Source organism: Uloborus diversus, chromosome 4, assembly GCF_026930045.1.
Source record: "Uloborus diversus isolate 005 chromosome 4, Udiv.v.3.1, whole genome shotgun sequence".
NCBI lineage: Eukaryota > Metazoa > Arthropoda > Arachnida > Araneae > Uloboridae > Uloborus > Uloborus diversus.
Window position 1 is genome coordinate 157,359,835 of NC_072734.1, and position 267,546 is coordinate 157,627,380.

At 33.3% G+C, this 267,546-nt stretch overlaps 10 protein-coding genes across 13 annotated transcripts; 4 read left to right on the forward strand and 6 right to left on the reverse strand.

Annotated features, from left to right (window-relative positions):
• Positions 1 to 5,995: 5,995 nt before the first annotated feature.
• Positions 5,996 to 19,310, reverse strand: LOC129219868 (astacin-like metalloprotease toxin 5). The gene is made up of 6 exons (XM_054854178.1): positions 19,223 to 19,310; positions 13,857 to 13,924; positions 12,218 to 12,293; positions 11,190 to 11,310; positions 8,695 to 8,873; positions 5,996 to 6,242 (listed from the first exon to the last, which is right to left on the reverse strand). Exons 1-6 carry the CDS (start codon positions 19,299 to 19,301, stop codon positions 6,022 to 6,024), a joined length of 744 nt encoding a protein of 247 aa, XP_054710153.1. The 5' UTR covers positions 19,302 to 19,310; the 3' UTR covers positions 5,996 to 6,021.
• A 14,064-nt stretch (positions 19,311 to 33,374) lies between these two features.
• LOC129221224 (astacin-like metalloprotease toxin 5) lies at positions 33,375 to 123,118 on the reverse strand. The gene is made up of 7 exons (XM_054855677.1): positions 123,115 to 123,118; positions 45,895 to 45,951; positions 42,464 to 42,531; positions 36,235 to 36,310; positions 35,661 to 35,775; positions 34,570 to 34,748; positions 33,375 to 33,659 (listed from the first exon to the last, which is right to left on the reverse strand). The coding sequence occupies exons 2-7, from the start codon at positions 45,944 to 45,946 to the stop codon at positions 33,439 to 33,441; spliced, it is 711 nt and encodes a 236-aa protein (XP_054711652.1). The 5' UTR covers positions 45,947 to 45,951; positions 123,115 to 123,118; the 3' UTR covers positions 33,375 to 33,438.
• LOC129221225 (astacin-like metalloprotease toxin 5) lies at positions 56,271 to 77,899 on the reverse strand. The gene is made up of 6 exons (XM_054855678.1): positions 77,819 to 77,899; positions 74,589 to 74,656; positions 67,991 to 68,066; positions 66,388 to 66,502; positions 58,685 to 58,860; positions 56,271 to 56,707 (listed from the first exon to the last, which is right to left on the reverse strand). Exons 1-6 carry the CDS (start codon positions 77,859 to 77,861, stop codon positions 56,487 to 56,489), a joined length of 699 nt encoding a protein of 232 aa, XP_054711653.1. The 5' UTR covers positions 77,862 to 77,899; the 3' UTR covers positions 56,271 to 56,486.
• Positions 84,716 to 97,772, reverse strand: LOC129220948 (RNA-binding motif protein, X-linked 2-like). The gene is made up of 5 exons (XM_054855383.1): positions 97,710 to 97,772; positions 92,560 to 92,718; positions 89,744 to 89,873; positions 87,455 to 87,632; positions 84,716 to 84,780 (listed from the first exon to the last, which is right to left on the reverse strand). The coding sequence occupies exons 1-5, from the start codon at positions 97,721 to 97,723 to the stop codon at positions 84,716 to 84,718; spliced, it is 546 nt and encodes a 181-aa protein (XP_054711358.1). The 5' UTR covers positions 97,724 to 97,772.
• LOC129221227 (cytochrome b5 reductase 4-like) lies at positions 98,025 to 108,528 on the forward strand. The gene is made up of 5 exons (XM_054855681.1): positions 98,025 to 98,449; positions 98,819 to 98,983; positions 101,858 to 101,958; positions 105,381 to 105,465; positions 108,349 to 108,528. Exons 1-4 carry the CDS (start codon positions 98,395 to 98,397, stop codon positions 105,453 to 105,455), a joined length of 396 nt encoding a protein of 131 aa, XP_054711656.1. The 5' UTR covers positions 98,025 to 98,394; the 3' UTR covers positions 105,456 to 105,465; positions 108,349 to 108,528.
• LOC129221228 (cytochrome c oxidase assembly factor 5-like) lies at positions 113,805 to 119,259 on the forward strand. Its single transcript, XM_054855682.1, has 3 exons — positions 113,805 to 113,999; positions 114,096 to 114,197; positions 119,122 to 119,259. The coding sequence occupies exons 1-3, from the start codon at positions 113,895 to 113,897 to the stop codon at positions 119,161 to 119,163; spliced, it is 249 nt and encodes an 82-aa protein (XP_054711657.1). The 5' UTR covers positions 113,805 to 113,894; the 3' UTR covers positions 119,164 to 119,259.
• Positions 123,119 to 124,313: 1,195 nt separating the features above from the next.
• LOC129221226 (AP-1 complex subunit sigma-2-like) lies at positions 124,314 to 138,216 on the reverse strand. Its single transcript, XM_054855680.1, has 5 exons — positions 138,081 to 138,216; positions 136,241 to 136,419; positions 133,564 to 133,672; positions 132,007 to 132,144; positions 124,314 to 124,637 (listed from the first exon to the last, which is right to left on the reverse strand). The coding sequence occupies exons 1-5, from the start codon at positions 138,081 to 138,083 to the stop codon at positions 124,593 to 124,595; spliced, it is 474 nt and encodes a 157-aa protein (XP_054711655.1). The 5' UTR covers positions 138,084 to 138,216; the 3' UTR covers positions 124,314 to 124,592.
• Positions 138,217 to 138,296: 80 nt separating this feature from the next.
• Positions 138,297 to 153,915, forward strand: LOC129221229 (replication factor C subunit 3-like). Of its 2 annotated transcripts, XM_054855684.1 has the most exons (9): positions 138,297 to 138,498; positions 138,591 to 138,698; positions 139,213 to 139,418; positions 140,606 to 140,703; positions 145,476 to 145,657; positions 149,394 to 149,530; positions 149,811 to 149,909; positions 152,856 to 152,925; positions 153,643 to 153,915. In XM_054855684.1, the coding sequence occupies exons 2-9, from the start codon at positions 138,612 to 138,614 to the stop codon at positions 153,829 to 153,831; spliced, it is 1,068 nt and encodes a 355-aa protein (XP_054711659.1). In that variant the 5' UTR covers positions 138,297 to 138,498; positions 138,591 to 138,611; the 3' UTR covers positions 153,832 to 153,915. The 2 variants fall into 2 exon arrangements, with proteins under 2 accessions (XP_054711659.1, XP_054711658.1); XM_054855683.1 differs by having other exon boundaries at positions 138,297 to 138,698.
• Positions 153,916 to 153,935: 20 nt separating this feature from the next.
• On the reverse strand, positions 153,936 to 173,269 carry LOC129221230 (mediator of RNA polymerase II transcription subunit 18-like). Of its 3 annotated transcripts, none has more exons than XM_054855687.1 (8): positions 173,233 to 173,269; positions 172,972 to 173,154; positions 166,200 to 166,266; positions 164,522 to 164,644; positions 161,398 to 161,467; positions 159,223 to 159,309; positions 157,493 to 157,539; positions 153,936 to 154,233 (listed from the first exon to the last, which is right to left on the reverse strand). In XM_054855687.1, exons 2-8 carry the CDS (start codon positions 173,150 to 173,152, stop codon positions 154,185 to 154,187), a joined length of 624 nt encoding a protein of 207 aa, XP_054711662.1. In that variant the 5' UTR covers positions 173,153 to 173,154; positions 173,233 to 173,269; the 3' UTR covers positions 153,936 to 154,184. The 3 variants fall into 3 exon arrangements, with proteins under 3 accessions (XP_054711662.1, XP_054711661.1, XP_054711660.1); XM_054855686.1 differs by having other exon boundaries at positions 154,005 to 154,233; positions 161,389 to 161,467; positions 172,972 to 173,157; positions 173,233 to 173,268; XM_054855685.1 differs by having other exon boundaries at positions 154,011 to 154,233; positions 161,389 to 161,467.
• Positions 173,270 to 236,031: 62,762 nt separating this feature from the next.
• On the forward strand, positions 236,032 to 246,902 carry LOC129221315 (paired mesoderm homeobox protein 2-like). Its single transcript, XM_054855774.1, has 4 exons — positions 236,032 to 236,100; positions 237,297 to 237,431; positions 243,465 to 243,691; positions 246,671 to 246,902. The coding sequence occupies exons 1-4, from the start codon at positions 236,032 to 236,034 to the stop codon at positions 246,900 to 246,902; spliced, it is 663 nt and encodes a 220-aa protein (XP_054711749.1).
• The last annotated feature ends 20,644 nt before the right edge of the window (positions 246,903 to 267,546 follow it).

The window sequence follows — 267,546 nt, forward strand, 5'->3', positions numbered from 1 at the left end:
GAGGGTTGCTTTGTTCTTGATTAGGATCAAAAATATCAAAAGGTTGAAGAGTAGGTTCATATCTATTGCATGTTGTCTGTTGCTACCTAATGTTCATCAAACATTGCTCCAATTTTATTTTCCGAATACTATTTACTATTGATTTCAGACAGGTGTAACTTGAAATAACGTACATACAAAAATAACTGTGACGCCCGCCTTGTCTAATGGTCAGAGGTATTCCAGGCCCCACAATGTATGCCCGTAAAAATTTTTAGGTCCAGAGATTTTCTCTTTAGAATCTTGATCTGTAGGTGTTCTAATGTGAGAATATCTTGGGTAGACCTGTTGAATCCTGCGCGAAATAATTTTACAGGCCATCAAAGATAGCGGCCATTTTGGTTCACTTGCTCATTACGTTTTTCGCAACGTGCGTACCTATAAATTTATTTTTAGTTTCGAATTGAAATTTTTGGGCCTTAGAAAGTCAATTAATGTAATAGTTATGTCATAAAAACCGCTCTCGCTTTTTCTACAATTTTTACGTGAGGTATCTCTAACGTTTTTTGTTTAACATTCTAGTTACTTAAAAGTGTACAAAAATTAATAACTCTTAATAAAACCAAACGATTTTAAAGTGTAAAACCTTTTGTGTAAAAGAATATTTTTCAAGGTCACCAGCGTAGCCAGCAATATCTTCTGTGGGGGTTTTTTTGGTCAAAAATACCTTCTAAAGGGGGGTTTTTTGATTAAAAAAAAACCTTCTGAATGGATTTTTTCGATAAAAAATATTATTCTGAAGGGGATTCTTTGATTGAAAATACCTTCTGAAGGAGATTTTTTGATCAAAAATACCTTATGAAGGGGATTTTTTGATCAAAAATACCTTATGAAGGGGATTTTTTGATCAAAAATACCTTATGAAGGGAATTTTTTGATCAAAACAACCCTTTCATATGCATAAGCTACTTTTTTAAAATTTGCATTCATGTCAAAACCAGTGGCTATAGGGATTCCCCCCCCCCCCCCTCGGTCCTCGCTGTTCAAGGTTATTTATCGTCTGCTGTCAAAGTAATTGTTTTCGAGTAAAAATGTTCCACAGTTCCAAAAACTTTTTGTTTCATGTTTTTCTGTGACAATAACTATTTTAGCAATGACTGATCTTTCTAAACTGAGTTCAGAAAGTTTTGGCAGGCAATTGAAGACATCTTGAAGACAGTTTCAACAAACGAATATGTAGTTTGTCAAAAGGAATCAAGAGAAAAATTATGTTCTTCGACCAAAAACGAGTTCGGGAAGCTGCTGAAATACGCAAAGACGCAATATTGAAAAACGCGGCAAGAAAATATAGTGTGTCATTGCAGCAACTAGTGCTATAAGAAATACACGAGAGAAAAAACGCTAAAAAAATGGTAGAAAAAAATGCACAGACAAGTTATTTTGAAAGTGAAAACAATATTTTAGAAAAATCACAAAGTACTGAAGGAGGTCTAAATCAAGACGAAGTTTTTGACAGAGTAGCAGATCTTAACAGCGATATGAATGTTTCTGCTGCGAATTCATATGCACATCCAAACTGTATAAGTTCTTATATTCGAAAGTATGAGCGAGAAACCAATACACAGTCTCCGCAACATCTATCCTCAAAATTTGAACTGTTTAAAAAGGCAAATGAAATATTAAAGCCTCTGTTAAATGCTGGGCATGGATTTATTCTTTCAGAAATAAAAGAGTTGATGCTTAATGCTCAATGTAGATGAAAATGCATTGGTTTTTATAAATGAAACAAAACTATTTCTCGTAACAACGTATAATGAAAGGATTCTTTTCTGTGCTTCCAAAAGAAAAAATGACCCTTTGTTGGTTTTTTTTTAGTCATTTATCTCCAAAAGTACTTGCTGCTGCTTTTAGCTCACAAGAGGCTGTGAAGACTGCAGAAAATCATTGATAATCTTGAGAAAATCATTATAAGATGTTGATTTTAGACTACAAGAGAAGTTCTGCTAAGCGAGTAAAGACGGTTCAGGATGCTCTTCGCTCAATGGATGAGGAAAAATGTCAAATAATGATTCAATCGCTACGCACAAATATTGAAAGCTTGAAAACAGAGTTTGAGTTCTTGTTAAAGGATGAAGTGACAAATCAGAACTGTGCAAGTGTTGGGAAGTGTTTCGTTCACTGGTATCACTTGTAAAACACTTGATTATTGCTGATCGCGAAGAAAATTACAAATTATACGTTCAAACTGTTGAATTACTGTTTCCAGTCTTTCGTGTATTTGATTGCATCATTTATCTACTATATGAAACATGGTACGTAGAGAGGATAAGGACGCTAGAAAATGAGTGTCCCTACCTGTAAGAAAAATTCATTCAAGGTAAATTTGTTGTTAAAATTCAATGCTGTGAAGCCAGAGATGAAATTGGAACAAACGATTCAACGGTCACAGAAAAGTGCCGGAGAAATTGCAGAGCAGATGAGAAAAAGTATGTTGCCGAGTGGCATTTAGAGTATCATGAAATTTTAATGCTATGCAATGTGTTTCGTGGTCTTACTAGTTCTCATTTAATGGATCACTGTGAGAGTGTCCCGCATCCTTATTTTTATAGGCAATCGTAGCCAGTATTTTGATGAAAATGTCAAAAGACTTGTTGATTTTATCCATCAACATGTAAATCCCTATGATATTTCTGAAACAGAGCAACTTGACAGCTTTCTCACTAAACAACTTGTGAATGGTAGTGTCAAGATTCGCCTTCTCAGCATCATGAATCATTGATCAGAACAGTACCGCCAGTTTAGACTGGATACATTTTGTATCAAAAATTGTCTGATTTACTTTCCAAAATCAACCTACCATGCTTTGAGGCACACAGTTCTTCATAAAATATCGCTTCTAAGCTAATGGGGAAGAATCAACTTTAACAAGGGTACAGAGACATGGAAATAGCGAAAGAAAGGGGAGAATGCATTAAAAATATTTTAGCTCATGACTTGTTTCCAAAGAACACATTATGTGATGGTCAGGGGCGTGCACAGAAAATTTGGGGCCCGTCACAAATGGCCACAAATGTTTCGGCCGCCCTTCCATATTGTTTAAGCACATATTTCATCCCTAGTTTTAAAAATAATAGGCCCCCTTCAGGCTTAGGCCCGGCAAACAGGTTTCTCTTATTCCCCCCCCCCTTGTGCACGCCCCTGGCGGTTGTGATTCACCTACCAAGCTAGATTGCAGAAATATCTGTTCCCAGAACATTTTTTATTTAGCAAAGTATCCCCAATAAAAACTGCCCTCGTTATATATTTCATGTCACAAGTCCGCCAAATAAAGAAAACTTTTGGCGAAGTTATCATCAATGTTCTGCACGGATTCATTCCTGTATGCTCTTTTCATGAACTTCATCCTGTGTTCGATAGTTATTTGCAGCATGTTGTGAAATAATTCGAAAAGATGAGAAGAGAATCAGCTAAGGGCAGAACAAACATTGCTGTAATTGACAGAAAAACACTAGTACCTATGCAGGTAGAAAAATTCTGGTCTTCAGTATCAAATAAGGAAAATTTACAGTAACTAGCACGCAAGGAAATAGAAGAAATGTCAAAAATGCTACATTTTCAGCTATTGCTAGTGGTTTAACAGTTAATGAAGAAGCAATCTGCAATACTTTTCATAGGAGATTTGAGACACATCATTGAAGAGCTTAATTAGAATAACTCAAGAGAAGATGCAGATCTACAAATTTTTCCACACATAGACTGGGCTGATAAAAATTGCTCAAAAAGAGTGGCTGCGGCATCAAATGATGCAGACGTTCGTCGTAGTACAATAACATGTAATGCAAAAACAGATCGTAACCTTTTTTAAAAGTAACTAATCTTGTATTTTTCGTTTATTGTGTTGTTGAAGAAACATGTATGTGATAAACAGGAGTTTAAAATGAGCATTTTGGATTATTTATTAATTTTTGTACCCTTTTTAGTAACCAGAATATTCAACAACAAATGTCGGAGATATCTCCACGTAAAATTGAAGAAACAGCTAGACCGGATTTTATGACATAATTAATACATTAATTGACTTCCTTAACTCCAAAAACTGCAGTTCAAAACTAAAAATAAATTTGTAGGTACGCCAGTTGCGAAAAACGTAATGAGCAAGTGAACCAAAATGGCCGCTATCTTTGATGGCCTGTAAAATTATTTCGCGCAGGATTCAACATGTCTACCCAAGATATTCTCACATTAGAACACCTTCAGATCAAGATTCTAAAGAGAAAATCTCTGGACCTAAAAATTTTTACGGGACTACATTGTGGGGCCAGGACTAAGGCGTCTGACTGTGATGAGGAGGTCCCTAGTTCAAATCCCGGCTCGGGCATGGATGTATTATCTTTCTCCTGTCCTTTCTTTGTGTGAATGTGTTGTTAGGCAGTGAATGGTTGCCTACCCTAGAAACGGGTCCTTATGGCATGTATGTACTATGGAAGTCGGACTTCACACCAATTTACGGTACAGTTGGAAAAATGAAGCAGCGCACCTCAAATTGTCATCCTTGCAAGCACACGAGAACAACAAAAATAAATACAAAAAATTACTTAAGGCAAAAAATATAGTTTCGAGGGAAAAGCAGATAACTTTTTTTTTTCTAAAGTGGTCCATGGTACAATATACGCGATAAAAAATGCGATGCGTTGTTGACGCGCACTCGCCAAAAATGCGGTGTTGGCGAGTGCGCGCCAACAACGCATTCCATTTTTTTTAAATTAAAACATAAGCTAATAATTGTTTTTCTTATCAGAAAATTTTTATAAACTACACATAATTGTTAAATAAAAGAACTCACTTTACACATTTGGCAGCAATTCAATTTCCTGCCCCAATCTTAACGAAACTAGTTTTCTTTACTAATAATAAAGCAGAAAGTCTCTCTGTCCGGAGGATGTCTGGATGTCTGGATGTCTGTAGGATGTCTGTAGGATGTCCGTAGGATGTCTGTGACGCGCATAGCGCTTAAACCGTTCGGCCGATTTTCATGAAATTTGGCACAAAGTTAGTATGTAGCATGGGGGTGTGCACCTCGAAGCGATTTTTCGAAAATTCGATGTGGTTCTTTTTTTATTCCAATTTTAAGAAAAAAAACTATCATAAATTACGAAATTATCATAACGTGGAACCGTAACATGGGCACAAGCCAATTGGCAAGATACAAAATTATCATAACGTGGAACTGTAACGTCGGTACAAGCCAATTGGCGAGAAAATTCACCATACATTATTTGTAAATATACAAGCGAACCAAAAGACCTTTAATTTTTCTATTACGGGCGAAGCCGTGCGGGTGCCACTAGTAAAGAATAAAGTTTCAGATTTTTTCATAAACTACTCGACGAATATTATGACGAATTCAACTAGCAGGAAGATGAAGTACTTAATATTCTTGTTATATGATTTCCTTATGAAGATATGATGATTTGAAGAGCAACTAGGACCAACTATTGATCATAAAATATGTAATGAAATAAAAAATAAAAATGAATGTCTTACTGATTTTCTGAAAACAGCCCATTTCATGCTGAAACTAGAGTAAAACAGTTTTCTCGAAAAATCCTTATTATGATGGTTTGAATGTCTTTTAGTTGTAAATACTCTGTTTATTAAAAATAATCTGCGTTGGTCTTGTGATTTTTTAAAGTGCTGTCTGAAATGACTCAATTTTCATCATTACAAACCTACATGTAATTTTACTTAAGGGTTTTACATTTTAATTTAACATCTAAGAGATTTATTTTCAAAATCATAGCCCGTACGTCGAATTTTGTTTTCGAAGCGATTTTTTTTATAAATATTTGTATGTTCCGGGGACTTTGTTGCTATGGTAGCATTCAATCCTAGGAAATCATTAAATTATTTGAAGTTGCTATATAAACAGGTTAAGAGTAATGTGGCATGAATTAAAGAATCAGGATATGAACATGCCATTCTCCACACAGTATTTGAGAAAGGAAAGATTACTAAATAACAAAATAACAAATTTTATTAATATTATGAGCAATACAACATTTTAACTCGTTTGACATCAATAGGGGACATTCCAGGTTTGTCGTATACTTCGATCAGCTTACGCCCATCTTTAGCAGTCATTGATAACAAGTCGTAATGGGGCTCGTATCCTGTGTCTCCATACAACATAATGGAGTCGTAGTCGAAGGTGGTTAGCAGTCTGTTTTCGTGGGGCAAGAACTTCTTAAAATTGTGCTTTTCATCTGGAATAGAAGCATATAGATTTATAGAAACACGACATTCTTTCGATATCAGAAGATTAAAGTGTTATCAAAATACAGATAGACCTTTGTGAATGTTGAATTTTAGACAAATAATTGTGTAATATTATCATATAACTCTGCGTCGCTCGACTTTGTACGGTCCACCTCGAAAATCGAAGTTATTTCAAGTGACGAGTGCTCAACAACCGGGGTTAAATAAAAGAAAAAAAAAGGATAGTGTGAAATTTCCAGTCAGAATAATGGTGACAGTTCCTAAAACTCGCCGTAGAAATTTGAACCTTAGTCCCTAAAAATTTCCAATTGAATGAGAAAACTTCGTAAATGAAATTTACACTCCGTAAAAACCAAAACACCCGAAGGAATGAGGAGAAATATAGATAAAAGTATCATGCAATAATGGCAACTACCCCACTATAGTGTCAACAGACCACTTGAATCCTCATTAGAATTAGGACAACAGTCCCCCAACACCCCCAGCATAATCTCGACCTTAGTCCCTAAAAACACTTTATTGAATGAGGACAACAGTCCATAAATATCCCTATCAAAGTAAGGAAAACGGCTCTTAACAATTCACTTTAATCAACCAAACTATCCAAAAAAAGAAGGAAAACAGTCCTTAAAATTCCCTAATACGGTAAGACATCTGTTTCAAAAAATCCCTGTTAGAATAAGGGTTACAGATTTCAAATGCCGTCGGCAGTTCCCCCAAAAATAACCATCTGGATAAGAAAAACAGCTTCAAAAATTCCCATTTAATAAGTTCTCTAAAAGCCTTTATTAAAGTAGCTTTTTAAAATCTTAAACATGCTGCAAAAATCGAACAAATAAGGCCTTTTTTTTTCACTGAGATACTGAGTCAAAAGACTTACAACAAAATATTAAAATTTGAGCATCAATTTTTGAAAATTGCCAGTATTATCATATGAGGCAGTGAGAAGCAAAGGGATGTAGTGGCAAAATTAAAAATTTGAAGATAACCGATACACATGGTAGGTAAACCTCTCCTCTGTCTTGGGGCAAGAGATGGTACTAGTAGCCCTGGTAGGTGCTGCTGCACAGCATGATTTAGAAGAAACAAAAGTCAGTGAAAGCCTACCTAGGACGTAATCTTTATACGCGTTTTACTCAAAACTTGAAATGTCCACTTACATCCCTTTGCTTCTCACTGCCTCATATGCTTTAATCCTCGGCGGTATTTTTTTTTCTTTACGGGAGTAGGCTGCATGTGCTACTACATAGTTAAAATATCATCAGATTGGTGGCCTTAAAAGCAGAATAACTATTTCACCATTTCCCTTTGCCCTACATTCCCCTACTATTTAAATATGAGTGGGGCAGTTTAAAGCAGAGAAATTGCTGCTCAAAGTTACCCTGAATGACTGTACCAAATTAATTTTTTTCTATAACTGACCACATGGTATAACGCATCGCATTTAAAATGCAGTTGAATGTACAGGGTGGTTATAAAATAACGTAAGGTGTTCAGAGCCCTCTAGCAAGTGATGTATTGGAAGAAACCTTGCCAAATTTCATGAGCGTACATAGCAGACCATGGGCTTTCGATTTCTACAATAAAAAAAATAGTATCAAAAGTTACCACCAGGAGGAATTTTGGCGCTACATAAGTGTGTTACTTGCGAATACTGAAGAACTAAATGCCAAAAATATTTAAAACACATATCAATTTTTTTGCTTCAAATAATTGTTTCTTACAAATGAGGTTCAATAAATAATAAATTTCAATTTGTACCGAGAAGAATTTTACCAAAAGTTGTCAGGAAGAAATTTCGGCGCGGCAACAAGGATTTCTTTCTGAATAATATTCATGTAAGATGGTGCATCACCCCATGTTGGTCTTTAAGTACTGAATGTATAGTGGCAACATTTCTTTAACAGCAGTTTTATCAGTCATACATTTCCTACGGTATGGAGACCGTGGTCGCCCAATCTTTCACCTTGTGATTTTTAACCATGGGGATTTCGTAACGGTGTTGTGTATCTGCGACATGTTCCCGATATCTCAACTTTCAAAACTAGAAAAATGTTACAGGTTGGCGAAATTATTCCTCCCCCCCCCCCCAGAGGTGTGGAAAATATTGTGCATTGTTTGCAGTACCCAGAAAATCTCGATGTTGGTCATATTAAACCTCATTTGTTGGTAAAAATCATATTTTGTGAATAAAATTGATGCATATTTTATCAGTTAGCATTTAATCCTTCAATAGTCACAGTAATACACCTTTTCAACGCCAAAATTTCCCCTGGTGGCGATTTTTGGTACTAATTGTATTAATTTCAGAAATCGAACTGTGTATGCCCATGAAATTTGGCAATTCTTCGTTCAATACTTCACTCGCTAGAGGGCTCTGAACACCTCACGTTATTTTATAACCACCCTTTATATAAGAAACGGAATAATTTCCCTCACTATCTGGAATATTTTCCCAATGAATGTTCAAGTAATCGTCTCTGTCCGATCGGCTGTGTTCGTGTTCGAAACCAATAGCATGCATCAGTTCGTGGACCACCGTTCCAAAAGGCTCGCATCCGTCTTTCAGGGATAACTTCTGCTCTCCAATGCCTAGTCGACCCCAGTAAGACCAGCAACTGTAAAACAAAAGTTTTTTTTTTAATCTTAAAGTCATTTAAATTTCGTTTCATGTTGGAACTGTATCTATTGTCTATCGTTCATTACTACTCTAAACTAGAAAGTCGCCCATCAAGGTATAACGGGTGAAAATTGCTTCTACATTTAAACGAAGCCATTGCCTGTTTGATGATATTTTGATAGTTGAAATTGAAACCTTAACTCCAGTGGATGAACCCTAAGCTCCAGTAGGTAGCGTTCATTGTTCAAAATTTTTTCGATTATTCATTCCCCTCTGAAATAAGTCTTACCAGTAAAACAGTAAAGTGACCGAATTGAGTTCAGTCTTGTCACGATAAAGCCTTTCCCTGCATGTTGTTGCCAAAACATATTATCAAATTACCATGCCGTGGCACGAGTTTCATTGTTGAAGCTCGTGCGTTCCTCGATCATTGGCTATGATATATATATATATATATATATATATATATATATATATATATATATATATATATATATATATATATATATATATATATATATATATGTACGCAATATGACCAAAAGTATTGGGACACTTTCAAAAATTCAGATTTTTACGGATTTTTCGAGAAAGAAAAGACAAATTGCTCTGCATTTTTTTTTTTTTTTTTTTTCGCATGAAAGGTATACTCCAGCTGAGCTGTCATTTTCCAATAAAAATTAAGTCTACTATTTATTTAATAGACCAGCAACAAACTGAGGAAACAAAAAAAAAAAGGTTTTTGATCATTTTTCATTGTAAATAGCTGGGAATAAGCTATAAATGTCAGAAATAAGTTAAAATAGAATCGAGAATTTATTTTTATATTTTCGTGACAGTATCTCTTATACCCACGCAGGTAAGCATTTCTTTCAAAAATGCAAATTTTTTTTTAAAGGTTTTCGGCTCCTATCACGCAGAGTTTTCCATCAGACGTTACTAAACTTTCAGAATGTTTGCCAGCATATTAGAGAAACATTATAATAAAATTTCAAGTTACATTTTTAAAATATTAAAAATTTAATGAAATATGAACGTTTAAAGCAGTTAATTTTTAACTGCGCATGCGCGAAAGATAGCAATTTATAACTTTCATCATCCAAAGCTCAGATATATCTTACAACTCGTAAAAAAAATTCCACTTCAATATCTTGAAAATTTAAAAATTTATCAGCGATCTAATGATTTAAATTTCTATAATTCTTGGATAGGCGGCGGTATGGTAAGGGGTCGTTCGCAAACTGGCAACACTTTCCTGTTATCATTGCAGAGTGATTCATGATACGAATGGATTATTTGCGAACGATCCCTCACGACTCGTCGTCTAGCCAAGAATTATTAAAATTGTGCTCATTAGATCGCTGATAACTTTTTACATTTTAAAGATATTAAGGTGGAATTTTTTATGAGTTGTAGGATATATCTGGGCTTCCAATTATGAAAGTCATAAATTGCTATCTTTTCGCGCATGCGCAATGAAAAATTATCTGCTTTAAAATTTTGTATTTCACTAAATTTTTCAATATCTTAACTTCAAATTTTATTATTAGGTCTCTCTAATATGCTGTCAAATATTCTGAAAGTTTAGTAACGTTTGACGGAAAACTTTGCGTAATGTGTGCCAAAAACCTTCAAAAAAAGAAATTGCATTTTTGAAAGAAATGCTTATATCTACGTAGGTATAAGAGATACTTTCACGAAAATATATAAATAAATTCTAGATAGTATTTAAACTTATTTCTGAAATTTATAGCTTATTCCTATCTATTTATAATGACAAATGATCAAAAACCTTTTTCTGTTTTCTCAATTTGTTGCTCGTCCCCTAAATGAATAGTAGACTTAATTTTTGTTGGAAAATGGCAGCTGGAGTATAGAGAGAGAGAGAGAAGTATAGAAAAAGAAGCAATTAAAATCTTTATATGTTTACTAGGGGGCTCCTTTCTCGGCTCGTTTTCCACGCCAACCCCTGTTCGCCATCTTCGACGACTTAATGCCGCCTGCGGCGGGTGACAATTGATTATTTTAATGCAATTTATCCTGGTTTTAAACCATCGCTGGATGTTCTCAGGATATCCAGAAAAAAAAGGATTTCCTCGGGATATCCTCAGGACTGGATATCCGGTCCCTTTCAGTTTAGAGGGATGAGACAGGGTGTAATCCCTTCCCCTGAATGCCTTGTATCCAGTGGTGCTAGCATTGATCTGGTAGACATTGCCAGTCCGGAGGATATAATATTTCTTCTATTACACATACAGAAACAAACACAGACAGACCCGCACTTAAATTAAAAGGATAGATATACTGCTCTTACCCACTTCCTTTAAATATTCGAACGTAGTCTTTCTGATGAGTTCTTTCCACAAATGTAATGCAGGTTTTTTCGGAAATGTGTGCCATTGCTTTCTTTATTGGCTCCAAGAACTTGTCATAATCTAGAAAAGAAATGACGCATGATTTTTTAAATTTTTTTGTTGCCAGTAACTTGTATTGTTACTGCATTCGCTATTGCTAAATATCACAGTCTATGAGAAAAGAGCTGAAGCACCTGGTCAGATGGGCTAGCAAAAGAGCAAAATCGGAATACCTTTGTCCATACTATGACAAAGCTCTAAAAATGATCAAGCTGTCTCATCAAAGCTCTCCTAATAAGTCCTATTACTAAATATCACACCCAGTGAGAAAAGAACTGAAGCACTTGGTCAGTTGGGCTAGCAAAAGAGCAAAATCGGAATACCTTTGTCCATACTATGGCAAAGCTCTGAAAATGATTAAGCTGTCTCACCAAATTCTCTTAATAAGACCTATGGCTAAATATCACACTCAGTGAGAAAAGAGCTGAAGCACCTGGTCAGTTGGGCTAGGAAAAGAGCAAAATCGGAATACATTTGGCCATACTATGGCAAATTGGCAAAGCTCCGAAAATAATCCAAATTGTCTCACCAAAGCTCTCTTAACAAGATCTATTGCTAAATATCAAAGTCTGTGAGAAAGGAGCTGAAGTACCTGGTCAGTTGGGCTAGCAAAAGAGCTAAATTGGAATATATCTTTCTCCATACTATGGAAAAGCTCCGAAAATGATCAAACTGTCTCATCCAAGTTCTTTCAACGAGATCTTTTTTTATTTATTTATTTATTTTTTTACATTTAACTGTCATTTAGGGAGATAATGGTTTGAAGAATTCGTCCATGTTGCATATAGCTTGCTGTCAACATTAGAAATAGTCGGGTGCGTTTATCAACAAAATTTGTAATGCTACGGGTTGTTGCTGAAGATTCCTGTATTTATTATAACTGTCTTTTAAAATCTATGGGTTGAAAAATACATTTGAAAATACTTACAAACAGATGAATCGATGATGTACGGAACAACACCGCCTGGCCACCTTTGTGAATCTCTAGGTATAGCATTTCTGTCCTGAGAAACACAAAAAGTTTTATGTTGGCAACACACTACTTTTACACAAAACTAGCATGCTGTTGTTAAAGAAATCCCTTGAAGAAAACCAAATATTATGATAAAATTGGATGATTTTCGCAATGCTTATTGCCAACTCTGAGTACAAAGCATTTTCTGAGGCTATTCATTGTCCAGGCTATTCATTGGTACTGCTACAGGCAGTCAAAGTTGTTTAGGGGGATAGTATTCCAAGATTCTTCGTTCGCGTTCTTCCTTTTGAGGCAAGGTTGCCACTGTCTCAAGAGGTTTGACTTCTTCAACTAGCAGTAGTTTTTCTTAAAGTGCCTGGTGACAAGGTCGAGTATATTCGTGTTGTCACCTCTTACGGAGTTGAGCATTTAGTTTGCAGCGCAGTTTCGCAAGTAAGGTTGACATTACTTAAAACGATTTTCTTCAATGGTTTTCTTCAATGGAACCAGTCAGTATTTTACAGTACGAAAACAAATATTAGCAATTATTTAAAAGCCTTTTTTTTTAAAATTAAATGATCAACCAAATATTTTAAAACTTATAACCAATGATGCATGTTTCGTTTTAAAAAATCACGTTACATGGAAAGAAGTTTGATTTTTAAATTTGTAATATAATTAAAAATATCGAATTTCATTTCGAGAAACATCGTACAACTACTCAATTATCAAGTAAATAAGATATTATTGACAAATTTCAATTATTTATTATCATTTTAAGTTTTCTAAAAATCTATGATTTCACTGATGTTGATTCGTATTATATTTGCGGGAGTAATTATCTTTAATAGCGTATGCCGGAATTTTGGAAGTTATATGACAGGTGAAAAATTCAAATTTAAAAACATGAGATATTAAGCATTTCCACAGACGTGTATTTCAAAGGGTTTTTTTTTTTTTTTTGCAAAATATATTGGCACTAGATGCCGTGGAAATTCTATAAACAGCCAGATATTATCCACTTTATTAAAGCCAATCGCATCAGATGGCTGGGGCACCTTTTTAGACTAGGTAGTAGGGACCCAACCCATAAAGTCACCTTCACAATTCCAGATGGTGCGCGCAAGAGGGGCCGCCCACCAACCAGATGGCTCGATTGTGCTGAAAAAGACTTAAAAATTGTTGGCCTCAGTGGATGGAGGAAATCTGCTTCTGACAGGGCGGGATGGAGGAAACTGATTGAGACGGTCTTGGCCTGCCCTAGGCTGTAGTGCCGAAGAAGAAGAAGATGCCGTGGAGGATATTTTTAACAGGATATTTCGCACAAAATAAGTGATTCTCAGGTGGAAATTATAGTTTGTAGTTCAGCTCAGAGAATATCGTTATAAATAAAGTTTGATGACAAAAATGTGAGAAAGAACATTTTAATTTTTGTGTAAAATAATTATGCATAATCGACAAACAAAAGATTTAGGTTCATATTTGAAAAATTGAAACAATTATTTCACCTCCTTTCAACGAAGCCTTAAAGAGCAAATCATATTCTCTAAAAATAAATCACATATAATTTCAAAACATTCTGAAAAAGAAGACAAAACGTATATCTTCTTACAGCAAACGGATCAATACCAGCGATATCACCTTCGAACATTCCCTTGTTCCTCATAGGGTTCAGATTCTCTGAAAAGAAGAAAAAAAAACTTTTTTACTCAGAATGTTTTGCAATGATTTATTTTGCTAATTTTCATGTTTTAACTTTGCAAAACATTTTCGTAGTAAAGAATTTTTCTCTCTTTTGGACATAAAAAATATTTAATAAAAAAATTGTGTTGCTTTTGTTGCTAAGATTTTTTTATACGTAATATTTCCATGGTGTCGAGACGTTAATTATTATGAAGACTGGATGTAAGAAAATACTTCACTTCGTTATTCTTCTGCTCAAAAAAAGTTCTCAAATACCCATGATCTTGTTCAACTTGTGATGAGGCATTATGCCTAATTCCTTTAAAAAATAAACCAAGGCGATTTGAGAGCAAATAATTTCTTCCTGGGCTCAAGGAAGAACAATTTTCCGAATGTTTTTTTATGCCACTAAACTACCACCTCCTATATAATTGACTAGTGGTACCCGCACGACTTTGCCCGTAAATAGAAAAATTAAAAGATCTTTTGGTTCGCCTGTATATTTACAAATAATGTATGGTGAATTTTCTCGCCAATTGGCTTGTACCCATGTTACGATTCCACGTTATGATAATTTCGAATCTCGCCAGTTGGCTTGTGCCCATGTTACGGTTCCACGTTATGATAATTTCGCAATTTACTCGTCCATCTTATGATAATTTTGTTTTTAAAATTGGAATAGAAAAAGAACCACATCGAATTTTCAAAAAATCGCTTCGAGGTGCACACCCCTATACAACAAACTAACTTTGTGCCAAATTTCATGAAAATCGGCAGAACGGTCTAGGCGCTATGCGCGTCACAGAGATCCTGACAGACAGAGAGACTTTCAGCTTTATTATTAGTAAAAATAAAGAAAAGATGGCCACCAGTCTGGTTACCTTAAATGAACGATGACGTATTAGAAAACGGTTGAGTCAAAATCCTTGTTTGGCTGTTTAGAGCTCTGAACCCTCGCCAACGTGTGCGCCAATCTCAAATTAGCTTTCGAATTCTTTGCCATTTTTTCCACCAATGCTATGCATGCACAGCAGAGTTCACTCTGGATTTAGTAAAACTTCTTTTCATAATTAAATTAATTATACAAATACAAAGGCATTTCAGTAATCTTATACATTGTAATGGAGATTAAAAAAGAAATAAAAATCTTTGAACTTTAATATCTATAATGAATAAAATTTATATCACAAGAACAGGTAAAAATTTTGTTTTCTTTTTCAAGCCATCAATGGCTCTTTCCATCCTGAAAATTGCATTTTGGCAATGAAGGAAATATTTCAAGAACTTTAATATTTTAGATACTTTTTAACATTTTGCATAAAAGAAATTCTAATCACTTTTTTTTTTTTTTTTTTTTGTCGTCATTTCTAAAATTTTAATAAAATGCAGCTACTAAATTCACGAAAGTTTGTAAGAATAAAGCTAAAAACTTGTCTTAATTGATTGGAAAAGATGAAACTTATGTCGCCTGGGAAGAGTAAACAAGAAGAAAATATTTGATTCACAACTGACATTTTTCAAATATTGCTTTCTGTTTTGCATAATATTCATTTGATTACATAATTCCGCATGTTTTACAAAATTCCCATGTATATTTTCATATTTATGCAGAATGCATTTCATATTCAATTATAATTTTTTTAGAATACTTTTTTGTGATAGCCATTGCGTTATTAAGTACATGAACGCTTCTACGATAGTGGATGGGAAAATTTAAAATATGTTGTTTCTGTTTAAATAAGAGTCAATGATAGTTAAATTTAAATTTTTCATTTATGTTTACTTCGTCATAATATTGTTGATTAAAACATTATTTTTCGAATCTAATAAACTCCTTAAAAATCATACGGATACGATACAATGTATTGAAAAATTTGGTTACTGTAATCTTGTTATTCCCTACGTTCTTTCATAAATATTTGCTCAATTTAAAGAAAGAAAGAGCTTTAACTTAGAAAATAAGCTTTTGATTTCTCCTTTGATCTATGTTAATATGTTTGGTAAACTACTGTTCTCAAAATAATAGCTTTAATATGTTAAGAGACATAAATTAAAGCGATTTTCATTGGGAAATTTCCTCCGAGTCAGCCTCTTTCGGTCACGTGACAAAACCAGTGATAAGGCTTTCATGTAGAGGTGGTGACTAAACGTGATAAATAGCATTACTTTACATTTACGAAAAAAATATTTCCCACTACTGTTGTAATTTGTTTTAATTGAAAAGTTTTCTTTAGGAAATTTTCCAGAATAGTCGAATATTGTGAGGTTTGCGTTTTTTAAGGAATGAAATAATGCATGATGTCTGTTCTCGTTATGTAATATAGGCAGTCAAAAAATTTATTAATTTTTGTATAGGGAAACTACTTCGTTCACGGAAAAAATAGACTAGATGTAAACAAAGAATTGTGCCATTTGGTTGCCTGAATCACGTTCTTGGCTTAAACGGGAACAAATTGGTGCCAATCGAACGGCGAAAACGAATCCTATTCGTTAACAACTTTTTTTCATTCAAGAGAAAATCCTCAAAATTGGAATAGCGGCAAATCTTCTAGAAACCATTTCGTTTACTTTCGTTCTATGAATTCCGTGAACAGAGTTTGATATGCTTAATTTTTTCCAAAAATGGGATTTTTATATGACTTTGGTATTTTATATGACATAAAGTATATACTGCATGCCAAATTTCAAGAAAATTAGATATGCATGGCTCTCAAAAGTGTTCGTACACTTTAAAATTTTTTAGTAAAACCAAATAACGCGAAATTGAATTCGTATATGAAGTCCAATATTTTTTCACATCATTCCTATGTCATTCTAAATAAAACCCTGTAGTTTTTTCAAAATATTGACGGATCTTCTTTTTGAAATGGATCAAAAAAACGAAGAGACAGAGAAATAATACGCCACAAAAGTCATCGTACACACAAATATTTTCGAATAAATTCATGATTAAAATTATCATATGTCTTTTTTTATTATTATTTTTGCATTGTGTTGACCGTTAAGAGTCGTTTGGCTTTATTATTTTTTTTTGTTTATTTATTCCTTAATACTGTGCTTATTACTTTAAAATGGCTGGTATTCGTAAAAAAACCACAAACACCATTCGAAATTTGAATTTCTCCTCACAGTGGAGGTAAATTGGTTTGAAATGTCTCTAAATTAGTTAATTTATTCCATTCTATAGTAAAGTGCTTGATAAAATGCTTTAAAGAAAAGAATCGGACCGAAAACAAGGCAAGAAAAGGTCAACCGGCAAAGTTGACAAAGCATGATCGGAGATTTACAGTTAAAAAATTTATGAAAAATACATATTTGAGTGCTGTAACAGTTTCTGCAGAATTTAATGAAAAAACTTACATTTAATTTTCACCTAAAATTGTTTGCCAAGTTCTCTGATTGACTGGATTAAATGGGAACTCTTCCCGCAGAAATTTTGTTCGTGCGAAAAACGGAAAGCTTACGCCTTTTGTCGCAAAATAAATAATAAATAAGCTACAAAGCGTTTTGGAATAACGTCTTACTTACATGAAATTAAATTCAACATTTTTGGTTAAAGTTTTGTATAATTGTCAATAGAAGAAAAAATGAGGAACTTGATCTTAAGAATTTAGTTGGATCAGTTTATCAGGACGGTGAAGGAGTTCTTGTGCGAGGGTGCATATCAGCATCAGGACTTGATAGTTTGGAATTTTTTGATGAAATAATAAATCATGCCGTTCATTTAAATATTTTAAAAACCAATTTTAAACTCTTAGCCAAAAATTTGGTTATCGGAACAATTTTTTTTTTTTTTTTTCAAGACAACGATAAGAAACACACGGCTTTCAACGTTTGCGTCTTGTACCTCAAAAATTGTCCTTCAGTTTAGAAAATACCCCTTCAATCTCCAGATTTGAACTTAATGTAACATATTTAGAGATATCTGGAGGATAGATTACGAAAATACGGCTTTGAAACGAAAATAGAACTAGAATCAGTAACACTCGAAGTGTGGTTGAACTCTTATTCAGAAATTACGCAAAAAAAAAGAAAGAAAAAAGAATGAAATCTATTCCCAGACGTTTAAAAGGTGTTGTTGATACTGCATGATATTCTACTAAATAATTACTTAATAAAAAGTTAGATTATTTAATAATACATAGATATTTTTTAAAGTGTACGAAGACTTTTGTGAAATAAAATTTCCGGCACTTTTTGGTTTTTGATTTTTAAAAAATTATGTTTTAAATTTTTTTAAAAATTTTCATGTAGTTTTGTCGAAAATAGATCATAGATCTTATAATTAAATACCTATACCGAAATAATAATTCCAACCAATGGATAGGGTCCTATTTCATTGAAAGTCGCAGGTGTACGAACACTTTTTGGGAGTCACTGTATTTAGGGGTTGCTCACATTCTTTATTTTAATATTTATTTCATGAAATTTCTAATGCTGTAGTACTTTGTACTAATGAGCTACTAATATATTTTTTCTTCTTCCTCAAGTAATAAAGCTTTGCAATGGAACTAAATGAGAAAGAATGGGCTTATTGTGCCATTTTAGTTGTTCATATAGCTTCACATGAAAAGTCGGGAGCAACTAATAAATGCCTCATATAACTCATAATGGTTAGGACAATATTGTTTTTCACTTTGACGACCCGCGCTAGTTTCTTGGCATTGGAAAAACAATCCTCTTCTTCCGCGCTATTCGGTATCGTCTGTTTCTTACGAGAAGGCACTTCGCCACGACTCCTCGAACGCAGAGTTCCATTTTACACGGGGGTGATCGGTAAGCAATCCACGCGCTTCTAAAGGAGACAAAACCAGACATCCTTAACATGGGCATGCATTTTTATGTGCAAAAAGGTCTTAGTGTCCTTTACATCACTTGCTTCACTTGTCTGTTGTCATTTTAGTAATTCTTACATTTTAACAACTGTTGCTTTTACAACAAAATGCTATGACCCGAATATACCTTCTGCCGAAAACAGCGAAATAGAATCATCGGATACCACGTGACCAGGAAGGAGTCAAGCGTCTTCGCCTGAAAAACGGACAATGCCACGTAGCAATCCTAAAACTTCACGCTAAAAAGACGGGAGCCATTGTAGAAAAGAAAAATAAAATAATAATACAAATATGAATATTATATTATGCTAGTTTTTTGATCAAGGCACAACGTGGCATATTTGCTATAACAATATTTATCTTGTAAACGAAATTTCGATTCAAAGTGTTTTTTAATCATTATTTTATTGTTTTTATTCTTTAACATCAAAACCCGAGAAATGTAATAGTAAAAACTCACCTGGATTTCCCCATACTAGTGGGAGGAAAGCGAAGACTACGAAGACCTGCATTTTTGAGTGAAAATGCTGCCAACCCATCCGATGTTTCGATGCGGAGCATAAATACTACCGGGTGAATTTTTATCTTATGTGAAATTCAAAAGTGAAGACGGATGTTCATGCTTTACATATCAGCTGAAACTTGTTGAGTTTTCATTCCTATCTGAGTTTCCTTTCTTTCCGTATGCATAATGCCATGTGTCGATCGACTTGTCTGCATGTATGTCATAAATGAATTATCGAATGTTGGGATATTTGATCAGTAATGTGAAGGAAAAGGTTAAGTATATAATCTAAATAGTGAGCATCTGGACAAGTGTTTACACCCATTTTTTTCCAAATCATTTCGCTCACCGGTAGCAATAGTAGCACAATAGTGTGACATATTGGAAAAAACGTAATGACTATCGATTAAAATTTAAACTAATTCTAAATGCACTTCCCGCCGTGTTGTATTATCTTTACTAATAATAATCTTTACTAATAATAAAGCTGAAAGTCTCTCTGTCCGGAGGATGTCTGGATGTCTGTAGGATGTCTGTAGGATGTCTGTGACGCGCATATCGCCTGAACCGCTCAGCCGATTTTCATGAAATTTGGCACAAAGTTAGTATGTAGCATGGGGGTGTGCACCTCGAAGCGATTTTTCGAAAATTCGATGTGGTTCTTTTTCTATTCCAATTTTAAGAAAAAAAAAATATCATAAGATGGACGAGTAAATTACGAAATTATCATAACGTGGAACCGTAACATGGGCACAAGCCAATTGGCGAGATACGAAATTATCACAACGTGGAACCGTAAGATGGGTACAAGCCAACTGGCGAGAAAATTCACCATACATTATTTGTAAATATACAGGCAAACCAAAAGACCTTTTGATTTTACTATTACGGGCAAAGCCGTGCGGGTATCACTAGTTTGAAAATAAATCAGTAGAGGAATGTGGGGCAAAATGAAATTGTAAAATATTTTCACAGATTGCAGCGACACCTATCTAGCAATATTTTAACTACGTTCTACATACAGCTGACATACAGCTGATTCCAGTCAAGTAGCAACTTGTTCCAAAAATTAAGGTACATAATTTCATTTTCAGAATTTGCTACCCCATATTGTAATATCTTGTGATTTATCAAAAATATTTTTTGTTATTATAAAATGATAAAGTATCTGTAGCCCAACTTTTAAAATATTAATTGAGACCTACTGATGCTCAGTGCAGTACTTATTCAGCTAATGTTATCCATGTTTTATTTTAAATGTTTAATGCAGTTTGACAAGGTGCATGTGGGGCATAGTGAACGGGGCAAACTGAAATAGTTTATTTTCGTTTATTTATTCATTTATTTGCTACATCAGTTACTTATTTGTTTGTTACTTGATTCATTTACATTAACTCATTTGTTATTTCATTTATTTATTCATTTATTCACTACTTCATTCACTGGTTTTTGTATCGTACATTAATCGATTAATTTATTTATTCGTTTATGGTTTTATTATTTAGTTACTTATTCATACAGTCGTATATTTATATTCATTTGAGGAAAAATATTTTCAATAATAAAATAGAAAATTTTTCACTAGAAAAATATTTTATTTTAAACGTGCCCCATGCAAAATAAAAGTGAACATTTTCCACTTTTTTTTTAAAAAAAAAGGTATACAAATTTACAGCCAGAAATGAAAAATAACATTGCAATGCAAATTTTATTACAAAATGCATAATTCTTTCTTCATGTAGTGTAATTTTCTGACCAAATTTCCAATTTCTTCATCTTGGAAAAGGTAAGTTATCTCAAGTGTTCCACTTTGATCCACATTCCCCTTCAGCGTAAAACCTTGACTCTTTTTTTCCCGACCAATCACGAATTGCTTATTATTTTCACTTGACCAAAGATGATATTGCTTTGATTTCATAGATTATCATGACGACGGTCGTTTTTAATATTTATTTAGAGAGCGAAATTTTCGTCGTCATAGTTACAAATCGTCTGCGTTTCAATTTCATTCATATTTGTTTTCAGGGCTTAACTCAAGCAGATTTTACATTAAAAAAGGGTTTTTTGTGTAAAATTACGTTTTTTCAGGAAAACAAAATACGCCTATGTAGATGAACTTAAACAGTAAAGCTTCATCTAAATAAAAAATTTCCAGATTACTGATTCCCATCATTTAAAATAGATAAGAAATAAAATTACATTACGTTATACGCTGTAAATAATCTTTATGATAAGTGTACTGGTGGATATCGACCATAAAATCTTTATTACCGTTTATTACCGCATCCTAAACGAAATTTCTTTTATTATGGATATGCGTCGTAATATCTTTTCTAGAAAATCACCAGTTATCACATGACAGGTGCAAATTTCTTGGCCATTTCCTTTCCATTCCTTTTGTAGAAAAAAAAAACCGATCAGATTACTAATTCTCATCATTTAAGAGACAGGTGCTTTCTTCTTCATTTCCATTCCATTCCATTTGTGGAAATAAGAAACACAATGAGTAGGGTCTTATCGCAATTCGTGATTGCGAAAAGGATAATTTGAATTCAAGATGTCAATATTCAAATGATTTTTTTTAATAACTTCTTGTTTTTGCTTTTGTTTTTTGGTCGAGCTTTTAATATTGTTTATTTAGTAGGCGGCGTAATTTTTTAGAGCTTTTCACGTTATTTAACGGCTTGTTTTATTTCCAACCGACTGTCTTCCATTTCAGTGACTTAATTTAGTTGATTGGCGGATAATTTTTGCTGAATGGTTTGTTTAAATATTCATTAAAACGACAAAATAACACACATGAATCTGCAAACAAGTACTAGTTTCTTGCAATTTTAACCTAGTATAATGGTCGCAATAAATAAAATTAAAATAATCACCACGTTTAAAATACGGGGGGGGGGGGGGGTCCCCATCTTGTTGAAAAATGACCGACCTATTTATCGTGACATGTTACAGCGAGTGACAGAAGAGGAAGCTTTAAGATATGTAAACCTTTCGTAATACGGCAGATGTTTATATTATTTTTAGGGGCATTCTTCATCCTTGACTTATAAAAACTAAATTGGATTAGTTAAACATATTGAAAAATTACAAAATATCTTAAAGAACTGCGAAATGCATCACGATTAAAATTATTCCATTGCTTATGTTTACCTGAATTGGCAAGAAGCCCCCCCCCCCCCCGGTCGACTTTAAAAAATAAAGTTGCAATAATTTAAAAACAAAAACTTTTTAATACTTTTAAAATATTTTTAAGCATGTTTTTAATGATACTAAATAAGAAAGAAAGTAACTACTTTTGCTGAATAAGAAAGAAAGTAAAAATAACTGCATTTTAAGCAAAGGGCAAATACAAAACTGCAGAAATACTGTGATCAGAAAAATGTAACTTTTGAACTGAATAATTAAATAGAAATACGTCTTAGAAGTCGCTTTAAGATAAATTAAATGAATAAATAATTATTCACATAATTTTTTAAATATTGGAAAATCAATAAATAAATAAAAATTAATTTTAATTTTGACTATGTCTTTCGCAATCACGAGTTTGTATGTGTATATAGGCGTGTGCGTGTATGTCTATCTGCAGGCATGTTGTTGTGTGCAGGCGTGTATATGTGGGTGTGTGTGTGTGTGCAGGCGTGTGTGTGTGTGCAGGCGTGTGTGTGTGTGCAGGCGTGTGTGTGTGTGCAGGCGTGTGTGTGTGCAGGCGTGTGTGTGTGCAGGCGTGTGTGTGTGCAGGCGTGTGTGTGTGCATGTAGGCCTCTGCGTGTGTGCAGGATATGGATGCAACCTGGAGACGGTGTCCACTGGAGTAGCAGTATGGGAACTGGGGAGGGGGTGGCCAAGGTGGGGTCCCTCCAAAAATCCGCCGGTGGTGGCAAAAATAAAATCAAAGGACGGACGGACTCCCAAAATGGTCAAGTGAGAACAATAAGCAATTCACAATTGCTGAATTTAAAAAAAAAATGTAAAATAAAAAAGTTTATATAAATATGTTTTTGAGCAATCGCGGTTGTTTATTGTTTTTACTTGACAATAATTGATTTCCTCTGATTTCATTTTTCTATGCTTATGATGCAAACTTCTCTGGTGCTAATAAACGTTAGATAATTCCTGTTATTTCTCGGCTCAAAGGAATTAAATTATTTCTTAACAAACAAATTCGTGATTTTTTTCCATTTTTTTTTTCGTATACCGTTTTATTTTACAGAGAAACTTAAAATCTATTTTCCCCCACAAAATGTTTCCTTTAAATAGCTAAAATAAAACATATTTTGGTAAATAACTTGAAAAACTATTCTTGATATCTCCTCCCCCCCTCCCATTTTTCGAATAAAATAATCATATCTTATATAACGCCAAATTTATGTCTTAAAAACAAATAATATTTTAATTAAATATGAAGTAAAACCATCATTGCTTTAAAAAATAAACTCCCTTTCTGTTTTATAACAATATAAAGATAAAAAAGAGAAATAAATAAATAAAAAAATCTGATCGAAAAGCGAAAAGAAAAAATTATCAAACGCGAAAATCAACTGGCAAAGAAAACGATGTGACGTCAGAAGGTTACGTAGCTCCACCCATTCTTGTGACGTCAGAGGTAGACCGTTGCAGATTTGTCCGAACGTTACATATCGAACAAGGTAAAACATGGCGTTCCACGTGTACCCTTTTTATGTAAAACGTAGGCATTTTATGTGCATAGACAGTTTGTGATGCGTGGTTTCTTTTTTTCTTTCTTTTTTTTTTTTTCATTTATCATTTACATAACCATTTAAAAATGAATTTAAATGATCATAGATTAAGAAAAAAAAAAAAAAACGCTAACATATGTAGTCAACCATATACTATTTGAGAAATTAAAAAAAAAATTCACCATACATCACTGTCTGTGTTCTTTAGAAAGGTAGGAAAAAATATATGTTCTTGTTAATATCTCAGCCTCTTATTTGTCTTTCTTGAAATCTGTTTAACTCTTTATAGCATAGTTGTTTGCCGAAAATTATTAGCTTCTTAAGTTGGAAAAAGAAAAACGAAAGAAGGCTAATTAGTAAATGAGCTTGAGATTTCTTCCTCGATCTGTGGTAATATGTTAGGTGAACTACTGTTCTCAAATTAGTACCTTTAGTCATTTACGAGAAAGAGACATAAATTGAAACGATTTTCATTGCAAAATTTAATTTTCGCCAACCTTTTTGCTGTGATGTCACAGAACCAGTGTTGGGAAGGAGGGGATGTCATAGTGCTGACTGCGCCATGTAAATTTTCAGGGAAGTGTTTTTTTAGAGGTATTTCCTCTTTTTAAGAGGGACTCTCGCTCTTGAGGGGTCTTCGTGCTGCTGTGGATTTTCCCAGGGGTGCCCACCTAGGGGGTGTCAAGGTGCAGACTGCGTCATTGAAATTTTTACGGGAGGGTGGTTGTTTTGAATGATGTTTTTCTCTTTTTTTGGAGGGGGAAGGGACTCTTGCTTTTGGGAGGATTCTTTGTGATATTTAGGAGGGTGCACCCTTGCTCTTATGAGGGGTGGGCGTCAGTAGGTGCGTCATTACTCTTGGAGTTGAAGCACCTCTGCTGTTAAGGTTCTTGGAGCATAAAACCATTTGGCCAGATCCCCCCAAACTGGATTTGAACTGCTACAGATATGCAATAAAATACGGTACATTACATTACACTGTTAAAACTACAGGTTGCGTTTGGCACCTTTCAGGGGTGAAATGCTTGTTCACCAGCGACACCCGAAAGAGAGCCGAAATTGCACCTCTAGCAAGGGTGAAACACTGGCTCCCTTCACCTAACGTGCACCGTAGGTGAAAGATGGTACCCTAGGTGAGAAAAATGGCACCTTTATTGCTTCCTATAGAGATCCCCCCCCCCTGTTGTGTGAGTTTTTGAATACAATTGTGTTTTATTTATTTTGATTTATATATACGGAGGCATTTGATCACATTTCAACTTTCGAACATAGTTTAGAAGTGTTCATGACTTTAATTTGTCTGTTCCTGCACTAACTATCTTGCATTCACACTTGGACTGCTCAGTAATTAATATGTTGTTGACAACTTTTACTGCATGATCCGTACTGAAAATGAACAGGGAAGGTATTTATCAATCATTTGCCGGAACAACCAGAAATATTAGGTAACATTAGATTAGAATCATGGGAAAATAAAAGCGTTTCATTAACGCTTAAAATTTTAATCGAGCGTAACATATTGTGACGTCGTGAGTCACAGATGTAAAGATTAACAATTCCAATCTTTTCATTAAATCAAATCACACCACGAACAAGGAAGGACTAAACCCCTTTTTAAAATTAACGAAAAAAAAAATTTATTTACAGAAAAAAAAATAAAAATCGTTACATTGATGGGGTTACAAATTCAGGCAAACACAGTTGCCTCAGTGGTGGTCACAAAAAAAAATCACGGTTTCCAACGAAACCGGAGAAATGCCTAAGGGCACCTGTTTCTCTCAAGTCCTAGAGCAATCTGCTTTTCCAAAGTGTCGATCGAGGTCTTTTTCGAAGAAACGGGGCTTGTCCACTAAGCCCCCTTAAAATATCCCATTGGTGGAAACTTGGTGACGAACACTGCTACGTTGTTTTTGTAGAAGAAACCAGGGCCCGGATTCGTTGGTCGACCGGCGCCTCATTAACATGGAGCACACCTCCCCGTCTGCGGTTTTTCGGTAACGACAAAGTCGGACACCGTCCAGGGCTGTCAGGCAAACTCGTCACACCTGGTTTTAAAACTGTCCGAAGTGGTGCCAGACAGTCTAGTCCTTTATTTAGAAGCGGTATTCTAACAAAGGCACAAAGGCGTAGAAGAAGAATAGCTGTCCGTCAGTTCCACAGAGTACGGTCGAGCATCCCCGTCGCACAATGGACGCGCGGCATCAAAAAGGGCACAGGACTGAAGATGCCACAGCTCCTCCCCCCTTAGGAAGGAAATTTCGTTGTGCAACCACATCAAATTTCAGGTGACATTGACGTCCAAAACACATTTAGGAAAACGAGGGTGTCCCAGGTCAGTGAACTAGACTCCCGAAAAGGCAGCCTCAGTTTAACAGAACATATTCAGAAAAAAACAAAGACACCCTACCCGTGAACCAACATCAGGTTCTCATGACCTAAAATTCTCTCCTATTTTGTTCGTCATTGCCAAAATTTTCAAAACTAACCTGCGCTACATTAATCAGTTTGGAAATGCACCATACTCCTTTATGATTTTCATGACGTCCAAAACTTTTAAAGTTCTTAATAGTCATCCGAAAAATTTAGTAACACAAACTCTCGAGCATAAAATTCCCAAAAATATTTAACACAAATAATTGATCAAATACTTCTTCGACCAAAACAAAAAAAATACATATATAAATACCAAATCCAAATAAATTGCGATAAATGGAAATTAAATACTCCCAAAAAGGTATGTTAATTTACCAGAATTTTTTTACAAATAGCCTCGGGGCCCGTTATGGTTCCTGTCTGCTCAAACCGTCGGCGTTACCATTTCTTTTCCCCGATTTGTGTTCAATTTCGAAATTGAACTGTTGTAGACATAAAGCCCAACGAGTAAGTCTGGCATTCGTTCCCATCATTTTTTTAAGGTATGTGATAGGGGAATGATCGGTTTGTATACGGAAAAATTGGCCGTTTAAATAGTGAGCTAGTTTCTTTAACCCATAAACTATAGCGGCTAACTCCTTTTCGATAACACTATAATTTTTTTCAGCTTTCGAGAACTTTTTACTGAGATATAGAACTGGATGTTCTTCCCCATTATGCATCTGAGCTAGTACAATCCCCATTCCACTCTCACTTGCATCAGTTTGGAGAATGAACTCTTTCGAAAAGTCAGGGGCATAAAGAATAGGGCTCTTTAGTAAACTTCCCTTTAAAGCACGGAACGCCTCCTCGCATTCATCCGTCCACACTACCTTTTCTTTTCTGATCCTTCCTTTCAATGCGCTTGTTAAGGGGGCTGCTACCTCGGAAAAGTTCGGAATGTATCTGCCGTAATACCCTACCAATCCTAAGAATGACCGTATCAACGTTTTAGTCGTGGGGGTTGGAAAATCTTGCACGGCTTTTAACTTCGCCTCGCTCGGAGATCTCTTCCCAGAACCGACATCATGCCCCAAAAACCGGACACTATCTTGTGCGAAACGACACTTAGAAGGTTTTACTGTTAATTTTGCGTCACCCAATCGCTCTAGCACTTTGTCCACATCGATCACATGCTGTTCCCAACTTTGCGAATATATGGCTATATCATCAATGTAGGGTGCCGTAAAATGTTCAAAGCCATTCCAAACTTGCGCTAAAAGTTTTACAAAGTAATACGGAGCGTTGAGTAAACCGAACATCATATTCTTTGGGCGATACGTCCCAAAGGGCGTGACAAAAGCCGCGTATCGGCTTGCTCTTTCGGTCAGGGGTATCTGAAAATATCCCTTTGTTAAATCCATCAGCGTTATGTAAGGCGCTGCGCTCACCCGCTCAACTACTTCCTCAATGTTTGGTAAGGGGAAAAACTCCGTGCGCGTAATTGCATTCAACTTACGATAATCTACGCAAGGGCGGGGGTCTTTCCCAGGCACCTCCACTAAAATTAGGGGGCTAGTATAGTCGGACTGCCCGATTTCTACAATTCCCAGATCTAAAAGTCTTTTTATTTCCTCACGCACTATTTCAGTTTGCCGTGGGGACATCCTATAGGGTCGCGATCTCACGGGGTCGGCGCTGGTCAGCTCAATGTCCATCGTGACCAATTTAGTACACCCAGGGTCTGAAGAAAACACTCTTTTATGTTTCTGAAGTACTTTCCCTAATTGATCTATTTGTTTTTCCGACACGCGTTTTTCCAAATTGCTAGCCCGCAACATCTCGTGTAAATCAAAATATGTAGGGTCAGGCAAGGGAAAAGGAATCTCAGCTTCTTGCTCGACATCTTCCCCCTCCTCCTCTATTATTAAATTTACTCGTTCGGGGCGCTTATGATAAGGTTTAAGTAAATTTACGTGATAAATGGTGCATTTGTCCCTCCTCTCAGGGACGTCGACAACATAGTTAGTTTCCGATATTTTGCTCGTAACTACTCCTGGACCTATCCAGTTCACTGCCATTTTATTTGCTTTATTTGTCGCCAGTACTAATACCTGATCGCCCACCTTAAATTGCCTATTCACAGCATTCTTGTCATACCAAGCCTTTCTTCGTACCTGCATTTCACTCATCTTTTCTACCGCCAAATCCTGACATCTTTTCAAACGGTTGGTCAAATTTAGAATGTACTCTACTACATTTGGGTCAGATTCTTCTGGCACCATCCAATTCTCATAGAGCAAAGTTTGCGGAGTCCTCAAATTTTTCCCATGAACGAGCTCGGCTGGGCTAAATCCTGTACTCTCATGATTTACTGAACGGAGGGCAAATAAAGTCAACGGTAAATTTTTTTCCCAGTCTTCTCCCGATTCCACGCATAATGCTTTTAATATACGTTTGATGGAAGAATGCATCCTTTCAACCGGATTTGATGACGGGTGACAAATAGAACTGTGTCTAACCTTTATTCCAAACCTGTCAAAGAATTCTGTCGTTAATAAACTGGTGAAGGAGCGCCCTAGATCGCTTTGCACTTCCCGAGGGAACCCAGTCCTGGAGAACGTTTTTAATAAGGCATCAATTACATTCGGGGACTTAATATCGGGCACAGGTATAGCGTCAGGATATTTTGAGGCCATACAGATGGACGTTATTAGATATTTGTTCCCATTTTTTGATAAGGGCAAAACTCCCACAGCATCTATATTTATGACCGCAAACGGTTCTGAAATGATAGGCACGATTTTTAAAGGCGCTTTCTTTCGATCACCTTTCTTTCCTACGCGTTGACAAGCATCACACGCCCTCACATACGACTCAATTTCAGCATAACAATTCGGCCAAAAAAAATGACGCAACACTTTATCCTTCATCTTTGTAGCACCCAAATGGCCTGACGCGCCATCATGACAAAATTTCATAATCTTTTCTGTCAATCTCGAGGGTATACAGAGCTGCACCCTTTCTTCTCCCAGCTTAGATCTACTCAGACGGACCAGTTTTCCTTTCATGCATTTAAAATCCTTTCCCTCCCCTTTCGAAACCTCTTTCCACAAGGGTTTTAGAACAGAACACAATTTCTGCTCTTTCTCGAATGATTTGGAATCTATTTCAGCTAACGCTAATCCCTCAAAAGGCTCTATGGGGGGTAGTGAGCAAGTGTCCAACTCTTCCCCTCCGGGAGGGGGAAAAACGTTTGCGTTCAAAGTTTCCTGTGTTGTGGAATTCACTTCCGTTCCTCCCTGTTTTCGACGTAAACTTCCCCTCGTTTCGACTGCATTTAAGGCCTCTGGTTTTGATTTTGACCGAGAAAATAATTCCGCTGTCCTATTTCCCAAAAGATAGAATCTCGCGTCGCTATCCGTGTTTTTTATCGCTGCTTTAGAATACACACAACCTTCGTCGGTCTCTATGTATATTTTTGCCAAAGGCAAGCATTTACACTCTTCATCTAAAGGTTGCTTCACGTAAACATATTCTCCCGTAAAATCTTCTGTTTTGATCCAACTGCGGGGGCAGACATCGATGGAGGCCCCGCTGTCCCGAAGGATTTTCCGAACCTCCCCATTTATTTTCCCAGTACTTATATAAGGGGCAAAACACTCGCTTAGTTCTTTCGTGTCTCCAATATGATTGATTTGTTCCCCTTGCGCTCTCTTAAATTCAGGGCAATTTGGTTTTATATGTCCCTTTTGTGAACAAAAATAACAAATAATTTCCTTTCTTTTTTCGAAATTACTGTTTTTTTCCCATTTGGGGGGCTCTTTCTTATTAGCACTTTCCGATTTAGTATTGCTAGTTTTTTCCGGATCATTTCCTCCTTTCACCCATTTTTCTTTTTTGTGCGTTTTGGGGTCGTTTTGTTTTCCCTCCGATTTTTTGAAAGTACGCCGAAGGCTCTCGTAGTGATCTAACCTTTCAGCGAGGTCTGACGCCTTACGGAATTCTTCCCAGGAGTCCAGAAAGTGTTCCCTCACCTCAGCAGGGGTTCTCTTTTTTAACTGCTCCGTGAGCAATAACTCCTTTAACTCCTCGAATGTATTTACCTCCGCGGTTTCTAGCCAATTGTCTAGATAGCTTCTTAATTCGAAGGTGAGATCTGCCCAGGAGGAACCAAACTTCCGATTATGTTCTTCAAACCTAATCCGCAATTCCACAGAATTTAGTTTGAACCTCTTCATTAACAGGCGCTTCATGTGAGGAAAATCGTCGCTTTTCTCAAGGGGTTCCTTCACAATTAGCTCTGCTACTTCCGGGGGCAACAAAGGAATAAGCTGGGAAACCCACCTCTCTTCCTCTATCTCCTCTTTCTTCGCCTGTCTCTCAAAAATTTCAAAAAATAACGAGACATCTAATTGCTTTGGGTCAAATTTTGGAACCAGATGCTTTAAATTTGATCTCCTAGAAGTATCTGTACTCGCTGACCCATTTGAACTCAAGCTAACCGTTTCTGCTGCGGTAGTTAGTTTCAGTTTATCTAGTTCAAATTGTCTTTCTTTGTCTCTTTCCCGACATTCTCTCTCTAGTTTTTCTCTTTCCCGCTCTCTCTCCCTTTCTATCTCTTCTTTTAAAAGTCTCCAAGTCGATTTTGCAAATTCTTCATCATAATCAGTAGCCCCTACAATCGCTTTAACTATGTACCGACGTGTATCTGAGTCAGACGTTTCCACGCCAAACTCCGAGGCTATCTTTCTCAGATTATCTTTTTCGATTTCAAAAAGAAAAGAACCCATTTTGCACAAATAGATTTTTAGAGCGTTCCCTTTTTTTTTTTTTTTTTTTTTTTCACAAGCAAAACTCTATTTATTTCATGCAAAATCCACCTAATCACAAAAACAGCATGCACATAAATATCTTTTACAGATCAATTTCAATAGATTTACTTAACCTGAAATCTATATCGTCAAAATAAATCATTAATTTATATGACTTTCCTTTCCAAACTGAAATAGCAAAGATCTGCAAAACAATTCTTTTGCAGTCTAACTCAGAATTTAATTCTCACAAGAAACCTTTAGTCCAATTCTATTTTCGAAAACATTGAAAATTTTTACCAACAATTTTACTCAGCTTAAATTCTCTCAAAACAAACCCACTAAAGCTGCCTCATCGGTAACCAAGAAACAAAGACCGGACTCACCCTTTTCTGCGTCCGTCTTTAACATCAGAGTAATCCAAATCCAATTTGGGGGAATGGCACACACAAAATCTTATAGGTTTCGATCAGCTCTAGGACTACTTTATGTAAAAAGTACTTAAAGTTTTAAAAAGAATTATCTTTCAAAATTGCATAAAAATAGAAAGACCAAAGGTAACATGGGTCTGTTTCAATTTTTCTGAAACATAATCGCACCCGCTGCCACCAAATAAGCTGTGACGTCGTGAGTCACAGATGTAAAGATTAACAATTCCAATCTTTTCATTAAATCAAATCACACCACGAACAAGGAAGGACTAAACCCCTTTTTAAAATTAACGAAAAAAAAAATTTATTTACAGAAAAAAAAATAAAAATCGTTACATTGATGGGGTTACAAATTCAGGCAAACACAGTTGCCTCAGTGGTGGTCACAAAAAAAAATCACGGTTTCCAACGAAACCGGAGAAATGCCTAAGGGCACCTGTTTCTCTCAAGTCCTAGAGCAATCTGCTTTTCCAAAGTGTCGATCGAGGTCTTTTTCGAAGAAACGGGGCTTGTCCACTAAGCCCCCTTAAAATATCCCATTGGTGGAAACTTGGTGACGAACACTGCTACGTTGTTTTTGTAGAAGAAACCAGGGCCCGGATTCGTTGGTCGACCGGCGCCTCATTAACATGGAGCACACCTCCCCGTCTGCGGTTTTTCGGTAACGACAAAGTCGGACACCGTCCAGGGCTGTCAGGCAAACTCGTCACACCTGGTTTTAAAACTGTCCGAAGTGGTGCCAGACAGTCTAGTCCTTTATTTAGAAGCGGTATTCTAACAAAGGCACAAAGGCGTAGAAGAAGAATAGCTGTCCGTCAGTTCCACAGAGTACGGTCGAGCATCCCCGTCGCACAATGGACGCGCGGCATCAAAAAGGGCACAGGACTGAAGATGCCACAATATCAATACTTATTATAAGATTCAATATTTGAGTATCCCTATGCGTACAAGATAAATACTAATTTAAAAGCCCTTCTTTCCAATGTCAAGTTTTCCGTCAGATTAAAAATAAAAACGAGTAGATAACTACATTCGCTTCATGCAATAATGCCTAAGAAAGATACGTTAACCAAAACACGATGTGAAACTCATGAGTCACACCGAGTGAGAGAGATTTCTTTTTACGCGGTTTTTTTTTTCCCTCCGCCTTTGCTGCTCTGTTCATTTTTACTACGTAGTTCATTGAGAAGAAATATACATTGGTATATAAGCTGCTCACGTCGCGTCGATGCATTTTTATTCCGGAATTAGCTATTCAATTATCAGCTGATTTAAAGTTTTTATTTTTAATGTTGTTGTTGTTCAAGATAGTACTGATAGATAGTTTTAGGTAACAGTTTTGCAGGATATAAATAGCAAGATATTAAATATTTAATAAGGTAAACGGAACAACAAGCAGTTGTCAACATACTTTAAACACTTTAAATATGTTCGAAAGCTCTAAGAGCTACAATATGATCAAATGCCTTTACTTACGCGAGATTTCGAAGATTAATCCACGAAATTTTCAGTTTTGTACTTCATTCAATGTGAAAGTAAATTTCGTTGCAACTTCCTTCGTTCGCCATTCAAACTGAATTTGTCGTTGGAGTTGTTGTCAGGGCGCATGCGCAACGACTCGCTCTCCTATTGAATGGTCTTTTAGCACTTGAGTTAACGTTGTTCACCCACTGAGGAACCAAAAGCACCTTAACGACACTTCCTAGCCTCTGTTGCACCCTGAGTCACCGTTTTTTCACCCTAGGGTGAAATTCTTTACCCCTGTGGCACTTCTGGTTTTAACAGTGTACTCAACAGAGAATGAGAAGGAGGTTTTGTTTTATTTAGTTCAACTCACAAACATCGATAGCAGAACATTTACAACATTTGAACTAGCACTGGTACAATATCTTCACTCTTTGAATGTCTGAATTAGTAAGACCAGGCTTGTTGTATGCTTCAGGCAGGTGCCTTCCGTCCTTGGACGACATGCTGGGATATCCTTGACCTTTGCTGAAAGATTGTTCTCCGTACATCATGATAGAATCGTAATCGAATCTGGTCAACAGCCTGTTTTGGTCAGATCGAAGCTTCTGGAACGCACTGTGCCATTCTAAAAGTAAGCATGTATGTTCATTGTTGGTAAAGTTCGTAATGGTTTAGTATTTAAATATATGAGAGTGTTTAACAAAATCAAAGAAGTATTTAGGCTCACATTAATTGAAAACTGAACTAACTGTCAGTTTCTATTGCTTATTGAAAACTTTCTAACTATTTCTAACACACGAGGGAAAGTTTCATCGCTCTAGCTGCTCCATCATTTTTAAAAGCTTAAAAATGATTTTTGATTAAGCAAGATAAGTGACCCCATGTAAAAATAAATATTTTAAGTGTTTTTTTTTTTTTTCAAAAAACCCTTTCTTTTCCTTATTCCTCTCTTTTCTTTCCTCCTTTATTTTTTATTTTATTTATTTATTTATTTTGGGGTGTGTGTGTGTGTGTGTGTGTGTGCGTGGTCTTTATGACGTCACAAATGACGTACTTTTGGCGCATCTGTCACGTTATGATAATCAAGAAGCGAATCAAATATTTCGCTCTACGCTTGCTATCAACTATATCGTTGCTAGGACATGTGAGTAAAGATGCGGATTTAAATATTACGTTCTGCGAATGGCAACAGTGAATGGCATTTCATCATTTGTGATGTCATCGGCAGAAGCGTAAACAATAAAAGCGCACCGATTAAAGTAATTTTTTTAAAATATTAAACTTCGTCTAATTATTTAAAAAATGGTCAGATCCTATGTTTTTAAGCATGCTCTTTCAGAAAAAAATACTTTTAAAATTTTGGAAACGACCGCATTACTCTTTAGGAATAAAATATTTACCGCTAAATGAGTGCATGCAAAGATTTTGAAAAATATTTAACTTACTTAAGTTTAAAAAAATGTCATAAGGGCAATGTGACTACTTAATTTTAAATTGTGACGAGATCATTTCAAAATATTAACAATAAAACTTACGGCTTTGAATATTGTTCCAGTTGATGATCAGGTAGTCATCTCGATCACTTCTGTTGTGTTCGTGTTCGAATCCAATCGCATGCATGAGTTCGTGAACTATGACAGCGTGATTTTCGCAACCACTTCCGAGGGACAGTTTTTGCATTCCAATTCCCAGGCGACCCCAGTAAGACCAACATCTGCAAGAATATTAGGTTTCTTAGCAATTTTAATAAAAGTATTTGAATTTTGCTCTATACTTAAATTTACACTGTTAAATACAGTAGAGTCTCGAACACGGCAATCAATAACGCAAACGATTTCAGAAAAGTCGGTCACATTCTGACAAGATGAAAAAATCCCGCGCGATGCAATCCTGATACTTCGACATTTTTACAAGCTCGTTCACTTTTTGGTCTTCATTAGGTCAAGTTTTTGAAATTATACTATATTTATATTCTTTACTATTTTCTGCTTAAATATGTACATTACATTTCCATTCTAATTGCCCCTAAAGGAAGTTTTCGTTACTCTAAGAGTTTTGGTTACTTTCGCCCGTGCAGGCAACAAAATATTCAATTTGACCACCTCAAAAGAGTTTACTAAGAACGTTCGTATGTGCATATGTATCTCACATAACTCGAAAACGATTAGCCATGGATGGTCCAAATTTCGTTTGTAGAATTTGTGTAGATGTCAAACTAGACTAGCGGCTCCCAATCTGGGAGTAATTACCTCCAAAGGGATTTTCGGAGGAGTAAATGTAAGGAAAACTATTGAATCTCTGCTGGGTATCGAAACAAAATTATTAAAAATCATGTATGTCAAATTTAACATCCCGATCGATATTTGTTTGTGATTGGTTAAAAAAAAAATGCATTGAAAAGTTTTAGTTTTTAGGTGATAAACTTAGAGTTCGACTTACGATATGCATTGGCCGAAACTACAGCAAATATAAAACAAACTCTTAGAACAAAACAATATTAACCGTCTCATCATTTACTTCTGGATTTAGTAACAAACTTCTAAAAAAGATGTATTTTCTTTGTCTGAACGAGTAAATTAACTAAATGTATTATTTATTTTTCTTAGTTACGAATGCTCATACTCACCCGTTTTCTTTCACAATTCTGATGTAATCTCTTTCAGTAGTTCTTCGAACAAAACGAATGCACGTTCTGTCTTGAATATGCTTCATTGCACCCGCAATAAGATTCCAGGTATCAGCTAAAACGACATTATGGAATATTAAAACAGTAGCAATAAATACAATTTTTTCCCAAAGCTCAAATTTAAGCCAGTAGTGACCACTAAAAAACCTGAAAATTTCAGTAGTGGCCATCTGACATTCTCAAATCCGAAGAATTTACATTACTTACACTAAGTTCAAATAACTGATGAATAAAATTGATTCGATATGATAATTACATTAAGTACCAACAAAAAATCACATTATTATTGTTCATTTCTTTCTTCAAATTGCAAAAGTAAACCTGAAGTGGCCACTACTGAAGCACTGGCCCCTACTGGTGCTTTATCTTATACCCTTTTGAATTGGTTTTCTCAAAAAGGAAGCGACAATAACACAGGTCTAAATATAAGAATTTCTAGCATGTTTTCCATCTCGTTTGATTTCATTTCGCACTTTAAAAGCGATGGAATTTAAACGCATTTAGGAGAACGTACCTCTGCTGCTATCGACTTCATAAGGAATGACCCCATTTGGCCACCGCTGGGCATCTCTTGGAACAGCGTTTCTGTCCTAGGCCAAAAAAAAAGAGTTAAAGTCTTCTATAGCTTAATGATTTTTTAAAATATTACCTGATGATTAAGCGCAAATTAGTTGTTGTTTATTGTATGTGCGGAACAAAATAGGCAAAAATTTTTACCTTTTATAACTGTGGAATTGAGTGGAAACTGAGGGATATATATATGTGGGGGAATATGGGGCTAAGGGAAAAGATAACTTATCTTTTCCAAAATAGAAATTTGTTTTAATAATCACAGTATATAGGGAGAGAACAATATATTTAAAAAAAAAATTGTATCCAACCTTTTTTTTTCTTCTTTTTTGGCAGTAAGTTTGAAAAGGAAAATTTTCACTTTTTTTTCCATGGGGTAGAGTGAAAAAAAAATCTTTCTAATGAAACATTTTCTATTTGATTATTAAAATATTTTTGATCAAATGAATGAGTAAATGAAAAAAAGAATGAATAAATGAAAGGTATGAAACAATAAACGAGTGAATAAAATAGATTAATATATGAGAAAAAAATAAATTTGTGGAAAAAATAACAAATGAATACGAAAACATGTGAACTAATGAATAAATAAGTAAACTATTAAATGAAGGAGCGTAAATGAATTAATACGTAAATGAATACGCAAGTTATTTAATAAATGATTGAGCAAGTAAACGAAACGAACTATTTCACTTTGCCTCATCCACTTTGTCCGACATGAACTTGACTAAGCGTACAAAACATTTGAAATTAAAAATAAAAACCTTAATATTAAATAACTAAATAATGCATTGAATGTTAGTCGACCACAATTATTATTTAAATTGTAAAGAGAAGTACTTTATCATTCTGTTACAGCAACAATAATTTTTAACTCACAACAAAATATTACAATATGTGTATCAATTTTTGAAAATTGCTAGTATGATCATATGTTTTGATCTTCAGAGGTAACTTTTTCTTAGCTGGGATAGCCTACATGCGTTACTACACAGTTAAAATATTACCAGATAGGTGGCGCTAAAAACGGATTAGATTCATTTCACATTGCTCCGCTATTTCATTGTCCCACATTCCTGAGACTCTGTGCCTCCAAAATTTTGAAATTAAAAAATTAGAACTTCTCCGGAATTCAACTGATGGTTTTTTCCCTGTGAGTTAGGGAAAATAGATTTATTCTAACAAGGAGAGGTTACGGTCTCGGAAATTCAGATCGGGATGAGATTTGGCATATTAGTAGTATCCCTTAAGGGTACTCTCAGGGTAAAGTAATAAAGCGCACTAGCCATAAAATTCCGAGAAAACAGCCTTTAAAGATTTACGCGCAACTTATTAACTAGTAGAGATTGTTCGTAAACAAGCGCCCGGTGGTCATGTGGGCAGCGCGCTGGGGTTCCATGCGGTTAATCCGGGTTAAAATCCACTGCGAGTTTTTTCATTTTTGTTCATTTATAAAGTGACTATTACCGCTTTTTGCAGTTTGCAAAACTCTATTTACTATTCTCACAAACAAGTGATTACACATTTTTAGATATTATAAACTTTGACGAAGTAAATGATTTTTGCAATAAAAACATAATCAGTTTCTTTGTGGATGACTAAGAATGTTGTTTTATTGCATATAAGCAGGTAGTCAAATTTTAAAAAAACCTAACCGTACTTATCGAGCAATGGTTTTGCTCCTTGATTCTGTTATTTGTAAATTTATCGTCTGCTGTATTTTTCATTGAATATTCAACTCTTTATTTTCCATCTATTATTATTTGCAATGTTCATATTTGTTTTCATCATTAAATTTATTTATCGTCTGTGCTGTATATTAGACTGGAACATTCTATACCGTGAAAAAGGATTTCAGTTTTTAAAATATTGTGAATCGAAATGGTCGGTTATTGAAGTAATCCTGAAACAAATAAAATCTGTTGGCAAAATGGATCAAAATTCATTGCACAAGGAATTGTTGAAGCAGAGATTAAAAGATGCGGTCGTTTATTACGAGAGCTTGCTTACTGAAAACCATTTGATTGCAGCAGAATCATCAAGTTCAATTTCTCATGATGCAGTGTTAATGGGCGAAGAAATTTATGAACGTACTATGGATATGCTGGTTGAAAAAATATTTGTAACTGATGACGAACTTGCTCATGAAAATGAAAACTGTGAGGAGGAACCTTTTGAGCAAGTCGAAATTCAAAGCTCATCAGCTGAATACGAACCAAAAGAGAAAAAAAGAAGAGAGGTAGAGCATCTTCCTTTGGATTACAAAATTAAAGTTGTGAACATAGCAACGGCTCACCCCTCATGGAATCTACAAACCTTACAAAAAAAAGTTTAAAAAAAATGAATATTTATCGCAATGGGAGAAAGAAATAAAAAATGGAGGAAATCTATTAGATCAATACGATGTAATCAATTCTTGGACATATGATCGTTTTCTAGAAGCTCGAGAGAATTATCAACAAGTTACTACTCGGAACTTGCAACAGTGGGCTTTAGCAGCAGCACGACAGTTTACAGATTTTGAATTTAAAACATCTGACAGTTGGGTAAAAAAATTTCAAAAGGAAGCATGCCATTCGTCAGCGAAAAGTCACAAAATTTGTTTCAAAAAGAGAAACTGCGACGATCGATGAAACTTTGGCTTCTGCAGACACTTTTGTAATCCAGACGTTAAAGTTGATACCGAATTTCAAAAACGATTATGTTATCAATGCTGACCAAACTGGTAAGTAATTAAAAACTTATTTTACGATCTTCAGACCAAGGGCGGATCCAGCTTCTGGTTTAGGAGGAGGTCATTTTCGGAAAGGTAGGGGTAAAAGGGTAATTTTTGTGCGAAATGGGCAATTTTTTTTCAAAATATGTCCCAAAAATGCAATTTTATTCTATATTTGGTCATTTAAAAGATGGATCATGACCCCCCCCCCCCCACAACCCTCTCTCTGGATCCGCGCCTGCTTTTGACAAAATATTTTAATTCCCATTTCCTTTTTCCAGGATGTCAGTATCAGTTGGCGTACAACAGGACTTTGGCTCGAAAGGGAAGTAAAACTATTTTCGTCAAAAGGCACGACATGAATAGAGTAATGCATTCATATACCGCTCAATATTCTTTTACCCTGTCTGGAAAAATTCTGCCCTTTGTATTTGTTTTTTTACAAAAAGCAACTGGTATTTTTGGCCCCCGAATTCAAAAAACAATTGATAAATACTAACAAAAATATAAAAATGTCATAATAACATCTTCGAAATCAGGAAAGGTAACAACAAGACTATACATCGAATTTTTAAACCGTTTGCTTGAAGTTTTATGTGGGAAAAGAAGAATTTCTATTGATTATCGACTCTTCGGGAGGACAAACAAAACCTGAACTATACGACCAAATTTTCCAGGATGATGAAAAATCTCCAACTTTTCAGTTAATAGGATTCCACCAAAATGTACTCCACTTGTTCAACCTTGCGACGTCTATTTTTATAGACAGGTAAAGAATTTAATAAAAAATATACATAATTGCGCGTTTCTCGTTGAAAATAATAGAGAAATAAGTGCCCGTGAAGACTGCATAAAAATACAATCAATTGTCCATCAACTGTCATCGCCAATTTTTGATAAAATGATTCGATATACCTGGTATACTTCTAAACATTCTGACAAAAGAGAAATTTTCCTGAATGTAAATGAAGTATGTTTTCCAACGACTCTTTCACAAAAAAGTTGATCCTGTAAGCAATCTTCCTTTATAAATTGTGCGAGATATCAAAACAGTTTTTGTTTTCCATGTTTTTATGATAAATATCATTCTGGTGTATGTATATAAATAACAACTATATTGTTAAAAATCATCTATAAATTAAGCTCCACAGTAATTTTGTAACCGTTGTAATTCAAATTTTAACTTGTATCGATTTAATTTATCTCCATTTTCTCTATTAAAGTGCTTTACGTGTTTAAAAATTTCGCATTATCTTCAATTCAAATTGTACAAAGCTGTAACAGTTACTTTATAAATGAAAAAAAAAAAAACCACTCGCAGTAGATTTGAACCCGGAGCGACAGCATGGAAGCCCAGCGCGCTGCCCACATGACCGCCGGGCGCTTGTTACACAATCTCTACTAGTTAATAAGTTGCGCGTAAATCTTTAAAGGCTGTTTTCTCGGAATTTTATGGCTAGTGCGCTTTATTACTTTACCCTGAGAGTACCCTTAAGGGATACTACTAATCTGCCAAATCTCATCCCGATCTGAATTTCCGAGACCGTAACCTCTCCTTGTAAGACTAGTGGTACCCGTACGGCTTTGCCCGTAATAGAAAAATAAAAAGGTCTTTTGGTTCGCCTGTATATTTACAAATAATGTGTGGTGAATTTTCTCGCCAATTGGCTTGTACCCATATTACGGTTCCACGTTATGTTAATTTTGTATCTCGTCAATTGGCTTGTGCCCATGTTGCGGTTCCACGTTATGATAATTTCGTAATTTACTCTTCCATCTTATGATAATTTTGTTCTTAAAATTGGAATAGAAAAAGAACCACATCGAATTTTCGAAAAATCGCTTCGAGGTGCACACCCCCATGCTATAAATTAATTTTTTACCAAAAAATTTTTTAAATCGGCCGAACGGTCTAGGCGCTATGCGCGTCACAGAGATCCTGACAGAGAGAGAGAGATCCGGACAGAGAGACTTTCAGCTTTATTATTAGTAAAGATTATGAATCCGCTACACAATAAATTTACAAAATTTCTTTTTTTGAAAAGCTAAAAGTAGCTGCAATAGCACGGTTTCTTTGAAAAAAAAAAACAACAACTCCGAAGCACTACTTCTTATTTGATTATTCTTCCGACTACAGACATGAAACGTGTCTATTTTCTCTTAAAATAACCTTTGCGACTTCTTAACCTATTAAATAAATTGTAACTCTGAGATAGCATTTGTGAAATTAAATTATAACAAAAATTAAAGGGGCAGAATAATTTTATGCATGAAAAAAAGAGATCATAGATATAAAAAGGGTGGAAACTACTGCCCTACTGCCTCAAGGGAATATTTTCTATTCTTACGATTAGAATTGAATTTAATTTTGACATTTAATATCTTTTCAGAATACTTGTATTCATTAGTGTTAGCAGCTGTTGGGCATTCTAATTAAAAACTAAAATCTAGTGTTTCTTTTCTTGTCAGTCCACCACCTGCTCAAAATTTTGCTTTTTTAAATTTAAAGAAGACTTCATTCGACGCCTGGATTTCGCCGTTTTTATTCCCGAGTATTGTACTTTCTTGCACTAAAATTTTATTCCCTTATGCACAACAGTAAAACTACAATTTTTGGAAAAAAATATTTTTCTTCTTTTGAATTTTTTCTGAAGATTGTTCAAGTCTTAAATTACAAAAAATAAATAAATAATTTACTTTACTTCATCTAACAGTTTGTTGGCATCCTCAGCTTCAATGAGATGACATCTGCCTCTAGCTCGGTTATTCACTAATCCAGACTGATGAGTTCTAATAAGAACGAAACTACAGTCTCTGGATGTGATAACTGGGCTGTCTGGTATACTGCATGCAATTCTGCCTGCTGCCTTGGCTTAGGGGCGATAACCTACTGCTAAATTCGTTTCACTAGTTGTACTTCTTAAGCAAATTGGTTTTACGTTAGTAATATCTCTCTTTTTTTTTCAATTAAATTTCTTTTCGTTTAAATAATATTTAACAACAATAAACAGATATTTTTGGTTAACACTGAAGTGACTTTTTCTTTTTAATATACAAATCGCTGCCCTTGTTCAACACTGAGACATCTTAAAAATTTTGCTGTTTTGAGATGAACGCATTTCAACATTTATTTTTCTGCTCTCTAATTAAGGAAGTGTGCCAAGGAAAAGGAGATTAGAACTAACTAGAATTCAGCACATTTTAGCGTCGAAGTAGATAAAGAATGTATCTCCTCATATATCTTCATAGAAGTTTCAGAATCAAACTTTCTAAAGGCTGCTCTAGTTCTTAGTATTGAACTAGAGCAGCAATATGCAAGAGGAAGGTTGCTTTCATTCTGTTATTTCACATATAATGGTGAACAAATAGTTCCCACCTTGAAGTAATGGTGCTATTGTAATAAAATACTGACACAAGCAAAAAAGGAAGGAATTAATGTATCATATAGTATTCTTACTGCATCTACAGGAATCCCCTTGATGTCTCCTTCAAACAGTCCTTCAGTTATCATGGGATTCTTTACCACTGAAAAGATAAAAACAGAAATTTTTTAATGAAGAGTTTGAATATTTAAAATAATTCGTATGGAACTAGTTTTCTACTAAAGATTTCCTCGCTTTTTGCATTCTTTTTAATTCCTTTTACAAAAAAGGAAGCATTGCATTCGCGAAAAAACATCTCTCAAAATCGACATTAATTTCCATTTTATTCACCCCCGAATGAATATTGAGTTTTTTTTTTTTTTTTTTTTTTTTCCGACTCGACCACACGTGGATAAGTGCCTAAGAACGTATAGACACGCGAAATATCCATAATGACGATTCCCGAATTAATTACAAAGAATTTTCTCGCGACGTCTGTATGTACGTATGTGCGTATGTATGTCGCATAACTCAAGAAGGGTATGTCCTAGAAAGTTGAAATTTAGTACGTAGACTCCTAGTGGGATCTAGTTGTGCACCTCCCCTTTTGGCTGCATCGGGTGTTTCTAAGGGGATCTTTTGCCTTTTTTGGGGGGAAATCATTGTTAATTTCGATGTAAACTCAAGTGGTGTTACAATTTGGCGGACACTTGGCGATATATCGCCAGTTTTTTTGGTCGCCAAGTTTTGTCGCCAAGGCGACAAATTTGGCGATTTTTTTTTTAAAATCTGGTTTCAATTTGGCCGTTGTTGGTGATATTTAAAGAGTAAACTATTGAATCACATTAAAATTACCAATAATGGGAAAATGACATTAACTTGAAGTAAAAGGAAGTCATGTGAGGCACACATCAGTTCGTTTTTTTTTTTTTAATTCCTTTTTTTTTTTTTTTTTTTTTTTTTTACAATTTTTCTTAGTTTCTTATGCGTTGAACTTCAAGTTGGAATTGAATAGTTTAATAAGTACTTGACAGATTACACTCAAACCTGGTTTTGTGCGGACTTTTTGTGCGATTTTTTTTTCTGTCCTGTACATGAAAATTTCAATCAGGTTGAGATTTAATTGACAAAATTATTTATAAAAGGAGTGCAAGGTAGTATCTTTAAGTTGACGACAGGGGCATCCCGATGGGAGGTCACTGTGACCTCCCAAAAATTTCGTTATTCGGGAAATTTTGTCTGACTTTTTGTGAGAACTTTCGTTACTTGTTTTATTTTGATTTCGTTTAAAAAAGCAGTTCCTAGTTATTTCATAAGTTTTTTTGGGTTAATTTCTAACGTGAGACTTTTTTTTATGCGGTTCCTATCTACCGAATAAAAAAAAATATTTTTTTATCTGTGTTTCGAAAACTACTTTTTATAGCTACAAGTGAAGTTCCAATCCACCGCATAAAATTTTTTTTAATCGCAAGAATTCAGTTTACTGATGTTAGTAATTTCATTTCCAGTAATTGTTTGACTGTGAGTGTTAACTTTGTTACTGAGTACCAAGAAGGGAACGTCTTCAGTTTTACTTTTATATGAGTTTTATGTGCAAGATGTGTTTCGAACATAGATAAAACATTTACTTTCGATGTTTGGATTAACCTTCGTCACAGATAGAATAATGATGACATAATTATAACATTTTCTATTAATCAATCAATGAGCCTTGTACAAAATTATGTAAAACTTATATGCAAATATTGTTTTATGTTTACATCATCACCTTCTATTTCCAAACCGTGCTTTTCAAATATTTTTTGAACAAAATCCAAGTTGAAACTACTATCACATACATGAGTACTACATCATACGTGACGTTTATTTTTCCTAACATAGTAAAAGTTTATGTTTAAAATTATTCGTAATTTCACTTTGTGGTTGCTGTTTATTTAATCATAGTCTATGATATTTTTAACTATAATTTCAGGAAAGGAGGTTCTGAAAAAGATTTTTTAAAGCGTTTCAATTTTTTTTTTTTTTTTTGCAAAACATAAGAAGCTAATTAATCAATCACAAGTCAGTTAATAAAATCGCAACAAATTAATGGAAATAAAAGTATATGAAAGTAGGTTGAATCTTTCTTGAGACTTTTGTTAAAATAAGAAAAGGGCGGAGCAAAAAAATGTAATAATAATTACAATAATAATTTCATTAAAATGAAATTAAAAAAATGGAAAAATGATCACTGAGGTTTTAATTTGGAAGAAATGAGAAATGTTTGGGTCTGATTGTCCATCCTCCCCCTCCGTATCTTCCGATTTCTAATGGATTAAGTTCCAGCCCACAGTCATCCCATGTTTCTTTTTATCGGCATACTAAAAATAGTTTAACGAGTCGATTTGACATGATGTCTGTAAATAAAACTTTACAGAGTGTCTGGAAAGTGAGCGTACCCTTCTTTCATTTTCAACTTTAAATCAGTTATGGCAGCTTGTTTGTTATACAGAGTTACTTTGAAGTCTTAAGAGTCACAAACGTTGGGAAATGTTTCGCGAAGTTTCGGGGATTCGGAGATACTTTGCCTAAAACACCTGCAAGAACTTGGCGCCGAATTCCGCTGCGTTACGAAACGGATAGTGCTCCACTAATGTTTGTGACTATTTAAACTTCAAGGTAACTATGTGTAACAAACGTTCAAAAATAGCTGACGTAACCTTAAAAGTGAGAGGGTCCGTCCACTCTTGTACCGGAAATTTTGAGGAGACGGAAAAACAAGTTGTTTTCGGGGTTTTCTGGAAAAAATGATTTTATGTAAATTAAAATGTAGTTCATTAGTTATTTTTTCTTAAAAAACATAAATAATGTTAAATATTTAAAAATATATATGCAATCAGTATTATTCTTTCTTTACAACAGAAATATAAGTGAAATTTTAAAAACCAATTAAAAAATTAGCACGTGTATTTCTTTGTTCAAAAAAGGCCAAACATTTTCCAAATTATTCCAATCAACATGTAACCGTTAATTTTGAATAAAATGTTTTTTTTTCAATAAATTTTTTTGCAAAAAAAAAACCCAGGGTTTTTTTTTCTGTAAATTGGGAGATTTTAAACAGAAAGTAGTTTTTTTTTTTTTTAAATTTTAGTTACATGTATTTATATAAATATATATATGTATGTGTACATAGATACACGTCTCATTAAATGATAATTTATCCATTTTTACAAAAAAAAAAATTCTAATTAATAACATAGTAACAAAGTTAATGTACTAATTTCGTCCTGTGTATACATAACAGTTTTATTGAGAAAAGCAGCAAATAATACTTTCGTGTACTGGGAAATAAAATTATCCTACAACTGATACCTGATTCTAATGCCCCTAATTCCAGAAAATTTCTCAAATGTCGCATAATTTGAAGGTTAGGGCATGAGAGGGGTTGGTATATAGTTATATTCATACGTTTTGTTTTAATAAACACTGTATAAATATTATTAACGTTTTTAACAATATATAACTTTATAAGTTGTTGAAATTTTACCTGGCGTTCCCCATGCCAGTGGCAAAAGAACTAGTAGAACAAGAAACTGCATTTTTTTTTTTGCAGCAGTGTTACGCCAAATGGATAGTTTAAAATTTCCGATGAGCGTTTTTATGAAATTCATCGTGTGAAAAAGACCTTCTGGTGAAAGTGTTGGAGAAATGTACGTGATGTACGAGATTGTTCCGAGAAAATTTGCACGTGTTTACATTGTGACGTAGATGCAACAATCAAGTTTGTAACAAGTAAAAAGTTTACCTTCGTACATGTTAATAACAAACATAAAGGTCGATACATAAAGTGGGCAAGCTTCAGGCTTCAGAATGAAAGTTAGTTTCACGGATTTTTCACTTTTAAACTCACAATGTTATTCATTGATAATTTGTTTCTTGTTAAGTCCGAAACACCTATTAAGGAGGTGGGTATGTCAAACAAGACTATGTAGACCAATAAGGCCTCCGGTTTATGAAACCTTTTTCTAGGGTTGGTTGGGGTAAGTGGGACTCCTTTTGAGAACAGTTCGTTTTTGAAACCTTATACAAAAGATTTGAAAAAAAAAAAATAAATAAATTTATTGTTCTTATTTCATCTTGGACATTATTACTAAACAAAAGTTCATCATTATTTCATAAAATAATGCTTTAAATATTCTTAACGATTATATTTTTTTTTAAATCAGATGGGTGTCCCACTTACCCCATAAAAGGGGTAAATGTGTTCTCCCCCCCCCTTATTAGCCTACTTTCACAGTAAAAATCAGAAAAAGAAGAAAAAAGCATGAGAGAAGGCTTAATGCATCTGAAAAACATCGCGAAAAACAAAAAAAAGTCAAAAATAAATTAAATAATATCGAAAAATTTAAAATTAGAAAGTAGGGTATTGAGAGGGGGGAAAGTGTCTGTCTGTCAGTCTGTGTGTCTTCTCTTCTCCCCCTTCCCCCCAATAACTTCAATAACTTTTGAGTGGATAGTACGATTCGATCAATTATTTTTTGTCGGAAAGATCTCGGCGAAAACACCTCATTCTATATTTCACTTTTTGATTTGAACAATTTTTGTTCAATTTTGAACAGTTCAAAAAAAACTTAACATTAGCGCCTATGGGTAAATTCAAGGCAATCCCGAACTTAAAGGCGAATATGCTTCAAACAAACTTTGTAGGAGTTTATTTATTTGTTTTTTAATTTTTGGCAAAAGGGAAAAATCATATTCCGAAACACTTTATTTTTGCCCAAAAGAAACAGGTGCAAACATTTTTTTTTTTTTCAGAAACAAAAACTTTAAAGATTTTTTCGAAAACCGCAAGTGTTAAATGATGCCCTGGACGCCATTTTTGACTGCCTGTAACTCTGCCTGGGAGTTTTTGTTTTCATGAAATTTAGCATATTAGCATTTAACATACATCATAGTCTTAAAACATTCAAAAAAGTTTAAGACTATGAAGGTAAGATTTTGCTTTCCCTTGAACTGCCACCGTTCTTAATTTTTCCTAAATGCATAGTATCGGTTCATAGACTCATCTTTTTGCATAAAACCGGTTCTTAAAATTTCTTTTCCGTCAAATTTATTACCAATAATGAATTCTTAAACTTTTATAATTTCATAACCCCCAATTCTTAAATTTTCCTAAATTCAAACTACAATTTCTTAAATTTTCCAAAATTCAGAGCATTGGTTCTTCAGGGGAATTATTACCCTAAAACCTTTTTAAAATAATTTTTCAGCTTCTATGTATTCAAAATATACAATTCAAGAGATTTCAAACGACACCAATTTCATATTTCTATGTAGAATAAAGTAACTCAATTTAAAAAAAAAAAAATTAAACAGGAATGCATTAAAATTTACGTACAATTTGACTTTCAAACGCAATTTACTCAAAACGTCAATTTTGAAAGCTCATGTTCCTTTTTCTAGAAAACTACTTCGCATACTTCTTTGAAATTTTCACCAAATTTTGTTTTATGTTCATAATTGTATTAGAGTGAAATTTTTGATTTAGTTTTTGCACTTTTTACTAAACAGCTGTTTTTATAGTCAAAAATGTCATCTTTTTTTCATTGAAAAAGTAACTATTGGTTAAAATTTAATAACTTGTGAAAAAAAAACAGAAGCGTTTTAAAATGTTTCTTCAGTTAACTCTTCTCTTAAAAACACTGTGAGAGTTGTAAATTTTGATCATTAAAACTTTTTGGGCAAAAGATACAGAAGATTTAGCAATTTAACATTACGCGTAAACAGGGTACCGACTATCCTCAAAATTTCCTAATTTCGGAGCACCAATTCTTAAATTTTCATAAATTCTAAGAAATGGTTCATGAATTTTCCTGTTTTCTAAAAAGTACCGCTTCTTGAACTTTCCAAAGCTGAGAGTACTTGAATTTATTTTTTTCCGAAGTTCAGGGTACCATATCCAGCCATTTAAACCAGAGTAAGTTCAAGGTATTAATTCCAAAATTCTCCTCAATTCAAAGAACCAGTTTTAAATTTTTCCGTAACTTCAAAGTGACGGTCCTTAACCTTTAGCAAAATTCAAAGTTCCTATTTTTGAATTTTATCAATGTACATTGACTGTTCTCAAATTTTCCTTAATGCATAGTATCGGTTCTTAAATTTTCCTTAATGCATAGTATAGGTTCTTAAATTTTCCTTAATGCATAGTATAGGTTCTTAAATTTTCCGGCATGCGTAGTAAACATTCTTATATTTTCCTAAATGTCTGTTCCTATCAGTTCTTTAAATTTCCTGTATTAAGATTACCGTTCTTATTTTTTCCAATTTCAGATAACTGGTTCTGAACTTATCTTATATTCGCAGTACCGTTCTTAAATCTTTCCAATTTTGGAGTAGGGGAGACCGGGGTTAATAGTGGCACTTTTGTCATTTTTTACATTAACGTAAGATTTGAAATGATGTGAAACATTTAATGCGTCATATCATAAAAGTAAATCTTGCGCAATCTTCTTTATCTTCTTCTTTACTAATAATAAAGCTGAAAGTCTCTCTGTCCAGAGGATGTCTGTAGGATGTCTGGATCTCTGTGGACGCGCATAGCGCCTAGGCCGTTCGGCCGACTTTCATGAAACTTGGCACAAAGTTAGTTTGCAGCATAGGGGTGTGCACCTCGAAGCGATTTTTCGAAAATTCAATATTGTACTTTTTCTATTTCAATTTTAAGAACTTTTTCCGGAGCAAAATTATCGTAAGATGGACGAGTAAATTACGAAATCATCATAACGTGGAATGGGAGAGCGAATGAACGTAGCCAATTGGCGAGAAATTCATCATCCATTATTTGTAAATATACAGGCGAACCAAATGACCTTTTAGTTTTCTACTACGGGAAAAGCCGTGCGGGTGCCGCTAGTATATTTATAAAACAATTATCAACATTTTAAACGTTTTTCATGACATAAAATGGATTTTGCGTAGCCTCTAAGTTTATCTCAACTTGCCCCGTATCAAGGCTAGTAGTGACACGCTTGAGGCACATTGTGACACCCGAAGAACGCGTACTAATACGTTGTAACATGTACAAATTATGTAGGAAATGCAATTAAATGGGATATTTTAAGTTAAGAATGAAAACATTATTCATTTATAATGCTCTGAACACAAAAAGAACACCTTCATGATTTCAAAATAATGAACACTTGTGAACTCTTTTTTAGAGACATATTTAAAAAACTGTGTTGATCAGAAAAGATAAAAAGTAGACCAAAATTATTTTTTTCTCGTATTGATATTTGACTCGGTACAATGTGTAGGCCAATATCCTACCGACCTGCCCATTTTTAAAATCACTCATTATCATCGCTTGTTTTTACATCAAATGTGCTGTTACACAAGAAAAAAATTGAATTCTGACATTTTGAATTCAAATTATGTATTTCGCAATCTCGAGTTACGACAGGACCCTATTCATTGGAGTTATTGTTTCTAGAAACGGCTCCTGTCCCCCAAGCTTGCCCCTCCTCCTGGGTGGTTACGTGTGTATAGTTGTGTGTGCGTAGGCGCGCGTGCATGCATGTGTAGGCTTGTGTGTGTGCATAGACCTGTGTGTATGCACGTAAGCGTGTGTGTACCGGACATGGACGCCGCCGACCAGGAAAAGCGGATAGCTCACGACCGGGGGACAGCCGCCGCGCCGCCTGCAGAGGCCGGTGGGTGGTGGTGCTGCAGAACCGCTGATCCAAGCTGAAAAAGGAACCACAACGTCAAGAACGGCCAAGTAAGAACAATAAGCAATCGTGATTGCTCAAAAAAATAAGTTTTTTTTTTGGTACATTTGACATGAGATCAGTTTTTAGGTGTCATGCATTGTACCTAGTTTTCTACGTGCCTGGAAACTTCGTATTGCTCCAAGAAAACTAGATATAATCAATTTTTATCATCTTTAGAGCTGCCCAAATCATTCTTCTTCATTTTTTTTAAATAACATTGGTGTAATTTTTTGTGCGCTTTTTGACATTTCCGTACAGTTTAAATTTTACTTTTTCTTCTTTAATTTGTGTTTCTTGCGTTCTCTTGCTTTTTGTTTTGCTCGAGTTTTCTCTTTAGGTGCGATTGCTAGAATAACAGGTTTTAAAACATTTACGAGCGGAGTGCTTGCACTTTTGATTTTAATTGTGTGCCCGTCTTTTTTTCTATAAAACGTACCTCTGTTACAATGCTAATGTCAACTGCCTTAGACTCATCTAATTCAATGAGATTTCTCCGTTCTGGAGACTTTTCTGCATTCTTACCATCATTGACTAAATTTATTGCTGAAGTGCGGGATTTGATAACAGCTTCATATTTATTATTTTCATTACTATTTTAGCCATCAACGCTCTCATCTCTGATGGATAACGGACCGGGGCAAGTACTGAAACTGTCACACTATGCCTAATTGACTTTGTCACAATTAGCCCCGTGTTACGCCACTTTGAATTTTACTGAATAGTTTCCGAAATACGAAGGCCATCCGGAAAGTAGTACCCGTTTCCGCCACATGAGGTGCTGACGACGCGAGTATCCGCCGGTCAAGATCACACCGCTTCAGTGGCTTGTCTGCCTTCTCTATTGCAAGTTCCGTGACGCTAGCATTGCCTGTGTTGTTTCTGTGGCCGTTCATGATGTTTAAAAAATTGAGAACGCCGCCAGTTGTAAAGTGAAGACTGTGATAAAATTTTTCAACCCAAGAAACGTTCGGCCTTGTCTATTGTCTGATGACTTCATTCTCCTCCACGACAATGCCAGGCCTCATGCAGCGGGGATAACACAACAACTTCTGCAGCAATTCAGTTGGGAAATATTCGACCATCCACCGTATAGCCCGGCCGGATTGGCCCCTTCAGATTTTCAGCTCTTTACAAAACTTAGTTTTTGGCGGAAAAAAGATTTGACAGCGATGAAAAACTTAAACAAAGCATGACTACGTATTTCAATCGGCTGGCGGCGGAGGAATAACGCTGGAATACAAAAACTCGTCACACGTTAGGACAAATGCTTAAATTTGCTTGGAGATTATGTGGAGAAGTAGTTTAAGGTATGCTCTTTTTTTACAAAATTTACTTTAACTGGAGAAAACACAATAAATATTTTTATCTTGAAAACAATCCAACGCTATATTTCCAAACTTACACAAAACACTGAGACCATCAACCTGCAAACTCACATGACGCGACAGGTGTTGAAACCAGGGCCTGATTAACGCACGGTCCGGCGGGTCCGCGGACCTGGGCACCACAAATTTAGGAGCACCAAAATAGCCTAGCCTAAATTCACTTACTTTTACTTCATTTTTTTCTTTCTTTTTTTTTTAAGCTCATTTGTCTTTTACTCAACTTTAAGGGAGAGGGGGCTCAAAAATTTTTAAAAATCAGCTTAAAACCTCATAAAGTTAAAAATATTTCGCGTAAAGAAGTCGTTGCTCCTTAGCTCTGGAATTTCAAAATAATTACTCGGATGACATAGATGAACATTTTCCAGAAGAATTAACACACTTTCAAATTTTTGCAAGAGGTAACCCTTCTCCTGGAGAATGTTTAACAAGGATAAGATCACTAAACATTACACATACATTTGCGAATGTGAATTCAGCCCTGCAGCTTCTTCTTACCTTGCCTATCAGCAGCTGTTCCGGTGAACGTTCCTTTTCATTTTTGAAAAGAATAAAAAATCATTTGAGAAGCTGTGTTTCTCAATTTTATATTGTTCTCTCAATTTACGTATCAATTCTCATAATTTACAGACGTTTTCCTTATTGACCATTGAAAATTATCAAACATAAATTCCAATTATTTGATCGACACATTTGCTTCTGTTAAAACCAGAAAGAAACCTTTTTAAAGCTTGATGTCAGAATTAATAAGATTTTTTTTTTTTTTTTTTTTTTTTGCAGTTTTAAATTGTTTTTTTAACATTTTTTCGTCTTAAGGTAAGGCAATTTTAAATGTGATTAGTATGGTGACTATCAAGTGTTTGGTATTCAAATCCCAGTTTTCCTTTCAAATAGTAATGTTCCTTTAAAATGTATTTTCTAGTATATTAGGTTTCTAGTATGAAACATTGACTTTAAAATTGTGTGGTTTTTCTCATAAGGGAGGGGGGGGGAGCACCAACTTCTACTCAGGACCTGGGCACCAGTTTGGCTTGATCGGGCCCTGGTTGAAACCTATTGGTTCAGTCAAGAGTCTCGATGGCACAACTTGCCCCTGGCACAACTAACCCCGGTCTTCCCTACTTTGAATTTAGGTAAAAGCAGGAACCATCACCATAAATTTAAAAAAAAATTATAAACTGGTATTCTAAATTTGGGAAACATTAAGGAGGAATTTAGGCCAGATCCGGAGCTGTAGGCAAGGAAAATCTATGTTATGGTGCTTGGAACTTCATAGAATTAAAAATCCAATATTCTAAACTCTAAATGTCAGAACCAGCACTGATAGTTGAAGACATTTTATGAACCAATTCTGGTAATTTCGGTTAAATTAAGAATTGGTACTCTGTTTTTAGTAAAATATGAGAACCGGTACTCCGAATTTAGAAAAAAATACAAATTGGTGCACTGAAAAAAGTTGTTGAACTTTTGGAAAGAATTTATCGTGAAGGAAATTTTTAGAAATCAGTTCTACGCAATTAGGAATATTTCGAATCTATGCAGCATGCAGACAAGAACATCGACGGTATCTGTGGATACAGTTTTCATTGCAGAACGTTGTGGATTACGCGTAACTATCACTAGATCTCATTTAATGTTTCCCTTTGTCTCCGAGGCCTTGTTGCTACTTTATTCTTTAAGTTTAATGGAGAAACCTGTCTCCTAAACCTTTTCACCCTTGCCATTGAAATGATTGCAAAGCAATCATTGCATAGAAGTTACTCGGTCACAATATTTGAGGCAGTGAGAAGCAAAGGGATGTAAGTGGACATTTTCAAGTTTTGAGTAAAACACGTTAAAGGATAACGTCCTAGGTAGACTTTTATTGATTTTTTTCTCTAAATCATGCTGTAGAGCAGCACCTAGCAACGCTACTAGATGCTTGCTAGTACTACCTATTGCCCCGAGACAGAGGAGAGGTTCCCCTACTATTTCTTCTGGTTACATCCAAATTCTTTATCTTGCCTCTTACATCCCTTTGCTTCTCACTGCCGCATTTGTGAAATAATATTATTTCTTAACGCATGTTGTACCACGGATTAGTTCTCCAAATTAAGCAATAAATGTCAAATCTTTACTAATAATAAAGCTCAAAGTATCTCTGTCAGGATGTCTGGATCTCTGTGACGGGCATAGTGCCTAGACCGTTCGGCCGATTTCCCTGAAATTTGGCACAAAGTTAGTTTGTAGCGTGGGAATGTGTGCCTCGAAGCGATTTTTCGGAAATTCGATTTTGTTCTTTTTCCATTTCAATTTTAAGAACATTTTCCGGAGCAAAATTATCATAAGATGGACGAGTAAATTACGAAATTATCATGACGCGGAATGGGAGAGCGAATGAACGTAGCCAATTGGCGAGAAATTCATCATCCATTATTTGTAAATATACAGCAGAACCAAATGACCTTTTAATTTTCTACTACGGGTAAAGCCGTGCGGGTACCACTAGTAAGAAATAACAATGATAACAATCTTAAACCTCCACGTGTTTGCAGAAAATGAACTTTGAGACATTCAAACTGTCCTGCTTCACTGGCCAATTATATACCTGCGGCGCGGCGTCGCGATACACGCCTTGTGCGATGTGCGTCCAATTTCAGGAGGGCAGCGCGTGAAACTGGGTTGTTTTCTTTGTACTATCACTGCACTGGTACAAAAGCTACTTTTACAGAATTTATTCATTTTGAGAATTGCAATTGGCGACGGAATTACACGGAAGCTTAACAGCATACGATACAGCAATATCTTTGGAACGCTACTAATGACGTCTTTAATAATGTATGTGACCATTTAGAAGTTTCCATTTTTACTGTAGTGTCCTTCTCCAAATTACATATTTTATGCATTATTCCTATTCGTATAAGTAAATCAGTTTTGAAAACAAATGCAAATACAGTGAAACCTGTGTAAGTTGACCACTCGCGGTGCAGTGCTTTGGTGGTCAACTTAGACAGGTGGTCAACTTATAAAGAGCGGTATTTTTTTTTTTTTTTTTTTTTTTTTTGTCACTTCTTGCACCACGTATTCATTTTTTGAGGAATTCACCCTTACTCTTTCTGTTCAACTCACTTTCATTGTTTAAGATTATTGAAAGTGAAACAATAATTAAAAATACTATTCAAATAATTTTGTTAATTTGTCCTTCTTTTTAACTATATTAGACACTTTAGTTTTAGAAATTTCATATATGCCAGCTAATATTCTCTGGCTTTTTCCATTTTCAGTTAATTTTAATATTTCATACTTTTTATTAGTCTCAAGTTGAGCTAACTTTCTTTTTGAAACCTTTTTATGTAAAACTTATAGCACAAAGAACAACAAGCTCGACTGTACCAGTTTATAAAGGCAAAATCAAAATGTCCTCTCTCTTAATCCCTCGCACCAGAAAAATTTAACTTTACTCATTAGCAAGCTCAGATCTGCGAACCCGCAGTGCAAGAGGCCCGCGTCCTTAAAGGGGCTAACGGCTCTAGAAATTGAAGAAAAAATAGAAAAAAAAACTAGCACTAAGACTTATTCACTTTACTAAAAGACTTTACTGTACTCTATCTCAAATAGAACAACAAATGAAAAACAAGTTTGGAGAATAAAGAGCAGCATAAAGCTTTATTCTGCTGGGTTTAGTAAGTAAAATGCTGTTCTGTCATCAAAGCCTTAACAAAATTCTTGGAAAGCTGTGAAAATAATAATAATAACAAATAAATAAATAATAAAATAATTTGCTGAAGAAAGTTAAAAAAAAAAAGTAAATAAACCAAGTGGTCAACTTACAAAGGGTTTCTTACAATACTCCAAACTAAATTTGGCGAACATTAGTGGTCAAGATAGACAGGTGGTCAAGATAGAGAGGTGGTCAAGTTACAGAGGTTTTCCTTCATTATATGAGATAGGACTAATTCCGTTCCTGACAAAAACGGTCAACATAGACAGGTGGTCAACTTTACAGGTTTTACTGTACTAATATATAGAGAAAAAAAATATTTTAGAATGAAGTGTATGCTGAATAGATAACAAAAAATAGCTCTGAAAAGTAAAACAACCAAAATATTTTCTTTTTCAAAGAATTTGCTTAGAAATCTCTGAGAAAAAAATAGTAGTTTTAAAAAAGAACACACACACACACACACACACACACACACACACACACACACATATATATATATATATATATATATATATATATATATATATATATATATATATATATATATATATATATATATATATATATATATATATATATATATATATATAACTTTTTACTTTCTCGTATCAGTGTGATTTTCCACATTTTTTACTTTTTAAAACTTCAGACATATTGTCCGCTTTTTCTGATTTAAGGTAAATAAAGACGTTAGCTTGAAATTAAATTGTGTGAGTGAAAAACAATTACTATTCTCATTTTAATAACTTTTGAACTTTTAATAAATTTTACTTCACTCAGAAAAATCAGAGTTTTTGAATGAAACAAAAATGTTAAGTTTGTGGACAGTTTTTCGTCTCCGTATTTGTAAATTTATCTGAAAAACTTGCTTAAAACTGGAATAAAATAAGCATTTGTGGTCAATTAATGAATATCGAACTGTTATTAAGTATAAGGTCACCTACCGAGTTTCAAGCTAATTCGAGAACAGAAAGTGAGTAAAATATTGATTTCTAAACTTGTAGCAAACTTAACAATAACACACAAAGTGGTTTATGTTGGCGTGGTGTAAAAAGAAATTAGAACACAATCGCAGTTTCGGTTTTATTAAGGGTTTTAATGCAACTAGAAGTTTCTAGTTATTGGCACTAAACAGATGTAAAACAGCCATGACAATTGATAAGTGATTTTAGGACTAGAGCTATAAATACTGTTCGTAATTCTATCAGTTTTGTATGGGGCACTCAAGAAAATATTATCATTCCTTCTTCATTTCTTTTTTTCTTTGAAATTCCATGTAGTTAGTCTAGCACTGGTACAGTTTCCTGATCCTGTCAGCATCGGACTGTGACATGGCTTTCTTGTCGTAAACCTCTTGCAAAACCCTTCCGTCTTTACCCACCATGCTGTACTTCCCCCATTGCTTGGCGAAGGAATTGCTGCCGTAGAGCATGATGGAACTGAAGTCGAACCCGGTGAGAAGTCTGTTTTCATTGGGTGCAAGTTTCCTGAACGCGTAGAACCATTCTGAAAGGAAAAAGTACTTATCACACACAAAAAAGATATTTTATATAATAGGCAGTGAGATGCAAAGGGATGTTAGTAAAAAAATTAACAGTTTGGAGACAATTAGTACGAATACTTAAAATACACCACCAGCTCAGTTATTCCATCCGAGGACTGTAGTTTCGTGCTTTTTAGCACTCATCAGCCCGGAATAGGAATCACATGACCTGGAGGCGTAAAACCTCTTAAGGGAGTCAAGAGAGCCAAACAAACTGGTAGCAAATGCAGAATTAGCAAACCAGATGAGCGACCGCAGCAATGGTGCGGTTCAACTCAAAGATTGATGGCAAAGCATGGTACTTTGTAGTAAGACTACAAAATACCATGCTTTGCCATCAAAATGCTTACTACAAAATTAGTACGAATGTTAGGAGAAACTGTCATCTGTTGGGCGGGGGAGGGAGATAACAACAGTAGCCACCCTGGAAGATGCTGCTTCCAAACTTCTCAATGAAAGCCTACCGAGATTTATTTTATCTTGATATTTTTATTTATACGTAGTGGAGACTTTCATGTGACATGTTTTATATACAGTAAAACCCCTCCTAACGGACAACCCTCAAGTGTGGATACCCCTCTTATACGGACATTTTTTAATTCCCCGATTCCAATGCATTTAACATTATTAAACCCCTGTCCTGCAGACACCCCTCAATTGTGGACGAAAAAATTTGTCCCTTTAGTGTCCGCATTAGAAGGATTTTACTGCACATATACGATGGTGGATTTAAAAAAAGGATTTAAAAAGTTTGAAAGCTTAAAATAAAATAATAGACAGATCTGTCTCTGATAAGATAACTTCTGATGGGTAATGGATTAAACGATTCCATGTGATAAAATGGGGATGAGTAAAACCGGTTTGCTTTGCCAATAACGGTTATTAGCATTGTGGCAATATAAAAATATATCCTATTTCAACCCAAAAATTAAGTAGCTACTCCAAGATCAAGCGTCTTGTTATCAAATCTATACTTAATGCAGCTCGGTGAGTGTGTATGTGTGTATGCGTGTGAATTACAAAAACGAAGTCTATTAGAAAAATAAGTATCCGTCCTTCGGCAGAGGTCGAACAAAACCGACTTTCGCATTTGCCATTGAAACTAATCCATACAAACTTTATCCGACCTTCGGCCAAAGAGAGGAAAACTAGTAAATATGGAGCGTTGGAAACCTAATGCCTTCAAAGTAATACAGTTGGGCCTCCCCACATTTCTCCTAATGGTGTCTGCTGGCTGTTTTTTTTTTTTTTTTTTGGAAGCATTTCAAGAAGGCCTGTTTTATAAAGAAATATTCTCATAGCTAGTGAAATTTGCTACTGGCAAAAACAGACTCAAGAGGGAAATTCAAAATTCTTTTAAAAGCCTTTCCTTTATACTTAAGTGAATTGCAAGTATTTTTCTTGTGAACAAATAGAAACTGGAAACGTATAAAAATTTTAAATCATTGAGTGTTCTTTCCTTGTCGGCCAACAATGACATCGTTTCCAATCGCGTGAATATAAGCTTAGGTTGTGTTTAAGATCTGCTAACAAAGGTTGGAACCCGATTTCTATACAACTTGAAAGATCCAAATAAATTTCATCAGAAGCAGAATATTTCCATTGGTACTACTGTTTTGAATATGCAAGCAAGCTTCACTTCAAAAATTTCAGAAATAGCAACGTTCCAACATTTTTAATTGATATCTTTGGTAATTAAAATCATTCAAATACAAGGCGTAGGTAGCTATAAGAACACTTTCGATCAAGTTTCGAACAAAAAAAAAAAAAAACTGTCAAAATAGATTCATCCATTGAGAAGCTATGGTGTCACATATAGAACACATGTACACAGACATTTCAAACTCATAACCCCTTGTTATATCGGGGGTGAAAAATACGAACAGGCAATAATTTTTTTGCTTGGACATAAAAACTGACAGACACGGAAAATTACTTACTCTCTTCTATGTTCTGCCAGTTTACGGTGAGGTAATCATCTCGATCAGATCTGTTGTGCTCATGTTCAAAGCCAATGGCGTGGAGAAGCTCGTGCACAATGGTGCCAAATGGCTCACAACCGCCAGCTAGAGACAGAAGTTGTTCGCCGCCAATGCGACCCCAATGAGAGTAGCACCTAAAAGGGGTAGAAGAGATAAAAGTAACTTCAAATCTGCTATGAGTTATATTTTTTGAAATCAAGAGAAGTTTTTTGTTTCTACCCTCCTAATACTCAAAAATGCTCGGTTTCCTTTTCAGACAAAAATTTTAGACATCTATTGAAATGGGCGATACTTTCAAAGATCGGAGAAATCTATAGCGCACTTTGGTCAAAATCGAGCGAAAAGAAAGATTCGGTTTGGTCAAACTCGAACTTTCCTCTCCATCATAAGTCTAAAAATGCGCATAAAAACTGAAAAATAAAATATTTTCAGAATTTTTTCATCTTTGTCCTGTTAATAATAGATCAAGAGACAGTGAGCACCAGATCTACCTCATAGTATAAAGGCCGAAAATTTTTCTGCGTAAGCAAACTACAGCAGGTAAGAAAGGTTCACTATTATTTAAGCTGAGTCGCGCAAGCTTTGGCAGGAAATAGGTAGCAAAGGTGCGTCAAAAACTAAACATTATTGAGTCATTTCATGTCAAGTGACCTCGTGGTTTCCACCCGACCATCTCCGATTTGAACGAAATTTTATGGAGGTGCAGCATGCCTTACAAATCTAACCCATACAAACTTTCTGCTTCCAAGATCCAAATTCTAAGGATCTAAAATCAATAAAAAAAAGGGCTCCATATAATGGCGGATCAGCTTTGTGAAACGAACCACCGTATTTGGGCTAATCCCCCATTGGAGGCCATTTGGAGCCTATTGTTTTTCTTTTGAGGCATTATAGATTCTTATAATTTGTGTCTTGGAAGCTGAAAATGTGCGTAGCGTAGTTTCAAAGCCATGTCTGTGCACCCCTCTAAAACGTCCTCCAAACCGGAGATGGTTGGATGGGGACCACCAGTCACGTGACATGAAATGAATCAGTGATGTTTAGTTTTTGCAGCAACTTTATGCACCTTTGCTACCTATTTCCTGCCACATCCTGCTCGACTCAGCTTAAATAATAGCGAACCTTTCTTACCTGCTGTAGTTTGCCTGCGCAGAAAAAATTTGGGCTTTTATACTATGACCAGGGCCGACGCCAAGGGGGGGTGTGGGGGGGTGCTACACCCTCCCAGTTTTTATGAAGTGGGGCCGCCAATTTCATTTTAGCGATGCGAAAAACAAAGAAAAGGGGAAACTCTTCGTTGTTTAAAAAAATATAATAATAATTATAACTGAACAATTAAAATAATAGTGACAAAAAGCATTTTTCTGAAAATTTGAATAGAAAATGTAATCCTAAAATACAATTTAGGAACATCCATGAAACTCTTTTATTAAGATTATCTAAGTAAGGGCCGCGGAAATGTACGCTTCGAACATATTTTACCACAAAAAAAAGTATCAGTGCACTATTCACTAGACCGCGGCCGCAGAGTGGGTATGTCTGGCTAGTCGGAAACTATGGACCCGACTCAAATTAAAGTATAGTGCATAGAGTAAAATTAGCATGATGAGAGGGAGAACCGGCGACAAAACTAACGTGGTTCACGCTTTGTCTCTCGGCGGCCCTGGTTATACAAACCAAAGGTTTTCAATTTTCATTGAAAAAAGATAAATAAATAGGATAGCTTGATTGGGGCCGCCGAAACATTCCCATATGTATTTTTTTTTTTTTTTTTTTTTTTTGATGAAAAATATGTCCTGCATATCATTGTTAAGTGAAGAAAAATGCATGGGTCGCCGAAATATATTTCAAATAGAAAAAAAAAAAACAGTTAATGCAGAGAGAGATTAAAAGTATTGCAAAGAATACTCACATTAGAAGTTCTAAATGGTTGAATGTAAAAATCGTAAGCAAATCAAAGATTGGTCAAGAGATGCAGAAGGCATATTTAAAATAAAATGAAGTGGAATCAAGACCTAAGGTATCGCAGAAAATTACCTCATTCGTTCAAAATGTTAAAAGTTCTTTTTCTGGGGCCGCAGACTCATGTTTCAAGGAAACAAAAATATTAGGCTGGAAGTTGAAAATTTTACTATGGAAAATTCAAGCAAAAAATCGTTTTCGGCAAAGGAAAATTGAAAGAAAGTCTTGATACAATATTTTTATCATTAATTAAAATTTAGAATGAAGATAGGGATATAGCCAAACTTAGGGAAGAGCGGGGAACTCCAAACCGTTCTTTTTACGTCCCCAAAGCCAAAAAAAGCCTCAAAGCCCAAAGGATGTGAGTTTTTAAAACTTAGCTTTTTAAAAACCAACCCGGCCTAACGTCATTAAAGATGGCCTACTACACATGAGTATTTAGGACTGCAATATCGAAAAACATTGAAAGTGCTCCCAACGTAACCTCCGATAAAAGCTCCTCTCAATTACTCATTCATCATTATTCAAGGAATAAATGTCGTCTTTTGGACTTAATTTAAAAAAACTTCCTGAGGTCTCTCGAACCTATCCTTCTCCTAATGTAACCGAAGTTCTTCAAAAATTTCATTGTTAAGGCTTTAATTTAAATTTATCTAATAATTAATCTAATTAAATTTTTCGGGGGAGATCTTTTAAACTCCCTACTCCTCTAACAGTATTGAAAATTGCCCACTATTGCGTTAACTGAATTTCAATTTTGAAAATTTGCCAGTGGAGGACTCCGAATCTCTCCACCCATTAACATTACCAAAAATCTTCTAAAACTGCGTTTTCTACAGAATGCTCCTTTTTCTCTCTCTCTTTCTCTCGCCAACACCATCGATAAACGTCTTAAATCCCGCTTTTAGTGCTTCAATTACAAAACATTTCTGTGCGCGAGCCCCTTCAAAATTCCCTCCCCCCCCCTCCCTTTCAACGAAGGTTGGTTTAAATTACGTTTTCGGAGCTTTAATTTCAAGAAACTGACGGTGCACATTTCAACATAAAAAAAGCCTACAACCGCGTTTTTATGGCTTCAATTTCAAAAAATTTCGGGGGGGGGGGATGGTCCCCGCATCTCTCTTTCCCTTAATATCACCATAATTCGTTTAAAACTGCATTTTTCGAACTATAATTTTCAAACTTTTCCCGAGGGAGAGCCCCCGGACCCCCCTTTACTTGTCACAGTCAGAAGTCATTCACAGTTGCATGCTTTCAGTTTGAAATTTTGGGAAAATATCGGGGGATATCCCCGAGTCTCTTCCTCCCTTAACATCACCATAGATCGTCTAAAACTGCGTTTTTCAAATAACAATCTTGAAAAATTCTCGGGGGGAGAACCCCCGGACCCCCTCTCTCTCCTGAACATAATCAATCATTACGTACAGTTCCGTTTTGGGAACTTAAATTTGGAAAAATTATCGGGAGAGGGTTTCCTGGACCCAGGGCCGCGCCAAGCCTGATCGGCGCCGTCGTGCAAATGTCCTTTGAGCGCCTTTATGCTCTAGCGTTCGAGGAAAATATAGTTAATGCCTGGAGGAAGATTTTGTAGACAAATAAAAAAAAAAAAAGTTTGGCTTTCAATTTATACAAAAAATAATAATAATAATAATAATAATGTGTGAATATTTAATTTCGCAATATGGTGTACGTTTTTACTTCATATCTCGAAGTTATTCCGAGTTCAGCAGCTCCTCTGATATGCTAATAATGCGTTTTGGAAGAAGAAATTATTTTAATATCTAAGTTATATAAAGCCGCTTTAAATATCTATCTAATCTCTAAGTGATGAACAGTTAATAAAACTTTTATGAATGTCAAAACATGACGACAGGAGCAGTAGCGAAATTAAAAAAAATCTCTTTTAATAAGAGGGGTTCGGGGGTTCTCCCCGTAAAATATTTGAAACTTTTAGTTCGAAAAACGCAATTTTAGACGGTCTTTGATGGTGTTATTGGAAAAAATGGTACAAGGGGCTCGGCAGGAACTTATAGAAGTTGAAGCCTTAAAATGTGATTATAGGCCATATTTATTGACGTTAGAATGAGGGATGGAACTCGGGGATTCTACTCGATTTTTTTTTTCTTTTTTTTGAAAAATAAATAGAAATCAATTCCCCTTTTCGCCTCTTCAATTTTTCGAAATTGAACTTCCATAAACGCAATTGTAGACGACTTTAAAGATTTTTTCAAGAAGGAAATTCTGGAGCTCTCCCCTGGAAAATTTTTCAAAATTGAAGTCCTAAAAACCTAGGCAGTATTCCAGGATATTAGGAGAAGTGGTTCAGAGGCTATTCTAACTTATTTTTTTCAAACTAGAAAAAATGAAAACAATAATGAAAAAGAAAAGAAATAGGACGGAGGGGGAGTAGCTGACCAATTAGCTGAAAAGAAATTAAAGTTTTGCCGCAACATCATTATTTTGTCCTTATTAAAATCACTTTGTTTTCCAAAGACGCGTCCCCCCCCCCTTTCAATAGTAAATATTTTTAATTCATCTTAGTTGAAAAACATTCAACTAAGCCTAGGGTTGGGAGGCCATGGGGCGGTGCAACCAGAGGGGTGCCCTGTGGACCCCTACCCCCCTCTGGTTGAGCAACGGAACAGGAGGGCATTGATTATGTTTATAAATTGAAGGATAATATTGTAGAGAATATTCCACCTTAAAATCTGAAACTGAAACTTGCGGGTAGAACGAATAATTCTAAAATACGAAATCGTTAAAAAGGCATTGAATTTAATATCTAAAACAAACACATTGTCCAAAGCTATTTATTCAATTTAAACTGGATGTCTGGATCTCTCTCTGTCAGGATCTCTGTGAGGCGCATAGCGGTCGATTTTAATGAAATTTAGTACAAAAATAGTTTGTAACATGAGGGTGCACACATCGGAGTGATTTTTTGAAAATTGGACTTTGTTCTTTTTTTCTTCCAATTTTAAGAACATTTTACCGAGAAAATTGTCACAACGTGGACGAATAAATTACGAAATTATCATAACATGAAACCGTAACAGGGGCAAGCAAATGAATATAGCTAATAGGCGAGAAATTCGTCATCCATTATTTGCAAATATACAGGCGAACCAAATGACCTTTTAATTTTCTACTACGGGCAAAGCCGTGCGGGTACCACTAGTACACAAATAGCTGAAGAAAAAGGGGGTGGAGGAATTGAGTAATTAATGTCAAGTCGTTAGTTTTCGGAAATAAAAATTTAATCTAAATTATTGTCTAAAATATATGCATATTACGCACAAGTAAATAATATGTAAATGTGCTTACCGTAGTTTTTAATGTATGATAACATGCTGCAGTGATATTACCACGAACAATAGTTAAAAATCACAAAAAGACATATTCCACGAATTATAATCTAGCATATTCATCGCAAGAACCAAAATAGGGAATAGCAAATTTCTTGCGCTGCTTCGTATGTTCAACCTTGTGTGAAATTATAGAAATACCGAAATAGCATTCATGGCTCCACATATGCAGAAAATGCTAATGTATGGATTAATTAGAATCATGTGTTTTAAGTGTAAAACATTACGCTTTTGAATAGCATATTTAGACGGAAAAAAACAATAATTTTTCCTTATAGATAGGCAGCAAGGAGGATTGCTTGTTTTAATGAGCATTATAATTTCATCGCTACTTTTATAGATATAATGAAAAGTTCAATTTTATTTATTTATTTATTTTTTGTTTTGGAAACGTTTTCCTCCCATTCGGAACATTTTTCATTCGTAGAGCTTGGCTCCTTTTTGACTCTGGCGCCATCGTGCGCCGCACGACCTTGCACATAGGGACTTTGCGGCCCTGCCTGGACCTACTCTCTCCTTCCTCCCCAACTTAAAATAGTCTAAAACTGCGTTTTTATATCTTCAATTTTGAAAAAATTCCTGGAGGTAGCCCTCCGACACCCACTATTTCTGATTCAATATTATTCTTTAATATGACTATCCCTGATAAACCAGAAGCGGAATCTTCTCTCTCTCTCTCTCTCTCTCTCTCTCTGCATATTGGAACATGCGTTTGAAACAATTAAGAGGCCGCCAAATGCGTACACCCCCCTCAGATTTTTAACCTAGCGACGGCCCTGACTATGACGTAGGTCTGGCACTCATGGGCTCTTGGACTAAAAGGGATTTTTTTTAAAAAAACTACGTTTTCATGAACGTAACTGTGCAGTAATTGCATTAACTATTATTTTGCATCCTTCACGTATGAAATTGTCCAACAACCACTTGCCGTTTGTTTAAACTTTCTAGTTTTTAATTATTTTTGAAAAATTGAAAAAAAAATGTTCTCTCTTATTTATCCCCGGAGGCAAAATGTACGTATATCTTTTACTACACGGATTCTTGTAGACAGACGATAACATATTCGATAAAAGTTTTCGAAGACAAGAAATTAGATGAGCGGCAGTCTTATCGCTTTTGCTGTGATAGTCAGTCTGGTAGTCTGTTAGACGCTAACTATTTCAAATTCTAACCACATACGAAGATAATGTATCAGTCCCTGAACATAATGTAACAGAACCAGGAAACCTTACGATGGAGAAATAATCGAATAAATAATATTTTATGCGTCTTTGGGCGCAAAAATTTTGTGCCCTTGTCCCTATTTTCGAGATATGAGAAAAGTTGCAAACTTTAGCGAGTTTTTGGTGCGAAATGAAAGATATCTTTCCCACGGTTTGCATATGGATGTCCTGCTACATGCAAACAGTGAAGTCGGGTGGTAACTTCTATTCCTCGCCAAATCTTTAAATTTGGCGACTTTTATTACACTTTTGGCAGACTTTAAGACCTTATATCTCGATAACTGAAAGCCAAAGTTCAAAATTCTGGAAATAAAGTGCAAATTTTTGCCGGAAAATATCATACCCGTGCAAATAAATTGAGCAAAAGCGCAACTGCATTTTGTAGCAAATTAATGTGAAGTCTAGACTTTTTTCGGTTTTTGTAAGGATTTTTACTTTTGCATAACGTCATGATAAATGGATAACTATTACGTATAGCAGAAGCGTTATGGGGAAAAAAGATTTGTAGACTGCTTAGTGTGTCTTTAAAACAAGTAATATAAAAAACAAATAAGTCAATTCCTACTTAGGTCAACAAAGAAAAAAGTTATTTTAGTTACTTTTTCTTGAATAATTACAATTAATATAAATATGTATATACGTATGACAGAATCAAAATATTTTGTGGCAAAATAGAAAGCGAATTTCGTTGTAGTTTTCCATTTTCCTTTAATTAATAAATTAATATTTGAAAAAAACTATTAGCATCAAATCTTATCCATTACAAGTTTTAAAAAATGCACTTGAACTTAAAGTCGATGAATAAGAAGTTTTTTTTTATTAACGATTGAACATTTGAACAGGATATATAAATACATATAGGGGAGTGTAGACTAATAGTAGGAAATTGGAAAAGTAATTAAATAACGACTAAAAACTAAAAGTAACCGAGCTAGCTAAATATACGATAATTTAAAACTGCACAAAATCTAAAAATTAAAGCAAAATATCTCTTGGAAGAAATTCTAAAATTGGTGCAAAATTAATCTTTATTTTTGTGCTACTGAGCAATGCTAAAACATAGTTTTCTTATAGAAAATAAAATTAGATTTCTTTAAACAAAAATAATTACCCAGTGTGAGAAAAGATTTTTATGTAATCTTGCTGGTTTGATCTTTGAACGAAACGTACACATGAATTTTGTTCGATATGTCGCATGGCCGATTGAATGGAAGTTCTCAAATGTTCTGAAAACAAACAAGTAAATATTAGCAGGGGAAAATATTTTAAAAATTTTATCGTAGATACAAAAATGTATATAATTCAGAGAAATGCTAGTATTAAAAAACATCGATTACACTGATGAACAAAAAATTTGGGGAGGGGGGTATTTTTATCAAATTGTAGCTCTACTTATAGGAATTAAGAAAAAAAAACTCATAAAAAAAGTGAACTTGGCTCTAATTTCAAAAATATCATCACTTACATTTTTTTTAAAAAGCTCTTTTTTGGGGGAGGGGGGGGGGGTGTCTTTTAAAGTGGTTTGTTTTTGCAGAAAAATGATCATGCCCATCTAAAATACAATAGAGTTGTTTCCTTCAGTCAAAAGTACTACTTTTAGTTACTGAAATTGATAGAATAAGCAAAAAAGAATAATAAAAATAATAATAATAATAATAACATGGAGCAAGAAATAACTTTCATTTTCCCAACGTTTAATTTATATTATTTTATTTATTTATTTTTTTTTTCAAAATGTCTGTCTTTTGAAAAGAAGGCGTGGTTTTTATGACGTCACAAATGATATACTTTGCCGCATCTATCCACCACCTCCTACATATAGTTATATAGAAGGTGATGATCTATCTACCGCTTTTCCACGTTATAATAATCAAGAAGCGAATTAAATATTGCGCTCTACGCTTGCTATCAACCATATCTTTGCCAGTACACGTGAGTAAAGATACGAATTAAATATTTCGCTCTGCTAATGGCAACAGTGAATGACAGTTAATCATTTGTGATGTCATAGGCAGAAGCGTAAACAATGAAAGTGCACCGATTAATGTAATTTTTTAAAAACACTAAACTTCGGTCAAATTATTTAAAAAATGGTTAAATCCTGTGTTTTAAAGCATGCCCTTATAGAAAAAAAATACTTTTAAAATTTTGGAAACGACCCCATTATAATGATGATAGTTGCCTCTTGGATAGGTTACATCTCACATTATGTCGCAAAGTGAATTTTATCGTGGGTTCGAAAGAAATAAGATTTTCGTAGCATTTCATCACCGGAAGAAAAGATCCCTTTTAAAATTTATGTTTGAAACGAATTCGTGGGTACTCAGAGAAGAAATATGAAGTTTTTTATTAAAATTATCCTTAAAAGTAAGTTTAGATACTAAGTTGGTGAGCAGACGCCCTCAAAGTGCTGTAGGGGGAGATGGGGCACGTTGGTACGATTTTTTACTTTTAATTTTTTATCTCATAAAAAAGTTAGTGAGCTGTTACATTTTTTACAATAAATTTCACTAAACATTCCTCATCATCTCTGATTTTTTGAAAACGTCGTATTGATTAACTGTTTAACTTTTTTTTACATATAGCTTTTGTCTCCTTGGTATATATATATATATATATATATATATATATATATATATATATATATGTATTGTTTACAGAAAAGTTGAATTAATAACCATAAAATTTTATCCTGAAAATTTTGGAACACTCACCGACATCTGACATAATAACGTAAGGAACAACTCCCCCAGGCCATCGTTGGTTATCATTAGGAATAGCATTTCTGTCCTTAAAAATGAAGAAATATATAGTACATCTACATAAAAAAAATAACTAAACAAAACATTGTATTTAATGTGAATGCTAAAAGAGATTCTGCAGTGTTACATGTAAACCAAATCGAATATTAATTTTTCTGCTGAAAAAAGTAGTTCGTGTATTTGCAATCATAATGTCTGTTAAAAATGACAATATTTGACATGTATGGCTCTTGAACCGATTTATTACAAGGGTCTGACCAATCCTGGGCCCCAGGTCGCCCGGGACTATAAAACATACCATGGGGACTAGTGTTTTTAGAACAAAAATCTCTTTCCGACGCCATTTTACACTGAATTTTCCTGGGAAATAGTTTATCTGGCACATAAAACGTTTCTCTGGACACCTAAAACTTTATGATTTTTGTCGATCTCAGTTTATTATCATGAAGTAGCATATAAATTAAGATATATTGATCACAATATTACTTACAGTTTTTCAGAAAAGCAGTTTTCTGAAAAACCTTTTAGGAAAAGTGCATTTATTAGTGTGATGATGAGACACAGGCAGTGTGAATCACGTGTGATAATGCATTAATCAATGTTACCTGTGAAAATTACATCATCAAAACTAGATACTGTTTAAAGAACTACTATTACATGTGTTACTGTCTATTGTCTTATCTACTTTAATTTCTGACTTAAACAGAGTGATAAGACAAAGTGATCAAAGACCTTTTTTGAAGTGACTGGTACTTAGCTTCATGAGAAATAAACAGATGTGTGCGGCAGGAAAAGATCATGTTTTTTTTTTTTTTTTTTAATGTAGAAATGGAATTGTGGTCAATAGAGCACTGGGTTTCTACCTAAAAATGTTTCAGGATTAATAAGGAGTCGAGCTAAGACCCTTAAAAGCCCATTTTTCTCTTAGATCATTTAGTCAAAGATTTTTCTAGGGGGCAGAGCCAGATTAAGGCATGGGCACATGGGGCACGGCCCAGGGCACAAACATTTCGGGGGCCCCAAATGTGTAGCTAAAGTTTTAAAAAAATGAAGCAAAACCATATTGCACCTTAGCAAAAGCAAATATTAAGTCTAGGAAAAAAATTCTATTTAAATTATAACCTCTTTCCCAAGTCTAAAAATCACTGCAAGACTTACATTTTATTACATTTTATTTATTATATAAGAGATATTTTTGATATTTATGTTCTATTGCTACCATAAAGTTCGGAAACATCTTATATTATAATACTTTTTCAATTTATAATGGAATATAATAAAACATTACCATATTTACCATATTATCCCCCATTTCCCTACCATAGTAGGGGAATGGGGGAGATTGGGGGCACCAAATAATGTTCGTGCCCAGTATCCTCAAAAGTTTTAATTCCCCCAAAGGCCCTGTAGGGGGATCAAAGGGCATATACTCAATGCACATTGTAACGGGGAAAAAAACCACTCCCATACAATACATAGATTTTTCAAAGCCATAGGGGGGAGGGTCAATTGCCCCCTCTTGACCTACGTAAATGACGGTCCTGCTCAAATCCCATTAGTTCAGTTCTTCGAGGCGAATTTCGTAGAACCTCTGCAGAAATACTTGAAAAAAAACGAACACCACCGGACATGTTTATTTCAAAACTGATTGATGAAACTCTAGGACAGCCCCATCAGGCCCGTTATTTCGAATTATTCAGGGCGGGGGAGGCAAAGGGTGCATACACTCAATGCAAATTTCATCGGAAAGTAGCGAAAACAATGCCCATAGCCGACTTATACGTGAAACATTAATTTTTCAATGTGGGGGGGGGGGGGGGGTGGAGGACGGGCCTTAGAAAAGGGAAGAAAGTTAAATACTTCTTTTATTTTCACGGGTGAACAAAAAGGATTTTCAATCTGTTTAATTTATAGTTGTGTCTTACTTATGCATAAAAAATTAGACCTGCCTAATTGCTATTCATTAGACATGTTTATCTAATTAGTGTTCTGTGCCATGAGACCGTTAATAATGGAAAAGTTGTAAAAGAATTTTCTAAACTTTTTTACTGAAAAAAAAATGTAGAAGCTTTTTTATATGACATAGTTATGAATACCCCAGTGGCTCAGTGGTTGCGCTTCGCGTTCCCACGCTGCAGACCCGGGTTCTATTCCCAGGTCGGCCATGATTGCTTCAGCCGTTCATCCATTCAACGGGTCGAAAAAATGAGTACTAAGAGTGCTCGGGAACTAAACCCTTGGAGGTTCTGCGTTCGGCTGACCACCTAACCATGGGCACAGTAGGCCGTGGCCCCCATGGGTTGTCGTGCCACCGGGTTGGGTTAGTTATGAATATTGTAAGTTAATCTCAATTAACACTGAGATATTCAGCCGCTCCAAGAGAAACGGCGCCACCCTCCCTCTACGGAACATCCCCCCCTCCCGTCTCCCCAAGAACGGGACCTCTTGAAAATGAAATCAAAAATCCTCTAAAACCCCTTTCTAAACATTTCAGTGACGTAATACCCCCCACCCCCCTTCGTGAGCAACCCTGGTGGACATGAAATATCAACGCCTAAAATCTCATTGATTTATGCTAACTATCTTCTTATCTGGTGCTGAAACATATTGTGATGTGGGATATTCGTCGAAAGCGTATTATCTGCTATTGACGTTTAGTGGCATAAAGACAAGACCTTAAAAGTTTCTATGTTAAACTTTGGTTAAACAAGTCCTTTTACATGGGAAAATTGAAGGTTAATATATCCCTCAAAGATTTCAAAAAAAAAAAATAATAATAATAATAATAATAACAATAGTAATAACTACTAGGACTCGACCGATGCATCGGCGCCGATGGTTCAACAATTTAGCCATCGGCATCGGCGGCCGATGCTAACTTGGAGGAAACATCGGCCCATCGGCCTTAAAAAACATCGAAAAGTCGATGGAATTGGCCGATGTTTTCGAAAAAAAAAAAAAGAAGGAGCTTTGCTGTTTTTCTTTTTAATACAAAGTAAAGGGAGTAAGTCATATAAAATTTTTTACTTAAATTTCTGTATGAATTTCTATTTTAGTCATCAATGAAAGATTTTTTAATACTGCATTCAGGAACAAACAAGTTAATTATTCCGTTGTTTTTTGCGGCTGGATGTACGTATGTATCTCTCATAAGTCATAATAATGGAAAGCTGTAGAAGGTTAAAATTTCATATGTCGGGCCTGCGCACGTTCTAGTTGTGCACTTCCCTTTTTGTTTTCAATCGGGCGCTCTAAAAGGCCTATTTACTCATTTTTGTGTAGCTATCAATTACTTATTTCAACGTAAAAATTATATAAAGCGTCTGAGACTGACGATCATTTGGTAATATATTGCCGAATTGGAGACTAACTTATGATTATTTTGAACTCTATTTTTTACGACTATTTCTTATTTCCGAGAACACTTGCGTGCCCTCTCCCCCTCCCCCTTTTCCACTAATTCTGAAATTAAACTCTAATTATACTTCTGAGTTGTTTAAAACTAACACCATTCATAAAATTAGATTATTTTTTTTCAAACTTTTTCTATTGTTTAAGAAGAATTTAGGGCATTAATGTAAGGCAATGATTAAAGACGTTTTGGATGGTGACATAGTTCGGAAATCAAAGAGACTTTTGAATTTTTTCTTCGGAAGTGCTGAAGTAGATTGAGAAACTCTTCCGAGGCGTTGGTGGTAGCGGTTCCGTACTGCCGAAGCTTAATGTTGCGAGTTACTTCAAAATCAGAGGGTGACCCCCCTCCCCTTCCCTCGTCGTTTCAAGCATTTCTTAAATATTTAGCGATTATTTATTTTGCTCAAGAAATTTCATTTTGTATTGTATTTCTCATACTTGTTTCACCTATAGTTCGTAATGCGCCATCTTTTTTGCATCATTTATAGCGATCGATTTTTTTCTATTGTAAGTAACTATTTTTATAAAAATACATAAAATCAATGAATGAAATTAATTTTTGTTTTCATCATATTTTTAATAATAGAATATAAAAAAGTTTCAATGATTTTCTGTTATGCAAATTTTCAACTTCAGAAAATTATTGTTAAATTGAAAAAGTTAATTTGAACTTGTTTATAGTGCTTCATAAAAGATTAAACAATCAAATTGATCAATATTATGTGTGCAAACATCAGATCAAGTAGTATATGTATTAAGTTATTATTAACTTGGTAAAAATATCGAATTTGTTTATTGGAGCTGCGTTTTAAGAACCTCGCTCTTTTCATGGCTATTTCTTTTTTCAGCAGAAACGTTATGTCACTGTTATAGCTGTTACGAAAAATGCAAACATTTCTATTCATAAATTTTAAATAGGTATAAAAATATTCCTATTATGATTTAATATTGTAATTTATCTGTCACCCTTTTTGTTTAATTTTATGACTATAAAACATCTATATGCAATCTATCCACTTTCATTGTGCAATTTGTTGACGATTTCATTGTTTTTTTTATTATTAAATTTTTTTTTTGAATGTTTAACCAACATAATTTAATATTTTTAAACTATGCATAGTGTACATAAATCCTTACATTATTACATTATTACTGAAGTTTTAGTTATATGTTCAATTAAAAAAAATAAACCAATTGGATATTAAACAGTGTCTTTGTTTTTCCTCCTTTTTTTTTTTCCCCCCTTTCTTCTTTTTTTTTTTTTTTTTTTTTTTGCTGTTGTTTTTTCTCTTTCACCATACAGCAGTCAAAAAAAGGAGAAGCGTAACTAAACCCTATACAGATTGTACGTAGTACGATCCAAAAGTTCAAGAACAAGTTGTATAAAACCTTACCCAGAATAATTCACATTACATCTACCATCAAAGGGTCACCTTGAGCTACTATGTACTTCTGCCAATGTTCGTATAATTTTTGGAAACTCCTAGAAGCCATTTTTCGCAACTTCCTCTAATGCAGCTTAATCTTCATCTGAAGAAAGAAAGCGGCGACCCTGCAAATGCTTTTTTTGCTAGGAATGGGTAAAAGTCACGCGGAGCTAAGTCCGGCGAAACGTTATATTATTTGTCTGTCATACCAGAGTACTAGCAGTACCCGCACGGCGATGCCCGTGCTAAGAATTTAAAGGAAGTCCGTTGAATCAAAAAAATCCACGCCCCTCCCCCTGATGTGAAATGATCATTTTTCTTGAACTAAAGTTCGTACATACGTTTTCAAAAAAAAAAAAAAAAACTATTAAAGTTTCTTTGGAATTGAAAACTATTCGCCAAAACATTAAATTAGATTTACAGTTGCTTAATAACGCTTTAGCGAGTGAAGCGATTTGTTCTATAATTTAAATTATTCGCCAAATAAGCAAAAAGAACATCAAAGTATCTTTTAAATGTAAAATAAGTCCGCAACTCTATTATTGTTTATCGCCAAACTCGCCCAGCAACCACGCTACCGTAACCTAGTTGTTAGCCTGCGAAACTAACTCCTATTAATTAGTTATCCCATCCGCGAACGAAAAAAAAAAAAAACGTGGAACATTCGAAAATTGTCATCAGGAAAAATTGAAAAAGTCGTATGTTTCATTCTGATAAAAACAAAATAAAAGTTTCTTTGGAATTCAAAACTATTTGCCGAAACATTGAATTACATTTACAGTTGCTTTAAAACAATAATTCTAGACTGGATTTGCTCAGCTCCTAATGCGCCAAGCGACCACGCAACATGACCCGGCCGATTAGCGAGCGAAGCGAACTTCAAGTGCTTCGATAATGTGAACTATTAAGGGTAAGGTTTTATACCTTCGGTAATGTGAACTATTAAGGATAAGGTTTTATACAGCTTGTCCTTGAACTTTTGGATCATACTACGTACGTATGAGTTTTCAACTTAATATTTCGGTGAAGTTTTTGAGTGACGCAAATTTACGTACATGAAGACATCACCAGAGAACTTGCGATAATTAACTGAGGAGATGTTCAAAATGGATATTTCGGTCATCTGTATGTTCTTAGGTACATATGCACGTACAGATGTGCCGAAAATACTTGTGAACTTCAAATTGGGTGATCGTAAAATAGAAATTTAAATTGAAATTTGATTTTTTTTTGTGATTACAATTACCTATTCGTAGAAAGGAAATGAAGTGAAATGAATAAATGATCCTTCAAATCCCTGACAATCTTAGTAATTTATTTCCGGTTCTTTTTTTTTTTTTTTTTGCCATTGGCATTGGCCATCGGCCTTCTTTGAACAATCGGGCAACAATCGGCATCGGCCCATCGGCCAAGAAATGCCATCGGTAGCGCCCTAATAACTACTAAGCAGTAATTTTTTGTCACACGTTTTGGAACAAAATGAAAGTAGTGCATTAAGTAGAAAAAACTCTTATTTATTTCAATTCCCTTTGTTAATTTTGAAACTAACGAAACCACTATTCATTCTTTAAATGCAGAAATCTAATTAGGATATTTACCACTGATTTTAAAATTCCGCCAACTTAATTCAAATTTAGATTTATTCTTATTTTCCGTTATATGTGATGCTCTCATCTTATGCTTAAAACACAATTCTCATGCATACTTACATAAGGATCAACTCCGAGAATATCGCCTTCAAATAGGCCTTCATTGATCATGGGGTCATGGACAGTGGCTATAAGAGCAGAAATATTTTGTTACCATACTTAAATCCTCAATAAAAAAATACATATATATATACACATATGCTATAGTTTTCGTAACAATACACAATGATTATCATTGGGAGCCTTCATTGAAGGGTGCAGTGCGACAACAAGCTCATAAAGTAGAACCTCATTAACCTGGACTATTAGGGGATCCGGGTCGTCCAAATTAATGATAGTAAGGATTAAACGAAATGACCTATGAATTGAGCCAAGGTACATAAACAAACTACTGTTCACAATTAAAATTGTATTTTTAATTCAAGAGAATGCAATGTAGAATAGCATAAGATAAAATTAATTAATAGTAAGTATAATGTGAGTACATTAGAGGACATTCATTAATTATGTAAGGGCCCAGAGGGGGAGGGAGGGTTGGAAAAATCTCTACATACCCTTACTTTGGAGGGGGGAGGTCAAGCCCATTCTTACGTAATATTTTCCAAGTAGATATTTTACATTAGAAATCGCGTGGTCTAGTGGTTTGGCAGGGATCATATTTCATTTGCGTCTGGCAGGTAAAAAAACGTATTATGGTGAGCTATTTTTTGTTTGTTTTACAAAGAATGAAAAGTGTAAAATACAATAAAAGAATCGCACTATGTATGGCATGCTTTAATTTTAATTAGTATCGCCCCATTACAAAAAAATTGTCGAAAAACATTCAGTCTCGATTCCAACTTTTTAGTAAATATTTCTTTGCAAAAAAAGGTTTAATATAATAATAGTGAATTCATTAACGATATTTTGAAAAACAAAATGGAATCTTACGTAAGAATAGAGGGGAGGGGTTTGAAAAATCTTACGTCACCTTACATGAGGGGGGGGGTCAAAAATTTCCTGAATTATCCTTACGTAATTAATGAATGGCCCCTTATTTTACTTACAATAAACATCAGATGAAAAACCACTTTTAACATGATGGTCCAGGATAACCACACTTGACACATTTACTGGTTGGAACGCTACTCTGCAGAAATGAGTTTTTGTTTGAGTATTTGAAGAAACACGTTTTGGATTCCGTACTATCAATAGGGAAATGTTGGAGTTAGACGATTTTTTCGTGCTTTATTTTCAGCGGAAACCAAACAAGCAGGCTTGTGCGATAAAGCTTAAGTATAATAGAGGACAAATTTTCAAAAGAAATGAAAAAGGAAAATGTAAAATTGCTGAGCCTCATCTTCCCACGACAGTACTGGTCTTTTGTTGCCTTACTTTAGTGGTCATTTCTTGAACAATTAATTGAAGGAAATGGGGAGATCTGTCTAAAATGTTCGAAATTGCGCAAATTCGCCTTCTATTTGTACAGTATATCCATCTAAATCGCTGATTAAGCGAAGTCCAGTTTAATAAGTTCCAGATAAGTAAGGGTTTACAATATATGCAAAAGGTTTTGACATTTGGTTTTTGACAGGTTTTGACTACCGCTTGTACAGTACGTAAGACTATGCTTATATTCAGTGCATAAGGATCAACTCCAAGAATATCGCCTTCAAATAGGCTTTCGTTGATCATGAGGTCATGGTAACTTTAGGGATAAGGTGTCTCTCCTCTGATAATTTTTCGACTTTGAAGACTTAATTTTGGCTATCTTTGGTAACAATAACGATAAAGCTTCTTAAATAGACACTGACAAAGCGAGCAAATGCCCTTGAAACCGGCCTGGTTTTTCTTTTTTTTTTTTTTTTTTTTTTTTTTTTTTTGTTCGCTTATTGACGTTGTTCGAATAATTTCATCATATTTAGCTCAAAATATGCAATTATAGCACTTGTTATAGTTATTTCGAAGTAAACGAAACTGAACAGTTTCAACTGCCTCGTACGACCAAAGAACCAAGAAAAATGAATTGTAATAAGTACATCACTATAGTCGTTTGCGAAAAGTGCCTTTGTCATATTTAGTTCAATACATTAAATTTATTAGAATAAATTATTAGTAACGTTGAGGCATTTTTTTCATGCCTTCACATTAGGGAGACTGGAAAGTAATGCTTCTTCAAACCATAATTTTAAAAAGTATTTATTTTCAACCAATGATGTAATTACCCTATTTCACAAGAACCTTTTGTTGCCTAATAAGCAATTTTCTCAGCCCAGATCGATAGCAATCAATTAATTTCGGATAAAAATATCTGTAGATGACATTTTGGACATCAACCAAACTTTCAAGTTTTTTCTCACAAGTGACCGGAACAAAGGGAAATCAGACGGTGCAATGTTGAGCGAGTTTATTCTAGCAATTTAAAAAAATAATTACAACCAAAAGAGGTAGGGGGGAATGGAAGGGTGAGAGTAAAAATTTTCTTTATTAGGAGTCTATAGTCCATTTCGCAAAAAATGATTGCGGAGATTAACAAAGAAACGTCACATTTTGAATCTGGAAAGACTGGAAATGACGCCCATCCCCTCCAAAATTACATTGGGAGGTATAAAACTTCGACTTTTGGGACTTGTGTATTAAATCATGTGAGATGTCAGTGTGTTGATATTTTGAAGAAGTACAAAACTCTCTATCCTACGTTCAAGGAAAAGATAGATGTAAATAAAGAAATGCGCTATTTGGCACCATCAATCACTGGTTGTCGTGGACAATAACAAATCAGGGCCATGCAGACGAAAAATACATAGAGCGCATATTGGTTTACTGTTCTTACTTCCGAAAAAATTTCCAAAATGACAAAACTTCTGCAACCCATTTATTTAGTTTCGGTCAAACTTTTCACTGAACAGAGTATAGTAACTTTTGTTCAATACGAATGGAATCGCCCAATCAGCGAGTGAATGGTAAATGTGTTAAATATTGGACGTAAAACAGCAATTCTTTATTATTACTTTAGCTATATCTTCAAGTGAAACAGAAGGGAAATGCAAAGGCGTTTCATGAACATTAAGAGCAAGTTAAGTTGTGCACCTACAAAAAGTTAAAATGGCGTCTGACTCAAAGACACCTGTCAGCTACGTCGACTTGCTTGATCTTTAACCCAGAAGATATGCCGATAAGCACATGACATAATTCCATTGAACGGATTGCCGATGTAACACATTTGTCTAGTTTTGCATTAAAAAAAAAATTGCCACGTTACCCATTGCAAAAGATGATGCTTAAAAAGCAGAGTTGGACATTTACATTACCTGTGACAGCCACAAGAATGCTAAGAAACACGAACGAAATCATTGTGAGATGGAAACAGACTTCTCTCCCGTTCAAATTAGTATTCATTTTTCTTCATCATTTATAGGAGTTTTTATCTCATTTTTATCATTATCTAACAGGAAGAAAATTGTCTTGGGAAGTTTACAACTGGCCGCTAATCACCATCTACTGATTAATAAAAGTACTGCAATCGGTCCCTTCGATTCAAAAAGTTACGCATAAAAATGCCTTCATTAATACATTAATATGGAAAAATAAATATTAAGCAAGTTTTATCATAAGGTAGAATTTTGACTCTCAAACGAGAATTGTTCAAAACCAAGAAAAAGAAAAGAGAATGAGTATACCTATATCGGCGTCTCGAGCTCAAATTTTTGGGAGAGCAGAAATTCACAAATGGCCGAGTGGAACTCCAAATTTTGCCAAATAATAATCATTTTGCCGAATGAAACTCCAAATTTGGCCGAATGATGATCATTTTGCCGAATGAAACTCCAAATTTTGCCGAATGTTGATCATTTTACCGAATAGAACTCCACATATTGTCTAATGACAATAATTTTGCTGAATCTTCAGATAAAATTTGTCGGATAAGAAAACTTTTGGGAGGTCTCGCTGACCTCCCATCGGGGCGCCTGTGCTAAAAAATGTTTTCATTTTAGAAATCAAATTTTAGTACTGAAGCCATAACAAACATTAAATTTCATGGCAAACGGGGCTTAATTAGCTTGCATGGAGATCAGCTCTTATACTTCTTTTTATTCAGAGAAATTTTAGAAATTAGACGGTGAGAAGCGAAGCTCGACGGAATTTCGCTCTGGAGCCTACATACCAGCATATTAATTCCGTAACTGATAAATCGTGACATTCAATGTAAAAGTGGTTTGTCTCCTTGTAAATTGTTAAACTATGCTTCATAAAATAAAACCTTTGTAAATTTTTTCTTAGGAAAAAAGTACAAGCTACTATTTGTCATTAGATATTTATATTTTGCTATCAACTGTATACTAAACTAGTGGTACCCGCATGGCTTTGCCCGTAGTTGAAAATTAAAAGGTCATTCGGTTCGCCTGTATATTTACAAATAATGGATGACGAATTTCTCGCCAATTGGCTACGTTCATTCGCTCTCGCATTCCACGTCATGATAATTTCGTAATTTACTCGTCCATCTTATGATAATTTTGCTCAGGAAAATGTTATTAAAATTGAAATAGAAAAAGAACAAAATCGAATTTTCGAAAAATCGCTTCGAGGTGCACAACCCCATGCTACAAACTAACTTTGTGCCAAATTTCATGAAAATCGGCCGAACGGTCTAGGCGCTATGCACGTCACACAGATCCAGATATCCCTCAGACAGAGAGACTTTGAGCTTTATTATTAGTAAAGATAAAGATGATATCACTAAATGTAATGCAATTCAGCAAACAAATACGCATTTTAAAAATGTGGAAGTACACCACTTTTGTAATGAACGATATATTTGTTACTTTCTTCCTAAAAGTTACATTTGTGATGCAATTTGTAAAATAACTGAATTTCTTTCTATCACTCAATAGTTTTCTCTTAAACACAACAATGAAGAACGCCGCTATAAAACATAACCATGACAGATATTATTTCTTGTATAGACGCTTTTGCATCTTCCTCGTATTCCAATATTTAAGCATTTCAAACATTCCCATCATTATGTACTCCAAATTTTTCATATTTTTTTGGTCAGTGTTATAATTCTAATTCAAAAATTAAATACAGCGAAAGCAGTAGGAAAACGCCCTTCTAATGCTTGGATGATCCTATATAGTTTTAGCAGTCAAGCAATCAGTTGCATTAGTTTGGAACACGGGGGAAGGGGTGTTGTTCAAAGCGTTTTTTCTTTTGTTTCAATAACCTGGTTACGCGTATTTTCATCAAGTTCTTTATGGCTTCGAGTGGGAGCGAGATTTTAATATCATTCCATTTATGATGTATTTTCTACGGAAGGGGGGGGGGAGATAACTTTGTTTTCATCGCTACGCGTATTTTAATTTGATTCTTCCTATTAGATGATTTAAATCTTTGCGAACCAAATAAGAGTGGGATGGGGATTGGTGAGCGGCAGGGGAGGGGGGGTGTAGTCTCCTAGTTATCTATATTTTTCAACCTTTCAATGGAAATCAGACAATGGAATACAGTACAAGATGAGTGTTTTTACTTCCTTTTATATAGTAAAGGGAGCATTGTATTCGCGAGGAAAAAAAATCACTAAATATATAGCAGCCTAAATTAACATTTTGCTTACCTCGAAGGAATGTTGAATTGTTTTTTCGGCTCGACCGCACGCGCATCTGTACCTAAGAACGTATGGACGTCCAAAATATCAATTTTGACAATCTTCGCGCCGAGTTTATTACCACGAGTTTTCTCGTGAGGTCTGTAATACGTATCTCACATATCTTAAAAATGGTATGCCCAGAAAGTTTAAATTTGGCATGTAGACTCCTTTCCTATTGGGTTCTAGTTGTGCAGGGACGGATCCAGAAATTTTAGTAAGGGGGGTCAGGTTTTAATAGTCAGTGGTACTCCTCCTACTTAAAATGGTATCAGTTAAGCAGGGCTGCCCATCCCTTCCCTCCCCCCCCCAAATGAGATCGAAACCTTGTCAATCCTTTCCCCCCTACATTTTTCAATGCCGCAGCTATGGGCGCCCATATGCAAAATTGTAAGGAGGGGGCTTAAAAATTTTAATAATGGTTTAGCAGGATATTTTTCCCATGGAAACCGATTTCAGGACAGATTAGCATCATTAAAATTTGACATTTTTAATAAATTATTCATTAATGGCTGGAGAAGTTTTTACATTTTTGCAAAGAAAAAAGCACTAAAAGCAAGGAAGGTCTAATTTCTAGGGGGAGGGGGGGGGGGAGACTAGTAGAATATATTCTCTCAAATTTTCATCAAAACTCATATTTCTTTAGGTAGACAGGCTAGTCACGTTACCCTAAGCTTTGAATACATGAGATTACAGCTATTAAATAGTTGAAAAAAGCTCAGACAACGCACATGCGACATGTGGTTTGAGCTGGAAGAGTGCTTTGAAAAAACTTCAAGCTCATTAGAAATGATTATTCTTTTGAAAATTAGCAAAAAATTAAAAATGGCAATGGCCCAGTAAACAAACCCAGTCAATCCTTTGAACTATGACGCGCTGAGAAGAAATACCGAACAGAACCGAGCAAAAAAAGAAGATTCACATTGATTCCAAGTACTATATTTTTCGGATCTAAAAATTTGAAGTTCAATAATAATCATGATATAAATCTTGTCACAGGGGGGTCAGCGGACCCTTAGACCCTCCCCTGAATCCGCCCTTGTTGTGCACCTCCCGTTTTGGTTGCATTCGGATGTTCCAAAAAGGGTCTTAAAAGACCCTTTTTAAGGAAAATCAGTGATAGTTTCAATGCAAATTCAAGTTATGTTATAATTTGGCGATATATCGCCAAATTTTTAATTGCCTCTTTTTTTGCCAACTTGGCGATATATCGCGAAGTTGGTGACAAATTTGAGGGAAAAATTTATTTTTCGAATTTGGTTTCAACTTGGCGATATTTAGAGAGTTATCCATTAAAACACGTTAAAATTGTCGATATTGGGAAACGTAATCTTTGTAAAAAGCTTTTTTGCATTGGTTTGCGACAAACTAGTTAACATTTGAATGTTTTTAGATTCCTTAATGAGGGTTACAAGCTCGAATCAGGTAAGGTTATGAGCCTTTTATTCCCAAACTCTTCCAAAAAATGCCATGAAAGATGACTAAAAATTGCATTTTAGGACTTCAATTTGGAAAAAATTCCCTGTGTAGAGTAGCTTATCCAACCTTTGTCCCTCAACTTACACAAAAGCGGTTTTGGGGCTTTTATTTCCATCGATTTCTGAAAGTGTGCCCCCCCCCCTCCCCCGCATAATATCGTGATAGGTTGAAAATGGGGGTTTTGGAGGGAGAGCTCCATTGATTTCAATAGAGGATATATTCTCACGAATCTTCCATATTTCTCTAACATGTCTAAAGTCCAAAAATAGCTTAAAATTCTGTTTTTAGAGCCTCAATAGCAAAACATTTCTAATAGGAGGAGGTTCCCCTCCTTTTAAAGTCTGAAAATATTCCCTAAAGGTGCATTTTTAGGTTCAGCAGCAGTAGAACTAGAAGAGCACTAAGCCCCTCCCCCTAATTTCTCAACAGTAGAATATTTCAGATTTATAACTTCCTTTTCAAAAAAAAAAAAAAAAAAAATCGTGGTTCAGCACTCGAATCCTGACTCTAACATCATCAAAAATAGCCTAAAATGTGTTTTTAGGACTCCAACTTTGTAACGTTACAAGGAAATTTCAGTACCGTAACATTTTCAAGGAAGAATCCTAAGTTCATCCCCCTCATGTAACGCCTGCAAAGATAGTCTAAAATTAAGTTTCTAATACTCTAGTTTCAATAAAACATTTCTGCGGGAGGGTCCTCGAACCTTTCCTTTCCAAGATAGCATGATTTTAGGAAGTCATTCCAAAGTATTTCTGAATTAGAGCTGTCTGATTTCACTTTTAGTGACATTAAGACATCCCCTAATGACACCAATAATAGCCAACAATAGCGTTTCCCAGACTTTAATATCGAGAAATCTCTAGAAAGAGTCTTTGAAACTTCCACAATATATTCTTTTATGACATCTTAAAATTCTGCTTTTCGAAATTTTCGCAGGAGAGCCCCCAAACCTTTCTTTCCCGAAGATAGTCTAAAATTAACTTCAGTTTCAAAAAAAAAAAAAAAAAAATGAGAGTTAACATGTAACCCTCTTTCTTTCCCCCCATCGTTTGTAAACTGAGCTTGAGATAGCGTCCTTAAAATTTCAGTGTCGAAAAATATGTGGAAGAAAGCCGCTGGCATCTTTTAAAAACAGTAAAATCAGACTATTTTAGAAGAAAATTGGAAATGAAATGAACACTTTCGTTTGCACACATGCGTAAATGTTGAAAAACACATACTTAGGACAGGATGGTAAAAACTTTGCCAACCCTGCTTTCATTTGCACATATGCATAACATAGGGAAATTTGGTTACTTTTATTAAAAAATAAATAAATAAATAAATAAATAATAATAATTAGTAGGAATTGAAATTTTAATCAAGAATTCAACTTCTCTGTAATTAGATTAAAATCAGCTGCAAAAATACGTTTAATGTCCTCCATCAACATAAAACACTACTTTGATACATTTTATTCTGTTTTTTAAGTTTCCTCACAGAATACAATTTTTCTAAAAATATAGTTTTGGACACTTTCGGACAGTTTTGGACAGCACGGTAGAAACCCTGGATTTTGCTGTAGTGTCCAAAACCTTGCCAATCCTGATTAGCAGAGAACAAGGTGAGCCTATTTACTTTTCGGTAGTTTAATTAGTAATAGACAGGATCAAGAAAACTTATTATCTTTAAATGAGAAAGATAGCATTCATTGTTGATCGCTTTTTCGTTTCTTCATTCCCCTGAAATGACACAGTCTTACCAGTAAAACAGTTAAGTTCCAGTTTAGCCACGTTAAAATAAAGCATTTTCCTGCATGTCAAACATTACCAAAAAAAATATTATCGAATTATTATGCCGTGGCGCGAGTTTCACTGTTGATGAAGTCAGGAGCATTACTTGATCATTTGCTATTATTTATGAGAAGATATTGGAAACATTGGCATAAAAATGAAAATTCCACACAAATATATAAAAAAGTAACAAATTTTAATCATATTATTTACATTTTACAATGTATTTCATAAAATGTTAGGTCAATAATTTAAACAATTATTTATTATGATCTTTACGTCTATAATACTCCTCCCTTCCGCTAGAATAGGAGGAATGAGATCTATGTTTTTGTTCATAAGAACTGCTCTTACATTTATCACTAACAGATTTTTCCTTGTTAAAAAACTTTTTAGTCTCCTTTTCACGTTTTTTTGAAGATCTATCTTCATCACTACTTGACCAACTATTCTGTCGATGACGCTTAATATTTTTATGTTTATTTTCGTCATGCCTTTCCCTATATTCTCTACTTTTGTCATGTTTTTGACCAGTGCAATCACGACTAGAGTTTTTGTGCCTGTATTTGTCATCAGTTTCTCTATTACTCTCTACGTTACGAGAAGAAGAAGATTCTATTTCTAAATCTCGATTTGAATTCTTCGTCCTTTTATTTTGATTGTCCTTTTCACCCTCTGATGAGCTACCTGAGGATGAACTGCTGTCACTGTACCTTTTCCTATGTGTGGAATACTTTGAAACTGAAGCACTATTTTCATCTTTTGAATGATAGTTATCGGTTTTATGATGCCTGTCATTTTTAACAGAATTAGGATGGTTAAAGGAATGCATATCATCAATTTTTTGACGTTTGTGTTCGTATTCTTTAGTTTCAACATGTGTGCTGGGATGTTCATATTTGTCATAACCAGGATCGTGTTTTTCAATTTTCACTTTAACTTCCTCCTTCTTGTCAGACTTTTTGTTCTTTTTCTTTTTTTTCTCTGAAATAGATTAAAATATAATATTATTACTCAACTGAGGGAGGGGGGGCACAATAGTTGACACCATAATTATTCAAGAAAACTTATTTACAAAAAGAAATTTTAGGTGAAATGCTAGGTCTCAAGGCAAATTTCTTCGATGACATAACACCACAGAACTGACCAATTTAATGATTCTTAAAGTTAATTTTGGTGGCACTTTTCATAGAATTAGAATGTGACAAGAATTGAAAAGTCACAATCTCAACTGTAAGAACTAAAATGGCGTATAATTAACAAAATGTTGAAATACAAATGTGCAATGAAGATCAATTAATATAGATTTATTCCAACTTATAATGCCACATTTGCTTCTTCAATGTATTTTGCCATATAAAGAGTTTGACGACTGTAATATAAGTAACTGAAGCACTTATGTTAACAAAACCAAATAACTTTTTCTACAGAGCAGATGCTGCATAAGAATTTTGAAACAATAATTATAATAATAATTGATAAATAAATGTCAAATGAAAATGTTACATCAGCAATAAACAATCAAACTCCAATTCATTAGACTCTCAGAAGTTTGACAAATTATTTATATTACAGTTTTTGGAACAGCCATATTGCATTTAAAACATTGCATTAGTTAATTTTAATTAAAATACTATTTAAATATACCCATTTGCACAGATATTAAAAAGTTTGAAAGAAAAAATTCCAGTTCCTGGTGAAGGTAGATAGGGGGAAGAAATTTCAATCCATAAGTGTGGCAAAAGAAATAGAAAAGGAGCGAACAGAAAAATATATTATTTTTTCCCAACATAAGTTTTTTCACTTTAGACATCTGATCATTCATAGCAATATCAGGGTGGCGACAGGAACTGTGAAAAAAAAATTTAATGACTTTTCCCTGATTAAGTTCACTAAATTTCCTGATTTACGTTTCAAATGATAATTTCTTTCTTTGCCCTACTTGAAAACTACTGCATATTAAATAAAATGCAGTGATTAAAACGTTTTATGCTGTTAATTAAAAATATATTTTGAAAGGATGCTCTTTTTTTTTTTTTTTGTAAAAATAATATATTCAATTATCTATAAGGAAATATTATAAGAAATCTAAAACCAATACTCTTCATTTCCAGTAACCATTAGCATAAGAATTTTAAGAAATCATTAAAACCACTTTAGTTTTATCTAATCATAATAAAACTAAAAAGTTTAAATGGAAATAACTTTGAACTAAATTTCAAGCAGTATAATTATTGCTGCAAAGTTAACAAGTGAGAGCGAAAGTATAGAAGTAATGTAGTTTTACTAATGTAAATAATAGACATATTTATGTAAAACAAATTGAAGCCTTTTAACAACTAGTCATATTTAGCTATTCTCTGATCAAGAATTTCAGTTTTAAGAATGAATACAGCATTTTAAATTTCGAAAAATATTTTTTGAAAAACATTTTTAGATTACTTTTGTAACAAACAACATTGAAATGCAGAAAACAATAAATTAATTTCAAAATATATATGTGTATAACTTGGTTTTAAAATAAAGGAATTTTTAAAGACTGAAAAAAAAAATAAATAAATAAAACTTTTGTATAATCTGAGGCGACAATGATGGCAAAAAACAAAGTTGATTTTGATTTTCATTCAATTTTAGCAATTAATTAAAAAATGTTAAGAAGTAATAACTTTTAAGCTTTTATCAGTATTAATTTAAAAAACAAAGATTTCTCTTGAAATTACAGTATGCTAATTACTTCAAAACAATGAGTAAAGTTAAAGGAGCTAAAGCATTAATGATGGCTTCCTCTTTGCCTGTAGGGCTGTTTTTTTTATGTAGCATAGAACGAGTAACAGTAAAATTCAAGTTACATAAAATAAACAACTTCACAGACCCAAAAGCAATCTTGGGAATTTCATCCTGTGGTTAATAAGTTAAAATTCAATATTTTTACGTTGAAGGAAAAAAGATGCACAAATATGGGGAAATGTATAATTGCACCTCATAAATTACATATTTTTTTTAAACAGATAATTGGCCGAAAATATGTAGGGAATTCACGTAATTAATTTCGTATAGCAAAAAAAAAAAATAAATGTCTTTATTTAATCAATTTTTCCTGAATTTTCTTTTTTTTTTTTTTTTGAAATTCCCTAATTGTTTCCTGATTAATAATATAACCTGATTTTTTTCCTGAATTCCCTGATCTGTCGCCGCCCTGAATATCTACATTCAGATTTTTTTTTTTCACATGTTTTCACCAACACTTATAATTTTACAGATGGGTAAAAAAGATATTTTTTTGCAGAAGTCTTCCGTAATTTCAAGGCTTAATTCTAAATATCAATGATTTTTCAGAGTAAAATGAAAGAAAAGCTCAACAAGCAAAGTTTGATAATTGCAATGAGAAAAGAGTCAAAAAAGCTGTAACTTTCAAGAACATCCCTGAACCTTAAAAGTCTTGTTTCCATTCATTTCTGTATCAAATTTATTTGCTGAAATCCCTCCGACAGGATTATCACTTTCATACACAACTAAATACCAAGAATTTTGAGAAAATAAATTAGAAAAATATCAAAAACTGGAGAAAAAGTGATAGATGAGAAAAAAGTAGAAAGTAATGGACCTCTTGGAAAACCTCATGATTGTCTTTTCCATTTAATTATTCTGAAGTAAATATTGGGCTCTTCAAAATTTGCAATTATCTTGAGGGACAAAGCCAAATAGAAGTGGAGAGTTTTAATGTACGGTAATACAGTCACACCTGTTTATAGCAAATTCATGACAATAACATAACAGCTTCAATTATCTTACATATTTTACTGAGCATTTTTTAACTTTTACAACAAAATTATGGCTATAAAGAACTATTTATTTGATTCCTTTAATTTCACTATAAATGGGCATGACTGTATTTGATATTTGGGCAAATGACCAGTTGTTTCCTTACCCAATACATTCATTTCTATGATGAAAATATTGTGAAATACTTAAACATATATGTGATTGAATGTTAGGAAAAGTGCCAGTAGTAGAAGTATAGTAAAACATATTTTGAATAAATTCACCTTTCTTGACCTTTTTCTTCTTTGGCTTCTTCACAACAGATTCAGCAAGTTCTGTTTTAATGGGCTTTGGAGCACAACCTTCTGCTTTCAACGTTCTCGTAAGCTCATCATCCCGTTCATCTTCTTTAGGTGGTTTATAATTTGCGACATGATCAACTCTTATGGTTCGACCACATATCTGAAAGAAATACAATTTGCCTGTCAATGTTAGATCAACAAAAACATTTAGACGTGCAAGTCAACGATGCAATAAAATTACTAATTACACACACAAATTATTCTTTTTTTTTAAACAATAGGAAAAGAAATAAATATAATAAAGAAAATATGTAATACAGTAAGAAGACCGCAGAGTTCATTTCGTTAATATGAAATGCAGTATTTTACTTCCGTATTCTGAAGTTTTTTATAGATGCACAATTACTGATATATAACATATTGGTTAGGAGGATTTTGGGCTTGATACTGAGGACTTGATCATAAATCGAATTTATCTTCAGCACATTTGAAAAGAAATTAGAAATGTTTAACACAGAAACTCATTCCAAATCTGGCGTTAACTGCTACAAAGAATCAGTGTTACATTGGAATGGAAAATTGCTCTCAGCACTCGTAAACATTGAAAACATCAATAGACTGTCAATAATAATAAGCAAGGAGAAAACTGTTAAGGGATATTGAAATCCCGACATAATCAGGAGAAGAATAATCCATGGCTGTTTACCAAATGTGTGAAACATAACTTTCTTGACGAGATTTCTTATCATTTGAAAAAAGTTAAAACAAATTGTTGCTCATTTTCTTTTTTTGCAAGAATTTTATTGTATTATAATCAGTTTGACACCTTTTTCTGTGACTTCATTCAAAACTATTTTTTCAACTTTCAAATTAACTCCACTTCTGTCCATAATTTTACACATTTTGAAATGCTTCTGAAACACAGGAAGTAAAATGCTGTAATGTATGTCCCATTTTGGAAATGTTACTGTTGCTATGTTAGTTACTTTTCTCCGCACACACCCCACCACTTAGCTGGAAGCCTTAGGTTCCACCGTCCGGGGGGTCCGTGTAGCGGGCACGGCTGGGTGCGACGGTCGATAGTCATCTAAGCCACAGACGGTCTTGGTGCTTATTGCGCAGGGGAAGGTCCCCGTGCTGGGCGTCAGCCCAGCTGGGAGTTTACCCCTTAATGTGTGAGTCTTGCTCAAATACAGTGAAACCTGTGTATAACGATACTGTCTATAACAATAACCTGTCTATAACAATATTTTTTGGCGCCTCAGCAAAATGTCAGCATGAATAATCAAATTGTCTATAACGATAACCTGTCGACTACAATATTTTTTTAAGTCCCAACAGTATTGTTGTAGACAGGTTTTACTGTATTACTTGAATCAGTGATACAGATTTTATTCCTCAGAATTCGGATTAGTACAACTTTAAATAACAATATGTAATATCATGTTATGTGGTTTGTTTTGGATTAGTCCTTGATTTTGCCCCAACTTGCTTAATCTTATACCATGAATCTATTACACCTGATCAGAGAAGAGCTGCCATCACTGTCGAAGCAATCACAGCACAGACTGGCTGATGCTAGATAATATTTTTTTACACATCAAATTGTCGCTTTATTTCCTCAAAATCTCATTTTATTTTAGCAACTTCCATTGTGAAGTAACACTAATCCTTGTGCCTGAACATCCTATTCAAAGCTGAAGCATTAAGAAATTCTTATTCTCTTCATTTTCAACTTGTCGAAAAGTATCTGCATCAGCTATACAAAAGAGATTGTCCAGAATTTCCAGCAAAGCTTCCTCACTCCGAAAGTAGAAAAAGGAAAGAAAATTCATACAATGTCCTATATAGAAACAAACATTCCCAGAAAAATTTCGAAAATTCCAGTGAGGCACCCTTTGCAGTTAGCTAATTGAGCTAAAATTTTTCATACTTTTTTTTTTTGATAGAAGCAAGATGCTTGGCTGCAAAATTTTTTATGAAATTGAAAAACAAGGTCTACCCTAATATAGATACAGTGTGATTCTAAATTTTTTTTACAAATTAATAGGGATGGTAGCACCAATCCAGGCGACCAATAACATATGGTTGCATTTCATTTTAGAGGCAAAAAAGAGGAAAGTAGCAATGGATCCTGCGAATGACAAAATACAAGTAATTGCTCATGACATCAATTTGTACTGGTTTACTGGATGGTTACTTTCATCCTTCCTACTAGTAAAATCAATTTAGAATCCACTCTAATAAAATTCAATGAAACAACTAACATACCTTAATTCCATTAAAATTATCAACAGCCAGTACAGTACTTTTTTGATTTGCATAACACAAAAAGCAAAATCCTTTTGTTTTGCCAGTTTTTTTGTCTCGTACTAAATTGATGTTAACTATTTCACCATACCTAAATGTAATAAAAATAAAAATTAGTGAATTGTAAAAAATATTGTACATTGTACAACTGCATACAGCACAAATATATGTACAGTCATCTATTTAGGAAATGAGATGCACTAGCAAAAATCGACATGAAACCATTGATCAACTAAGCACCAAGATGGAAAAGGAGCCACCACAAAGTGTAAGACAAAAGACACTTCAGGGAACATTGTAGTGCATAGGGCTACATAAAGACAGCAGGATTTTACACATATACTAATGATTATTACATCATGACCTTACACTGCCTCTTGTTAAATCATTCAAAGAGATCCCCTTCACAGTTTGTCGAAATAGGCAAAGGATTTTTTTTTTTTTTTTTTTGGGGGGGGGGGGGGATAATTGATAAGGCTTTGCATCTCATTTTAAAGAGTTTTTGTTCTTGGGATTGGGAGGGCTGCTCCATAGCATTTGAGGCAGGCATAACATTGCCCGTGGGGAGGATGGTCACCTCTGAAATAGGTATGCATAAAAATAAAAGAAAAGTCCCAGGTAGGCTATTTACGGAAAGGAAAATACACATTAACTTTTGAGAAACTAAGGGGATGGTTATTAGCATGAAAAAAAAGTGTTCTAATCTAGAAACACACACACTCACTTCTTTCCCCATGGTGCTAAAGCTTGCTGCAAGCTAAGGCTATCCCAAGCAGGGTTCGAAAAAACCCTGCTCAATTTGGTCTCCAAAGTTTTGCCAAAGGATAAAGTATTTAAACCATTTAATTTATTATTTTTAATTGACCTTCTATTACATATTTTGTTAACAGTTATTTAAAAAGAACACAAAACACACACAGCATTTTTTGAATAAAAGCACTTTTATTTGCTGTAGAAGTAATACTGTGGAGTCAAGAGGCCAGGCTGAAAAATACATTAAACTCACTGGTTTCGAATTCAAGGGAACGTAATATTGTGATTTGTCCATTAATTCTTCTTCAATGGAATCAATAATTAAAAGTTTTTAAAAATGTGTAGACGTGTTTAAAATAATCATATAGATCCAGGAAGCTATTTGCTAAATTATAGATTTTTTTTTTTCAGCTCATAAAAAATTCAAAATTAAAGAAATCCTATGGTCTTTGCAAAACTATGATATTAATTAAAACGGCATGTAGCATCAAAATGTCACTTCAACAGTATCATGGCTTTAAGAACAAATTAGTAACTGCTTTGAAATGAGCAAAAAAATAGTTTCTGCAGGCCCAGATTTATAAATTTTGGGCCCCCCTACAAAACATCAGCAGGGCCCCTGACAGTCTACTGGATTGTCCTCCCACCCCCCAATAATAAATTTTTAAAAGAGTGATTGTTGTTTAATTTTAAGTGCTTAAATATTTCTACCTATATTTTCAATTCATTTGTTTAAATATTTGTATTCATTTATTATAAAAAATTTATGGTTTTTAACTTGCCAATTTAAACACTTCTAGCTAGTTACGTGGGTTTTTTAATCCTGATTTTTGAAAACTAATTTTACTAATAAATTATGTCAGCAAGGAAACACGTCTCTCATAACTTTATAGTGTTTCCCTCTGCCAAGATTCTACCAAACTCGTAATTTCAATGGTGGCTCCTAGTAAGTTGTTTCTATTAGGTTACATTTGCTGTTGTTCTTGATGCATAATCTGCATTGAGTTTCTAATTTTCCTCAATTTTTTACTGAAACATTAAAAAAATATTTTCAACTTTAAAAAATTTGAGTATAGGTTTCTTCTGTTTATTTTTTGTTCTCTTGGGCCGTGTGCCCCTCAGTGCTGTGGAGCCTGCGGGTACGTAGATTTGGGCGCGAGTTTTTGAATTCTTTAATAAAATTTATGTGTTATGAAGCTTTGATTTTTTTAATTACTACACTATTTTATAATCAAAATATTAATTAATTTATAAAAACTTAAATGAGGTATAGGTTCATTTAATAACCTTACCCAATGCCTTTGTATTATAACCGTTATGCCAATGCTCCTAGTTAAAACCGTTCATTTTATAACATCTCGATGACATTATTTCACTTTAAATGTTAGCGATATTTTACATCCACATTCAAAGCACAGTTAGTGCATAATATTTATGCACATATAACTAAAAGTAGAATAAAAGACCTAAAGTGATCCTAAGAGAAACATTTAAAAATAAAGTCATGAAAACTTTGGTATGACATATTGTATGGGGTGGGGGGCTATTCAATTTTGGGGCCCCCTCCAAAAGTTTTCCTGTATCTGCCCCTGGTTACAATCTACATAACTAGTGGTATCCCTTGTTTTGAATTTTTCACCGTACACACACAAAACCCCACTAAAAGCAAAGTTTTTGAACATAGAAAACAGCATACATGGAGTTCGTACTAGAAATTTGAAACTTAGGAAGGAGGGAGAGATGGGGATCGTTGAACCAGTCTCAAAAATTTTAATATTTTTTATTCTAATTTATGATCAACAAATAGCACTTAGAGTCCTACCAACCCCAAAACAAAATCACTTGGTTATTATATTGAATAAATGTTATTTCTGAAACAAGTTTTATTGTTGTGTTTTTATTGCTGAGCAATTTTCATAAGTCTGCAACTTTATATTATTAAATGGTTTTAATGAAGAATGGAAGGACCATGCTGTTTGGATAATAAAATGAAAGTTTAACAAAATAAAGCTTAAACAACTTACTGTGAAAATACTGTCAAAACATCACCTTCAGTTAAATCATAGGGCAAACCTCCTATGAAAACCCATGCACTTTCCTTGTACATGTCATGCCATGACTTTTTATTTGTTGTACCAGCAGACAATTCAGTTTCATTTAACTTCGTTATGTTCTTAACATTCCTGAAATTAGATTCGGAAATTAGTTACAAGAAGTGTCATGAATCTTACATTGCAATTTGAGTATAGTAACTAAGCAAAGGTGCCCATATAGGGGGGCAAGCCCCCCTTTGAAATTAGAACTTCCTTGCTTTTGGTACTTTTTCTTTGCAAAAAAGTAAAAACATTTATTCTCCAGCCATTAATGAAGAAGTTATTAAAAATGAAATATTTTAATGGCTCTAATCTGTCCTGAAATCGGCTTCCATGGAAAAAATACCCTCCTAACCCATGGGGAAAATATCCGAGCCCCCCCCCCCCTTACAATTTTGCATATGGGCGCCCTTGTAACTAAGCATCAAAGAATCATCAATATACATGAAATACACCGCCAGCTCAGTCATTCCAGCCGAGAACTGCAGTTTTGTGCTTATTAGCACTCATCAGCCCGGCATAGGAGTGATTACACTGGAGGTGGATAACCTCTTAAGGAAGCGAAGAGTGCCAAACAAACTGGTAGCTAATATAAAATCAGCACTGACCAGACGAGTGACCTACACTCAGTGATGATTCTATATTAGTTACCAGTTTGTTTGCCACTCTTGGCTTCCTTAAGAGGTTTTCCACCTTCAGTTCAGTCACTTCCTATGCTAATAAGCACGAAACTGCAGTCCTTGGCTGGAATGTCTGAGCTGGCGATGTATTTCTGCCTTAGCCCTGACTAAAGGTCGGTAACTTACTGAAAAAAATCCTCCATATGTCTATAAACTGGGGGGATTGTCTACCTTTTAGATTCCATCAATGACGCCCCCCCCCCCCCCACCCACAGAATTTTTGCAAGTCGGTGTCCTTGTTCCTGGTACTCGTGATTTGTCATTATTCCACCAATCTTTGCATTGGATTTGAAATATGAATAACAACTGAGGAACGTCTAATAATACTAGGGGGCTATGTGAAATAGTAGGGGAATTGGGTTTTTGAAAATTGCTAAATTAGCAAATTACATAGTATTTGGAGATGATTTCATAAGAATTTAGTAATTCTCTGAATTCAAATATGACATCTGTTTTGCACAGAAGCTCAAACTTCTGAGACATAACATTAAACTATATGTGACATAGGTTAAAGTTACATCCACAGAACAAATAAAAAAACATAGAATTTTTATTCCTATTGTATTATACAAATAAATCAGAGCTCAATTACCAAACAGACCAACTAGGCTGTTGGCCATGAGTCCCCAATTTTTAAGGCCACCAAAAGATTAAAAATGCAGTAGTGTATCATTTAAGAAAAAAGAAGAACATTAAGGTCAACCTCATTTATTTACCTGTTTTTAGGTGTGCAAGTGTGAGGTGCTCTGCTACCCAGCAACAAGTATTTTGAATGAGTGGTTTAACACTTGAACACCCCTGAAATCATCACCCATTGTTTTTCATTAACACTTACGTTTATAAGGTTTGACTGAAGAGGACCCCAGACGCCCAATCCAAAGTTGCGGGTGTGACATTTACACTAACTAAATTAGTCATCAGCAAAAATATTTTAGAGTATAGGTTTCAATTTTTATATTTTTCAATAAAGATTACTTGCAGGTACATTGATGCCAATTTGCAAGTTGATTGATATTTTATTTATTTTTTAAAAAATTAATTTCTACCCGTTGCGGGTGTGACATAAAAAGGACATGCATTTTCACCTTGCGATCAAAACATTAAAAACTCTGTGAATTATATCAACTGATCGAACTGGTTTTTTTTTATGTTAGACAGTAATACTTAACTAATTATTCTATACAAAAATTTAGATATTCACTCAATTAGTTTCACTGTAAAAAATATTCAAAGTTGCCGTTGCGGGTGTGACACCCCGTTGCGGGTGTGACTTGTGTGGCCAATAAAATAACAACATACACAAATAGTTATCAATCAGACATTTTATGAATAGCACAGTAATAAATAAGAGAAATTGCAAATAACTAAGGAAATTTTTTTTACATAAATCTCATTTCCAATCTAGAATTGATGATTTCAGGGGGTGTTAGTTTTCTTATTATAATGTTCTGTTTCTCCCATGATATGTCGGACTGATTGGGCCAGATGTATACATGTTCTGAAGGGTTTTTTTTCCCAAGTATTCTACTTGTATGTCTTCTCCATCTATTTGCTTGATTTGACCAATTTTTTTTTTTTTTTTTTTTTTTTTTTGAGGTAGAAAACAAAACTAATTCTACAAAATCTCCAATAGCATTTATATTACCAAGGGAGATCGTTTCCGACTGAGGCAGCAATGAAACTGTTTTCAGTGCACTTTCTGCAGTTAGTGCCTGCCACTTGAATTGTACCCGTATCGATCGGTACAACATGGTGTACCGATTGTAAGTTTGGTATAGCTTTGTACAAGGCAGCAGCGTGCGTGAAGCATTTTTGCAACATCTTTTGTGATATCGCTTTCCGCAGAATAAAGTACTCTGATTTCTGAGCCTTTTCTGCTCAAATGGCAAAATCCGATGCAGAATTGACTGTTGCTCTACGCTGTAGAACGGCAAGTGACACCATTTTTTTTTTTTTTTTTGTTACCGCACCAACACCATCCACAGCTCCTTATCTATGAGTCCTTGCAAAGTATGACCATGCAATTTTAATGTTGTAGTCTTTATGGTTGTATGACATTAACAGAAGATTGTACCTGTCTATGGATTGCATTACCAAAGGTTTGAGCTCTTCAAAAAATTGCCATCGACTTCGTTTCTACAGCTGGAGATGGTGTGGCCCCTTTTGTCAAAGATTTCTTTCTCTCTCTACACTTTCTCTGCCTCTCATTCTGGTTTTGCCTCTACATTTTCTTTTTTTTCATGGCCACAGATGTAATTTTTTAAAGTAGTTTCTTCGTAATTTCTATTCTTGCTTTGTTTCTTTCCCTTTCTTTTAGAAAATATTCCGAGTATTTAGCCGAGTTTTCTTTCATCTTTTTACGATGATTTCGGAATCTTTCAGTGCTGTTCATTCTTCTGCAAAAAAAAGTGTAAAGTGAATAATATAGCACTACAAGTCCCAGAATACATTGTTGAACATGTTGTTGTTTTTTTTTTTTTTTTTTGAAGTTCTTTGAATTTTTTAACCCCAAATGAAATTAAAAACATTAAGTTTTGATTCATTTAAAACTTTAACTGACAGAATTTTATACAAAGTTTTTTTTAATAAATATTTTAATAAAAGTTTCATTACTATTTTTATTATTTCTTTATATTTATTTTGAATTTGAAGTAAAAAATAATCTATCCCTAATATTACGTTATTTGTTTTAAAAAGTAAAGGGGGAAAAAGTCAAATGCTGAAAGCAAAATTATACATTTTTATACATATTAAAAAAGATAAAATATTGTTTTGGTTTTTTAAAGTTTTATTTAAAAAAAAAACAAATCTTACCTTATTGAATAGTTGCCTTAATTATAAATCAAGAAATACAAAAATGTTTCTTAGGAGAACCAATAATATAGAATACCAAACTAAATAAATCAACTGCACATGCTCTAAAGATACTAATTTTGAATTAACTGGGGGTCTAGACAAATAAGTCAAAGGCCAAAGGTTAAAACATTAGTGCTGTCATCAACATGCATTCCAGAATTACATTTGTGTTTAATTTAAAAAGATGTTGCGGGTGTGACTTTAACTAAATGTCACACCCGCAACAGGAACACGTCACACCCGCAACGCTTAATAACTCCAATTAAAACATTAATTATTTTTTTTTCTGTTTGTTATTCAAAGTACTTTAGTAAACTATTTTAGAATACAAAGTTTCAAAACTTTTAGGCAAATAAATTTTTCTGTGGAAATATAAATGCATTTTTTTGTTGCGGGTGTGACACAATAATTAAGAATAATTAAATATGCTTACCTTTTGTAGTGAAGATTAGTAGACATTTCTCTTCAGGAAAAAACTGTTGCTAATGAATGTCAGATTATGTGTGAAACTTTATAGATTTCTAGAATTATTTGTTCAGCTGTAATAGACCATGCAACATAAGCAGTTTTGGTGCAGTCTAGTTCGTACTGATATAGTTCCACTTTAGTAATTAAAATAAGAATGTTAATGACATAAATGAAATTTTTTTTCTATAAAATATGAAATAGTATACTTTTAACAGTGCGTATGCAAAATTTCAACCATATTGAATGAAATTTGAATTTTCATCCTCATGTCCACTTTTTTTTGGATTGGGCGCAGAACAATTTTTGTTTTTGGGCCAACTAGGTTGCTTTGGGCCCTGAAAATAATATATCCGAAGATCCAACTCGTCGCACATCACGCAAAGCCAATATATGCAAAGAAAGAACTTACAAGTAGACCTTAATTCGTTGAAGTGTTGTTACTAAACTTGTCAGTTATTTACTCCATGTTGTGAATTTTACTGAACGTAACTAGACTGTACACTGACAATAGGACAAATATGCTGGAAGCAATCCTTGTTTCAAAAGCCTATACTTGCTTTAGAAGTGCGCAAAATGAAGTTAAAAATACATATTTTTGGTAAAACAGCAGCACTTATCTGAAAAAGTTGAGCTGCTAGAGAAAAACTAATTTCATATTTCGATTCAGATCCCCAAACATATCAAAAATCCGTTCGCAATCTCTGGGCAAAAAGAAAAAACCTTTTTTTGTTCCCCTGTGTTATTGATTGCGTAATTAGTGGTCAGCAGTCATTCTGATACTTTCTGGGAAAACCTTAGCAAACTGCGCTTCAGCGTAAATAACTAGATTTTTTAAAGTTGCACTATAAGAACCAATACTAATTTAAAAGATAAAATCTTCTTCATTGTAAAAGGAAACTGTAGGATTCAGCTATTTCATGCCGAGGATTCCGTTGGTTGCTAACTTACTACAGCTGAAAAGTTTCAAAACTTTTCGCAAAGCAAAAAGAAATTTAGTCGTCAAGAGCAACAAACAATAAATCATAATAATGAACCAGTCATACGTAATTAGTAAATGAAAAACCTAGAAACACTTACGTGAGAGGATTCATTTTTAAAAAATTTCAGAAAATGAAATACTTCTGTGTTTTTGTTTTTGTCATCACTCATTGCCAATTAGCGATAAAAATTTAAGAACAAAAAAAAATTTAAGAAAAATAAGAATAACTTAAATCAATATCCTTGAAATGAAAGAAAATCTGATGTATATTTTACAGCAGTCTTAATTTTCTCTCATCAAAAAAGGTCAGCGATATAAGTTTATGAACCATCGCAAGAATAAGATTGGGAAATACACTTGTAAATCCCCATTAATGGCAACGTATCTGTACATGTTTATTAAATGTTGTTTCGTTTTTGCATTCATTTCTTACATTAATTCTGCTCTCTTTCGTAAACGAATGTTGAGTGCAGTATTTATTAATTATTAAGCTTATTTAATTTCATAAGAGAGTAAAGATTAATGCATAGATAAATGTACATTTACATCCATAATAGTTGAAACTCTAAACATCGAGCTATTTCCTTAAAGTGAAAGATGTTTCCTTTATCTCTGTTATGTTGATATTTTTGAAATATCATTTAATCTTGTTTGTTTGAAGTCTTAATTTTTATTAATTTTACTGACGCTTGTGAAAGTAAAGGAGAAGTTAATGCCGTGTGCCGGTGCTATAAAAAGTTGGGGTGCAAATTGCTGAAGTGTTATTTGTTAAAACTTACCAAAATGGGTTCAGAACCTCCTGCTCTAGCGATTCCAGAAACGTCTGGCGGTTCTGTGGGTAAGTAGCTTTTGGTAAAATTTCTGTATCAATCTCGCTGTATTTTCAGGAATGGGTTGGTTTTTTGTCATAATTAACGCTGGTTACTCAATGCAGATGCAGTGATGTTCCCATCAAATTTTCTGAGGGTATACTCCCGATAATAAATCACGCACAATTTGTGTATGCGATCATATGCATAATACGTCATAATATGAAAATTTTTGAAGCTTGAGGTTATACGCAAAATGTCTAAAATATGTTTGAGAGTATATGGAGTATATCGTATGGAAACACCCCTGTGCAGATGTGACTTTTCTATTAAATTTATACTATACATAATGCTTGAAAGTTCAACTTTAACTCATGTTTTCAATTTTTGCTTTGTAGGAAAGAAAAAAGTAGCATTGAAACCTGGGCGTTCCTTAATGGATTGGATTAGGTTTACACGTTCAGGCGAAGATTTAACTTCTAGTGGAGAAAAATGCTTACAAATCACTACTAATGAACTGTCCAAACATAATTCTAGAACAGATGCATGGATTTCAATTAAAGGTATTTTTTACAGTGCATTGATCTCTTAGAAAATAATGGTTTGGTATCTAGTTCACAGGGGCCGGATTAACGTATAATAATGCCCTAGGCCAGACTTGGACATTAAGCCCTGTCTCACATATCTGAACTCCATTGAAATCGTATCTGACCTCCCCCCCCCCTCCCCCTGTTTTCCCAGATAAGTAGCAGCGCCAGAGGACAAGTGAAGATTTTTGCCCCTTCTGTTAGGGGCAGTTCTCAAAAGGTGGGAGCAAACACAGACCTCAACTTTGAAGCTTCAACACCAAATAACTTTCATTTTAATTGACTCAAAAATTTTTGAGTACTTTTATAATACTGTATAGAGACAAGAATTGACATAAATTATAGAAAAATTGCTCTTCAAATGCCCTTAAAAAATATTTTCTTTGCTAAAAGGCACAATTTTGGACATACCAAAACGTTAACTGAGCAAATGTACCATTAAAAAAAATTTATTTTTAATTATTTCCATACGTTTCAAAAAAAAATTAAAGGTATGAATCTTACACTGAATAATTTTTGTTAATATTTTACACAAATAACAAAAGTAAAAACAGATTATTTACTTTTTAAACGATTTTAGAAAAAAGTAAGTTTGAAATTTGATGTATGTCCAAAAGTTACGATCTTTACATTGCTATTGTTTGAGAACTAAGTATATGATGTTTTCGTTTTAAAGGCATTTATCGATCCTGAGAATCAATTTTTAATTGTTTAAAAGTGTTTTCATAAGCTTTTATGCAGTATCTTAGAAGAAAAATAATTTTTCTTAAACATACACGTGAGATGTCCAAATAGTGTTACAATCTTGACGCCGATAATTCTGTCCATTTATTCATAACTTTTGATCATCTACTGTCTTCTAACCTCAATAAAAAAGGCTATTATAATGTTATCTTCTTTAATCCATTGGTATTTTGCATAGTTAATACGTTACATATTGAACGATACATAAATTACAGTAGAAACATGGCTGGTTATGATCGAACGAAAGCCATTTTGCGCTAAAATCGCCAAGCAAACTCCGTTGGCGACAACACAGTGTACGATAAGCTAAAGGTTACCAGAGGGGAAATCCAGTTTGACAACTGTAGTTTATCGTCAGCTGCACCAGTTTTGGCGACTTTATCACCTGCGCTGGCAATTTTTTTCCCACGCTTTTATTATTTTAGAATTTTTTTTTCTTTCTTTTCGAAACATAATTTAACGATCTCTAAATAGAAATACGAATTTCTTTTTTCAATAATTATTTTTAGACATCGTTTTAATTTTTATGACATTAACAAAAATATTCATTTATAAAACTGATGTCACTTTTTACATTTGTATTATTTTTAATTTGAAGCTTTTTTTTACCTTTCATCAACTTTTTCAAAATCATTCCAAAACTTTATTATATGTAAAGAGCAGTATGTATAGCCATTCAAGTACTTGATTAATATCCTCTTTATTATTAAATTGCAAAATTCAAAAAGTAGTAAATAAAATTTGCATTGGAAAAGTTAAAAATCAGATTAACAATTGTCAAAAATGGTGAAACTTACATTAAGATGATGTCCAAAATCCGTTACCTACAGGACAACAATGTCCAAAATCTGTTACCTACAGACTGCTGATTTAATTTGCTAATTAACAATTTTTACAAATACCTGCTGTCTTTTCATGTTCATATATTGTGCTCTAGGTATGCATACTATAGAATAAAAGCAAAATTGATGTCAAATTTGAAAATTTTTGAAATTGCTCAAAGTTAACTTTTTTGTTCCCACCTTTTGAGAACTGCCCTTAGACAGAATGAGGTATGATTTCTTTTTGTTTTCCTTTGATGATGTTCAAAACAGGGGTGCTGCCCTGGAAGTTCCTGAAAATTGAAGCTTTAGAAATGATATTGAAGTGATGGAAATGAGAGCGAAAGTAAAGGAGTTGAATTGGAAGTTTTCGAATTAAAGATCTAATATATATGCCTATGATTGTAGGTTAACTTTGATGTTAGACAAGCGAGGAGTTCAGGGACTATCACCACTCCTTCTTCCTGGAAATTAAAGTCACAAAAACAAAAGTTTTCCTGATCTCTAATGATGCTGGGCAGAGCAGAAGTTTGGAGCGCTCTCCCTGATATTTTCCTAAACTGCGGTCCTAAAACTTAGTTTTTGACTATCTTTGCTTGCAGAGGTGATCAGTGACTCTAGCAAGGAAAGTTTTCGAAATTGAAGTATGCCATTAGAAACCATCTTTGATAACTGTTCAAGAAGAAATGAGGTTTTACAAATTTATCTCTTTAAATGTAATTTTAATGAAAAAGAACATTCACAAATGTTAATTTTAAATTTTGTTGCTTTTCAATTTTTTCTTTTCATCTTATGACACATTACTTTAAAATTACTATACTAACACATTTAAATATGAAACAGTAGCGAAAAAAAAAGTTATAATATTTAGTGTTCATAAATATGTAAAAAGTCAATTAACTGCACTGTATGAAATACATAAATGTTTAAAATAGTCATTACAGTTAAATATAAATCAAATTAGCAATTTCCTTTTGCTTTGCACTTAATGTAAATAAATTTTAGATATTAAGTGGAAATGCATTTGCCTCTCGCAAAAGTCAGGAAATAGATAAATGTTTCTTATTTTAACTTGGTATTAAAAAAATACAAATATTACAAGTTGTAAAATTTTATGATGGAATGTTCAGTAATCAGCCAAATATTCGGTGAGACTGAGAATTTTACTAAATATTTAGTATATTTAGCAAAATATGGTATTTGGTACATCCCTGCTTTCTGATGTTTTCTGTTGAAAATGAAGGAATGTCTTGTCTGAACATATTTTCATTTCTTCTTCATGAAGGAAAAGTCTACAATATAACACATTATTTGGAGTACCATCCTGGAGGAGAAGATGAACTAATGCGAGGAGCTGGTAAAGATGCTACAGATTTGTTTAATGAAGTAAGAAGATATTTTGCTGATGATATTATGTTTATTAACGTTATAATACATTTTATACATTAATGTAGAATATTGTATATTTTAAAGATACAACTATCCTTTCTCCCCCCCCCCCCCCCCCCCAAAAAAAAAAAAAAAAAAACTACTTTCAGTCGGCTTATTATAGTTCTTATTTTAGAAATTGTTTATTTTTTAAAGTTTTTTTTTTTTTTTTGGTTCGGAAATTGTTAGTACCTGTTTTGTTTTTGAGAAAATACTAATTTTCAATCAATAGCACTTATTTTTATTTAATTTTCAAAATAAAACATACCCCCCCCCCTTACCGTATTTGAATTTAATTCATAGATGGCTCACGTCTAAGAAGCAGTAAATGCATATTTTACTAGTATTTTTGTGCATTCAATATATTATATGAAAGTGAAAATAAATAATATTAGAGTTGTACATATTTTTTCTGAAATACGTTTTAAAAAATGCATCTTTTGAGCAAGAAACTAGTCCTTAAAAAGTAAAATGAGCTCCTGCAAAACTCTTTAAAAACTCCTTACTTTTAATTTTCAAAGTAGAGTATGAACCATGCAAAGGGATTGAAATCTCTAGCAAGACATGCAATTTTTGTCGAGACACGTGTTTCAATGTTGGCATTTTTCCGAAACATATGTTTCTGGCAGAAAGTGTGGCGTATAAAGATTGGTTGGGGGGAAATAGGGAAAAGGGAACCAAAAATGCAAGAAAAATAAAAATCTTTTGAGAATTATAAGAAATATAGGATCGCTCTGAGGTCTGAAAAAGTGAAACAGGGAGGAAAACTTCACAAAACAAATATAAAAAGCTAAAATGTTTGGTAAAATTCGGAAAAATCTAATCCCGTATGGCAATTAAGGGCACAAAGCAGGTGCAGGCAGTCAAAGATGCAGATATTTTTGCAGATTTCTTTAGGTTCAAAGTAAATCTCAAGTTTCTGTAAATGACATATAAAATTCTGATATTTTCCTCGAGCTTTCGGCCAAATAAGCGTAATTTGAGAACATTTTAGGTTTTCTTCTAATTTGAAGAAATTGGCAGAAATATATCTTTAGCTGGAAAGATATTTGTTGAAAATCTGCAGCTTGTGCAGAAATTCGACAGAAATCTGCAGTTTATACAGAAATCCTACAGATTTCCCTAGAATTTTTGCAGAAAATTTGTCTGAGTTTTCCTCTCTCACTTGAACAGAATTGTTCTGCAGCTCGGGCATCTGTTCTGCGATGTACCTTGCAAATTTAGTAGTATTCTGCTTTGGGGCTCCTAAATGTATTGATGGATTGAAATTTTGTAAATTTTTTGAGTCATCATATGTTCTTGCGTAGTTTTATGGTGAAAAGATTTTTTTGAAAGGAAGTTTACTATTTTGTTTCATTATGTCACAGATGTAACATATTTTCCAGTGTCTAAATCTATTGGCTAATTTTTCAAAACCCTTGAAGTGCTTGACAAAACTTAAAATTTTTTTGTGCCCAAAAAAAAAAAAAGAATTTCTAATGAATTTTGACTTAAAAATCAAACATGTGTGATTATTTTTTGAGTAGAATATTCAAATAAAAGGATCATGTGATTGGCCAAGCTAACGAAAAATAAAATAGTTTGCCCCCTTTCAATTTCTGAGCTCAAAATGAGAACAATAAGCAACTTCTTGATTGCTCAAAAGAAAAGATTTCTAATCACCATACGAGCAGACCTATGTTTTCATTTGAACCCATAAAAAACTTAGTGTTAATACAAAGTTGTCTCTAAATCTTGAATGTACTTTTAAGTCAAAGTTTTTACGAGAGTTTTGTTTCCATTTTATGCTTTAAAATGCAGCCAAAATAAAATAAAAAAAAGTTTTCTTTTTTTTATCCTTTTATACATTGCTTTGCTTAGCAGCTTTTGTGAGGGACATAATTTAATTACAAAAGAGCTCTTTTTTACACATAGTGCTGCAGGGTTATGTGACAAGTAGCCAATTTTTGCCGTGGATGAGGACCTAAAATTTTATTGCTGGCTAATTTTTGAGTGACTTAAAATTACGGCAAAAATTGAAAAAAAGGAGGCTTTATTTTCTGGGTGACTCAAATGATCTGCTTTAAGGACAAAGAGAAGTTGAAGAGCAATACAAACTGAATGAAGTTTTAAGATGAGATAAAAAATGTAAGCTATCAAAAATAACTTCCCTTTTCGAAGTATCTTGATAGAATTTATTCTCTGTAAGAAGCTTTTTTTTTTTTTGTATTACTAATAGGAATTTTACCCAAACTATATATGTTATGCACTTTTCCCGAAAAAGAAAATAAATATTATTTTTGAGAAAGCTGGGAAAGAAACTTACCATAAATTGAGCTACAGATTACTCAAAGGTTTTAATTTGTCCCTTGGGGAGTTTGAGTTATTAAGAGTTGACTGTAATTCTAAAAATCTGAAGCACTAATCATCAAAATTATGTACATTAATGTTCATAATAATAATCAACACCAATGAGCAGTCTTGCATAGCATTTCTACGAACGGCATTCGCAGAAAATTTTTGGCTTTGCAAAAATTTTTTTAAAAAATCTCTTTTTTTTTCTGTTTCTTCTGAATCTTGTGAAAAAATAATGTAAAAATTAATGATTTCCATGGAGAACTGCTTCTACTATGACTGCATGGTTTTTTATTTTACACAGCCTGAATCGTTTAAGAGGAAAATTCAAGCTATGTAAAGTAAACAACTATATATAGACTACGGAATGGTCTCTATCGGTGAATCCTGCTGTAAATTGAGTTTCAATGCGTTGGTGTTGAGAGAAACGAAAAAGGACAGATAATCCGCGGTAGCGTATAATCCGCACCTCATAAATTTCAAACTTTTTAACAGATAATATGCAGAAAAACATGGTATTTATTTTTGCAGAAATATTTAATTTGAAATAAATAAATAGTTTTTCATGAAATACACTGCCAGCTCAGTCATTTCCAGCCGAGGACTGCAGTTTCGTGCTTATTGGCACTCATCAGCCCGGCATAGGAAAGTGACTGAGCTGGAGATGGAATCCATCTCTTTTCATTTCTTTTCATTTTATCTAAGTCTGAAAATAAGTTGAAAATTGAATTATTCCACTGAAGATAAAAATAATCTGCAATCTCAATTTAAATAAATTGGTTTGTAATAAAATAAATTTTCCAGCTGGTAAATTTAGAATGGTTTGGCGGCTATACTGTTTTTTCTGATTGGAAGTATTCTTCTGCTTGACACCCTCTAAAATGGTTGTCAGTATCCATCCTTTGCTGTAATATGGCAAAAAATTTCTATTTAACATCATGTATTATAGAATCTGCGTTATATATTTTAAAATTATGTAAAATTATTCTTGCATACACTTGAGTATCAGAAGGAAAGCTACTCAATAAATAAAGTTTCTCTTTTAGGTTCATCAATGGGTCAATGTAGATTCAATGCTCCAAAAGTGCTTTGTTGGCTATTTGAAAAAATCTTGGTGGTGACTTTTCCAAGGTTTTAATTCTTTTTATTTAAAAATAATCTCTTTAAGTTATGTACCATATAATTCTTTCTTTGTATTGTATGATCTCTACAAATAATAATGTAGAAAGTTTGCATGTCTGTCTGTAATGTGCATAAGGCCTACACTTATACTAGTGCAAACCTAACCTAGCAGCATTGTGAAGGTTATGCAGATCTTAATTATAAACAGGGGTGATTGTGTGCCGGTATTTAACCGAATTTCCGGTATTTTCGGACGTATTTCCGGTATTTTTATGTCCGAAAATACCGTTTTTTTTTTAATGCTTTTATCTCCCTACCCCTGCAATTTTTTTAATTATATAATACTCATCTAATATACCTGCAAGAAGTAACTTTGTAACCCATTAAAAATTTAATCAAATGTACACACAATACTTTGACTCAGAACTATTTAATACTATGGAAAAGGTGCACTTAAGTGCTAATAGGTACTAATAGGGACCAAAGATTACCCCCCCCCCCCCCCCCCGTTCTCGCTTTGAAACTTTCAGGTATTTTTTGATGAACTCACAATCACCTCTGTTATAAAGCAATGCATTGCTGCCAGGTTAGGTTTGCTCTAACTATTAATCATTCACCCCCTTCCCTCACCACACTTAAGTTGGCGTAGGCTTTGTCATGAACTATTACAGTGAGCAGTCTGAAAGCGTTTAATGCCCCCTTCCCTCCCCCTCTTTTTCAGAATTTTGAAACATTAAGCCCCACATTGAAATCTACCAAGTAAGGATTATACTAGAGATCCCCCCCCCCCTTCCCCTCAAGATTTATCTTCAATAACTATATGAATTCAAGGATTGTTTAAAAATACTTTTTTGTGCAAGCTACAACTTTTTCCAATAATAAGACTAATTGAAATTTTTGGTAGGTTTATGCAATCGATGTAAGTGAAAACATTAACTGCTCTTTGTTATATACTTTGCATAGTCTTTTTTGCATAGAGATGAAATATAAACATGTTACCACTAGTGATTGCAATACTGTTATATTAAATACTGGTTATTTGGTATCTTTTTTGCAATTTCATAATACCTGCATTTGCTGGTGTAGAATACTGGTATTTTTTCGGTATTATCTAAAAATAATAAATGACTTTTAGTTAAAGAGTTTTTAATTTAAGTAAATAGATATACACTGTTATTGTAAACATAAATTTCTTCTTTGGTGAGACACAGTACCAAAATCAATCTGTTGAAGTAAAAATTTGGCTTCAAAATCACGAAGTTATAGAGCGTCAATGAATAAAAGAAGCGGAAAGAGTACAGAATGATAATTTCATCACTACATGGTGTGATGAATCGTACTTTCGTGAGCTTAAGTGAACTATGATTTTATTCTCTCGGTTTCCTAGATTTGGCCTCTTGTGAAAATTAATTTTAAGTGTAGTGAAGTGTTGGAATTTAAGTGTTGTGCAATGAAAAAATTATTAGAACCATCAATCGCAACAATTCTTTATGATATTTTTTTTAAATATTTGTCTCAAATCTACTGAATTTTGAGAAAAACTTTTTCTTGTAAGTATAACAAACAGTAATTCGTTGTCACCGGTATTAGCGTGTTGTTCAGTCTCGCTTTTCAGTTTTACACTAAGCAAGATAATACTTATAATGCCTCAAAAATTTGCAAAGAAATAGGGCATAATCAGTTGGAACATAGTTTCAGATATTTACATAATTATAAAGAATTTCAAAATGAAAAAGAAAATAACAAGATCAAATTCATTGCAAGTTTCAAACCGAAGGGTTAATAAAAACCTATTCTGAAGAGGAAATCGCTGTAGATGATGTTAATACTGGAAAAAATGATTGCTTGAAGAGCAGTTACAATTAGCTATGAATAATATTGATGAAAATAACTACTCACAATACAAACGAAAAACCCACTTTCACAAAAAGAATTTTTTTTATACCAACAAGTTGAAGATCAAATTATTTGGAGATGAAGGACTTCCAAGCAACTGCAGGAGGTGTAAAACACATAATTAAGAGTATCACCGTCCTATGTGAGTTCAGAAAGAAAATTTTATCACTAAAATGAGTTCCAGGCTCAGTAAAAATATAATACGAGTAGATCAGGGCTCCTATGCCCCTTCAAAACTCCTTCAGTTAGGAAATTTTTTGGAAGGGCCCTTCAAACTCCTTCATTTTGGTTCTAACTCCTTCCTTTTTAGTTCAAGACTATATAATCTTCTTCCATGACAGTAACATTTGATCGACAACTAACTTCGTCACAAGGGCGATTTTATTGTAGTAATTTTGTGCATTTATTCTTTTCACAAAGATGATTTACAAATTGATCATAGTTAAAACATAAAAGTTACATTTTTTAAATTTTTTTATTCCTACCCCTTTTAGTTGTAAAATGTTTTTTACATTTTATGTCTGCTAAAGTTTTAGCCCTAATGCAGTCGAACTTTGTTTATTCGAACAAACTTAAAATAATTCACTACAAAGATGAATTACTTTTGCAATCCCCTTCCTATTGCATGTGCATGTATCACTATTTATTGTTTTTCACATTAGACAAACTACGGTTAAGACGAATCAATTTTAAAGGCGTGTTTGAGTTTGTTTTAACGAGGTTCAACTATTTTAACACTAATTCCCTGTTGCTGTATGAACTCAATTAATATTAAATCTGTGTTAGTAAAGTAAAGGAAAAGAAAATCCAATTTCAATATCAACTGATTTAAAAGTAATTAAAATATGAAATACTTTAAAAATTATTTTTATATCTTTTATTCAGCAATAACATTATTTCACTATTTAAGGAGGTATTTTTATTGTTATTTTTAATGTAGATTCTATGTTACCAATGTTCGATATTCTTTTTAATTATTTTTGTTACTGTTTTCAGGCAGCAAGCACAAGTGAAGAAATTCTATATACATGTTGAACTTTGCCTTGATGCAAATGCTGTAAATAAACTGCATCAAGGTCTAAATTTTATTGCTAATGGTCCAAAGAATGCGCTATTATTCAAGTTGTTGTTCTTGATAATAATGTCTCTTGTATATAAATGTATATACTGATAGGAAAAAAGGAAAATATTGAATTTATATGGTGTTTTTTTTTTCTCCTACCCCCTACACTTATACACACTTTTTCATTGCATGCTAAAAAGACGGAATTACAGCTGTTTTATAAATAATAAACTTAATAAAACTGCACATTGCAGGAAATCAAAGTTGTTAAACAAAAAATTGCAATGAAAATTGCATATGTCTCACAGATATGAATAGCCTTTTCTTTGCTGTGAAATAAGACGATAAAGTATCATAACTCTATGCAACAAAAAAGAACTTTTTGTCTGCATCCTGGTTTTAAAAAGTCAATTCCTACTAATTTTCGGTCAAGAAAAACAAATATCATAGTGGATTCTTTTTTTATTAGCTCTTGTTTACAAGATACATAAAAGACCACTGGAGAAAGATGCACAATATAAAAAAACATTGATTTGAAGGTAAAAATGAAAAGGGGAAAAAAATCTTGCGCAATATAAATGTTATTAAATGGGTCCTGCTTTATTAAACAATGTTTAATTTTTGAAAACTGGTTGTTTTTGGCCTATTGCTCTTTTGATTGCTTTTTGCACATCAAAGAAGGACCAACTCTTGTAATAGTTCAGCAACATTTGGTGAGCATTAACTCAGCCCAATGAAACTGATATCTGGGTTCCATTGCGAAGACATCATGGTAAAACCTTACCTCATGCTTATCGCTTCTTTTAAAATGTTTGATCATAAGCGATTGAGTCACATGACATGTTATGAGAGTGTTCATGTAATCCATATAGTTTGTAACGAGGGAAGAGAGGGGTTACAAGAAATGTGACATCTTACATTTTTGTTGAAATTGAAACATTTTAAAGTGGCGGATTGAACATTAGTTTGATATTTTTTTATCATATGTTTATTTTTAACAAATCCCCTTGCTTTTTTTTCAGATGATTTTGTTTTGTGTTCTCATTGATTCTATTTTGTTGACAAAATCATTGATCAGACATGAAAGTGTAAATTACTTCTTACTTAAAAGCTTAAATTTAAAAATATTTAATACGCTTATGGGGTTTTTGAGTTCATGAAGTAACAAGTTTTTTTGTTGTACACCTTAATCTTCTTTCATACGAAATAACAGAGTTCAACGCTCCTGGAGAACATGGAAAAGTCAGGGGAAAACCGATGTCCTTTAAAGTCAGAGAATTTCTTTTTTTTTTTTGCTGCTTGTACCTTGAGCACCCAAAACAGGTGGATAAGTAGATGCCCAATGTGCAATCATACAGGTATAAGACACCTTCATAACTAATCTTCCGAAGTTGCTCCAGATACCAACAAAACATTGAATGCCTCTGGCATTGCGGCGAGGGTCATTGAAATTAGTGAAACGCTAATTTGCCTGAACTGATCTCCAATAACACACTTGAACCTGGTGAAGCTGATGGTTCGCCTCAGTCTTCTACTTCACCCTACGTGCTCAGGGGCGGATCTAGAGGGGGGCCATGGGGGCCATGGCCCCTCTCAAAGCCTTGTGGTTGTAGGAATTTTTTAAGAAAAAAAGAAGAGAAAATACTACAAGAAAATGAAAAAATTCGACACATATGTTACATTTCAAAAGAAATTATACCCCTCTCTTTAAAATTGAACTATGTATTATTTCTAAAATTTGGCTCCATGGTTAACATCATTTATTGATGCCAACTGAAGATAATCTCTAAATGCTGCTGTCCTAAATGATGTGTCAGAGTAAATCTATCCTTATTGCTTGCGAGGCTAAAGAGAGCCTAAATTTGTGTTTTTATGGATATAGTTTCAAAACTTTTCTGGGGGAGAAACTCCATTTTCCCATTCTTCTCTACAAATGCCACAAAAGATAAACCGAAAATTGCATTTCAGGACTTCAATTTGAAAAAGTTTTCAACAGAGATAAGCTTACTCACTTTTATCCCTTAATTTACCAAAAAGCAGCCTAAATGGCCTTTTTGATGGCTTCAATTACAAACGATTTCCTATAGGATCCCCTCCCCCTTTCGGCTAATATCGTGTTCTAAGCACTCTCCTTTTAATTTTAGCAAACATTGTCAAAAATAAAATTTTTGGGGAGTTTGTTAAAAAACTTCGGATGGCCCCTCCCAAAATGATCGGCTAGATCCGCCACTGTACGTGCTAATACCACTTCAAATGTGCCCCCTCCCAAGAGCATCTGCATCAAAAGTGGAGAAAAGAGATGAGGAAGACCGGAAATCCAGAATCCTTACTGATATACCCGAAAATTAAAATACTTGATAAAAGCTACTCAAGCCAGAAAATGCCGTTTGAAAAAGAAAAACAAAAGACCAAGTGGCGAAGGAAAAGCTTAAATGTGACAAGAAGAGATCAAAGAAAAGGATTGAGAGGAAAGTTCAGAAAAAGAAAATGATAAGTGGAGTTCATCTAATGGACAAGATGATGGCTTGATGGAAGACTATTTCCTGTAAATGATACCAGAAGATCAGGAATCACAGGCTCAAGATGAATGGATCGAGGGGGGCAGAAAATATTCGCAAGTGGGTTCTAGTATCTTTCTCGACAGCAAACATACCCAAATTTTATGTGAGTCAGGTGCTTGAAGCTAACTAAAGACTGAAATTTTTCGAAAGGAGAAAAATGTTTTTGTACAGCCTTCGATTGAAGATATTTGTAGAGTGAGAGTTGCAGATGCTATAAAAGTATTACCCCAACCTCTTGTCCAAGGGCGAGGTGAGATCCAATTTAACATTACTTTTGATAGGGACCAATTGTTATTAGCTGCATTACCAGATAAAATCGCAAAAAGTAATTGACTGGTTTATTCAGTAACATAAATACTGATTTTTGTTTACTTTTGTATTTAGTTAAGTTTATTTCATTTTTCTCTTTTTACTATAATTAAATTCAAGTTTCATTTTAGTTTTGTCGACTGTGTTGTGATAAACAGAAGAATTTATTATGTATACAATATTATGTTTCTCCTAAGAAATTTAAAATTTCTCTCAAAAGTTAAATTTATTCCAAAGACTAGTAAATTGCAGCAATGTAAAGTTTTACTTAGATCCAATATATTGTTCGATGCGTTTTGTTATTCGCAATTTAGTTCTTATTCATATATATATTTTGAAGCAAAAGTTTATGGAAATCATTTTTAGAGAACCTTTTTCCCACTTTTTCTTTTATTTCCCAACTAAGATAACGCATGCCCAAGGTACAATTAAGGGTGCTCAAGGTACAACCCTTGATTGTACCTTGGGCAGAAGATCACTTTTTTGAAAAAAATTCACCGAAAATCACCTAATCAAAATTTTTCAAAACTTCCCCTCTTTAGATCTGCTTTTGCAATTCTTTCCTCGTTTTTCCTTGCGCATTTCTTCAAGTTCTTGTTTTAAAAAACGGAAGAGCTTTCCTGTATTCTGTTCTAAAAATTTTTTGGTACATCTGGATCTTTTTTCTTGAAGGGGGAGGGGGGGAGCCTTCCGTGGATCCGCTCCCTATACATGGGAGGGGCGAAATTTCGTTTTCAGAACAATTTTGGAAAAATAACAGAAGATATATTCAGTAAATTACCGCCCAATAGCCAGGAGGTTTTCCATCTCCAGCTCAGTCACTTTCCTATGCCGGGCTGATGAGTGCTAATAAGCACGAAACTGCAGTCCTCAGCTGGAAATGACTGAGCTGGCGGTGTATTTCATGTATAACAGAAGATAGTTTCGGTTTTCCCCCTAGCATCATCGATGATAGTTTAAATTTGCATTTCTGGAACTACATTTTTGAAAAATTAGTAGAGGAAAGTGCTTGAACTTTTATTCTAACGTTACCGAAGATGGTTTAAAATCGTGTTTTTAAGACTTCAACTTTTCAAGTTGTATACACACTGCGACGAAAGGCCATCGAGCTTCTTTTTTCCCTAATGACATCCCCGATGATAAAATTCTGATTTTAGGACCAAAATTTCGCATATTTTTGGGTTGAGAGTTCGGAACCTCATCCCTTTTCCGTCGTCTCCTTACGTCGCTTGCACTTGCGTTTTTGATATTTGTAAAAACTCCTTCTTCACCGAAGATGGTCAAAAATAGGGATAATTTTCCTTCTACGCGAATATTACTTTACAGGTCAATTCATATTGCTAATTCTTTCCCTCCGGATATATACACGCCGCCTATGTACGGTGTAGCTACAGCATCTGCCGCCCAGGGCGGTTCCTGAATTTGCCTCCCTTGTGTTTAAAAAAATGTAATACTTTGAAGGGTCAAAAGTATTTTTAAAAAAAATTGAAAACTTAAATTAAAACGAAAGAAAACTCATTTTTCATACATATGAAGAAAAAAAAAAGAGGGAGGGGTTCCAAAAATGTCTATTTTAGACATTTTTTGGTAACGCTGATGGACAAGAGAGTTAGTGTCTCCTCTCGATTTTTTATAAGTTGAAGTCAGTTATAGACCTTCAATGATGCTAAAGGGTCAGCGGATCCTCAAGGAAATATTCCGAAATTTAAGTGTTAAAAACTCAATTTTAAGGAATGATGAGAACACGTGGCTTCCTGTTACGGTATTTTTAAACTAGAAATCGATTTTAGGTTATCTTTGGTGACGTTAAGAGAAATTAGAAAGTTTGAGGGATCTCTTTGGAAAATTTTCGATACTAAAGTTTAAAAGCGCAATTGTATGCTATTTTTCGGAGCGTTACGGAATGACCTAATCTCGCCTAAAAATAAAGTCAGACTGCTCTTCCTTGGAAACGTTTTGCAAATGACGTCCTAAAAACGTTACTTTAGGGCAAAAAGCACGACTTGCTTATTGTGAAAATAAGTTATTTTTTTTACATCAAATGTTTCAATTTGCCGCCCAGGCCGGTCCTCCCCACCCTAGCTACGCCTTTGAGGACTACTATCGTCGTGTGCAGCTAAACGGCAGTATCTGCGGAAATAAGTTTTTGAGATATTTGAAGAAATGTGTATGATTCAATGCAAATAAGAAAATGTTGGATTTAAACGATTTTTTTTGTGCCTTTTTTCTACCCGGAAACCAAATAAGCGAGCTTGTACAATAAGGATAACGTACAATAGATAACAAAAATACAAAAGGAATAAATAAATGAAAAATTTGCAGTTACTGCCCTTTACCTGCACACGGCAGACTAGCCATCACTTTTCGGCATTTGCCTTGTTGGTTTCAGCACTGTATTCATGCGCGTCGAATCTCGTTTCTTGTTCGAAGAGTCAGCATTCTTCTTCGGAGACATTCTTCCAATAGCTGTGTAGCCAATCATATTTGTAGAAATCATGACGTTTTACTGCAGTTTTTCTTTGTCGAGTGTTGCTCATTCTTTATTTGTTTTTGTTGTCTGGTTTACGTTTGATTTGCTTGAAGAGATTTTGTTTCAAATCAAGTTTTTAATGGCGACATATTACGAAGAAACTGATGAAAAACATAGAAGGCCCTGCACTGGGGTTAAGCAAGATCTTATTAATTGTCTTTTAGCATCTGATTGCGTCAGAATCGTAGGTTGTTTAATGTTAAAAATTTGATAATCTTTTTCGTGTGTTTAAGAGTTTGTATATTTGTAATTGGTTTCCGTTTGTTTTTCTTTATTGTAGGAGAAACAAACTCCTAAACAGTGTTTGGTGTCTCGTCACCCAAGTGTTAGCGAAGAATGTTACTCTTTGAGAACTTTATATTTTGAATGTAAACGTTCTTTGGTAAGATATATTTATTAATGTATTGTTTGTTTGTTTTTACGTCGCTGTGAAACGTTGGTAGGAAGAAATTCCACGGACTTGCTGGATATTGTATTAAATAAGACCTGATTGAAAATAGTAACGCAACATGAGCGTCCATATGCAAGATTTTAAGGGGGGGAGGGAGGGCTCAGATATTTTCCTCATGGTTTAGCAGGATATTTTCCTCACGGAAAACTCATTTCAGAACAAATTAGTGTTATTAAAATTTGACTTTTTTAATAACTCATTCATCAATGGTTGGAGAAGAGATGTTTTACATTTTTGCAAAGGGAAAAAATTCTAAAAGCAACACGTTCTAATCTCTAGAGAGCAGAGCGAGGGGGGGGGGGGGGGCATGGGGGCCACATGGCCGCCTATGGAATGCAATTGTAAATTTTCCAGCAAAATGGAATCCAATGAAAAATAATTGTATCTGGAGTTGACCACTAAAGGCTTGGCTTAGATTCAAGGGTTTCGGTTGACAAATAGTCCATTCACAAACCAAATATGGATTTATTCCATTTTTTAAAAAGTTACACAGTATTTAAATTGAAGATCAAGACTTAAGGAATATGAAAAGACCCAGTTGCAACTTGTGGCCACCAGTGTCGCTGAGTTTTGAAGTACAAGAGGGCGGGGGGGGGGGGGGGGTCCTTTGTTAGTTTCATAAAGGAATAAATAAATAGAACTTTGCACATCTTTTTATTTGCAGAAACAAGCTTTTTACTCAACTACGGCGAAGCAAAAAGAAAAGGTTATAAATTTAGCAGTCTCTATGCTTGTATTTATGTATGTCCCACTGTAGCGCCTAAACTATTCACCAGATTTTGATGAATAAGCTGTTAATCGATTTGTTACTATGTCCCAGGTAACATAGGCTACATATTAACCAACTTCAACAATTGGAGGAGTTGATTTGGCCTTGTATACCCTATTTTAATCAATTTCGATTTTTTTTTTATTTTTTAGCATGGGTTTCATATAAATATAGTAAAAAACTGTTACCCAACTACATGAAAAACACCATAAGGTAAGAAACAAGTTAGGTGTCGATTACTTATAGTTTTTTTAAGTAAGATCAATATATTTTATAAAATTTTCTATCGGTTTGATTCAATAGCATTATAGTTAAATTTACCATTCTTGTATATCAAACTAAAATGCTTGCTTGTTAAGCATGTATTACTCACTCTATTATATCACTTGTTTCTTTTTTTGTCTGATCACTGGAATAGTAAATATTAAAATAAAAAAAAGTTAAAAAACTGATACCTGAACCTCATCAAGAAACATACTCTAAGGTAAAAAACAATGTAGGTGCTGTTTGATATCATCGTCTTATTTAAGTAAAGCAAGATACTTAAGTCATTTATATTTATTTAGTTTTATTGGGCAGTTCTCAAAAGGTGGGAACAAAAAAGTTAACTTTGAGCAATTTCAAAAATTTTCAAATTTGACATCAATTTTGCTTTTATTCTATAGTATGCATACCTAGAACACAATATTTGAACATGAAAAGACAGCAGGTATTTGTAAAAATTGTTAATTAGCAAATTAAATCGGCAGTCTGTAGGTAACAGATTTTGGACATTGTTGTCCTGTAGGTAACGGATTTTGGACATCATCATAATGTAAGTTTCACCATTTTTGACAATTATTAATCTGATTTTTAACTTTTCAAATGAAAATTTTATTTACTACTTTTTTAATTTTGCAATTTAATAATAAAAAGGATATTAATGAAGTACTTGAATAGCTATACATACTGCTCTTTACATATAATACAGCTTTGGAATGATTTTGAAGAAGTTGATGAAAGGTTAAAAAAAGCTTTAAATTAAAAATAATACAAGTGTAAAAAGTGACATCAGTTTTAATAAGGAATATTTTTTTCTAATGTCATAAGAATTTAAACGATGTCTAAAAAAAAATTATTGAAAAAAGAAATTCGTATTTCTATTTGGAGATCGTTAAATTATGTTTCCAAAAGAAAGAAGAGAAAAAAAAATTCTAAAATAATAAAGCGGGGGGGGGGGGGGGGGAATTGCTGGCGCAGGTGATAAAGTCGCCAAAACTGGTGCAGCTGACGATAAACTACATTTGTCAAACTGGAATTCCTCTCTGGTAACCTTTAGCTTATCGTATACTGTGTTGTCGCTAACGGAGGTTTGCTTCGCGATTTTAGCGCAAAATGGCTTTCGTTGCGATCATAACCAGCCATGTTTCTACTGTAATTTATGTATCGTTCAATGTGTAACGTATTAATTATGTAAAACAACAATGGATTAAAGAAGATAACATTATAATAACCTTTTTTATTGAGGTTAGAAGACAGTGGATCATCAAAAATTATGAATAAACGGTCAGAATTATCGGCGTCAAGATCGTAACGCCATTTGGACATCTGACATGTATGTTTAAGAAAAATTATTTTTCTTCTAAGATACTGCATAAAAGCTTATGAAAACACTTTTAAACAATTAAAAATTCATTCTGAAGATCGAAAAATACCTTTAAAACATATAAATCATATATTTAGTTCTCAAATAATAGCATTGTCAAGATCGTAACTTTTGGACATACATCAAACTGCCAACTTCCATTTTTTCTAAAATTGTTTACAACATAAATAATCTGTCTTTAAATTTTTAATTTGTTGAAAATATTATCAAAAAAATATTCAGTTTTAGATTCATGGCCTTAATTTTTTTTGAAACGTATGGAAATAATTTAAAAAAATTTTTTTTTATGGTACATTTGCTCAGTTAACGTTTTGGTATGTCCAAAATTGTGCCTTTTAGCAAAGAAAATATTTTTTTAAGGGGAATTTGAAGAGCATTTTTTCCATAATTTATGTCAATTCTTGTCTCTATACAGTATTACAATTTAACTCAAAAATTTTTGAGTTAATTAAAATGAAAGTTATTTGGTGTTGAAGCTTCAAAGTTGAGGTCTGTGTTTGCTCCCACCTTTTGAGAACTACCCTATTCAAATCCTCTGGCATTTTCACATTAATAACATAATAATTCAATTCGAATGCCGTAGCCATATGTTGTCAACAGCAGATATGAAACTAATTGTAATGGGATAAAAAAAAATCTCTGTAGCTGACAATGCACGACTGCAGCATTTGAAATGATTTCCTGACCCGAGAAATTAGAGATATGCCAGGAGATTCCAGACTGTTTGGAGTCCCATGTGCCAAAGATGTGAGGTGTGCATTGTTAAAAAACTTTGAACACTTACTTGGACTCATGTACCTTTTGCTTTTTTATGTGTATTGCTAAAAAGATTTTTCATACAGTCTCTTTTCTTTATGGTGCTTTTGTGTACATCTCCACTTTAGGAAAGCATTTCCAATCCTGCATTGCTTATGATTTCAAGTTCGTCAGGATCAGTGGCGGATACAAGGGGGTCGGGGCACAGGGGTCATGCCCCCCCCCCAAACTTGAAGAAATATTTGAATGTTTGCTTGAAAATATAAAAAAAAAAAGTTGAAACCATGATAAAAAGTAAATGTCTTTATGAATTCCATTTTTTAGAGCATTAAAGAAGTGATAAATACGAAGAGGGGGGATGCGAATCGTAACCTCCCCCCCAATCTGCAACAATACTTTTTAATGTGTTGTAAGGTTCATTGCATTTGAGTAGTGAAAATGATTTCTTGAAAAAGAAAGAAAAGAAAACTTGATCGAAACCACAAAAAAGAGTAATAAATAATTTTTGAATTTCCTTTTTGGGGGGTACTACATGTCACTTTTCTATTTATTAGTAGGCAGTAAAATAACTTTGCTTGTCTGTCTTCAGGTGCCAGTATAATGAAAAAAAAAGAAGTGTCTGCCGTCCGATCGCTGATAGTTATTGCAATGTGTAAATACTTTTTGTGTAAAGCTTCTGTTGATTATTATTCTTTTCTGTTTGGACTTAGTGTCGGGCAAGAAATGTAAAATTTTAGTATCGTGTTTGCCCAAAGCCTTGTCGTATGATGGTTCCCGTAAATTAGCCCATCGTATTAGACGGAAATTGTGCTGAAAAAAGCTGCGTTTGTTAGAAAAAGGATAACCTGTAACAAAAACAATGAAGTGTTTGGATGACAAAACATTGTTGTCTTTTTTGAAAAGTTAAAAAGAAACTTATGAACCCAAAACCGATGGGAGCATATAGTTCTTGTATCAGACTCTGAGACTGTGACGTCTTCATTCGCTTTTGATTTTTCTAAAATTGAAAAGAATTGGTGAGTATTCATCAATGGTCAGAATTATATTCATAAAATATGTAATTTTAAAAATGATTTCCGTCGCATTTATTACAATTATTTTAAGTAAAGATTTATTGCATTTTTCCGCATATAAGATGGATGTGTTGAGCATCATGTAAGTTAATAATCAATGATAGATGTGTGTCCTGTGTTTAGTATTATGCTTATATTTAATCAATATCTAACTTTATCATGTATTCATAAAATATGAGATTTGTTTTAGATTTTCGTAGTATTTATTTATTGTATTGTGTTAGCTGGCATGAATACTGGTCTAAACAGATTAGAATACAACTTAAATAAGCCATTTTAATGTATTGAATTATTATTAATTAATTTTAATTAATAATACTTTAAGTATTTAATTTATAATAGTTAAAATTAAGTTTACAACCAACTAATGGCCTATTTCGTGCTTTTGTTGACAACTAAAGAAACCAAAGTTCAAGAAAAATGTTGTACATAAGACTGCATATTCTTGAGCATGACTCCCCCCCCCCCCCCCGAATGAAATCCTGTATCCGCCCCTGGTCAGGATGCAACCCCTCTTAGGAGTTCTGAAATGTTTAACTGAGACACTCTGTATATTGTGAATGCATTATGAGCATAACTTTTTAGTTAAAAGGCTTGTACCTTTTATTGCAGTTAGATGCAAGACAAAGATTCCGTGGTCATAAAGGCTATTGATTTTCCAGTGAAGTTATGTTGAACAAAAATTTCAATTTATGCTACATGTATGTATGTATTAGTATTAATTTGTATTAAATTGTTATTAATTGCTAATGCATTTCAATCATTCAAAAAGTAGTGTTTGTGCAACCTTAACAGCAAATATTATTATTTTTTAGGTTTAACAGTATAATTTCACGCTGCAATTACTAATATTTTTGTTATTTCAAAATTTATATTTTATACTTCTCTCTTGAATACATTTGATTATTGATTTATTCAATTGGATTTATTTTAATAAATTATTGTTCTTAATATTTTGAGTACTAGTTTGTAATGTAGGGTTTATCCATTTTTTTTCTCTTTGACTAAGTTAATTGTTTCAGGGTCCACTTAAAGGTGGGTTTTGCTGGGTTTTTTTAATTGCAATAATAAAGCAGCAAAAACATTTTTTCACAACAAGCTGATCAGCCAAAAAAATAAATAAATAAATAAATAAATCCAAGTAACTTTTCAAGAAATTTTTAAAAAATTGCTTACATTTTAATTTTTGTTAAATATGTGCTGGAGGTCGGGGGTGGGGGAGACAAAAAAATGTTTTTTTTTTTTTTTTAATTGTAAAAATAATGGAAATGTAACGCATATTGGTTTTAAAACACCTTTTCTTTTGGTTGTGTCTTAACAAACCTCAAGGTAAGTTCTCCCAAATATGTTTTTTTAATTGCAGCACTGCATATAGCTACCATTAATTAAAATGTTATTTATTTACCATAAAATAATTCAAAACTAAGATAAAAATTGTTTTTACTAAACTGCAGCTTTTAAATAATTTCTTCAATTTACATTTTTGTAAAATAATATTAATATTTTTTTTATGTGACGTAAAAAGTCATGTGTAATAAAAGTGCCCTATTTTTTTAAATAATGTATCAGCACACAAATGTATAGTAGTATTTTTAAAAAAAAAGTGCATTGTCCTTTCATGAGAAAATCACACAGGCTTCTGGCAAGGTTTTGATTCATTAATTTAGTATAACCCTGATTTAACAATTGTCAAGGGACTGGAATAAATTATCGTTAAATCGAGGAGCATAGACAGTCAAATCTGGACCAGTGAAATGCATCATTAAATTGAGGAAATCGTTTAAATAGAAGTTATACCGTGTCTCATATTCACCACTGGCTAACCACAGTTGGCTCTCTGTTTAACGACTTTCAAGGGACCACAAAAAATCGTCCTTATATAGAATGCTTTTAAAACTAAAGCGAACCATCTGGACCATGAAAAGCCGTCGTTAAACAGAGAGTCAACTGTATTAACAATTAAAGGGGTATTCTAGTCTAGAAATTCAAAAAAAAGAAAGATTTTTTTTTCCTTTTCATATTTTCAAAGTTTAGTCTTTTAAAAATAAATTTCTAAGAGGATTTACAGAAATTCGAATTACTTTCAGTGTTATAGTTAATTTTGTTAAAGTCTTTTTTCTCAATATATACCTGACAAACAACCATCAAGAAACGTGTATGTACGTTCCCTGTATACTGTGTATTTTTTCAAGGTTAAATTCAAATTTTAAATATAAAACGGATTTAAAAAAAAGTGGAAGTAATTTGCATCTAGATAGACAAAGAAAAAGCCAGCAAACAAGATCAATAGCGTAACAAATGTTCCAAGGTACGAGCTTCCGAAACTTCAAAAGAAGGCAGAACTGCTCTTATGGCTGAAAGATCTGTCAAAGATACAGTTGTTGAGGTATGGGAAGGAACAATGTATAAGGCAAGGATGGCTGTTCAAAAAATATAGGTATAGCATACCATTAAACCACTTAGACTGCCCAAAATGCAACTGCAAACTTGAAACGTGTTTTTTTTAAACTACTTTTTTCAATACGGTTGACAAGATATCTCGTTCTAATGCACCAGTTTATTAGAAATTTGGTATAGACTTTCTTAATACTATCAATTTTGTCTCCATATAGGGGTTTCTGTATTTTTTTTAAAACTATTTTTAAAAAATTACTAAAGTTAAAAAAGGAGGCAAAAATGACCTCTTTTTTTCGTTTTTTTTTTTTTTTTTTTTTTCCAAAAAAAAAACAACATTTTATGCAACTTTTTTTTTCCAGATAGGCTATGTCGAGAAAGTTATACATCCTTGCATAATAAGAATCAACCTTAATTTCATGTTTCAGATCACCAGGAGGATTGGAATCTTGTAAACTAGTAGACACCTTTTTTTTTCTGAGTCCTCATTTGCCGGCCTCTACTGATTTCCATTTTGAATTCTTCCCCCCACTATTATACATTTTTATACTTCTCAAGTATCAATTAAAAAAAAAAAAAAAACTGATGAAAAATTGAGAGTGAAAATGTTTAGTTTCTTTTTTTTTTTTTTTTTTTTAATTACGCCCACAAAATCAAGCCACTAGACTAGAATGCCCCCTTAATGCTATGAGGTGAAATGTGATCATTTGATCCTTGATATCTGTGCCCATATTATACAAAATGTTTATTAAACTACCAGATAATCAAATATAACATCATTTCCCTTCCCAGCATTTCAGATGTCAAGCAATTATGATAGGTTAATAACTTAAAATACTCATTTGTTAGCAATGATTAGAAGGAAATAAAAAAAAATTAAAAAAAAAACAAAAACTTAGCATTAATACCCCAAGTAATTGGAGGAGTTTACTTTCAAAACGAATTATATCCAGTTTTATAATTTTTTGACAAAACGAAAAAAAATGTTTTATGCACTAACACAACTGTTAGAATTTCAAATTTTCCACAATGCTTTGGTAGAGTGACTATTGACATGAGTCTTGTAATTTTTCCTCAATTTCATCAGACCTAAATTTTTAGTTTTATTTTGGATATATTCCCTTTTGGTGTAAAACAGTGGATGTCATCCCTTTTGCCAAAAAACATTTTCTAGTTTACTTTCAAAACGGATTATATCCAGTTTTATATATTTTTGGCAAAACGAAAAAAGTTTTACGCACATACACTAACTTAGAATTTTCCAATGTTTTGGTAGAATAACAAGCATAAGTCTAGGAATTTTTTCACAATTTTATCAGACCTAAATTGCCAATTTCATTTTGGATACATTTCTTTTTGGTGTAAAACAGTCCCTTTTGCGAAAAGACACGCATTTTCTTCAGCAATAAACTTTAAAATTGAAACAAAATATCCTCCTTTTTTTATATAACTATTTCATAAGTCTACTTTATTTCTTCGTACTTATTTTATGCTTTTCATTGAACGTTTCAAAAAAAAAAAAAAGAACCTTTGATCCAATTAAGTATGAACAACGAAACCACCCATGCCGATTCGTGTAACAACGTTGTAGGTATTAATAGATCACAATTTTTATGACTATTAATCACAATTTTTCAATTAATCTCAATTTCATCATTAATTAATCAAAATTTAATAGTAATAACAATGATTAAATATTAATTTAGCACTCACAATTTGAGGTTTCACTTGCATGACTGATAACAGACTTGCACAAGGTGCTGAGATCTTTTTATACGCACAGGTCTCATGCTTGATTGGAAATGCTCAGGCAGTACCTCGCTCTATTTTATTTGTGAACTACTTTTGAATTAGAAGTAGCAAATTCAAATTTGGATATGTGCCCTTTCGATATGAAAGTGAATGAGTGGATACTGGCAAATAAAGAGATAAGATCCACTTTGCTGTAAAAGACCCGACGAGAAATAAGGGGATGGATAAACACCGTTTAGGTGGTAAAACCAGTATTTATGCATTTTTTAACAGTAGATATGAACCACCTTGAGAAGAAAGAATTTCATGGGTCGATAGGGCTTATACTAGAGATTCTGAAAAGAAAAAAAAAAAAAATTCTTCCAAAAGTGGATAGAATCCGTTTTGAAAGTAAACTCCTCAAGTATAGGGTTATCACCAATACTAGAAATCCTTCTAGATTTGAAATGAAACTCCAACTGCAGCAGTGTGCAGTTTGTGTGATTCAAGTCATTTAATGGCTTGTATTAAATTATGTCTAGATAGTACTTGAGTACATTCTATAAGTTGGCATTTGTGCAAAAAAGATGTGTTTGCATTTGTCATAGTAAATTTGGGTATTAAGTTGGACTTAGCTAAGTATACATGGTGTGTCTCAAAAAGTGGGCCAAACTTTTAAGGACTTAAAGGATTTGGAATCATTTAACATTGCAGGATCAGAAATGCATTCCTCAATGGAGGGCATTCTATGGGAGCTCTCAATAATACAAAAAGATTCTCTTAAGTAGGGCATGCAATTAAATTGTTATTTTTAGATGATAAAATCCAAGCTATTGAAGCAAAAGTTGAAAAATTGTTGCATGTACAATATACATGTTTTGAGGTTTAAAGAAAACCCTTTTTCCTTAAGTAGAAAAAAAGTGAAAAAAATCTTCAGTTTGCGACGCTAAGAAGCAGCCACCAAAAAAGTCAGTTTGTGTAATTACACTGGAAAGGATTGTTTTTGAACATTTGTAGTATTCAACTAAAAAGAGTGGAAAGACTAACCCTTAGTGCTCCATGTTGAGCTCAATTAGGGGCCATTTCACAGTATTTTGTCCGAATATCAAGTCTGCAACATGACACTTCTTTTGCTATAACTAAACTCAAAATTAAACAATGTGCCAATCAAACACTAAATTAAACAGTTATGCCAAAAATGTGTCATTTTGCATACTCTACATTTGGGCCCTCAGACATGAAAAATTTGCTGTTGTCCTGCTATCATTGCTGTTGTCATTTTATGTTGGGTCATGTCCAACACGTTTTAAAAATGCTATATAATTTTCATGAACTTGAAACCTCTAAACACATATATTTAAAAATCTCTTTGGATTTAGCATGAAGGAAATTTAAAAAAAACTTTAAAAGTTTGAAATAAGCTGATTTTATGCATTCAGTACCTAAATGGAGAACATTTGTTTCTCTAAATTCCCACAGAACACCCTCTACCACGTGATGAAAGTATTTCTGACCCAGGCAATGCTGTGTGATTCTGAATCATCTAGGCATGTTCTATCGCCTCTTAAAGTTCTGCCAACTGCTTCAGAATTACCATGCATATGGTCGACTCAAAGCCAAGCATCATGATTATTGTTAAGCTCATACCCGTTACAAGTAATGTGTTCTCTAGATTTACAGTAAACTAACACAAATTCTGTTGTAACTTTTATTAAAATAGTTTTATAAACATTTTACAATATATTTTTCACCAATCAACTTTTATCAAATATTTTGCATATATATTTGAAAATTCTAATGTAAGCAAAAGTAAAATAGGAGCAGAAATTTGAAATAATTTTGATACAGACGATCAGCATACCTAGAGAACACATCACTGTGCTTCTTAGGGATTTATCTCACAGCTATTCTTCACATTCTAGTTGCATCTTCCGGAATTTCATGCAGAGCAACAGCAACTAGCCAAGGCCATGGTCCTCAAAAAATCCTTGAGGTGTCTCCTCCTACATAAGCGTAAAGTTACCACTAAATTAGTACATGTTGGGTAACAAAGGGTATGTGCATAAATGTTTAAAAAAAGTCATCTCATTGAAACCTCGAATTGAGGTCTTTTTGGGATAGAATTTGGCGCTATGGATTTTAAAGTCAAAACTGGATCAGAAGATTTTTTTTCCAATAGAATGGAACTGACATAATTAGCAAAATAAATTGATGTTGAATGCTAATCTGCTGAAGTTGATTAATATATTCTTAACAATTAAACATATCATAAGTTTGACTATGGAGTAATTAGGCTCCATTAAGCAGGGCATATGTATATGACTTTAGTACAGCAAATGATTTCTTCGTTTAGAGTCATTGCTACGCATTAAATTCATGTCCTACACATGAAAAGATGTCCTTGCAAGCAGCTTGGCAACAAGACTAATTTCAATTTAGTTGTTTTCTATACGAAGGAGTATTTTGCCTGGCCTTATCTATCCCACAAAGGCATGCCTCAAATAACATGCTCATGAAACAAACAAATACTGTTATTCTTTCAAAAGTTTTATTAAAGTGGTTCAAAATCTAATACAGTGTCAAATAAATACATCTTTTGAAAACATAATATCAGGTTTCAATGTTCAAAAGCTAAAACAGATCTAAGCTCGCAGATCTAAATTAAGAATTATTTTAAATAGAGATATAAATGATTAAAAACAATCAACCGTACAACAAAGTAAAACATAGACAGAAAAAGATGAATTGAACATTATAAAGAGAAAAAAATATATATACATCCAGCTATACATCACATTTATAATGTTATACCACTTAATGTTTACCACATTGTGCTTTTACTTTTGTAATATATATAAATAAATCAATATTTTTGAATGGCTAGCACCAATATACAATGGAAGAACTACATTTCTAATCACAAGTGAGGAAGAATGTAAAATTAACTTTTTAATACACTTGTTTCTTTAAATGTCAAACTCCTGTTTCCAGCAAGAATGCAGTGTAAAATATAGAATAAAATTGATGAATAATATGAATAACTATATCTTTGCAATGCACCAGAACCTGACTTAATACCAACTTAAATTAAGATACATCTTCTTCATAATACAAAATTTTGAATACAAAAATACACACCTACTCTATCTTATAAATTTTACACAACTTCTATTCTCGGAAAAATTTCTTCTTCAGTAATGCAATTGTTTAACGACAGTAAAAAGCACCATAGTTTCTGTACTCATTTTCTTTCTTACATTTATAAGAGATTTAAATTTTATTAATGCACAAATAATTTAGAAATTTTTAATATAAAACAATTGAAAAGTTTAATAAACAAACTAAAAATAAAATATATCAAAATTAAAAATATGTATACAAATAAAACATGTACAGTATAAGTAAACTTTTTATAAAATCTAATATATGTGCAGGATGTGTTGAAATAAATGCAAAATTGAATGTCTTGATAGGAAATGAGTTCATGCACATCTAACAATCACATAAATACACCACAATTCGACTAGACACAAATCACAATTGACGCATTAACATCAAGAGAAAAGATGTAATTAAAAATAATGTTAGAATGTTTTGGGGGGGGGGGGGAGGGAATGATAAGTTAGTTAAAAAAGTAAAAATATTGAATTGATCTCAAATTAGTTTTAAAGACGATAAATTTAAGGGGAAAAGCTTTGTTAAAGTCCATTTGATTTTTAAATTTGAATAAATAAAAGTAATTAACTAAATACATATCAATTCTTACATACAAAGATGAACTATACTGCATAACTGAATGCTTATGAGTATATTCAATCATATTCTTCAGGAATGAATGATTGTACAGTTGCGTTGTTTTCATATTGTATTGCTATCAAACAGTTTAATTTGAATAAAATTTTAAAACTGTAAAAAGTGTTATTGATTTCGCTTCTTTCCATTTCTAAAAAAATTGTGGTATTAAAAATATAGTTATCAATGTTGGGTTGCAGAAATTTATTTGGTGATATATAATTGCTTACAAACTAAATTTACTTACGTAAAAGAGGCATTTTACACATTCAAGGGCTAAAATTCAAATTTTTTAACTGGAGAAAAAAATCCCCTTAAATTTATTTATGCATGGAACAACACCTTTTTGTATTCCTACATTCAAAAAGTATGTATTTTATGCCCACCTCCCTCTTATAAAAATTTATCTAAATTTGTAAAAGCTGCTGACTAATTATATTTAAAAATTCTTAAATGTTTTAAACCCTAACTGAACAGAAATACAATTTTTAGCGAACAAAGTTTTCATAAAAGAAGAACATAAATTTTCATTATCTATTATTAGTGATTCACTTTCATGCACAATGTAATTAATATATATATGAATAAAAATAATTTAAATAAATGTTAATTTGCACTTTAAAGGATGAAAACGTTGTACATTTCATTATCAAAGTGCTGTAAATAAGATGGGAAAATAATTCTTAATTGGAAAATTTATTTTTAGATCATTCCAAAAGTAGTATCAGCTCCTAAAAAATTCACAAAAGATCTTTAAAAAAAAGATTTGGAAAGTATTAAGTTTTCAAATAGAACAAATGCATTTGAGCCAAGTGAATTCATGTTCTATTACAAAATCTCTCATCATATGAAAAAGCAAAATAAAATGAAGGCTCTGAGTACTTACTGACATGAAAAAAAAAAAAAAACGATAACCTACAATTTTTTGAAAATAGCAATTTCAGATGTTAAAAACATTTCAGCATAAGTTTGTAGGAAAATGAGACAAGAATGATTTGTCACTCTGCGGAGGGTACTATTTGGCAATAGAAATGTAACATCATCATGCAAATGACGTAATGTGTTCTGTCTTTAAAGGCTTATAGGCAAGAATTTCAAACCTGAGCTATTTTCAAGGGGGAGATCTGAAAACTTTCATAAAAAAGTCCTCTATATCACTTTTTTTTAAAAATCATCCCCAGATACTAAAATAATAAGAGAACAAGTCTATTATTAAATTGTGTAACAGTTCAGCAATTTCAAGTTTAACAAATGCCCAATGGTAAGGTACTTCGCTTAGAAAAAAAACCCCTAGGGTTACACTCACTACTTTGAGGTTGTGCTAATTCTTTCTTAATTCCAAAAAGTAAGTGCAGACTTTTGCTTTTTTATTTTTAATGGCAAGTATCAAAAAACTTCGGAACACCCATTATACTGTTTCTCCAAAAACTATTTGGACAAGTTGTATCGTGGTATCAGAATAACATGCCTAAAAAATTTTTAAGTCGCATGTTTAATTTTTTCTTTGATAAAATGTCTCTTGATGATTGGAAAATGCTTTTAGTAAAATGTAGGATACACAAATATCTCATTCATTGATTAAAGTAGTGATTTGCACATAATTAAAAGTGTAGTATTACAACTTAAAAGTAGTAAAAGGGATTGAATAATAAAAGCCTTATTGTTTGTAAAATGTAGCTTAGTAATGAAATAATGGAGTGCTTAAAAATGTAATAGATATCCATATTTGGCAATTACGGAAAGGTAATTGACTAAAATTGAGCAAACAATCAACAGCAACATACTCTTATAAAAGCTAACATTCTTTTCAGGTTAAGTATAGCAACTTCTGGAATCTTCATTATTATTAATACTAGTTTTAGGTTAAAAAAAAAAAAAAAAGCAAAATCTTAATATGATCAAAAACTAAATTTTTCTTGTTTCTCATTAAATAACGACATGCAAGTATGTCTGTGCTTGCCAGGGTTCGAAAATATCATATACTTTCGAAAATAGATATATATCCGATATTTTCAATCAACACAAACTAAAGTCTTCAAAATAGTAAATGCATCCTCAGATCACTCTTTATTTTCTTGCATTAACACTTTAATTAAGGTTTCTCTCATTATTTATATATAATATTTCATTTTACATTTTTGTCAATTTTAATCAAGTTAATTTAGCAGCAGCCGTTTCACTCATTTTTCTTCTATTAGCTACTTTTACACAGTTATATGATTCAGAAATAAAAAAATATGCATTAGTTGGTGCACAGTCATAAGACATTTTCATTTTTTCTGACCAACGTTTGATATTTAATTAGACACTTTTAATATGATTCAAAATTGTTACATTACTAATAATAAAAATGAATATAAAATAAAAGATAAATATTATATTACTTTGTTGTTAAAAATAGAGTGCATAAATTTTTGGTTATTTTTAATAATAAATGAACAATATTGCTATGGTTAGTATAATTTTTATATTGAAAATACTGTAGTTGAAAAAATAAATATTGAAAATATCATATTTTCGATAAATATCGGATATATATCGTGATATATATCATGAAATGCATCGGCGAACCCTGGTTCTTGCAATAAAAGTATTTAAAAAAGAAAACTAGAAATGAACTACAAATATTGAATTAAATTAGAGACAATTTCTTGGAGATGGAAGCATTTCCATACATACTTTAAGTATCATACAAGTAGGTTACATCAAATTTCTCAAGTGATAATAGGTACATTACGCATAAAAATGATTTAACATACAACTAGAAGAAACACACACATACATTAAAATGTTTTGATAATTTAAACAAAGTTTAAAAAAAGCAATACACTGAATTCAATGTAATATTTTAAAGGAAGAACTAAACTAATCCAAATTCTTTGAGGGCACCTTCAACAGCTTCATCCTTATAAACCAGATAAATAAAATTTAAAAATAATTAACATAGTTAGCATTATATAGCAATGGGGTTGTTTCCTTCAGTCAAAAGTAGTACTTTTTGTCACTGAAATTGATAGAATAAGCAAAAAAAAAAAAAAATAACATGGACTCAAAAAATACTTTCATTTTCCCAACAGTTATTTCTTAATTTTTTAAAATGTCCGATTCTTCAAACGAGTTGCGCTGTACACTTGCTATCAACCATATCGTTGCACATACACGTGAGAAAAGATGCGAATTAAATATTTTGGACCACGAATGGCAACACTGAATGGCATTTCATCATTTGTGAGGTCGTCGGCAGAAGCGTTAAACAATGAAAGAGCACCGAATTAAGTAATTTTTAAAAAATATTAAACTTAAAGAGATTATTTAAAAAATGATCAGATTCTATGTTTTTAAGCATGCTATGTCAGAAAAAAATACTTTTAAAATTTTAGAAACGACCCCATTGCTAATTACATTAAAAATAATTCATAATTTGGGATAAAACATCAGGAAAATTTGAGATAATTCTATAGAACTTTTGGTGCACAAATTTTGGTTTAAGAACATTTCATTAGCAAAAAAAAAACATACACAAACACATAATGTGTCAAATATTAAAAGCAAATTCATACTTAAAAAAAAAAAAATTCTTTTCTCAAAAAAAAAAAAAAATAAATAAATAATAATAATAATAATAATTTGTAGTCTTACAGCTGACACAAAAATAAAAAACATATGATTGAAAAATGAAATAAAAATTCTTTTTATAAGTTAATACTCAGTTGAATTGTGGAGGATAATCTGAAACAATACTTGTATGAAATTGATGTAATTCAGTAGTGTCCAACTATTTTTTACCTGAGGGCTGCATCACATTCTCATGAGCCAGAACACATAAAATATTAAAATACTCAAATTTTTTCAACATAACATGAGAAAACATGTAAGAGGAAAGAAAATTACAAACCTAAAATTGCTATCATTATTTTCTAGATGTTTATTTTAAAAATGCGAATTTTCATCAGTTTCCCAGAAAACAAGATCTAAATATTTGGCACTGAATTGTGACGTTTGTAAATTATTAAGGTTATTTGTAGCATTCAACAAAATTAACCATATGGGTCAGTTTCATGGGCCACAGGGGCAGTTGTTTGGGCATCACTAATTTATATTGAGATGATTGGGCTACGTCCAATGTGGAAACAATATATAATCAAAAATTACTATACACAGTGTTTTAAAGGCAACTTAAAGCTTTTTCTTCAGTGTTAATTTTAAACAAGCCCTAAAAATTGCTAACAAACACAAAGGAGCAAAACTGCACAGAAACTTAAAGGAATGTTAAAAGAAAAAAAATCCTTTTGCACTAGTATGTAGTATAAATAAACTTTTAAAATATGAGAAAGACTCAGAAAAGATATAGTCAGAAAGACTAGTAGTACTAAATTTTGCATGCGGAAAATATACTCAAATTAAAAATTGATTGAAAATGAATCTATTATTTCACAGTGCGTAGTACCTTTTCTGAAATAATCGATTCCTTATAAATTTTTAGAAAACCAGGAAAGATTTATAGATACAGGGATCCATTCAGAATTTTTAGCAACTTACATTGCTATTCCAAGCGATAAATAATGAGAAATGTAAAAAATCATGGTAAATTCAATATAAAATCTGAAGTAGTCCAGCTTGTTCATGGCAAAAGTGCCATTAACGGAGCCGTAATATGCCATTTATAACTTAATAGAAAAAATTTGCAGTAAAGAAACTAAGTAAGAAGAATGGCATATATTTTTTTTAAATATTGACCAATAAAGGCTTCTTAAAATACACATTTGTGACGGGTTTTTCATTGAGACTTGAAAACGTGCATTCCTTTTTACTTGATTCTTTGTGGAATCTTATTTAAAAAAAAAAAAAAAAAAAAAAATTCCATAGTGCATCTTTTGCAAACAAGAAATACACAAGGAATTGATTTTTAGATCCCCTTCAAACTGAATATTTAGCCAAGTATAATGTAAGATTTCTCTAAAAATGTAAGAGTTTGTCCTTTAGATTAATTAAATTAATTCACTAGTATTTTAATTGATAGTAGGCCAAAGAAAAAAGTTCACTGAACCCCAAACCACCCCACATTCAAAGATATCAGAATTGTTATATTATTTGCTGGGAATGAACATGACAACTGTTTTCCATTATTTCACATAAAAAAAAACAGATTTGTCTACTACTTTCAGACTAAACAGAGATCAGAAAACATGATTTTGAGGCTCACAGCTGTAAATTCTGTTCAATCTCAAAATTATATGAAATGATGCAATGAGAATTATTTTATACTAAAAGTTCTAATACACTCATGAATGCTTAGCAATAGCTTAGTTTAAAAGGCAACTGAAATAATTTTAACTTAAAAGTTCACTTCTTTTTTTTTTTTTTTTTTTTTTTATCAAAACAGATTTCAGCTAAAATGACATTATTTTTACAAATCAATCAAATAGTTTTTTTTTTAAATCCTTTCTCAACAAGTGTAAACGTAGTGTTTTTTTTTTTTTTTTTTTTTTAGCAGCTTCCAAGACTAAAACAAAAGTATTACATTATAAGTGAAAAAACTTATAAGTCAACTATTATAAATATAAAAGAAATAATTCTTACTTCTTGTAGTAGATCTTGAGCAGCAATTGCTTTTAAAACATTCTTTTTACTTGTTTCTTGTACTTCACCTCCAAGTAAGAGTTCATCCAAAATAAAATAAGCTTTTTCAAAATTAAAGATTATATCTAATTCACAAACCTAAAACATATAAGAAAGAATGCATATTGTAATTTTAATTAAATAAGATGAGGGAGAGATGCGATCAGCCACTGACACAAAAGAAATTTTGAACAAGGCTTAACTTGCATGGGAAGAATAAAGACGACATTAGACTGCACTGAAAATGTTTCTAGACATCTTCAACTCCAAAGCAAAGCAATATAATGTTGAATTTGATGACTTAAGAGTAGACAATGTAATTTAATGGGACATTCTCAAATAGAAAATTTTACAAAACTTGGAACCTTGTGTTTCTGGGGATCACCTTCCATTAAAACTAAATATGAAACACATGCATTGGGAACCTCTTGTTGGTTTGCTAAAATATTTTTAGTTACCAGTGTGAACACCTACTCAATTTGCAGTTCCTAGCATGTAACTTAACGGCTATTCTAGACTAATGAGTCCAAAATAATACATATAGTCTCTGGATGCTGTAACTGGGCTGTTCAGTGTTGTTCTCATGAAATGCATTTTTTAAATTTTTGGTGCAAAACTTTTGTTTTAAATACCTTTTCTTTATTTCTTACATTAGCATTCCAACTAATGATAATGATATTCATAAAAGCATCCAATTTCATTTAGGTTTTTTGGAGAGATTTTTTATTTATAGATCAACGTGAATTCAACCTTTTAAGTAGATGAGGGAAATTCCCTTCAAACTTAATGCATGGAGGGAATCCCACAGTTTTGTGATGGAGAGAAAGTTGAAAGATTGTTCTTTTCTACTTCAACTTTGAGTACATTATACACACATATTCCTTGTTTTATTTATAAAAATTTTCTGACTTGTGTAGCATTAATTGAACGCATTTTTTATTTATAACATAAGTTATAAGTAATTGAAACATCATATGAGTCAGTGAGAAGCAAAAGTATGTAAGTGGCAAAATTAAAAATTTGGAGTACAAATGGTTTGTAAATCCCTCCTTCGACTTGGGGCAAGAGATATTTCTAGTAGCCCTGGTAGGTACTGTTATACAGCATAATTTATAAAAAAATTTTAATGAAAGCCTTCCTAGGACTTTAAACGCATTTTACTCAAAACTTGAAAATATCCATTTGCATCCCTTTGCTTCTCACTGTCTCATATTTAGTAATTATTTTGTACATGTGTGTGTGTTAAAAATTCATAATTAAAAGTTTCTAAGGTTTGCTGATGACTATTTTCTCCTCTTTTATGCAAAGTTTTTGGGTAACTGATCGGGTTCTGATACCAACCTCTTCAGTTCGTATGTGCATTTACGCTTGTATTTTGTTGTTTTCCTCTATCTTATGCACCGAGTATGTACCCTTTTCTGGAAAACTTTGAAATGAAGGAATTGATTTTGTGACTTTCAAAGAAAGCGATCCAAGACATAAAAAGGCAGAAATTAATACTTAAACAATATTACTTACACTTCCAAAGTATTTGTCGAGCAGCTCCACATAACGATGAATAATTTCCAACGTAAGAAGCTCATTGTCACACTGCTCAACAGCACAGCAAAAATACAAACTTGCATACCTAAAATTTTTCAGAATAATTATTATTATAAATTTTTAAACATCAAGTATAAGATATTACTCAAGTCTGTTTTTTTTTTTTTTTTTTCTTGCTTCATTGTTGATTTTTCACATCTGAATGTTTTTTAATCTAAACCAAGTGAAAAGTTTTTAAAAAATGTTTAAAATCCTTCCCCCCATAACCAGATTTTTTTTTTTTAATTTGAGAAGCATTACAGCTACATTGATTCTTTTCCTGTGAAAAAATGATACTTTAAGTACAACTATTTTTGTTTTGCTGCTGTACGCATGAAAAATTTCTATTAAAGGAAAATATTTAAAAAATATTCATCCACATTCTATTAATTCCGAAGCCAATAACTCAGGGTATATGTCTCATTTTTCATAACATCTGCTTCATATTTATGCTAAAATGTTTTAACATCAGTCTAGCTTAGAGGCAATATTAACAATTTTACACTACAAAACAAAAAAATAAATTGCAGGAAAAAAATTTAAAAACAGAAAATCAGTGAAAAATGATAAAGAAGCAGAATACTGTGGATCCTTAATCTAAAACCTGATTGTATTAGAGAAAAAAGAAAAGAAAAACAGTATTTTCATTCCTGTTACATGACTATAAGGTTTTGTATTTGCAATACATTACAAAAGTAATTTTAAAATCATACATTGGAAGCTTGTGCTAAAATGCAAATTTGACTTGCACAAAATCTCTATAATCGTTTTTTCACAAATAATGAATTTTAGAATTAACGTAAATTCCTCGCCTGCATCACAAAAACTTTCGGAAGGGAATCTCAGAGCGTAAGTATCTGCTTGATTATTTGCTACTAAATATTGGTTTTATAAAGACTTTCATCCCTCTAGCATCACTGAGAGTGGAAGTTCCTACAACGTATTAGTCCAAACATGGCTTTGGTTATGTGTGGCAATGCAGCAGGATTTTTCTTACAGTCTTCTTTAACTTACAAGTCAAAAAAAACCCCAAGAGATTTGCAAAATAAAAAAAAGCCACCTTTTCAATTCATTGAAAGTTGCATGCACAAAACGTTTATTCCAAAAGCCCAAACAAAGGAATGGTTTGTTGAATCGTTTATTCGTCAGGTTAAAGATTATCTGAAGGACAATCCTTCAAGGTCTTTCTGGAGAGCAAGCAACAAAGCATCTTGAGGAGGGCATTGAAGTGCATTTTGTCACTGAATACAATGTCATTAATCTTGCTGATTATTCACGGCATTATTCATGTATTTAAAGCCATTTACACAAGGAAGTGTATGCAAAATCGAGTGCATGCAAGGGGCAGTGTGGAAAATTTCAACTTGAAAGGGTTCTGGAACAGTTGGTACACAATTGCCTCTGCCTTGCACAACATAGGCACATCATTAAAAGCCATGAAAACATAAACGACCAATGCAAGTTGGAAGAAACTTTGGCGGGATGTAGTGCATGACTATGAAAGCTTTGCTCCTGAAGAAATTTACTATTAAAGCAATTCAAAAGGCAGTTGGCTAAGCACTTTGGCAGAGAAGGTTTCTATAGTATCAAGGAAAAGTATATCTGAGAGCTCATTGACTGTCATGAACCAAACTTTGTCAAATACTGACTTTGCAGAATTGGTTAAATCTGCAAGTGAGGAAGAAGACAGAGATAAAATGGAGCAGTTTGTAATTGAATTTTGAAGTCCTTAATAAAGCGAGCATATCTTTGAGAAATGCTAAACCTGTCGGAGAGGCATGATCAGAATATGATGCATTCGATTACATTTGCTAATGATCTTACGTTTACAATAGCTCCTTACAACATTGTCCTTGCTAGCTAAAGCAATAAAAACTAACATCTTTTTCTCATGAAGATGTCTAGTCAGCCAAAAAAATCTCACAATGATCCAAGAAAAACAGAAGATTTATCCTATTCTTTTTCTTCCTTTCCTTCTGATGAATTTCTTAAAAATAAGGGGAGCCCACCTTGGGGGGGGGGGGGGGGGGAGTTATGGCGCAGACTGCGCTACTGATTAGGAGGGGGGTTCTTGATCAGAGGGGTCTCTGTAATATTTGGAGGGGAGGGCATTCTAGGTAATATATAGCTTAAAAAAATGTTTAAAACAGTTTGAGAGATGTTTTCAAAGGTCCAAAATAGTTGGGTATGTTTATTACAAATTCGTATGTATATCCTTTTCCGAATTACAAAATGTTGACATACGCGAAAGGTTTTGGAATGCATCCCTTGCATAAGTGGCAATCTCTTCAGTACTCTATAAAGTGCTTTGTTACAACTTTTTTTTAATGCATTTTCAAATTATTCATTTATAAAAACTATATACTAATATGTTATTTTTGTATTCTAAGTAACTTTTTAAATCCTTAGCATATTGCTTTCCTTACTACAATGGTACCAGAGATCAATCCTGCTTTTAATTTCGGTCCACATTTCTTTAAAAAAAGAAAAGAAAAAGAACTTTGTTCTTTTGCAGAAAATAACTATTTTTGGATATTTTCAATTTCAAAAAAAATATCTTTTTAGAAAATATATCTATCTTTTTTTTTTTTTTGCACATAAATCTTTTACTTGCCTTTTGTAGACAACTTTCAATTCTCTCCATTCTAAGAATGAACACATCTTGGGTTTTCTGGCAAGAATTGTAGTTACAAGTTCTCTTGTAATTTTTTTCTTCAATTTATCAGGATGTGCAACATACCATTTTTGAAGACGGAGTTTTCCTTGCCGACTAAAAAGCAGCATAAATTGCATCTGGAACAAATATTAATTAGATAAAATAATAAAGTGATAACAATGAGAGATGCATGATATTTTGTTACAACAGAATATTATAAATTGCAGTGTTGCCACTGAGTTTTGCTACTAAAAATAGTAGCTTGAACTATGAAAAATAGCCTCACATTTTTTTAGAACAAAACATCTATGTAATATTAATGCAATGATACTTTAATAAATAGATATATTTTGACAACATGATATGTAAGTGGGATCACTTATAGCAAAGGGGTTAAACCTATACACAGGACATTTTCCCTTTTTCCGAAAATTTTCCCTCAACAACACTAAAAAAAAAAACTACTTCATACTTCAACTAACATTTTCCAAACTTCAGTTCAACCCTTTTCAAGGACCACTAAAGGAACAAATAACTAACCTTTTTGGCATCATTTCACTTTGATTGTCAATTAAAAGTAACAAGACTGGCTGTATGAAAAAAATGAGACGTCTCATTTGCGATATTCCTGATCCCGCAAAAATTAGAGCTTTCAAGAATGAATGTTATAAGGCTACAAGAAATTAAAAAGCAAAGGTTATTTAACATTCATTTGGAATGCAAATAACCGCTTATAAAAATTGTAGGTAGTATTGGAAACTAACTCTCTGCAAAAACTAATAGGTACTCACATATTTCTGATCACAAATATTTAATTTTCTACTTTTTAAAATGCCCATTTTCAAAAAATAAATGCAGCAAAAGTTTCCAATTTTTTTTTCTTTTTGTAAGTAGGATGTAAAGCAAATTTTCAATTTTTTTCGCTTTGGAAAAGAGGAGTTTGATATTTTAACACAGTTCCGCCACATAGAGAAATTTGCCTTTTCTCTAAAATAGTCACCATCTTTTACAATCCATTGCAAAATAGTCGTTTTTGGCCATATTTTGGCTAAAATAGTCGCCATAGTCACCTTTGCTTCAAAATAGTAGCAATGGTCACTTTTTTAGCTGCAAACAACAGCATTGTAAATAATTAGAGATTCACCGATACATTTTGCCGAATACCGAGTATTTGGTTAACATTCACACTAAACACTTTTAAACTGAAATCAACAGTGAGAATCTGTTTTCAAAAACAGGGAAGGTTTATGAATCAAAATGTAATAAGCTGCAACCTGAAACACCAATCATTCCCCTGTATCATAATTTACCGTTATTAAGTTGTAATGACTTTGTTTTTGCACATTATTAGCCAACGACAAATGATTCAAATGGTGATTCTTACTCAAAACATTTAGTATCTATTTTAAAAACATTAAAAATTCTAGCAAAATATAACAGCAAATATGTTCAACTTTTTGAAAATTGAATACGATACATATATTCATGTGTAAGTAGGTAGTAGAGCTGTTAACATTCATGAGCTTTTTTAAAGGCTAAATTAATAAATATGTAATCATCTATGCTGGAAAAGAATCGAAAAAGACGAGAATAGTGATAATTTTCTATGGAAATAATATGTGAAGAGTTTGAGTAAGTTCCAATTCTAACTAGCATTAGTATTCACCTTTTGGATCAATTAGGGGTCACTTTCTCGGCTATTTAATGATATAAAGATACACAAATTACATTTACAAAACATTATATCAAAGAATACCGCACAGTTAGAAAACAAGAGCTTTTTCACCCATATCCTTACCATTTTTAATGAGATTTCTTGTCAAGTCCAGATCACGAAAAAATCGTATAAATCAATATTATTTATTTATGGCGAAAAAATTATAAAATGTTGTCAGACTCAGGCATCGGCCATTAGAATCTGTCAAGTTGTCGGCGCTAGGGGGCGCTAATGTTCCAAACATAGAAGTTATTCACTTCAAATCATTTCTTCCAGTTTCTTTTAGCCCCCCCCCCCCTTTATTCAAATAAAATGTGTGTAGCTATTGTTTTAAATTTTTTCAAGACCTTAAGAATTCCTAAGCTCAGCTATTAGAGTTTAAAACAAGTATATTGTGTGATTAGTGATCAAATGGTTGGATAAAACCATTATGCTGCAACCGCAAGGAAATAATGGCGGCAACTATGACAACTATCTAATGACAACAAATCGTACTACAGTTTAGTCATTTTTTAAATATTTCTTTCGCTTTTGATAATATTCTACATTGTCTTTGCTGCAGTTTTAAATTGTTTTGTATTCGCTCTCTAGTTTATCAGTTGATTCTACACAATGAGTCTTTGGGTTGATAAGCATCGTCCTAAAAATTTAGCGCAATTGGATTATCATAAAACACAAGCTAATCACTTGAAAAAATTAGTAAGTTCTTACACTATACATTGTTTTATAAAAGCATTGATAACTAAAAGCCTACAACATTTGATGTCTTAACTCCATTTCCAGCATTCTATGTTAATGAACTTTGTTTCCCATGTTAAAAAAGCAATTGTGCTGCAGTTTCATTATATTAATTGAAACAAGTTTTGAAATTTATGACTCAGATGCTGCTGTGTATAACTATTGAACAACAATAGATGTTCGTACTTAAGACAGAAAACTTAAAATTAATTGTAATTAGCACTTTAGTTGACATATCAAGTAAAATAAGTGATAACAATGTCACAATTTTCAAGTAATCTGCAATTTGTGCTATTTGACGTTATTTTTGATGCATCAAGTCTCTCCCCCCCCCCCTCCCCATATCTAGCACATGTATCTTATTTTATTTAATGCTCATAATCATAGACCAAATTTAAGGCTTAATTGATTTTGTTATTTCATCAAAATAAAGGTATTTTGGAAATTTTCTTCATATTATTTCAATTAATTACAGGTGAATAGTGGTGATTTTCCTCATATTCTACTGTATGGACCTCCCGGTGCTGGAAAGAAAACTAGAATTATGTGTCTTCTTCGTGAGTTATATGGAGCAGGTGTAGAGAAGTTGAGGATTGAACACCAACTTTTTGAAACTCCTTCAAAACGAAAAGTTGAAATAATTACTATTGCCAGCAACTATCATATTGAAGTCAACCCAAGGTATTTTTGAATTCAGTTTAATGTATAAAGTCAAATTTAGTTTCTGAAATCTTAGCCAATACACATAAGTGAAAATTTTCTCAGTCTTCAAAAGATTTGAAGTTAAATTTTGTCACAGGGGGGGGGGGGAGATACTTGATCATGCTTTGATTGCCACATTTTCCATCTTCTTTTGTCCCATTTTTCAATGCCCTTATTTTAAATTATACCTTGGTTTTTGATAAATTTGTTACCTGTCTTGGAAAAGTTGAAGAATTTTTACTGTATTATTTTTTGCTCAGACCATTTTCGCTCTGAAATAAAAGTATACAGTCGAACTTGCTCTTAACAAGTATGATGGAACTGCAAAATTTGCTCATTCTAACCGAGTGCTCGCAAAAGAGGTTTTTAAAATATCATTGAAAAAAATTAAAAAACTTACTTTTATATGATTTGTTTTCCTTGTATAATATCAAAGCAGTCGCATGTTTTAGAAGAAGGCTCATGGCCAGAAAAACATTGTTGTCTGCACCTCTGCCTTCAAAAAATGTTTGAAGTCTTTCCCAGTTGCATGGCATTGGGGATGTTTCAGATGGAATTTCTTCCCACTTGTCATTTTTACTTTCATTACTTTTTAAATAAGCTTCATCTTGGGCATCAGCAACAATCATGAGAGCCCGGGGGGGGGGGGGGGGGGTCTTCCCTGAACTTCTTTGCTTTTAGTATTTTTTTTTCATTTGCAAAAATGTAAAATATTTCTTCTGCAGCCATTACTGAATAAATTTTTAAAAATGTCAAGTTTTGAAAACTCTAATATGTACTGAAATTAGTTTCCATAGGGAAAATATCTGAGTCGCCCCCCCCCCCCTTTAAAATTTTGCATATGGGCACCCATGGTAATAGCTTAGTAGAATTTCTTTTTTGAATATAGATACAAATGCATTTATTTATTGTTGTTTTGCTTTGTTTCCTTTTTGTAAATGTATACAGCGGCTAAAGCTTTAAAGCAAGAGGAGAAAACCTTAATGTTTTCATGCCAAACATAAACTGAAGGGATTAAAGCATTTTTCCAGCCTTCTTTCAATTATTTACAAATTTGGCTTTTTTACACCCCATCTATATTTCTGAGACTAATAAGGCCTTGTGAGAACATGCTACAACTCATTTAATGTGTTGCTTTTTCAAAGATTTTTTATTTTATTTTCTAGTGATGTTGGAATATATGATAGAGTAGTCATCCAAGAACTGTTGAAGACAGTTGCACAGACTCACCAGTTAGATACTCACACTCAAAAAGAATTCAAAGGTATTGTGGAAAATTTGTGCTTTACTTAACTTAAATGCATGTTAGAAACTGCTTAAATTGAATACTTTCATCCCAAATACGTGAACTTCTAGGTGATTTTAGGGGGATTTAAAAATTGTTGAAGGGAAAAAGCAGAATAGAAAGAAGTTTTGTTTGAATTTACAGTATAACCCCGATTTAATGATTGTCTATTGGGACTAGAAAAATTTATCGTTAAATCTAGGATCTTAAAGTCGATAAAGCATAGACATTCAATGCAGTCAAATCTGGATCAGGGAAATGTATCACTAAATTGAGGAAATTGTTAAATCAAAGTTAAACTGTAATTTAATTTAACTTATTCATTTAGTTTTACGGATCTGAAAAATTTAAAAAGTGATGTATAATAATCAATTACAAGTAGCATTCAAACTATTAGTGCATGGTCTATTGTTTCAGAACTCATAAAGAAATGATTCTTCAAAAAGAAAAGCTTGGTAATGTGCAAGGCTAGCAGCATAAAACATCCACCCTCCCTAACTAGTCATGATGCCAGCAGAACACTGTAATCAGGGCCGGATTTGGAAGTGTGGAGGCCCCGGGGCAACGAAGGAGTGGAGACCCCTAATCAGGGTTTGAAAAGATCATCATATTTTCCAAAATATCCGATACTTTGATATATATCCGAATATTTTGATATATATATGGAAAATCCCTTATTTTCGACCTGTGTAAGTTAGGATATTTTGTAAAAATTTTATTGTGGGGGCCCCTTTGTTGTGGAGGCCCGGGGCAGTAGCCCCGCCTGCCCTTCCCTAAATCCGGCCCTGTGTGTAACTCTTTAAAAAGAGAGACGTAAATTTTGAAAGTTGGAACCAGGGTTGGCAAGTTTCTGCCGAGGCGGTTAAAACCACTGGTAGAAACCGGTTAAAACCACTTTCTGCCACATTTGCGGCAGAATCTGGCAAAAACTCACAAAATGAAATATTAATTCTTGATATACAACAGAAAATACATAGAAAAAAAATTATTAACCAAAGCACTGTAATTTTATTACAAAATTATCGCAATTCAAAATCAAATGTTATATTGTTGGGACCCTGCAATTGCCTCTTCGAAAAGGGGCTTTCAAAAATCTAAACAGGTTCTCAATTTAATATGCACAAATGAGAAACTTTAGAATATTCTTGAAACAGAAGAGCTAGCAGACAATGCATCAAGGAGTAAGCAATATTCATGAAACTTTTATCTATTGTATAACTGGTCCACCATGTAGTAACTGGGGTTGTGGTAAAAATTTGACTAGAAAAATAAGTTTTGAGAAATGGGGCCAATTTGTTTTGCAAAGCTGTGACATTAGGTACAAAATTCTAGACAAGTAAAATTCTGGCACTTTCTCCTTGAAAGCACGTGACATGATAATTTCAATCACAAACAATTTAGAGGAAGCATATAAGTTTGCAAATTACAAACAGCAAGGCTCCCAAATGGTCCGCTTTTCCCGCCAAAGTCCGTTTTTTAGGGTAAAGTCCGCTTTAGACCGCTTTTTAACATTTTTGTCCGTTTAGTCCGTTTTATATTGTTTTTACTCAAAATTCAGATTTTAAAAATTTTCATTACATTAAAATATACTGTGTGCTGACGTTTGTTACCCCAAACACGCGGCCACAGCGCTATTTTTCTATTGAACCTGACTTTCTGGTATTATTTCGCTTCAGATTGACGTCATTACTCCTCCTTCAACCGCTGTAACATAGAAATCTAGCAAATGGAGAGGTTTGGGGGAGGAGTTATGACATCAAATCAAAGCATTTTGCTACCAAAATTTCTCACAAGTTCGTACGCCCTTGAAAAACCTTGAAAAAAATCTAGAATGTTTCATCAGTGCAATTTTCTGAACTTGTGTTCGATGTGTAGCATCGCGAAAAATTACTTCCTGCATTTGCGAGTTCAATCTTTTTGCATCTTGTTAATATTTTGATGTTTTTGACAATCACAGAAGTTATTTTAACATTCATTAACTTAGATTAGCTTATTTTATGTTTAATTCTGATAGATAATAAACTACTTTTTTTTTTTCGGAACCATGGTAACATCAAACTTTTTTGGATTTCGCCAAAAATTGATTGCTAGGTTTTGAGATTTCAATCTCTTTGCATCTTATAAATATTTCGATATTTTTGGCAATCGGAAGTTATTTTGACATGACATCTCCTTAGATTAGCTTATTTTTTGGTTAATTTTAACAAACAATTAACTTTTTTATTTTTGGATCCATAGTAACATTGAACTTTCTCGCACTTCACAGAAAGTGCTTGTCGTGTTTGAGATTTCAATCTTTTTGCATCTTGTAAATAATTTGATATTTTTGTCAATCAGAAGTTATTTTGACACACTCCACCATAGATTAGCTTATTTTTTTTAATTTTAATAGATAATAAACTACTTTTTTTTCGAAACCATGGTGACATTGAACTTACTCACACTTTGCGGAAAATTGCTTGTCGTGTTTGAGATTTCAATCCTTTTGCATCTTGTTAATGAATTGATATTTTTGGCAATCGGAAGTTATTTTGGCATACGTTGCCATAGATTAGCTTATTTTTTGTTTAATTTTAATAGATAATAAACTTTCTTATTTTTGGAACCATAGCAGCATTGGACTTACTCCAACTTCGCGAAGAATTGCTTCTTGTGCTTGAGATTTCAATCTTTTTGCATCTTGTACATATTTCGATATTTTGTACTATCGAATGTTATTTTCACATATGCTATCCTAGACTAGCATATTTTATGTTCAATTTTAGTCATGTTTAGTTTTAGAGTTTTTTTTTTTTTTTTTTTTGAAATTATGCCAACAGTGAACATACTTCGCGAAAATTTGATTCTCGTGTTCAAGATTTCAATCCTTTTGTATCTTGCAATTATTTTAATATTTTTGAAAATTGGAAGCTGTTTTGACAAGTGCTACCGCAAATTATATTATTTAATTTTATTTTTAAAAACTAAAACTTTGTATCCTTATTTTTTTTGAAATACTCATAATGAGTATTTTTAATTTGAAAATATAGCTCTATAAATCTGAAATTACACATTTATTTATTACATTAAGTTATCCAGTTAAAGCAGGCTCAAATTTACATTCAGTTTATCACTTGAGCAGCATTTATATATTTCTGGGTGTGGTGACTTTAATAGAAAATTTTCTTTCTCACTAATTTTTATATATACATGAAGACAGTTACAATATTTTTTGGTGCACGAACGACTAATACATACATATGAAGAAATGATTTGGATACTTAGCATACTAATAAATGATTTGCAATCCTCTAATATTTTTGAACTTAGTCAGTGGCGTAGCCAGAAATTACCTCCTGCTATGGTGTATTTGGTCATCAACTCTCATATGTATATAAACTTACCATATTTAGGCTGGAAATATGTGTAAAAACCAAGGGCTGTGGAGGGGGAGGGGACCTCCTGGTCTCTAAACTATATCTTCTTATCTTGCAATACCTTATATCAAAATGAATTCTCTTTAAACTGGTTATGTGAAAAATTTTGTAAACTACTATGTGCTAAGGTGTTTACTGTAATAACTGTATCTAAAAAGTCTTTATAAGGTATGCACTAATTCATCGGTCACTTAGGTGATTATTTTTAACTAGCCAGTTTTTACCTGTTAATTAGTAGAAAATTTATATTACAATTAAAGTTACTCTGTAAGATGGTTAGTTACATGCTTGCTTGTCACCCCCCCCCCCCATCCAAATGTTTGTGTAAATAATATAATTCAATGGATAAAAATCATTATTATGATTAATTAACGAATTATCTTCACGTATTTAGTGTCAGGCAGCTAATTTGCCTTTTGGTGCTTCACTGGGTTTAACTATGAATGGTCCTCCCAAAGTCCTCTTTTTAATCCTAACTGGTCCTCTTTGGTCCCCTTTTTGATTCAAAGTGGTCCTCTTTTACCCTTTTCTATGGGGTGTGTTGTGTTGGGAGCCCTGAAACAGTAATGCCTGTTCAATTCTGTATGTCACTCCTCTTTCCTAAGCACCCCCGTATGATTTTTTATCCTTTGTTAAATTAATCCAAATACTACGAGCTTCTGCAATTGAAAAGTTCCCTTTCTGAACTAAATCAAGAGCACTAGCATTGGATTTTATTTTTTTAAATGATGAAATGATGTTTAATTTTTTAGTTTTCCTAAACAAATATCATTCACTACTTACTTGAGTTATTAAAGACACTTTTAAGTTTTTGCCAGTTTCTGCCGGTTTTTACCAGTTATAACCAGTTTCTGCTACTGGCACGGCAAAAGCTAGTTTCTGCCGTCAGAAAGCCAACCCTGGTTGGAACAAAATAACATTTTTATCCATATAATGCTTAAACATTGTGGCGTAGTTGGATATTGATCACATAACTTGGTTTTACTTAAAACACTGTTTATTACATGAAACTACATGTTCACTCTTCCGGGGACAGACTTTTTCTGACTGTCAGTGCGATTCTCAGTTAGCCTTGTAGGAGTTCATGTGGCTGCGTAATTGGGATTGCTCCAATTGTATTCTGCATTGAAGGATTTATGGGTTTCCCACTATATCTAGCCTCCTGCAGCTAAATTGGAGATGAAAGCTCCATCTCATGTTCTAACAGTTGTCTATTTAATATTAAACTTTGTCTTAAAATGTGCTGTTTTTTAAGTTCCAAAATTGTATCTAAAGTAACTTATAGCTTTTGCAGAAATTTTCTCTTTTTTTAATTTTTAATAACTTTCCTTGCAGTTGTTGTTTTGATGGAAGTTGATAAACTTACAAAAGATGCACAACATGCTCTAAGGAGAACGATGGAAAAGTATATGGCAACATGCCGAATCATTCTGTGCTGCAATTCTAGCAGTAAAGTTATTCCTGCTATAAGAAGTCGTTGCTTGGGCATTCGTGTTGCTGCACCTGCTATTTCTGAGGTAATTAGTAGTATATAGTTCTATCTACTTTGTCTTTACTGTTATGCAGTCAGACCCAGATTTAACAAATCTTTATTTAACCAGTTTTGCAATTTAGCAAATTTCTTTTTTCCGGACAAAAATGAAGGCAAAAACCCCTATTTACCCAATAATAAACCCTGAATTAACAAATTATTAAAACCACCGAAAAAAACTTTTTTTGTTAATTTTAGTTGAAAATTTTGGATTGTTTTCCAAATAATATATTGATCTTGTCCGAGACAGAAAAAGACTTTACTTGGAATCGGCAATTTTTGATAGGCGAGGAGGCAATTCATGAATAGAAATTCTGATGCAGAAAGCAATAATTGATCTCCCATCAAAACTTACTTTTTCTAATGCTTTATATGACCTGGAAACTAAAAACATCTCTCATGCAGCAAGCTCTAAATGACGCAGTATTTTCTTTTCTCCATAAAGTCGAAAGAGAACCATTTCGAGGCAGGTATCAAGGATATGTCAAATCTGTATTATTACTAAGTACTTTAAAATTTTAAATTAATTAGTATGTAATAAGGCGCGGAATGCTGAATAAAAAAAGTCTTCTAATTATGATTATGTTTCTGCAATGGCTTATTAAGACTTTTAAATAAGGTCAGTGAAATTTTATATATATATTTTTTTCGCACCCCGATATTACGAATGACTCCGATTTAATGCATTAATGTGTCGGCCCATTGAATTCGTTAAATCGGGGTCCGACTGTATTTATTACAATAAAAAGAAAATTGGGTTCAATAGTATATTTACTGAACCCTTCTCTTTTGAGATATATGTTAGGAATGGGGGGGGGGGGGAGTGACATATTAACCAGCCATTGTTCATTCTCAAATAAATTGTAATTAAGATAAATACTATTCTTTAAACTGAAATTATGTACATATGTAGTTCTAAGCTTTGTGTTTAATTGCAAATTTATTTGTTGTTCATCCGTGGGTCATTTGTAGTATAAGGGTTTGATAAAAAATAGTGGCAATGCTTCCATATTTTGACTGTAATGCCCAAATGGTCTGATATAAGAGCTATGTGAAATCCTGTGCTGAGTGGTTGGTTACAAGTGAGTTTTACCAGGAAACAATGAAAGTGTGAAGTGTGATACAAAAGGAGACCTTCATGTTATACTTACGAAACAGAATCAACTTCTGAGATGCAGATCGTGAAGGATGACACCCTCTGAGACACCTGCACATACCAATTGCTTGGTTTATTAGTTTTAAATGTGCGGAAAAATCTGAACAAGTGGGTTCCTGAGAAATTTATTTAAATTATAAAAAAAAAAAATTACAAGCAGTAACCATTTGTCTCATTTTTAATGGAACAGCCCCATTTTCACAGAATTCATACTTCCTTAGAAAAACCTTAAGAAACCCTTAGTTTCATCAAGCAAAATTAAGGTCTCTAAAAAACTCTTAAAAAGTCCTTAATTTTCTGAAAATTTCCTTAATTTTTTAAAAACTACTGTATCAAGTTTGGTCCCCTTTTTCTTATTTTTTCTTTTTTACCCCTTCAAATCTTTATCCTCCGCTATATCTGTCGAAAATGTATGTTTTGGAGACATGCCAACAGCGTCAAACATGTGCTTCGCCGAAAATTGCTTGCCTTGTTTGAGATTTCAATCTTTTTGCATCTTACAAATATTTCAATCTTTTTAAATGTTGGAAGGTTTTTTTTTACTATATGCTACTTTATACCTGTTTTTTTTTTTTTTTTCATTATTTCAATAATATTTTTATTTCTTAAATTTATTTTAGAAAAAATGCAAAAGACTATCGAAAAAATGTGGTTCAACTCCCAGTCTCGATTGTATTTGAACTTGATTGGTTACTGTTTTTATGTATTTAAGGAAGCTTTCAAAATATTTATGATGAATATCTAATGGTTTAGGTTTAGCTTTACGGCCTGTGAAATTTTTCGGAATTTATGATTAAATGAAGCAACTTCAGTATTTTTTTTTTTAATCCTGAAATAGTATTATGAAGTTTTTTAAACCAAATTATTCATTCCAATGCAAGGAGAAAGGATAATGAATTATATATATATATATTCAATTCTTGCTGTGAAAAGTATGTTCTACCACATAAGGGAAACTTAGACTTTTTATGCTGTAAATTTTTACTTTACAAACAAACCTAATTTACTTTCTTATTTTAAATACCTTAAATTCAAATGTTTTTTGTTAAAAAAACATAATTGAGTGATACAGCCAAGATTGAACTCTGACTCCATCAACCCCTTTATTCAAGGACTCAGGAGTTAGAGATTGCTTCCTAGGAGTTAGAGATTGCTTCCTCTCTTTCAAAATTTAAAATTTATATAGAAATAAACTTGCGAGAAATAGTATACTATAGCAAATTTGTTCAAAATGGGATTTTAGTAACAATCACAAATCAAAAGCAATAATAACAAAACACACACACACAATAGTTTAAATATCTTCAAGGAAAAAAAATTTAGTTATTTTCCTTCAATTTGCCTCTCACTCAGTTATGTATGCTAAAAAATAATGCTTTAATATACAACTAATTTTCTACAGCTATCCTCATTTTACTGATCTTTTTTATAACTGAAATTTGAGTAATAAATACTATGTTTTAAGAACAATATTTGCCATGCATTGTATTAATTACTACTACAATCATTTCAAGCATAATTAATAGGGAAAAATTTTCGTATTATCTTTGAAACTGGTATTTCAACCAACAACCATTGGGTGGAGCTGTGGAAGCATTTTCATTCCAATGAATTAAATCATGTATTATTATTTAATGTATGCTTTATGTTTGCCCTGGCCTAATATACTTACAGAAAGGATAATTTTGCTCATGATTGTGGCTAGCAAAAAAGCATAGTTCTAAATCACAATTCTTAAAGCAATGTTGAGTTTAAAACAAGTTGTATGAAATTCTGCAAAGAATTTTATTCTGATCTAAAATCAGTATCAAATGTTCTGATCTGAAGCAAATTTGCACATAAAAAAATTACGTTTATTCTTCTTTTTCAAATGTTCATTTCTGTTTTTGTCTTTAATAAACTATATGTAAAAAGCGGAAAGGGCACTTTTTTTAATATACACGTGCAAATGCCAAAAATTTGTTAATATCCTGTTTTGAGGAAACAAATAAATGGTCACCTTGCGTACATACCCAAAAAGTTACAATTTTGTTTTGTTAGCAGCAGAAAAAACTACTATTTTGACCTTTTTTTTTGCAATGTTACACAAAAACGATATAAATTAACATGCCAATATTATGAACCAAGAAACATTTTGAATAAATCTTCTGGCGTACAGTATTAATGCTCCTTATCTACTACCACTGTGAATTCTTGAGACTTCCTGTGCTTGACTTAGAAGAAAGTGATACCACTTGTTGTCTCCAAATCTAATGAACCTATATGTGCAATGTCTTGCTAAAAGCTCAGTCATATGAGTCTGTGCACTCATGATGTCTTTACCAAAGGGGAAGAACAGAACCACAACAAGATTCATTTCAACAATTGAAAAAAAAAGACAAGCATTGTAGAACAAAAAGAGAAGTGGGTGTGTTTGTGGTGTATAATAGGGATCTGCCTCTTTTTTAGCAGTTGTTGGTAGACAAAAGAGGTGATTATTTCGTGAGAGTGCTTGTGTTCAACCTTTGTACATTTATTTTTAAAAGATGAGTTTTTTCTTTAATTGACATTATGTTAACTTCTGCAGATTTCCACAATCCTTCAAAACGTTTGCCGAAAGGAGTGTCTATCGCTGCCCTCAGAGCTTGCAAATAGAATTGCAGAAAAAAGTAACCGCAACTTGAGAAGAGCAATTTTGATGTGTGAAGCATGCAGAGTTCAACAGTAAGTTTTAAGCTGTTAATTTTTCACAAGCATTTTCAAAGGAAGATTCACATTTTAAATAAGCATATTCAAATTCATGATATAAAATAATTTTTTCAACATGTATATGAGAAATCATATGAACTAATGACAGATGTATGGTTTGAACACTTCTCTAGCTCTACAAAACTTTGCGTCTGTCCACAACTGTTTCTAGCTAAGCATTTTATTTATAGCTAGATATATTATATTATCATCTTTAAGTGAATTATATTAAGGTATGTTATTTATTTATCAATAGATATCCATTTACTGATGATCAAGAAATTGTGGAACCTGACTGGGAGGTTTTCTTGCATGATACGGCTAATTTTATAGTGCAAGAACAGAGTCCCAAAAGGTAAGAATTATGAATATGCATATTATAGCAATTTTAGAAACTTAAGTATTTATTAAAGAATGAACTCTTCATACATCAAAGAAAGAAAAACTAAAATGAACCGCCTGTTTTTTAAACAACTTACAATTCATAAAAAATATTTATTTACCACTTTAAAGGTAACAGTAATTTAATCATTTATGTTCATCTTTCCTACAAAATCAACAAATAATTTCTTATATTTTAAATTCTCACTGGAGTATAAGTTCTTGAGTTTCACAACTAATGTTATATTGCACTTAATTTTGCCAAATGTTTTAATGTGCTTTTGCAATCCATTTTTTACTTCTTTTTACAGAAAAGGAAGTATTGTATTCGCAAAAAAAATTTCACTCAAAAATCAACCTTAATTTCCGTTTTTCTTACCCCCGAATGAATGTTGAATTTTTTTTTTCGACTAGGCCACAGGTGGATAAGTGCCTAAGAACGTATAGACACCAGAAATATCCATTTTGATGATTCCCGAGTTAATTACAATGAGTTTTCTCATAGGGTCTGTATGTATGTATGTATGTCGCATAACTCAAGAATAGTATGTCCTAGAAAGTTGAAATTTGGTACGTAGACTCCTAGTGGGGTCTAATTGTGCACCTCCCCTTTTGGTTGCATTCGGGTGTTTCTAAAGGGATCTTTTACCTCTTTTTTGGGGGAAATCCTTGTTAATTTTGATGTAAACTCAAGTGGTGCTATAATTTGGCGGACACTTGGCGATATATCACCAGTCTTTTGGTCGACAAATTCAGCGATTTTTTAAATTTTTTTAAAAAATCGGGTTTTAATTTGACCCCTGTTGGTGATATTTAGAGAGTGAACTATTGAATCACATTAAAATTACCAGTAAAAGAAAGTCATGATCAGCTCATTTTTTAAATTAATCTTCAGCATTAGAGAAAATGTGAGTACAAGAGGGTAAAGTTCTTTAAATTGAAAAAAATTTCCTTCAGTTTTTCAATCAGTCTAGTGTATTCAAAATATTCCTGTTAATTTGCCAATGTTGCTGAAAAAATCTGAAAGATTTGCAATTAAATTGAATCTGGCACACTAGCTATATGGCAGGATAGCTGCAGAAATTCAAAACACATCTTTGAATCACATTTCAAGTTGTAATTGGTGCATCAAGGGAAGTTCCAGCTGATTCTGTCATAGCATGGCACAAAAATTTGACAGGAGAGGGTTCTTATAGTGCTCCTTTGTTTAAAGTTGAAAGTAAGAAAATATCATTCATTAGGTGGTAGACCAGATACTAGTTTTTTGCAAAATGTTAAAGTTTTCTTTCTTGCTTTGTTTTACTGACAAGGCAATTTGCTGAGTCCACTATTCAATGTATTGAAGAACTTATACCTAAGAAAATATGTGTTTTGGGGCTATGAATATGACGGTATCAGCTTGGTCTCAGGTAACAAAGACAACAATGTAAAACTTTCATGCAAGCAGGATTTACACATTAAAACTCCAATTATGAGGATGATAATATAAGAGATAATGATGAAATAATAATCAAAATCTGCTCAGAGGAACTAACTTTGGATAAAAAGTTCTTAACTTATTGCACAAAGTGCCCTAATCAATTATTTCACTTTTGTATATTTAACTTATTTTACTTTCAAATTGATTCTTGTTGCAAGCGTAAATCAATGCTGAACTGTATGAAACAGTCAATGCTGAATTGTAGACCATAACCCCCTAAAATTTTGACTGTTCCTTGACTTTCTGCATTAAAAAAAATTTCAATTATCCAAAAAATAACATTTTATACAGTAGTTACATTGGTATTGTATTTACTTTTCATAACATTCTGCGACTTTTCTTAAAATTTATTTGGTTTTGCATCATACCTAATTCTAAGCATTATTTACCTATATATACTATTGTAAGTATCATTAACCAGGACAGCTTCCCATAGTGGGGCATCTTTGTCGGGTTTTGAAAACAATGATATTTGGTGCTCTAACAAGTTCCAAACCAGCTAATAGATGTGACAGTTGCACAAAGAAACTGCTGTATCTATCAGCTGGTTTTAGAACTTAGTAGAGCAGCAATATCATTTTTTTTTTTCCTTCAAAAACTGACAAAGCTGTCTAGATTGAGGGTAAGTTATAATCGATCTTAACTCATGTAACTGGTTTAACCCTTTTGCTGCTATGGACATCATAGACTGAACAGTTGCCATGTGTCTTGCTACGTTGTTCTGAGAGGACAAAGGCCAAGTGCAATATATTCTTACTATCTAGTGTAGGTTGTGTGATTGTGGTTCCTTTACTTTGTCTCATAACAGGCTTGTCATTTTGAATTTTTCCTGGGAGGGTGGGGAGTGTTCTCAATGCAAAATTTGTTGGAAAACAATAACCATGCTTACTTACATGTAAAAATATTAATTTTTTTAAAGATGGTTCAATTGAAGTGCTAAATCACAGGCTTGTTTTGTAATAATATTTTTAAGTTCAATTTCATAGTTAATAACTTAACAAGAAACAATAACAACTTTTCCGTAACAAATGTCTCAGCAGTGAAAGAGAATACCTGATAAAGTTTTTTTATAGTAAAAAATAATCGCCAGACCATGACATTTTTTCAAATAAAAGATACAGTATAATCTTGATTTAACGATTGTCAAGGGACTGGAAAAGTTTATAGTTAAATCAAGGAGCATACTCATTCATGGCAGTTAATGCTGGACCAGTGAAATGTATCATTAAATTGAGGAAATCGTTAAATGGGGTATCGTTAAATCAAAGTTATACTGTATTAAGAAACATTGTAGTAGATTATAAAATGTTGATGTTTATTATTGATCAATTGTATTTTTATTTCACAGCCTAAATTACATAATATCATAAAATAATTCATTATAAAGTATAATTTGTTTAACAATTGTTTTGTCAATGTTTTAAAATTTTCTTATTTCAGGTTAGCAGAGGTTCGTGGTCGAATATATGAATTGATATCACATCTTGTTCCTACAGACGTAATATTTAAGGTGAGTAATTTGTGCTACTATTGAGAAGGTGAATAAGTTCTCGCTGTTTTTTTTTTGTAAAAAATGTGTTATGTGGCAAAGCATTTTTTTTATCTTGTAGATCAAAATCATTGCTTTTAAAGCATCTAAACCAATGTCTACATGTTGTTTTAGAGTACCATCGCCATAAGTCTCCACAAGGATTCTGTGTACTTTAACTGTATATTTTGTTTGATTAAAATAATGCAGGGTCATTTCACAGTATTTTGGATAATTATGTAGTGTCTATAACAACTTGACTTGTTTTGCCATAACTTTTTAATATACTGTTTGATTATTTTATTTTGGGTTTGTCCCACCAACCCAAACTCAAATAATTTGCAAATCAAACAGTATATTAAATAGTTATGGCAAAAAATGTGTCATGTTACAGACTCTACATTTATCCGAAATACTGTAAAATGGCCCTGCAGTAAAATTTCCCACAAATACTTGTTTTTTTAGCACAAAATTCGACATATTTAAGATCTGAAAAATAAAGTAGTTTTGCACTTTCATGAAATAACATACACTGCATTTCAAGCTCTCTTATAGTGCTTGTATGTAGATGCGTCACTATCACAAACAGCTCCAGGAATGCCAGTTCATGTAAAACAGCGAAAACTTATTCAAGTACCCAATATTTTATTTTCAAACATGACTTATGTTCTGTAACTTACCTTTATAACTCAATTGTAGGGCTTGTTGAAAGAACTTGTGAATAACTGCGATGGTCAATTGAAAGGTGAAGTTACCCAGCTTGCTGCGTTTTTTGAACATCGTTTGCAATTGGGTAGCAAAGCTATATATCATATTGAAGCATTTGTAGCAAAATTTATGGCTTTGTACAAAAAATTTCTTGAAGAAAATATGGCTGATGTTTACTAAATTTTTCAATAATATTAAATCTTTATATTTTGCATTTTATGCTTTTTGAATTTTTATTGATATCTCTACCATGTACAATTTTCAGTATAGTGCATTTTTTACATTAAAAATTTTTGCATATTGATGTTTTCCTAAATGTTAAAAAACATTGAATTTCAGGAGGATTGCATGTTTCTATAATATAACGCATTTTAAGATGTCGATTGAAGAGTAGAGACATAATTGAAATAAAATAATTTAATAGTGTACAAGATTTATTTCATAAAAATGGGGTTCGAACAAACAATTACGAAAAATAATTCTGATAATGTTTTAAATGAAAATCTTGATGAATTAAGTTTTCAAATAATATTTTACACATGCTGAAGACGACGGTGATCAATTTTATCCAGTTGAACTAAGCTGTGCCAATATTAAGAAAATAAGCTAATAAGAACATATACAGAACTGAGTGTTACAAATGATGAATATATTATGCATTTAACTTTTGCAAAAGGTGGCCACAAAGTTAAATTAAAAAATATATTAACAGGGTGGCGACAGATCAGGGAGATCAGGGAAAAGTCAGGGAACTTTATTAATCAGGGAAAAGTCAGGGAAATATCAGGGAATTTTGAAAAAAAAAACAAAAAATCAGGGAAAATTTATTTTATGAAGAAAAAAAAATTTTTTTTTTTTTTTTTTGCTTTACAAAATTAAGTACTCTAATTCCCTACGCATTTTCTGCCAATGATCTGTTTAAAAAAAAAGTAAAATTAATGAGGTGTGATTATACACTGCCGCATATTTGTGCATCTTTTTTCCTCAACGTCAAAGTATTGAATCTTACTTATTAACCAAAGGATGAACTTCCTAAGATTGCTTCTGTGTCTGTTAGGTTGTTTATTTTACCTAGCTTGAAATTTCCTTTTACGCTTTCAATGCTACGTAAAATAAACAACCATACAGGCAAAGAGGAAGCCTTCATTAATGCCTTAGCTTCTTTGCCTTTATTCCGTTGTCTTGAAGTGATTAGCGTACTGTAATCACGATCTCAAGAAGAAATCTTTGGTTTTTGAATTAATACTATAAAAGCTTAAAAGTTATCATTTCTTTGCATTTTCAATTTAATTGCTAAAACTGAACTTTCAATAAAAAAACTTTGTTTTTTGCCGTTATACTATTTGTTGCCACCGCAGATTATAAAGGTTTTCTTTTCTTCCGACTTAAGTGATTCTTTAATTTTATAACCAAGTTGTATTCTTTTATATGTTTTGAAATTAACTAATTGCTTTTTTTCTTCTTGCATTTCAAAGTTTTTTGTTACAAAAGCAATCTAAGATTTTTTTTTTCATTACATACTGAAATGATTTTAAATAGAGTTAACTTGTGTTTTTAAGTAAATTTTTTTTTATTGTTGAAATGCTGTATTCATTCATTAAAACCTATGTTCTTGATTAGAGAAAAGCTCCCTATGAATGGATGTCAAATGGTTTCATCTGTTTTGCATAAATATTCTATTCTTTCACTATTACTTGTTATTCTTGCAACAATTATTATACTGTTTGAAAACTTAGTTCAAAATGACTTTAATTACTTTTTAGTTCTATCTTAAATACACATATGTTTTTAAGAGTAATTTTAATAGTTTCTTAAAATTCTCATGCTAAGTGGTTTCTGGAAGTGAAGTATTTCTTTTTTTTTTTAATTTTCTATAATCTTTCCATTGTAGAAAAATTTAATGTACTGTTTTGTAGGTTCCCTCCCCCCCCCCCCCAAAGATTGACTTGATATATTTTTTTAACCATTTTATTAAAAAAAAATAACATCTTTTGAAAATATATCTTTAGTTCAACAACTTTACACAGCTTAAAACGTTAAAAATACTGCATTTAATACAGACATACAATGGATTTCAAGTAGAGCAAAGAAAGAAAACCATTATCATTGGTAACGTAAATCAGGGAAATTTGGTGAACTTAATCAGTCAACTTAAAAGTCAGGGAACTTTTTTTCACAGTTTCTGTCGCCACCCTGATTAATGAATTCAAACTTGTTTTTAAAGTTTTATCTTAACCCCTCAATGCATGGTACAGGGGTGCAAGTATGTCCTAATGCCTGAACGTGGTTCGGGAGAAATTTTTGCAAAAAGAAAATGAGTCTTTTTATTGAAATATCTTGATGTTATATACCTACATCTGAGTTTTAAAAAAATAATAATAATAAAGCCGAATAATATGTGATTGTTGAGTTCCGCTTACACCAACTCTTTTAATATGAAGCAAATGCAATTTAAGAAAAGTTTAAGCTCATAAAATTTTGGTAATGCATAAATGAATCATACTGTTTTTATGGAATTTAGCATTAATGAAATTGCACATCATCAATGTAAATTTGTCAACATCAAAATCTACCTATAGTTTGCACAAACCTAACTTAGGCAGTATTGTGAAGGCTATGAGATCAGGTTAGGTTTGCCTCAACTCTAGAGAACCATGTGTTGATATTTTTGTTTCTAAATTCTGTAAAAAATAGTATGCGTTATCAAGTCTTACCAATGCATTGAAGGGCACACAATATCTATAGCTTATGTTAATTAATATAAGTAAAAGAAACAATAAAATTTTCTTAATAGATGCTAACAAGGTTTAAAAATTTTTAAAGATAATTTTTAATCAAACTTCTTAAATTAATAACAAAATTTTCTCACTTTTCTTAACAAAATACATTTTTTTTCCCGTTAAAGACTGAATTAATGCTAATATGTTTCATAAAAATATTTACGAATGTAAGCGCTTGTGTTCAATACTCATTAGTCTTGATGATTGAAATGTAAATCAAAATGAACTTTAAAAAAAATAAACGAATTATTTTCCCTTTTTAATTTCAATTGAAATAAGATTACAAAAAAGAAGAATTTCTTCTCTCATACTTTTAAAATTCAATATCAAGAATATTATTTGGGGTGGATATCTCCTGAGCTGTAAAGATCATGTGGTAGGGAAGAGTCAAAAGGACATGCTGGAATAATGGGGAAAATTATTCTAGCTTGTTCAGTAGATGTAGGGCAAGAATCTAATGCTGCCACATCTAATGGACAAGCCACAATTAAATTTTCACATTTTATTTCAGCATAATTGCAACGCAATTTCCCATTCCTGCAAGTTTTTTACAAAAAAAAAGAAAAAGAAGGAGAAAAAAAAACTAATTTGAATTGATTATCATACTTATATTAACCAAAAAAAAAAAAAAACTCTTATTTCTACAGAGAAAGCAAAATTATCTGCAACCAAACCAACGATATCGAAACCATTGTTAGTTGAAATATTTATAACTTTTACAGAAAAAAATTGCATTAATGTAAAATGTCTCTAGTAAACATATTTTTTCTGAAGTTTCTGAATGAGTGTGAAGGTTCTGAAAAAAAAAAACCAAACCTTTTCTTTGCAAAAAAAAAAAACCTTAGCTTTTTTTTTAACACTTTTCTTTTAAAAAAAAACTATTTTTGCCAACCTTGGTGGTAACTAGACAAAATGTTCTTTGAAACCGAATTTGTTTTGCCACTAAGCTCTAACCAACAATTGAATCCATGTAAACACAAATGTATGCTACTAAAACAGTTGATAATTATAATTTATCCAGCATTAATGTTTATTTAATATGCTAAAAGTAAAAAGGATACGGTTTCAGTTGTTCTGAAAAGGCTTTCATTTCATCAGCAAGTGCTTCCTGTAATTTAAAGTTTGAAAATTTTTGTTAAAATATTTCAAACAAATTTATTAGAGCTCTGTCAACTCTTAATGAAAATAAAACAAGGCTTTCTAGAACCAACAATTAATGCCTCGGTTCATAAACAAGTCATGTATTGATAACAATAACATTTATTAAGCTTCAGGAAGGCATATGCTGCTGTAATATATGCTTAACATTCTTCTAGCTAAAACTTCACTGCCTAAAAACACCATTCCCTCAGCAAAGCTCGCTACCCATTTACACACTACATGCTGCAGAAACCAGACAAATTTGGAATCAAGTTTCGGCTTTTCAAGAGCCAAAAAAAGAAAAAAAAGAATTGTATTCAAGCAAGATGATCAAGCATGACAACACTACTTTGATGTCACACCAAGGAAATAAACACAAAAATGTGTTATTGCTTAGAACCTTGCCTCCTACTGTCGAAGTTCAATGCAATTAAAAGAAGAAACCCAATGTTATTAGTTTCTACAACTCATCAAAATGCGGGGTAGACGTGCTTGATCAGTCAGCTCGAAAATATTCTACTAAATCTCTTTCCTGATGGTAGTCGATGCAAGTTTTTAAAAATATGCTTGACCTAGCAGATATCAATGCTTGGATCATTTACAAGGAAATTACTGGGGCAAAAATTTAACGTTGATAATATATTTTAAATTTATTGGATGAACTCTGCAAAAAGTATATTCCCTCCAATTCACCTCCATTGATCAATTTTGTTTTTGTTCTTTTAGTTTTACTTGTTTTATGAAAAAATATTTATTTTAACATGTTACAAAAAAAAATTTATTTTCATGAAATTCCAAAAAAAAAAGATGACTAAAGGGTCCTGCAACATTCAAAACTGGGATCACCCGAACTCCAAAAAGAATAATTACACTTCTTAAGGTGTAACAGTCTAGCCATAAAAAAGCTCAACTGCTCTGATAAGCTGTATGTCGAGTAATTGTTTAATCTAGCTAATCCATACCAGTCATCAATGTATGTGTGTGGAAATCATATTTATATTGCTTTAAAAGTAAGATACATTAAAAAAAGCATTGTTCAACAATAAATTGTCAATTGAAAGCTAACCTACATTTCAGCATGAAATTAGTTTAAAATAATTATATTTCATTTTCTAATTACATTAGAACATTCAAACAAATATTATGTTATGCAGAAAAATGAGGGGGTTTCTACCAGTATACAATACTAATTTATGCAAGCATTTTTTTGCCCTTATATAAGAGAAATTTTTGTAAAATGGTTGCTTAAAATTAGAAGAAACTAATCATTAATGGAGAATTAATTAATTTGGTTATAAAATATTGCATTGTCATAGGGTCTGAAGTCACAAACCAATTTCAAAAGAATTCAATCACAGAAAGCAATACATTCAGGTATATCTAATAAAAACGTATTAAAAATGACTGAATATATTTCATACTGAAATAAAGAGATTTTTTTCCCTGGTTCAGTTTCTGTTCAAAACCCTGTTTTCAACTACTAAAACAATATAATAAAACATCATAGTTAACTCTTTTTTAATGTTTAAAAATTGCATAGATTAGAAACGTGGAAAAAATCTTCCTTAAATTTTGAGTTGATATTTTACAATTTTTTTATGTACTTGTTAAACAATATAGCACTTTACATTAAGTATGTAAATAAGCTTACTTGACCAGATGGAGCAACAACACTTAATTCTACAAGATAAGACTGTGATACAGTTTCTATACTTTCTGGATTATTAGGTTGTTGAAGCTAGAAAAAATAAACACAACATTTTTATATTATTATTAATACATTGAACATTTTTATTGAATTGTGTTTAGTGCAAGTGAAACAATTGTCCGTATGGGGAAATGATTTTTTATGGGTGATAACTTAAACTATTGTGCTTTTTGAAGAAAATTAAAACACACAAAGTAAAGAAAAACATGGAAGATTGAACGCCGACAGTTTATACATTATTAGTTTGCATTAAATCAATAATGTTTGAAACATAGTATTTTGTAATAAAATAAAAATAACAATATTGCAGGCTTCTTTTTTTATTTTGGCTTATAAAGCAACAAATTTGAAACGACTTTATATTACTATACAACAAATATCATATATTGCTGAACATTGAATATTCCGTTAAAATTCTAACTGAATATTTGGCCAAGTACTGAACGGAGAGTGTTTATGAAACAAAATTCTGACAGGCTGCAACCTGAAAATGCCTTAAATGTTCCTGCACCATAATTTACTATTATTAATTCATATGTTATGAAAGGCGACAGTATTAATTTAAAAATGCAAAGAAATAGAAAGGAAAAAGATTACGATGTATGCAATCATTTCATTTGCAAAAAACTGAGTGACTAATTTCTGCATTAAAAAAAGAAAAATGGTTTTATAAGTGTAGTTTCACTATTGAGCTGCATTATCTTTTTTCCTGTTTCATTTCAAGCAGAAGTTTATTCAATCCATAGTTAGTATTTATACATAATAATTCAAAAAAAGGATTTAAAACGGATGATGAGTAAAATTTTCAGATTTTGCACATAAACTTATATATATATATATGTATATATATATATGTATATATATATATATATATATATATATATATACTGCTCGACAATGAAAATGCAACACCAAGAAGGAGTGTTCAGAAATTTATGCAAATTTTAGAGTAGACGTACATCACTGAGTTATGTAAATGATGTGAAATGTGCAACTCTCCAACTCATGTAAAGTAAGATATAAGGGAAGGAACTTGCAGAATAGGCAATATTCGTGTCGTTATTTCTGACTGGAGAAGTATCGAAGAAATTTTGTTTTTCTCTTGGAGGATATGTGTAACACAAGAGAATGCCAGCTGTCAACAAAGGCACTTCCAGCAGATAGACGATTTTACGAGATATATGGTGATCGGACTGAGAAGGGGAGGTTGGTCCATGTGTCAAATTGCAGCCGATACCCACATGAATGCGAGCACGGTGCATCGGCTGTGCCAAAGATGGTTGGAACGACGAAATGTGGCAAGATTAAGGGGTGCAGGGGCAGCCAGAGTGACGTCAGAACGCATGGATCGATGCATCCACCGACAAGCTGTAGCAGACCCACAAGTCATTTGTTCCTCGATTCTGCAGCAGGTGCAAGATATCCTGAATGTTCCCATGTCAACCAGAACCATTACCTGTTGTTTGGTTGTACGTTGTCTGCAATCACGGCATCCGCTTAAAAGACTGCAATTCACCTCATAACATAGACAGCAAAGTTTAGTATGGTGCCCTACTAGAGCGGCATGGATGACAGAATGGCGAAATGTCGTGTTCTCAGATGAATCCCGCTTCTGTTTATGCAGTGATAGTCGCTGCATACGTATGTGGCGTCGACGTGGAGACAGATCTAATCCGGCGGTAACTGTGGAACGTCCCACCGCACGACAACGCGGCATAATGGTTTGGGGGGCATTTGCGTACAATTCCATATCACCTCCAGTTCGTATTCAAGGCACTATGATGGCCCAACAATACTTGGATAATGAGCAGCCGCCGGTGGCAAATGGTTGAAAGGGAATGGACAGCCAACCCTCTGGACACCATTTGCACCCTTATTGACTCTGTGCCTAAACGTGTTTCTTCGTGTATCGCTGTCCACAGTCGTCCTACATCCTACTGAGCCGACGTCGTTCTAGCTCTGTATTCTGCCTATCATTTTGAATTTAAGATCATTTATTATTCCTTGCTGTCTCTCTGTTTTCCAAATTTCATCACTTTCTGACCACTCCTTCTTGGTGTTGCATTTTCATTGTCGAGCAGTGTATATTTGTGATTTTAAATTACTCACTCGGCATACTTTTGCAACTGTTACTTTCATTCTCCCTTTTCGAAACATAAATCCTTTCAAAACATATTCATAATCAAGCCTAAAATATTAACAAAATATAAATATGCTTTAGGAGAAACAAATTTCTAAAAATAACAGACACATATATTTTTTAATTATAGGTACAAAGGAATACAGAATATTCACTGCAAAAAACACTTATAAAAAACATGTGAATAGATATTTCAGATTTGTGTTTGATCATAAAAACACTACTGATGATAAAATAACTTTTTAAGCCGTTTGGAGATACAAAAGAGGAACACAATTCCAAACTCAAATAAAATTGTGTCAAAAGGTATTTCCCAGCTTTTCAATTCCACTAAATACTATTATTTTATGTTTCTTGAATAAAATATAAGAAAAGTAAAAAACATAAGAAGTACTCGAGTATACTCAAATTTGAACTTCTCTTTCCCAAAACAAAAACCTTTTTTTAACGCATTTCCTAACATGTAACAGAAACGTGCACAGAGTAATTACAGCTATATTTCACGAATGAAAATTAATAGTATCTTCAACTCACTAATTGCCAAAAGTTAAACATGAAAGTTTGAACCTAAAGATACAAATATTTTATAATTGAGTAGCAAGAACTAAATAAGGAGATAATGGGGGGGGGGGGGGGGGGCAAAGTTAAGATGACTTACCTGTTTCAAAATGTACAAATTGGAAATTTATTGCAAAAATTGCAGTACATAAAGGAAGAACAATATGTTTTGCAATAAAACTTCTATTGAAACTTTTTTTTTTCATGTTTGGAAATAAATTTGTACCTTAAAAAAAAAAGTTTTTTTTTCATGGAGCAAGGATTTTTCTAATGAAAAATTTTCATTCCATTATCTTACTACAGTAAAGAACCAATTATTTGGGAAGTTCGGGACCGTCGCTATCCCGAATATCAAAATTTCCCAGTTTTCTGTATCGCTAAAAAGCGCTATTGGCCGATTGTTTGTAAAACTTAAATCACTATGATAAATAGTTATGCATATTAAAATAAGAAGAAAACAGTTCAGAAATGCTTGTAAATGTTGAAACATTAAAAACTAATAGTGAGAGAATAATTTAAACACCAAAAAACTTACGTTATTCATAATGCCTGAGACCATCACATTCTTTTTGGAAAAGATAAAAGAATCCACCACTTTTCAATGTTTTAAAACGAAAGAAAATGAAGGGAAGGGCCAAAAATAAGTTATTGAACCTAAATGTGCGATTTTTCTACTATAATGTATAAAAGAGAATTCGCTTTCATGATCGCGTTTTTTTAAAAAAAAATTTATAAAGGTTTTGTGTTTGCGTTTACGGTATTTATTGATAACTAATGCTTTCGCGTTTCGTTAATATCAACAAAAATTTGATTTATGAGTTCTTGCAGCCTTATTAGTCTTGCGTTTAATGGATTCCTAGATTTCACGATCAACTAACTATCCGGAAAATTCACGGATCTGGTTTTTGGCATTTCCCACTTTTGCAACGTCACTTACGCCAAACACCTTTAATTAGAGGCCATTCAATAAAATACTGTATTTGAATACGACAGTATTCATTTCCTTAGCTTTCAGTTTGAATAAAATACGAAAAGTTCAGACTTACGAATGTACTTTTTAATTCAAGAAAATATTTTGGAAAGTTTGCCCTGCATAAAGGATAACCATTTGAACTTAGTGTTTGCAAACATTTTCCCGAGTTTTCTGTGAGTAAGATAATGTTTATTAAGAAATTGTTTATATTCTTTTTGGTATTTCAGAAAAAATGCTGAATTTTTCAAAAATTGCCAAAATGGCATATTTTTTAAAAAATGGCGGTAAAATCGGGAAAAAGTTGCCGGTTTTCTGGTTCCCGGATAAAAGTTCTTCACTGTACTATAATAAGCGTGAAAGTTTGTACATATGGGCGTTTGCTTCTTGTTCACGCAAAAACTGAATGGATTTCAATGAAGCTTTACAATAACATAGCTTATACAATAATGTAGCTTATACATCAGAATAAAACAGACTATAATTTATCAAGAATTGGACCACTCATTTCTATAGAAAGAGCCACTTAGGGTAAAAATGTGTTTTTAATTAATATGTCTCTTAATTCCGTCTGTTTCCAAAAAATTTTTATTGATCTCGGCAATAGCTACTGATCAAAAGAGAAATGGAGAAAATCGGTTGACAATTAATGGAGAAAGCGGTATTAAAAGAATTATCTTCATGTATTAAAATATAAAAATGCTGAGCTTTTTTAGCTTAAAGCTATGGCTTTCGATAGTGGTTATTCTTATAACATTATTGATTCTATTATGAGAGACTGATCAAGCCATCTCACTCTGGCAAGGTTTCTGCTTCTAAAGTAGGTAATACCATTTTTTAGCCTTTTTATCCAAAATTCATTCATTAAGTTGAAAAGATTTTGAAAAAGTTTGGTTTTTAAATTGCTTTTTCTTGTGAATAAGATCAAATTTACTAACTTGAAGCATCCCATTGACAGCCTTAGCAACTGGGGTACAGTCAACTCTCGATAACTCGAAGTCCCAAGGGATCGGCTAAAACATTCAAGTTATTAGTTGTTCGAGGTATAGGAAGTATCTACAACAGTCAATAGTTTATGACCCGATGAAAACTTTGAGATAAAGGAATATTCGAGTTATAAGCTTCAAGTTATCGAGATTCGACTGTATTTATAGTATCTCCTGTAAATGTGAACTTGTTTACATTTGTCCGACTAAACATGCCCTCAAGCAGTATCTGAAAGTACATAATATAAAGAAATAGCACTTTCTTTCAATGTTCAGTATTGTTGGATTCCTGCCCAGTTTTGATTTTTATATGCTAGAATTATTTGCAAATGTTCTTTGGTCTATGTCCTCGAAATTTGGGAAGCTTACTATATTTGAAAAAATTCTCATTCTCTAGTCGAGGATTTTTCCAGTGCTCCAATTTTTTCCTGATATTATTTTTGATTTTTATAACTGCCTTTTCTGGTTGTTTGTTTCTCCCACTCTTTCTGCTTCTTGGTTTCTGATTGGTTGTTCCTTGCTGCGCTTTCTTGGCCATTTTGTGTTGAAATTTTTTAACCAAATGAACAAATAAAAAATAGTACCCACCTGAAGCCTAATTCATTAAGAAACTGCAAGACATTGTTAGATGAATCCACATCAATACAGCTGCGAATCATTGTGGCCCTATTCTTGTCTCCAATTTCTGGTTGCCCGATGTACCTCAAATGCCTATATTAGAAAGAATGATATGAAATGCATAATCAAATTCTTAATAAGTGCTAATTACCAAACTCTTAAAACTTCATAAAAACAGAATTTTTAAACATAGGAAATTAATAAATGTCATTATGTTATTACAAAGAGCTTTAAATGTTTTTATTTTCATTCTTCAAAAGAAGATCTAAAAAATAGTCTTTTGTCCAAATGATTAGATGCATTCTTGTTTTTACTAAAAAATATTGATTAACAGCTACTAAAAGTTTGGGTTTTCAATCATTTAATTACAGTAAATGTAATTTATGTCCAGAGAAAAAGTGATGACCTTGTTTTTAATTTGCAGAGTAGAAAAGCATTTCAAAGTTTCACTATAAATTTGACGACTATATTATCAGTTTTGGGGCATACGATGTATCCAATGGCTTATGTGATGCAGAAGATATTCAAACCTTCTCAAAGCCAAGGCTGGAAGTAAGACAGTTCAATGCTAATTAATCAACTTCTTGCTCTGTGTTTTTTGTTTGGTACTGTACAAAACAAAAACACGCAGCAAGTGTGCATGAATTTTGACGATTTTTTTCCATCAACTTGTTCTTTACCAGTATTCAGTTATAACGAGCAAATATTGTGGTCCCTTCCTGCTCATTATAAGCGAGTTCAACTGTATATTTAACAAATTTACAAATACAGAAGTGACGACCAGCAACAGGCTCTCGGCCAAGCTAGACTGGTCCTAGTCAATTTACAATCCAGAGTGAAGATCAATGGCCCTCTTAAAACTATCTACTCCCTTGCTCATTACCATCTCTTCCGGTAAGCTGTTCCAAGGTTCCACTACCTCGCTAAAATAATAATTTTTCCTAATATCCATGTTAGCCTGAGATTTAACAAGCTTAAAACAATGACCCCGTGTCCTGTTTTCAATGCTAAACTTCAGCCCGGTAACATCTTTCATTTTATTCAATTTAAACAACTGAATCATGTCCCCTCTGTCTCTTCTTTGCTCAAGACTGTACATTTTTAGCCTTCTAAGCCTGGAATCATAGTCTAAAGGAGAAAATCCATTTATTAGCCTTGTAGCCCGCTTTTGAACCCTCTCCAATTCATTAATATCTTTCTTAGGATAAGGAGACCAAAACTAAACAGCATGCTCCAAATGAGGTCTTACCAAACTTCTATATAAGGGCAGAAGAACTTCTTTGGATTTGTTTGAAATAGATCTATTGATAAACCAAGCATCTTATTGGCTTTGTTACTAGCTATGCTACACTGTTGACTGAACTTTAAATCCTGACTTATTAAGACGCCCATATCAGTCACTTTTTCTGCCTGACTAATGACTGAACCTTGCAAATAATAACTTGTAAATTTGAGATTGTTTCAACTTGTAAAGCTGAACAAAGCAAAAGGGCACACAGAACTGCTTTGCAGGCCATCAGTTGGGCATCACTGTTACAAAACATTAATAATGCATTTAAGGAAGTAAGAATATTAAATAACTTTAAATGCATTACAAATTTTACTTTATGATAAATGGCCAAATCAATATCACTTATTAGGTACTGACCAAGGCATTTCTGGATGATCCAATGCTTGTCTAGCTCTTAACACAAGAGGAGTGCCAGTAGGTCCACCTAAGAAATTAGAAGAATTCACAGAATGTTAGCATACAAGAGCGATCATATCCAATTTGATAATTACTTTAGAATGCCTGTCAAAATGCACATAGGTGAAAAACATCCTGGATAAATAAAACAAGATTGGCATCAAGGATGCAAGTGAACTCAAGTAAAATTTTCTGAAGGTAGTTTGAAATTTCCCAATCCCTAAAACTCTTCAAATATGCATACAAAAATCATTGAGGGGGGGGGAGGCGAGAACAATTTCAAAATTATTTATTATTATTATTTTTTAATAAAATTTTTCATTTTTATGATGTTGCCAGACCAAAATGTTCGGAAATTCCGAATCACAAACACCCCTAATTGGCACATCAATTACTCTCTTTCAAAATTCAATGCAGAGAAAAATAATCTGGTACGTAACTCCACCTACTGCCTTCAGGCCACATCCAGAATTTTTTCGACTCGCAGAAAGCTTACAAACTGAAAAAAAAAGAAAAAAAACCTTTTAAATTGATGACATGTTTACTTTTAACCATTTTTGAGGAACTATACTTAGAAAATCTAAAAAAATCATCACTGAGGGGGGGGGGGGGCTGAGGGCTTAATTAAAAATAAAAAAAAGGGATATTGGGTAGTGTTAACTAGACCCTCTGAACTGAAATATTGTAGGATTATAGGTCGGCCTTGAGGCAAAAATTTACAATATGGTCTTTGAGTGAAAAGGGTACCCTTGGTGCCAAGTAGGGATTTTTATAATGAATAAATAATTAGAATTTTGAATTTGTTTTTGACAGATATTATATGCCCCCCCCCCCCCCCAATACTACAAAGACTCAAGACTGAAAGCCCCACAACACATTATAGTAAAATACTATGGTGCTCTAAACTTTTGATCTTGTCTTGTGTTTTTTTCTTTCTCTCTCTTTTTTTTTATTATTTTTTAAAGCTCTTTGAAGACACTGTGGTACCCCAGGTGCAAACCTAAGGTCTCTAGTAGCTGAAACTAATTGGTGCCTAGAATTAAAATTAAGGGTCCTTGTCTTAGGGAGTGTTATATTGTTTTGGGTGGAGAATGGCATGCAACCCCAACTATCATGGGTACCCATATATACGTACGTAAATTTAGAAGGGAGAGCTGAGAAAAATTTTATATTTCAAGTCTTTAATTTAAAGAAAAAAAACTTACTTTTTCAGATAACAAAATATAGGACAAAGTATGAGATTTGTTAAGATTTTACGTTTTGGAATTTATACGAACTTAGGCCTTTTAAGGGGGGGGGGACTCATAATTTTGTTTTCCTTAGAAAACCGGTAAACATCTGTTAGCTAAGGTGTATTGTTATAGCAAATTAAGTGCAGATGAAGTTTAGATTAAACGTTTAAAGTAGAAAAATGCTTAATAACAGTCATCCATTACTGGCTTATATTGAAATGGTTTAATGTTTATGCTGAAAATGTATTGAAAAATTAGCAGTTCTAATTCCTAAGAAGGAGAGGCTACAGCCCCTTTCTTTCCTCCCCTTCATGGGCGCCCATGCTGACTATCATAAGGTAGGTTGTAATTTTAAGTCTTTTCAAAGAGTGTCTGATGCTAAATGATTTTTTGAAAATATTCCTGAAATCCTATTTCTAAGAGTACAAAACCTCTACATTCTGTCAGTACCAGCATAGGTACAATATACAGGGAGTTCCATTTTAATCTGCAAGAGCTTTATTCTCTCAACCGTTAGTCCTATATGTATACTTCCAATTGCAAAAATGTTCAAAATAAGATGCAGAGTTAGGATATTGAAAGTTTGAAGTCAAAAAATACAAAATTTAACTTTTTATACAGACCCCAGATCCCCTAACTTATATTTCGGGAAATAATCTCCATTTAAAAAGTAATGTTATTTCGTTATTTGTCATCTATAAAGACTGCATATCCTCCAAATTAAACTAACTTATTAACACTACAAGTAATGAAATACTAATTAATAGTAGTAACAAGTAGTTTCTATTTCTTGCTTCACATTTGGCTATTTATGGATACTTTTGGCTGTTCTTAGTTCACAAAAAGTAACATGTTTACATAATTTAGATTTTATATTTAAGAAAAAAGGTTCCTAGGATTGCTTGACCACTATTGCTTTGTTGTTGTATAATTAATGGTAGAAGTATTTCGCAACATTATTTGTCACTAATGTATTATTTTCTGAATCCTAGACATTTTACTGTGGTTATGGCTATTATGCAACTATAGAGAGGGGAGGGAAGCAGCGGCAAAATCCTTAGGACTTGACCAAATGGACTTCAGAAAAAAGACAGCAATGGAAGAGTTTTTTACTTGTGTATTGTGTGGGTAGGGACTAGTTTTTCAGTATATTACCTCTGTGAGAAGAGATTAGAAGAATGAAATTATCGGCGGCCCTCCTTCCTAGTTATGCATGATAGAAATATTACACCTTTTTAACCTTTTTTTTTTTGCTGAAATTTCTTTTGAGCTAAGAAAACTTAATCGCTTTCACAATTAAGAATGGACACTAATAATTTTCACTTGTCTTGCCCTCATAGCTTGATTTAATTAAGCTATTTAATAATACGTAAGCTTCGTAAAGATTTCTAAAACACAACTATTAGTCAGAAATGGTGGCCTGAATGTGAGTTTTGCATCCATTTGTTTTGCATGTTTGTTGAGTTTTTTAAAAATTTGTTTTAATCTCTGTTACAATTTGTATTTAAGAATAAGTCTCTTTCTTTCGTAAAAATTTGAAATTTAAGTAGTTTTACTGAAACAGATATACAAATTAAAAAAACATCCCCTTTTCACCAATCAAGCAAAGTAAAATGACCCTGACGATAAAGACCAAATACAACTGTTTTTGTAACAAATGAAGTGTAAGATTTTCCTACGCTAATTTTAGGCAGATAAATGAGATGAAAAATTGTAGTGAAAATGACACAGGTACGTTTTGCAGTTACAATGAGCTATCCTCAATGTTGGGATGTGGATCTATGTAACATTTTTATCCTCTCATATAGTATCTTGCAATATACTACTTGCAAGTTTTATGGTAAAACAGCAATGGATGCTACATATCATGTTTTAGCTTTGGAATACGATTATGACAGATATTTCTGTCTCATTTTTCATGCACTGAAGAAGGGCTTCATAGTAAGCCCGAGGCACGTTTTAAATTTTCATTGCAAGCTGATGGATCAGTAAGCAGCACCTGCTAATCTCAACAGCAAGTTAAGTGTAATGACGCAAACAGGGACGCTGAGAGGCAAGGTGACTCTTGTTTGTTTGGTCGTCGGTCCTCCAATTTGCGTAAACATAAAAATTACAGGAACTGATGTGATATACCCCACCCTTGGCGACTTTTTCCTGTTGGCGCCAAGAAAGCGTCGCCAAGAAAACGATGTATGACGACATATGTCATACATCGTTCTTAGCGATGCTTTTTTAGCGCCAACAGGAAAAAATCAGATAAAAAAACATGATCAAAGCACTTCAGAACACAATATATATAAAAACAACATAAAAGCACAACAAAAAACATCACGAATATATGCTTCAAAAATGTACAGGGCCGAGGTTTTTTGTAAACATATTAAAATACAATGAAATAAATTATTGTATTAATTACAAGTCGAAATTAATGCATTAATTTTTTTTCATCATTTCTCCGGGATACGAACCCTCGGTCTCATAGTACTTTCGTAATGAGACCTCGGCTCGCCGGCCCTGCCTCGGTCTCATTACGAAAGTACTATGAGACCTCTGGCTCGCCAGGACCTCGGTCCGTTATCCCTCCGACTGTTAATATACATTACAGTCGGAGTATGGTCACAGTTATGTATATTTTCACGGAGACACCCAAGGGTGGCTCCTTCCGTTCAGTGTACAATAATGACACAGTTTTAAGTGTGAAATATGCACCATTATTGTGCAGATTTATTAATAAAATTCAGCATTTTTAAGAGTACAACCGAAAGAACTTTCAATTGTTAACATAAAATTCAGTACCTAAAGGAGGCACATTAATGTCTAAATAATTCGTGGCATCGATAAGAATTAACTTTTAGAACAAAATAACCGTACTATTTCTGTAAAATTAATTTACATACAGTAAAAATAAAGTTAAAAACTACAAGAACCCCTCAAGCATTTGTAAAAACAAAGAATTTCGGAAGTGAGAGGTTTTTTTTTTTGAATTCTAAAATAAAGAACTTGCCTTTTTATATGGTATAAATATTCACACTCAGTCTAAAACAATACATCATATGACAATGGCACGTTACAGATACACACCACGTTGGAGTTAACTTTTAATTAACCTTCAAGTTTGAAGAAACTGGCATTTTCTAATGTTTTTACTTCAAAACACAACTACTGAATTTAAACTAACACAAAATAAGCATTCCTGTAAGGTATATTGCACGAAACAACACCACGTATCTCTCCTGCGTGAAACCCAAACAACCCAAGTAAACAAGTTTGAACAGATCTGTAAGATTGCCTTCGGGTTGCTAAACACAGGTTAGTTTGGCCAGGGATGCCATGCATAAAAAATTATCGCCTCATTGGCGAGAAAAATATTTTAATTTTGTGCAAAAAAATCGAATGTCGCCAAATGGGGGGGTATATCACATCTGTACCAAATTACATTATTCCGATTCCAAGTCGAGCCTCCCAAGATCTGGGCCCTTAGATTTCAACTAGGCTGACATGACCTCTCGTTGGCCCTGGGTGCAAAGCTAATATCAGGCAACGAACAAAATGATATAGCCAGTTGTATCTACTAGTGCAGTCAGAATTAACTATTGAGTGAGAAGGGGGGGGGGGGGGGGTCAAGGATTATTCATGAAGTCATTGCATGTATATAAGCTTAAATACTGCATCAATTGGCAAGTGTTAAAACTAATGGTTCTGTAGGAGGGGGGGGGGGTTACCCCTTTCTCTACGTTATCCAAACATTTCCATATACATATTTCAGTTTCTTCTTCCTTTAAAGATCTCAGCATAAGATATTTTAATCTTTATGCCATAAATAATATTCTTCTACCAGAAAGGGCTTTGTAAAATTTTTAGATCTCTTAAATAACGAATTTTGTTGTTGTTGAAACAACCATTTAAATTTATATATCAATTAAAGAAACTATTGTTCACACCACATTTTTTTTTTTTTTTTTTTTTTTTTTTGCATGCCCGAAAAGACAATGGTACATTTTAATTTTTTTGGTGGAGAGAAATTTTTATATAAAAAAAAGTAATCTTTTACTAATCTGATCCATAATAATGCTGATCAGCCTGCTTCCGATCTGAAAGAATCACGACCTTAATACCAGGAATTTGAGATTCATTGGCGAATATTCTTGGTATTCACGGAAAAGCGTGTCGAATTTCTTCAACAGCAACCCAAAACGATATTAATTTCCTCCAATGACGTCACACTTTGGCACAAAGGCGTGACAACGCATGTTATTGCACGATAAATTGCAGATACCGGCTACAATGCTTTTAATAATTTAGAAGCCACTTTCCTGTATATAAATATTGCAACAGTTGACACAAAAGGAAGTTTGATTTGACACAGAATACTGAGTAGCAAGCCTATAACTGAAAAGTAGTAATAAATCAATAAGAAGGTGTGATCAAGACAAGACCTTGATGTGGTATTATATCAAACCTTCAATGTGTAATTTTATGATTTATTGCAGGGTTCCATCTAAGAAGTTTCTGGCAGTAATGTGAGAAATTATTTTAGTCATAAAAAAAACATTGTCCAAAACAACAGTATTGTGTAATTTGATAACAATGAACTTGACTCATCTGATGTGACCAGGGGTGCCTATTCCTTTCTCCCCCTTGAAGGAGAGAAAAAATTCCTCTACCTCCTCCCACCCACTAAAAATTTCAGTGGCACCTCTGCGCCATGACTTCTTCTAGATGGGCACCCCTGAATGGGACTACAGGTATATGAGCTGTCGACACAAAAATGTAGCAAACAGAGCTCTGATTTTCAGGTATCCATCAATACACGTTTCTATTTTGTAGCTCATAACTCTTTTTATTAACAAAAAAAAAAAAATGATTTGAAAGTTTTTCTTTTACAAATGTTGTAAATGAAAAACAATATTCATTTGGCATTTTTTATCCTATTTTCCAGATTTTAAGCTTCTTTGTTCCTCAGAGAATTGGTAAAAACTCGCATTTTCATCTCCTATCTCACGTTCACAGCAGTCTTCCCATACTCCTAAGTCAGCATAAAATCTTCATAATATGTTAAGAAAGTAGCACAGGTTTGACTTAATGTTACGATGCAATAATTAGCAGTCTCTCTCTGAATAATGAATATAAATACACACTCAGATGTAAAATAAAACAAGCTATTGCTATATTATGGGGAAGTTTCATTCTTATGATCCTGCTTAGGTTTACGTTTAAAACAAATGCAGAAAACTACACTGCATTATTACTTATACTGGTTTTCAATTTTTATATCCTGATTCTTTCACTACAATGAAAAATAATTCCAGAGTAGGAAAAGTACTAAATGAACAATTTCACATTAAACTCTCGAGAACATTTTTAAGTTCAATGATTCAATTACCCAAAGATTTTTAAACAGTATGGTTTTAATGCATATCAAAGTAGCATTGAATCTGAAGAGAAACACTGAGATGAAGGAAAATGCACATTTTATCACAATATATAGCTAAAAGACTTACGAATCTGAAAAACCAGCTCATAATCATGGAAGGTTTCAGGATTTTCATCCGCATTATCACACAATCCTCGCAGTCTATGCAGTAAAACTTCGCAAGATGTATCCATAATGCTACCTTGCATTAAAAATTCCTGCTGAGAAGGTATGGTGAAATTTCTTCGAACTGTTGTTACAGGCTCCATCACTACTATGAATATAAAATTAAGAATTAAAGAAGGAAAAATAAGAAAGTTAAGAGTTTAAAATATTCTGAACAACGGACCTGACAGTGTCAAATATCCGTGACAGACGATGTAAACAACGCAGGAAATCGGTCAATGCAGGAACGATCCTGACAGATAAACGGGAGGCAACCCTATATTTTGGCGCTAAATGATATCATTCTAAGACTTGGCGACAAGGATTCTTCCTGTACCTCGTGCGTGGTTTAAAAAATGGCTTGAAGAATGTAGTAATGAGTAATGTGTTAATGTATTTATTATGATGAGATTTTTGCAATTAAATATGCATGAAAGTAAGTGAAACATTTTCTTGGATGTGACTATATTAAGTTGTATCTTTTTGTTTTTTTTATTTTGAAAAAGAGCATGTTCCTTTATTTATGCTTACTGTCTGACCACGGATTGTATGGAATGACAAACACCGTTTTACAGCCGAAAATGGATAAATTTATTACTTTTAACCGATGTCAGCTTTTGCAGAAGCAGAGTCTCATTCAAATGAGCGGAATACGCGCATCAAATTTTTACTTTTCCCCCTTATTCACATAGATTCGTTGATCTGGACGTTTGAAAATTCCATGCAATCTGTAGTTGGACAGTACAATGGTCATGAAATTAAAAGCATGTATTAAGATTTATTATGGCTAGGCCTTAGGTTTTTTTTCTAGATTATCATTCTATGCATCTGTACTTTCTATCCGGACAAAATTTATATTTATTTATGCCATAATTAGACGTCATTCAGATATCTAATATAATATGGGAATTGTTGTTAGACGTTAGCTTGCATAGGTGTGCATTAAATAAACGTTTTTCGCGTGCTTGAGATTTTTGCTTCCCCCCCCCCCTTGAATAATCGAAACTATTAGGCTTCTTTTAATTTCCCGCCTAAATTAACGTACATTTCTTTAAGACATCCTTAAGGATTCTTCCTGTAGGCGTGCATGTATTCACATCATTAAACGTTTATCATTTGAAACACTTAGATATTTCCTTTTCCTTGCATAATTAAAGCTACTGAGTTGCTTAATTATCCAAAATTAACAATCATTTTTCTCAGACGTGTTGCCTTTTGTCACAATTGTTCCTGTCAGCCTTTAGCGTGCGTAGATCTGCGTCAACTAGAAATCTGTTATCGTGTTGGAAATTATTAATTTCCTTCATTTAGTAAAACCATTTTGATGTATAATTAATTTAATTACTGCCAGAATTAAATTTATTCCTGTCATCTATTCTTAAGGGCAGATTCCTCCTGTTGGCCATTAGCGTGCAAAGATGTGTTTCTAATGAACGCTATTGAAAATTGTACTGTAAAGCATTTTTGTTCCTTGAACAATTAGGAATATTTAGCAGCAAATTTAATTTTCTGCCAAAATTAACTTTCTTTCAGATATCAAGTCTTAAGTAAGGATTCTTTCTGTCTCCTGTGTAGTTGAGCATCAAATGACTTCATTCTGACATTTATTTTCTTTTCCTGTTGCATAGTTGAAACTATTTAGGGCCATTCCTTCGTCACATGTGGGACAAAAATACGCTTAAATTTCATTAACATTTCGTCATATCTCTTAATATTTTAATGAAACTGGCGTAAGCAATTTTTTTAATCTTTAAATTTGATACAAAGATACTTCTGAAACAATTTTGTTATTTGAATTAAAATTTATTTACATGCGTCATGTGCGGGGGGACATCTAAAGTCAACCTCTGGTAACTTGCTTGTGGATAAGCTAATATTTTTGCTCTATTAATACAACAATGACGAAACAAATTGCAGATTTTGAAAGCTATGGTTCCAATGTAAAGGAAACATATCTCATAAGTTTAGAAATAATTATTTAAACCATTGAAAAAAAAAAGTCTATGCCTATTCCATTGAAAATGGTCATTTTGTCCCGCACGTGATGGTTTCTGTATTTCATAAAAAAGAAATAATTTTTGAAGAGAGTTTTGGCTAAAGAAGTCACATATGCGTTTGATGTCTTAAGCAACAAAATTTTGTTCATTATCCTTTTAAATTATTACTTTTTATGAAATATACGAAGCGTCACGTGCGGGGAAAAATTAGTTTTCCGTGGAATAGCCCTTTAACTGTTCAATTTCCCGGCAAAATATTTCCTTCAAAAATTAACTCTGTAAAGGTTCTTCCTGTTAAGTCCCCTTCCTTTCAACCATCATATCTTTTCTTCTTGTTGAATATTCTCCCTATTAGCCTTCCCGGGTGTGCCAAAAATGAACATTTATTATTTTTCATATTCTTGGGGTCAGAAATCAGTATGCAGTTTAATTTACTGTCAAAATTCATGCATTTTAGGTATTCTTATCCAGCATTATAGATTTGTAACAAATAGGTGTTTATCATGAGTAAAATACTTATTTCCTAATCCTTACATAATTGAAACTATTTCGCTGTTTAATTCATTACTTAAAATTATATGCCAGATTTTTAATCTCTACTGAACTTTAACTTTGTCTAGCAACAAATGAAAGATTTTTGTTGTTTGCTAAGAGCTAAGTTAAGCATGAAACACTGTTCTAATAAATTAGTAGGGCACCTGGTACATTTGTCAATAGAACCTGAAGTACAAGTTCACCTTTCAGTGAGCAGTCATTGTTAGAGCAATGATTGAAATCTTTGAGATTGTGGGTTTTTCACTGGTCAGTCGTCAGTTCCAAGTTCATCTGATGCACAAAATTCCTGCGGACATGTGTATAAAAATGCTTTATTTAAGTGTGCCCAAAGTTTAATGTTCTATTTGTATTATGAATACATTTTTCGCTTATTGTATATTTTTCAGAAGGGTTCCTCCATGTTAGTTTACCAAGATGTCGATTGTTTGATCCTGAATAGTGAGAAGATGGATGATTTCATGGAAACTTAAAGCACGACACTAGTTGAATTTAGACTTTGCATGACAGTTACTTTATTAAAGTCTGCTGCAAAGTCTTAATTTTGCTGGTAATAATGCTTTAACTGAACCTTTCAATGAGCAAGAACAACCATTAGAATCTTTGAAATGGTGGGTCTATGCTTTGCAGTCAGAAATCAGTATTAAGTTCATCTGATGCACAAACTTCCTGTGGGATAAGTATAAAAATAATTATTTCAATGTGCCCAAAGTTGAATGTTCAATTTGTATTGTGAATTATGAATACATTTTTTGCTTATTGTATATTTTTCAGAAGGGTTTCTCCATGTTAGTTTACCAGGATGTCAATTGTTTGATCCTGAATATCGAGAAGATGGATGATTTCATGGAAACTTAAAGCACGACACTAGTTGAATTTAGACTTTGCATGACAGTTACTTTATTCAAGTCTGCTGCAAAGTCTTAATTTTGCTGGTAATAATGCTTTAACTGAACCTTTCAATGAGCAAGAACAACCATTAGAATCTTTGAAATGGTGGGTCTATGCTTTGTAGTCAGAAATCAGTATTAAGTTCATCTGATGAACAAACTTCCTGTGGGAAAAGTATGAAAATAATTATTTCAATGTGCCCAAAGTTGAATGTTCAATTTGTATTGTGAATTATGAATACATTTTTTGCTTATTGTATATTTTTCAGAAGGGTTCATCCATGTTAGTTTACCAGGATGTCAATTGTTTGATCCTGAATGGCGAGGAGATGGATGATTTCATGGAAACTTAAAAACGACACTAGTTGAATTTAGACTTTGCATGACAGTTACTTTATTAAAGTCTGCTGCAAAGTCTTAATTTTGCTGGTAATAATGCTTTAACTGGACCTTTCAATGAGCAAGAACAACCATTAGAATCTTTGAAATGGTGGGTCTATGCTTTGCAGCTAGAAATCAGTTTTAAGTTCATCTGATGCACAAACTTCCTGTGAATATAAGTGTAAAAATAATTATTTCAATGTGATCCGAAGTTGAATGTTCAATTTGTATTCATAACACAGCTCTCTTAAAAAAATCTGTATTCTATTTTAAAACAAATTCTTGCTGTTATCATACCAAGAATGAATATGCTTCTCTAAGTTATTCCTGTAGTTGGCTCAGTACTCTAAAGTTTTTCCTGGTGCAAAAGTTTCATAAATGTCAAAAGAAAAACATTTACAAATCTTCTTTGGCATGCTGGCATTAAAAGTTGGAGATCACTATCTGTAATTTTATGGTGTAAGAAATTAGGGGTATGAGGAAAGTAGAAATTAAGCAAAGTATTCTAGTGAGGGGAATCAAAAGAAAATGAGCATTAAATCAACATTGCATTTTAAGTAAAAGGTATCAGCAAAACTGAAGTGTATAATAGTAGGTATATATGCTTTATGTTATTGATATGTTTCAAAAATCCCGTCAAAGCAATGACATATATAGTTTTTTTCAATAATGTATTTAAATATTAAATTTCAAAGCTATAGTTAAAAGAGAAAACGATTGTCTTTCTTTGGGTCAAATATATTTTTCTTGTACTTTAATTTATTGTTTTCTACAAAAGCACTATATTAGTAGTTAATGGTAAAAATAATATGGTAGTTTGGTAACAAGTTTAGCATGATAGTCATTAGGCATGTATTTTCCGTGGGGATTTTAAAAAGATCATCCTTTCAAATTAACAGAGGAGTAATTTTAAGCTATATTCATATTTCAATGTCAAGAACATTTGAGCAAGAGCATTACAAATATTCGCACCATGTTGAATAAGTGCTGAAAAGCATGTGGAGACATTCCTCAATTTATCATACCATCCAATTTTTAAGAATGTTTTATTCTGGATTTGGTTATATGCTGTAATTGTGTTTTTCAGTGTTAGCATTTAAACAACACACATTACAATTATAATTGGGTAATTTTGCTTCTAAATTAAAATAAAACCACAGCATTATATTTTGCAGATGCTTCACACTTAGCAGGTTTTATTTTATAATACAATCAATGTAATTGACGTTCGATTTTAACAAATTTACTGTAGTACATTCGTCCCTCGTATAACACTGTACTTGCACAACACGGTTTCGATATTACACAGTACGAAACTTCAATTTAATACTTCATGGTTTTGATATAACACGAAAGTTATCTTTAATAAAGAAGACATTTCTTTTTTGTTTAATACATTCTGTTAATGTTTGATAACTCTAATGAGGTTTTACTTTGATTTACATTATTTCTAAGTCTCGTATAACACGGTTTCGATACAACACGATACATATTGACATGATTTTTACTATGTTCATGATTAATAAGTGTAAAAAATATGTTAATAAGTTTAAAAAAGTCTTGTATAACACGATTTCGATACTACACGGAACGAATACGAGAGACGCCTGTATATTTACAAGAAAATTATTCAGCTTTATATATTAAATAGTTTTATTAAGAATTGTTATTTAACTTTATGTTTCACATAGATTTTTATTAAGAGTTTGTCAAATTTTAATCTATTCAGAATTCTATCATGTATCATATGAAACACATTACTTGGAAAATTCATTTCTATTTTAAACAAGTGTTATCGTTTTTTTTTTCTCCTTAATCAGTTTGCTATATGAACATTTTTCTGTATTAAACTTTTTTTTTTTTTTTAATTACTAAAAAGTCATAGTTTTGATTTTTTTTTTTTTTAATGAAGGCTATTTTGAGTGTACAAGCACCTGACAGGCTCGTCATTTCAAAAAAAAAAAAAAAAAAAAAAAAAACAAGTGAACGATGCGGAAAATACTCAGTTTCTATTGCAGGAGAAAATCAAGAGTAGGGAATTTTTAAACGGGCAGGGGGGGGGGGTGCACCCCTAGTCACGTTAATTTAATGTCTGTTACTCATGGAGTAGGAGAGGAGAGGAATTTTTTTAGTTTGTCAGTTTGAACATACATTTGCCCTTTGTATACTTATATGCACATATTATATAAATTGGGCTAAGTAAATAACTTAATGAAGTAGTGACTTGCTCCTTGCCTTTTCGCTGCAATAAATTAATAAATAATAGTTTAACGTAACAAATCGGTGGGTAGCCTTAAGTCCAGGTAGGTTTGCGTTTTCTTTGAAGTGGAAGGGGGGGGGGGGGATTCTAACATATTCTCTATTAGGGGGCAGCACAATCGGAAATATTTTTCTGCGGTCCTTCATTTCGAAATTTGACATGGAGGGAGGGGGTGTGCACTCAATGGGAATTGACTTGGGGAAAACAACGAAAAACACGCCCGCTATCCACTTATAACTAATAAAAAGCATTATTTTTCCAAAGCAAGGGGGACTTTCGACCTTCCTCCCTTTCGTCCACATGGAGGGGGGGGGGATGGCAAGTGGGGGCTCAAGCCCCACCTTGGAAAATAGAACTTCCTTGCTTTTAGTACTTTTTTTCTAGCAAGAAAGTAAAAACATTTCTCCAGCCATTAATGAATAAATTATTAAAAATGTCAAATTTTAATAACTCTAAACTGTACTGAAATCGGTTTCTATGCGGAAAGTATCTTACTAAACCATGGAAAAAATATCTGACCCCCTCCCCCCCTTAAAATTTTGCTTATGCGCGCCCATACCCCGAAACGCCTAAATGACGACGGACTTACTTGTGGCTCATTAGCAATCTTCGTGTTTTCATAAGCACTCAAGGATTAGTGAGAATTGCTTGAGACTCCAATGAAGGTGCTCCCCCCCCCCCCCTCCCAAAGCCCAATATCTAAGGTTGTGCTGTTTTTGGGCGTCCACTGATGTCCTGTGAATTTCTTCATTTGCAAGGAAGTACTGCTTGGGCTATTTACTCACGTTCTTAATAAGTCATACATATCATTTTATTACCAATCTCTGAACTCTCAATATTTATTGCCACAGTATCCAACTATTTATTGCTGCTTTTTCCAAAGCTTATGCATAACGGCATGGAGTTGGAAAAGCGATATACAGTTTATTTTGACACAAAAGTTAATATTGTTTCTCTTGAAAGTTGCGTATGCTGTATCCATGTTACAAAAAAAGAAAAGAGAGAGAATATTAAAAATTTTAATGAACCATTTCTAATGAAAAATGTTGCAACTATTATTTTGCAGAAAAAGTTTGCAAACTTACTGCATCTAGGGGTTCCCCCCTCCACTTAAGAGCAAGGATGCACCCCCTCCAAAATTAGACCCCATAACAGGGAAAATACCAACTCGAAATACTTTCCCCCCATAACAATTTCTATGGTGCAGCGCGCCATGACCTCCCCAAGGTGGGTACCCCTCTGCATCTATGTGTTTCGTAGTTGTCCCCTCCCCCAATCGTGAGCAGCACCCAGGATACCCCTTAAAATTTCTATGGTGCGGTTTGTGCCACGATCCCCTTGAGTGGGCACTCAAGGGGGTCAATTAATATGTTATCAAAATTAAGGTAGTTAGTACAACGAGGGGGCCTCCGTAGCTCTGTGGTAGAAGCTTCTTCTTCCAAGCCGAAGATCGTGGGTTCGAATCCCGCCTGTGCCTTGAGTGTTATTTCCTTTTCTAGTGCTGTAAATCTTTCCTGTGTGTGTCCGGTGCCAAGGCGCTTGGCTCGCAGTCCTCTATCTATGTGAAGCTGTCTAAAATAAATAGATAAATAAAGTGCAACGAGTGGGACTTCAGAGCAGACAGCATGATTGAAATTTTTAGGGAGAGGAGGGTTTGCTAAAAGTTGTCTTTGTCGTTTTTAGGGGATCTCATTTTGGGGATGCATTTGAGGGGAGGGGACGTCATTGTTCTTGAGGGGGAAGAGGAGCATCTCTGATTTAGGAAAGATTTTTTTTTTGGTGCAAATGGAATTTTATAAAAAATGCGAAAAAACTGTTACGTCATTTAGTTTGTTTTATTATAATTCAAAATATATAACTGTAGAATACAGAACGAACCAGTTTATATTCTTAAACTAATTTGCATTTAATGATGTTTACCATTCTTGAAAATACCAATACATGAAAAAAAGTACACTTAAAATCGGAAAGAACATACTCCTTCAGGAAGTGTTTCCAAAAAGGAGAAATAAACTGCAACTGTATTGCTTATGGTATCGCACTTTTTTTTGGCATCATGTTCGTCCTTGATAAGAATTTGCCTTGAAATAGATAAAGTCGCCAATATGGTAACCATGGACCCAGGATCGTTCCTGCATTGACCGACGTGTAACAACGCACGGTTGCTATGATGAAGCGGTCACAGTGCCACAGTTAAATTAGCCGAATGTGTGTTTAGTTGTTTATTAACAAGTAAGAGAAGCATAACAAGTTTGCCGAAGCAGGGGCCTCCGTGGTTACCGTTGAGATGGGTCCCTTTCTGACTAGTAGATGGTATTGGCAGCGACCACGCTGACATGACCTTTCGGATATCAGAGGCCTTGTTTTCTTTTCTTTCTGTTGTCTATCTTTCCTGTGTTTATCCGGAGGCAAAAGGCGAAAAATCCGTTTGTATTAGCGTTTTGTCGATAAGTTCTCACATAACGGGAATTAAAGTTCTTTGCTTTTTATGTCAGTCACATTCTTACGCCACGAATGCAGCCTTCCGTAGCAGCTGAAATAAATATTTTCACTGCAGTATATGAGTTGTTTCATTTAGTATCGAGTATAAATTCAGCAATGAATACACTTGTGTGATACTGTTTTCTCTTGAGTGCTATACATACTTTTCTTTTTCTTCGGGTGGGAGAGATGGAGGGTCAGGAGGAGCATTTGCCATCCGTCACTTTGGGAAAACAATACATTTATATTTCAGTTATTCACTGTTCCAGGCTGATGATTCCATAACAACAACTAAAATGCAATCCCTGGACGTCATGGCTGTAGTACATTGCACGGTTTTCAATACGTATGCTAGTGATTTTTGTTATTTTTCGAAATAACTTTCCTAATAGCAAAACTTATTACAACAACCTTGCCAGAGCTTTAAAGAACACTGACAGTGTTAGTATGAACATTATAATGCTGCTATAAGGTAATTTTCAAGTAAATAAATGTTTCATTCAGTGTCGAGTTCACGAATTGATTTCCCAATACTATAGTATATCGATGCAGCATTATTTTATCAATCTACAAATATCAATATATTGGTTTTGTGCAGCATCATAAACATTGCATCCATGTTGTGCAGGCCCGGTTACAGTGGTAGGTTACTTCCCTACTAGCAAAATTTCTTGCATCAACCTTGACAGATCTTGATATTATACTGACGGCGTCAATATTGACGTGTTTCATACTGCATAAAGCTTGCATAAAGATTAAAAAGCAATATTACTATAACAACACGTATGCAACATTGCATTCATCTTAAAATATCAATATTGATATTACCTTAAAATAACAACATTGCATACATGTTGATGCCGTCAAGATGATATTGATTTCATGCTGTCGCCGTCAAGGTAATTAGTACACAATAGAGCAGGTGGACCTTCGTTGATACTTGCGCATGCGCACAGTTCTTTCTACCCAGCGTCCCTCGCATTGCTGGCACATTGATTCAGTCGGTTCAGAGGAGTTGCACGTGGCTTTGCATTTTTTAGGCTTCGTTAAGTTGGTTGCTTAGTTATTAGTGTGGAATAGTATTGTTTTAGGAATAACTTATGAATAACTGATATTTGCATTTGTTTATTAATATAGTACTAAACAAGTCATATCGCAGACGATGTGCGATCAATGTTAGAAATGGCCGAAAATAACAAAGGACATGAAGTCCAGAATTTCGTATTATCACTTCAATCTCACAAGTAAGATTAATTTTATTCAATGGTTATTTATGTTATTCTTTGAGATAAATTCATATGTTTTGTCCATGGGATATTTTCAATGCTGACATCCATTTGAAAATGTACTTTATTGTATTTATTTATTATTTTGCTACCTTTACTCTTAAATGTGCTACAAAAACTTCTGCAGTTATTTCTAAATAGGCATTTTATGTCTTTATAATACAATTAGAAGCAAGAATTTAAAAAATAAGTCAAGTATTACGCAAAAAGGAAGAAACTTTCATTTTTTTAAATTAAATTGCGAGTACTATTAATATTTTTATATGAATTTCCGATCAGATGTCAGCTTTAAGAAAATATTCTCAGACTAGAAAACTATCTTGAAGAATAACAGAAATAATTAAAGAATGAAATTTAATTCTCGAGTTTGAAGTGAAAATAATACAAATAAATAAATGGATAAAACACCTTGCAAACGTGCTGATTTCATACTGTCATGTCAATGTATCCTGATATTTTCCTGTCATATACGTATGCAATATTACAAAAGCAAGATCATCTTGCCTAGACCTTGATTTCATGCTGTCATGACAACATCTTGATATTATCCTGTCATATCAATACGTATGCAAGATTACAAAAGCAAGATCATCTTGCCTAGACCTTGATTTCATGCTGTCATGACAACATCTTGATATTATCCTGTCATATCAATACGTATGCAATGTTACAAAAGCAGCCTACCTTGATATTTTCCTGATATTATGCTGCATACACCTTGTCAGTCAATATTGTGGCAGCCTGCTGACAGCATAAAGGGAGTAACATAACAACATTGAGGCAGTATTAATGCAAGATGATTTTTCTTGCATGTCAACCTTTATGCAATACTGAGGCAAGATATTTTGCTTACTGGGTTGTGTCGTAAGCCACAGCAGATTACGAAAACTTGAACTTATCGAAATTGAAACTCGAGAAACGTAACTTTGATGATGTTCAGGGGAAGCGTTTTCGGAGTGCTCCCTCAGAATGTTTTCGAAAATGAAGCCAGAAATGTGTTGACGAGTGGGGAAGGGTGGGGTGACGTCCCCCCAGAAAATTTGTATGGAAGCGCTGTTTTAGACGATCTGTGGAAATAATTGTGGGAGGAGTTTTCACCCCTTCTAATGGTTTGAAATATCTCTTTTCCCATTAAACACGTGCCCTACCCCCAACTTGCTGAACACTAAATGTTTGGCACCTGAAAATTCCAAAATTAGAACAAAACCATATCAAGAACATCATTAATGTTTTCTTTTCTTTTTTCCATTCTTTTATCTCATCATCGTACCCATTGGCATAGCGACGGGAGGGGGCGGGGGGCACAGGAGAATGCTGGTCCTGTGGGAAAAATTTCTATACTTTTAGTGTTTGGCACCTGAATTGTTTCGAAACATGAATGAAAATCATTTCGATGTCATCAAAATCATTTCAAAGATTATACTCTTAATAAACAAGAAATTTTTCTAGATACTTTTTAACAAAATTCAAGAACTACTTGGAGTATTTTAAAAATTATTCATAAAAAATAGAAGTCGTGTTTCATTTCAGAGATATCCTCACTTAAATGTACCGAAAAGCTGTTGTTTGGCTTTTAAAATGCTTTAATTTTGCAGAACTTTCTGAATTAAATTATAAATAAAAACATGTACTAATGTACCTGACTTAATAGACTTCAAATGTGTTCAGTTGTGTAAATGTATCCCAACACACTTCAGGTAAACTAAAAATTTTAGTGATCATCTCTAGAACTGATCTTGTAATAATTTGTAATTACGTATTCTCCATTAAAAAACGTAAGAAACGAAAAAAAAAAAAAACACTTTTACTTTTATGCACCCATGAGTGTATCGGACCAAAATATTAGCTTATATTAGCTTTATATTCAAGAAAAAAATAAAAGGTCAATTTTTGTTTAATGGCGTCCATTCAATTCATTTTACCTTATTATTGTAGCCTGTAATATACTATTACGATTGTTTATTCCTCTTATTAAGTCTTACTACTAGTTATTTACGAATACAAAACATTGAATAGTATAAACCAACAGATATCTAAACGCAAAACAAGAAGTGATTTTGCTCGTTATTACCATCACGGCTCCACTCACTGTCACTTTTCAAAGTTTTACAGGGTGATTACAAATATAGTTAAAAATTTCATTTCAGTATGTAGGCTATAAGGCAGAAACTTATTTATCATTTGTTATAATATCAATGGCTTTTTAAATAAACCTACGCAGAACAACAGTACATATTTTCGGTTAAAAAAATTAGCAATGTTTGAAATGAATACAACCAGGAATTATAGAGTTTTTGTACCACCCACATTATCACGACGTTCGTAATTGTCTGACCTTCTCTATGTTTGTTGCGTTACTAAAATTATAACTTGGAGCATAGGCGTGCGCAGGGCTTCAGAAATAGGGGTACCACTACCACTCTACCAGGAGGTTGAAATTACGCTTAGAAAGGCACCCATACTTGCTTTGCTTTAGCCACTTTTGTAGTAACTTTCATTTCTACGAGCTAATGGGGGTACTACAGTACCCCTGGTGACCCCTGTGCGCACGTCTATAACTTGGAGAGGTAGAGAATCATAAAATAACACTAAATATTTTATATTATCATTTTTGAAGAATAAATTTCAAAAATCTATGTAGATACTAACTACGCTTCGCTGGAAAATGAAAGTACTATTTCCGTAAAATCTGGCTCATTGTGTGCAAGAGAGAGAAAGAAAAATTGTCCGATCTCTTTAGCTTAATGCCAGGTAATATAGTGAAAAACGTAAACTTTTAAAATAAGAAATATGTATTTTTCTTTCTTTCTTCATCTCTCAATCTTTGTTCAACAACCGATCATTTTGGTTTTATTTTTTTTCTTTTGTCAGTCAGAATCATATCAAATAAAAAAAAATACCGAATATAAGATAGAAACAAAAAAAGTCTTATTATGCAAAAAAATAAATAAATAAATAAATAAAGCAAAATACATTTATTTATTCTTGTGCAAAAACTGTCTGTTACATTCATTAGTTTAATGTGATACTTTGAATACGCAATTCCTGTCTCGTACCAATTTATAAACGTTTTACTTAAATGCTAGGACAAATTTAAGAGTACTCATACTAGTAGCACGTACGAAAAAAAATTTCCACTACTCATTTGTGAATATTTTTACCTTTTGTCATCGTAATATAATTTTGATTCCAGGCAGGAAATTCATAAAATTGAGCAAAAATATTTAATATAACTCATTTTTGTTGTAACATTCAATTTCGTTTTTTTTTTACCGCTACAATTTTAATTTATTTGGTATTTACTATTTTTTACTTCAATTGCGTTTTCGTAAATTTAATTCGATATTGCGCTTGGTCACTTGTAGTGACTACTAACAGGAGTGCCCCGAAACTAAAATTTTAGGGAAGGGGAAATTCTCAATTGCCGAATGAAATTCCAATTTTACCGAATGATAAAATACGAGCCTGGCATACATATCATTCATACCTAACATCTAATGAGAAGGAAGATTTAAGCAAAGTCGAAAAACAATTTACATTTTTTTGAGCAATCACATTGCTTATTGTTCTCACTTAACTGTTTTGAATTCCTATGATTTTATTCTCCCCCCGCCTCCCTCTGCAGCACCACCGTCGACCGGCCTCCTCACGATGCTGCTCCTCTTGCGAAAACCGTCTCTAGGTTGCGTCCATATCCTACACACACACACACACACGCATACATACACACACCTTCACACGCATACATACACACACCTACACACGCACACACACATACCTACACACACGCCCACACACACACACTCCTGTCTGCACATAGACACAAACACACACACACATACACACTCATGCCTGCACACAGACACAAACACGCACGCCTACACACCCAAACAAAACACAACACACACACACACACTCGTGATTGCGAAAAAGATAATTTGAATTCAAGACGTCAAAATTCAATTTTTTTTTTTTTAATTAATTTTTTTTGTAAAGGAAGCTTGATATTGCAATACTGTCTCCAAATTTGCTGAGTTGTGACCTCCTGTCGGAATCGAAACTGTTTTCAGATTTTTTGCCACAAGCTACAGGAAAGGATTGTTGAGAGTATTGGTTTAACCGTTAAACGTACTACGAAGAAGACAATAAATTCAAAGATCAACTTTCAAAGAGATGGAGTAATATTCATTTCCATCCTAACATACAAAATATGCACTATTTTAACTCTGTGAACAAATCTAACAAATGAAATGATCGAATGAACAAATCGAAGGAGATTTCACTTAAAAGTCAACACACTGACAGTTGTAAATAATGTTAAAAATAAAGATAGAGCTGAATCAAAAACACCAAATCATAAGAAATGCCAACGGACAAGTTTTGTTAGTTGGATGGAAGGGAAAGAAACCAACGAAGAGCAATATTGGACAAATACTTCATATAGAAGATGAAGAAATAGAAATATATTGTTTGAGAATGCATAATAATGGGGGGATGATTTTTGTGTTCCCTGAGAAAGAAGATAAATGTTCTATGGATTTTGATAACATTATTGAAAGTTTAAAGAATTCAGAATTGTAAAAGATGGCTCAGGCATTAGATATCATTGTTTCAGACTACTGTATTAGCTGAATAAATGCTTGTAAGTTGGAAATTTCCAAATTAAATTGTTTTGAACTTCTTGTTCTTCCGTTACCTTTAACTAATGCATAATTTATATGCTCAAAATAATTATTTTTCAAAACTAGAGGTGAAATTGTAACGCCGGCTCTACACTCTCCAACGAGAGCACAAGACAAGACAAGGGGTAGAGTGTGGATGGGGAACTCGGCGCCTCTTGGTATCTCTCGCGAATGTCTCGCGTTGCCTCCAGTAAATGTCGGTAAATTGTTCCCGAGTCAAAGGAGCGCGAGAGGCTACTGCAGCGCCATCTGTCCGTCGCGCGGAATTTGCTTTGTTTTGGTTTTCAGAAAGCAAATCGCAGTTCGCCATGTCTAATAATTAGGTTTGGAACAACTCTTTGGAGTTGAAATTTTTGGAAATTTTTCAAACAGAGCCTATAATTTGGAACGCAAAGCACACGGATCATAAAAATAAGCAAAAGGTTTGATGCATGGAATCGCATTTCTTCTGGCTGCTTCTTATGTAAAATGACTCCTTGTTTCCAAATACGACCACCTTTCCCCCATCTCGCCCCCCTTTTAGATTTTCCCCCACCCCTTCTTTAAATCAGAGCCATTTTTTTAAAACTTGGAGTGGGAAAAGAGCATTACAATAACCGTTAACATTACCCTGAATGACTAGAGATGTGCAAAGCTCAAAATTTTGTGCATATGTAGCAACAAATAAAACTTGCCCCCCCCCCCAAATTCAAAAAGGGGGGATTTTCTACAAAAATCTGTACGTGTAGGAGGAAAACGGAGATCATATTTGGATTCAGGGGGTCAATTAGCAGAAGAATCAGGCGGAATAGCCTCAGAATCATTTGAAATTTTTTTTTTTGCTGCGCAGTGTGTTTTGGGGGGGAGGAGTGCCCCCATGTTTTCCTTTTTGCCACATATGCACAAGATTTTGAGCTTTGGACATCTCTTACGGTTAATGTTTATAGTAAATATAATGCTCTTTTCCCCTTCCAAATTAAAAAAAAAAAATGGCTCTGAATTAGAGGAGGGGTATGGGAAGTTCTAAAAAGGGGGGCGAGATGGGGGGAAAGTGGTCGTATTTGGAAACAAGGGGTCATTTTACCTTAGAATCAGCCAGAAGAATGTCTTTTCGAAAGAAAACCTGCGATTCAATCGTATGCAACGTGCCACATGCACAAGACACTTTTTTTTTTTAATTTCTTTTACATCGCGAAAATTTTTTTGGATATAGGAGTCATTCATAGAAGAGTCTTATAACTCTCATTCTGCACCGAAATTTTTTTTACAAACATCTTTTTTAAAAAAGCAGAATAAAAAGATCGTTTTTCGTTATTTTTCTAATATTGGGGGGGGGGGATACACCCCAAGTCCCCCTTTTTGCGATCGGTGTCCATAATCTTGAAATGTGAACTTCTCTTGCCCATCAAAACTATTATTAGCAGTTAATATAAAGCTCCTTTCACTTCCAAAAAAAAAACTTGCTCTAAAACTAAGGAAATTTTTAAAAAACTTGGGGGGGGGGGGGGACTTTAATAAAATTGGGACGTATAGGAGGAAAACGGAGGTCATATTCGGATTCAGGGAGTCATTTTACATAAGAATCAGCCGACAAAATGTCAGAAGCATTTCGAAGGGTTTTTTTTTTTTTTTTTTTTTTTTTTTTTTTTTTTTTTTGCCCCACAGTGTAATTCAATGCTATGAAAATCATGAGTACAGATCTTTATATTTTATTTTTATAACTAAATTGTATAATATTGTGGCCATTTTTGGTTGTAATCTTAATTTTTAAATTCACATTTGTTGTCATAAAACAGTTTCATAAAAATAGCGGATAAACATATTTGTCAACCACCATCTCTTCTTCCTCGACTTCTTTTTTGCCTTCTTGGTGTTGTAAATGTGTAGGTAGTTGTATGTAAAAAGAATACAGGCACATCGCAAAATCTGCATCTACTTCGTGGTCCATTTTGTAAACAAACAAGCGGATTGACAGTTGAAACGCGCGCGAATGCTCGTGACATCACCGGCTTCTGCGTGCGCAAACACCTCGCCCGAGAGTGTGAACGGCTCTCTCGTTCAACGCTTCCCTCGCCATGACGTCACAGATCTCTCGGCAAAAAAAACCTCTCGTGCTTTTCAGGGAGAGTGTGGAGCAGGCATAATGATTGAGCACTCTCGTATGCATTATAGAACGTTTCCTTTTATAGTTTAGCTGAACTTTTGGGAGGAACATGATAGTGTAAAAATCGTGTCCCAAAAATTTTCTTCCGTTACCTTAATTAAATTTGATTAAAAAAAAAAGTTACTAACAAAAAATTCTTGGCTTTGGCTTTTTTAGCAACTTACTATGACGTGTATAGAAGTCTATGCATCAGTTCTTGAAAAAATATGCATTTTGATAAGCTCACAGACAGAAATTCATCGATTTTTTTGTACAAACTGTTCTTCCGTTACCGCTGGAATTCACCTGCTTCACTCAAATTTTAAAGTTATGCAACCTGTTCTGATCACTAGATAGACACGAAAAAACATATGACGGGGGGAGACTGGGGATACTTGATCCCCATTTTAGTTTTCAATTTTTTTCTTTGCTGGAAATTATAGTTGAAATTAAGCAGATAGTTTTGATAAAATAACTTTTTTCAATATTTTTAAAAAGGAATCATGTATCCCCACACCAAGGTATACTTGATCCCACTGAGATGTTTCATTAGATCAGCAGTTCACCTATAGATTTTTGTTTTCTACATAATGTTTCTAAAAAATAACAATATTTCTAATTTTCTTTCTTAGATAATAGTAATGTGAACACAAAAATAACATTGTTTTAAATACAATTACGAAATTTGTAGAAAAATGTACAAAACTTTAATGAACTTAGATGTTTTTGATCAGTTACTTATTCTCCAATACAGTTGTGAAGAATATATTTTATAAATAAAACTAATAATTCTTTTAAAAGAAGCGCAATGAAGCTAAAATTACAACAATTTAAAAAAAAAAAGATAACTACAAAAATTAACTTACGTGCTTATTGTCTGGCAATAATAAAATTCAGAGTTTTTCAATTGAATTAATTAAAAAAGAAAAAATGTAAGTATTGGTATACTTATGAAAAAGGAAAGAAAGCCTAGCATATGTTTTCAAAACCTGAAAAGTCAAATGCAAACATTACAGTTGTTGAAGTTCTTTCAGTTCCGCTCAACCTAACTGGATGCGACATCCTAACACATTCATTCTAATCTACTATCTTTTGTCAATTTTTAAGGAAAAACAGATTGATTAAGCATGTTATTTTTTCGTTTTAAAAAACTTATTTTAAACTCTGGAAATCAAACTTTGCATTCTATTTGATTTACATAATGGGCAACTCTTTTTTGTTGTTGTATCTAACTGTAGCAAATTCTTTTTTTTTTTAAATTCAAACAAAGATAACAACTTGTTCAAGTTCATTTGGCTGATCAGAGCATAATTCATCAGTAGAGTTAGTTTATGTTTATATGTTTGAGGTGTTATGTGCAAATAAAACCTCGAGTTTGATTAGATACAAGTACGAATTGATATTATAACTATTCAGCAGATTTACTGCAGGGATAGTGATTGTTTATATTTATCACTTATACTATGACAAGTTTATTGTGTTAACATGGTAGTTATATTGTTTTCATTGTGTTTATATTGTTATAGGGATACTTGATCCGCCAGAGACGTAACTAGAGGGGGGCAGACGGGGCTTATGCCCCGGGCGCCAGATTTTAGGGGCGCTAAACTGACAAAGTTAGTGCTAAAATTGATTTTTGTAAAAAAAAAAAAACTCTCTGTGAGGGCGCAGGCAGAAAGCTTGCATGGTTTAATGTGGATAAAGAGTGATAAAGATAGACCGAAATAGAGCGAGGAGGGCGCAGTAAACAGCATGTGTCTGACGTTCTTCAATGCCGCATCTAGCAATTACGTGTGTTTTTCCATTTACTCTAGCGTTGAACAGCTAGAAATAAGGGGAAAACATTTATATAAAATGCAACTATTAATTAAAAAATAATAATAATAATAAATTGGCTCATTTTGCAAAATAATTAATCTTAATATTTGCTTAGGCTGTAAAGTACAAATAAATGCTATGTACCTATTAGAAATTTATTAATAAACATAATAGAAAAATTTTAAATAATGTATTACAATAAATGTTACATGAATATTTTACTGTTGGAAATTAACTGAAGAATTAAAATTCTATCTTTTTAAATTGGAACTAATTAAAAATAAATATTTAAAGACAGCTTGGTGGTTTAGACATATATATTTTTTATTTTTCCCCTTCTAAAAATGCTTGCATATTATCAGGGTTGGCTTTTGGAAGTCAAAAACTAATTTTTGATTTGATTTGACAACAGGGTCTGAAATTATCATGATGTTTTCCAAAATTTCGAAAATGTCCGATATTTTGGTCAGTGCCGATATTTGGTGCATCTTCAGGTTTTTCAAGTCAGGACAAAATCATAAAACTGACGCCCTTACTTATCTTTTCTTTCGAGTTTTATATCGAATACCAATAAAAAAAATAAATAAATAAATAAAACCAGCAATAGGGTAAATTTGTTGCTCCCACAAATTGCTGCCCATAACAAAGCTTACTCCCCCCCCCAGATCAGGTAATCATTCTGATATCAATCATATATTTTGATACTTCCAATTTTTTTGATCAAAACAAACTGAATTTTTCAAAAAAGGAACTGCATGCTCAAATCACTGTTGCCTTTTTTCCATTATTTTATTTTATATTATATTATACTAGCATTCCCGTACCCGGTATTGCTCGGGTAATGGAATTAGCAGGGGTTAACAGTGCTTGGTGCACCTAGTTTCGAAAATCCCTTATAATAATTATTTATTACCTATAATTTTTTCTAATTTTGAGAGGATCCCGGACCCCTGGACTCCATATAAATATGCCCTTGTCCTTAACCGATCTTCAACTGTTATTAACGATTTTTTAAAAGTATTATCTTTGCAAACACAGGCCATCCACATTTTATTGTCATACCTATGTTTAAGAAAAAACTTCTTTGTATACAACATTTTTAGTTTTTTTTTTTTCCTGGTGCTAAAGCTATTAAGCTGCTTGATGAACTTACATTGAAGTAAGCTACATAAAATTGGCCGTGTGAAGAAAAGTCTTCTCCAAAATCGATCCCTGCTACGTTTAATGTCTGTCCTTCTGACTTATTAACGGTTATTGCAAAGCAAACTTTTACAGGAAACTGCACTCTTCTAAATTCAAAAGAATAGTCCGCCTGTGATAATGTTCTTAAAAACTTCGCTTCTAGTTTTGAAAAAAATGAAAGCAAAAGACAGAAACATTATTATTTGACTTGAGAAAAGCCTCGAAGAATCACGTGAGTCACAAAAACAATATCAAATTTAAAATTCGCTTTCGACCAAAAGTTGAGATGAAGTACTGAATAATGATTTGAATGGAGGAAAGCCTCCGAAAATAAGGAATTTAAATTTCAATGACAGGTTTTAATTTCACAGAAATTAAGGGGTTTTAATTAATTTCTCCTGAACTGATCGATATTTCGAAAAAACCTTTCTTAGTGGATACTTTTATAAACATGTGGACATGTCTGCCAAACAAGATAAGCAATTTAAAAGATCTATCCATATTTCTGAGGAGTTGAAGGTGGGAGGAGGTTCGAATGGAAGTAGCTGTGATGAAAAAGGAGAAGAGGGAGGATGATAGTTTAGCAGATACTTGGCGGGCAAACTAGATATCATAACTTTTTATGGCTGAGGGTTTTTGGGTTTAGGATGCAGGTTTTCTTTTTTGTGCGGAAAAGTTAAAGGTTTTCTTGGCGGGGAAATTTTTACAACAGGGTTGTTTTTGATGAGATTCTAAATTACTAATAGTAAGAACGAAACTATGCATGTGCCAAATATTCACTTATTTTGATTAAATACACAACTGCTATAACATGTATATAGGTCGTGCAATAAATTATAGTCATCTAATGAACTACGCGACGTATTTTTAACGTCAGTCTGAGTCTAACCTGCTACAACTGCAGCTGAACTATTAATGACTAAGTATTTGCGAGTAACAATCCTATGTAATTTTTCTGCAAAAGATCGTTTTTCGCTGCTAATAAAAGATAAGTCTTCTTATTTGCGAATTAATTACTGCTTATTATCCGTACTATCCGGATTTTCGTTTATTCAAATTGCCTTTGGTCCAAGTTAGTCCAAATAAATAAGGTTGTACTGTAAATGGAAGTAACCTGAAGAGAAACTCACTGAAAACATGTAATGTTAATATGTTTAAGATTTGTGTTTTTTAAAAAAGGTTAATAGAAAGAGTTTTGATATCAATCACTTTAGGTATCTGTTTTTCTAAAAAATGTTTTTCATATGTATACTAAGTACCAGAGGTGAGGAATGTGCGTCCTTTATAAAAAAAATAGCTTTTTTAATAATTAATATTTTACTATACAGATTATACGGCAATTTAAAATGTGTTGCATGTAAAATTTTCAAGGTAATGTTTAAATAAGAAAATCCGTTCGATTCGAGCTATTGTATGTTGTCGGATTAAAGTCTATTCGGAACTCCAGCGCTCGAATACGCTACCTTGCGGTGATTTACAAAACTGCCGATGGAACTAAAACATTGCCACGTTGCGTTCCACGTGTGTCTGTTGACGTAAACACAGGCAGTTTGTTCTGAGTATTTATTAACGCAATCGATGTGTTAGTTTGCTTCCAGCTACAGAAATTAATTCGTCCCTTAGTAGTATTCTCGAGCTTCTCAAAATAATGTTAGTTTTCATTATTTCTTTCAAAAAAGTATTAAATGGTGGAAGCGTAAACAAGAAAACTCTGGATTAACAAAATTGGATAACGTTATACCAGGTAAAATTTTTTATTGTTTTGTATGAATTTGTAAGAATATGAGTTTTTTTTTAAATCTTAAATTAATTTAACTAATCATATTTTACAGCAGCATTTAGTTGGAATGGACAGTATGCAAAATATTTTCTTGAATTTATTATCGTAGAACAAAATGAAAAATGTTTAACCGAGAAAGAATTTACTTTATTCCTTTTATTCTCAGCTGAAAGGTTTCGCCAAATTTGTTTAGGGTTATAGTTTTAGTATTGTGCGAGCAAAGTAGCCTTGGCGAGATTTCGCGTTTTTAGTTAAACCATTTTTAATTTTTATCATGAGTGGAATAAAATGATAGTAAGATTACAGAATTCGATAAGTAAAAAGAAATAATGGTCAATCAACTGAAAAGAAAACTGCCACCATATATAAACTGTGAGTACACATTTTATTTATTTTGTTCTGAGTGAATTTGAATAAATATCAGTTTTTCAATTCGATGAAAAAAAAACGAACTTAACAACATTGACTGGACACTTTTCCTTAACCTAATTCCACATAAATGATTTAAATAACCTTTGTTACTACAGTATCCTACTGAAATAGACAGTATGCAAATAAAGTTTCTTGAAAATATTTATCGCAGAACAGATTGAAAAATCCAGAAAGAACGTTAAGAATTTGAACAATAAAAAATAAAAGTTCGCCAAAAATCTTTATAGGGTTATGGTTTTAAAATTGTGTGAAAGAATAATGTATCTTGACAAGATTTCGCATATCAGGTAAATCATTTCCATGACGAATGAATTAAATGCATGATTTCTTTGGATATCCAATCATATAGTCATAGAAATAAATTATCTAGTGTTAAACGTTACTCTTGACAGTCTGCCATGTATGTGCACTATGTGACAAAAATGTCAACAAATGCCGGAAATGTCACGAAACTGAACTTAATATTTACTAATGTATAGAATAAACGGTACAAAATGAAAATGCCGTTCGAAGCGAACCAAAAATTTATGAATTCCGAATTCAACATCGTGAAAATGGCTGCTTCAGAACAACTTACTGTGTGTTCTGCATTAATTATTTACTTTCGTAATACTTTTTGGTTTCTAATCTCTTTCTATATGGGTCAGAGTAACGAAAAGACTTTGAAAAATCTTTTGAAATGAATAAAGCGAAAAAATCATACATACGAACAAAAATCACAACACTTTTAGCATTTTCTTCTTTACCACATGCGTTTGTTTTAGTTTTTAAGTCGGCCATTAGACAGTGACTGCAGTGCCCCCTATAGTTCGTTGGAGTTGCGAATATACTAAGCAGTAGCAATATTCAATTAATTTCACGTGAGAAACAAAAACACGTAGCCCTTTTTCATCGGAGTTAAAATTATTTCACACGTTATTGCGATATATTGTTGAATGCTGTTATTTTTCTTACAAATGTTTTCATAGTAGTATAATATACATACTGAAAAATAAATAATTGAACACATTTCTGTTTTATTGTTTTCATTTGAAGTGGTAATTTTAAATTCGCATCGCGATACATTTAAAAAAAAAGTAACGTCAAAAAAATTGTGAAAAGATGCCTGTGGCGGGCCTGCGTCCAGGAGACCTCTGAGCACCTACAGCCTTAAAATTTTGTACAAAATTACTTCGATCCCCAAGGATTTGAACCTGGGGTTATTTACTTTAAATTTCTAATTAGTTTTTTTTATAATTAATTTTTTAAGCTAAAATTTCACATAAATTGCTTTTAAAGGTATGAAAGATTTCTTACATCCCTTCTAAAAATTAGCTCTTCACTTAAACTCTTTTTTCTATGGGAGGGAGAGGGGAATTTTCACTTTGTTCGAAACGGAACTAGTAACGTGTTTTTCAATCTAATTCTTTCTGACAGACGATTTATATCTTCGTGAATCAAATATGATGGCGAAACAATCTTCGGGGGTTGGTATGAGTCAGCGAGCAGGGGGCAGAGCCACCTGATAAAAAAATTATGGAACAAGTTGTTAATTACTCCCTTGCGAAAATACAAAATAGTTTCCCTTGAAAAAATTCGTACGTCAAATGATCAATAAAATATTTAACTATTTTTACCCACTATCGAAATTTTAAAAAATGCAATCCAGTGATAAAACTGTATAAAAACTTATAACTACGTAAAAGTCGCATTTATAGGCTTATCAACACATGCGGCCTCCTTATCACTGCATAATTTAAATTTATATTTTTAAAATAATAATTTTTTGATATTTATTTTTTATGTAGGGGGGGGGGCGCCAAAACGAGGTCTTGCCCCTGCTCGAAAATGACCTAGTTACGTCCCTGTGATCCCTGGGATTATGTATCCCTGAAACCTAAGGGATCAAGTATCTCTGATATGAGACTTTTACAAACATACTTGTTCTATTATTAAAAATCAGTGGCAGTTTACTAAAAAATATCTCTCAATTATTAAAGACTGTCTATACTTTTAAATTACACTTCCTTAAGTTTTTAAAGTTGTATACAAAAGATAATGCAAACTTCGGAATGCTTTCCTTAAAAAAAAATTCTCTTGACGCATTCAGGCAATCATTTCATGAGCTAAAACAAAATGGCTTAAAAAAAGACGAAGTTTTGCCAGTTTTTATAAACAAGTATAACTTTAACATTTTTGTCAGGTTTTAAAGCTCTACTTAATGATTTTGGTACCTTTTTGGCAGAGGGATCATGTATCCCTAGTCTTCCCTACATGGTACACATTTTTTATTATGTAAAGATTATTCTAAACGTGTTTTGTTTTTAAGCTACAAAACGAGCTTGATAATGTATTTTAAAATGATTTCAAACTTCAGTTTTTAACTAAATGAATATAATTTTGTGTCTTTTTATTTCCTGTAAGTGTGATATAACACTAAATTTTATTCCAGCTCTTTAATGGCAAAATAATTTCAAAAATAAAATAAAATAAAAGTAAATAAATAAATATTTAAAAAAAAGGTAATAAGTAATAATAAATTTACAATCTGAAGATAGAAAATAATAATAATAAATATTTGCACATTTTTTAAACACTTATAATATGCTATACCAGTATTAATATTACGGAGAAGATATGGAAACTCTTCACATATGCCTCTAAGTTGATTTCACAAGTGCCCCATCATTTTCTTTAGAAATAACTAGTAAGAAAAAATAATTCTTAATTGAATTAAAAAAAATTAAATACTGTCACAAGTTTACTTGAATGTTCATGTAATGATTTGAAATAATTAAGTTTAGCTTAATAGTTAGCTTAAAATTATGTTTTCCTGAGAAAAATACTGATGAAATTATACAACACCTGATAAAACTAAGGAGTTACCACCACAAAAACATAACTACTTGAGAAGTTTTCAAAATTTATGACTTGAAGTTGTCTTAGTAAAACATTCCATGTTCACATGTGCACAATCTTCACCTCTCCCCTACGCACTTTTAAAAGTCATATGAAATTAGTCTTACTACCAACACAAAAAAATATCTAATCGAGATCAATATAATTTTAATTTTTTATCTTATTTTATGAACGACAACTAGCACTAATACGTTGATTCTGAAAAACCGAGAGCACAGGTGATTTTTTTAATGTTTACTTCTACCATTCGAATTTGTTCGCTGAAGAGGAATAAGAAAAGCATATTTATCCCATCTCTCGCTTTTCTTAATTTTTTCAACCAATGGCACTAGTTCTGTTTCTTCATTGGAGTTCATGATATCCATAAATACTGCAAAGTCATTCTCCGTCTTGTCCAACACTTCCACCATCGCATCAATGGCCTCGCTATCATATACCAACTGCAACATTTGTCGAATCAACTCAGATGGTAAATCATCGGGATCCAATTGCTTCCCCAAAGATTCCAAGAGTGGATTTCCATGGGCCAACACATTCCGGACGTTTATGCCACGAAACAAGTTAGATGTCTTCCTCCAGAGATTTTTCAACTCTTTTGTATTCAAAACATTCATGCAATCAAACAGCAACATTTCAACAGAAGCTTGAAATTCCGAATCGTTGTGAAACAGTTGAATCAACTTTTCATGGATGAATCTTTTTGTTCTTTTGCTCTTTGCTCTATCAAATAAATGCTTAATGTCTGGATTCTCATCGATTAATATTGTCTTCAACATCACAATTCTACTCTTTAGAAATTTTAATTTGTCTCCAGAAATTTTTCGATTTTGACCTTTAACTATTTTTTCTAAAATGCTTTGGCATTCTTCTGGTAACTGAAACTTCCGACAAATTAAATCATACCGTTTCTTATTTATCTCGTTACTATCCATTGCAGTAATAAGCTCTGTATAGTAACCATACAAAAAATGATCGTCTTGGGAGACACCCTGAAAATTTCCCTCCACATATTGCTTTATCGTTGATTTTTGCTCATCGTTCAGAAACGTATATCCCTTTAAAATTAACTGTAGATTTTTCAGATTGTAAAACGCTTCTTCTTGGTCATTTTCTTGTACATTTGGAAAAATTTTATGCCTTACATTTTCATATTTCTCAAACATTCTTTCTACGGAGAGAAGAAAATCTGTGGTTCCTTTATCTTCTTTTAAAGTGCTCGAATCAGTTGGCAAAATTTTGTTTAACGACTTGTCGTCACTAGATCTAGGAGGAGCAAGGCTTTCAGTTCTCGAACTGTTGGATAAGTTTAGAACATTATCTGCTATTTCTCTTTGACAAAGTGAATTACTGTACAATAAAACAAGTTCTCTCTGTTTGTCTTGAGCATTTGGCTCACGTTTGTTCTCACTTCGTTCGTCCTTTTCTTTTTTATGTGGTTGGAAAAGAGATTGACCTTGCCGTAAGATATTCAAGATTTCACGTCGATATAAAGCTACTTCTTTATCTGTTGCTAAAAGTTTTAAAAAATATTTCATGGCTTCATGGTACTGTATAAATATGCTTATGTCTTCTTTCTTGTCCTGGCAATTATTTTGAAAATTTTCGAGCTTTCTTTTCATAGCGCTCAAAATATTTTTCAAAACGTAGTAAAAATAACGCTTGTTACTCTCATTTAACATCTCTCTATTTCTGTTGAATGTTTTAATTTGAGATCTAAGTTTGTTATAAATTGATTTGAGGCAAGCCTTCCAATTATTTTCTAAGTCATCGTATTTTACTACGTCATTTGGTGCTTCAATAGCAGTCATCGGATAGGGTACCTTTATTTCAGAAATGTTTTCCGGGATGGGTCCTTTCGCAGATCTTCCTACTGCTTTTAGGGAAATTAAAAGCGTGAATTGATAAAACGCGTATTTCTGGGCATCAAATACAGGTTGCAGAATTTCATTAAGGTGTATTAATTCTTTTTGTACAGAAGAAAACAGTTCCATTTCCTTTTCTGCATTCAGTCGCCAAGAGAACTGCCAAGCTTCCAAATGAGACAAGCTGTTTCTGCTTCTTTTTAAGGTTTGTACTAGTTCGGCGGGCAAGCAGTGGCACAATGTGTTCTGAACTGGATTAAATTCTGAATCAGTATTTTTTACACTCTCTCCCAGAACTTGGAGAGCCCTCTCAATGACAAGGACGTACCTCGTAAGTTTCTCTTTTGAGCAGAAAATGGCAGTATTTAAATATGACCTTAATCGGTGAAGAAGAAATTCATTGTATATTTCAGGCAGGCATGTCAGATTTAGAATTTCCGTCTCTGGTAGAGCTTCAACTAAATTATCGTCAGAAATTTCAATGCTTTCTAAAGTCTTCATAAAGTTCTCAACGTTTTTAAATAATATTAGACGCTCTTTAAAGAGAACCATTTTTATTACAACTGGTTCCAAGTCAAAGCACTCTTCATCAAAAGGTGTCAAAGATTTAAAGTACTTTACACTGTATATGTAGAAGAAAAACTGTGATTCAATACTCTGATAGACATTTTGAGATGCCTTCAATCGTTCTTTCAATGAATACAAGTTGTCAAAGAAAAGTACAGCGCAACAAAAATCTAAATTCTCAGCAAAAACTCCATGCTTCACGAAGTTGTTGAAATGAGTTAGTTCAGACCCAGAACTATCCCAGTGGAAGAAGCACGAATACTTTCTCAATATGTTTAAAATGATACTTTTTCGTTTATCAGCTTCGAATGATATTTCCGACTTATCATAATAGTTGATATCTAATTGAAAATATATGATGTTTCTACACATTTCTGCCTGAAAGGTATTAAATCGGCAAATTTCATCTATTCTGTCTTGAAAATAAACAGCAATTTTAGGATTGTCAGATAATGGTAAATCTCGTAAAGAATTTAACTCATTTTTGATTGAAAGTAAATTGTCCACTATGGTTGAATTTGGTGATCGGATGGAAGCATCGGTATCAAGATATATTTTTACGGCATGATCGTACAAGAAATACAGCGTATTTGGTTGTTTCAAGCGAAGAGCGTAGTATAAGGCAGACAACTTTTTTTCGTCCATCTGTCTGGGATCTGTTGAAAATCCAGCGTCATGTAGTTTTGACACTATATAAGGCGATTTGAAGAGGGATGGAATAATGTCATATTGTTCATTTTTAATCAAGGATATCAAAAAGTTTTTATTTATGTCTGGAAAGCTGCATATTTTATTTAAAAACTTTTTCAACTGGAAACCGGACTTACCTAGATTAGCTTTTTTCAATAATTCTTTTAAAGCTTGTTTTTGTTTGTTTGAACCAATCCCTCTATTCATTCCGAAGGAAAACCTTTCTTGGCCACTGGAAAAGTCGTCAAGTATAATGAGAAATTTTTCATATTCTTGCGCTTGAAACTGTGGAAAATAGAAAAACTGTACAGGAGTTTTCGGAGGTGTGAGCAATAATAAGAATATGTTGCAACACAAAATTTTTGCCACAGCTTCGAACTTTCTGCAGTTAATATGATAGGAATGAACCTGACTGCACGCATCTAATGACTTTACTTTTTCATTCAATACATTTAACATATCTTCCAAGTTTTTATCATACAGACATTTATTCCTGTTAAGAAATGGATTATTCTCAAACACACTTTGCTTCACTATTGCTTTGTTTTTACATATTTTCAAGTTGCTGAGATTATTCTGAAGTTGCGGGATATCACTAAAAGAGTTGATGTAAGCCAATAAACTGCACCACACAGCATCATTATCCTTAGGAATAAAAATTCGATAGACCTCTTTGACTCGGTGAAGTTTCAGATGTACAAAATTCACATCTATAGTAACAGTAGCTTGTCGTCTATTGATATGATATTGTTCTCGAGGTAGAGCTGGAGGTAAATTGGGCAATGTCAACAGAAATGGTGGCAGTACACTCATTTTAAATGCGTAACATGCGTGGAACTACTTCGTCTTTCCTTCGCGTTAACATTTGCGTTCGCGTCTGGAGAAAAAAATCCCTTTCTGATTACTTCCGAGTAGGAAATTTTGAAATGACAAGTGGTATCTTATCTAACGTTTCATGATAACTGAAAGTGTTAGCTTGTTCGACCAATAAGTGGCGACATCTTAAGCTTTTTAATGTAAAAAACTTTTCGGTGTCAGTTTTGGAAATGCGCTTACGGTTTCAATTTTAAACGTAACTCAAAACATTGTTTTGGTAGCAAATAGGCATTTACTTTGTTAAAAAAACTCGTAGTTGTGTAGATAAAAAAATAAGCAAAAGTCGGCACAACTGAATCAAAAAATTAGCCTTAAGATGAAAAGCATTTAGTTTCTTAGTATTTTTCGTGCATTTTGCTTTACAAAAAAAAAAACGTTATTCTTTTATGCTTATTTTTGTTACCTTTTAAGCATAACTTGTTGCAATGAACAGAATAATAAAAATAATACATGTTTTAATCTCACTTGTGGAGATAGAAACGATAGGTGAAAAAAAAAAAAAAAAAAAACACAGATTTTTTAGGTTGGGGGGAGGAGAGGAGAAAAATTTCTTTTTTTTTTCGAAGTGATTTATTTTTACTCGGAAAAAATTGAAAAAAAAAAAAAAAGATTTTTTTTTTGGCAAAAATGAATATGTTCAGAAATTTACAATATTGTCATTCCACTGCTTTGTTTTGTTCAAAAAGTTTTTCGTGTTCAGTATTCTACAGGAAAACACTAACTTTGAAGCTGTAGAATAATTTGATTTCCCTGTGCACCAAAGCACTATTTGCTTTATTCATTATAACTGTTATGTGTGTGTAGGACATAATTAGTATATCAGTATTATTAATTAGGGGAAATATTCAAGTCAAAATTTTAATACATTTTTTAACGGGTTTGTATGGGTTTTTTCTTAATGGAGCATAAGGGTTGATCACCGTCCTATGGTGGAAAAAAAAGCATGTTTTTTATCGGGCACAGCATGAAAAAGGTGCTTAAATGATGTTTTAAGACTAAATGCAAAATTTTATTAGTCTTGGGCTCCATTTTCTGCCTCCGGATTGAATTTGAAAAATACATATTTCGAAAAATTTTCTCTTTTTACTGAAAAACCAAAAAACAAATTTAAAAATATATATGAAACAAATAAGAGTTGTCGGAGCATCATTTTTTATTGCAGAAACGTTCAGAATAATGACATTCTCATGGATGAAAATAATAATCTTTTTCTAGCATTAGACCTCAGCAAGAAACTCTTGCCAGATTCTACTGAAATAGGTGCAATTCGAGCAAGAGGTCATTTTCCCCATTTTTGCCGATTGCTTCCAAACGTATCTCGGGTCCAATTGTGTTACCAGCAATATGTAGAAACAAATGTCTAAGAGGGAATTCGCTCATATGCAGTAGGTAAAGGTTTATTAAAACTTTTTCCAAACACACGTAAGGAACCTCCATATTTACAAACATTCATGAAACTGCGATCACACCTGAATGTTTTCAAAGACTTTATTTGCATTTCCAGGGAGGAATTGGTAATTTCTCGCTCTATTGCAAAGTTGGATCAATATAACCCATATACTTCGGCTCTGGTTCCATAATGAGTGAAATGCACTTTTCAGTAACGCTTTTTCTGTACATCTAACCGTTCTTTTCTGGTATAATTGAAGTTTTACATTTTCGTCAGTAGAAATTTATAAGACTTGTACTCGTATTTGTAGAGCTTAGTGTGTTGCCAGGACATATTTTCGTTCAATCTTGTGCTTATGAAAAAATATAATCCATCTACTATCTACTATATATTAAAATCTGTTCGCGTCCGTCTGTCTGTCTGTCTGTGTGTCTGAAGATCGATCTTCTCGAGAACCGCTGTGAATCGAGAGTCAAACGAAATACCGATCAATTCGAAATTTTCCAAAGAAATCTACTATATATTAAAATCTGTTCGCGTCCGTCTGTCTGTCTGTCTGTGTGTCTGAAGATCGATCTTCTCGAGAACCGCTGTGAATCGAGAGTCAAACGAAATACCGATCAATTCGAAATTTTCCAAAGAAAACAATAGGACCAATCTCGTAATTGTGCGACTTTAATTAGTGGAGATATTAATTAAAACGTTAATTAACATAACGTTATTCAGGAATTTTTATTTCTTTCCTGTTGCCATTTTGCATATGCGTGAGCAAGTAAAATCCTAATAATTGTTTTAAAAGAGATTTTTTTGGCTGCTGTCCAAATCTTAAAACAACGTTTCCATCTAGAATTTCATTTTAAATTAGTTTAAAATTGGTTGCCCTATTCGGAGATAGCCTTTATTTTATCGTCTGGTCTTTTTTTTTTATTTTTTACAGTCAACGTTCTTAACTCTTTTCAGCATATGAAAGTTGTTTCTTTAGCTATGTTTATTAATTGTAGTGTAAGTTTACCATTCACCGGCCTCATATTTTGGTACACTTAGGATGTGCGACTAATAATTTTTTTTTTTTTTTTTGGACTTTTTCCCGTCACATGGATGAGTTTTCGAATTGTAACAAGTCTCTTTTTTTTCCGGTTTCCATTTTTAAAATACAGTTTATATCGTTAAAAGAACATTTTAAATTAAGATTGTTTGGATTTCTATGTGAAACAGAGTTGAACAAAAGAGATTGTTCTTAAGGATTTTAACTAAAGCTAAATTGGAATCTGATGACTTGGTCTTAAATTAATGCTTATTAGCAGTTATTTAGTCTTGGTGCTTTAGTTTCACGTAATCAACCAAAAAGTATGTGTCATTCTATGTAAAAAGCTGATTGTAATTGTACATAAATAGTTTCGATATAGTTTATTAGATGTAATTCATTTTAACGTGAGCACAGATTATAGTTGATCATGCATATATTTTCATCTTTTGTGCTAATTGAAAATACTCATAACTTGCATCATTGATAACTATGATTAACAAAGAGATTTTTGCCAAAAATATGCTCTACTGGTGTTTTGCAAACCTTGCATTACGCGTATTTATTTACTCCTTAGCGCTTTAGAAACTGATGTCGGAGTCGGAATAATACAAAAACATCAATTGGACATCTCTTTCATTTTTTAAGTAGTCCGTGCAACGCCGGGCACGCAGCTAGTTTTATTAATAATTTCCGAAGTAGCAGCGGCTCTTCAGAACAGCTCATGTAATAGCTACTTCAGTCTCTAGCACTGTCTGATATTCTGCATCTATCACATGCTCGAGAAACAAAACACAAGTCAAAAGTATTTTCTGTAGGGGTAAACTTATCGCTATAAGCATTTGAAGATGAAATGTTTGACTTGCACTGCGAAACTCTTTTAAATCTTCATTCGAGGTTTTTGAGGGGAAATTTCGAAAGATTTTTGAATTTCAGAAAGTAATTTTTTAACAACACTGCCATTGGTTTATATGGAGCAGTTGGAAATATATCTTTTGATGATATTTCCTAACTTTTTTTTTCAGACCCATGTTCTCTATTTCCTCTCGTGCGTTTGTACTTTCTTATTTTCATTATCACGTTTCCATTTATCACGGTTTCATTCCTATCACTTGATAAAATCTTTGCAATTTGGTAAAATACTGATATCAATAAATAAGATGAGTCACCGAACGTCGGGCAATTTCATTCTGAGTGAGTATGATCTATGATTGAAAAAATGTTGTGCCAAATAGAACATACACTAACGCAGCAATAGTAAACAACGTATATCTAGCGAACTAATTGCAGATACATTTTTCAGGGTTTCAAGGAACCTCTTTTTCAATGCAACGGATTTACTTTTCGAAATAATTTTTTTCAGGAAATAATCTGTGACGTTTCGAAGCTTTCTTACAGTGCGTATGTTCTCAATTTCAGCTTTCTAGACTCAGTAGTTTTGGACTATGCGTTGATAGATCAGTTATAGCAATTTATTTTACATACAGAGATTGAATAAAAATAATTTCTAAATTAGGTTTTTTCCTCATGTTATTGAGACATCAGAATCTTATTATTAGAAAAAAAATTGTTTGAAAAATGTAGAGTCAGACGGGGCAATTATGGGTCAAAAAACCATAACATCTTAATATCTTCTTAAGTATAAAAGATAAAATGATTTAATTTGGCATGGAGTAAGCTTAAATAATTTAGAAATTATTCAAATGGTCACTTTGCCTAAAATTGCATTATTATTTATTTTACTTACGTTAAATGAGTGACCAAGAATTAGCCCGGGTCGGGGCAATTATGGGTCATACATGAGGTAAATATGGGTCACTCCCTTTTGTTTAAATAATCCATGGCAAATGTAATTAACTGTGTCAGCATTCAATTATGGCACACATCAAATACCAAAATAACAGATTTAAAAAAAAAAATGCTAAGCACTTTTCATAATGCACTCATAAGGACAAAATAACTTTTCTGGGTGAAAAAGGAAAATATTTAAGTATTTCTGTAGTTTTCAGTTATTCCAAGAAAATGACTCCACAAACGAGGAAAAGGACGGCTCAAGTTATTTCAAACCACATTTTCCCAGAAAAATGTGCGTGTGTCAACACTCAAATTTATGATATAAAGTAAGATAATGATAAGAAATTTTCTAAATGACTTGAGCTACTCTTTTCCTCATTTGTGGAGTCATTTTCTTGGAATAATTGAAAACTACATGAATAATTAAATCTTGTTCTTTCTGACCCAAAAAAGTTATTTTGTCCTTTTGAGTGCATTATGAAAAGTGCTTATTAGTATTTTTTTTTTTTTTTAATTTTAATTCTGTTATTTTGGTACTTGATGTGTGCCATAATTGCATGCTGACACAGTTTATCTCCAAAGCTAGAATTGATTTGCTAGCCAAAAGGGCATGATACTTCAGCAGCAATTGAAAATGATAGATCATCCAATGTTGCACTTGGAGCATTAAAATTTCTTTTTGAGAGAGAGAGTTTGGCGCAGAAAAGGATAAGCTGAAGTTAATACTGATATTATTTACATAGAAATAAATAAGAAAAACATCTAAAACAGCAGAAAATATACTGAACAAGAATTACTCCAGTGACCCAGAACCACCCCACTAAACTAGGGTATGAATCAGTATACTTTAAATGCATTTTTTTTAAAGAAAAAAAATGTATGTAGGTATGAAAAGTTTAGATCATTTGCTATTAAAAAACAGCACCAACAAAATTGTTCCTTCAAAAGTGTTTTACTGACACGAATCTAGAAAAAAAAAAAAATCACGATTTTCAGAGACAATTTTTTTTAAAGACGTTTTTATAGAAGTTTGAAAACTCTTTTTTTCTCTCTTATTTACTTCACTGTTGCATTGTTTTTGACTTTGATATAAGAAAATGGAATGCATAAGGATGATTTAGCATAATTTAGTTTTTTTGTAAAAACATTTTTTAACAGTAAAGAGTTGGTGACCATTATTTACCCCGGAAAAAGAGTAATCCATAATTCCTCCGTGTGACCCTTTTTTTTTTTTTTTTTGTCATTTTTTTGAAAACTCTGTACACGTCCATATTCTCTTTCAAAGCTTATGGTACTCAAAGGGTTAAACTGCTGCTATGTAATTAGTAACGCACTTTGGACGATCAAAACCACTTATCCTCATTCTGTAATTAGTGTTTTTTTTTCTTGTTTAAAATTTACTGATCAAGTTACACAAAATTGAAAATAAGGAAGATATATTTACATTCTAGTGAATAATTTCCTCCATGGAGTCAATAAACTAATGTGCCTCTTTCAGAGACAGATCGTTCGGTTAATTAGATGCTAGAAACTAATCACACAGCTGTGCCAATTCGTAAAATAAAATAGTAATCAGGATTTCGGAATAAATCAACAGTATTTAAACAGCGTGCACTTCAAATAAAATTGCGTGATAAATCCAGTCATACTTCTGACAAGCAGGAAATAATGTTTCGATGCTTTGAAAGAAAAATTCATTCAGTTTACTACATCATGTTTTCCCGCTTTATTTATTTTTTTGGTATTCCTCAAATGAGACCAAAATAGCGTCAGTATGTCCTCCAAAGAAAACAGCTCTACTGGCATGATTTTTCTCCCCCTCCCCCACCCAAAAAATCTTATGTTAGTACATGGACGTAGTAAGTTCTTATGTAGTAACATAGACTCTCATGTGGTAATATTTGTGAATGTCTTGCTAAAACTGCAAGGTTAAAACAGTTTTAACAGTTATTCAAAAGTAGCCTTAGGAAATGAATTTCATTGATGCAGCAACAGCTGTTGATGTCCCGAAAATTAGAAAATAAAAATACCGTGGAAAGAAAGAATCAAAATTACCTCAAAGCTATAACAGGTCCAACAGTTTCATAGACCTTCTGACTCATCCACATTTTATACATTTAATGACTAAGTTCATTTGTTTGTTGGATTTTTTTTTCATTTTAATGTAACTATTAGTCTTATTTAATGAACTAGAAAATCGCCCGTCAAGGTATGACGTGTGAAAATTGCTTCTACATTTGAACGAAGCCATTGCCGGTTTGGTGATATTTTGATGGTTGAAGTCGTAACCCTAAATCCAGTAGGTAACGTTCATTGTTGATCATTTTTTCGTTTCTTCATTCCCCTGAAATGAGTCTTACCAGTAAAACAGTTAAGTTACCGGGTCGAGTTCAGCCTTGTCACAATAAAGCCTTTCCCTGCATGTTAAACATTACCAAAACATGTTATCAAATTATCATGCCGTGGCGACAGTTTCATAGTTGAAACGCGTAGGTTACACGATCATTGGCTATTATAAAGGGTGTCCCAAAATTAACGCAAGATTTGAATTTGCCACCATTTTTTCCATAAATTGTTGGCAGCCATGAAAAAAGAACAATTTGACAGTTGAGAGTTTAGGGTTAGTAAAAATAGAGTGTTATTGTACCATACAGCTAGGAGAGTGAAACATTTCAATTACTGCATAAGGCATTTCCTAGTCGCGTACTCTCTCATTTCGGTCATCAGAATTGGCACCCTAGATCGTGTGATTTAACATTTTTTAATTTCTTCTTATGGGGTTATTTGAATTCAAAGGTCTGTGTCAACAAGCCCACAACCACCCGTGCATTACCGTGTTGCGATACCGAGCGCCAATAACAGTAACTGCTTGACCAGCCTCAACTTTCATTATTTTTGAAACAATTGTTCAATAATGAAAGCGCGTTATTGTATCGTATAACGCTCCATTTTTGATTACCCTAAACTCTCAGCTGTCAAATTGTTCTTTTTTCAGGATTGCCAACCATTTATTGCACAAATGGCGGCAAATTCATATCTTGCGTTAATTTTGGGACACCCTTTATATATGAGAATTGCTTTATTTAATAATTGAACATTAAATTTTAAATTTAAGTAATATTGGTTTTGGCAACGTTTGATGAGCAATTAAACTCTTTGCTAGAATTAATAAATACCTTTGTGCATGAAAAGTGAAATAAGATACAACAACGTTTAATTGCACAAAATTGCAGATTACTGCAGACACGCGTTTCGTTACAAGGAAGCCTCTTTAACTGCACAAGCAGGGAGCTTATGGGTGAAAGCCGGAACGCGTGTGTGCAGTAACCTGCAATTTTGTGCAATTAAACATTGTTTTATATCATTTTAAACTCCTAGTTGTTTTGACCAGTTTGGCAAAAATTTTCCGTTATTTTTCAGGAACATTTCTGAATTCTTTTTACAGTGTACTTTTAGATAAAGCAAAATAGTAAATAAGACTAAAAGCTCCGTTAAGTGTAAAATATTCTGTCATATAAGTAAATTATGTCACTAAAATGTAAAAAAATCCACGGAAAGAATAAAACAAGCCATTAATTAACATTAAAAGTTCTTCAAAAATCTAAAATAAACCGCCAACTGAATTGAAGAACATGAAAAACTCCGTCAAATGTAAAACAGTCCGTAGTGCAAGTCCGTAGCTAAACGTTATGTAGTTAAACAAGAGTAAGTTTACCGACTCTGACTTCAGACTCCGATTCTTGAAATTTCAAACCTTTGACTCCCAACTCCGACTCCTTTACCCCCAAATCAGTCCGACTCTGACTCCGTAGCCGTGCTTCAAACCCAACGAAAGGAAAGATTGCATAAAATTATCAGTTTTTCTTATATATATATAAACTGTTAAACTGTTTAGAAAGAGAACGGTGAAACTAATCTTAACTTATTTTTAAGTTATAAAAAGTTTTGTAAGAAAAAAAAATCAAGGCAGCATAAGAAGAGTAAAGCGCTGAAAAAGATAAACAGCTCCAGATATCTTGTTCCAAAACGGGGAAAAATTAAAATAATCCGAATTCAAGTATTAAATGGTATTAAAGATGGTATTCTCCCACGCTTCTAAGTAAGAAAAGTATACCTTAAACCAAAGTTTCCCAAACTGTGGTCCGCAGACCCCCGGGGGTCCGCAGTGCTATCCAGCTAAAACATTAAATATAAAACAAAGGACGAGTAACGATATTTTAGTTCAAAAAGAAAGCGCATTTATAAGGAATAAAAAGTATATGCAGGACGTAGCAGCCCCTCATCCCCCCCCCCCCGCCCAGAAACTCTCGGAAGTAAACACACTACACATATTAATTTTGTGTACATGACGAAGTTCATACTGTTACAAAACTTGAAAAAGTAAAATGCAAACATTGAGGAATATTTTTACAGCTGGGATATTATAGCTTCAAATAAAACTTTTGCTCCAAAATTTTTATCACTCATCCATTACACAGCATTACGACGCTGCCAGGATATGTTTGCCCGAACCATAGTTCTTAATTAAAATCCTAATACCCCATAAAAATACAACTCATATGAAAAATTAACACACTTAAACTAGGCTAACAGTGTCCTGTTCACTAACTTCAGAAGTTCATTTTTATTAGTAAACTTGTTGTAGAAATTTGGTGATAACATTTTTATTCCTGAATTTTAAATCGAATTTTACTTCCATAACTCAAAATAAAAATGTAAAAAATAAAAAGCAGACAACAAGAGCTCTGAAAAATATGCAGAACAATGTACAAATAAATATTGCGGAAAAAAAGCGGAAAAATATCTTAGAAAAAAAATTAGATTTACCTGTGTCAAGTCTTTTTTTTTGGGGGGGGGGGGGTGCCGGGGGAGAAGAGGGGGGTCCGCGAATTTCGTAATTTTTCTGGAGGGGGTCCGTGGAGGCCTGAAGTTTCGGAACCTCTGCATTAAACGTTGATTTCCTTATCAAAGGCATTTCTTCACTGGGAGAACACTGTAACTCGTATTTCCTTACAAAGATACCGTCAATGCAAGAAAGTCTACTTTACAGTGTTTCGCATCGGAAAGTTCGCATTTGACCACGTGATAAAGGTGCGCCATCGATGTTGTCGAAGCATCGATTTTTTAAAAAGTTAAAATATTGATGTTAAGCGATGTTTATTCGATGTCGATGTTTTATAAGTGAACTAAAATATCACCAAAAAAAAAAAAAAAAAAAGAAGAAAAAAGTGATTATGTTAAGAAAAAAAATTTGATTAGAGCTCCTTCATTAATCATTTATAGCACAGTAGTAGATTCTTTTGCAGCAGTCTGTGACACAAATTCAAAACTAAAAACAGTTTGCAAGGCAAATTAGCACTTAGATTAGTCATAATAGTATTATAAACTCATCACCGAGGAATGCCTGATAACCAAATGCTAAATTAAAATATTAAACTGCATAAATGTATATTCTGTAAGAACTTATCCAGTTAACAAAGGAAAGACAGAAAACTTGGCGTTTTACCTCCGTTCTTATTATTTACTAGTGGTACCCGCACGGTTTTGCCCGTAGTAGAAAATTAAAAGGTCATTTAATTCGCCTGTATATTTACAAATAATGGATGGTGAATTTCTCGCCAATTCGCTCGCCCATGTTACGGTTCCACGTTATGATAATTTCGTAGTTTACTCTTTCAACGTTATGATAATTTGCTTGGTAGGATGTTCTTAAAATTGGAATAGAAACAGAACAAAATCAAATGTTCGAAAAATCGCTTCGAGGTGCATACCCCCATGCTACAAACTAATTTTGTGCCAAATTTCATGAAAATCGGCCGAACGGTCTAGGCGCTATGCGCATCACAAAGATCGCGACAGACAGAGATCCGTACATCCAGACAGAGAGACTTTCAGCTTTATTATTAATAAAGATTTTTACTATTATTATTATTTACCTTTTCTTCCTGTTTAGCTGTGAACTATTTTGCTATTTTAAATACGACATATCCTCACAGAAAGTGATTAAAAAAAAAAATTTCAATTCAACTGTGTATAACACAAAATTTATCTATAACTAATATAGTGACGAAAATAAGATGAGCGTAGCCCCACCTTCAGACTTCTCCCTATATTACTATAATTATAGTCATATTTGTTCAGTAAATGTCATATAATCTGAAAATTTAATGTCAATTTAATAATATATCATGTAGTTACTTTGATGTGTATTTTGTACCGGAAAACGGTTAATCAATTACACTTTTTTTAGACAGCCGTGAAACTCTTTTCCGGTATTAGCTCTAAAATTTTATGTATTATTTCCCCCTTCAGCGGTTTTTTTTTCTTTTTTTAACGGATCGCGATGAAGATATGAATATTTGCAATTACTTTTTGTCTGCAGCATCAAAGAGATCCGAAGGGTTAAGGTTACGATTTCGCTGGGTGAATGAATCTTGATTCCGGATGAAAAATGATTGAATGTGATGATTCTCAAGAAAATCCCTTCAAAGATTTGTCAGCAATCAACTTGAGTGGGTTAAAGTCAAAGAGTTTATTTTGAAACTCCAACAAAGTTTATAATTGTGCCTTACTTTTTTGAATTTTATGTTCGCATATTATTTGGATGAAAATAGAAACAGAACACCGTGGAAACTTGAGTCGGTAGCAATGTTGGTTCAATATAACTTCTGAGATGGAAGTGAGGTAAGAAGAAAGAAATACCATTTTCTATATGCTATTAACCCTTTCAGGGGCGCGTCATTAATTTTTGAGAAATCTTAAGAAAAAACACCACAAATGGGTTATTTGATCATCTAGACATAGATTTTTCAGTTAAAAAAATTTTTTTTCAGAATTTTTTTCACTGGAGATGGTGTCCCCATTTATTCACACACCCCACCTGGGGAAGGACAAAAGCATGTTTATGCATGTAAAAATGAATTTGAATCTTTTCGAACAATATGATTGACTACCTAAGGAAAAAAGAAGAAAAATGATTCACTCTTTCAGCGCTAATTAAAAATTTTAAAATCTGAAAAAAATTCCAATTTTTGGGGTAAACGAAAAATTGAAAATTTGATGATTTGAACAAGAAATTGAGCCTACGAAAAAAAAAATTTTTTGTTATTCTGCCATCTAATGTTGTTCATTGAACTTAAAAGGAGAGGACTCAAGCGATTTGGATTCAAAAAATTCGGAAAAAAGAGAGAAAAAAATTCATAAATTAGTGGTTTCACAGTGCAACCACTGCCTTTGAAAGGGTTAAAACCTGCGTACGTCTGTCTGTTTGTGTGAGTGTATGTCTGTAACCCTACCTCCCCTGGAGTGACAATGTCTACCTGGTCAATATTGGTACCATTGAATATAGGAGATCCAGGAAAAATGATTCCACCCCGTCTCACTCCTCTAAACATTAAGGGGCCGGAAATAAGAGCTCGGACATAGGAAAGTCATTACAATCACAAAATGTCGAAGAGAAGTTATTTGCATTCTAATTTTAAGAAAACAAAACTTTTTAAGTTATACAACAACTCTGTTGATGTAACATTGCGAATAAAAAGGTCTATGTTTCGTAGAGTATTTTGGGAGTTTAACATCGGTTTTAAACCACCAATGATATTTGCAGCTATTGCAACAGATTAGATTTGAAATTAAAACTACCAGATTGTATATTATTTTGTTATTTTTTTGGGGGGGGGGGGTTGCAAAATAAATTGAGAAAAAATTGTCCAGGCAAAAGAAAACATATCCAAACCTAGTTCATGCAAAAAAACAAAAAAAGAAAAATTAATTTAAATTTTGTCATCTTGAATTCAAATTATGTTTTTCGCAATCACGAGTGTGCGTTTGTATGTGTGTGGGGGGGGGGTATGTGTGTAGGCATGTGTGTTTGTGTCTGTGTGCAGTCATGAGTGTGTGGGTAGTTCTGTGTATGAGTGTTTGTGTGCGTGGGGGCGGGGTATGTGTATGTGTGTGTGTGTGTAAGCATATGTGTTTGTCTGTGTGCAGGCATGAATGTGTGGGCAGTTGTGTGTATTTGTGCGTATGTGTAGGTGTCTGTATGCATGTGTGTGTATGAGTTTGTGTATGTGTAGGGGTATGTGTGTGTATGGTGGTGTTTGTGTATGTGTTTGTGTGCGTGTGTGTTGGTGCGTGTATGTGTAGGATATGGACGCAACCTGGAGACGGTTTTCGCTAGAGGAGCAGCATCGTGAGGCCGGCCGACGCGACGGGTGGTGCTGGCAGAGGGTGGCGCCGCGCCGGTGGGAAAAATGATAGCACGCCAAAAACAGTCAAATGAAAGCAATAAGCAATCGTGATTGCTCAAAAAAAAAATCCACCTAGTTATAGCAAAAAAGAGCATATCCGTGCGGGCTGATGATGGCTAATAAGCACGAAACTACAGTTTTCGGCTGGAATGACTGAGCTGGCGGTGTATTTCATGCATTTCAGCCTTATCCTTGGCTATAGGGCGGTAACTTACTGAATATACCTGCCTTGCCTTCAATATTCGAGTTGAACCGAACCATTGCTTCGGTCACTCGTCTGGTTAGTACAAATTTTGTATTAGCTACCAGTTTGTTTGGCACTCTTGGCTTCCTTAAGATGTTTTCCTCCTCCAGCTCAGTCACTCCTATGCCGGGCTGTTGAGTGCTAATAAGCACGAAACTGCAGTTCTCGGCTGGAATTGACTGAGCTGCCGGTGTATTTCATGAACACATTACTGTTTTATGCAAAATATGTTACTGGCAGAAATTGGGCACATCAGTTACCCATTATTTTCCAGGAACGTTTCTGAATTGTTTTTACAGTGTGAGCCGTGTTCTCGCAAATATTTTACGGAATATCGGGGATTCGGAGATGTTTTGCTGCAACACATTCGCGTAAATATGGCACAGAATTTAGCTGTGTTAAGACATGGGTGGAGTTCTACCAATGTTAATGACTCTTAGGACTTCAAGGTAACTCTGTACAACAAACATAACAGACATAATGTTGAAAATAAAAGAGGGATACGTCCATTTTCAGACCACTCTGCACATTTAATCATCAATTTAAAAATTATCTTGAGCTCAGTATGAATGCAGAAATACTAGTACATTCCACCAGTGGATTATATCTCAGAAAATACGGAAAGAATCTTCATTAACTGGAATTTAAGATCTTTTTTTCCTTTAAAAAATGCATGTTTTTTTTTTTTTTTTCCATCAACGAAGAAATAGCCTCCAGACTTACTAAAGAATCAGTGTCGCGCTGTTTCTGCTACCAAGGTAGGGATATTTGAGAGATTTTGTTTTAAATGGTATCACTGGAGTACATCTCTCCTTCGTTATTCGATCCATTCATTATACAATTTAACATTTTCAGTTTTTGGTTTTGTGAAGTCTGTGACATATTTTCCGCAACAGCATTTGACTAGCTCCATACGTGGCTCGCATTACAAATGGAAACTATTATAGCATTTTAAAATGCAGTGATATAAAAAAGTGATGTTGGAAGAGAAAGGAACGCGGGGAGACTCACTTTGATCACTCACTTCAACGCTCATGTCAGAAACTACAAGTAAGACATTCCGGATCAACAGGGCCGGATTGGAAGTGCGGAGGCCCCGGGGCAACGAAGGAGTGGAGGCCCCTAATCAGGGTTCAAAAATATCATCCTATTTTCGAAAATATCCGATACTTTGATATATATCCGAATACTTTGATATATATGTAATGTATATATCCGATATTTTCGTTCAGCACTTTAATAGTAAATACATCCTGAAGTTACTGCTATTTATTTCTTTTACATTATTATTATTATAATTTAAAGACTAAAAATTACTGTTTCTTATTTATATCTAAACATACATTTCATTTTAAAAGTTATGTACTTTTGAGGGTATTTTCATATGATATTTAGAAATATATTCTTTGTAGAAATACAAAAATGTCCGGGAGAAAAAACGTAAAATTTGCTGACCCGTGAAAGTTAGGATATTTAGCAGAAATTTTTTTGTGTGGAGGCCCCGGGGCAGTAGCCCCGCCTGCCCTCTCCTAAATCCGGCGCTGCGGATCAAGAACTAAAGTACACTTTCCGCGTTTCCATGTGGTGTATTGAGCGCCAAAGGAACCATATTTCTCCATGTTTGTCTTCATAAACACGTTTTTGGCACATAGGACATAATATTCTCGGGTTCATGTTCTGTCCGAGAGGCAGTCGAGAAAAAGGGCGGATCCAGAAATTATTCAAGTGGATGGTGATTGAGTTTTAGCACTTATTACCCTTATTACAAGTATCCTAAATTCCGGTACTAAAGTTCCGAACCCAATACCTTCCTCTAACTCAAAACGAGGTGGCCTGAAATTTTTCGGACTTCACCTCCGAAACTTTTTCAGGGGAAAGCCCCAAACCTCCCTACTAACATAACCAAAAATCATGTAAAATTGCGGTTTCGATAGTTCAGTGGCGAAAATCAGCCGGTGGAAAGTTACTTTGATAAGCCTCAAGGAGGAGATGATCGCCCCACTTGGTCGGGAGGTTCAGAAATGAGCAACTAGGATTTTAATGGAATCGTTTATGACTTATTAGAACTTGAAAAGTGTTCAAAAAGCCCTGGTGAAAACAGCTGACAATTTTCTAGATAAAAAAAATGTTACTATTGATGACTGGCCTCGTAGATAGCAAGTCTAACGGTTTTTGTGAAACTTTAAACGTTTATTTCATCATCAGCATATGTAAAACATGTTGCACCAGCACAAACATACTTCATTGCCTATCTGCATCGAATTTTTGAAGCTTCTTCCGTTTATTGAGAATTTATTATGACATAATAATGTACAGCTACATCAGTTACCTTACTTTAGTAAATTAAGCACTTACAACTGTTCAAACATTTCCGTTCTGTTTAAATTGGGGCTCTGTAAGCAATATTATATGGCAATTACTGCATTATTTATTCGATTAACTATTATTTTTCAAATATAATACTTATGTTTCACATCACTTTTATTATTTTCTTCAACGAAAATGGCAAAAATATTTGCATCTACCAATTTTTCTTTTTGCTTTACGTTTTAAAGTAACTCGAAAAAACGTGTTTCGCTTTTCCGAAAAATATTGTTGTAAAGAGCAAGTCCCATCTACTAATAAATTACATTTGAAACATAAATTTAATTATATATTATAGCACACATTAATATTATAGCACACATTTAATACGAAAAAAAAAAAAACCCTATCGATTAGAAGCACTTAAAAATCAATGTCAAAGATCATTATTGATGTCATTAATTGTATTCATTTCAAACCTTTCATCTTAGCTAACTTATTTTTCTCTCATTTCATTCAACAAAGGGAGAAATAACGGTATTTCATGACTTATAATTGAAAATTAGTTTTATAAATTCTCATAAAAATTCTCAAGAAAGCAGTTCACTGATTAAAAAAACACCCGGAAAGCTAATTAAAAGACATTGTTACATATTTCTTTTGTAAAGACCTAACTTAAAAATCAGCTCAGAAGATATGAAAAAAACACCGGCACTAAATTAAGAACAGTTGAAGAAATATAATTAACACGCAAGAGTCACAAACGAGAAAACTAATTAATCAACCTTAACTTTAAACTGATTAGCCTTTGATGCTTTTAATCAGCGCAAATATTTCATTTTTCACAAAGGAAGACGATTCTCCCCCCCCCCCCCCACCACCACATCCCTCTTCTCTTATCTCAAAAACTTTATTTACAAGCAAGCAGCCGAAACTTTTAAGAGAAAAAGAAAAAATTGCGGCTTTTCATTTGGATAATAGACCGAAGCAGGAAGGTATGCTGTGTATATAATATTTCCATCCTGAGCCTCCCCCCCCCCTGTGCTCCCCCCCTGCTCGCTATTGAAATTGCTCTCCAAACTCATCATCTTCATAAGGCACTTTGGATCTTTAATAATGGCGACATCAATAGGCAAAACACGGTAACATAATGAATACAGGATCTCCCGCCACACATAATTAATTACTACTCGGTAACCGTCTCTGTTCCTCCCCCTCCCGATGCACCCCCCTTCCCCCTTCGTCTCCATCGTGCTCACAATAGGGCGAGGGAGCCGGGGCGGCCCTGTGCCGAGAGCATTTAGTGTAATTAGGAAAGGAGACACCGCTAAAGGAGGAAAGGGACTTTGTCCTGATATCAAATCTTTTCTACCTGATTGGTTTGATGCCGTGAATGGTTGAAATTTGCGCATGCTATGTAGAGTTTCGGAATGAATCTTCCCGCGCGCGCGGGGGAGGGGGCGGTGGGCATTAGAATATGTCACAGTTTTAGCCCTTCCAGAAATTTCGTTTCGGAAATCTTGAAAATGGTTTAGAACAATTTTGCATTTCTGACAGCCTTCTTGCACACCTATATCTGACGGCCCGGTAAGCAAAGTTTTTCTTTTTTGGTTTTTGTTTTAGAGAATTTTGTTAGTGTGTCTTGGAAAATAACTGATTTTTGTATGATTTTATTGGCAAGGCTCTGTATATTTGAGCACGTAGAACTCGAAGAGGTCTGTTATAAAATAAAAGGATCTCATACCAAATTACAAAAAAAAAAAAAAAAAAAGATAAATTAATTTTAATTTTGACATCTTGAATTCAAATTATGTTTTTCGCAATCACGAGTTTGTGTATTTAGGCGTGTGTGTTTGTGTCTGTGTGCAGGCATGAGTGATGAGTGCGTGGATATGTGTGTGTGTGCATGTATATGTGTATGTAGGCGTGAGTGTTTGTGTCTGTGTGCATGCATGAGTGTGTGGGTATGTGTGTGTAAGTGTGTGCATGCATTCGTGTGTGTGTGTAGGATATGGACGCAACCTGGAGACGGTTTTCAGTAGAGAAGCAGTATCGGGAGGCGACCGGTCGATGGTGCTGCTGCAGAGGGAGGCGGGGGAAAATAAAATCATAGGACATCAAAACCGTCAAGTGAGAACAATAAGCAATGTGATTGCTCAAAAAAAAAAAAAAAAAAAAAAAAGTCAGACGTAATGATAAACGTAAATGTCCCAATGGCGATCATGCAAATATCAATTGCAAGTACACACAACTTCACTGTAATTCTTCTTGCTTAATTGAATTTCATTATTATTATTATCAATTTTTTTTTCTATTTTTACCGTTCTAGTTTTTCGTAAATGAAAGAAAAAAAAATTGTATAGAAAAAAGACTTAATGAATAGTAAAAATATGTCGAAAAAGTTATTCAAAAAGCTTAATGATAACAGTAAAGTGAAATAAAATATGCTGAATATTTTAAAATAAAAATTTGAAAGTAGGATTATGAGATGTGGGGATGTGTGTCTCTCTTTGTCTGCAAGTCTATATGTCTATCCATCTATATTCCTGTTTCCTGCTCCAACCCCTAATAAATTTTGAGGGAATAACTTTTTTGAATGAAGAATGCTTATCTGATTTAAATAAGCATGTTTTGTTCGAAAGATAGTTGGCAGGTATGCGTTAATCCTACGTTTATTTTTGGCTTTGAAAAATTTTCAGTTTAATTTTGAACTGTTCTTTTCAGCTGCAAACGATTTTATTGCTGAAATAAATTATTACTGTTAATGAAAAAAAAATAAAAAATTTTTTTATCCAAAGTTTTGTTTTGTTTATTTATTTATGTTTACTAAATTTCTTTCTGATGAAAAACCTCGATTAAATTTCGCTTTAAACTTGATATTGAAGTATGTAAAAAAAAGTGATTGACTGAGCAATTTTGATTCGATGAGTTTTTTTTTTTTTCATGTGAAATAAAGTATTACGAACTTTTTTTTTTTGGTGATACAAATGATGATTAAGATCTAAATATTTTATATTCTTCTTAAATTTCAATGCTGATAGTTTTTGGTTCATTTTCAAAATATGTTTTGAAAAAGTATTGTTTAGGAATAAAACGAATGTACAGCTGTATATCTATTCTTTTCTTAATTTTATAATCATTTTGTAACATTGTTTTAAAATCCTTTTCACTTGTCTTATTGGTTTATTTCATAATCAAAAAACTTTGTACCGGAAAGTAACCTTGATTTCCTTTGTGATTCAGTTCTATATTTTTCTACATATTGGAAAAACTTCACTTAGTTTAAATATTATTTCCAAAAGCATTGATATTTTTTAATGTAATAGGCAATAACTTTCTCTCTTGTTAAAAGACACTAATTTTGTTTTATACTAAGCGCTCTAACCGATAAAAAGGTACATTTTAACAATAACGTCGGCTAAACGAGAGGGAGAGAGAGGGGGAGAGCAAGTTGCACACAATGTTGGTACATGGGAAAGCAATCTCGTTTAGTTCTGGAGAAACTTCTTGTTTTTGGAACTCGATGTCTTGTTTTAGATTATCGTTTTATCAACGTTGGGACAGACAAGCATTAAACTGCAAATCTTCTAGCACTTTTTGAACACAAGCCCTTGTTCCCTTTTTTTTAGAACAGTTTTCAATACGCTTCTGAGTTCCTTTCCGAACAATAATTTTGTTCAGCATACTTTTTAAACACTTTTGGGGGACGCATGCGCGAACATTTTCTGAGCACTGACATTAGTCTCTCCTTTTAGATCCCTTTATTGTTGTTGTCGTGTGCCGGCTAGGCTGGCATTTTGGGGCACGCTGCTTCACTTTTCCAACTGTACCGTAATTTAGTGTGAAGTCCGACTTCTACAGTACACACATGCCATCAGTGGCGTAGCCATGGGGGGATAGGGGGGTAACCGCCCCCCATGAGCCCCAAAAAATCATTTTTCAGTCGAAACTGAAGGGTTCTGTTTATGAGCTAAAAGATTTTTATTTAATATAAAAGCTTTTATGACGGTAAAAAGCTTATGCTTCCTGTTATGTATATGTGTGTGTGTATAAACTTGAGGGCATGGCTTTACTTTAAACTTAAAAAAAAAAATTAACTAAAAAAACCCTTCACTACCGCTCCCTGTTATGCAAAGTGTGTGTATAAGTTTTTAGCTAACTCAATGAATCGGAATAGAATTTCGCGCCATAAGTAAAATTTCTTTCTTTCTTTTTTTTTAAGGGAATTCAGGATTGTTTTAATTCCTAATGTAGCTTTCCCCTTGCGAGGTTTTTTTTTTCCCCCCCCCTTGCGAGTATTTTTTTTTTTTTTTTTTTTTTTTTTTTTTTTTCCATAACAGCATTTTTCTACTTATGTGATCAAATATTTATATATATATTTTTTCAAATCAGTCGAAATGCCGCTCCCTGGCTGCTGCGCCCCTGGCGAGAGCCTGTCAGCCTCATAGTACGCTACTGTGTACAGGACACATTTTCAAAACAGATTCAGAGCATATTTCAGTACACTTTCTTTTCATCGGAACACATTCGTTACACAGTTTAGTGTGCATTCTGGAAACTGGAGAACTTTTCCAGAAGTAAAGTGGTCCAAAATGTTGTTTCCGAAGTGTACTTGGAACTTGCAATGAAACTTTAAAAATGATAAAAAAAATTGATTAAAATTTTGTCACAAAGACTAAGCCATTGCGAAATTCAGTTCATAATTTGTTGCTCTACTTTACAGTTCGATTTTTCCGGGTGCATATTGGAAGTAGAATTCCTATGAGTGGAACAAGGGAGGGGGGGGGGACCCGTCCAACCAGTGGAACTCAGAAACCGATTTCCTTTGATAACGCTGTCACTTTATATGAAAACTTTCTTTTTCGACAATGGTTTGATAATTAATTCATCGCTAAAGCACATTTTGTTTATTCATTTTAATAGTATGCCGGCCGCAATGTCTAGTGGTCAGAAGAGTCTGACTGCGATGGGGAGCACAGTGGGGTGAAAACGCCAAAAAGCGCTTAAAAATGTTTTTAAACCTCTCTCGCTTGTTTGTTTATACAGGCATGTTATTATGGAGTTTTTTCGATTTGTTTGGGCTCAGGGTCTAAAGTTCGCAGATTTACGCAGCTAATTCCTTTTCAGGGTCTTTCTACAGACCATTTATGACTAATTGTTATGAAGGGCTCTAAAATTCCAGTACTGATTGTTTAAGTCGGGCTTCACACCAAATTGTGGAACAGCTGGAAAAGTTAAGCAGCGCACTCCAAATTGCCAGCCTCGCTGGGACAGGACAAAAACTTTAATAGTAATCTTTATTACTATTATCCCCCCTCCCCCCATTTGTTTTGGTATTTTAAGCGATAACAACTTTATAACTTCAAAAACAAACTCCTTTCGTTCTTTATCTACGGTTAGAAGTGGCAGCATAGCTGTATGTTTTAATGTTGTTTTAAGGAAAATGGGAGCATCGCTTTTGTCAAGAGAAAAAGATAGGGGCATGTGGAGCAAAGCGGAATAGTTAAGATAACTTATTTTTTTCAAAATGTAGAAATTGGAAATTTGTTTTGAAAATTACTGTAAATAAAAAAGAACAGTATATTTTTAAATAAATTTACATTGAAACTTTATTTAGTGAAGGGTGGGGCATAGAGAGACGAAAAATCTAAAATTCAAGAAATTTGGAAACTTCGACTCTATAGGGAAAATTTTAAGGTGGATTTGAGATGCAGCTAGAGATGAAAACAGTCGGAAAAAACCGGACAATTTCCGAAGAAAACAAAAAAAAAAAAAAACGTTTTTTTCCGAAGAAGTAAATTTCCACTTCGGAAAAATTGGAAAAAAAAAAAAGAGGATTTTTTTAACTTTTTAGGGTTTTGATTGAAATTTTCAGCAAAAAAAGATTAGAAATTTTTCCCACTTAAATTCTGGTGCAATTCCCCCCACCCCTCCGTTTTGTGTTAAAATACTGTCTAACCTTAATGCAAGTTTTTGTATGATAATATAATTTGCATATAGATCAAAAAACGTTTAATAATATTTTTTGCAAAAAAGCTTAAACCAATAACCTTAGGGACGAATTTCTTTTCCTTCTTCATGAAACAAACAAGCATAACATGAACCACAAAACTATGTTTCTGCTGGCTGTGCGAATCAAATGTACAGGGTGCGGCAAAAATACCCGGGCAAGCAATTTTCCATGAAACTTATTAAAAATGAATAAATTAACAAAACACAAAAAATAATAATATGAGTAGACCTTTAGCAGTCAATAAATTTAATTGGTTTCAAACTAGCAGCCTTTTGCAGTAATACAGAGATGCAACTGCTTATTGAATTTTTCATTCAAGGGCTACAAGTCCTTTAATCAATCCTATGCCCTATAAAGCAATTGGTTTAGAGAGTACGTGTAGTTTAGGGTAAACCTTCGACTCCTAAATAGGCCATACAGTGTAATAAATGGGATTGAGGTCTAGCGAGTAGAGCATCCACTCAAAAGATAATATCATGTCAAAAAAAAAAGCGCCTTGTACCACTCTTGTCTTTTTGCCCATAGGAATCGGTGCGGGGTTCAAAGAAAAATGTCCAGTTTACATTGCTGAAGTGCTCTTAGGCCCACAGAAGTACAATAACTTCTAAAATGTCCTTCTGGTTCACTTTTTGATTCATTTTACGGCCCTCATCCACAAAAAACTAGAGATTTTTTTTCGCTTGTGCTGATTCCATCACAGGCCAAGCCTGACTTTGGATTTTGGCGATATTTAACATTTTTTAATGTGCTTGGCTACAGATCAATTCTAATTGTTCTGGGGAATATGAGCTGGTTGAATACTATATCTTTCAGCGTGGCCTTGCAGCCCGTCTCAAACGATTTTGGCATCTTTGGAGTCATACAAATGCCTGAACTTTTTGGAACTCGTAAAACTTCTGTTTGAGCTGTTTTTTCCCTTAGTCGCACTTATCGGTCACAAATTCCCATCTTACGAACGACTGCACTCGTGGAAACCCAAGGATTTCATTGAACTCATTTTTGGATGACCTAACGAGTAACTCAAATGTTCATTGTTCATTTTGTCAACTTTCCGGACATCGACGATCATTTCCAAGCCACTCGAAACGACGTACCGTTTCAAATACTGTTTGCCGGGGCACAACAAGCAAACGAACTGTCGTTCTACTTGGTGAAACAACTTAAAATAGCAGGTATTTTATTTAAAATTGTAAGAAAACCGAAAAACAATACATAAACTAGGAAATATATTGTAAACTAGTTTCCAATAAAGTGAGAGACAAAAATAAATTAGGCACTTATTAAAATGAAATTCCCTTTCTTCCATTCGATGATACAATTTTCGTCCGATATTTCTTTCTTTTTTCTTTTTTTGGCGCACCGTGTATACTGCCGTGCTAAGCAAAAAAGTGGAATCTGCAGTAGGGCTCAAGCTGAGATACTGTGTTTTAAAGTTTGACTCTCTTCCATATATTTCATTCAGATGTCTTTTTTTTTTAGAATTTTTCAAAAAAAATAGTTCTTGATCAAATGACCCTAAAACATTTTATTTATCAAGTAAAATACGAAACAGAGAATAACTTGGTTATAATAACTGAATTTCGTTCAAAAGTGCTGGTATGACTACTTCTACTACTGTGCTTAGCAGGGCCTTATGAATAAACTGAAACTCCAGTTTAAGTTTTGGTTCAGCTTAGGAAAAACTAATTTAATTTTGATTTGAACTTAGACTGTACTAGAAAAAATCAAAACTCAATAGCTTTCATTTTCAGACAGTAAAGTTACACTGTATTATTTTTTCTTTCAAAAAAAAAAAATCAATCACGTTTGAAAGTCGAAAACTTCAATTAATATTTCAAGTTTCAAAGGCAATCTAAAATAGAAAATGTAATTGTTATGATTAGACACACATTACCTAATTTTATTGGTTGAATGACGACTAGACTTATTTCTGGTGTTTGACCATGAAAGCTCTCAGTTATAAAACAAAAAGTTTTTTTTCTAATTAATCTTACCTTTATGTGTATTTCTGTCAAGCAGAATAAGAAGATGTGTGGATAGTATATATTTTTTAATGGTTAACCCTTTATATGTTCCAAGAAACACAGCGCTATTAAGAAACTCAAATTTTATTCATAAAAAAATCAAAATTTGATTTTTTCCCGAAAAAAACCAGTAAAAAAACCGGTTTTTTTCCGCCACTTCAAAATTTCCAGAATTTACATCTCTAGATGCAATTTAAGTATACAAACTTTTGAGCAATAAAAAGTTTTATTATTATTTAAAGTTTTTGAGATAATATAAAATAAGAAAACGTAAACTTTTGTCTCACTGTACCCCACGCATGGGGTACAGTGAGGCAGCATACGGGGCACAGTGAGAAAACATAAAGGTCACAGACGAATACGATGTCGAGTAACAAAACGACCACTTCATCTCCTCATTTCTCAAAGAAACGAATACGATGTAGGGTTCGAACTCATGGCTCGGTCAGTCATTATTGCTTTTGAGAGACGTGAAACAAAACTAAGAATATGAAGGACTCCCCACCCCAAAAGGTAAAAATTTGTGAATCAGAATTAAAAAGTAGTAAAGATTTAACTTAATTCCCTTGCTTTTTAAGCAAGAAAAAGAAAAGGGCAACTGTTAACGTTGGTTTTACTGTAGTGATCCTTCTCTGTAGTTCTTCTTTCCTTACAAAGGTACTGTTCATGCAAAAAAAGCCATTTCATGTTGCAGTTCAGCTGCGAACATTTTTTTCGGAAAAGTTGCTCAACAAAACAACAATTTCACTGATACGAAGCTCAGGAAAAGCAACATACAATAGGCAATCTCAACGGAAATGTTATTTAAAGATGCATGAACGATTAGTTAGATGCAAATATTATAATCAAAGTATTACGTAGCCTTGGCGTTTGCTAGCCTAGTTTATGTGGTTTTTTCAAAATTTCCTTTTTTAAAAAATGATTTTTTTTTAATTACAGGTTAAGAGTTAAATGCTCAACTCTTTTAATGATGCCACATCAAGTTTAAAATGGTTTTTTAAATGCCTGAGAGCAATTTCATGGCAATTCGTGCTACTACATTCTATTCGTTTTTTAAAATAACTTTTCAGAACGTTGTAATATTGCACCACTATTCTTTCTAAATAATAATAATAATAATGGCAGCAATTCATGTATTTTTTATCAGTTTATATATATATATATATATATATATATATATATATATAATTAAAAATTTTATAAGTAGTTTTTGAAGTATCGATTTAAAACCTTCAGAAACTCATGCTCTTAAATAGCATTTGAGCAAAAAAAGTCAAAATTGTATTTGATCAGGTGCTATGCAAAAGCAAGCAGGTCCACTTTAAAACATTTGCTGAAAACACGAAAAACTATTATTTATTTAATGTTGGCCTTTACACCAACAAAAGTTATTAATATTGTTCAGTTTGTAATTGAAGTTAATATTTTACATCATGTTTTCATAAAAATGTGCTAAGTATTTAATTATGTAACGTTGAAGGATGTGTTCTTTTCTGCTTAAACTAGGAGGATATGTGTTTTCTTTTTTTGCATGAACTAGGTTGGGATATGCTCTTTTTTGGCCTGGACAATTTATTTTCCCAATTTATTTAGTAAAACTCCCCTCCCTCCCAAAAAAGTAACAAAATAATATATAGCCTTCTAGTTTCAATTTCAAATCTAACCTGTTGCAATAGCTACAGATATCACTAACTCGTGATTTAAAGCCGATGTTAAATTCGCAAAATACTCACGAAACTTACTTTTTTATTTGCAATGTTACATCACAAAGTTGTTGTATAACTTGACAATTTGACTTTTTGCGATTATAATGACTTTCTCATCCTCTTTTAGCTTTCTCAAAAACTCTCGAACATAATTTTTTCCATCAGAGATTTCCTACTAGTTCGATCACCACCACGATTCTCCTTTAGACTGATTGGTAATAAACTTTTTAGCTATATTACTTAACCTTGGTTTCAATGGAGTCCCTGTTGGCTTCAATTGAGTAAGGTGCATAAAAAAAATTTTTTATACACTGTAAGTTACTTTTCCATTACTGTTGAAAGTGCTATAATTAACATTGAATCCATCTGTGCATTGTAGGAGTCACATGACCAAACTACAGCTTCCCATCGGCTGAAGAGAATTTGTTCTTGTTTGCTTAGAATACATGTATGGATATGTTCTTTTATGGACAGAGCGTCAATTTACAAAACTCTAAAATATTAGGATGGGATTTTTTGAGGTTAAATCAACGTCAGATCCATATAGGAATGAAGCTGACAAATAAAACCAGTCATTACCTAAATTTTGTATTTTTGTGATATGTTTGCTTTTGTATGGCACCTCCTCATATATGCTTTAACTGTTCTTGTAAAATGCTATATAGTGTGTAAGTAGCTTGAATGTACGAACGAACTCGTGTTCACGTTCATTTGCACTGACAAAGAGACTTCTTGCAGTCCTGAGACGCGTGCCTGAAGTTCTTATTGTTGGTTGTGCAATTTTAATGATGTTCTCTCAATTTAAATATGAATGTAGGTACATTCACCTTAATGTAATGAAACAACATTCAGTTATGTATTGGATACTTTAGAAAAGGAATTACTATGTTAAACTAAGTGAATAGTTAAGAATTTAAAATGCGTTAAACTAAGTGAATATTTAAGAATTTAAAATATGTTAAACTAAGTGAATAGTTACTAAGTTAAGCTAAGTGAACAGTTACTAACTTAAATAAGTGAATAGTTACTAAGTTAAACTAAGTGAATAGTAAATACAACAGGACTTGGAAACTTTTGCTGCCTCACAGACGAATCCTGTTGCAAATAACTCGAAAGCAAACAAACTTTATAGAGAAAAACATGTTTGATATTTGTTCAATACTTAAAGGTATTATGTCGTGGGTAGGTAAAGAGCAACAACTGCAAGATTTTCATTTTTCCTTTTTTTTTTTACTTTAGCATTACTGTACAAGTTTGCTTGTTTCGTTTGTACTGAAAAAAAAAAGAAAAGAAAAGAAAAAAAGCTCGGAAAAAAGCGTCTAGTTCTAACTTTCCCTATTGTAAGTATTGAATCCAAAACGCGTTTCATCAAATACCTCGAAAAACTCATTTCTGCCGATACTGCCATTTACTTACCCATGTAAGCTATGTTCGTTTTATTTCACTGTAGTGAGTTGAAATTTTAAAAATGTATCTGTCAATTTCAACTGGAGCAGTTAATTCGTCGTTTGTATGTAATAGATCAAGTATTGGTCTGATACGCGTGCAAATTGCTTTTACGCTATTTTTACTATATGGCACTAAACAAATTTTACGAGAATTATTTCTGCACCACTTTTACATAAATTATATTGTTTTCATAAAGAATTATTTGTTATTTTATACACAATAGGCATAGAGGTATTTCGAACCAATGGTAATCTGTGTTAATCAGTTACGACTACGACGACCTTTTCTTGTTTATAATTAATGATATTAAGTACTTTACAGAAACAAAAAAGCTACCTTTATATCATTCCTGCGAACATTATGGCAATTTATTACCACTTACCACAATTTTAATGAACAATCAAATCATTTCTAAGGCAGCAAGTCTATTTTTCCTTCTACAATTGTTAGTCTGTTACGATGGAATTGTCCTGTTGCAATCGAAAACATTTGAATAATTTGGTGGAGGACATTTTTGGTGGGAGGGGAGTAATACGACATTGCCACATTTTTACCACAACGTGTCTGAATTGGAGTTTAGATTGTTTTTTTCGTGCTGACTTTGGCAGTTAGCGTTTAATGCAGCCAATGCGCAATGTGCCTTATATACTTTTTTCTTTTTTGGAGCTTGACTTTTCCCCCTTCTCCCATTTTGTTCGATTGCGAATTAATAACATTTACGAGACCTCATTCTTTTTAGGGCCATTCCACGAAAAGTCAACCCTTTGTCCCGCACGTGACAGTTCGTATGTTTCATTAAAAAGTAATAATTTTAAAGGTTAATGACGAAATTTTTTGCGGAAGAAATCATACATAAGTTTGTAATTTGTTATGCAGAAAAAATATGTTCATTAATATAAATAATACGTTCATTAAGTATTATTTTTAATGAAATATGTAAATGAGGCTTCACGTGCCGGAAAAAATGACCGCTTTGCGTGGAATGATCCTTTATTACCTTTTTACTAATATTTCCATTGGGATCAAATTATTAATTTCCTCTTTGTTCTAGCACAAACTTTTTTCTTTCTTTTTGCCTATTTTTCTCTTTTTCTTTTCTTTTTCTTCCTTTTCTTTCTTTCTTTCTTTTTTTTAAAAACGTCATACCTGATGAGTCTCTTACTTTTTGCACTTCCCTGTACCTTTAAGCTTTTGCTTTCTGTCAATTTTCAATTCTGTCAATCGGAAGCTATTAAGCCTTCAATTACCAAGAAATGCGCAAGATGATGAAAGCGATGATAATGCGCATTAAGATGATGAAATAAAGAAGATGACGATGCGCAAAATGATAGGATCGTGATAAAATACCATTTGTTTTCATAGTAATAATCGTTTTTAATCAATGCTTAATTTGCGTGGGAGTTCACGGGAGCTTAGTTCCTGCGCTTTTTCCTTTTACAATGCATTTTTCATCATCATAACACTTATTAAACCTGGATGGTGCATAAAGCCTTGAATTTTTCTCTATCTTCTGTGCTCAAAGCTGTCTCTTTTGTAAAGTTTCTTATATACCAGTGGTGCCCAACCTACGGCCCGCAGGTCATATGCGTCCCGTGAAACTGATCCATGCGGACTGTTGTTGTGACTAATGCTACAATGGAGAAAAATTTGTTCTGGAAACTTTCAAAACAACTGGTCATCGTCATACGATATAACGAATAATAGCTGCCAGTGGCGGCGACTAGGGGGCAAGGGGAGTCGACCGCCCCGCACTTTTTTTATCATTACAGATCGCTTGAACCTTTTTACGATTTTAATTTGAAAAAAAATTCTGGGGAGATCACCCAACTATAGCTTAAAACTGCATTTTTTAGACTTTGGTTTCGAAAAATTTCCAGAGGAGATCTCGTAAAACGTTCCCTACTTCTTATATTTTCAAAGAGGGCCTAAATTTGTGTTATTATAAGATTCCAACTTCGGATTTTATCTAGGAAGCGAACCTGCTCTTTTCTAACATCAATAAAAATATGTAAAAATGCGTTTTTAAACCTCCAATTAAGAAACAGATTCGGAAGTAGTCCACTGCATTTTCCTTTGAAGTCACCAAAGGAAGTTTAAAATCGATGTTTTATCGCTTTATCAGTTCCAAAAGATAACCGGGGAGAACCTCTGATTTCATTCTTTCCCCATTAAGTCATTCAAAGATATTCTGAAACAGCGTTTTTAAAACAATTCACCTCTGCAAAATTTTCGGGGGAGAACGCCATTAGTTAGCTAAAGATGTTCTAAATTTGCTTTTTTTAAGACACCAGTTGCTGGATTATTTTCGGGAACTTACTTTTACATCACCAAAGACGTTTCTTTTGATACTTCAACTACGAAATTGTTTTGGGGAAAAATTTCGAATCATCTCCCCCTTAAATAACCAAAGATAGCCAAAAGTAAAGTCTTCGGCTTCCGTAAATTTCTTGCCCCACTCGCCGCCTCTGATAGCTGCAAATTTAGAGCCAAACGATCAGAAAATGGTGTCTAAAAGAAACATGGAAACTTCGAACAGATGAAATTAGCATGTAGAAATAACAACTATTCCTTGTTTAACTTTTTAATTTTGCTTCCTTTTCCCGTGTTTTTCCATGTTCCGGAATTTTTTTAAAAATATATTTACATTTTTTTATATGTTTTGGAACGCAACAATTATTTTAGTATGAGGTACAGCCCTTGGTTAAAAACAGAAGAGCACAGCTGTGCTAGACCATTCAAACACGTTGATTTTTTTCTTCAACCATTCTTCGCCGTGTAATTTTAGGTACGCTGCTTGCTTATGAGTCAGGGGGGGGGGGGGGTAAATCCCCCTCCTACGGGGGGATTATAGCGCAGCCTGTGCCATTGAAATGTTTAGGGGGTGTTTTGAGGGGTAATTTTCCCTTTTTTTTTGGTGGGGGGAGAACTTTTGCTTCTGAGGGAGGGATCCTCGCGATATTTAGGGGGTGCGCCTTCGCTCTTAGGGGGTAGGGCACCTCTATATGAGTTACTGTATCGGAACTGCTAGTTTTAGAAACAACTTAGCAAAACTGAGTGTCACTTTTTTAAAAACTCATATTTCCATGAAAAATGAATGAAAACTGAAAGAAATATTCAATATTTCCATTGAGATCAAATGATCAATTTCGCTTTTCTTCATACCCGATCTTTGTGTGTGTGTGTGTTTTCCTTTTTTTCTCCCATTCTTTTCTTTGCTTTTCCTTTCTTTTCTTTTCTATTTTTTAAAAATTTATAATAATTCCCTTATTTTGTTGTTCTTCACTGTACCTTTAAGCTTTTGCCAGTTGCAGTTGACGATTTATTACATTTGCATGCCCGGATCTATAAATTTTGGACCCTCTGCAACAAAATCTGTAGGGCTTCTCCACAGAGGTCAACAGTGTATATTTGCAACATTATAAGTCTTACTGCTAGTTTTCTCAATCAATTTCTTGGTCCGTTGGGCCCCTTAAGGACGTGGAGTCCTCGCACTGCGGGGTCTGCGGGTACGCAGAACCAGTTCTGTATATTTCCAAGCTTGTTTGAACTACTTTTTACTAAGAGTGTTCATAAATAATCTTCATGATGTCTTTGATTTCAAGAAATTATTTTTCATAAAGTTTATGATGGTATTTAATAGAAACTTTAAAAATCTAAATTTAATGCTGTCAAAAACTATAAGAACCCACTTACCTTGTAGCTGTAAATAATGATTCTAGAATGTATTTCTAGAATGAATGTAAGAGTCACTTCGAAGAAGTATTTTTCTAGATTCAAACTGGGATTCCTATCGGGAAAAAAAAATCATAACAGCTCATAATAATTGTTTACATAAATTATTACAAAATGAAAATATTTATATTTTTAAATGACCATGTCTTTTTCCTTATGGAATTGCATATAAAGAAATTATTATCATTTCTATTCTCCAAAACAGGAGAATAGAAATTTAAGGACTTTTAAAGGATTTTTTTGTTTTTAATTATTAATGTAATTGATATAACCACAAGAGATATGGCAAAGACATCAAAAGCTAAAAATGCGACAGCACAAAAAATCAGTCCATGACTTTTCAGAAATAAAGAAAAATGAGTAGTTCACGTTGCGCCAACGTTTTCTTTTCTTTTACTGGAGTGGATCTATTGGATCTATGGGGAGTTTATTGAGGGGAGAAGTAGCGACGAAAAGTCGTTCAAATGATCGATTCACTTTCCTCCCCAGCAGAAAAAAAAATAGCAGACAGAAAAATAGGAAAAGTAAATGCAGTCCGCTCTCCCCATTTAATAACCATACAATAGATACGCTAGAGAACTGTAGCATATTTTTTGTATTGCTGTTTATTATTCTAATTTAAACCAGGGTTTTTTTTTCTTCAAGTCAATATAAATCCGGTCAGATCCGATCATTAGTTCAAAGTATCCTTAAATTTGTAATTCCACTTTTAAGTTTAGAACACTACGTAGGGGAAAGGGGGCCCATGTGAGCACGGGGCACATGTAAACATGGTACACTAAAACAATTCCGAAGCGTTACTGGTTATTTCCGTGGATCGTTTCGGGATTTCACAAGTTTTCACCTGTTTCCCCATAAAATCTAGTATCTTCGCAAAAAAGTTTCCTGAATTGCTACAAGAAACACGAATGCATACTTTTAACTATTTTGAAAAATATTTTTAGCCACCAATTTAAAAATTGAATGAGCGTGTTTATTAAGTGTTTCGGCTTAAGTTCGATTACGGCCCGTCCAGATTCACTAAGCCCCCAAAGGGAGTGAACAAGTCACTGGATAGCTGCAGCTTTGCAAGGTAGGAATTGCGGGCAAGGGATATGCTTGGTTCTCACTTGCAATTCTTGCATAGCTTTGACCATGGTTGCTCTAATGCTTCTGGAGATTTCTTGGTAAATCAGGAAAATTCTAATCAAACATCAAACCTACTTAATTTTTTAGAAAAATCCCGAGACATGACAGGCTTTAACAGGGGAGATTTCCTAATTCTTCAGAAAGTTTCGAGAATAATTTCAGAATGGTTACTGACTTTTAGCGGCAAACGTTTCTGGTTTTTGCAAGATATGTTACAGATAGAAGTTGGGCACATCAGCTGCGTATTATTTTCTGGGAACGTTTCTGAATCGCTTTTACAGTGTATTTTTACTAGAATAACGTCAAGCAAAAAATCTTGAAAATTCACAAATAATGGCAGTACTAGTCCTACTTTTTGGCCAAACGTTTAGAGCAAGGAGCCAGTTTATGTTCCTGTGACGACAGCTTCTTTGTTTTAGCAGATGCTGATGTCTTTAAGTGAAAACATATTTTAAGGTAACTAATAAGCTAAACTTAATTATTGCACAACCCATCACATGAAAATTCAAGTAAATTTATGACATTGTTCATTTTTTTTAAAATTTGATTAAGAATTCTTAATTTTTGCAAGTAAGTACTAAAGTAAATGGTGGGACACTTGTGAAGACAACATCTAGGGACACATGTGAACAGTTCTTCCCATATCCTCTCCGTAATATTTACACTAGTGTAGGGTATTATAGCAAAAGCTGCGTCTATTTCCGCCTGCAAACAGGATGTTTGCCTTTCCATACAATCCGTGGACAGACAGTACTTACAATAAATAAAAAGACAAAATATTTTGATTTCATTAATTGAAGTTTAAATTAAATTTAAAATTCATTATCATATTCTGCATGAACTTTAAACTCAATATTATAGCATTAATTTTTACACAATAAAATATTTTTTGTGTTATGTAGACTTAGAGGTTTTTTTCTTGTTTATCCAGTGATCAGAACACGCTACGAAGTTTTAAAATTTCACAGTGAACACAGTTATATAGTTCGGACGAAATATTTTCGTGATGAAACACATTCTGTACAAGAATCTGACGTAATATAGTAGGTTACGAACGCTTCAATGTAATTGGTATATACATGTGTATATGTTTCATACTAAAGAGTTTGTCCTGCCTTTTTCAATCGTTTTCATATGCTCCCCAAGCTTGTGCACACGTGTCCCTCTATAGGGGCACATGTGCACAATTAAAGAGTTTTTGAAAATCCCATAAAGCAAAAAAATATATATTTAAAAAAATCTGGAAAAATTGCCTGGCACAAAGAAAAGACTTTTCAATCATAGCGACATCTTCAATCTGAGAAATTGATAATTTTTTTTTTTTGAAAAATAAAGAAATGAAAAAAAAATGTTCACATGAGCCTACGTTTTTTCAACTAACAAGTATTGAGATAAAATGAAAAAAAAGCTCATCTTACCAGTAAATTTGTAAGGATTTAAATTACTTACTAACCTTACAATAGCTAAGCTGATACGCATCATACGAGTTTTCTGAAACACTTAAATTACTCGTAAAGTTTTTTATTTAAAAATTTCTGATGCATATTTATTATTTCGCTTTCTTTATAAGTTATTGAGCAATCGCGCATTGCTTATTATCCTTACTTGACCAAAATTGATGCTGCTCTGACTTTTCACATTACCATGGTTGTTTTTAATATTTATTAAGATCCGAAATTTTCGTTGCCATAGTTACAAATCGTCTACAGTTTGGTTTTATTAATATTTTTCTCAGGGCTTAACTGAAGCAACTTTTACAGTTAAAAAGGATTTTTGTGTAAAATTACGTTTCTTCAGGAAAAAAAAAAAAAAAAAACAATACAGATGCACTTAAACAGTAAAACTTCATCAAAATACACAATTTCCAGATTACTAATTCTCATCATTTACGATTGATAAGAAATCGAAATACATAACGTTATGCGTTGTAAATAATCTTTATGAGCAGTTGTACTGCTCAGTTGTACCCGATCATAAAACCTTTATCTTTATTTCCGCATCCTAATCACCATCTCTTTTTTATGAATATGCTTCGTATTACTTACGCTGCCGAGCTAATATCTGCATTTTTCATCAAAATTGAGTTACGGTCGCCTGGCTATTCTTTGCTCCATACTTTATCTAAATACAACGTTTTGTAGTCGTTTGTCAAGGAGATTTTTTTTTTAATCGGAAAAAGTTGCTTCCTCATCAAATACATGGAGGCGGAAAACTTTAAACGGCAATTTCTCATTTTGGAATCGGCTGCAGATACGGCTTTTGCGCTTAGCATGGCAGTATTTTAGAAAATCACCAGTCATAATTACAGATGCATTTCTTTCCATTTCTATTCGTAGAAACAAGAACCCCAACGAGTAAGGTACTATCGTAATTCGTGATTGCGAAAAACATCATTTGAATTCAAGAAGCCAAAATTCAAGTAAATGCTGGATCCTGATTTTTTTTTTTTTTTTCAAATTTTTATGCCATTTTCATTCTAAATTACTTCTTGAACATTGTGTCCCAATTTTTGCTGAACATTTTGTCCGAAATTAGTTGCTATAGCTGAATACTTTTGTACTAAATATTGAAACTGATTATTTTATGCAGGGCTCAAAATGACTTTTAAGGACACGAACTTTAATTAATGCCCCTCCGCACTCTTATAATATAAGGAAGTATCAAAATATTTTGACACGTATATATATCCGCAATGAAGCAAATTTTGGTGATCCCTGTATCAAAATATTTGTATCATCCTAAGCAGCAATAACATAAGCAGAAACAATGTAATGTGATAAAAAGTACATTATAAATATGAGATGTCATCCCAAATTTACCCGGTTGCAATAAGACGTAAACATCCAAGTATCGTGGTCGAGTCGAAAAAAAACTCAACATTCATTCGGGGGTGAGTAAAATGGAAATTAAGGTCGTTTTTTGAGTGAAAATTTTTTCGCGAATACAATACTTCCTTTTTTGTAAAAGGAAGTAAAAATAGGGTATCGGCTTTATTGGTCTACAGATTCCTATTTGGAGCGCCCACCTTATGTGGATGTAAAAGTGTTTTTTTTTTAATGCTAAAAATATTACTATCATCAATGGGTGATAAAACAAATTTTTAATGAAAATGTGTTGAAATTTTACATCCAAAACAATTCATTTGTTTTCCCCTTCAGGTGTTATAAAGTATGGCTTTTGTGCCCTCTTTAACATCACATGTAAGCATGGATGACTATTTGCTTACTAGAAGACGGCAAGTAAGTACCCTGTCATTTCATATTGACTTGCAGACTATTCGAATTGATATTTGAAAGTTACGTATATTGAAAATTATTGAAATATTAGTTTAAAATATAGCAGCTTATATCAGTTTCTTTTGTCTATGATGTACTATATAAATTTTATAATCGGTACCAAGTAAAAATTAACCGATGAAACTTGTCACATAAGAAAAAAAAACGAAGAAATTTTCTTATTATTTTTTTACCCGAATTGAATCTGATTGAATACTTGATTGTTTTTAAGCGTTTATTTGCTCGATAGGTTACCCTGTTAAGATAAAATTATAATTCCTTCTCCAAGTACATACACACGTACAGGAAAAGAGGAACGAAAACAAAACAAGCCCCTAAGAAAAATATCAAATTAAAAATATATTTTGCACAAAAATAAATAGTTGGGGTAAATGAAAGATGGGATCAGTTAAACAAACACTATTACCACAATTGTGGTAGTTTTTGATACACACCCTTCGTTTCTTAAACGTTATGAAATAGTTATTAACGTTACAAAATTCGTTTCAAAACGTTCACGAAACGTTTAAGGGGCATTCCACGGTATTTTTGACATTATGTAGAGTCCGTAACGTGACCTTTTTTTGCCATAACTTTTTAATTTACCGTTTGATTTGCAAATTATTTTAATTTGAGCTAGTGTGTTGGTCGGAAAAGATCAAAATAAGATAATATGCTAATCAAACAGTAAATTAAAAAGTTATGGCAAAAAAGGTCGCGTTACGGACTCTACATAAATGTCAAAAATACCGTGGAATGCCCCTTAAGCGTTATGTGTGTCACCAGGGTTGTGCGATTATCTACCCGCATCAACCTCATGGGGAAATAAATGAGGTGTTTCCATTTACCCCTAGTCTCTGGGGTAAAAGGAAACGTGATTTTATTCCCTTACAAAGAGTCATAAAGTCGATTTTTCACACCCAGTTACTCTCAGAGTGTAGTCTTGAACGCGATACATAAAATTTTATGTCTCAATTCATTCAAAAGAAAGGGAAGGATCTAAAATTGAAACATTGAAATTACTATCCCCTTTATCCCAAATGACCCGAAGTTTTGACTGATTAAGGTTACATTTGCGTAAATCCAATCTTTAAGCTATTTTGCCCCATATTTAAAAAGAAACTTAAATTGTCTTTAAATGTCAAGTTTTCATTTTGCAGAGGAGAAACAGAACAACATTTAATCCTCAGCAGCTAACGGAGTTGGAAGTTCTGTTTGAGAAAACGCACTATCCCGACGTCTTCTTGAGAGAAGAAGTTGCCAAGAAAATTAATCTCTCCGAGGCTAGAGTTCAGGTGAGATCTGTTATTAAAAGCAGGTAGCTCTATACCTCTCTCAGAAGTGTATTAAGCATTTTTTTGAGCTATTATTTTTTTTTCTTAAAAAGTAGTTTACTACGTATAGCCTACACGATATATGTTTTATGTAAAAATCATGTCGTTATGGTAAGTAGAAGTTTTATGAGGATAAAGCTTAATCACTTTATGGAGACTAATAAGTTATTTATCCTAAATTATTCAGAAAAACGAGCTGATGTGTGCATCACATGACTTCCTTTTACTTCAATTTCATATCATTTTCTCATTATTGGCAGTTTTAATGTGATTCAATAGTTTACCCTCTAAATATTAACAACAGTGTTCAAATTAAAACCAGATTTAAAAAATTAAAAAAAAAAAAAAATCCACCAAATTTGTCGCAAAGTTGGCGACAAAACTTGCCAATCAAAAGACTGGCGATATATCGCTAAATTATAACACCACTTGAGAGTTTACATCGAAATTAACGATGATTTCCCCGCAAAAAGGGGCAAACGACCCCTTTAAAAACACTCGAAGGCAACCAAAAGGGGAGCTGCACAACTAGATCTCACTAGAAGTCTACGTACCAAATTTCAACTTTCTAGGACATTCCGTTCTTGAGTTATGCATACTCACGTACGCACATACGTACATACAGATGTCACGAGAAAACTCGTCGTAATTAATTCGGGAATCGTCAAAATGGATATTTCGCGTGTCCATACGTTCTTAGGCACTTATCCACGTGTGGTCGAGTCGAAAAAAAAACTCAACATTAATTCGGGGGTGAGCAAAACAGAATTTAAGGTTGAATTTTGAGGGAAAATTTTTTCGCGAATACAATACTTCCTTTTTTGTAAAAGGAAGTAAAAAGAAAAAATGAAACATTTAACAAAACGTGGAGTAAAGTAAGCGGGCTTTAAAGTTTTGAATTCAAAATTCAACTTGAAACTTTTCTTGTTTTTGCATTGGATGAATGACTCGGCTTCCATAGTTTTCATTTCCAACTATGAAAAATGTTTCGTGAGTGATCGCATTCAAATGGTAGAAAATATGGGGAAGGAAAAGTCCTCCATTGATGGGGGAAAAAAAATAAGCTTTGATTTGTAACTCCTACAATAAGAAATTTAATCTTTATTTTTTTTGTTACATTAAAAGTTTTCCTTGCATACGCAACAAAATACTTACCTTATTTCATCAAATGAGCTAAGGAAGTATTTGCCCAAACTAATCACTTAGATTAATTTCAAACGAACCAATGCAGGCCCATCATTTGGGGGAGGGGGGGGGGGGGTTCGGATCTCGGATGGCCGCAATTGCCTACCTGGCTTTAAAAAGTTTAGGTTTTACTAATAAGTGAGCATGTTTTTTGTTGTTTCCCCGGTAAAATTTGATTGAGTATAAACCCTTTAGCATTTGAGTATATACCTTATCGGAGGGGGGGGGTGTATACACATCCCTTTAAGTATACATCTTAATCTTCCCCTCCCGAAAAAAATCGAACTGACTGATCTGAAATAAATGTTTTTCCAATCTCTTAGGAAGTGATGCAAATATGAGTGAAAAAAATAATGTGATGTTTTATTCATTTAACACTTTGATTTCATATTTAACAGGAAACAAAAAGTTAATAACTTATAATGGTTTAGCTTTCTGTTCCGAAATTAAGACCAAAGTAGTCAAAGCAGCGAAAGCTTATCATTTTAACACGATTCCTTTTACCCAGTAGAAGTATCTAGAGAAGTTAGATTAGATGTTTAAAAAAATATTTAGTATCAGTTCTGTGTTTAGTTTCATACTGAAATATTATTCTTTACTTCCGTCTTTTTTTTTTTCACATCCTGCATCATAAAGTCACCAAAACTTACCGGCATTAAAAAAAGAATGAATGCATTTTAAAATTGAACCCGAATGCATCATTGTGTAAGGTGAAACCGAGAGCCGCAAATCTTCATAAAGAGAAATTTTATTCGTTTATCGCAGTGCGTAAAAATACAATTTTTCTGCCTCAGCGGAAAACTCTAAGAAAAAAAACTGAAAATCCGCAAAGATTTATTTTTTTTTTGGAGTAGATTTTCCGCCATTAAAAAAAAAAAAAAAGAAAAAAAAAAGCAATATTCAAAAGTAAGAAAGTATCGATGACGAAATTTATGTTGATGTTCATCAAATAACACTTTTCTTGTAGATTTCATTTTTAAATGCGAAAATTTTAAATGGAAGGAGTATTTAACTGCTTATTTCGTTATAACTCTAGTTTATTATGCTTTAGAACAGAATCAATACAAATTTATTTATTACTTGTGTTACAGAACGCATATTCGCGATTTTTTGACTTATTCTTATTACTCTTATTTGTGCAATGTTTATAATGTTCTCAGTCTTAAATCACGCCGTGAACTTTTGTGTTCCCTTTTTTTTCTGTAAAGTCCTAAATAATTTAATTAACTGCTAACTGCTCCGATATTGTAAATTCAATCCAACTTGCTGTCCCAAATAGGACACTTAGGAATCATTCATGTTTCAAAATATTTTTACCAAATTTAACTGTGTTTATAATTTTTGCCTTTTTAAATTTTACAAACTTTTTAGCATTCATTGTCGCGATTTAGATATTTTCAACATGTCATTTTATAATTTTAAGTCTAGGGGTCATTTCACGTCAAATCGCCTAATGCCACGTGCCGTCATGTCTCTGACTGCCTATTATGTATTTTTTTTTTTTACAAATAGATAAATATGAGGATAGCCCAAATCAATTTTTTTAGATTTTTTGAATAAAAATTACGCTTTGGAGAATTTTTTCAAAAATTCGATTTTTGATCATTTTTTGGAGTCGCCGTATTGGCATGAATTTAGAAAAATCTCTCTAGCTTCTTTATTTTTTAACCAATTAAGCTGAATTTAGTATCAATTTCAAGCTAATACTTTTTCTCTTTCAGCGTAAATAACAGAAAGTATTCTTTGAATAGTTGGGTGTTGCTACTCCTTATCTAAAGTCAGTTTTATACTTTTTTTTATTAGGAAATTAAATAAGTCATATCTCCGGAGTATCAGCTATGATCTGCATCAATTTTTTTTGTAGCGTATTTAAATCATTCTCTTGCTATGTAGAACAAATTAGAAGTTTTTTTTTCTTTGAAATAAAAAATAAAGTTTGTTTTACAGAAAATAAAAGTTTTACTCCTTTAAAACCCCTATTACTTTAAATTACTATTACTTTAAAACCCCTTTAAGCTTAAAAAAGCCCAAAAGCTTTTCAGAACAATTAATACAGGACTGTCAAAGGATAAAAACTTTTTTGTATCAATAGAAAATCGCTAAAATGTTGTTCACTATGGGAAAGAATTCTGAAAAATCCTCCGTTTCAGACTTCACAAAAGAAAAAAATAAAAAAACTCTTTTGATTGAAAGTAATAGGGTCTGGTGGGGTAAAGTGGTCATAAAATCGTAGGTTTTCAACTTAGGCGGATAATAAAAGCAATAAAATCTTTAAACACTTCAACTTTTTTTGTTGTTATTTTACATTGCATTATTAAAGAACACGGCACATTGCATTTCAGGAAAAAAACATTAAATTTAAGTAGTTTTATAACACTTTCATTTCCCTTTGTATTTATGACCACTTTACCCCATGGGATGGGGGAAAGTGGTCATAGCATGGGGTAAAGTGGTCATAGTTTAAAAAACTGCAAAACCATTACAAATAACCATAATTTTTGTACATTTCGGTTATTTTTATAGTTACAAGTATATGTACGAGTATATACAGGTATACACGAGTCTACTATACGTGTCTTGTAGACATGAGTAAACATGTTCATGTATGAATAGATACACGTATACATCAGATGCATGCACATGCCTACTCAAGTATATACGTGTATACACGAGTGTATACACGTATATACTCACACACGTACCTATAGGAGTGTATACACGAGTATATACGTATCACGTGTATATGCGAGTAAAGCGTAGAAATGAACATCATATGCGTGTTTTGCGCTTGTATCTCGAGTATATGCGTGCATACCTGAGTATATACGTGTACAGTCGACGTATATACGCATATATAAGTGTACATACATACTTATACGAGTATACACGAGTTAATTCGTGGATATATCCAGTGCGTGTTTGTACGTGTCTACTCACGTAAATATATATGAAAGCACGAGTATATTCGTATGTTTACGTGTAAACACGATTATATACCTGTTAGACGTATATACACCACCAGTACATGTATCCACGTATATCCACGAGTATATCCGCTAATATACATGTATGCTTACAGAATGAATCCAAGATTTTTTGCAAAATCTAAGTGGTGTGAAAGGGGAATAAGAAGCAAAGAATCATAAGGAACTTATGGTCGCTGACGCGCTACATGCACAAAAGGTCAGAAACTGACGTTAGAAAAACAGGTCACAAATTTGTTACACAAAGATGATTTTACCCGATATTTTAGTTTTTAAGACATATTTAGAGCAGTTGTTAAAAGTTACAGCCTGTAGTAGTTCTAATACACGCATCGCGACGAAGGTGCAGCGACTGATGAAAGTTTTTCAAAAGTCTCGTAATTGCAACAGAGTGATTGCGATGCATGTATTACAGCTGCCGGCCGCATATTTTATCAATAACTTTAAAATTTTCTTGAAACCTAAAATGTTGTGTAAAATTGTCTTTGTGTAATAAATTTGTGACATGTTTTGCATCCATCAGTTTCTCGCTCTGCGTGAATGTAGTGCGTCAGCCTTGAGTTTGATTCTGGATGTTTCTTATGATTCTTGCTTCGTATCCTCCCGTCTAACACCTCTTAATAATTTGACCAAGAGTTTAGACTCACCCTGTATACATGTATATCATATGCTTGTATGCAAGTGTGTACTCGAGTACGTACGCGTATATACGTGTCTCCCTGAGTATATAATTGTTCGTATATTCACAAGCATATAAGCGGGAATATACGTGTATAGTCGAATGTATATCTGTATAGATAAAAAATACTTGCAGGTACGTGTTTATTGGTGCATTTATGTGAATACGTATATATACGTGCCTACACGTGTATATGCGTATACATACGCATATACTCGTATATTTAACTCTGTTTATTGTAAAAACAATACATATTAAGTGAAATTAATATTTAATTTATATCTGCCTTATACTTAAAGATTTAGTGACTTTAGAAGAACAATATTCGTTAAGCCTAATATTATGACTACTTTACCCCATCTTGCTTAAATTGTTCTAACAAATTATTCAAGATAGATTCAGCTAACTGCTAATGAGTAAGAGTTCTTGAGACATGTAGGAAGCTTCCTGTGCAGTCAATCTGTTCATAATTCTAACAAACAAATTTTCCCAAGGAAGTTAAAAAAGGTGTTTAGATTTTAAGAATTTTCATATTTACACAAAATATTTTTTTTACCAAATGAAATTTTGCTAGTTGTAAAATTTTGTATTCAAAATATAGTTTATAAATGCACTACCCTAAAATAAAAATTTTCACATTTATTCGAACATTAATTTCCAAGCTATAGCCATTTATTTGAATTATGACCACTTTACCCCATTGACCACTTTCCCCCACCAGACCCTACTAAATATTAAGAATAATAATTTAAAGAATAGTATAAAAAATATTTCTAATGGCATTATTTTGCATTTTTTTCGACATTAAAAGAAAAAAAAAAGAATTACTATTGAAAAGTTTTTATAGCATAAACTTGTTTCGATTACGAAACACCTGACAATGATCGTCCACACTACAGTACTTATGCAGCGCAACTCTAGATTTCTCTGAAGAAGATTATTTTTGCTGATTGAAGTATATTTTAAAATCTCTTTGAAACTTATTGATAAAATTCCGATTTTCTCATTTTTTGATACTATGAGAAAATCAGAATTTATCAATTTTCAAATAAGTTTCAAAAAGATTTAAAAAAAAAATACTTGCCAATTGAAACTAAAACAAGTATTTTCAATACAAATTTTATTCATCTGTTTTCCTTTTATTAGGTTTGGTTCCAAAATCGGCGAGCGAAGTGGCGCAAGCAGACGCGAGCTCAACTCCTCCAGGACGTGTGGCGGCGCTACAAGCTCGGCGCCGGCCCCAGCAGCGGATGGATGCGCTTGCCTCCTCCGCATCCCGCCACGCCCCCAGAGGCGGGGCCGGCGGCTCCCCCGCCCCTCTACTCTGCGGTTCCTCACGTCCTCTACGGAGACAGACTCGCCGTCACCCAAGGGTAAGGGATGCGGGAGCTACCTAGGGGAGAGAGACTGCTCCTCCGTACCTATTTGCCCTGCTTTTAGTTTTGCTTTAATTTTAAAATATGAATTAATTTTTTTTGTCTTTGTCGTTGATTGGTGGGACAAGCTCTTTAATTGTTGCCAAAATAAAACGGAATGATAATAAGTAATGACTAAATGAATAATAGTCGCTATGAAGTTATTCGCTAATAAAGATCAGAGAGTTTCAAATGGGTAGTGCAAAAGCTATTGCTTGAGTCTGCAATTTATTTATTTGCTAGCTGCATTGCTCAGCGTTGCACGGTCTACCTCAAAAATAAAATTTAAGTTAAGTGACGTATGTTCAGGTATCAAGTGTGAAATTCCAATCAATGTGTAGGGAAAAAAAAGCAGTTTTATGCCTCAAAATTTAAATTCAGTCCTTTTTGGATTTTTTTTTTTTTTTTTTAATCCTGAACTTCACTCAGCTTTACATGAACAAGTATCAGGCGCGATCTTTTTGTCGTTGACAGCAGCAAGTGTTGATGAATCAAGTTCTAAAAATTTCAGAAAAATATTTATAAACTTAGACTAAAAGTAATTCTAAATCTAACGTACAGATCAGATTTAGAGTTACAGAGCGTAATTCTAAATCTTATCAGAATTTTGCCAACCTAATGCGTTCCAAAAAACTATTAAAACTGGCAGAAAGCACAGAATATACTGAAAAAAAGAAAAGAAAAAGAACAAAAAACGTGAAAACTAAACCCTTTATTCCTTTTGAGTACATAAAAAAAGTTTTCATTCATTTTTTCACAATGAAATCTCGGTTTAACGACTTTCCTCTGGTGCCGAAATATAAAATGGAGACAAAACACTAAGGTTTTATCTACACTGAATAAAAGTTCAAAAAACGGAAAGAAAATCTCCCCAAAACGATATTTTCAGGCCTCTCTTTTTCAATTGTTGGAGCTATTGAAGAAAATTTGTCATTTTAAAGTAAAGTTTTTATATTTGGTTTTGTACTGAATGATCTACACACGCTGTTGCGTATGATTATCTCAATAATTTGAATAATCAAACACAGCGCTGGTCATTCTAGGATAATGCAAAACAACAACGTATTTTTGAAGGGAATTCAAATTGGTATGAAATGAAAACTTCTTTGATCAGACCTATAATGAGTATGAAAATCGCAACCTGCCTGCTTAAAGAAAAAAGAAGAAAGAAAAGACAAAAATAAATAAATGAATAATTAAATAAATAATCAGATGAAGTAAAATACATAGTAAAAAAAGTTTGAATTTGTTTTTGATGAATTAAAATTTTGGCAATCAAGGATTTTGCTGCCAGGATTTGAAATAGTGTTTTTTTTTATCTTTTGAAATGTTCTTTCTCACTTTCCATTTGTATGTTCTATAGTTTACTCCATTTTTTTAAAACTATAGTTTGTTCAGTCTATCTTTTTATATTTCTTCTTCGCATTAAGTATCGTACAAAAAGAACAACAATAAATCAGAGCAATTTAAAAGCTATATACCATAAAACACTAGAAGCAATGATCAAAAACACGTTTTCTATTCAGTATTGACTGTTGAAAAATTGTATTATTGAAAAAAAAAAAGAAAAGAAAAAGCAAAAAACTTATTTAATTTACAGGAGAAAAAATGAAGGAGTAAAATATGTTTCAAATCAGGGGTCCCCAACAGTATGCTGACGGGTACCAGAGTGCCCGCCAAGCGTTTTGCGTGTGCCCGCTGCCTGCGGTAAGGCTTCAAAATAATAATAATAATAGTAATAATAATAATATATAATGTTATGCAAAAGTTTTTTCCCCTTTACTGACTAAAAATCCAAAGTTAGAAATTGCGTACAACGGAAATAAAAGCACACATTTCAGAGCTTTTTTCTATAAGAACAGACGAACTGGCGGTATGGAAATTTTGTACATCCAGGGTGACATTATCCTAAAATCCATTATATGAAATTGGAATTTCAGAAATTTTTCTTTTTAGAGAAACATATTATTGAAAGTAAAAAAAGTATTCTGATTTCACGTACTGGTGAAAATCATAATTTTCGACGGCAAGTGTCACATAAAATCAAAATACGTGTCACGACTTACTCTACCATGGGCAGGTAAAACGCAGTATCTGGAACTTTTTCCTTTTTTTTTTTTTTTTTTTTTTTTGCATTTTTGTCACCTATTGCTCTTTAGCTTTACTGTACAAACTTGCTTATTTGGTTTCCTCAGAAAATAAAGCAACTAGAAAAATTTCAAATTCAAACATTTCACTATTATTAGTATGGAATCCAAAACGCGTTTCTTCAAATATCTCAAAACCTTATTTCAGCTTTACCTTCCCACGGCAGTACAGATAAGCACTTTGACCTGAAAAATTATACTACTCGTCTAATTTCGTAACAATGACCAATAAAATGTAGTTCCGAAAATCATGTTGACTATTTTTATACATTGTATGTGTGTACATTATTAGCTATGTCCATCTCCTTAGTAACATTTTGAAAAAAAAAATGAATGGTTCCCGCCGTGCGACCGGTATTCTGGTATATGCTCTTAGGTACAAAAAGTTTGGGAACCGCTGTTGTAAATGAATTCATTCGAAATATTTTTTGTAGGAAGAAATTCATGTCAATTATGTAATAAAGTATTACCTAAATTGGCTATTGCTCGGGTTGGATAAAATGAGGCCTGACCTTGTGTTACGTATTCTTGGCAAGTTCACTGAAAGGGGACAATGTTCTTGGCGCTGGTCCTTCGCTTGGCAATAATAATAACAAAGTTTGCCCCACTTCACAGTTTCAAGGAACTCCCTGCAAAAAATTAACACTCTCAAGGTCAGTCCTCATATTACCAGTGCCGTGAAACAATTCACTGCTCAATATTCCAAGCCTTACATTCACACATAAAGTAGTACTGTCTTAACCTCAGTTCAGATTAGGTGCTGACTCGTGACTTGTTTCTTTTCTTCCAGGTTATTTACTCCAATGCCACTTCCATGCCACATGTCAAAACCAAAGAACGAAGGATTCAACTACTACACGTGCGGTTTAGGCCTTTCAGCTGCCACTTATCCTCATACGTCTCTGTTTTCACCCGTAACGTCGTCATCTTCTTTCGTGCCACCACACAAAAGCGTACCAGCTCACACTGCGCCAGCGGAAGAGGACAAATCGAGAAAGTTGACCTTATCCTTCGCGGAATAAAAACTTGGTCCTGTTGCTAATGCTGTATATTAAATTCACATCTTTTCCTGTTGAATAAATTTCACAACCTATGTGATTTCTCTATTCACATCTCTCTCTCTAATTCAGATAAATAAAACAGAGAATTTTTATCCACAGTTCTGTACCTCAGAGCCAGAGTAACGTAATTCTAAAATTGCGATTTTCGGTTTATGACTGCATTGTATGTAGAAGCCTATGCCACATCGGAGCCATGTGAACGTCATTCTTACAAAAAAAAATCTTTTTCAATTTTTTACCAGAGTCAAAAGATCACTCTTCACATCCTTTGCAGGCACCAGAAAAAAGTTTTTCCTCTCTGCTGTAAAATTATCATAATGTGACTTACGTCCCTCTGGCTCTGAGGTACAGAGTTTACGTCGAATCTTGACCAAATTTGGCAAGGAGGTACTTTAAACCCGGAAAGGGCCATAGGGTTTTTTCAAAAAAAGTACCAAACTGTTCGAATTTTAATTTTACAATCCAAAATTTAACATGAAATGGTTCTTTCTGTCCGAAATGATAATCTTATTGTCTGGATTTTAGTTTCATTGGAAAACCCGTGAAAAAATACCCCCTTAGAAGATTTTCTGTCTACGGATTTCAAAACTTCAAGCTCTGAAGTTGTAAAAATCAGTTTTATATCGGATATTTATCGTCTGCGAGAGCTCAGTTTTAATTAATATGAAGAAATCATCGCGAAGAAATATCTGTTGCTATTCTTTTCTTGAGTGTGAACAAATAAATTTCTTGATTTGCTCTATTTGGGGGGGGGAGGGCATGGCGTGCTTCGAGTTTTAGCGACCTTGTGCAAAATTTGTTTTAATAGTAGAAAAATGATCATTTTTGCTATTTATTTATTTTCTCCTAAAACATAACTTACTGTAGTGTGACACCCAGCTATATAAGTTAGTTCGAGATTTTTATATGTAATTACAAAGTTAAAGTGAAAAAAATGACACAAAATATGGTTCCACAGAAAATGTTTGGAATCCGAAAGAGATGTAATTGATGAAGACTGGTATCCAAATTGTGTTGCTTTCAGCCCGGAGGGCGGGGGGGGGGGGGGGGGTATGAAATACAAAATTGGTATCTAACTTCAGAACAACGTTCGGGAAAAAAAACTGAAACGTTTTGACCTTTTTCTGCCTTTTTACTTATTTTTACTACTAGCAAATATAGAAGAGTCATTCCATGTCAAGTGACCTAGGGTTCACCGCTCGAACAATTTTATAGATTTGGAGCCTTTGAAACTAATCTATGCAAATTTTCAGCTTCCTAGATTCAAATCCTGAGGATCTTGGATCTTCGAAAAATGTGATCCAAAATGGCGGATCAGTTTTGTTAGACGAATTACCAAGTTTAGACTAAGTTTACAGAAAATTTTATCACACTGGAAACCTGAAATTTTAGGGGCTTAAAGTACAATTGGTTGATAATACATTCAAGTATTTTTGGAAATTTGAACTCTTTAGCTTTTTATAGCACGCGTGTAAACTCGTGAAAAAGCGTGGCGGGGAAATTTTTTCCTGGATTTTTGGTTGTCATAAAATTTGAACAAAAATAATTCAAATGCTCGTACTTTGTGGTAACATTGTAAAAATACTTGCTTTTAATGGGTTACAGTTTCAGAACTTAAATACATATTTTCTAAAAGATATTGTCACCCAAAGCGGCTGTCAAAACCGTTTAAGTGATAAATAGCTTAGTTTCATAGAGCTGTAGCTCAAGATTGTCACCTCTCATCTTCTTTTCCACCATTAGAAAGAACAGATTTCTTACTTTCAAAATAAGTTTTTGCTTCGATGGTGTTCTTACGAATAAGGATAGAAAATCGAGTTTGAAATTCTGTCTGTCGTAACGAATTGCCATGTTTAAGCCCAGATTACAGGAAATTTTATCACACTGGAAGCCTGAAATTTTAGGAGCTCAAAGTATTTTTGGTTGTCAATACATTCTAGTATTTTTATGAATTGGAGTTTATTAACGTTTGTGCAGCACGCATGCAAAGTCGCAAGAAAAACCAGTGGAGAAACTTTTTCCAGGATTTTTGAATCTCATAAATTCTGAATAAAAATGATTCAAAAGTTCTCTTACTCTGTAATTCTACTGTCCATATACATGCTTTCAATGGGTTATAGTTGCAGACCATAAATACTGATTTTCTAAAAGATATTGACATCCAAAGTGGTTGTCAAAATCGTTCACATGAAAAATGGATTATTTTTAATGCGCTGTAGCTCAAGTTTGTCCCATTGCATCTTTTTTTCGTTCGTACCATTAGAAAGAAAATATTTTTTCACACAGAAATATTTTATTCTCTTGTAATATTTCAGAGGCCCCTTAACTTCAAAATATTTTAGCGGCCCTGTGCGGCCGCAGTTTGCAACCCCCCAAGCACGACCCTGGGGGGGGGGGGATTCCTCCGTTCTGATTATTTCTTTGCGAGCTATTAATTTTTTCTACTTCCGGAAGAAGATAATCAGGGATTTTGTTAGATTTAATAGAAACTTTTACTATTGACTTAAATCTAATCGGGACTTATAGATTTGCCGTTAACGTTGTTTAAGAATGCTTGTTGCTGATATAGAATTTGAGGAGTTATTCTAATGGAAACTCTTAGATAACTTATTCAAAAGGTAATTTTTGAAGATATTGTTCCAATTCTGATGGGGTTTAAAGGAGAAAATGTTGAAGTTATTTTGAATTCCCTTCTCATTCTGAAATACGGTTTTGGAATTATTTTCGGAGTGTCCGCGCACCTAGGAAGTCAGGGAAAGTCATGAAAATTAATGAATTGTGACTATTATCGAAAATGGTCATGGAAAGTCATGATTTTTAGCAGTAAATGATGAAACGTCATGTAAACTGACAACTGGACATGGAGTTTGGGTTTAAGAACATGCACATTTATCGCTTTCTACAGATTAGATGCAAAATTTACGCATTTTAGCCGATTCTTACGCTTCTTCGCGTCAATAACAATTTTTCACACATTTCGAAATGCGATTGCATCCGCTTCTATAATACTCGTTCGTTTTTCTTTACTATGTGATTCTATCGTTTGGTCATTTATAATTTTGTGTTTAGCACTATTTTTAACCCTTCTAATATGTCTAATTGTGTAGTTAAGGACTTGTAGACTTTTAATTGTGCCTCTCTCACTGGGCACGAAAATTTTAAGTCATTTACATCCGTATTGATTCAAAAGATTCATAAAAATTATCATCAATTTTTAGCGATGTCTTAAGTTAATGAAGACCTTAAAAAATAAAGTATTCCTAAAGAATTAATTAAGGACGTTTAGGACATCGATAAAATACAGAAATCGAGGAATTTTCAAGGGTTGAATTTTTAAAAAGTCCGAAAACGTTGCTAACTGTACAAATTCGGGAAATTTTTCAATAATTGTAGCCTAACCTAAAACTTTGGCGGTAATGTATCTGGTAATACCTCGTAAGTTTATTTTTGTGCACTTTAACATTTTATTTTTTCTAATTATGCATTTATTTTATTTATTGCGAACTTAATTTTAGTAATTAGAGGAAAAGGTGCAAGTATGGGCACCCTCTTTTGTTTTTGTTTTAAAGTTACTTTCAATTCAAAAAAATGTAGTCTTTTGTCTTTTATTAACATTTGTAGCAAGTATCTTAAATAAGAGAAGGTGAAGCAATAATTAATATTAAGGATTTCATTTTGAAAACGACGATTTACAAAAAGCTTGAAAAAAATGCACCAGAAAACATGGGGTGTAAATATGGGCCTTCTTCAAAATCACCAAAAATAGTTTGAAAACAGGATAAAACTACCAAAATGGTAGAGAATTTATTTACAACAGGAGAAAAAATTATATTTGAAGAAATCGCAAACAGAAACTTGCTCATTCAGCCTCGGTACAATCTAAGTGTGCCCATATTTGGCACATAACAAATTTCACCAACAGCTCTCCCCAAGTGTCTTCAGAGAACTTTCCATCATGAAAGTTGCAAGTTGCATTGCTTGAGAAGTAATTTTTGTTGTTTAAAAAAAAGAGGTGGTATAATTATGCGCACCTTTTAAATGCGGTCACGTATTTACACCAACTACACCTAAGAAAGGTAGTCACTATCACATGAAACCAAAAAGCGTACGTGTCTGAAAATGTCCGCTTTCCGGATATCGTTGTGAAATTGTTTTCAACTAAACATAAAAACATGAAAAGAATGTATTTTCACATGCCTCTTCAGTACAGTCCAGAAAAACACCAATTTGCAAAAACACTCACGCTGTATCCATATTACTTGCTCTGTGTTATCTTATATTTGTGATTGACACAAGGGTGGATTCGAAAAGTTCAAGGAGGGGGCGATTGATTTTTTAACTTATCTCTTACACAGTTTCCGTCCATTGCGAAACTTCTGCACAACATTACTGAGCCTCCTCGCTTTGAGATTTTCTTTTTCTTCACAGAGATCGTACCAGAAGTAGCAAAAACCACATAGTCCATCCTAATTAAACTGAGGAATTAAAGAGATATAATAATTTTAAAGAAACTGACCTGATTTAAAGTCTGTCATGACATTAGTTTCAAATTATGAAACTTTTTCTCTTTTTGTAAAAGATGTTGAACAGACTGTATCGTAACTTGAATTCATACCTCTCTTGATGTTTGTTTTTTGACGTACAGTACTTCGCGAAAATTTTTAAGCAACCGCTTTCCTTGTCTCAAATTCTTCAAGTTTTGTACCTAGCGGGATGACTAAAAGTAGAATGTGACTTTCCCAATCGCTTACTAAGCATTTATATCGTTATGTAGCCCAGTTTGTAGAAACAACAAATATGCAAACATTTTGCAAAAAACATGCAAATTATGCTTTTTAGTACACACAAATCAATTTGTCCTCATAATTTTGTCCATACTACGGGGATGTCTAAAATCTTTCTTCATTCTATGAATACGAAATTCTTATGTATTTCCAATAAAACTAATTAAAAATGCTTCTTTTGCTATGATTTACTAGTTGTAAAATGTGCATAACTTTTCGACCAAATGCAGCGAAGATTTGGTGTTTTTTTTATTTTGTCTTTATAATTTTGATCACCTCAGATGGTTGCAATTTAATTTTCATAAAATACTTATTTAGATATTCCTGTGAAAAATTAATGTTTTTTTCTGGAAAAATTGCATCCTGTGAGTCATGGAATATTACAAGCAGAAGTCATGGAAAGTCCTAAATGTCAAAAGTAAAAATGTAGCAGATACCCTGCATTTTCCTTATACTACCCAAATTCAAAATAATAGAATATCAGAACTGTTCGAGCAAAACTTTGTCCCTGAGTCGGGAAAAATGAACGCATGCAAATTAAAAAGACTAAAACTCGTTATTCATGAATGTTTACATCAATTTAAACAACTTTTCAGATACTATTTTATTAATTTATTTATCATTAACACATTGGAAAAATAGATATATTTTTTATATGGGTCAAAAAATTAGAATAATCTATTCATTCAATGTGAATTTTAAAAAGTAGCGAAAATATTTGCATACCTGTTACCCTATAGTTTGTCACAAGTATGAAGCTTGGCGCTCGGATAATTTTACGCTCTTTTAAAAGCCTTTTACTGCTCAAAATTGGTCGTCAAGGTGATAAATAGGGAAAAAACGAAGTTACATTTAAAGTTAGAAAAAAACTATCCAATTCAATTCAAATGAACCTTTTATAATCTATGGTATGTAAGATTTTAAAGGAATATAGAAGGACTGACCAACTAAAAAGTAACCGAAGTAAACGAAGTAGAAAAATAAAGTGTAACACCTGGAAGAGATGAACCCAAATTAAAGTAAGTTGTTCAAAATAATTGTTGCAAAATGCTTTTTATGTCCATAAGTGTTGGACAGAATGTATAGTTATCTTATCCACGCCAACTGCACTTGCACAGTTGCATAAACTGCAATTTTAATTGAGGATCTACGAAGTAAGACCAAACATAAACATGAAGCAGAAACGTGCACGACTCTCCTTCAGCAAAGAGAAGCTCAAACAGGGGCAACAAGGTTGGCAAAAGGATTATATTCAGTGATGAATCTTTTTTGAAAATATTTGTGAGCAAAAAACAGTTGTTCAGGTTTGACGTTTAAAAAGAAAAGCGTATGAGAAATCTTGTGTAAGACATTCTCTCCATTTTGACACATCCTTCTTGGTTTGTGGGTGCATGAGGGCTGCTGGAATTGGGAAGTTATGTATATCGCGTAAAATGAAACAATGCGTGACTTCCGCTGTTTATCAATAATACTGCATGATACTTCATCTGAGGCAGAGCAGTTTCACATTTAGTGACACTTTTATCTTTCAGCAAGATTCTGCTCCGTGTCACATCTCTAATCAACTCGGAGGTTTTAAACGAAGAGGATTTTCGGTATTAAACTGGTTAAGCAACTCTACCAATATCATTACGATCAAGAATTTGTGGTACCGTCAAATCTATAAAAAAAAAAAGCAGTTCAAGACCTGGTGCCCGCGAACAAAATTGAGCTCGTTGCCGCATTGAAGAGGATACGGAAACAGTGTCAGAAACTATTAATGGAAAAAGGTGGTAGAATCCGTGTGGGAAAGGATTAAAGCATTGCATGCAGCAAAAAATGACGAATTCTAGTATTGATATTGTTTATTTTGAAAGTGTTTTCCCCCTTTTAATTTGAATATTCTAATTTTTTGACTCAATGTAAATCTTTATCACTGTAAACTTTTGGGTTATTCTTTCTAAGATTATTTTAAATTGAGTATATTTGGTTAGAATAAATTTTTTTCCAAAAAGTGGGAAGCATTCTATTATTTTGAATTTGGGTTGCATAAATACAGAATGGGACTTCAAATCCGGAATGAACGGAACCACGACCTTTCCGGATTTTAGAACTTTACGGATTCTAGAATCTGAGTCAAAAAATAGTGGAACTCTCCGGCCGCACGTTATTTGTCTCGTTTTTTCCTGGTTTCGCAAATGTTCGCGCTATTTTGTTTTAAATTTTTCGATTAATCTTGAATGAAGGTACACGTCATTACGCTTAATCAAACGTTGTGGATAAATTTGCAGCTCCATAAAGTCCGCGGATGTTGCTTTTTATTATTATGCAATGTGCCGATCGACACAATAAATAAATCATAATTTTACAAAAAAAATTTTGTACATTTGTTCAAAAGGATTTGTATTGCTTACTTATGAAAAGAAACAAAGAATTATAGTTAACTGAAAGTGAAAAAGTGAATGTTGAAATATTGCTTCACTACAACAGCAAAATGCATATTTACACACAACACGTGGCACCGAAAAAACGTTTAAAAAAAAAAAAAGCTGAACTGAAAGTACTGCGTTTTCACCAAGAAATTGCCGAAGCTAAACAATTTCGAACTTTCAAAATTGAAAAAAAAAAAAAAAAAGTTTTATTTATTTATTTATTTATTTATTTATCTTTTTCTTTTCTTTCAAAAAATATTAATGTGTAAAGGTTCCGGTTACCCGATTTTTAGGATTTCAAAATTGGGATCTCATACTGTGGATATTTTTAGAGGGATTCGTGATGTTATTTGAAAACTATAAACCTTGTTCTAACAGGGATTTTTAGAAATGGATGTTCTTATAATAATAAGAATTTTTTGAGTGTTTCTCTATTTCTAATGGAGAGTTTGGTAACTAATGGGAATTTTCAGAGGCGTTTTCTTTACTGTATAATGGTGATCTTTAAAGACTGTTGTCAAAACTCAATAAAGGTTTCTTGGGGGACCAATGTTGAGATTGTACTGGGGATATTACAGGGGCGCACCCCCACTAATGATCGGGAAGATCTCCCCAAAAGAGCAAAATACCCCTAAATACAAACCCCCTAAAAATTTCAATGGCGCAGTCTTTGCCATGACCCCCCCCCCCCCCCAGGTGGGCACCGCTGTATTTTAAGGGTCTGTTGTCCAAATTTTAATGAGGATTCAAAGGATCTGTTGACGCTCTTATAGGAGGCTCTTCTTTTATTCTGATGACTCTTTTAATTATATTTCTCTTCATTTATTCAGAAGAAAAAAGAATGTGCCTCACGGCTCACATCGAGCGCCCGACACAATCTGGCGGAAATTTTGATTTTTAGCGAAGTGTTTGTTATCCTTCCGCAGATTGCTCAGGGTCTAAAGGTCTAATGTGGGGTTAGGATGAAATGTCCAAATTTCAATGGGGATTTGCAGGAACTGTCATCATTATTCTTATGGGTAGTTTTTTTTTCTTTTCTTTTTTTTTTTTTTTTTTAAGCCCGATTGTTGAACATGCGCTGCTTGACGAAACTTTTATTTTCAAAACAGACTGTACAACAGTGGCGGATCCAGACTATGGATTTGGGAGGGGAACTTTTTTGGCTGTTATGTTTTATATAAAACTACTCATTAAAAAAACACACAAAAAAAATTATCTTTACAACTTATCCTCTGCTTGTTCACGCTTTCTACCAAAAATTTTTATGTATTTAAAATTCTGCTACTATAATTCTCAGATAATAATTTTAAAAAGCGTTTTGTTCATTGTTGTATTTTTAAGTGCTTAAAGAAAATAATATTTGCATTACAGCAGTTGTTCAACGAGAAAATAATTTTAGAAGGGGCACTCTTAAAATTTCCATCAGCTGACAAGGGGGTCCGGGGGTTCTCCCCCGTAAAATTTTGAAAATTGTAGTTCTAAGAACTCAGTTTTTGACGGTCTCTGATGTTACGGAGAGGAAATTTTCGGCGGGCTTTCGGCGGAAATTTTTAAAAATTGAAGTTTTGAAAACACTATTATAGGCGATATTTGTTAACGGTAGAGAAACAGATGGTACTTTTTGGGGTAGCCCCCGATCGATTGTTTGGTAAAATAGATCTAAATCGATCACCCTTCTGCACAATTTTTTGAAATTGAAGCTCCAAAAATGCAATTATAGGCAAAATTTGATGATGTTACGAGCAGTGGGGTTCTGGGGCTCTCCCCCCAAAATATTTTGAAACTGAAGTCCTAGAAAACGAAGTTTTTAAGTGATATTCAATGATGGAGAAATTTAAACGCTCTCTCCCTTAAATTTTCGAAATTGTAATTTTTTCATTTTCAGATTCCTACGGGAGCAATCGGGTCCTCGTCCGGAAATTTTTCGTAATTGACGTCTTAAAAACGTGAGTAGACCATGTTATTTTGTTAGTGTCAGGCGTTCGGCATTTTTTCGAAATTGCAGCTCCAAAAAAATCTTAAACGATTCTCGATGTTGTTAGAATGCGAGTGCGAGATGTTAGGTAATTCTTCCTGGAAATGTTTCGCAATTGAAGCTCTAAGTACGAGATTTGAGACGCTCTTTAAAAATTTGGGGGGGGGGGGGGGGAGTGGACTTCCGAAGCGTAGCATTAAAAGAAATAGGAGGTGTGTTATGTAACTTTCTGATCAATTTTACGCCACGATTGAAAATTTTTATTTCAAGGTTCGTTTTAAAAGAAATTTAGATTTTTTCGCGAAATTCTTTTTTTTTTCCCTTATTAATATATCTTCGATTTCCAAAGTACTTTCTACTCTTCCCTTTAAGTGTAAGAAATGTTTTTGAACATGGAAACCCCTCCATGAAAAACATGGGAGGGGGCACGGGCAATGTGCCTCCCTCCCTTGTTGCGCCACTGAATTGCAGAAGTTTTAAAAATAATGAAAAACTCGACACCAAATAAATAATCATAAACTCTACACCAAATATATACAAAACACAGTTTAAACAGGTTTGTGAACAAAAAGAGTTATTTTAAAAGATTAATGGAAAACAATTAGTACTACAAAAAGTAAATAAAACAATTAGGGAGATTAGAAATGGCCCTTAAGTGGATAAATACACTTAAGACTGGGAAGCTGTATTGTGACATTTCGATGAGTCTTTAAAATTAAGTACAATGAAAAGTATTAACTCAGACCCCGAACTAAAATTTACTTTTTGTAGCCTTATAATTTAGCATAACTAATAAGGGCCATTCCACGGAAAACGGTAATTTTGTCCCACACGTGACGCTTCATATATTTCATAAATAACAATTTTTTTAAAAAAAATACTAAGCACTTTTCATAACGCATTCAAACGGACCAAATAACCTTTCTGGGTCAGAAAGGACAAAGCATTCCTGTCGTTTTTGAAAAATCTAAGAAATGACACCACAAACGAAGAAAAGCTTTCATTCATAACTTTGAGTGTTGAAACATGCATATTTTTCTTATTGGGAAAGTTTGGTTTGAAATAACTAGAACCGCACTTTTCTTCGTTTGTGGTGTCATTTTCTTGGAATTTTCGACAACTACAGGAATACATAAAAAGTAGTCAAAAACTTTGTACTGCATAGTGAATAAAATATGACAACGTATATAAAGTACAAATACAAAATGAAAAAAGGTTAAAAAACCAGCAAACAGCTGTTTCGGCACTCTAAAATACAAATGCCATCATCAGTGCAAATAAAAACGAAGACAGGTTCAACCCGACTAAAACACAGTCGAGGCGAACATTGGAATGAGAGACGAGTTGTAAAAGATATGAGAGCAGTACCGGAAAAGATGACGTCAGGGTTACGTCAGAACTACAGAGGACAGTTGCACTCAGGAGAAAACGACACAGACAAAAAAAAAAAAAAATAAATCAAATAACAGACTTCCAAACATTAGGAAAAGGGGGAGTGCTAGACAAATCATTGACGATTAAATTAGCATTTTTCCATATGTAATATGACTCCCAAAAATCTAAATCATGAATTTACGAACACTCGTGAATAACTTTGGCGGAAGAAAAAATAAAATTATGGCCACAAGACCAACAATGTTGAGCAATAGAGGAGCGTTTGAGATCCTGTTTTTTGACGTAGTTTTCGTGTTCTTTTATCCGGAATTTGAGGGATCGTCGAGTCTGCCCAATGTAGGCTAATTTGCACTGGCAGGAAACACTATAAATGCCCCATTTGTCAAGGTTCTGAACAGGGTGTTTAAGCTGTGAAAATTTTAATTTATTAACAGGAGAAAAAGTGACGGAAAAATGAAACTTTTTTAAGATTTTGGCAATTTGTAGACTGATTTTAGGAAAAAAGGGTAAGACAACGGAACTCGAATAGTTCACAGGAGCAAGTGTTTGATTTTTGTTAGCTGAGTTACATAGCTTCTTATAAATGGTATCAATAATATCAGATGTGAATCCCCGATCAACCGCAATACCTCGTAGGTAATTCAGTTCTGATGAAAGTAAATTGGAATTTGAACAAATGGCTAAAGCACGGTAAATAAAAGATCTAAAAGCAGCCAATTTTTGTTTAGGAGGGTGAACGGATAACTTGTGGGGGGGAAGAGAAACAGCAAAGGGTTTACGGAAAACAGTAGTTGTAAACATATTGTTATGACGAGTGATGGACACATCAAGAAAAGAAAGATGATTTCCAGATTCCAATTCAACAGTAAATTGAATATGTGGGTCAATAGTATTTAGGATGGATAAAAGGTTATCAAGGTCACTGACAGATGAGTCCAAAAGCACAAAAATGTCGTCAACGTACCTGACGTAAAAATCAAATTGTATAAATTTAAATAATTTAAGTTCGAAATAGTGCATGTACAAATCACTTAGAATTGGACTCAAAGGGTTGCCCATAGCAAGACCTTCAGTCATACGGAAAAAATTACCGTCGAAAATAAACGTGTTTAGTTTTAAGCAAGAACGTGTTAAATTGCATAATTCATTGATCTCAAAATCGGAAAAGTGATGTTCAGTTAATCTCATTTTAAGGCAGTCTAACGCACCTTCAACAGGCACGTTAGTGAAGAGTGATTTCACATCAAAAGAGGCCATTCTATGGTTATTTAGCTGAAAAATTCGAAGTTTGCGAACAAAGTCAAGAGAGTTCCGAACAGTAAAACAATTGCTGGAAAGAAGAGGTGAAAAAACGGAAACTAAAAATTTGGCCAATTTGTAAGAAGCACTACCAATGTTAGAAACAATGGGACGGAGAGGAATGAGTGGTTTATGCACTTTAGGTAAAGCGTAGAATCTGGAACATTGTGCAACAGAAGGAATCAAGCGTTTTTTGTGAAAATCTGGAATCAACGGAGATGACTTAATGGCGTTACTGATAGTTTTTAATTCTTTACCACAAGGATCTTGTTTGATTTTTTTTTTTTTTTTTCATATGGCCCGTCTAAAATTAAGTTATTGCATTTGTTGATATAATCTTTTTTGTTTAGAACAACAATTTGGCCCCCCTTATCAGCGTTTGTAATGACTAAATCAAATTTCATGATTTAGTCATTACAAACGCTGATAAGGGGGGCCAAATTGTTGTTCTAAACAAAAAAGATTATATCAACAAATGCAATAACTTAATTTTAGACGGGCCATATGAAAAAATCAAACAAGATCCTTGTGGTAAAGAATTAAAAACTATCAGTAACGCCATTAAGTCATCTCCGTTGATTCCAGATTTTCACAAAAAACGCTTGATTCCTTCTGTTGCACAATGTTCCAGATTCTACGCTTTACCTAAAGTGCATAAACCACTCATTCCTCTCCGTCCCATTGTTTCTAACATTGGTAGTGCTTCTTACAAATTGGCCAAATTTTTAGTTTCCGTTTTTTCACCTCTTCTTTCCAGCAATTGTTTTACTGTTCGGAACTCTCTTGACTTTGTTCGCAAACTTCGAATTTTTCAGCTAAATAACCATAGAATGGCCTCTTTTGATGTGAAATCACTCTTCACTAACGTGCCTGTTGAAGGTGCGTTAGACTGCCTTAAAATGAGATTAACTGAACATCACTTTTCCGATTTTGAGATCAATGAATTATGCAATTTAACACGTTCTTGCTTAAAACTAAACACGTTTATTTTCGACGGTAATTTTTTCCGTATGACTGAAGGTCTTGCTATGGGCAACCCTTTGAGTCCAATTCTAAGTGATTTGTACATGCACTATTTCGAACTTAAATTATTTAAATTTATACAATTTGATTTTTACGTCAGGTACGTTGACGACATTTTTGTGCTTTTGGACTCATCTGTCAGTGACCTTGATAACCTTTTATCCATCCTAAATACTATTGACCCACATATTCAATTTACTGTTGAATTGGAATCTGGAAATCATCTTTCTTTTCTTGATGTGTCCATCACTCGTCATAACAATATGTTTACAACTACTGTTTTCCGTAAACCCTTTGCTGTTTCTCTTCCCCCCCACAAGTTATCCGTTCACCCTCCTAAACAAAAATTGGCTGCTTTTAGATCTTTTATTTACCGTGCTTTAGCCATTTGTTCAAATTCCAATTTACTTTCATCAGAACTGAATTACCTACGAGGTATTGCGGTTGATCGGGGATTCACATCTGATATTATTGATACCATTTATAAGAAGCTATGTAACTCAGCTAACAAAAATCAAACACTTGCTCCTGTGAACTATTCGAGTTCCGTTGTCTTACCCTTTTTTCCTAAAATCAGTCTACAAATTGCCAAAATCTTAAAAAAGTTTCATTTTTCCGTCACTTTTTCTCCTGTTAATAAATTAAAATTTTCACAGCTTAAACACCCTGTTCAGAACCTTGACAAATGGGGCATTTATAGTGTTTCCTGCCAGTGCAAATTAGCCTACATTGGGCAGACTCGACGATCCCTCAAATTCCGGATAAAAGAACACGAAAACTACGTCAAAAAACAGGATCTCAAACGCTCCTCTATTGCTCAACATTGTTGGTCTTGTGGCCATAATTTTATTTTTTCTTCCGCCAAAGTTATTCACGAGTGTTCGTAAATTCATGATTTAGATTTTTGGGAGTCATATTACATATGGAAAAATGCTAATTTAATCGTCAATGATTTGTCTAGCACTCCCCCTTTTCCTAATGTTTGGAAGTCTGTTATTTGATTTATTTTTTTTTTTTGTCTGTGTCGTTTTCTCCTGAGTGCAACTGTCCTCTGTAGTTCTGACGTAACCCTGACGTCATCTTTTCCGGTACTGCTCTCATATCTTTTACAACTCGTCTCTCATTCCAATGTTCGCCTCGACTGTGTTTTAGTCGGGTTGAACCTGTCTTCGTTTTTATTTGCACTGATGATGGCATTTGTATTTTAGAGTGCCGAAACAGCTGTTTGCTGGTTTTTTAACCTTTTTTCATTTTGTATTTGTACTTTATATACGTTGTCATATTTTATTCACAACTACAGGAATGCTTAAATTGTCCTTTCTGACCCAGAAAAGTTATTTTGTCCTTTTGAGTGCATTATGAAAAGTGCTTGATATTTTTTTTAAAAAATCTGTTATTTTATTCTTTTTAGTGAAAATGTATTTCAGAAATAGAATAATTTTACCCTCACGAAACTTCACCTTACTTTTTCATATAATTGCTCGGTACTAAAAAGAAAAAAACCTATATAAGTGTCTAAAACTTTAAGCAGTTGGCGCTAATTTTAAATATTGTTCCTCTATAGGAGTTATGCTTGCTAATTTCATGCTTGCTTCAGAGAAGTCTTGATTCAAAATTTTCATTACGATTGCTTTTAACATTACTGTTGCATTGATACCCTTCAAGCTATGTTAACAAACAGAAAAAATTAATCCTCAAAGTGTGGGGCATCTGGTGGTTCTACCCTACTCTGTTTTCTAAACAGTTTTAGGTGTACTTGGGATTTTGAGTTTTGGAGATGGGCATTCGCCCAGTTCCCCTCTTTGAATCCGCTTTCCCTCTCTCCTCGCTTTTCCTTGCACCTTTCTTCAAGTTCTATAAATCAGAAGAATTTTCCTGCACTCTGTTCTAAAAATTTTTAGGGACACATGAGATTTTTGGAGGAGGGGATCATTACCCCAGTTCCCCTCCGTGGATCTATCTGCCTCTGGTATTGTCTGATCGCTTCTCCAGGAGCCTTTCTTCAAGTTGGAGTTCTATAAAACAGAATTTTCCTGCTCTGTGCTCTAAAAATTTTTAGGTACTTATGAGACCATGAGACAATGTTCCCCTCCCTCTAAAATTGGGGAGGGGAACATTTCTCCAGTCCCCCTACGTAGATCCCCTTTTGTTGTTGTCTAATTGCTTTTCCTGGTGCCTTAGTTCACGTTTTGAAAAACGTAAAATTTTGCCTATACTCTGTTTTCTGAACAGTTTTAGGCACATTTCGAATTTTGTTTTCTGTGAACGGACGGGGTGGGGGGGGGGGGCATTCACGTGGTTCTTCCCTTTAGAACTGATTTTTAATTCTCTCCTCGCTTTTCCTGAAACCTTTCTTCAAGTTCAATTTTTAAAAAACGGAAGAATTTTTCTGTATTCTGTTCTGAAAAAATTTAGGTACGCTTGGGGTTTTGGAGGGGAAACCGTTCCCCTGGTTCCCCTCCCGTGGATCCGCGCCTGCTGTACAACGCTGCTAGTTAAAAATGGAATCCAAATTAAATTGCTTGCGTGTGCGACACAAAGGACCATGATCATTGATGATTCCACCGACTTTCATGGAGTTTGGTGCAGAACTATTTATTGCAAATCGAAATTAATTTTGAAACATGAATTAATGTTTTGACTTTTCATACAAATTTTCTGAAATCCAGATGGAGAAATTTCTGCATCTTTTACAATTTCAAAGCTTCTTAACTAATCCGAAATTTGATCGAATTTCGGATTTGATTCAAAATCTGCGAAATTACTAAAACGCACGAAATGATGCTTAATTGTTCTAAACCAAAGGTTTCCAAACTTTTTTACTCTGCGGTACTGCACTAAATGTATATTCTCCTTGATTTAACAATAATTTTTTTCAGTCCTTCGACAATCGTTAAATCGGGCTTTTACTGAGTATGACATCAATTTAACGATTGTCAAGGGACTGGAAAAAGTTGTCGTTAAATCAAGGATATCGTTAAATCAAGGAGCATAGACATTCAATGCAGTCAAATCTGGATCAGTGAAATGTATCATTAAATAGAGGAAATCGTTAAATCGGGTATCGTTAAATCGAGGTTATACTGCAATGAATAACTTCAAACACATTTTTAGTAACTGATCATGAGACTCCGTTTGATAGGGATTACTCCGCTATTTAAAATTAAAAAAAAAAATGTAAAATTTTGATTCATACTTTGATTAATTAAAACAGCACAAAATGCAAACCTGGTAAATTCCCTATATAACACACACACAAATCGTTTTTTAATTGCGAGGGTGAATTGTTTGCTTTCACAGCACATTTTGAAAACTTGACTCCAAAGTTTTCTGACTTTTGTATTACCTTCAACCCCCCCCCCTCTCTTTTTTTAAATTGAAGCAAGATAAATGATATTTTTGTAATCTTTGTTTGTGTGCAATGTATACAAACACACACACACATGTATATATATATATATATGTATATATATATATATACACTGATTTTAGCAATCAATAACCCATTTTCAGACATTAATAACGTTACACCGCCAGCTCAGTCATTTCCAGAGGAGGACTGCAGTTTCGTGCTTATTAGCACTCATCAGCCCGGCATAGGAAAGTGACTGAGCTGGAGGTGGAAAACCTCTTAATGAAGCCAAGAGTGCCAAACAAACTGGTAGCTAATACAGAATTAGCACTGACCAGAGGAGGGACCGAAGCAGTCTTCGACTCTAATTGACTGAGCTGGCGGTGTATTTCATGTATTTCTGCCATAACCCTCGCTATAGGGCGGTAACTTACTGAATTAATAACATTGTCCACATATCAACATTAAAAAAGATAATAATTAAAAAAAACTAAAATTTATTTTTTAAAACATTTTAACACTTTTTTTGCTAATATTTTCAAAATATTTTTTGCGAAATGACTTCCATGACTCGTCGGATGATGGTAATCTGAAAAATCAAAGAAATATCAACTACGGTCAAGTGAGGATAATAATCAATTTGTGATTGCTCACTAATAATGTTATAATTTTTTTAAAAGTATTGAAAAATTAATTAATTTAAAAAAGGGTTCTGAAATGTTACAAATGTGTGTTTGTCATTCAGTCGCTCCCCCCCCCCCCCAAAAAAAAAAAAAAAACTTTTGAGGGAATGGTCCGATTTGAACAAGCATTTTTTCGTCGAATGATCTTGCAGGAACATCTCATTCCTATATTTCATTCTTTGATTTGAACTACTTTCCGGTCAAATTTGAACAGCTCAAAAAAATTTACTGTTAGTGCTTCCAGGAAAATTAAAGGCAAATACATATCACAAACTTATAAAGATGGATTTGCTTCAAACAAGCTAGAAAAGCTATTGACGAAGAACGATGTTCAAAATTAAGGATAAATTTATTTTCACATCAATGTCTAAGATGAAATTCAATGCAATTATAGATCCCGAAAGCGCAAACTTTGTTGGAAAGAAACCTTGACGGAGAACATGTTTATAAACAAAGTTCAAAATCAAAATTCAAAAATTTTTATTACTCGTAGTAACACCTATGGGTCAATTTCAACTAATGATTCTGAACTTTAAAGCGGATTTTCTTGAAACACATTTTGTACGAAAAAAGTTCTCGAAGAAAACAAAACCAAACGTTCAAAATGCACGATTCAAAATATTTTAGCATGAGCACTTGCGGGAGATATTTAAACTTTGAATCTAAAAGCTAACAAACCAAATAAAAATGAAATTTCGGAGTAGGGGAAAAGGGGGTACATGTGAGCACGGGACTCGTGTGAACATGGTATGTTTCACTAGGATAACGTCAAACAAGAAATCTTGAAAAATTCTCAATGACAAAATACAATGTGGCAAAAACGGTTTGAGCCATTACTAAAAAACTCATAAATTGTTTGACGTTGGAGTAAATGAACAAATCAATAAAAAAAAATGAGGTGGAACAAAAGTCTTACTTCTTGACCAAACATTTAGGGCAAGGAGCCAGTTTGTGTTCCTGTGGTGACAGCTTCTTTGTTTTAGCAGATGCTGATGTAATTTTATTGTTCTCTTCTTCACGTAAAAACATATTTTAAGCTAACTAATAAGCTAAATTAATTATAGCAAACCATTACACGAACATACAAGTAAATTTATGACAATGTTTAAATTTAACTGAATTTAGAATTCTTTATTTTTGAAAATTAGTTCCAAGGTAGATAAGGGAACACTTGTGAACACAACATGTAGAGACACATGTGAATAGTTCCCATATCCTCTCCGTAATATTAATATTAGTGTAGGGTTATTATAAATGTTAAAAAAGAATGTACAGTTTGTAATTATTACTTTGCTGCAATCAACAATAAATTTATTCTTAAATATTATTACATTATTATTTATTTATTATATTTTTTAAAACTCTTTTGTTATTAAACAATTGGCCAACAATTTAGTGTTATATAATGCTTAAAAGAAAAAAAAAAGACAAAATGTTTTCCTTAATTTGCCTTTCATAAAAATATACGCTTAACTGTTAGTCAAAATAGCTCGATTTAAAGTTTTCCTATTAGAAAACTCATTAACGGTTGAAATTTACCGAAAAACAAACTTGAGAAACTGAACTTGATTAAAGTTCTATATCACCAAACAGTTTTATTTCCACTTTGTATATGAGACACATATTTTGTTGTTTTGAAATCAGTTTAAAATGTTAAAGATAAGCTAATTTCGAAAACATTGATCTTATGCTAGAAAATTGATGTTGGTATTCAGGAAAGTAGGCTCGTTTAGTTCTCGATAGAACTTCTTGTTTAGTCATTAAAGCACATATGTTATTTATCAGGTGTACAAGAAAGTCATGTGATGTCCACATCGGATTACATTTCTCGCATTTATAAGAATGGTTTTTAAATAATGCTCAATTGAACAAAACTGCGTCATCCAAAAGAATATTTTCAGCTATTTCATCTGCATCAACCTTTTGCCGATGGTATGTATAAGCTCCTTTTAAGCTCATTCTTTAAAAATAAAAATTAAAAGGGAAATAAGAAAAATGTTGTTATTTGTCTTGACGCTGATTTCAGCTCTCGTAGCACATTAAGACGATGGATATTAACATTAAACCGTAAAAATTATCCTTTCGCATGTTCGAGCTCTCGCTCAAGCTGGATAGTGTCCTATTGAAAATTGTGGTCTTCAGCAATGAATCCCGCTTTTTTTTCAATGATGATGACCAGAGACGGAGAGTTAAGCGGCATAATATACCACTTGCTACCGAACAGCATACAGCTAGAACACAAGGAAGGAGTCTCAGTTTGGGAAGCCATCAGTGGAGATAGCTCTTTACCATTACTCGTGTAGCGAGGACCTCATAATGTTGGTAGGTTCATTGACGGCATATTGCAGCAAATTGCAATGTCAATGCCAGCAGTTCGTTCATATTCTATTTTCCATCACGACAACTTTCGACCACAATTTTCTCAGCGAATTATTCGACGACTCCATGTCCTCGACTGGCCTTCCGTCACCATCGAGAAAATTTGGGACGTGTTGGACAGGCAAATTTGTTGTGTACAGATTCGTCCTAGCTCATTGAAAAGGCTCCGTTTACCATTTGTGGTATGTCAACCGAGTATTGATATGTATAGCTGCCCTGGGGGGGGGGGGGGGACTTTGCCATATACTGATTTTCATATTCTTTGAATTGCTACTCGAAAATAAACTTTTGCTCCACCGTTTTTTTTAATGATTTGTTTAATTACACCAACGCAAAACTATTGCTGACTTTTATGGTAATGGCTCAAACCGTTTTTGCTGCATTGTATTTTCTGCAACAAAGTATATGACCTACAGTATAACTTCGATTTAACAATACCCTATTTAACGTTTTCCTTAATTGAATGATATATTTCATTAATCTGGATTTGACTGTTAAATGTATATGTTCCTTGATTTAACGATATCCTTGATTTAACGATAACCTTTTCCGGTTCCTTGCCTATCGTTAAATCGAGGTTATACTGTATATGGGTGGGCGTATCCTTCAAAATGCATCAAATGAAGGTCTAAAGGAATGCTTTTTACTTCCTTTTACAAAAAAGGAAGTATTGTATTCGCAAAAAAATTTTCACTCAAAAATCGACCTTAATTTCCATTTTGCTCACAACCGAGTGAATGTAGAGTTTTGTTTTCGACTCGACCACACGTGGATAAGTGCCTAAGAACGTATAGACACGCGAAATAACCATTTTGACGATTTCCGAGTTAATTACAACGAGTTTTTTCGTGGCGTCTGTATGTACGTATGTATGTATGTGCGTATGTATGTCGCATAACTCAAGAACGGAATGTCCAAGAAAGTTGAAATTTGTTACGTAGACTCCTAGTGCGGTCTAGTTGTGCACCTCCCCTTTTGGTTGCATTCGGGTGTTTCTGAAGGGATCTTTTGCCCCTTTTTGGATGGAACTCATTGTTAATTTCGATGCAAACTCAGGTGATGTTATAATTTGGCGGACACTTGGCGATATATCGCTAGTCTTTTGGTCGCCAACTTGGCGAAAAATTTGGCGATTTTTTTTTTTTTAAATCTGGTTTCAATTTGGCCATTGTTGGTGATATTTAGAGAGTAAACCATTGAATCACATATCACATTAAAAATGCCAATAATGAGAAAATGACATTAAAAGTGGAGTAAAAGGAAGTCATGTGATGCACACATCAGCTAGTTTTTTCTTTTGCTTA

What these genes read in the sequence shown, in the direction of transcription:
- LOC129219868 (XM_054854178.1), bottom strand. Translation starts at nt 19,301, where the DNA reads ATGGGTTGGCAGCATTTTCACTCAAAAATGCAGGTCTTCGTAGTCTTC. An exon ending in CGAATATTTAAAGGAAGTGG is followed by an intron (nt 8,874 to 11,189) that starts GTAAGAGCAGTA and finishes TTTGTTTTACAG; the next exon opens with TTGCTGGTCTTACTGGGGTC. An exon ending in TTGGGAAAATATTCCAGATA is followed by an intron (nt 6,243 to 8,694) that starts GTGAGGGAAATT and finishes CTTCTATTCCAG; the next exon opens with ATGAAAAGCACAATTTTAAG.
- LOC129221224 (XM_054855677.1), bottom strand. Translation starts at nt 45,946, where the DNA reads ATGCAGTTTCTTGTTCTACTAGTTCTTTTGCCACTGGCATGGGGAACG. An exon ending in ACTGGCATGGGGAACGCCAG is followed by an intron (nt 42,532 to 45,894) that starts GTAAAATTTCAA and finishes TTATCTTTTCAG; the next exon opens with TGGTAAAGAATCCCATGATA. An exon ending in CTGGAACAATATTCAAAGCC is followed by an intron (nt 33,660 to 34,569) that starts GTAAGTTTTATT and finishes GCTTACTTTTAG; the next exon opens with AATGGCACAGTGCGTTCCAG.
- LOC129221225 (XM_054855678.1), bottom strand. Translation starts at nt 77,861, where the DNA reads ATGATTTCGTTCGTGTTTCTTAGCATTCTTGTGGCTGTCACAG. An exon ending in CATTCTTGTGGCTGTCACAG is followed by an intron (nt 74,657 to 77,818) that starts GTAATGTAAATG and finishes CTGCTCTTATAG; the next exon opens with CCACTGTCCATGACCCCATG. An exon ending in CTGGCAGAACATAGAAGAGA is followed by an intron (nt 56,708 to 58,684) that starts GTAAGTAATTTT and finishes TTTTCCTTTCAG; the next exon opens with AATGGTTCTACGCGTTCAGG.
- LOC129220948 (XM_054855383.1), bottom strand. An exon ending in GTTTTGACAGTATTTTCACA is followed by an intron (nt 89,874 to 92,559) that starts GTAAGTTGTTTA and finishes TATTACATTTAG; the next exon opens with GTATGGTGAAATAGTTAACA. An exon ending in GAAGAAAAAGGTCAAGAAAG is followed by an intron (nt 84,781 to 87,454) that starts GTGAATTTATTC and finishes CTTATATTACAG; the next exon opens with TCGTCAAACTCTTTATATGG.
- LOC129221227 (XM_054855681.1), top strand. Translation starts at nt 98,395, where the DNA reads ATGGGTTCAGAACCTCCTGCTCTAGCGATTCCAGAAACGTCTGGCGGT. An exon ending in AACGTCTGGCGGTTCTGTGG is followed by an intron (nt 98,450 to 98,818) that starts GTAAGTAGCTTT and finishes TTTGCTTTGTAG; the next exon opens with GAAAGAAAAAAGTAGCATTG. An exon ending in TGCATGGATTTCAATTAAAG is followed by an intron (nt 98,984 to 101,857) that starts GTATTTTTTACA and finishes TTCTTCATGAAG; the next exon opens with GAAAAGTCTACAATATAACA.
- LOC129221228 (XM_054855682.1), top strand. Translation starts at nt 113,895, where the DNA reads ATGGCGACATATTACGAAGAAACTGATGAAAAACATAGAAGGCCCTGC. An exon ending in CATCTGATTGCGTCAGAATC is followed by an intron (nt 114,000 to 114,095) that starts GTAGGTTGTTTA and finishes TCTTTATTGTAG; the next exon opens with GAGAAACAAACTCCTAAACA. An exon ending in TTGAATGTAAACGTTCTTTG is followed by an intron (nt 114,198 to 119,121) that starts GTAAGATATATT and finishes CTTTTATTGCAG; the next exon opens with TTAGATGCAAGACAAAGATT.
- LOC129221226 (XM_054855680.1), bottom strand. An exon ending in TTGAAAGTTGTCTACAAAAG is followed by an intron (nt 133,673 to 136,240) that starts GCAAGTAAAAGA and finishes GAAAAATTTTAG; the next exon opens with GTATGCAAGTTTGTATTTTT. An exon ending in TCGACAAATACTTTGGAAGT is followed by an intron (nt 132,145 to 133,563) that starts GTAAGTAATATT and finishes TATATGTTTTAG; the next exon opens with GTTTGTGAATTAGATATAAT.
- LOC129221229 (XM_054855683.1), top strand. Translation starts at nt 138,612, where the DNA reads ATGAGTCTTTGGGTTGATAAGCATCGTCCTAAAAATTTAGCGCAATTG. An exon ending in CAAGAACAGAGTCCCAAAAG is followed by an intron (nt 149,910 to 152,855) that starts GTAAGAATTATG and finishes TTCTTATTTCAG; the next exon opens with GTTAGCAGAGGTTCGTGGTC. An exon ending in CTACAGACGTAATATTTAAG is followed by an intron (nt 152,926 to 153,642) that starts GTGAGTAATTTG and finishes ACTCAATTGTAG; the next exon opens with GGCTTGTTGAAAGAACTTGT.
- LOC129221230 (XM_054855686.1), bottom strand. Translation starts at nt 173,152, where the DNA reads ATGGAGCCTGTAACAACAGTTCGAAGAAATTTCACCATACCTTCTCAG. An exon ending in GATCATCCAGAAATGCCTTG is followed by an intron (nt 164,645 to 166,199) that starts GTCAGTACCTAA and finishes TTTCTAATATAG; the next exon opens with GCATTTGAGGTACATCGGGC. An exon ending in CAGTTGCAAAAGTATGCCGA is followed by an intron (nt 159,310 to 161,388) that starts GTGAGTAATTTA and finishes TATTTTTTCTAG; the next exon opens with CTTCAACAACCTAATAATCC.
- LOC129221315 (XM_054855774.1), top strand. Translation starts at nt 236,032, where the DNA reads ATGGCTTTTGTGCCCTCTTTAACATCACATGTAAGCATGGATGACTAT. An exon ending in TGCTTACTAGAAGACGGCAA is followed by an intron (nt 236,101 to 237,296) that starts GTAAGTACCCTG and finishes TTCATTTTGCAG; the next exon opens with AGGAGAAACAGAACAACATT. An exon ending in TCTCCGAGGCTAGAGTTCAG is followed by an intron (nt 237,432 to 243,464) that starts GTGAGATCTGTT and finishes TCCTTTTATTAG; the next exon opens with GTTTGGTTCCAAAATCGGCG.